At 42.4% G+C, this 288,358-nt stretch overlaps 1 pseudogene; it reads left to right on the top strand.

Moving 5' to 3' along the window:
- Positions 1 to 135,091: 135,091 nt before the first annotated feature.
- Positions 135,092 to 136,638, top strand: LOC115099642 (annotated as a pseudogene).
- Positions 136,639 to 288,358: the final 151,720 nt, after the last annotated feature.

Below are 288,358 nucleotides of genomic sequence, written 5' to 3'. Positions count from 1 at the left end.
TGCGCTGTCACCTGCTAGTAATAAGAGAGAAAAGTAGTTACTGAGAAAAGTCTGAACACTAGCAACCAAAAAAATGCGACAAACGAGATAAGCAGGCTATAATGTACTAGGTGTTTTTTTAGTGTTTGCTGCTGAAAACTAACAAGAAATTGCATATATTAATGAAAATGAATGTGCTCAGGTTCAACATTTGAATTTGTGATGTTCTTCATACAATAAGGGGTTGTCTTCAAACAAAGGCAAAAAGAAAAAAAATGTTGCAGTTCTCCTAATCAATTGTGAACGTGTTTATTTATTTATTTAAAAGCTCTTCTATACCATCGTTAAGTTAGATAACCATCACAACGGTTTACAGCAAGGCACGATAATGCATAAAGTAAGTGGTATAGATTACAATTAATCATGTGCCATCATAGTGCGGTAACAATTCACGTCAATAAACTATGTGTGTACATTGTCTGTAGGGAGCATATTAGATGGAAAGAATTTAACCTTAATGTGCATTTGTAGGTTACAAATAACAATTTCTAGTTTGGTGCATCCTAATCAATCAACTTGTTTTGCAATAAGTTTGCAATGTTGCCTTGTATGTGCCTGTCTGAATCTAGAATCGATAGGGTAGATTTAAAAAACATACGCGCATTCGTCCATGTGCGCGCACTACCCAGCGCGTGCACATGGATGCGAGATTTTATAACATGCGTGCGCCAGCTCGTGCATGTTATAAAATCTGGGGCGGCGTGTGCAAGGGGTGGGTTGAATAGTGCATTATTTGCGTGGCAAAGCATCGCGGCCTTCCCCAGTTCCCTCCCAGTCTGCTCCAAGGCCCAGCCACGCACGTAACCCCCATTTTTTACACGCGCCGGCCATTTAAAATCAGGCCGTATGCCTTTATTCATGTGGTCAGAGTAAGTATGCAGTTCGGTCACTTTCTGTGTGAAATTTCACTTGAACTGGCAGGGATTTACTTCTCTGAATAACAATTTCCACAACTCCAAATTTCATAGACTAAAGGGCAGACATCAACAAAAATTAGAAACATTAGACTATGTGGCATTGTGAGTGGTCATAGCATAGCTAGATGACAGATTTAGGCTGAACTCTGGCAACAAACTTTCATAAACTTTTTTTGTTAGTGACAAGAAACAAACAAAAGCAGCTCTAATGTGCTTCACAGTTCAACCAAACATAGTGGTCGGTCCAACTTACAGATCAGCAGTATTCTCTTTCTCTAGGCTTCTTTCTCTCCCCTGGGTCTTATATTCCCTCCCAGGCCTGGCTAGTTATACATCTTCCCAGGGACGTCTGCCCAAAACAGGAATTCCCTGCTGTTTTAGGGTTAAGATGGACTGGGCCAGATGTCTGGATCTGGTTCTTTAAGGTGTTTGGGAGTTTTCTCTTGTATACTCCTTCCCATGCCCTCCCTCTTAGTTCAAACTTATTAGCTTGATCTCTGCTTACTAGGAGTCTACTCATAAGAAAACCTCCATTCCTCTCTTCCTTCCCAGTCCTATGATGGGGCAGTTTAACTTGTCTAAGGTTTCTCTTCTCCATCCCATTTGGGAAACTGTTCAAGGATTCCACAGGTTGCCCACTGTTCCTAATTTGTCACAGAAAGTTCCTTTACTTTGTTTACTGGGTATCTGGAATACCCTAGTTCCCTTTGACAACAGTGCCATCAGAGTTTTGTCCTGACACCACAGGTTTTTAAACTGGGGACAATCACGCCTTAAAACCATCAGATATGGGAACTCAGGAGAATTCCCATGTCCATAATGGTTGCCCCACCAGAGTCGTTAGCAGAACCTGACTAGATGGGTACTGTTGCTGGTCACTATGGGGCAGATTTTAAAAGCCCTGAGCACGTAAATCCAGCAGATTTACGTGCGCATAACTTTAAAAATCTATCCCATGTATACAGGCAAGTGTCACTTTCCTCTTATAATTAATACATATTTTCTGGGCTAAAACTTTATGTATGAGGGTCTTTATGCATCCTGAATCCACCAGGGCCTAGTTAGCATCTCATTCAGCTCCTCTGAACTTACAAAGTGTTAAAGTTCTCCCAAGTGGCCCATCTCCCAAATTTCAGCTTTGTATTTTCGCAAAAGTATTTGCTCATTCTTGTTCCCACTCTTTATTCTCCCATTCTTCTTAACATGCTCCTTCAATCCACAATGGAAGCATGCCTGCGGGATTTGTTCTGCTTTGATTTCAACAGTACCTACAAAAAGGTTGACCTCCCTTCCTTTGGGTAGCTGCTTTCTCTCTTGCCCTGGTCTTCTAGCTTCTGCTCCCATTCTATGTCTTCCAACCATAGACAGTCCTCATCAGCATTGTTATCCACCTTACAGAAGGAGCATGACTGCAATGCTTGTTCCATTTTAAGTTGACCTCTTCCTACCATGGGCTCTTTGTTTACTTCATTGTTATATAGGCAACATTTTTCCTCATGTCCATTCCCGGCATGAAGTGAGCAAAAGGAAAAAGTGTTCAGTCCCTTGCAATTGTTGCGTCCGTCAGTCTCAGACGGCTTCGCCCGACATGCCTCACCTCTATTTCAGCTCCACCAGCCTCGGGAGAATGGCGTCTGTAGCATCTCCTTGCTGCACCCTCCAGCGTCCCTGTAGAGGCTTTGGCACGGCGTCCCACCATGTTGACCTGAGGCCTCCTAGGGCACGCGTGCACGCCTCACGTCTTGTAGCAGTGTTGGCGTGAACCTCAGGGGCGTCCCCCTCGAGTGACATCACTGCTTCCGACTACAAAAGGCTGCCCATTTGCTGACTCTCGCTGAGTTAGCAATGGATTGGATTCATTCTGGTCTGAAGCTGCTCTGCTGCTGCTGGAAGCTATCTACACTCTCCAGGGTTCTACTAACTTGAGTACCCACTCCTTAGGGGCCCTTTGCTTATTTCCAGGTGCCTATCCTGAATCCAGGTATCGCTCCTCGAGGGCCTGTGTGTCTATCCTGGTGCCTGCTACTAATTCTTCTACCTGCTGGAACACTACCTATCAGTTACAGAGAGTGAGTACAACTTCTCCCAATCTGTTCATCTACATCGGGCCCTACACCACCATTGTGGAATGGGTCTCCTCTGCCGAGTATCACAGACTGTTGCTACCTATCCTCTCTCTACTGCTCATTGGGAACTCTATCTACTCAGCTATAAGGGAGTGTGTTATAACATCTGCCAGTCTGTCTCTCCTACAGTGCCTCACTGGATATCTGCATCGGGGCCTCATAGCACCATTGTGGGACGGGTCTCCTCCGCCGACAGACTGCTGCTATCTAATCCACTCTCTACTGCCACCTTGGTGAACCATACAAGCTGCATAATAAAGATATATTCTCTGTGTTTGTGCATCTGAGTCTAGCCTGGTGATACAGTTCCCTACTGGGCTCATCCCCGTGGGAGACACTATCACTGTCGCCCCTAAGAATCCACCAAACACCTCGATATCATAACAACAATTAAGGAGGGTGGAAAAAGTTCTCCTGTGACTCATCTCTGTTTTGAAGGGGTTTTTTTTTGTCAATATATGTATTAGCCTCTGGTGTTGACTGAGTTACCAGGTTGACATCCATGGCCTCAGTTCCTTGGTATTGGCAGTCTCTGGCCAAATGTCTTTGTTTCCCACAGTTGAAACAATCAGAGTAGCATGATGGCTGTGCTTTAAGCATGGAGGCAGACTTGTTCTGCTCTGAGGATTGTTGTTGGTGTCTTGTGCTCTCACTGCCTTGATAAGGAGCCTGTGTATTTATTTATTATATACTGACATTTGATCTGAGATATCACATTGATTTACATTTAGGTACTGTAGGTATTTCTCTATCCCCAGATGGCTTACAATCTAAGTTTGTACCTGAGGCAATGGAGGGAAAGTGACTTGCCTAAGGTCACAAGGAGCAACAGCAGGACTCAAAGTCTCCTGATTCATAGCCCACTGCTCTAACCACTAGGCTATTCGTCCTCCAGTTTCCACACTACTTCCGGGAAGATAAGGCCATTGCAGAAAGACTAAATTAATTCTTTACTTCTGTGTTTACTAAAGAGGATGTTGGTGAGATACCAGTTCTACAAATGGTTTTCAAGAGTGATGAGTCAGATGAACTGAACCAAATCACTGTGAACCTGAAAGATGAATAGGCCAGATTGACAAACTAAAGAATAGCAAATCACCTGGACCAGATGGTATGCATCCTACGGTTCTGAAGGAACTAAAAAATGAAATTTCAGACCTATTAGTTAAAATTTATAACCTATCATTAAAATCATCCATTGTACCAATGTAACCCCAATATTTAAAAAGGGCTCCAGGGGGGATCCAGGAAACTATAGACCAGTGAGCCTGACTTCAGTGCTGGGAAAAATAGTGGAAACTATTCTAAAGATCAATATCACAGAGCATATAGAAAGACATGTACCTATACCTATACCTAATGTTATTCTCTCCCTTTTCTTCTCTCCTCCCAGTTCTATTACCTTGTTATTTGTAACTGCTTCCTTCTACACAAATAGGTTATTGAATTGTTCACTGTACACCCCTGTTATATGTAAACCGGCATGATGTGTTTGCAACATGAATGCCGGTATATAAAAATTTTAAATAAATAAAATAAATAAATGGAACACAGTCAACATGGATTTACCCAAGGGAAGTCTTGCCTCGCAAATCTGCTTCATTTTTATGAAGGGGTTAATAAACATGTGGATAAGGATTTGGATGTATTTGGATTTTCAGAAGGCATTTGACAAAGTCCTTCATGGGATAGGAGGCAATGTCCTTACGTGGATTACAAACTGGTGAAAAGACAGGATACGGAAAGTGTGATTAAATAGTCAATTTTCTCAGTGGAAAAGGATAAACAGTGGAGTGCCTCGGGGATCTGTACTTGGACTGGTGCTTTTCAATATATTTATAAATCATACAAAATTATTCAGAATAGTTGTGATACATTGCAGGAAGACCTTGCGAGACTGTAAGATTGGGCATCCAAATGGCAGATAAAATTGAATGTGTACAAGTGCAAGTTGTTGCATATAGGGAAAAATAACCCATGCTGTAGTTACACGATGTTAGGTTCCATATTAGGAGCTACCACCCAGGAAAAAGATCTAGGCATCATATGGATAATACATTGACATCATTAGCTCAGTGTGCTGTGGCAGTCAAAAAAGCAAACAGAATGTTAGGAATTATTAGGAAGGGAATGGTTAATAAAACAGAAAATGTCATAATGCCTCTGTATCGCTCCATGGTACAGATGTGCTTCGGGTAAAACTTTTGAGTCTGGCTTCATTTCGGGGCCCACCCACAGGAATTTTGTTTTTCCCGTGGTTCGGGGTTTTTTTTTTCAGGGGCCCCGATTTTCAGGTCAATGCGCAGAGTTTGCGTGCACTAACTCCTGTTAGCGCGCACTAACTCCCGATAGTACACACTAACCTGGCAGAGTTAGCTGGCGCTAACTCCCGTTAACGCGCGCTAACTCAAAAATGAATATTTTACAAAATTTCAATCGTTTTTTGGTTCTCCCGAACCATTCCGAATTAGGCAATTTTGTTGACATTTCCTAATTCGGGAAAAACGATTGCACATCTCTACTCCATGGTGAGACCACACCATTAATACTGTGTACAATTCTGGTTGCCACATTTTAAAAAAGATATAGTTGTGATGGAGAAGGTACAGAGAAGGGCGACCAAAATGACAAAAGGGGAACAGCTCCCCTATGAGGAAAGGCTGAAGAGGTTAGGGCTGTTCAACTTGGAGAAGAGATGGTTGAGGGGGATATGATAGAGGTCTTTAAGATCATGAGAGGTCTTATAGATATGAATTGGTTATTTACAGGTTTGGATAATAGGGGGCACTTCATGAAGTTAGCAAGTAGCACATTTAAGACTAAACGGAGAAAATTCTTTTTCACTTAATTAATGCACAATTAAGCTCTGGAATTTGTTGCCAGAGGATGTAGTTAGTGCAGTTAGTATAGTTGGGTTTAAAAAAAGTTTTGGATAAGGTCTTGGAGGAGAAATCCATTAACTGCTATTAATCAAGTTGACTTAGGGAATGGCCTCCTCTATCATTGGCATCAGTAGCATGGGATCTTCTTAGTGCTTGGGTACTTGCCAGGTTTTTGTGGCCTGGTTTGGCTTCTGTTGGAACAGGATGCTGGACTTGATGGACCCTTGGTCTGACTCGGCATGGCAATTTCTTTTGTTCTTATGTTCATCATCTGAGCCTGATGAAAGGTGTCTGCCATTTCCAAGGCTTTCTCCAGGGTGAGCCCTGAGTGTCAACACACTCAATTCCATTTGGGACAGTCCAGCCCTTCTAGGAATTGCTCCAAAAGGACCTGATTGGCTACCTCAAGTCCTGTCTTCACCTATGGCTGAAGCCACTTCCACTAGGCATCTTTTAGCCAATGGGAAAGGCTTTGTGGGATTCCACCAGCTGGACTCCTTGTGAACTGCTGCCAGTAGGTCTCTATCATAAAACCTGCTCTTTCCAGGATGGCAGTTTTGACTATGGAATAGTTGGCTCTCTCATCAGGATTGTTCTGTTGGAAGGCTGCTTAATTCTTGCCAGTAAGTTGGTTTGCTAGGTATGTGATCCAAGTGACTTCTGACCATCCCATCAGGTAGGCAGGTCTTTCAAAAGTCTTTAAGAACACATCCATATCTTCTCCCACCTTCATTTTAAACAGAATAGGAGATGGAGAGCATGCCTGTATCACTATGGTTTGTATTGCTTGTGCAAACTGAGTCAGTATCATTTGTTGGTTGCTTACCAATGCCAGCTACTGGGTCACTTATTCAGTAGGAGTATGCACTGCTTCCCCAGGTTTTCAGGTCTCCTTTAGTGAGGGCCTTTTTGCATATTAGCCTACTGACTCTGATATAACTGAAGGACTCTGCCCTGTTCTGGAACACTAAAACAGAACTTTCTCTTTGCAGGAAAAGAAAACCTGCCCCTTTGGCACTGAGTCACTATAGATATGTCCATCACTTCAAGTGAAGCTATCCTTTTTAGCTTGTTTGTAAATTAAACTTTCAGCTGCTGCTGCAGTGAGACCCACTAAAGGAGAAAGTAATGGATGGAAAAAAATATTCCTTCTTTTTTTTTTCTTCTTTTGGCATGGATTCTCTACATATGCAAAGCTTTAATGCAGAAATCCCCAAACTGTATATTGTGGTTCACTGTGTCAAAGGCGGCTGAAAGGTCAAGAAGAATGAGCAAGTATTTTTCACCTTTGTCAAAGCCTCATAATAATGTCATTTAGGGAGATGAGAGATTCTGTGTTTAGGTTTTTTCTAAAACCATATTGGGATGGAGGTAGGATGCTGTTTGTCTCCAGATAGTCATCTAGTTGAGTGTGTACGACTTTTTCAATGGTTTTGGCTATGAACGAAAGGTTTGATATGGGACGGTAGTTGGAAAGGATTTCCGGACCTAGGTTGTTCTTTTTAAGGATTGGTTTGATGACAGCAGATTTGAGGCATTTGGGGTAATTGCCTTCGGTCAGTTATAAATTGACAATTTTGGTGATGCTTTTTTGATATGGTAGGTTCAATTGATTTGAGGTTTGTTATTGGGATGTTGTCTAATGGATGGCTGGCGGGCTTCATTTTATTTATTATAGATTGAATTTCAATGGTGGAGGCAGTGTTAAGGTTTGACCATGATGAGGTTATCTTGTTAAGTTTGGTGTTCTGGTTGTTGTTGGTTATGTTGGATTGGATTAGATGAGATATTTTGTTGTTGAAGAAATCAGCAAAGTCATCGCTTCCATGTTTGGTGCATGAAGGCTCTTGGGTGGTTTTGGTAAGTTTCTGAACTATTGCGAATAACATTCTGGGGTTATGATGAAATTTGGAGATTTTGTTGGAGAAGAATTCCTTTTTCGCATTGTTGATGATATTTTTTATTGAGCTAAGTTGTTCCGATAATTATTTAGTGTGGTAGTATTTTGTTTTTTCTCCATTCTCTTTCTTTTTTTCGGAGTATGCGTTAGGCAGTTCTGATATTTTCATTGTACCATTGGTTATTGTGTTTGGGTTGTTGTTTAGTCTTTGCAATAATGGGATTGATGTTGTCTGCAACTTGTTTTGTGATGTTTAGCCATGATGAGGTAGCGTTCTCGGAGTTAGATAGATTGATGTTCTTTAATTCGGATTGAAGAGTTTTTTGTAAGAGTTCTATGTTGAATGGTGGACGGTAGGATATTTTGTTTGGGGTGATTTGAGGAGGTTTAAGGTTGAGGTTGGTATGTAAGTTAGCTTGGATTAGATGGTGGTCAGACCAGGGTATCTCTGTGGTGTGGGTAGAGAATGATTTCCAGATTTTAGTGTTGACAAAAATGAGGTCAGTTGTGTGGCCTGCTTTATGAGTTGAAGATTGGATTATTTGTTCTAGATATAGAGTTGATAGTGCATCAATGATAGTTTGGCAGGTTTTTGAGTGAGTTGGTAAATTAAAATGTATGTTGAAGTCACCAAGTATGATTATGGGTTTGTTGAGGGAGATGTTGTTCATAATATATTCAATTACAGGTGAGCAGTTTTTATCAAGTGCTCCTGGAGGACAGTAAATGAGGCATATTTGAAGTTTTGGTGAATCATATAAAGCAATTTCAAATGGTGGAGGAATGTTAGATGGGCAAGTGTTAGTTGCAGGCTTTTTTTTGGATATAAGCATTAAGCCACCTCCTTTTTTATTTTTTCTGGGGATTGAAGTGGTGTTGTAATCTTGGTTGGATAGTTGGTTTATTAGAATGGAATCCATGTTTTTGAGCCAGGTTTCTGTAATTGCAACAGAAACCTGGCTCAAAAACACAGATTCCGTTCTAATAAACCAACCAATCTGGTCTGTGGTCACTGAGTAGGTCATTGAATAGAGGGATTTTTTAAAATTATAGAATGAGTATTGATGAGTATGAATGAGAGAAGCATATAGTTTGAGAGTTGGATATGTGTGTTGTTTTTGTAGTTTATTGGTTGATTTAGTTTGTGTGGAGGTTTGTGTGGAGGTTTAGTTTTGTGGATTTAGTTTGTGTGGAGGTTTCGAGGATGAATGTTTCTTAGAGTATGTAGGTTGATTGTTTGGAGATGAGATCTTGTTGTTCATCTTCATATCTTTTTGAGATTTTGAACTGAAAGTTGATTGAGATAGCAATATAAGAGTATATCTTGCTTTTGGAAGGCAGTTGTTAGTGATGCAGTTAACAGAGAGGCAGCAGAGTGTTGTATTATTTATAGTGGATGAATTACATATGCTGGGAGGCTGAATAGAAAAGTGTTACAGTAGTCTAAGCCAGAGAACAGAAGAGAATGAGGCACCATGCAAAATTCTAGAAGAGGTTTCAAAGTTTAAAGAATGATTCAGTAAGAGCTTTAATGTGATCATACATAGTTAATCAACAACAACACCAAGGTTCTGGACAGAGTGCGAGATATATTCTCTTTTTCTAGTCTTCCTTCTTTCACCTGGGCCTCCTGTTCCTTCTTGGGCATGGCTGGTTATACACCTTCCCAGGGACCTCTGCCTACAGCAGGATTTCCTGCTTTCTAAGATTTAAGGTTGACTGGGTCATATCTTTGGATCTGGTCCTTTAAGATGTTTAAGTAACTGTAAATACAGTGGCATATTCTTTAAAAGTGCTAATATCAAAGCTAGCTCTGAAAAGTTTTCTACTTTTCTAAATTTAAGCTAAATGTCACATATTACATATTATGTCTTACAAGACACTGAATAATTTCTCTTCCATATAGTGGTATTCCACTAAGATGTCAAATAAATGTTAAATCTAAAATTATGAAAAATGAACTCTTGCACTGCAAACTATCATGGTTCACAGGAGCAGATATTGCTAATAAAATGGATGGTATTTAAGCATCTATGGTTACAATGAAATGTCAATGGCTGAGATTTAAGAATATGAATTAAATGTCAATGGTGAGAGAACAAAAAGACTGTTTATGCTCTTATATTATCAAAAAAAGGTAAAAAAAACTAACAACATGACTAAAAAAAATAAATCTAAAAATATCATTAAAATCCTACAGACTGACAAAGGCGCTCTTTGCTAAGCATGAATGGAAACGTACTGTATGTCTTATGTTCCATGGGGTTGATGCAAATTAATAGAGGCTGTGGAGGGAGAAAACACATAGAGAAATGTTTATAGACTGATTAGCTGTGTTGACTTTTTGACTATGAAAATGCCTCTAACTCTAGGACAGGAGGCTAAAATATGTAGGAATCTACCTCAAGTAATACAAATATTTCTCTTCCATTTCTTGAATATTGTTTATTATAGGAAACATTCCTGATTTTTGAGGCATGCGAAAATGAGATTTACTCTTGAAGTGCAGTGTGCCAGAATAATGCTCTAGGTCACAATATTATGCAGCCAGTCAAGTGATAAGGATTCTTTCCACCATTTTATACTTTATAATAACAGCACATACAATATTACTGTGCATATTGGTTGGCATTTACTAACTTGTTTTCCTTTCCTCTAGCCTTTCAGTACCACTTTTGCCTTCAGAGACTCCTTAGATACAATGCACAATGATTTCACTATTATATCCTTTAAATGCTGGAGTGCTCAAGCAAACTCTATGCATACCTGGAAGTTCATATAGTAAACTTAATGCGCTATTAGCAGGGATAAGAAGTGGATTTCTGCAACTCCACCTCAATAACGGTTTATGGACTTTTCCTCCAAGAATTTGTCCAAACCTTTTTTTTAAATGCAGCTACACTAATAGCTTTCATCACATCTTCTGACAAAGCATTCTAGAGCTTAGTAATCATAATTGTGAGCCCTTGTACTGTGGCATGGTTGATGCAGCCTAGCAGGAAAACCTACTAACTTTTTTTTTTTTTTTTTTTTGTAACTGCTTTTCTGCACTATTGTTCAAATTGTAAAGTTTATTATATTGTGCACCCCTGTTCCTTGTGAACCAGCATGATGGGACTTCTGTCTTGAATGTTGGTATATAAAAAAACTTAAATAAATAAAAAATAAATACTAGGCCCACTGTGACAGCTGGCAGACAAGCCTTTCAATGAGATTAAGCTGAACCTTCACCTATACCAGCTCTGTTTCCCACAGAGTTGAGCCATTGGGTTCCAGGGACTGGCAGGACTTAGGTGAGTGTCCATAGGGGCGTTCAGAGAGAGAATGTCCAGAGCCAGGCTGAGGTCAGGGCAGGCAGCAAAGAGACAGATACCAGGTGCAGGCCAAGGGTCTGGGCAGGAGGCAAGCAAGGATCCGTCAGGATCCATAGCAGAGGTCACTGCCAGGAGATCTGGCAAGCAAGGGCCTGGAAGGAGAAAGACTAGACAAGGCAAGACAAGTTGGACAAGCAGGATGAAGCAGGGCAGGCAGAATAAGACAAAGCAGGTTGGATGAGGAAAGGCAGGATGGATAGGCTGGATGAGGCAAGGCAAACTGGATGAGTCAAGGCAAGCTGGATAGGATGGATGAGGAAAGGCAGGCTGGATGAGGCAAGGAAGGGTGAATGATGCAAGACAGGATGGACGAGATAAGGCTGGAGGACGGCAAGATCTGGGGTAGCAACACACACTGCAAGGCTTCAGGGGACCTATTACCGAGGCAAGGCTAGGGAGCGCAGCTGAGGTTTATATACGCAGCTGTATGATGTCATCCATGCATGCCAGCCACTCCAATTCCCAATATGAGGAATCATGTTGTGATCATGATTACCAATTGGCTCCAACACAGTTACCTCTTGCACCAAATCCTGTGTTCCGGGAGCCAGTAGGGCTTGGCTTTGGTGGCAGAGCATCATGGTTAGACACAGCTGGAAGCTGGACAAGTACTGGGACTTGGCAGGAGTTGGATAAGATGGATGATTTTGGACAGGCTGGGAAGGCTGGACGACACTGATAGGATACTGAGCAGGGGCTGGAACTGAATACAGACACAGAATGGGCAGGATACTGAGCAGGGATTGGGATTGGATACAGACACAGACTGGGCAGGGTACTGAGCTGGGACTGAATACAGACCGGGCCAAGACAAAGAAATGGCAAACAGGGAATGGATACCAGGAGGAATTGGACTTGGCAGGGTACGACAAGACCAGAAAAGGAGCAGACAAGGACTAGGCAAAGACAACACAGAACAGAGAATACTGCCAAAAGGCAATAAAGCAGAAGGCCCATAGGCCACTAGGCATAAGGCCCAGAGGCCACTAGGCAAGAAGAGGCCTGGATAGGCCGCAAGGCAAAGCACAAGGTAAGAGAAGGCCTGGAGGCCACAAGCCATGGAGCAAGATAAAAGCAGCCAGGTCAGAGAGCCAAGGGTGACTCCATGAAGCAGCATCGATGGACTGGGCAGGGTGGCTTAAGTAGTTCATGATCTACTGAGTCAAGAGGCCAGTGAGGGGATGGCTCAAATAGCTATGAGTAGAGCTCACTGGAGGCCTCTGCTGGCGAAGAGGCATCATTGCCAATAGAAGCAGGGTATGGTGAGGCTTCACAGCAGGTAAAACCATGCTAGCTCGTTATGTATTTATTTATTTAGGCATTTTATATACTGTTGTTCCAAACATAGATCACAATGGTTTACAAGATCTGCATACATATTCATGGTCAATTATCGCATATTGTGTGTTAGCATACACCTTCTAGTTCGACATCACATTGTAAACATGTTCTCATTCAGAATCATAAGGAAATTACACTAGTTAATGCATGTTTTAATTCATATTTGTACATTTTCTATTCTAGTTCATATTTGTGCATTTTCATGATCAACTTAACAAGAATACAGTTTCTAATCCTACTAACAATGTACATCACATCATTCATTATTATTGCTTGCTCCAATAACATCAATGTGCATCACATCATTCATTAGTTAAGACTGTTTCTAAATTTTCAAGCCTTAAAGTCTGTGGTTTATGTTTTGGTAATAGCTGTAATTGACTATTGTAATTCTATTTACTGGGGCTTAGGAAGAGCCATTATTCTGTGTCTACAAGTAATTCAGAACATGGCAGTTATTCAAGACAGATATCTGCGGCCCTTCTTATGAAAACTGCATTGGCTACCAGTCAAATTGCACAAGATGGTGCCAACCATCCATTGCTCCTATCATGTGACAAGGGCCGACCAATGGAACCGGTAGCCCCTGTGACATAGTAAGGTCAAAGGCTATTGGCATTTTGAATACCGGCAGCCGAGGGCAGGAGTGCAGGAGATGGCTCCTGGACCCCCAGCTAGATCACCAGGGAGTTTTGGTAAGTCTTGGGGGGGGGGGTCAGGAGGGTGGGGGGTTGTATTTAATTCAATTTTAGTCAGGAAACGAATAAGAATTAATGCATGAATGTATCGGGGGCCCCCTTGCCGAATGCAATGTATCTGCTCCCCGACAAATACGAATCCCGAATGCAACGTATGGCGTCCCTCTGCACATCCCTACAGTGCATACAGAAAGAAACAAATATAATGACATAGCCATTTAATCCATGCAATCAGAATAAACCAACCAAACCCGTAGAGAAGGATATAGATCACTAAATCAACAAAATTGTGAAAAAGAGCTTCACACAGAAGGAAACAGAACACCATCAGCTCCCAGATCCAGTCTATCAATTACATTATGGAGAAGCAGCTCGCAAATCATCTGGAAGTTGCTTTATGAATGGTTAGTAGACATGATGAAATGTGGCTTAATCTTTGGATGGGTTTTATGGAAGCAATGTAAATTCCAAATGAACCATGCCCATCATTTTGGCTATCCAGTCAGACAAAGTAGGGGAGTTATTTTCAGCCAATTGTAAAGTATATACTTCATAGCCAGTAGAAATACTTTTGTCAGTAATAGTTTATGGAATCTCCCCACAAAGATATGGGGATCTAAATAGCTCAATAAACAAAACCCAGTTGAAAAGTGTATTCTTTTGCTGGTTGTTTGCCCCAAAAATCCAATAATACTTGACCAGAAGGTTTGAATGAATGAATGAATGAATGAGCACTCCCATAAACAGTGATATAAATTATTTTGTGCCTGACACTTTGGACAATAGTGCGACTCAACAGTCTTCATTTCTTTAGCTCGAGCAATTGAGATAATTAATCTATAGAGAATGCGGTACTGAAATTCACAAGGATCTACATTTAGAGAAACAGTTCTAATCAGTTGAGTACCATATGCTTAGCTTTGAATGGTATATTGCAATCCCTTGCCCACACATCAGCAAATACTGTGAAAACAGATGAAGTGAGTTTAACAGCTGATAAGAGATATCCGGACATCTCAGGCAATCATCTTTAAGTTTGAATCAAATGCTATTGAGAAATAGGGAATATCAGATCGTAGAAAGATGAAAACAATGTAATGTCTCAGCTGCAAATATATAAAAAAGTCACATCTGGAAAAACCCTTCTTCTGGAGACACTTTTTTTTTTTTTTTTGCGGGGTTTTGTGTTAGTTCACAATGTGCCTGGCAGTGGAAGGTGTTTGTGCTGCTGTTACTATGAGGTGACACCAGCATTTGAAAATATCTTTTAGTATGATGAGCTGTAAGGGAAACCTCCAAGCTCCATTGTTTGGGGGAATTTCAGTGGATGCACAGAGTTACAGAACTGGAGGTGCAGGATTTATATTGACATTCTGTCCCTTCCTATATATTCCAGACTTCACTCTCATAGCCATATAGAATTAGTTGAATGAAGCTATCAAATAATTTTATAGTGTGAAACTGGCCAGCTTTTTAAAATAACGCAGAAGACCCTGGACTTTTTTATTATCACTTTTTTTTTGTAACCAATCTTAAAGCAGGATCCATGCTATAGAGGTGGGTGTGATGAAGAAATGTAATTTTGGCTCCCCCCTCAAAAACAAATTCTTCTGTCTAGAGACGTCACTGATTTTCTGTGACCTTAAGCATTGGTACAAGAAGGATTAAGGGGGGGAGATGCTGGAGAGGCTCACAAATGCATTAGCCCCCGGGTGCCGGAGACCCTTGGTGCGCCACTGGGTGCGAACCATATGAGGCCACAAGCGGCGGCAAAGAGGAGTGAAGATTTGGCGGGCCGCACGCAGTGCCCAACCTGCTCGCGACCCAGAAAACCACACAGTTGGTGGGTGTGCTCGAGAACGATGTAGGAGTCGGGGCCGAGACAGGGGGGGACGCAAGGGAGAAGGCTCGCCTAGGGCGCCTAATCCCCTTGCACCGGCCCTGATTACTATTATTTGTGGAATCAGTAAACCCCAGAAGTGTAACCAGCACAAGACACGGCTGGGGTAAAGTCTGGGTTCCCAATAAAAGGAAAGACCCTAGTCTGGACCCATGTTAAATTTCTCCAAAATTCTCTCTCTCCAGTTGAGAGTACCAATATATAAGAGGCTACCAAGTTTGGCAAATGACTTATATCTATCTGCATGTGAAACATAGTTCATGCCTAAAGGATAAACAATCTGTTTTTCCAATGTTATGTTGATAAAATGCTGAGCTAAACAGTTTCCAAAATATCACATAGTTCTGCTCTGATAGTACCCGAGTATATTTCACTACTCATGAATATTTCTAGTTCAAGAAAGTGCTTGCTTTCTCTACCTATTTTATAAATATACACACGGATATTTTCAATAAAAAAAGAAAATATAATATGTACGTGCGATAAGCATGATTTATACGCAGAGGCAGGTATTTTATAAGAAACATATGATAGAAAGCAGGTAGGGGTAAGATGAACATGCTTCCTCAAGAGAGGCCTCTTTCACTTTTCACATTAAAACTGAAGGGTGATTGTTTTTGTTCTTTTATTCACAGCCTGCCCCCAAAGGTATTGTGGGATGACCAGGCACTGTAGCTTCTAGCAGCAGCCTGTCAAGATATTTTAAAAAACAGTATCATACTGAGAATCACCGAATGAAATATTTAGAATGCAACCTGACAGGACCCACCATTTTTGACAGCTGTTTTTGAGTGAATGCTGAGAGAAATATAACTGGCTAGGCTTCCAGCTATCTTCTTAAATCTAGCAGATCAAAATTTGGAGATCGAGAGGGCACATTGGGTTCCTTCGCGGCCTTTGCAGAACTCCTGACACCCGAGGCCCATCATCTTTAAATTGCTCCGTTATCCGCAGGCGCTAGAAATTCGCTCCGTGGCTCGCACTAAAGCTCCTATTACTTTCAAGGGGCACTCTTTGCTGTTTGTTCCAGACTTAGCAAAAACCACCACTGCAAAATGGAAGACATTTTGGCTTACAGGCCATGGCTCCAGGCCTTGGGAGTGAGATTATAGTTTGCTGTACCTGGACCGCATGAGGGGGACTTGCCATAAAAAGACACAGTTTTTCGATTCCTCTGATGAATTAAACACATTCCTTTCAGGTCTGGAGTCTGCAAAAGAGATGGTCACTTGAAGACATTCAATCTGCTTGTTTGGCACTAAGCTGTCTGTTGTTGTTTTTTTTTTTTGTTTTAATATTCAGTCAATTGGTTCCTAGACTGTTAACCACCTTTTTCAATTTTCTCTACTCCAATGGCTAAGTGTACACTTGCCAACTGTTTTGCTAATGATAGTAGCTCATTATTCACTGTTAACCTGTGTGATGTTTCATGTTGTACCTGGAACTGGATGATGGATGGTCAAGCTTTCTCCCATGAGGCTATATTCTCCGGGCTTGCATCATACCCATTGTTATGGGTTTTGCTACATATTTCCTCTTTAGCTGTATTTACTGTCAGTTCGTTATTTCTCTACTTGAAGGCTATTTGTTTGATCAGTTTCTCAGTGATTTTTCATCCATTTGTGTTTGCTGCAGCATGCATGTGGGGAATCCATGTCTCTTGAGGGCATCTGTGCTTGATTTTTTTAGTTACATCTCTAAATGTCAACAGTCTCTCTCTCATACCCCATTAAATGTAAAAAATTGCTGAATTATTGGAAATCACTAAAAACAGATGTAGCCATGATACAGGAGACTCACCTTTCCCTTTCAGAAATTCTCAAGTTAAAGCAGGATTGGGTGGGTGAAGTTCTTTTCTCCGTCGTGAACAAAAAGAAATGAGGGGTTGCCATTTTGTTTCACAAGTGTCTTGGTGCTCAGATTACCAACCACACTTCTGACACTGACGGTAGATAGGCCCTGCTGATGATTCTGATTTTTCCAGCAGCTTTCTCATCAGCTCATGGGCCTTGAATCTTCCAAACTGGTGATAGGGGGGATTTCAACCAACCCCTAGATGTCTTAGACAAACAGGATATATTCAAAGTCTTCATCCCATCTATGGGTCTCTCTAAAACCTAGTGTCTCCTACATCCCTATATACCTTTTTTTCTTGTCCTCATTCTTCCTGTTTTAGATTTGACTATTTTTTGGTTTCTGGAAATATATAAACAAAAAGAAATAGGGTATAAATGCCTTACTAGCTGTAAGGTGGTTTTTAAGGGGCATGAACTTATGTTGCCACATCATAAACCCTTCAGATTTCGTCAGCATCTTACATGAACTACAGAGGGGGGTGGTTCATGCTTTGTGATACCCTTGTGGCTTAATTTAAATCAGGAAGACAACACACATGTTCAGGACGAGAATTCAAGAACATCTCAGTTCCCCTAGTGACACATTGGATAAAGGGAACACACACCATTGAAAAGGTCTGGACAGTCAGCCTGGTACAGTTACATTCCACTAGAGGAGGGGATTTTGATCACAGACTCCTCCAACTGGAACAACTCTTTATCTATAACTGGAACATCATCATCACTCCACATGGCCGCAATAAAGAGATTGATTTATTATTATTTTTTATTTTTTATTAAACATTTTTTTACTAATCATTTGTTCACTATATTGTATGTTTACATTTAGTTCTCTAGATCGATGGGTAAAATTCATATATAGATTATTTTCCAAAAATCATTTTAAAGGATCAGTGGTCAGATGAGCAAGGCATATAATATAGTCAAACCTAATAAAATTTAGTGACATGCCCTGGATGTATCGCGGTGATTAGCCCATGTGCTCTTTAAAATCATTGGAAATGAATAGACGCCATCAGACGCTGGTAGAATGGCGGCAGGTTGAAGGACTAATATAATAAACAACTGCTATTATGATGTAATCACTTAACACTAGGTTATTAGAACATCATATAAATGATGGAAACTCCAACATTCATTTTCATAACAATTTTTTCCACATCAATTTTTTTGACACATCAATTTTTTTTTGTTTTGTTATTGTGAAAGGGAACCTCATATACAATACAAGAGAGTTTTTCTTGTATGGCTCTCTCTCTCAAAAGTGTGGGGGGTTTTTTTGTTTTTTTTTAAATACTCCACTACTAATTGAGCTGCACAGACTTTTACTGTGTTTGCTTTCTTATAATCATTGGTCTCATTTTCACAAATATTTTGAAATTTTTTTGAGATGGTATTTAAAGCTTTTTTTTGGACAAATCAAATGACACTTATCATTTCTCTTGTTGAGCAAACGCACGCTGAAGGAGTGATACTTCTACCCGGAGCAGTGCTCCTGTCCTGCCCGGAGCGGTACTTCTGCCCGACACGGCTTGTGTTTCTTTTTTGCTTCGTCAGGGGCAATGTTCTTTTGTACTTCATCAGAGACAATAATTATTTCTTTTGAACTCCAAGCAATGAAAAAAGCAAAGTATTAACATGCTGCCACGCCCCTGTAATGCCCTTGGGCTGGAACCACGCCCACGACCCCTCCCCCGGGACGCCCCCGACACGCCTCCCCTGGAAAGCCCTGGGACTTACGCGTGTCCCAATGCACGCAGGGGGTGGAAGGGGAAGCTTTTCGGGGGTTACGCGCGTAACCCTTTGAAAACCTGCCCCCAAATGTTTAGGTGTCATTCTTTAGGAACTTGTCTCAGTATCTCAGCGTTTCCAACTGTGATCCGCCATCTTACTTTTCCGGGGTTTATTTAAACCTCCCACAGGATTCTAAATCAGCCAATCAAAAATCTAAACCAGTTACCATGAAAGAACCAATCATAAAAAAGCTCAGGCTTCTGATGTCAGATTAAAGTTAACCAATCCACTGCTTCATTCATGCCAATCGGACTTTGAGAAGTCAAATTGAATATCCCCTTCTGCTCACAGTAATTTAACAGAGAATGAAGATCGCCACCTCATTCCGGACATACTATTTGATCTAACACTGTCTAATCTTGAAATGTATGTGTATGTTGAACACAATGTTTTACCATCGGGGCTTCCATGTTTACTGTATTAATTTGACTTCTGTGTTCCCTCAACTGGACTTTTACTTGTCTGCTCATTCGACCTATATAGATGGAAGGACAAGGGCACTGAATCAAATAAACAACATTGATTGATTCACAATTGGTTATAGATCTTTTTTTGTATAATTTCCTTGTATTAGGATGTTGCCAAACAGTTCCTATAATCGCTTGTGCACACGTCACATTTACCACAGTTGTCATGATGGCCAGACAAAACATCAGAATTTTTTATCCTAGTTAATGCGTATACTATTTGATCCTTTATGTTTTTACTTTTTTTTTTAATAGGAAAACAAAGGTAAATCTGAAAATATACCGGTATGCAATTGTAGAATGTACCAATGGCGTCTTATACTGTCTGCTATTAAATGTGATTTATCTGCGTGTTGTAACACACAAACATCTGTGGGAATATTTTTTTTAGACTGATATTCCAAAAGGGCCGACTTATGTGAATACTTAGACGTTTGTATGCTTTTTGAACTGCAGAATAAGGGTAACCTCTTTCAAAAAATCTAAATGCTAGACTTTGTGCTTGTTTCTTAAATTCCTTGTCTGTAGAACATATTCTACTTAGCCTAAAAAGTTGGCTCACTGGGAGACCCTTCTTGTAAGCCGTTGGATGAAAACTATGGTATCTCAACAAATTATTACGCTCAATAGGTTTACGGTAAATTGTAGTGTGTAAAATATTATCACTTTTTTTGATCAAAATGTCCAAAAAGGTAATTTGGTGACTACTATATTTGAAAGTAAATTTGAGATGAGAGTCTATTGTATTTACCCAGATCAAAAAATCTTTCAAGATGTTTTCATCCGCTATCCAAAAGAACAATAAATTGTCTATGTATCTTATCCAGAATGAGATGTGTTTAAACCATACTGATGTGTAAATACTTTGCCGTTCTAAATGATCCATCACCAGATTAGCTATAGAGGGGGCTACAGAGGAGCCCATTGCAATGCCATGGGTCTGCAGATAAAATTTCCCTTCAAAACTGAAGTAATTGTGCTTCAAGATTAATTCTGCAATTTGAAGTAAAAATGAAATCGGAATTCTGGTCATTTGTTGTGTGTTCAAAGTTTCAGCAATTACCTCAAGAGCTACTTCCTGTGTTACATTAGTGTATAACGATACCACGTCCATGGATACCATGATTGTAGATTCTGTCATATGGTCAACATTAGCTAACATTTAACACATGGGTGGTATTCTTCACGTAAGATTGCATTTGTTCTACTTGAGGTTGTAAACATTTATTGAGAAAAATAGCTAATGGTTCTAATAGCGAACCATTGCTGGAAACTATGGGACGCAGAGGAGAAATGATAAGTGTTTTGTGAACTTTGGAAGGGTCCTCAGACTGGGAATGAAGTTGTAAAACTGGTAATGGCGTCAGCACGTGTGTCTTTTAAAATCCTCCCACTTACGCAGTAGAAGCAGGATTTGTTTGTACAGGCATGCGCCCACTTAAAATTGTGTAAACATGCATGTATGATCAGATATTTTAATAACATGCTTGCATATACGTGCGGATGTTATACAATAGCAGTGTTCCTGGGCATGGGCACACTTGCACCCGTGTGCCTGTTTAAAATTTACTGTCCCTCTATAACTGTTATGATCCTGCTGCAGCTAGGCTGCGTGCAGTCTCCCACCTTTTTCCAGCCAGCCAGCTCCCCGATGCCGCCATTGTGCTCCCTCGTGGCCAGGAGGCCACCGATGTCCTCTCTCCTTAACAGCTGGAGCCGCCGATACCAGCACCACTCTCCGCGGTCAGGAGCCAACGTCTTCGTCCAACTCATGGCTAGGAGGCCGCCCACGCCTTCCTTTTTGCACGGCAGGCCATGCCACCATCCTCCGTGGCAGGTCAGCCACTGCCACTCTTCCTTCTTGCAGCCTGGAATCGCCACTGATGTCTTCTCTCCACCCCGTGGCCAGGAGGCCACAGACGCCATTCCTATGGGGCCTGGAGGCCACTCTGAAGCTTTCTTTCATTGTGGCAGGGAGCCGCAGATGCTGGGCCTACTTCCTCAGCTTCACAGTATGGCTGGTGTCCCTGGTCCTGCTTCCTTAGGCACAGGGCCACACCTCTCCTCAATATTTAAAGGGCTAGTCCTCCTGGCTCCTCCTAGTGATGTCATCCTGGGTGTTCCTCTTCAGCCCTACAAAAGGGCTCAGCCTTCAGTTCCTCTTCACCTTCGCAAGGAGTCAGTCATGGAGTCGGACTGCTCCTGGATCCTCCGTTCCAGCTCTTTGGTCCAGGAGTTCCTGATGTCCAGCTCCACTTTTTCAAGGCACTCTGTTCTTCGTGGGAATTCCTTTGTCTTCCTTTGTGGTTCCTAATACTTCGTCTACATCTTCGTTCCATGTTTGGTCTCTCACTGGATCCTGTCCTTGTCTTCAGATGTCTTCGTCGTCCGACCCTCCTGATGTCTTCACCTTCAGATTTTCCTGAAGTCCTCACCTTCCAATGTCCTGTCCTTCCTGAAGTCCATCATCCTATTGTTCTGCCTCTCGGAGCCTCCTCGCTGCTCTTGGTTGGGAGACCTGGGGTTCCAAGGTCCAGATGTCCAGATGTCTCAGATGTCTTGTTCTCCAGTTCACTCGATGCCTCCGCAATGTTCTTGACTGAGTGTCATGGGGGTTAAAGTCCAGATGTCCTGACGTTCTGGACATCTTCATGTCAAATTGTCTTCATCTTCAGATCCTTTTGGCGTCTTCGTCTTCAGTCCTTTCGCTGTCAAGTGTTCAGACCCTTTTGGCTCCTTCGTCAAGAAAGCCTTCAGACTCTTTGGCTCCCTTGTCAGGGTAGCCTTCTTCTCAAACATCCTGGGTCCGGATCTACCTCCTAGTGGACTGTTCTCTCTTCAACTTCAGTCTTGGCCTTTTTTATTCATCTTCCGCGCTGGGTATGAAGCCGTCACTTCTTCAGGTTGGCTTGCGTCTATCACACTGGGTCCCCGAAGCTCAGTCCAGGATGGTTGCTGCTATGAGTCTTGGCCGGATTCCTTCATACTGAGTTTTCTGTCATCGTTCCACTCAGCAAGTGTCTTCATCAGTGTCCCTGATGTTCTTCTCTTCAGCCTTGCCTCATCAAGTCCTCATCTGACCTTCTCTTCAAGTATTGTCTGATCATTGTCTTCAGTCTTCAAGTCTCGTCTTGTTCCAGTTCCATCATCTGCCCTCACCCTCTGTCCATCCTGGTGCATTTGCCGTTCCTGTACGGCAGGTCTGAAAGGGCTATCAAGTGGCCAGAGGGCTACCCCAGAGACCAGCATTGCGTTGTTGGGTCTCTACTGATGCATCAGGTTCAGCGGAGGTCTGAGTCCCTGGTCTTCCGCCTGTCTACCTGTGCTTGGACACGTTTTCAACTGCCTCAGTGCTTCCACGGAGCTCCTCTCTGCGGTCATGTCATGGTCCAAGGGCACACCACTCTCCCCGGAATCGGGATCGCTTCCTAGCTCTCCCGCACAATAACAAAGAATCATATCCATGTTTCTTGATTTTGACAATATACACTCAATGTGAAGAAAGTATGTATGTATTCACCAGGCAGCCACATACTGCCAACCAGTGGCTCAAAGCCTCCATTTTGTTTCTTTTCAAGTTGCTGAAAGGATTAAGCTCACACACACCCATACACACATGGGTACAGAGAGACAGACACAAAGATTAACAGATACCTCATACATAGACAGACACAGACAACACATACCCATACCAACAGAGAACAAAGCAGACACCCTGGCAAACATAGACATAGTTACCCCACATCTAGACAGAAAAAGAGAGAAAAAGATATCCCAAATCTAAATACAGACACTGACAGAGAGACAGAAAACCAACACCCAGACAGGGACAGAGACGGAAACATACCACATCTAGATAGAAAAACAGATATTCACCACCCCCAAACAGACACATAGACACAGAAAGAGAGGCTTAGACACAACATACCCAGACAGACAAACTCAGGTAGGCACACCCCATCCAGACAGAGAGACACAGGCAGATAGACTACATCACATACACAGACACAGACCACACACACATAGACAGATCAAGGCCTATTATACAAATAGAAAGACACACACTCCACCTAGACCACACACCACAAAAAACATTTGTGCCAGCCAACATTTTTTAAGTGCTGAGAAATAAACTCCATCCTACCCTGTCTAATTTTATTTTTGCTTTTTTTTCTGTTTTACTAAATATTCCTTGTTTGGTCATCTTTTTTATTTTCTCATGTTTTTATTTGCTTTTTGTCACTTTAAGGTGAATTTTAATAGCCGGGCACATGCCAAAATTGAGAGATGTGTGCATGTAACCATGTGCATGTTCACCTGATTTTAAAAGCCACCTACGTGCATGTGCATCTCCTGATACGCGAATAGCTCACTCGGAATGAAAAAGGGGTGTGATGTGGGCGGGGAATAAGCATTCTGGGGCAGGGACAAGAGAAGTACGCACAAGAACTTAAGGCCTGGGTGAGCACCTAGGTCCAGTGCCACTTAACTTTACTTCTGCTATGGAGGAGGCATTCCTGAGTGGTTTAAGGGGTATGGGATAACTGGGGGAGGGCAGGCTAAAGAATCAGAGGGATTTCCAGGACCTAGCTCTAGACTGGACAAACTTGTGGATGAACTGGCAAAAGTGATCATGGCATGGACGCGTACCTATTATAAAATTACCCAACGCGTGGCTCATACCCGGATGTGCGTGGTTGTGCACTTTCAGTTTCAAAATAGGGCACACATATACACAATTTTATAACATATGTGTGAACATAGAAACATATAGAAACATAGAAAAGACGGCAGAAGAAGACCAAACGGCCCATCCAGTCTGCCCAGCAAGCCTGCACTTTTCTTTTTTCCTCTAACTTGTTACGCTTGGCTCTTAGTACCTTTCAGTCCCATTTCCCTTCCACCCCACCATTAATGTAGAGAGCAGTTCTGGAACTGCATCCAATTGAATACGTAGCTTAGTTAGGGGTAGTAACCGCCTCAATAAGCAAGCTACACCCATGCTTCTGTTCACTCGACTATGTAATTTAGTCCTTGTTGGTTGTTGTCTATATATATATAGATACTCTTTTCTACATTGCCCCTGCCGTTGAAGCTGAGAGCTATGCTGGCTATGTGCTGAAAGTGAAGCAACAGACTTTCTCCCCTGCCGTTGAACATATGTGTGAACGAGCATATGTGTTATAAAATTGCTGCATCCCTGGGCGTGCCCACGCATGTGTCAATGTGCAACCATGCATCCCTTTGAAAGTTACCATCTTTTTGTCATTATCCTCCCTTCTCCACCTCCTTCCTTTCTCCCTTTCTCCCCTTCAATTCCTCGTTCTCTCTGGCCTCTTTGCCCATTCCCCTCTCCTATCTCACCCCCTTCTTTTCCCCTGGTTAAGGACCCAGCAACAGAAGGAACTCCTCCTGGGCTGGTCGAGAGTGGCAGAGCTTCCTGGGTTGTATAACACTACAATGGCTGCTCCTATGTCAAGTTCTGCCACAAAGTAAGTGACTCCCCACCACAGCGGAAGCAACTTCTCTCCCTGGTCCATTGAAAATGATGCATGGCTAAGCACTTACAACAATATCACAACATCCTGGTAGTTCCCTCCCTCCTTAGCTTGCAGCGCCTCCACAGCACCGAGACTCAACAGCATAGCTATTTTTTTCTTCCTTGATTGGGCATCCAGTGGGCCTGCCCCCCAGTTTGTTCACCCCTGCTCTAGACCAGAGGTGAGTAACCTATCTTGGGGGGGGGGGGGGGGCTAACCAATTATATGAATGGAAGGGGGATTCATGGCTCAAAGAGTTTGCTCTTCAGTGCCTTAGATCAGAAGCTGAGAACCAGGGACCCAGGTTCAGATCTCTCACTAACCCTTCTTATGATTTTGGACAAGACACTTCACCCTCCATTGTCTCATCTCCAAACTTAGGCCAGGATTCATCATTCCATGTGGAATGATGAACCCTGCACTACAGGGGGCGGGGGGCCGAAGCAGGGGCAGTCGGGCCTGCAGCCGGCCATACCACTGCGGTGTGGCTGGCTGCAGGCTATCGCGGGCATAGCATCACCATAAAAGGTGGTGCTATTCCCCGCGCTACTGCCAGCGATAATGCCGCTGCCGATAATGCCGCTGCCGATTTCCTTAATTCCCTCCCTAACTCTGCCCGACTCCTCCCCTCCCCCTAATTTAAATCTTATCGCTGCGATAAGGCCCTAACGCACACGATAAGGGCCTATTGTGGCTTGGAAAATAACCCGTTAGAGCCCAATGTAGTAAAACATGTGAGGTAATTGTTTGCTTACATTTTCTCTAATTATGTGGAAAAAAATAGAGTTAATTCCCAATGCAGCAAACTAATGATATGCTAATGCCTCAGGAAGTTAAAAAAGCATGCTAACCTAAAAATTCACACAGAAGACATGGTTAGTAATTATAAAATGTTATATGTGTATAACTGCACAGAAAAGCCTGGTACTTCACTTATCCAGCGCAGCTTACTGCTTCAATGGCAGGGGAATGAAGAAAAGAGGATTTGTATTCAAAAAACCAACAAGGACTGAGTCACACAGGCTGGGTAAACAAGCATGGGAGTAGAATGCTTATACACAGATTACTACCCCAAACCAATTAGCTAGATACTTCACTTTGATGCAGCTCCAGCACTGCTATCTATGATGGCGGGGGTGGAAGGGAAATAGAACCAAAAAAGTTATTTAAAGGGCAAGAGTAACAGAAAAGTATGAAAAAAAAAATGTGTGAAAGCTTGCTGGGCAGACTGGATGGACCGTTTGGTCTTCTTCTGCCGGCATTTCTATGTTTCTATAAGATTTATGCACACAAACCACAATTTGTATGCATAAAAAATTTGTGTACAAACCATATTATCTGTGCATAAAATATACATTATGCAGAGAAAATGATTTGTGTTCAAATTGTATTTCATGTGCATAAATTCTGAATACAGGATTCTTGCACCAATAACATTGGGTTCAGCCCCTTAGACTAATATTGGCCTGAGTAACTTTACTCCAGCTCTGACCAGGTGTTTCATTTTCAACATTAAAAAAACATGCGTTAAGCTTCAATCCCTTTCTGCATCAGAAAATAATAGGTAATGCCTTCATTAACTTTGGATTTAAATGGAGGAGTACTAATTTGTGCAATTTTTTTTACCCTGGTTTGTGCATGCATTTTTCACATGTATAACTCTTTGCTACATGGAGAGTAAAGTCTGGGTACAATAAATGTGTGCATATTTGCAGGTAAAACTGCACAAAGCCCAGCACACCTTATTACATTGGGGTCTTAGATTCATTGTAAGTCCTCAGAGGCAGGGCAAAACCTATCTGAATGTAACTTGCTTTGTGCTCAGAAATATACTAAAATCTTAAATCCAAAAAATGAGGATGGGGGTGAGCGAGTTGCCATATATTTACCTTCAGCCTATGATACATTTACTTTCTTAATTCTATAAGTGGTTTCTGAGTAATAGATTCTAAAATCGCATGCTTGTAATGGTGCGGGGGGCATCAGGATGATGAACTAACCCAGGAAAGCATTGTGAGATGAGTTGGCCAATGGAACATCAAAGGGATAAGGTCAAAATAGAACAGCACACCTTTATTGCTGAAAGCATGGAAGACACTAGACAGTGACATCTAATTCAAGCGATAAAGCATGCAACACAAATACAGAACAGAAAACTAGGCTACATGGAGATATGAGAAGAAAGGGAAATTGTAGAATTCTTAACCTACTGTACAGTGATGCAATCTTTAAATTGAAGCAGCTCTGATGCCGTGCTGTGTTTATAAAACAAATTTGAGTTGACTGCCCTATAAAACCTGATACTGTTGTTATTGTGTTGTAACACAGACTCCAGGTTTATATATATATATATCTTTGTGTCTACAATTTTTTGGATGTTGGGGGAGGGGGGTAATCTACTGTCATGGTGCTGAACAGACAAAATATATGCATTACTATAACATATCAAAATAAACACAAGGTACTAAAATGGATTATAAGTCAGTAATTTTCTGGAGGGTTTTCAGGGGCTCCTTTTTAATTATTTATAAAAATGGAGTGCTTCACTGATTAAAGAAGAGCTGGTGAGAGTCCCATGAAAATAAATTGGTAGTATATTGCTGTTATGTGTTATCTTAGTCTATTCAGGTAGTATTTGTTTCTTTTACACTATTAGTATTTTCCAGTATTATTTTGAATGATTAGTATAGTTACACATATAATTGGTTTGATGTGCATAAAATGCAAAAACTAGATTGTATTCATTATTTAACTTTCTTTGGAAATGATTTTTATTGATGAGAGCAAGTATGTTGAACAATATTGAATGATGCAAAGCTTGTATAAATTATTATTATTAATATTAATTGTAGTAGTATTTTAGAGCACATTTAATTAAAGTTTGACAGGAGAATAGGTTAACGTAGTCAATATACAATATTCTAGTTCTTTCACTAAATCTTAATTTAATTTCAGTTTTAATATAGCACCATATCTAGGGTGGTATTCAATGGAAATGCACAATATAATTTAAAGAGTACATAAAAGTAGGTGAAAAACTAAATGATATAAATTAACAGAGAACAAATACCAAGCAGCCCATTTTCAACCAAAGTGGAAACAAGGTCATAAGCAGAACCTCCAGTTTTCTGTGGCAACTCGATAATAAATTCTGTGGTAAGAATTTCAAAATTCTGCAACATTTCTGTGACAAATTTGCATAAATTACATATAATTTTCATTATTTAATGTCAATTTATTTCATAATATACAAATAAAGTTACTTTAGGGAGGAGTCAAGATGGCTGTGTGAGTAGTCACAATGCAACTCTTTACTAGCTTTCTTGTTTCTTTTTACTTTTTCTTCTCTTGGGACAGATCCTATTCCTCCAATTCCTTCTAGTCATCATCAGGTGATGGAAGGGTTTGTGATCCAAATTCCTGTTATTGGGGACTTCGAGATCCCTACTGTTGAAGTCCATGGAGGAGCACTGGCTCTGCAAGGGGGAGGAAGCATCGCTCAGTACCCTGGATTATAGGTTTTCACCGTGGGCGAGGAGTGTGCTGGGCCCAGCTGTCGTGATTGTGCTGGTCAATGATGTCACAGCTGTCAATACGAGGGAGGGAGCCAGGGTTGATCATTCCTTGAATGTGATAGCTGCTGGAGGAGTTGTGGAATATTCCTCTAAAATTAACTCTTTTTATTCTAAAATGGACTCTTTGGCCTAAGAGCAAGATTTAACAGTTTCAGAACCAGCTGGAAAGAATGAAAATATTAGGAAAAGATGTGAAAAAGATTAAATCTATTAAGGCTTCAGTAATTCAAGAGTGGGCTGTTTTATATAAAACATTAGAGTTCTTGGAAAACCGTATAGGATTTTTTAAACTCCTTATTTAATCAGATTTAAGTTTTATAAGTTATATCAATTCTCACATTGAGGCAACATTCCAGTAAAGAAATACAAAGAAACAAAGTAATTATCCACAAGAACATAAAATGGAAACAGAGCATGAAATTGGGGGGGGGCGGGGGGGATAAAAATATAAAAGAAACTGTTAGGATTTGTGGGTTTCGTGGACCCTTGGCCCGAGGTGAAGGTTGTCTCAGCCTGAGGGGAGGAGCCCCACAGATCCTCACCATCGGGAGGCGTGGTCAGCTGCAGCAAGGAACACAACTGTAGTACAGCGTAGTAACAGAGTCTCTGGTATGATGACATGGGAGCTGCCCCGAGGAACGGGGAAGCACAGAGTCCATCTTAGCAGTAGTGATGTAGGCTGCCCCAAAGAGTGGGGAAATGGAAGTAAGTCACTCAACTAGCGATGTACACACTGCCCCGGGGAGCGGGAAAATGTTGAACAAGTCGCTGGTGTAGAGATGTAGACACCGCCCCGAGGAGTAGGGAAGTGTGGAGTAAGTTGCAGGTGTATAGATGTAGGCACTGTCCCGAGGAGCGGGGAGTGCAGAATGAACGTCTCTGATGGCAAGGCAGGCCCTTACCCCAAGGAGTGTGAAGTGAAGAGCAGGAGTCTCTGTAAGGCAGTTCTTAAGGCAACCCCGAGGAGCGGGGAGACCAGCAGGCAGGACCTCTGGAGAGGCGCAGGGACTACCCCGAGGAGCAGGAAAGTCTGGAGACCAGTCTCCCAAAGAAGCGCACACAGGCCCCCGTGGAGCGGGTACCCGAGCCAGAGTCCAAAACCGCATAGAGTTCTGAGTCAGGTACCAACATCTGAGGAGACAGGAACGAGCACCGGTAGCGAAGGAACTCGTTGCCAAGTCAAATAGCGTAGGCCAAGGGAGGTGCTTATAAATCCCAGCCTGTGATGTCATCAATCGGGGATGCCTCTGAGGTTCCCATCATAGCATCTTTAAAGAGAGACTTGGTGGCGTGCACGAGTGCCTAGGAAGGCCCAGAGGAGCCGCCATGAGAAGTCTCGGGAGGCAGATGGCATACTGTGGCAGCGGCTAGCCACAGCCATGAGTTCATCCGGAGAGGAGAGTAGGGCAGCACATGATGTGAGTTGGGTTAGCCGTGGTCATCCGCAGCCAACGGTCTTAACAGAAACACAAAAAATAATTGGCTCAAGGCTTTTAATCTTACTATCAGGCTGGTTAATATATACTCATGGATATTAACTTACAGCAGATGGCAACCCTCTATTAGAACAGAAATCTTCTAATTGATTAGGTTCATAGAACCCATATTTGTTGTCATTCCACTTAATATGACATTTACAAAGAAAAGATAGAGCAAAATTGGCACCCAGAGATAAAACCCTCTGTCACATCAAAAGAAATAATTTCCACCTGTGCTGAGTGGACCTGGCAACTTCAGGAGAAACAGATATTTTGACTCCAAGAAAATTACAAATCTTATTTTGAAAATGCATCTTTAATATCCACATTTTATCAGGCTCCAAAACAAATACCACCACAAGAGATGCACGGGTCTTAATATCAAGCTGAGAGTTGTGCAGAAGGACAGTTAAATCCACATTATCTGCAGAGTTTTCTAATACAAGAGTTATTATTCCTATTGGCTCTTTCATGTTTAGTTGTATCAGGAAGATAGAATATTCTGGAAATTGATGGAAAAGATTTCATATGTATCTTTAGAATTTCCTGATAGAACTGCTTTAACATATCAAGAGAAGACATCAATTCTACCTTTGGAAAATGAAAGAATCTTAAATTAAATCATCTAGAATAATTGTCAAGTTTTTCAAATTTAGTAGAAACTGAAGGGTGAATAGTCAATCAAACAATAGTGGAATTCAAAATTCACCAGTATTTCATAGACCCATCATTATGAAACAAGCAAACATATATGGCCATCATATAAAATATTTCAAATTGACATCTAGACTAATCCTTGTCTTTAAGCAATTAAATTTGGCACTGCTGCATTTCCTTACTTTGAATAGACGAGACCCTGAAGTTTTTGATCATGAAGTCAAACTTGTTTTTGAAGATCTTCATATTTAGACAGTACAAAATCAATTTTCACAGAGCGTGAACTGCCCATTCTCATTATAGCTGATGATAAGGAATCCATGGGAATCACTGTAGGCTTGGTAAAATTAAAGTCAGAAGTTACAGACAGTATTTCTCTTAATGTAATTGGAGTTGAAGTAACAATATCACTAATGTCACTGTGATCAATCTGAATAGATCCCTGGATTCTCCCATCCCCAGGGATAAATTCATAAACCTCTTTCAATAATAGAATTCCATTCCCATTCTGGGGCCTGACATGCATCCCAGGAGGTGACCAAGCATCGGGACTTAGGAAGAGAGAATCATCACTAACAGTAACAATGGCACTAGTCATGCCTAGCTGACTTGCCCCCGATATTGACTATCCATGGGTAAAATGATGGTAGGCTGAGATGTAGAGTAAGGATTAATAGATCTGGATGGAAGAGGCCTTAAAGATCCTTTCTTCTTCTTCCCAATGTAGCCACCACAAAAGCAATTAAATGAGAGAGGCAGGAACTTACAGGCCGATACAGTAAGGACGTGTAAATAAGAGTGCGGCAGTGCCGGGCGCACCCTCGTTTGCCGCGCGCACAGTTTGGATCTCATACTGCTCGATACAGTATTCAAATGAGACGCAAATGCAAGCCGCGTCCAAAGCGCGTCCATGAAGTGGTAGGCATGCGCAATCCATTTTACTGTATAGAGCGGTATACAGCGCCTATACAGTATCCTGGGTGCGCTGGTTCCTGTCATTTCAAATGTGATTTCAAATGTCATTTCAAATGTCATTCCACCAGGAAAGTGGATGGTTCTCCTACAGACCCCGCTGCCTTGAGCGCCCGGCGCCAGCAAGCCTCAACGTCTGGCGATCGGCGGCAGGGAGCACAACAAAGTACCTGTGCGCGCAGCTCCAATTTTCCGCCTCCTTCGGACGGGCAAGAGAGAGACAAAATTTCACGGGCAAACTTTCCCCCAGCCCCCGCTCACCTGCCCTGGCCGCGGCCACGCAAGCCCCCAGCAGCAGCAGCAGAAGGGCGTCCATGGGTGCTGATCTCCCGTGTGGGCATGCTGACAGCTCCGGTGCAGCCCCAGTCCTCTCTCCCCTCCTCCCGAGGCGCTCCCCATGGCTCCCCTGCTTCCCGGGGGCAGCTGGTGGCGAGAGCGGCTTCAGCAGCCCGGGGCGGATCAGGCGCTCCCCATGCGAGGCGGCTTCCAGCAGCCCCCACCGGCGAAGGCTTCTGGCTTCTGACCCTGCTTCATTCCTGGACTCCGACTTCTGTTCCCTCCACCTCTTCAGGTATTTGGGGCTTGCTGGCGCCGGGCGCTCAAGGGCGCTGATGAGACACTCCGGAGAAGACTTCACCACTAGAAGTCCAAGGTCCCCCCAGGAAGAGCCCGTAGGGACCTGGACCTCTTGGACTTAGATGGAACCATCTGCGACCAAGGATCCAGGAAGCGGTCGAAGAGATGGTCGATGAGGACGGTAGGGCCCAGGAGGCTGGAAGAGTCTTCACCCTCGGAAGCCCGCGGCTCCCCCGGGAGGAGCCCGTGAGAGCCTGAGCCGCTGGGACTTAGGAGAATTCCCTGGGCCAGCAAGAGCCAGATACCTGAAGAGATGGAGGGAACAGAAGTCGGAGTCCAGGAATGAAGCAGGGTCAGAAGCCAGAAGTCAGAGGTCCGAAGTCAAAGCCAGGGGCGGAAGCTAGGAACAGAGTCATGGACGGAGCCGGGTCAGAAGCCAGAAGTCAGAAGTCCAAACCAAAACCAAGAGCGGGAGCGAAGACGAAGTCAATGGACGAAGCCAGGTTGAAAGCCAGAAGTAGAAAAGACGATCCAAGATCCAACACAGCAACCAGCAACTCAGGGGACTGAGTGAACCTCATTGCAAGGTGAGGTATGTCAGTGACTGTCGGGTTTAAATAACCCAGCAGCGTCTGACATCAGTGGGAGGCTGTCCCTGAATTTCCCGCACTGGCCCCTTTAAGACTGAAGCCCCGGCGCGCGCGTGCGCCTAGGGGGGCGGGGCGAGCTGCGGATCGTCGTCGTCGTCTCCCTCACAGGGAGAGTGCCACGGTAGGCCATGTTTTGGGCCTTTGGGGCCGAAGTGGAGGGATTCCCATGGTCGGCCTAGGCCGGGAGGTGAGTGGAGGTGCCGGGGCACGGCCCGAGACCGTAACATCCAGGTCCAGGCCCAACAATATGGCCTGGCTTGGGCTTTGATGAAGGGACCCAGCCTTGGTCTGTGCCTAAGCCTAGATCTTTACCTAGGCCTGAACCTTGGGCCATACTATGGCGACAGACCTGGATCTAACCGACAGAGCTGGCCTCGGGCTGGGACCTGACAATGGGTCTGAACCTAGGTCTAAGCCTAGGCCTGCACCTGAGTGATTAGATCTAACACAGGCTTAGGCCTTCATCTACAACTGGGCCTCAATGAAAGGACTCAGCCTTGGGCTCCTGTGTCAGGCCCTGGCATCAGGCCTAAGTCTCAGCCAGAGGGACCAGGCCACTGCTTGGTTCCATCAGAGACCCTTATTTTTAAAAAAAATTACATAAATACAAAAATACTTTTTTGGATATTTTTGTTAGAGGTTATTTTCAGTTCATTTAATTCATAACAAAGCAAAAATGTTCTAATTTGTTTCATTTTATCCAGTCATTTAAATTGAATGCACATCCTTATTTAGTGGGTGGGTACAGCACAATCCAAGAACACTGTTCACTTCTCCAATATGAAACAGCTGTTCACCTTCCTACAGCAAAGCAATATCCTATCCTTTCACAAAACCATTTTTTAAGAAACTATTAATTCACCCAACACTTCTTTTACAACATTTTAAACACACACTTTCCACCAGAAAAGCCAATATTTATACATAAATAAACAAATATATATCCAAATTTATGACAAAAGACAAGATTTTACCTATTTCAAGTCCTCACACAGCAGCAAATTTAGCTTCCGCTATTAGCCCTCCCTCTCTTCATCCTCATCCTCTTTCTCTCTTCTCTTTCCCTCTGTATCCCTTTTTTCTCTCATCCATTCCCCCCATCCCTTGCTTTCCCCAACCTGTCTTCCCTTTTCCTCTAATTCTGTCTTCCCTGGATGATCTTTCCACTTCTCCCCACAAAGCTGATCCTCTCCTCTCCTCCCCCCCCCCCTCCCCCAGGAAAATCCTCTGCTCTCCATTCTTCCTGACCAAAAGCAATCATCTCCCTCATCTGGCAGTAGGAGTATTGAGGTACTTCATGTCACATGTCCCTCATCCTATCACCCAGGCTGGACTCACAGTTTGACCATCCAGGACACCAGCATGCCACATGATTCAAAGTACCAATTGGGTCTAGGTGTGGAAGGAAGCTGATGTGAGCTGAAGCACCATTACTGCCACTGTCCTTCTCTTCCTCCTGCCAAATCTCCAAGTGGGGAGGAGGGCGAGGATCAGCCTAACCAGCTACTCCCTCTTCTGGTTTCCTGCAATTCTTCAGTGATTCCTCTGAGGCTGGATAATTCTGAAGCAAGAGCCAGATTTATTTTATGGCCCTTGCTACGGTCCCGGAATCACGAGAGACCAGTGTCCTGATGCTTCAGTGAGAGAAAAACAGAATTTAAAAAGTCTGAAGGCTGAGACACAAAGGACAGATATTATCTGCTCCTGCTCCTGTGCCAGGCAACAGTTACATTTCCTGTGGCCACATGCATCACTATTAGTGGGGAACAGCGGCATACCAGGAGATGGAGATTTTTGACTTTGACATCAGGGTCACCAAAACTAAAGAATTTTATAAATGTTTTACTTTTTGAAAGAATTGATTCCATAGTCCTTAGTAATGCTTAGTAAACTTTAATGGGCCTGGAGCTTCACGTCTTCCATTAGCACTGATAATTTATGGGGGCCTATTGGACGCTTAAGTAATTCAGTTCTTTCCCACTAGGTTAATGTAACTATATATCCATCAGTAATATGTTGAGCTATACAAGATCTAGTAGAGGCCTGATTTACTTTCCCCATTTCTTTAGATTTATTTTAGCTCAGTATAGCATGTCCAACCTTTCTTCAGCCGTAGTGATTCTTTCAATATAGGAAACTGAAACATAATATATCTGGTAACATTGTACTTTTAAAAAAATAACTATATTACTGTAGTTTAGTGACATAAATCATTGCCTTCTAGACTAATTCATTATTTATTTCTCCCATGCATGCGCGTGCCCACACACACGCGCACACACACACACACACACACACACACACACAAGCACTCACTACCTCCACCAAAATATCTATGGTATTTAGTCAGATAAATTGGTTTGTGTGAAAATTGCCCTTCTCTATGTGGCTAAAAGTATGCACTGGTCTTCCATAGCCTGTCCAGTTATTCTGTCCACACTGCTGAAGACTCATCCCAGTTACCAGTCACTTAGTGTGATTTGTTTTCTTCTTACGCAAGACAATCTTTTTTGTCTTTCTCATTTGCACTCAACCTTCCTGCATGGAAGAAGAGCTTACAAGATCTCAATTAGTTTCCGTCAGCACCTGCCTTTCCCATATCTAATCACAAGGCATTGTAATAAACTAAATATCCAGCAATACTAGCATGGCCATTGCCCAACATCCAGCTTTGTAGGCTCCCTGAGTAGCTTGCCAGACAGTCCCAGCTATGTGAGTGCCTATGTTTCCACAATTACTTCAAGATAGTTACAGAACTTGCAGCTTGCCAGACAGACACAGTTGCTATTTTGATATTATTATTATTATAGTATGATCTAAATAGCAACCATTACTTGTAAGGCTATGCAGCCCTTAAATGTTCAGTTTGGTTTGTTTTTCATTTTATTTATTTTATTTATTTAAGGATTTTTATATACCGCAGTACGTAAAGATATACATCACCGCGGTTTACATTTAACAATAACATTTAACAATAATTTTTTCATTTGAGGTGGGGAACAGTCTTGCATTTTTTTGTTTGGCTTATTTCTTGAACTGAAAATAAAAATTAAAAACAAACTCCCACAAAACAAAAAATCCTCCAAAATGAGACCCTCTAACCTCCATTCTGCCCCAAGACATCCATTGGGGTTTGGACCTACTCAGCTGAGACTCCCTGGGCCCCTATGATCCCCCCCACCCCTTCTGATTTATTTATTTAAAATCTTTTCTATACCGTCGTTAAGGTGGGTACCGTCACAACGGTTTACAGTAAGGCACATAAAGTAATGCAATTAAAATCTTTCAGTTTACATAGGTGCCATAAGGTTCGGTAACATAGTTTTTAATAAATGTTAATTGAGAAATGTGAAAAACATCATGTCCAGGTCAATTCTATAGCAGTTTTGAATACAAGACTCGTTTTATAATTGTAACTTATCCTTTAGTGAAGCGCTCTCTATTAAAACAAACAAAAAAACAAACAAACTACACACTCGGTGATTACTGTTTTGTGTATGGGTGTTCCTTGCGCTTCCCTGGTTTCTATTCTCCCTTCTCTTTTTGAAAAGCTTGTTTAAACAGCCAGGTTTTTAGATTTTTCCTAAATGTTTGGTTTTCTCTTTGTAACCTTAACTCCAGGGGCATGGAGTTCCAAAGTATGGGTCCCGCTAAGGATAATGCTCTCTCTCTTATCTGGGTTAGTCTTGCTGTTTTGACTGATGGAATAGTTAGGAGTGCTTTGTTGGCTGATCTTAAGTTTCTGTTGGGGGATGTGTATACGAAGGGCTGTGTTTAGCCAGTCTGCGTTTTTGTTGTATATTAATTTGTGTATGGTGCATAGCATTTTGTACTGTATTCTTCTGATGTAAAAATTAAGATCAGGGCCTAGACCTATCTGGCTAGGCTGAGCCGGGCCTAGTCATGGATCCCTCCAAACTCCTCGACCCACATCTTTCCAAGATTTCCCCATCTGAAGGCATCCCCCAAGTACAAAGGGCAGGAGCAAAACCCACTGTATCCTGCCCTGCCTTCTGCAGCTTGAGAAACAGTGCTGATGGTCTGGACATTGGCACTGAAGTGATATCACTTTAGCGTCTTTCTGAATTGCAGCTGGATCCATTATGTTTAAAGCCATGCATATGTAATATAATATATTCTATATTGGCAAAACATCTAGGGCCTGATGTACTAAAAGTATTTTTCCCATTGTGAATCTATGAAAAAAATGTTTATATATTAAACCAGATCATAAAGTAATTGGAAGCACTGAACAATGCACAACTGAGGTAGCTAATAGGGGTGCACAGGGATTTTTTGTTTTTGTTTTTATTTCATTGGTAGAGTTTTTCATTTTGTTTTGTTTTTTCTTTTTTTTTTTTGTTTCTTTTTGTTTTTTTTTTTTTTTTTTTTTATGCATGTTATTTTTTCGTATCACACACAAACATTTTAGTGTGTGCTAATGGCAGTATGCACTATATGCTGGAAGCCAGCCCTCATCCGCTGCCGATTAGACCCACACTGCAGACTTTTACTAAAAGTCCCCACCAGGCTTCCTTTCCATTGCTCCCATCCCCTGAGGATCACCTTAATCTTATCTGATCCCTGGGGTCCAATGGGGCAGCGGTGATCCCAAATCACTGCTACCCATTTGGACCATGGGGATTGAATAAGATTAAAGGGGAGGGGGCAGAAGGGAATGGAAGAGATGGAAGAGAGGATGGGTGGGCTTGTAAATGTTTGCAGAGTGGGTTTAATTGGAAGGGGAGGAGGGGGTGGGGCAGTCTCTAAACAAAAAGAAAAAAAATATGTTCTCCTTGACATTTCCTATGTTGTTTAAAATTAAAGCACTTCCCAAGCTGCCAGGAGTTATTTTTTAATCTCATAAATTTAGCAGTTTACACTGAGCCCATTATGGAAATATCCTTTTACTGCTTTAAAGGCAAAACAATTTGAGCTTTGCTGCCAAAAAAAACCCAGGATTTTTTTTTCTTTTTTATCCTATGGGCATCGCTGTGTTTACCACTTCCAGCTTTATCTATTGTAATCAGACACAGATGCTGTAGAAATATGCACATTTTATGCCACTTCAAGTGGTAAACCTGTCCCGAGATTGTTGAGAGATGGCAGAAGATATCAGGATGTTTAGAAAGCATCGTTTCTGTGATCTGTGCTTGCACTGGGCTTGAAGCGTGCGTTAAATTCTTCACCGATATGAATCTCAAAAACTGTTGCAACCTCATCTTAATATTCTTAATCTTACCCATCAAGCACGATTCTACAGTCGGGGGACATTGCGCAATCTGTTTCATCTGTTGATGCCTTTGCAGTACTCTCTCTCTCTCGCTGTCAAATGTAGTTTCCTTTTTATCTAGCTGGAGGTGCAGACATCTGATAAGTGGCATTGCTAGTTCTAAACTTGCACTATTGCTGCTGACTTCTCAATTCACCAATTGCAGTGAATGGAGGATAGTAATCAAACTGTCAGAACAGTTTCAACTTCAGAAGCTGAGGACATCACCTGCCTTTCCTATCTGGTACTTACGAGCTAAATCGTTTTCAGCTTTGTATTCTTCAAGAGACCTCTTAAGCGTATAATATTGCACAAAGAGTCGGAAGAAGTTGCGTCCTCCTTTATGCACTGTTAGGAAATTGATATCTTCTTTCATTTCAGATGGTGTTATCTTTCCCTTCTTTGAAAAGATGATCAAATGCCAACACAATTTATTCCCTAGAATGTATTTTATTATTCATCTCAGTGCTCTTATTTCTTAACACAAGTATAAAGTTGAGTGAAATGAATATTTCATCTCCTATGTAGCAGTAAACCTCCAACATGCAGCAGGATTGTTAATAGGGGTCCTTACTAGCTTCCAATAGAAGAGAAGTCTATTCCCTTCATGGTAACAGCTGGATTGATCACCTGTCCCCCCCCCCCCCTCACCCATTAATACATTCATACCTGTGGATGGGGCTAATAACTTTGTAAAACTTATTAGAGAAGGGATCAGCATCTTTTTTTGGCCAAATGCTGGGGAGATCCCATCCCTCACATACTGTCTCTTCTTGGGGAGCTGGGGGTGGAGGGTGGGTGGGGAGAGATGGATGGCTGTATAAATGCTCTGAATTGTCCACAAGCATTTACAGAGTTCATGGACCAACAGCTCCTGACCAAACTGATCTCATGCATTGTGAGATCAGCACTGCTGGGATCCTGCCAGCCCACAAATTTTGAAAATGCTTGTGGATGCAAACTTTTGACAGAAGCCAGGAACTGCCAGAGGGAAGCATCCATGGACAGTAAATTAGCTGCACCCACTGGGGCGGATTTTAAAAGGGTTATGCGCGTGCCGAGCTTATTTTGCATAGGCCCGGCGACGCGCGCAAGCCCCGAGACCCGCGTATGTCCCGGGGCTTTGTGAAAGGGGCGGGGCATGGGCGGGGGCGGGACCGAGGCCTCCGGCACAGCACCCGTGCCGGGGGATCGCCCACCGACAGCTGCAAGTTACGCCTGCCAAAGGCAGGCGTAAATAACAAAATAAAGGTAGGGGGGGATTTAGGTAGGGCTGGGGGGGGGGGCGGGTTTGATAGGGGAAGGGAGGGGAAGGAGGGGGGGGGGGCAAAAGGAAAGTTCCCTCCGAGGCCGCTCCGCTGCGCGCGCATGTTATAAAATTGGGCGTACATTTGTGCGCGCGCACCGGTTTTAAAATCTGCCCCACTATTTCTAAGGGTGCTTTTTTCATAAAAATGAATAAACCAAACCTTGATAATGCAATCTATGGGCATTATTTCTCTTACTCAAACTAAACAGACCTCTGGCAATGCATGAAGTTTTAGCCACATTGAAGAAGGACAATTTTCAGATAGTCGATTAACACTTGTAAAATTATTTTTATTCATGTAAATCATGGGGAAAAAAAGCATTATCCTTAGTATGTATGATAGCTTATTATTTTATTTATTTTTATCCAAGGATCTATGAACTATTATGGTTTTAAAAGTGTGCTGTACAAAATTGAAATAGTATTTGCTTGAGCAAGTAAATGGCTAATTGTTTTATGATACAGTCTAAATATTTAGCTTAAAATTAATGTTGTTATGTTTCTTGCTTAAGATGAGTTGTGATAAGTGGGTTATAAAAAATTAAAAATAAATAAATAAGAATCTCTGAATGGCCATCATATATTGCTTTGGAACTGGCTCCCCTGGACATCAGGTCCAAAGATGATCTCAGATCTTGTAATGTTGTAAGCAGCTGAAGACTTGGATTTTTGTTGCTGCTTTCGGATACATTTTATTGGATGGGCTCTGCCTGGGTTTAGCTCTTTTTTTGTTATGTGACTACTTTTTTAGGGCCTCATTTTCCATAGGGATCGCACGCGATACCAAAATGGGGGCGGAGTCGGCCCCGGAAGAGGAGGAGTCGGGGCGTCATGGGGGCAGACTCCGCGAAGACACCGAGGACGAGGAAAAGGTAAGGGCCATTTTCGCGTCCGAGTTCGCGCCCAATAGCTACACCTTCTATGGTGGCGCTATTGGGTGCGAAACCGGCAGCGATCGCAGCGCGATGGTGCGATCGCTAGCACAGGCCCGCCCCCCGTTTCGGCCCCCCGCCCCTCATTCCCTAAAGTATCGCAGGCCTGAAGATACTTTAGAAAATGAGGCCCTTAGATGGTTTCGTGTTTTTATATGTTTTATTGATTGTTAATTTTTGAGTTTTATGTTAATTTTAGGTTTGAACTTTTCTTATTTTCTTATGATTTTATGGATCTTTTGGATGTTCACTGTGGTTTTTGTTTTCTTTTATTGTACATCACATTGAGTTTTTGCACTATATAATTTATACATTTAACATAAATAAATATTGGTAAAAAATGTAAATATTAAGGGAGCAATTTTCAAAACTGGGCAGGTGCAATGTCTAGTACAGTATTTATACTTTGAGGAATAGTGCACAATCCGCAAGTAAAATACCTTTGGAAAATTACCCAAGGAAAAAAGTACCTGCATATTCAAAAGCCATTTAGATGGATAACTCACAAGTTATCTGTCTAAATAGGTTATATAGCATATTAAGTCTTTTATCCAGCTAAATTATAGCTGGATATGTTGTTAGCCGGCTTTAATTCACCTGGATATAAAAGAGGCATTTTGTGGGTATTCTGGGGAGCAGTCCCATTATCTGCTAACTTAGCCGAATTCGGATACATATGGCTAACAGCTAGATTCATCAAAATGCTATAAATATAGCAGAAATAGCACCCACAATAAAAAATGGGCATAGTTAGGATAATTTCCTATCTTCCACATTGCGTAGGTATTTCAGTGAAGCACAATTCCTCAGCACGTCGCATATCATTAGCCACGTCATATGTAGATTTATGCGTGATGTGCTATTTTTAGGTTTATAGATACCAGCTTCCTGCAGCTGCCTCTTTGAGGGTGTGTCGGGAGTTGTAAAGAGAGGAGGTAGGAGTTGTTGGTAGTGGATAATTGGAAGTTAGGAGATTCTTGCGATTACTGAGCGAGTTGTCCTGTCTGGTGTTCTCATCTCCCTTTTCCTTGGTCTCTTTTGTCTTTTTCTGTATGTGAACATTTTTGTTAGTCACATTTGTCTGTCTTTTTGTATGGAGGAGTGAGGATGAGTGGTGGTGAAGGAGTGAGGAGGAGGAGTGTGGCGAGGAGGAGTGAGGAGGATGGAGCTTGAGAAGCGTGGGGAGAGGAAAGGTGTGAGGAGAGGAGGGGAGGAGGGAGGAAAGGATGAGGGAGGAGAAGGGCAGGAATGCTAGAAGGAGGAGTAGGAATAGGGACAGGGACAGGAGTAGAGAGAGGCAGGAGGGAAAGGATAGGAGGAGGCGGGATGGGTAAGTGATAGGCAGGTGAGGATGGAGGGAGGAGGATAGCAGGCTAGGGATAGAGAAAGAGGTAGAGGGAAGGGAATTTGTTGGCCCAGGGCAAGGGGGGGGGGGGGGGGGGGGAGGAGGGGAGGGGAGATGGGTGTGGGAGTGAGAGTTAGGAAAGGGAAGACACCTCTCCGGAAGTGGAAGTGGCAGCCCTTTCTGGTAGCCAGGCAGTAGGACACGTTCATCTGAAAGCTTTCAAGTTTAGTATTGAGGACATTGAGATGCTCATCACTGGAGTTCTTGAGCATCACCAAGTAGGGATGTGAAACATTTTTTGACGATTTAAAAAATCGTCCGATAAATTTTAAATTGTCAAAAATCGTTAGAGGCGATATTTAATAGGAATTCCCCCGATTTATCGTCAAAAATCGTAAATCGGAGGAGAGGGAGGGGAAGGGGGAGGGCGGGAAAACCGGCACACTAAAACAACCCTAAAACCCACCCCGACCCTTTAAAATAAATCCCCCACCCTCCCGAACCCTCCCAAAATGTTTTAAATTACCTGGGGTCCAGTGGGGGGGGGTGTCCCGGTGTGATCTTCCACTCTCGGGCCACGGCTGCGTTAATAGAAATGGCGCCGGCGCTACCTTTGCCCTGTCATATGACAGGGCAAAGGTAGCGCCGGTGCCATTTTGGTTCCTGTCCCCCGTCGTCACGAGCGCAGGAGATCGCTCCCAGACCCCCGCTGGACCCCCAGGGACTTTTGGCCAGCTTGGGGGGGCCTCCTGACCCCCACAAGACTTGCCAAAAGTCCAGCAGGGGTCCGGGAGTGACCTCCTGCACTCAGGCCGTATTGCAAAATGGCACCGGCTGTATGGCCGTATTGCCGTATTGCAAAATGGCACCGGCCGTATGGCCGGCGCCATTTTACAATATGGCAATACAGTGCAGGAGGTCGCTCCCGGACCCCCACTGGACTTTTGGCAAGTCTTGTGGGGGTCAGGAGACCCCCCAAGCTGGCCAAAAGTCCCTGGGGGTCCAGCGGGGGTCCGGGAGCGATCTCCTGTGCTCGTGACGTCGGGGGACAGGAACCAAAATGGCGCCGGCGCCATTTCTATTAACGCAGCCGTGGCCCGAGAGTGGAAGATCACACCGGGTCCCCCCCACTGGACCCCAGGTAATTTAAAACATTTGGGGGGGGGGTTCGGGAGGGTGGGGGATTTATTTTAAAGGGTCGGGGTGGGTTTTAGGGTTGTTTTAGTGTGCCGGTTTTCCCGCCCTCCCCCGATTTACGATTTAAACGATTTTTAAAAAAACAAAACCGTGACGATCAGATTCCCTCCCCCCCCAGCCAAAATCGATCGTTAAGACGATCGATCACACGATTCACATCTCTATTACCAAGTCCTTTTTGGGAACCATGCAGCCAAGACATCAAAGACAGCCAAGGGCCAAATCTGGTGCACCGTTGCCCAGGTGATATCAAGGCGGAGTGTTGTGCAATGCAGTGCAGAGCAAGTGGTCCACAGGTACCAGGACATCAAGGCACAATTAAAGATGAAGGTCTGCAGCTGCAACAAATACTTCCAGCACACCAGCGGAGGAGCCCTTGGCCAACTTTGCTCATGCCCGTGGAAGAGCACCTCATCCAGCGGCTGGGACTGGATGTGTTTGAGGGCATGGCTGAGCAGCTAGACACCACGTGAGCCAGAGCAGGTAAGTTCACCTCATCTGTAAATGGCAAGGCTGCTATAGCTGTGCACATTATTTGGCATAGGATGCTCACATCGATAGAGATGCATATCATGCCAAATGTTCGAATTGTGTAACTCTTAGCTTTGGTACTTATGTCTTTTTGTTTCCACAGCTCTCACCCAGGACTCTGCTGGTCCTAGCTGTCAAGCTCCAGGGACCAGCAGTGAAGCTCCAGGAAGCAGCAGTGCAGCTGGACTTTCCATGCCCCCTTGCTTATGAATGCAGAGACCCAGTTCAGTGAGGAGGAGAAGGAGCAGCAGCAGCAGCACAACCTGCTCCTGGAAGCCGTGGGTTCAACAAGTCCACTGAATTTGAGCTTGAATATTTCAGCCTTAATGGACGAACCCAGCCTGCAATGGGACACTGTCCAGCCAGTGAAACCTTGCTCTAGCACACCTCATCACCAGCAGGAGGCAGCAGGCACTGCACTGCGATGGACCATCCCACCAGCCCCCTCATGCCCCTTCTGGAGCCTGAAACTTCATCTCACCACATGACTAACACAGCACCAGCACCAGTTCCAGCACTGGCACCGTCACTGACACAGGCCTCCATGCATGAGCAACTGGACCGACTGGAAAGGCGCCATTGTGTCAACCTTCCCACACAAGGAGCAGAGCTAGTGCATCTGAGGATGACAGTCAATGGGCACACCCAGGCCCTGTGTGCCCAGACTGCAGCACAGGCACAGGCTCTCACAAAAGTAGCAACGTCAAACAATAACCTCATCAGTGTGATGACACAGATTCTAAAAAGAATGCTGGAGCCTGCACTTGTGCCTTCCCCAGCATCACAGGACTCAATGCCATGCAGCAGTCCCCGGACCGAGAGATGACCCAGGGGTAGGGCCCACAAGGACATGCTGCCCTAAGTGGCAAACCATGGCATGGCAAAGACCCATGAACAGTTGGCCTCTAACAGCTAAGAACAAGTCATGTTGGACAAGCCTGGACAAGCCTCTGTACAGAGTTCCTGTGCTAGCTAGATAGAAGCCACCGGGGTCCATCCTGACTATAGAGATCCAGTGCCAGCTAAATGGAAGAAGCCTGCTGAGCTCGTCCTGACTACTGAGTTCCTGAGCTCACTTGATAATGGGGATGGTCCACTGTGTGCCACGTCCTGCAGTCTACTTCCAATGCCCTCCTCAATGCTCTGCCCAATTTTTGAAAAGGGATCAATAGGTCTGACATCTGTGCCAGGCAAAATGGTAGAAACTATCATAAAGAACAAAATTGCTGAACATATAGATAAGCATAGTTTAATGGGACAAAGCCAACATGGATTTAACCAAGGAAGGTCTTGCCTCACAAATTCACTATATTTTTTTGAGGATGTAAATAAACATGTGGTTAAAGGTGAGCCAGTTGATATAGTGTATCTGGATTTCCAGAAAGCATTTGACAAAGTGGGAGCACTGAGAGGAGAGGATCACCTTGCTGGTGGCTGAGAAGAATCAGTAAGTTTTGCTTGGGGATATTTTTAAAACTTAAAAGTATTGGGGAGAAGTAAAGTATTGGGGTATATTATTTAGTATGTTTTTGTGTCTGTATTGAATTGATAGTCAAAGGGCAGGCAAAAACCAGAAGTTTGTGTGTTTTGTATTAAATACACAGTCAGAAAGGGAGGCAAAAAACAGAAGTTTGTGTGTTTGTATTTCCCAACCCTCCCACTGCTCTCCCACCCATCCCTAACTCATCCTTTATTTTATGGGCAGGTGACACTTTCACACTAACTCCAGTCTGGCAGCCCTGATGTTGCCTTGGAGGAGGAAGGTCTCATGATCGGCGAGCATCAATCCAGTGCAGCAGGAAAGGATCCTGTAGCAAGGACCTGCTTTCCAGGAGGTGCATTGACCTCTTGGAGCAAGGATGTATGTCCCAGGACTCCTGCCCAGGAGGGAAGGGTTAAGTTGGCTATCATAGCTGGTGATTTAATTAGTAGGAATGTAGATAGCTGGGTGGCTGGTGGGCGTGAGGATCGCCTGGTAACATGCCTACCTGGTGCGAAGGTGGCGGACCTCACGCATCACCTAGATAGGATTTTAGACAGTGCTGGGGAGGAGCTGGCTGTCATGGTACATGTGGGCACCAACGACATAGGAAAATGTGGGAGGGAGGTTCTGAAAGCCAAATTTAGGCTCTTAGGTAGAAAGCTGAAATCCAGAACCTCTGGGGTAGCATTCTCTGAAATGCTGTTCCATGCGCAGGTCACCAGAGGCAGACAGAGCTCCGGAGTCTCAATGCATGGATGAGAGATGATGGTGCAAAGAAGAGGGTTTCAGTTTTGTAAGGAACTGGGGAACCTTTTGGGGAAGGCAGAGTCTTTTCCAAAGGAATGTACTCCACCTTAACAAGGGTAGAACCAGGCTGCTGGCACTAATCTTTAAAAATGAGATAAAACAGCTTTTAAACTAAATTAAAGGGGAAAGCCGACAGTCGCTCAACAGTGCATGGTTCGGAGGGAGGTATCTTCAAGGATGCTAATGAAGCATTAGAGTCAGGGCATCCCGACAGAAAGGTTCCAATAATAAGAAAAGTAGTCCAAGTAACTATAATTAAAAACACACCTAAGCTACACTACTTACCATTTTGGAGGCGCCTTATTTCTTCATTGGCAGAAGGGACTGCCGATAACATTTACCAGTTTGGCCACTGAACAGTAACACTTCCCTGTTTATCAAGTGGCTTGCCCTGGGGCAGTGATTCACAAACCTGCCCAGGGAACCCCCCAGTCAGTTGAGTTTTCAAGATATCTGCAATTAATATGCATACCATAAATTTGCATGTAATGTTCATTGTGAATATTCTGAAAACCCAACAGGCAAGTTTGGGCACCATTGGCCTAGAGAATATAATAATGTTCATGGTTCAGTTGAAATATTTGTTTAATGTTTCTTTCTTTTATTTTTTTTGTAATTATATCTTTATTGCATAATAAAACACAAGCCAAACTCATAACCGCAACAGTGTAATTTTTTTTATGTATTCAATAGCAATCACCCACCCCCCTCCTCACCCTGTCCTTTACCCCTCAAATATTCCATTTTCAAATATATGTTCCCTACATAGCCATCTGATATATATCTTCCTGCATAAACCATTCCCCAAAATAATGAAAAAGTCTCACCCAGATGCATTTTTCCCAAATCACGGCTGAAACGGATCACAAACCTTATGAAATTGTTTAATCTTTTAATTTCTTACGGCAGTCAAATTTTACATATATTGAATTATTTTAACCTTAGCCAAGGGTGGCTCTTTCGATCTTTTCCACCAGGCAGCCAATGTACACCTGGTCACCACCGCTACCAGTTTCAATAATGTTTGCTTATTGATGGATAATTCTTGTGCCGGTACATTTAACAAAACAAATTTCGGGTTCTCAGGTATCCTTTCTTCCAAGATCTCTTTCAAAAACTTGAAGATCGACTGCCAGAATTTTTGAATTTCAACACATGACCATCAAATATGACATAAAAGACCAAGCAGCCTCACATCCCCTCCAGCACTGCCCAAAATATTTTGGATACATTCTTTTCAAGCATAAGGATGTGAGATTCCATCTATGCAACAATTTATATCTGTTCTCAATTAGAGCAAACGGTATTGTGCCTCTTCTCAATGAAGTAAAAATAGGTCCCACATCCCTTCATCCCTCTCTTCTCCTAAAGCTGTTTCCTGAGCCACTATATATTTCATTTTATCCGGCAAAGCTTTATTTAACAATGAAGAAAGCTTAGAGATTGTCCCCTTTAACAAATTTGCTTGGTTGAAATAACTCTGAAACAGAGATTTCCCTTTCATAAGATTAGTCTTCACTGCTTTTGATTCAACAAAATACATCAGTTGCATATACACCATAAATTGCATATACACCATAAAACTCGAAAAAAGAAACTGAAAATCTACTTTGCAGTGCCTGAAAATCTCCCACTCTTTGCTGGTTCCACACATGCTCCAATTTATTCAGCCCTAGTCACTCCCATTGTTGAAAAACTGCGAGATCCTTACCTGCTGGAAAGGCTTCATTATATCTTATGGGTGTTCAAAACGGAAAAACTCTATGACCAAGCAGAACATGCTTCCATTTATCCCATATTTGTAAAGAGCATTTTAAACAAGGTGAAAACTGATCTTTATCTCTCCCCTATGTAACAGTAATACAAAAGATGTACTGCAATGGGATTGCTTCCGCACTATTCTGTTCAATTATCACCCATTTTTTCTGTGTCAGGCCTGGATTTATCAAAAGGCACTAAATATTGCATGTGAGAGGAAAAGGGGTGTGTTTTATGGTAATAAGCAGTTTATTACAATTTGTGCTATATGAAGTGCTATCTTAGTGTACTTTGTGATAAGTGCCAGAATTTTTGTAATTCCTACAGACAACCACTGGGGGGACCATGTTTAAGTGCCTGGAGAACCAGCCTAGCTATTGGGGTGCTCCTATAACCAATGGAAGGAGAGAGAGAGAGAGAGAGAGAGAGAGAGAGAGAGAGAGAGAGAGAGAGTGTGAGTGAGTGAGAGAGAGAGCCTAGCTGTTGTACCTTCTCACTACATAGGTATTTATATCTCTATGGAAGGCCCACCTAGTAATTCGAGGTAAGGTTTAGGTATTAGTGTAGGGGTTAGGGGCCACTTTGACATTCAAAGTGAGATGTATGAACAGAACAGTGATCTCTTGGGAAGATTTGATGACCTCTGGAGTGAGGAAACTCACCCAGAAATGAGATTTGTGCAATGTTCTCTCAACCTAGCTTGATGTTACCCAGCTAGAGAGTCCATCAAGCTAGATTGAGAGAACACTGCACAAATCTCATCTTTGGGTGAGTTTCCTCACTCCGAAGGTCATCAAATCTTCACAAGAGAGCACTGCTCTGTTCATACACCTCACTTTGAATGTCAAAGTGACCCCTAACCCCAAATTAATACCTAAACTTCACCACGAGTTACTTGGTGGGCCTCCCATAGAGATATAAATACCTATCTTGTGTGAGGGTATCATGGCTAGCCTCTCTCTCTCTCTCTCTTTTTCTCTTTCTCTCTTTCCATGGTGGTAAAAATGTGTTGTTAAAGGACCCCCTTTGATTTTAACAAGGTGAGCTTGCAACCTTTTAGCTTATGTGTCAACAATTTGCCTGCTTTATCATTATCTTCTTAGTAGACCTGTTTCACCAGATTTAACTGATATGTAATTTCCACAGCCTCATGCATAAGCAGTTTATGACGCATCACCCGCCCCCCATAATGATTACAAATGCATCCTATATGTCTGTCTTTGAAGTACACCCTTAGAGCTGGAATGTTTCCTTGAATTTTTATCTGTATGCATGCCTGCCTTTGTAACTCACCCTTTGTCTATGAGAAACCTGTACACTGTTGTGATCTACTGATTCTCACATGGAATGATGGTATATAAAACACTCAAATAAATAAATAAATAAAATATCTCCTCTATTTTCCTTAAAAGACAACCTGTTGACAGCTGCTTACATAAATATTCTAATTCTGTTAATGATTTTAAAAGCTGCTGTTTCTGCTTTTTTTTTTTTAATCTCTTTTCTTACCAGATGCAGCTGCTTATCAGCTTCCCTCTGATAACTGCTTTAAGACATTCACAAAAGACAATTGGAGATGTTACATCTGTATCATTATAATATATATACTGGTCAATTGCCCTGATTTGTTGAGATATTCCCTTCTGTTTCAGTAAACTATCATTTAGTCGCGCCAGCCTCCCACATTATAATTCCCAACTATATCCTACCAAACTGGGGCATGATCTGATCATGCAATCACTCCAGTATCAGCCCCTTTCATACTGCTAGCCATGGATTTTTCAACTAAAAAATAATCAATCCTTGTGTATAAATTATATGGAAGGGAATAGAAGGAAGAATTCCTGGAAAATGATATCATACCCTCCAAATATCCATCAATTACCATTTATCCATTAATTGGGTGAGTCTAGACCTATATGACGTGGCTAGTGAAGAGCCTCCAACTGAGCAGTCTTGAGATGGACTCCTGGCCAAGTTGAAATCCCCTCTATAATCACCTTCCCCTCTGAGTATTGCATCAGCAAATCATCATTACTCTGAAAGAAGTCTGCCTGATTAGAGTTTGTACAGTAAACATTGACTATATAAATGTCTCATTGTTCCGTACCAATTTTACCAGAATATATCTTCCCCCCACATCTGTATAGATCGATTCCACACCCACCATGAAATTCTTGGAGATGAATATCCCCACATTCCATATATATTACTAGATGTACTGGAAGCCAAAAGAATTGTGGGAAATTGCTTAGAATAATATCTTGGATAAATGCCAAAGAGGCATTTAGATATTTTAACTCCCAGAACAGCATTTGGTGCTTATAGGGAGAGATTAATCCTTTCACATTAAGAGATACATAATGCAGAGTAGCCATGCAAACAATACCAAGCTATATTCCGCCCCCCCCCCCCCCCCCCCCCCAATTTGGCTAAAGAAGATATGCCCATAGTCACAACCACTTTCTCCTCCAATAATCTTTCCTTTCCTTCCCCTCTCCCTCCCCCCCTCTCTCTCCCTCCCGTCTTCCTCCCCTCTGGTCTGTAAACTGAACACAGAAACAAACCACTCATGGGAATTAGCATCTCATACCCCCCAAATCCACAGTAATAAAAGCAAAACATATTTAGAAAGCACATTTCTTGTAAGATGAACAAACAACAGATACAAAAAAATACTACTGGGTGATATAAACCCACATTTCTTCTCTTTAAATACAGAGAAATATCCAAAAGCATATCAAACAACAGATACATCAGTTATTGGGTGTACTCAATGCTTATATATTAAGCAACCAGTATGAGGACAAAATGTTTAAAACTAAATTGTCAACTTTCTTGTCATGCCAGGGAGTTGTGGGCTGGTCTTCTCCAAATTGCTCTACAGCCTGTGTCTTCCTTTACCTACATGCTGCCATTTTGGTTTCTCAGCATGGTTGCACTCCCACAGGGACATTTAAGCCTACAGCTTTCAAAATCACCAATGTTCCCTCTTCGATTTTTATTTGTGATGTTATCCCATTGATGGTAAATGTTAGCCACATGGAAATAATCAGCAGTAACAGATGTTTTCTTTACTCAGCAAAGTGGTAATGGTTCATAGCTCCTTTCTTTTACGAATTGTGATGGAAAACAAATCATTAAAAATAGCAATGGAATGGCCTTCTCAAAATATATTTCACAATTTCTTGCTTTAATCATAAGTTTTTCCTTGAGGGCAAAATTTTGTAGGCAAACAATGATATCACGGGGTACACTTCACGGAGCCTCCCCCAATGCCCGGTGCACTCTATCAATTTCAAATTCAAGCTGTTCTTCCAAAGCCCCTTCTATGTCATTGGCCTTCCAAATCGCTAGACATATCTTTTGCACCACTTGACGAGTATCAGCAAACTTTTCCACCTAATATCTGTTTATTCAGATATTAAATCTGTGAGGTCTATTCTCCAGATCTTCAAGTTTATTAGACACATCAGCATTAGGTTTCTGAAATTCAGCTATCTCTCTCTGGAGTTGCCTCATTGTGGTGGAATGCTCCTCCATGTTGTTTTCAACATCCTCTACCCACTGGCCAAAAACCAGCAATTCATGCAGAACTCCTTTATGGTGTCACAAATTTCATCTTTGATTGAATTAGTTTCAGTTTGTATATCTGTGAACCACACCCAGAAGTCTTTCTTGGTTAAAGAACTCACCATCCTCGATGTGGCAATCACCTCCTCATCTCCTAGGCTTGCCACACTGGGAACGTTTTCCACCACTCAACGTCTCATCCCATGATCCGCCGGCATCATAGGAAAACTGTTTCAGATCTACAGATTTTTTTGTTCCCTGCCATGCCATGCTGCCAAAATCCACTGATCTTGAATATATGCTCTAATACTATTTTTGAAGCTCTGACCAGCTCAAAAATGCTACTTATAAAGATGGGGTGGGGAAGCCTTCGCTTTCAGTGTCCATCTTAAAGGGATGACATCATGCCCCCCATATTTAATGTTCCTTATTAAAAAAAAGAAAGCAGTACAACTCTGAGTTCTTTATTGGCAATAAAACTGAATGAAGATAACTGCTTTGAAGTTAAACAGCTAAAATAAAATTTGAAAGTAGCAAAAACTACCTCAGCATATAATAAGAGCTGTTCTATTTGATTAATGCAATTAAAAATAGGGAATGCTTGTTTGGCATGGAAGCTTTATTAGTATGCCAGAAGTGAAATATGCGACTGTATTTTACAATTAATTAAAAAGCAGCAAGCATCTTCCGCTTTCTACACAGAAGAAATTTTTTATTACATAGTTGTAGTTTGAATAGTTTCAATTAGATTTTTAGTACAGTGGCTGTGTTATTTATGATTTGTTTAGAATATTCACCCTTACTTTGGATTGAATTCACCCCCCAAAATAAAAACAAACTTAAAACAAATATTTCAGACCAGCTACAGACCAGCTACTATTTGTTGAATTTTGTAAATGAAAAATGATCACTGCCTATCTGAAATCATTTTTTAAAAAAGGGTTGGATCTTGGAAATGATATATAACAATAGTTACATTCAGATCCCTGGGTACTTGCCAGGTTCTTATGGCCTGGATTGGCCACTGTTGGAAACAGGATGCTGGGCTTGATGGACCCTTGGTCTGACCCAGTATGGCATGTTCTTATGTTCTTATATGTTGGATTTTAGGTTTGCCCCTGCACCATTTCGTTAGCCATTTTCATTAGTACTTATTTGTTAGACAAATAAGGGACAATTGTCTTTAAGATGGCAAAATTTTGGATAAATCTTCTACAGATCAGCAGTAAAACTCTGAGTAGTTGTATTGGAAAATTCTGTTGATCAGTGGCAGAGTTTGCTGTGAAGTGTGTAAACTGAACAAAAAAAGTGACAAATTAATACGAGAAACTATGACATTTCATTCTTTGTGAGCAACTTGGAAATCTGTGTTATTGTTTGCTTCTGTCATAAATTGATTTGGACATTTCTTATTATGGCTATTTGATAACAGAATATTCTTATTATTCCCACTTTTAACACAGACTGAGTTGTTATTGTGTTAGATGTTTGCCTGTGCTGGCAAATATTAGTTGATTCTTAGTTTTGTAAAACAGCTTAGTAATGCTCATTGATAGACTTCATCCTACATTTGGAGCCCAACTCTCAATTGTGCATATATTGTGGCCGCATGGAAATTAATTCAAGTCCATGCTATTTATATGCGCATATGCTATTGTTATATGAAAATGAACCTTCATGCTCACATATGCTATATTATAAACATCAAGAGTACAGGAGTATTTTTGGTTTCCCACATACATTTTACAAGGAAAAAAAGAGGAGGTCTAGGGGTATTTCAGGAGAGGGTTCAGTTATGCACAGTTGTTTCTATTTGATAAGAGATATATGCGTATACATTACCAAATTATTCATACACTGCACAAGTGAAATTAGACTTGTCTGTAGTCTGCAGTTATTGAGTGGGAGGTCTGAGTGAATTGATGGGGATTCAGGGTGAAGTGCTAGAGGGTCTAGGAAAACTGGAGAAGGACTGGGAAAACTGGGAAGATGAACTGGTGATAATTATGTGTGCAAGTATTTTCAAAATGACATACACACAGGCTGAATTTTCAAAAGGTTACGTGTGAAAAATTACATATACGCATGTATGTGAAGCATTCGCATGTAATCCATATTTTCAAATTGGGTCACATACCTGTGATTATCCGCCTTTACTAGAAAAATACAAGTGAAAAAAGTGGGTATGTTGGGGCATGGTTTTCACATATACGTGTAAATCGCTATTTTTAAAGCAACTTACCCACAAACATCATCAAAGCTGCACAAATACATTTACTATAGCTCTTTTATGTGCCAAGTTAAAAAATTCATGTTTTTTTCCCATTTGGCGTTCGATGGCCTGGCTTCTCCAGGTAAGTGGACAGAGCAGCAGGCTAGAGGGATGGGACTGAGTATGACTGGGACTGACTGGACCATATTGGGGAGAGATAGGAAGTGAGTGAACGGTGGAGATTCTAACTCAAACATGACTCTAATAAACTTATGGATACTCATGGCATAATAGTTGAGGAGAGAGAAAGGAGAAAGAAGATATATCCCTTACAGAGGCTATACAGGACTAAGGACAGTTTTTTAATCTGTCAGAGGAGAAAGTCATGTGCAGGTTCAGATTCAACAAGAAACCATATTGTACCTATGCTAATTAGAGCAAAACCTGCATCTTTCTGCTCGCAGGGGCCATGCCTTGTCAATGCACATCAAGGTTACTACCACCTTGGCATTTTTGGCGACCACACTTTCCAGACACCTTGATGGGTCACAGCTAGAATAATTTGATCTGCCACCTCCATATGTATTGAGCAGCTCCTGGCTGCATTTCTCAGGAAAACACATCACTATATATTATTCCTTCAGAGCAGAAAGCAACAACAGCAAATTATTTCTACCACATTTCACACTTCCTTTTTGTCTTGGGGGCTATCGATTGCACTCACATCACTAGAAGAGCTTCTGGGACAATAAAGTCACTTATTACAACCATAAGGGCTTCTACTCCCTCAATATATAGGTGGTCTGTGATGCCAAGGGACTCATCATGGACATCGTGGCCAGGTTTCTAGGTTCCAGTCACAATTCCTATGTCCTCTTGAAGTCAGGATTTCATGGCCGATTCCAGGAAGAGTACAACTCTGGAGGCTGGCTTCTAGGTAGAAATGGAGTTATCATTACCACCACATACCAACTAACCTCTTCTTTTTGTTTATCTCATATCTAGGCATAGGTCCAGGAGGACTGTTCTAACTTTGACCAGTGGACTACCCTGATACCCAACACTAAAGTATATCTAATTCTGTTCTTTATGTTCTCTCCAACAGGTGATAGAGGATATCCACTCAAAACCTGGCTCATAATCGTGCAAGCTAACCCACAGACTACTGCAGATATTTGCTAAAACAGGGCCCACCAGCAGGTGAAAATAGTCATCGAGAGAATCTTTAACCTACTCAAAACATGTTTTCATGTTTGGATGCCTTCTTTATAATCCCACTAATGTCTGTGAGATCTTTTTAGCATGCTTAGCATGTTGCATGCCACTTACTTTGCCAAAAACAGGGGCCTGCCTCCTCCAGAAGGTCTCAAAGATAATCTGAATGAAGAAGAGTGTGAAGAGGTATATAACCTGAGTCAGGAGGAATTGCAGGAGATGCATTGCCAGACTCAACAACAGGCTGTACAGGAAAGGAACACTCTGATACAAAGACATTTTAGAAGGTGAAGGTGTATTTATTTACATTATAGATATGTAGAAAAATATATATAGTCAACACTTCCTTGGCCACCCTTTTTTGGAAGGAAGTTCTGCTGCCTTTGCTTAGTCCCAACCATTTGCTTCTCTACAGCAGTGGCTGATCATTGCTGATCACCACTGACCGTGCCCTCAGTGGGCATGGAAACTGGGGGCAGTGGCAGATGTTGATAGATGCTGGAGGTGCCTGGAGGGCTGTTTTGTTCAATTTAGGGATGAAGCTTCAGAGGAGGGGTAGTCTTCTCTTTTTCATCCACTGCACTAGGTGAGGCCATTCCCATCATGGCAGAGGATGAGGATCCAACCTGCCCTTGGAGAGGGGGAAGTCTCTCTCTATGGAGGTGGTGGTGTTGCTGGAGATGACATTAGTGTGAGTAGTGTTGATATGTGAGAAGGCAGAACCATCATGGGTGGTGGTGGTGAAGCAAGAGGGGTTGCTGCCAAAAGTGAAGGTGAAACTCCAGCATGGGGAGGTACCATCCAGGGTGGTGCTGCAGCAAAGGCTGGTGGAGGCTTCATCCAGGGAAGCATTGGATATCACAGACCCTTCCATGTTTCTAGTGGCTGGCAGAGTCACATCTCCTGTAGTATCTACACTTCTGTCTGGGCCTGCATTTCATCACATAAGCCCCTCAACTCCTGTTGCACATATCATGTCTCCTCCTGAACTATATTCTTCAGGCCATGGATGTCATGCCTGAGGCCTTCCATCTCTACCACCACTCTAGCATTCAGTTACAACATGAACCTCACTGTTGGAATGGACTGCACTTCTCTTCTGGAGACAAGGTCTTCCTCTGCTAGGCTGCTCTTCCCCTTGCCAACTGAATGTTGCCAGATGTCTAGTGTGTATGATGGGGTATGGGTTGGCTAGCTCTCCATTTCCTCCTCTTCTTCCATGATAGGGTGGCAATGCTCAGATGATGGGTGCTCATCAGCTGGTCACTCCTTTTCATCAATGTTCTCTTCTGGGCTTGCAGGCAGCACTCATGAACACCCATCTGATTATTGGATGCCACTGAGTCCAGGAGCATTTCTTACTTATCCCTGAAATAAGAGAAAGTGTACATAATTTCATGCAATGTGGGTTATTCTCTTCACAGTCATTGGACCTTCCTATTAGCGAACAGAACTGCTCCATAGGCCCTATTTTAGCAACCCCTGCTACTCCACAAACAATTTCTTAAGCTTTCCCTTGGCTGAGAAATGTACCAGTAAGCACTTGTAAAGCACCAGCAGGCATGGACAGAGAGAGGACTCATAAATTGGCATGGCTCTTGAATACTGGCCCTATCAGCCTTGTGTACCATTTAATATTTAAAAAATGTACATATCTAAGGGGGTGGCCTTTTTCTGACTCATGGAAAATTTCACTTACACACACATGTAGATTTAGCTGGTCAGAGTGCCCTCAGAATAACAAAGTTCTCATTAGATCTAGTCTGTCTGATATCAGCATTATGTCATGTGCTTCCATATTGTCTTTACTAAGTGGTAGCAAAGGTCTAGTATCTCCTAAGATAAGGCTCAGAGGAGAATGGTTCTCTGGAAATGCAGAAGAGTGAAGACAGAAGGAGAGTCCAACAAACTGAAGACTAATGTACCGAGAAATAGGACATTCTTCTAGGGTATGGTCACCAGAATCTGAGTCTGATTCTGCTATAAGCAGCCATAGACTGTAAGAAGAGAGAAAAGTATCTAGGAAGAAAATATTTTGGTGAACATAGATCTATTGGGGGGGGGGGGGGGGGGGTCCAAGCTGTAAGTTGAACTGTCCCAATGACCTGACCTGTTTTGGGTCAGGAGGTGAAAAGAAACATTGTATATTTTAGGATAGAGATACTATAGGAACACCATACAGAAATCTTTTACATTTGGACATTCATTTCCAGGCCATTGTTCAGTAAAGCATTTTTGTTTCTACAACAGCAAAGGTGTGCAGTATCTTTTTGGAGAGATTGATAGGGGGAAGAGTTTCTGTGAGTAAAAAATCATTATGCCCATGAAAATGCTCTGCTTTGCCCCAATGCAGAAGCCCCTGGATCTCATAAAGCCTTGCATGCTCCATGGCTCTCCCTATTTGCCCACATGCCTAGGAAATTAACTGCACAGGGGCAACTTACTGTTTATTAATGTATGGTAGTTGATATTATTATAGTCATTACATGCAAACACTTTTTTATGCATTTCCCATATAAACTGCTCACCTTGATGAACTTCAGAATGCAAGGTGTCCAGTTCTCCCATTCCTCTCACAGCTGCCTCTGAAATGGTGCTGAGTACCATCCATTCTGCTGCAGAGAAGGTAAAATAGCTTGCAGATCTCCTGCCCTCTATCTGGCTTGCTTCTGCTTCACCAAACATCTAGGATCTCGCCACTTGTGGCACAGGTTTTTTACACTCTGGTTATTGTGGAAGACTTCATTAAGTCTGTGATGGAACTTCTCCTAGGTCCTCTTATTCCTATATGAGCCCATCCTCTTGGACTTCTTCCCATACAGGTTATTCTGGACCTTCATGACTTCTCAAACCAGAAGGTCCACCTTTCTAGGCTGGAAGTTAGGCTTTTTAAGCAGGGTTCCCCTCCTTCCAGACTGTATGCCTTCTGTATGTGGGATAGCAGCAGGCTCCTTGTCATTAAGGACAGGCAGAGCCAGCCCAGGTCCTACCCACATTGGTTCAATTAGGAAAACAAGCTGTGGGAGCAAGCTGTTTATACCTGCATATGCATGTAAATGGATTGTATTTGCACATTTAAAGGAACAGGATTTATGTGATTAATAATTACATGTGTACATTTTTTAAATTGAATGCAAATATATTTGCATATATTATATTTCATGTATAATGGTTTCATATACATGCATATAGCTACTGTAATGTAGTGGTGTACAGATACTTTTTCCACTTATGTATGTGAAGAGTTGGTCTATAAATGAGATAGCAGCAGGTTCCATCTCATCAGTGACTTTCAGAGCTGATCCAGTGTTTATTCCTAGAGTTTTCGATGTTGCTAGTACCTGGGCATCCCTTATTACATGGAGCCTGCTGCTATCCCACATCCAGAAGGCATATTTTATGTAAACCGATTTGATATGATCGTATCATGAAGGTTGGTATAAAAAAAGTATAAATAAATAAATAAAATAAATATTTTAGGTCATGGCTTTTCAAACCTATCCTGTGGTCTCTACCGCTAGTCAGGTTTTCAGGATATCCACAATGAATATGTATTAGATAGTTGTATATATCATGGAGACTCAGTATATGCAAATTTATCTCATGCATATTCATTGTGGATATTCTGAAAACCCAACTCACTGTGGGATCCCCAGAACCATTTGGGAAAACTTGTCTTAGGTATTAGAAAAGCAAGGCATGTGTGAATGATGATCTCAGCAGCAGCAGCATGGATAATTTATATTAGGCTTTGGCTACTAATTTTAATATGAAGATACCCGTTTTATTTATTTTATAATTGTGTGATTTTATCTTTCTGCCTTGTTTATTTGTTGTGATGATCCTATGATTATATATGTTTCTTGGTTCATCGCCTAGGCCTCTTGTGTTTGGTGATCCATAAATTTTAGTAAATGTAAATGAAGTCATAAGAACATAAGAAATTGCCATGCTGGGTCAGACTAAGGGTCCATCAAGCCCAGCATTCTGTTTCCAACAGAGGCCAAACCAGGCCACAAGAACCTGGCAATTACCCAAACACCAAGAAGATCCCATGCTACTGATGCAATTAATAGCAGTGGCTATTCCCTAAGTAAACTTGATTAATAGCAGTTAATGGACTTCTCTTCCAAGAACTTATCCAAACCTTTTTTGAACCCAGCTACACTAACTACACTAACCACATCCTCTGGCAACAAATTCCAGAGCTTTATTGTGCGTTGAGTGAAAAAGAATTTTCTCCAATTAGTCTTAAATGTGCTACTTGCTAACTTCATGGAATGCTCCCAAGTCCTTCTATTATTCGAAAGTGTAAATAACCGAGTCACATCTACTCGTTCAAGACCTCTCATGATCTTAAAGACCTCTATCATATCCCCCCTCAGCCGTCTCTTCTCCAAGCTGAAAAGCCCTAACCTCTTCAGCCTTTCCTCATAGGGGAGCTGTTTCATCCCCTTTATCATTTTGGTTGCCCTTCTCTGTACCTTCTCCATTGCAACTATATCTTTTTTGAGATAAGGCGACCAGAATTGTACACAGTATTCAAGGTGTGGTCTCACAATGGAGCGATATAGAGGCATTATGACATTTTCCGTTTTATTAACCATTCCCTTCCTAATAATTCCTAACATTCTATTTGCTTTTTTGACTGCTGCAGCACACTGAGCTGACAATTTCAATGTATTATCTACTATGACGCCTAGTTCTCTTTCTTGGGTGGTAGCTCCTAATATGGAACCTAACATCGTGTAACTACAGCAAGGGTTATTTTTTCCCTATATGCAACACCTTGCACTTGTCCACATTAAATTTCATCTGCTATTTGGATGCCCAATCTTCCAGCCTTGCAAGGTGTCATCCGCATTTATTCTTGAACATTCCAATGTGCCAGCTTTACTTTAAATGATGGCTTCTGCCAAGGGTTACAGATGAAAGCACCTATAGATGCAGATATATATGAACAATTTACCAAAACAAAAAATAGCATTAGTAAACCGGTACACATAGTATATGTGTCACATTTGATTATGTAAATGCACGGTTTGAAAAGCTAAAGTTGTACAACTGCAAGAATTGGAAGGTCAAGCTTAGAGATGGACAGATGGATACAAGATTCCGGCGAGTGCTTTATCTGCCACCTGGCATTACTTGAATTGTGGGAGATGATTGGAACGACACAGAACAGTTTGGGCTATTTTAAGCGAGAGTCTGACTAATTGAAGAGGTTCTTCTTTTACGGAGTTGGTCAGTAGCAGCACAGTTAAACGTATGCTCATTGCACGAGTAAATGTGCACTTACCACTCTTTCCTTAGGGAAAGGCATTAAAATGGAAGGGAGCGTAAGGGCTCTCAGCAGGTTCAGGCTGCGCACCGCTGCGAGGTTACTTGCAGCAGGGTTTCAAAGCAGCAGGGGGGAAATGAGAGATAACAGACATTTAAAAGCTGCTTGCTTTTTTTTTTTTTTTTAAAGCAAAGGATACTAGAGACAGATCTGACCCAACTAGAATTTTTTTTCCTGCAAAGACTATCAAAAGGTACATGGATATGCCAGGTGATATTTGATATCAAACTATACCTCGGTTTCTATTTCCAGCACGAGAGTCTCTAAATGGATTTGCTTTGCAATGTATGAAGAAGCAATGATTTAAACTACATCTCTCATTATTTAATCAAAATATTCATAGAGATGACTTGCCAATAGCTATACACGCTACTGTTTTATCTTTTCTTTATGCCCTATTGAATTCCATTAGAAGATAAGTGGATCTTTCTGTCATTAGGCACCTTGCTGACAACACCTGCCAGTCTGTCATGCCATTCAAAGATATATACTGCAGTGCTCAATTTAGCAGCATTATAAAGGAGATAGGAAGTGGAAATATATCAGAGACACCTGTTCTCACAAAACCAGCATATATAGCTATTCACATTTTGTAAAGAAGGGAAGAATATTCTAATATGAACCCAATGTGCTATTGTACTTGAAATGTGAACAAATTCACTGCTACAAACCTTCATCACAGTCAGTACTGTTGAGTACTAAGGATTGCTTGATTATTGAAATTAGAGGATAGCAAGCATTGCAGACTTCAATACTGCATATTGTTGACTACAGCTGCTTTTGTTCACTTGCTATATCTATTAAAGGCCATAATAGGAGTATAAGAAATGCCATACTGGGTCAGACACAGTCCATCAAGCCCGGTATCCTGTTTCCAAAGGTGGCCAATCCAGGTAACAAGTACCTGGCAGGATCCCAAACAGTAGATCAATCCATATTGCTTACACCAGGAGATAAACAGTGGCTTTCCTCAAGTCTACCTGACTAATAATGGTTTATGGACTTTTCCTCCAGGAACTTGCCCAAATCTTTTTTTTTTTAAATCAGCTACATTAACTGCCTTTATTACATCCTCTGACAATGAATTGCAGAGTTTAATTGCGCATTGAGTGAAAAAGTATTTTCTCCAATCTGTTTTAAATATGACACTTAGTAACTTCATGGAATCATTCTATTTTTTCAAATAGTAAACAACTGATTCACATTTATCCATTCCACTCCACTGGTGATTTTATAGACCTGTATCATATCTCTTCTCAGCTGTCTCTTCTCCAAGCTGATCAGCCCTAACCTCTTTAGCCTTTCCTCAAAGGGATCCATTCCATTCCCTTCTCCAAACCTTTGCCAGTTCCACTGTATCTTTTTTGAGAAGCAGTGACCAGAATTTATTTTACAGTAATTTAGGTGCAGTCACTCCCTGGAGTGATACAGAGGTATTATGATATTCTTCATTTCATTCTCCATTCCTTTCCTAATAATTCCTAACATTCAGTTTGCTTTTTTGACCACCATCACACACTGAGCTGAGGATTTCAACATACTATCCATTAGAGATGTGAATCGTGTCCTCGATCGTCTTAACGATCGATTTCGGCTGGGAGGGGGAGGGAATCGTATTGTTGCCGTTTGGGGGGGGTAAAATATCGTGAAAAATCGTGAAAAATCGAAAAAACGTAAAATCGCAAAACCGGCACATTAAAACCCCCTAAAACCCACCCCCGACCCTTTAAATTAAATCCCCCACCCTCCCGAACCCCCCCCCCCAAATGACTTAAATAACCTGCGGGTCCACATGGACGTGCCCGCATATTTTTTTTTAATCTAGCCTTTAGTGTATAAGGAGAAATAACAGCTAGAGGGAGAGCATGCTGCCGGGTGTGATAGCACAGGCTGATCCTTTGGAAACTTGAAAGCTTTTTATATATATGTAGGAATTGTTATTATTTACCATTACTTCTTCTGTACAATGTGACTTTATTTGTTCTGTCCTTCTATTGCTCAAATAAACTTACTTTCCTAAGTACCTGGAACCATGACAAACTGAATCAAAGTTTGTGTGTGGCTATTTGTGTAGGGGATAAGCTCCTGGGTCAAGCCCCCAGATATAATCCCAGTAATTGTGTGTGTTTATATTGGGTAAACCCCCCAGGTAGCCCTGTGTACGTGCAGGCGATAAGCCCCTCAGATAGCCCCCAGTGTAGACCTCAGTGAGATTAGCCTCCCGTGTCAGAGCCCCCGGGCAGAATGCCAGTGTGCGCATGGTCTGACCCCAGAACAAGCTCCTCGCCTTGCCTTGTCTCTGCTCCAGCCTTGCCTTGTCCTGCTCCCTGCCCTGCTCTTTGCTTTGTCTGTTTCAATCCTTGTCTTGCCTGTCCATGCCTTGCCTGTTCCAGTCCTTCTCTTCCCTGTCCCCGCTGTGTCTGTTCCTGCCCTTGCCTCTTCCAGCCCTTTCCCCTGTCTCTCGGACTGTCTTCCGGTTACCTGACCCCAGCCTGGATTCTGACTGCCTGATCTCCACCTGCTATGACCTCTGCCAAGACACTGATGTACCCGCTCTCTACCCACCCTGATCTTGGCCTGATTCTGAAGCTACCTGACCGTGCCCTGCAGGACCTTCACCTAAGTCCTGCCAGCCTCAGAACCCTAATAATTCCTAACATTCAGTTTGCTTTTTTGACCACCATCACACACTGAGCTGAGGATTTCAACATACTATCCATTAGAGATGTGAATCGTGTCCTCGATCGTCTTAACGATCGATTTCGGCTGGGAGGGGGAGGGAATCGTATTGTTGCCGTTTGGGGGGGGTAAAATATCGTGAAAAATCGTGAAAAATCGAAAAAAACGTAAAATCGCAAAACCGGCACATTAAAACCCCCTAAAACCCCCCCCCGACCCTTTAAATTAAATCCCCCACCCTCCCGAACCCCCCCCCCAAATGACTTAAATAACCTGCGGGTCCAGTGGCGGTCCGGAACGGCAGCGGTCCGGAACGGGCTCCTGCTACTGAATCTTGTTGTCTTCAGCCAGCGCCATTTTCCAAAATGGCGCCGAAAAATGGCGGCGGCCATAGACGAACACGATTGGACGGCAGGAGGTCCTTCCGGACCCCCGCTGGACTTTTGGCAAGTCTTGTGGGGGTCAGGAGGCCCCCCCCAAGCTGGCCAAAAGTTCCTGGAGGTCCAGCGGGGGTCAGGGAGCGATTTCCCGCCGCGAATCGTTTTCGTACGGAAAATGGCGCCGGCAGGAGATCGACTGCAGGAGGTCGTTCAGCGAGGGTTCCGGCGCCTCGCTGAACGACCTCCTGCAGTCGATCTCCTGCCGGCGCCATTTTCCGTACGAAAACGATTCGCGGCGGGAAATCGCTCCCTGACCCCCGCTGGACCTCCAGGAACTTTTGGCCAGCTTGGGGGGGGCCTCCTGACCCCCACAAGACTTGCCAAAAGTCCAGCGGGGGTCCGGAAGGACCTCCTGCCGTCCAATCGTGTTCGTCTATGGCCGCCGCCATTTTTCGGCGCCATTTTCCAAAATGGCGCCGGCTGAAGACAACAAGATTCAGTAGCAGGAGCCCGTTCCGGACCGCTGCCGTTCCGGACCGCCGCTGGACCCGCAGGTTATTTAAGTCATTTGGGGGGGGGTTCGGGAGGGTGGGGGATTTAATTTAAAGGGTCGGGGGTGGGTTTTAGGGGGTTTTAGTGTGCCGGCTCACGATTCTAATGATTTATAATGATAAATCGTTAGAATCTCTATTGTATTGTGTTCCATAACGGTTTAAGACGATATTAAAATTATCGGACGATAATTTTAATCGTCCTAAAACGATTCACATCCCTACTATCCATAATGAAGCCTAGATCCTTTTCCTAATGGTGACTCCTTGTATGGACCTAACATCATGCAACTACAGGCTGGATTACGTTTTTGCTATATGCATCACTTTGCACTTGTCTATATTAAATTTCATCTGCCATTTGGATACCCAGTCTCCCAGTCTCATCCTTTTAAGATCTAGTAAGCGATTGATGCTGCAACTCCTCCTAGTGAAGGCTTTCCATCATTTTAGAATGCAGAATTGGTTTCTTTCTTTAGTAGTCCTAAAATGGTGGAATGAGATGCTGATTGATGTCAGGGAAGAGAAAACTGCTGAAGTTTCGTAGGAAATTACAAACCTGTTTGATGATTTGTGGGGTGTAGGGGGAAAAGATCAATGGATGACCATGATGATAGCTGGATGGTCCAGTTGTGCTAATGTTTTATGTTGTAGAAATATGTTTTAGTTTTGTTTAGTTTTTATGTATTGTACTTGTATTTGTACATTGCTCTGAGTGATTTTTTGAAATCTGTAAAATGATTATAAATAAATACATTTCTTGCAATCCACTTATAATTTAACAACTCAGAATAATTTTGTCATCTTCAAATTTTATCACTTCAATTGTTGTTCCTTTTTCCAGATCATTTATAAACATATTAAAAAACATTGGTTTGAGTACAGATCCCTGGAGCACTCTACTATCTTCCTTCATTGAGAAAACTGACCACTTAGACCTACTCTCTGTTTCGTGTCTTTTAACAAGTTCACAATAGTAAATTGCCTCTTATCCTGTGATTTGTTTAGTTTTCTAAGGAGACTCTTAGATTTTCTAAGGCATGTCAAATGATTTTGAAAATCTACGCTATATCTTCTGGCTTACCATTATCTACATGTTTATTAACCCCTTCAAAAACGTGTAGCAGATTGGTGAGGCAAGACTTCCCAGGAGTAAATCCATGTTGGTTGTGTCTTATTAAACCATGTCTACTATATTTTAAAAAATAGTTTCTATGATTTTTCCTGTAACCAGTGTCAGGCCCACTAGTCTATAGTTTTCCATAACATTCCTGAGCCCTTTTTAAAGATTGGTGGTACATTGGTCACCTTTCAATCTTCAGGCGCGCGCAAAGTGCACAATTGTGCACCCCTTTGTGCGCGCTGACCTCGATTTTATAACTTGCGCACGCCTAAGCGCGCAAGTTATAAAATCAGGCATACATGTGTGTGTGCCGGGTAGCACGCGCACATGTATGCAGTGCGCACTCCTTTTAAAATCTACCCCACTGTGATCACTGTTGTTAATTCTATGCTGCCAAATTTCTTAGCTTTTCTAATTTCTCTTAGCATTTCATTGTCCATCTATTCATTCTGACTAGGTGGACAGTAGTGTACCCCCACTACTATAGTCCCTATTTTGTGTGGAATTTTCCCTTCATTCCACCAGAGTGGAATATTGGCAGTGGACTCAAATCAGTCAATATCTTTTTGTCCTCTGGAGAAGAAATAGTGGAAGAATCTTAAATAGCTGTTCTCATAAAAGCTAATGCTAGGATTACTTGCCAAAAAAAAAAACAACTCGAGAAAGAAAAGAATCATCATAGTCTGAAAAAAGGCATTTAGAGCATGCAGGAGGAAAGCCACCACAGACAGTCCAACAACGCTGCTCATGCCATCCACAGAACTGCCCACAAACATTTATTGCCCCAAAATATTCACAGTTATATTCACTTCTACAAGTGCTTGTATCTGAATATATTTATTCTTGCTTGAAGCTAGCAGAAATACGTTCAGGAATGCTGTAGCACCAGCTCAGATCCCTTCACTGACTATGCGGAAAGTTAGACACTTAAAAAAGGCATATAAAGGTGCTTTACATGACAGTTTTGAGATGTACTTGCGGAGCGGGAGAGCCATGATTTTTCACTTACAATGTGATTATTTTTAATAGAAACATAGAAACATAGAAATGACGGCAGAAGAAGGCCAAACGGCCCATCCACTCTGCCCAGCAAGCCTTCGCACTCTTTTTTTTTTTTCTCCTCTCTCATACTTATCTGTTACTCTTGGCCCTTAGTAACCTTTTGGTTCTGTATCCCTTCCACCCCAGCCATAATGCAGAGAGCAGTGTTGGAACCGCATCTAAGTGGATATCTAGCTTAATTAGTTAGGGATAGGAACCGCCGCAATAAGCAAGCTACACCCATGCTTGTTTATCATTGTTAATCATTAACTTGCAAATATTTTTCCTGAAATAAAAAACAACTTTTTGGTTAACTATGTCCACTATATTTCAATTGCTTAGAATTTGGCATAATGTGCAGTCTAAATAGCAGACTTTTTACAGAAGCATCTGAAGGTTTCATATTAGCAGTGATTAGTAAAAGTGAATGAGAGATTAGAATACATTGGTAAATTTAAAACTGGCAAATATAATAGAGAATCTTCAGTGAAAATGAGTCTGAATCAGAAGACCAGAAAATAAAAGAATAGATTAAAAAATGGGGAGGGGATATTTTGAGTGGAATCAGGAGATTAGGTAGACACATATAATAGCCAGAAAGAGGCTATCAGTGCAATAGATGGGAGGACGAGTAAGCACAAGAAACACTGTTTTACCCACAGATGATCATTTGAAAATTACCCTCCCTATAGAAAAGCTAGGAAGGCATGCAATCCCTTTTCACAAGCAAGTTTAAAGTACTCTGCATTCATGACATCTTTAATAATTTGGAAGGAAAAAGAGGATGCTCCTTTTATTTCTGTCCATGGAATCAACACTCAGAGTATTCAGGCTCAGCATCATTCAATATAATAGATTTGGACTTTTTTTTTGCAATTTCTTTCAATCAGTTGAGTCCCTGAAATTTTCTTTGGCTATGGAAATTAGCTTTCTGCAGGTTTTCATTACATCAGTACCCACTACCTGTGCACGCTGGTACTTCTATTGGGGAAAGAGTGATTGAATTTGATATTAAGGGCAAGATGAAGTCAGTGTTATTGTAGACCATGATTACATTGAACAATTCTTATCGCATTACACTGTGAATACCCAGTTAAGGGTTTGCTGAGAATGTATCTCACTTAAGTGCCTGCTAGAACTGTATGATCATTTCTTGTGACATGATTCAAACAGTGCTGGTGACACATAAGGGTTCCTTTTAAGATTTGTAATATTTTTCATGAGAACTGGAAATAACAGAATTGGGCTAAAAGCACAGTTTACGGCTTTGACATGGAGTGTGAGTCCTTTGGTCTGTAGTAAGATTGGTACTGCCTAGCTGGCGAACCAGCTAGGCCCTTGCCAACAGCTGGCAGCCACACTTACACATCTGTACCAGCCTCTTCCCCCGCAGGTTGAGCCCTTGGGTTCTGAGGCTGGCAGGACTTAGGTGAAGGTTCTGCAGGGCACGGTCAGGTAGCTTCAGAATCAGGCCAAGATCAGGGCGGGTAGAGAGCGGGTACATCAGTGTCTTGGCAGAGGTCATAGCAGGTGGAGATCAGGCAGTCAGAATCCAGGCTGGGGTCAGGTAACCGGAAGACAGTCCGAGAGACAGGGGAAAGGGCTGGAAGAGGCAAGGGCAGGAACAGACACAGCGGGGACAGGGAAGAGAAGGACTGGAACAGGCAAGGCATGGACAGGCAAGACAAGGATTGAAACAGACAAAGCAAAGAGCAGGGCAGGGAGCAGGACAAGGCAAGGCTGGAGCAGAGACAAGGCAAGGCGAGGAGCTTGTTCTGGGGTCAGACCATGCGCACACTGGCATTCTGCCCGGGGGCTCTGACACGGGAGGCTAATCTCACTGAGGTCTACACTGGGGGCTATCTGAGGGGCTTATCGCCTGCATGTACACAGGGCTACCTGGGGGGTTTACCCAATATAAACACACACAATTACTGGGATTATATCTGGGGGCTTGACCCAGGAGCTTATCCCCTACACAAATAGCCACACACAAACTTTGATTCAGTTTGTCATGGTTCCAGGTACTTAGGAAAGTAAGTTTATTTGAGCAATAGAAGGACAGAACAAATAAAGTCACATTGTACAGAAGAAGTAATGGTAAATAATAACAATTCCTACATATATATAAAAAGCTTTCAAGTTTCCAAAGGATCAGCCTGTGCTATCACACCCGGCAGCATGCTCTCCCTCTAGCTGTTATTTTCTCCTTATACACTAAAGGCTAGATTAAAAAAAAATATGCGGGCACGTCCATGTGAGCCTGCTACCCAGCGCGCACACATGGACACGTGATTTTATAACATGCATGCACTGGCGCGCGCATGTTATATAATCCCAGGCGGCGCGTACAAAGGGGGGGAGGTGAAGAACGAAAAATCGCACAGTGACGAGATCGGGGCCTTCCCCAGTTCCCTCCCAGTCTGCTCCAATTAAGGAGCGGACTGGGAGGGAACCTTCCTATGCTAACCTTCCTTCCCCTTCCCCTCTCCTCCTCACCCTCTAAAACCCCTTTTTTTCCCTTTTAGTTTGCAAGTTACTTCAGGCCCCGACCTGAAGCTCTGAGACAGCGAGGAATGGTGCTGTCCGAGGCCACCCAGCTCTGCCCCTGGCCCACTCCTCTCCGCCCCCCCCCCCCCCCCCCCGGACTGCCCACTTTTAAGGCCCTGTCACTTACTCGCATCCCAGGGTTTACGCGTGGGGCCGGTCCCGTTTGAAAATTGGCCCGGTGCACGTAAGGCCCAGCCACACGCGTAAACCTCGGAATTTACGCGTGCCGGGGTTTTACAATCCGGCCTTAAATGCTTGGGAAAAGCAGTGGTGTTCCCTCCCTCTGAGTTCTTATCAATTTCAGGCACAGTTTCTCAGACTTTAGCTTAAGTTAATTGCTTTCTTTCTCATTTTATTTATTTATTTATTTATTTGAGTTACCATCATTCCATGTGAGAATCACTAGATCACAACAGTGTACAGGTTTAACACTCACAAAGGTACTGAGTTGCAGAGACAGGGATGCATGTTTACAGGTAAACATTCAAGAAAACATTCCAGTTCTATGGGTATACTTCAAGGGCAGACATATAGGTGGCATTTGTAATCGTTATTGGTGGTGGGGGAGAGGGGATATGAAAGAATAGGAAAATGTTCAGGACATAGTTGGTTATCAGAGTGAGGGGGAATCCTCATCATGGACCTACTGGAATAACTAAAATAAACAGACTCTTGCCTGTTCATAAGTATTTCACAGTGCAAAACTGTAACTATGAGTTCACTCAGAGGTTGGCCTATAGCCTTCAAACTAGTCTTTCTGGATGAGAACTCTGAATCCATACAGCCTAACCTCTACATACATCATCAACCAAAGTAACAAAAATGAATGAGGCAAGGCTGGACCAGTATCATAGCAATACATACTGCAGGCAAGGCACATCAGCGGACCTGTTGATGAGGCACTGCCTGGTGGAACTGAGCTTCCTTATATACCAGAGCTGGCATGACATCATAAATCAGCGCTCACAGGAAATGCTGTGCTATATGGTCGTCTATATAACAGGGTTACAGGAAGTGCAAGTGATTTCAACCAGGCTCTAGTATGCAGCATGCTGCAGGAAGCTCTGCAGAGCACTTGAGATAAAGGGCATTACAGATTTATAGGATTAATAAGTTCTACTCATGATTTTCTTTAAATGTTGGCCCTATAGCAAAACTTAGAAATTGGATTGCATTAATATGGCAAGGCTTTGTTTAGTTACCGAAAACAGTAAAACAGGCCCATAATTAAGGTGGCACAACTAGTGCCTCTATACAAAGCACAGACACTTTGTGGAAGGTAGAGGTAGAAACTAGTGTATGTGTCTACCTCCATGATCCTCCATTCTTTCCTCCACCCATTATCCAGCAAGTCTGTCCTAAAAGATCACCACTGCAACAGGTAGCCCATCACCCAGCTGCTATCACTGTTACCAGCTGGGGCCTGGGCTGTGAGCCCAGGGTTGTATTTATTTATTTAGCATTTTTCTATACCGACCTTCAAAGTTAAATACCTTATCAGGTCGGTTTACATCGAACAGGGACATAAACAGTAAACATAAACAACTTATTATAATCAGGAGAAGCAAGTTACATTTAACAAGGACTGCAAAACTTGGAAGCTTAAAACAGCTGGAAAGAAGGCTTAAAAGGGTAGTAAGTTAAGAAACTAAGAACTAAAAGTCCATGCTAGTGCTAGTTGAGTTATTATGAAAGTACTGATGCTTGTGTAGTATTTAGAGAGGATCTGGGTTCCATTGCTCATGAGCCGGTTCATAAAGTTTTTGTTCACATTCCCAAACAAAAATGAGGGGATAAAAGCTGACTACTAGGGCATATAAAGTTATACTTGTGAGGTATACCCTACAAGGACATCTGGAGGATATGTATACTCTGCATCAATGGGCATGAGACATAAGAACATAAGAAATTGCCATACTGGGTCAGACCAAGGGTCCATCAAGCCCAGCAACCTGTTTTCAACAGAGGCCAAACCAGGTCACAAGAACCTGGCAATTACCCAAACACTAAGAAGTTCCCATGCTACTGATACAATTAATAGCAGAGGCTATTCCCTACGTAAACTTGATTAATAGCAGTTAATGGACTTCTCCTCCAAGAACTTATCCAAACCTTTTTTGAACCCAGCTACAATAACTGCACTAACCACATCCTCTGGCAACAAATTCCAGAGCTTAATTGTGCATTGAGTGAAAAAGAATTTTCTCCAATTAGTCTTAAATGTGCTACTTGCTAACTTCATGGAATGCCCCCTAACCCTTCTATTATTTGAAAGTGTAAATAACCGAGTCACATCTACTTATTCAAGACCTCTAATGATCTTAAAGACCTCTATCATATCCCCCCTCAGCCGTCTCTTCTCCAAGCTGAACAGCCCTAACCTCTTCAGCCTTTCCTCATAAGGAAGCTGTTCCATCTCCTTTATCATTTTGGTTGTCCTTCTCTCTACCTTCTCCATCTCCTTCTGTGGCGACCAGAATTGTACACAGTATTCAAGGTGCAGTCTCACCATGGAGCGAAACAGAGACATTATGACATTTTCCGATTTGTTAACCATTCCCTTCCTAATAATTCCTAACATTCTGTTTGTTTTTTTGACTGTTGCAGCACACTGAGCCAATGATTTTAAAGTATTATCCACTATGATGCCTAGATCTCTGATCTATGAACATATTTTCTGCCTCCATTCCCAAAGAGTGAATATCAGAAACCAAGAAAGGCAAGGAGAAGACCCCTTATGAACTGTGGCTTTTTAGAAAGCTGAGTCTGCATTACTTGAGAACCTATGGTTATGAAGTTCATATTCCCAACAAATAAAGACCCCTCAAAATTCAAAGAGACCTCTTTACAGAGAAGATATTACCTTACTCTAAGGAACCCTCCATGGACAGAGATAACATGTTCTAGAGAGCCTGGAACTCCTGAATATTCAGAAATTTCTAATGAACTGTAAGTACACTGCTCATAAAAGAGTGAAGCAGAAGAGAGACACAATTATTTGAATCAGTGGAAGAAGTGGTAGAATACTGGACAAATAGTGTGTGGAAACTTGAAGAATTGATGAAAAAGACAATCATTATTAAGTACAAGTGGGTAATATAAAAGATGGTGAAAGCAGCAGGTGAAGTTCTAGGACAGATGGAAAACCTGGTAGCCAAGAAATGTATACAATAAAAAGGTATCAATTATAATAAAGTTTTTGCACCATTTGAAACCATGAAACTGCTTTGTGTAATTGGAGTTGAAGGAGCCTGGATCCTTGATCAGTATGATGTGAGGTGTCCTTATCTGAACAGGCAACTGAAGCAGATGATATACATGGAATAAATAGATGGATTTGTGAGACTGGGAAAGGAATATCTCTACTGCAAGTTTTTGACGTGCCTCTCTGGGCTGAAGCAGAGTGGAAGATGCTGTAATGAACCTCTGGATGAGTGTTTAAGAAACATTACATTCAAAAGCAATCCAATGAACCACTGCATCTATGAATTGACACATATAAGTCAATGAAGATCAATAATAATTTCTCTATGTTACAGAACCAAGCTGTGTAAGAGAGAATCATAGAACTTCTTGGACAGTGTGTTTTTTTATGCTGGTCTTAAGCTATGAAATGATTTGTCTAAGGAGGTCAGGTTAATGACAGACTCATTAACATTTCATAAAGCTTTTGAGTCTAATAGTTTCACTCAGATAGACAGAGGTCTGGATTTTGGAGTCAGCAGGTAACAAAGTCTGGACAGAACTGGATCTCAAAGTTAGCTGCAGGCTAGGAATTAGACTCAGTAAGTAGATAAAACAAATAGAGAGATAGATGAACCACACAAATAAATATGAAAACAATAAAAAGATAGATAATAAAATATATGAATAAATAAATATTTAAAAATGTGTGATAACATATTATAAATTTAATATTAATAACAGCATATTTAAAATAAAATCTAAATTAACACAATAATAGATCCAATACACCCAACATGGCCTTGTTTTGACAAAATGTCAGCTTCAGGAGTTATTATATAATTGATCATCCTTATTCCCTAACAAAGAAACCATAACAATCTATCATCAAAATAGTACAATTTATAATAAAATAATAACAAAAAAAAACTCAAAACATAAGAAATAAATAATCCACTAGTTACTAAAATTAAATTGTTACAAATTTAAAAATATTAAAAATTAAAAATGACAATGTATAACAAATGAACCATAATAATATGTCAAGATGATAAATAATTTAAAACAAAAACAAATTATATAAGAATTAGAAAATACCTCCTAGCTAAGAGAAAAATAGGCTGACCACTGGAACATAAATGAGCTTAAAAGATACAAACCTAAAAAGTAAAAGGCAATAAAAAATAAATATATATAGAAAATATACAAAAATTAAAAATATAAAGATAAACTAAAAAAATATTGAAAAAGCTAAACATGATAACATGATAAATAATAAAAACATACCAGTATGAAGAGTCAAGATTTGGTGTGCAGCAACTCCGATATCAAGAGGGTAAACCAGTCTTCAAGTTGCTGTGAACAACTTCCTGTTCCTCTGTAACACCTTTTTGAATTAGCTACAGCCAATCCCTAAAAGATAGGGGTGTGGCCTTGAGGTTTAGCCAAGCAGTATTTTTCTCTGTTGCTTCTCTTTGCTTTAGATTTCCAGCTGATTTGAAGTTTAGAAATCCTGTCTTGACCCCAGGTCTTACCCTGGTTCAAGGGTCTGCCTGTGTTTTGACCTAATAGCAAAGGCCTGGATTCATCATTCATCACTGAATGATGAATCCAGAGGAAAAGGGGGGGGGGGGCAAAGGGGGGGCGAAGGGGGTCGGGCTTGCGAAAGCCCGCAGCCTTCACACCACTGCGGTGTGCCGGCTGCCATGAAAGGTGGTGCTATTCGGTGCACTACTGCCGATGATAATTTTGGTAACGTTATCACTGGCAGCGAAGACACCGCTGACCCGCCCCCTCCCCTCCCCCTCCCCTCCCCTACTCCTCCCCTCCCTCTAATTTGCATACTATCGCACGCGAAAAGGGCCTTTTCTCGTGCAATAGAGACTTATCACACGCGATACAGCCTTATTGCATGTAATAAGCCTTTGATAAATGACCTCTTAAGTTATGGGTGATATAGATCTGAGTATTTTTGTTTCTCAGTTTGTCTTATATGTAAGTTTTATTTTAACCTGTTTATTGTTTTGGCTGTAACCACCCAAGTGTCCTTTGCTGAATGAAACAGAATATACATTTAAATAAATAAATAAATAAATACTACAAGACTAAAAAGTGAATCTTCAAAGTACAACACGTGCCAAAACCTGGAGATACATGAATATGATGGGCCAGCGTGTGCTGAGAGGATTTTAAAAGCTGCCCTGGCACGTGCATATCTCCTGCTGTGCTCACAAATTAAAAGTTCAAAAAAAGGGGCAGTGCATGGGTGTGGTCTGGGTGGGGCATGGGCGTTCCTGGCTTTCATCTTTAAATTAGCGCTTAATTACATACACGGACAGGCGTGCCCTGGGGTCTCCTGCTGCGTAACTTTGCTTCTGCTATGGAGTACGTGTAAGTAATAAAATAAAGATAAATAGATCAGTGGGGTTTTAAGGGTCTGGGCTGACAGGGGAGAAGGGAGGCTTTTAAACTAGGGGGGTGAACTGGGAACAAACTGAGAAAACTTGGTAATGGCTTGGGATAGGCGCGTGTCTATTAAAATCTCCCCACTTACACAGTAGAAGTGGCATTTGCACACACAGGCATATGACTATTTAAAATTGCATGCACATGTGTGCATGTTCAGGCTACTTTATAACATGCGTGCATATACATGCTTGAGTGCGGGCTTTACGAACACATACACGTGAGCGCCTACGCATCTGTTTAAAAGTTACCATCTCAGTATATACAGCCAGCATCACCTAGGTGTGGTTAGACTGATTTGAAGATGGTAGAATGAACCTGATGAGTTGAACTTTAAGATATGAAGGGAGACATGATGCCAAAGAAAGAGTGGTTCAACGTAATGATGTGAAAGGTGAGAATGACTTCCAGAAACTTCCTTACTGTGAACTAGGGGTGTGCATTCGGATTGACCGCATTAGTAAAACGCAACTCATATTTTTTTTTTACTTAAAAAATTGATTCGACATAAACGATCGGATTTCCCACATATCGAACATAGATATGTTCGATATGTGGGAAATCGCGATTGTTGAGCCAAAATAAAAATATAAACCCCCTCACCCTCCTTAATCCCCCCCCCCGACTTACCACAACTCCCTGGTGATGGAGCGAGGAGTGAGGACGCCATTTCTGCAATCCTTGGCGAGAAGCATGTGACGTCGGCGGCACGTCGAGTGACGCCGGCGTCACGTGATTCCCGGCTCGTTCGCGCCGGACGGCGCGTTCGGCCCAAAAAGAACTTTTGGCCAGCTTGGGGGGGCCTCCTGACCCCCCCAAGCTGGCCAAAAGTTCTTTTTGGGCCGAACGCGCCGTCCGGCGCGAACGAGCCGGGAATCACGTGGCGCCGCGTCACTCAGACGCGACGTCATGTGATTCCCGGCAAGTTCGCGCCGGACGGCTCGTTCGGCCCAAAAAGAACTTTTGGCCAGCTTGAGGGGGTCAGGAGGCCCCCCCAAGCTGGCCAAAAGTTCTTTTTGGGCCGAACGAGCCGTCCGGCGCGAACTTGCCGGGAATCACGTGACGTCGCGTCTGAGTGACGCGGCGCCACGTGATTCCCGGCTCGTTCGCGCCGGACGGCTCGTTCGGCCCAAAAAGAACTTTTGGCCAGCTTGGGGGGGTCAAAAGTTCTTTTTGGGCCGAACGAGCCGTCCGGCGCGAACGAGCCGGGAATCACGTGACGCCGCGTCACTCGACGTGCCACCGACGTCACATGCTTCTCGCCAAGGATTGCAGAAATGACGTCCTCACTCCTCGCTCGATCACCAGGGAGTTGTGGTAAGTCTGGGGGGGGGATTAAGGAGGGTGAGGGGGTTTAATTTTTTTTTTTGCACATATGTACATATACCCAACTCATTGGATTTTTTTTATGTCCATATTGGCCGCAAGTGGGACCCCCTTTCGGACATAAAAAATATGAACATAAAATTTTGCTCTGCACATCCCTACTGTGAACCTATTGACTTCCTGCAGTATTTGTCACACAGGACAAGACAAGGTATCACTTTTTCAGAGACTACACAGCACTTCATTCCTCTAGACAGAATCGATTGTCCATTCCTTTATTTTGGGATTACTGGCTATGTGAGAAGCAAGCTAGAGAATTCTACTTCTTGGGGCCCACTATGTAGAATGCCTTGCCTAGTCAGCTGAGGATGGAGGTTGATTATTTAGACTCGAGGGAAACAAAGGTTGTTCTTTTTAGGCATGTAAATGGCTAGTTTTTATATCTTAACTATGAAGATTTTTAGATTTTGATATAAATTACTAAGATTCATTATTTTTGTAAGGTTTGTTTGTGTGTTTTAATGGTATTATGAATGCTATAAGCCACTCTGGACAATACTGTTGGAAGTTGCAGAATAGAAAAGTATTTATATAATTCATAAATAAATAAATAAATAAATAACAGTTGACTGACACAAAGCTGTACTAGCTTTACACGGAAGCAGTGGGGTGCTGCCAAGAGAGTGCTTCACTAGCTCAATGCCACTAGAGATACCAGCATCATGTACTGATGAACAGGGGAGTCAAGGGTAGAATATGTAGACATGAATTAGGTGACTCGTACAAGCACCACTGTTCACATGGTGATGCTTGCAATGGTGCCTCTTCTCTGGAGGACCACAAAACAGACAATGATTAAAATTCAGCATGATGGAAGCCAAGTACATGACTCTGTCAGCATTCCCCAAGAAAGGTAACCTGGATGAGAGCTCTTGTTCCAGCTGAACTTGGCACAATTTGTCACCGGACTGACATAAGGTATGTCAAATAGCCATGTCTAATACAAAAAACTATGAGGCCGATATTCAAAAAAGGCTGAGCTTCTAAATTTAGGGATCTAAGGGCCTTATTTACTAAGCTTTTTTCCATAAACTCAGAATGGGAGAACAGCCTTAGTAAATCAGGCCGAGTTAGGATCCTATTTTCATCCAAATGTAGGAGACTAAGGATGTCATTTACTAAGCTGTGTTATGGCTTTATCATGCAGTATACAGCATTTAATGCATCGTAAATGCCTTAACATAGAGATAATAGGCAATATTTCAATACTTACTGTACCTGCATATCACTCACTTTGAGACAATGAAAGACAAGAGCAAAATACAGAATAAAAAATAATAATGTGCGGAATCCCCCACAAAAACTTGGCAGAATGTAGTTATTTAAATGGGTTGATATGCGTGAAGATGATGCAAATCAAATTATTGCTGCACACTAACATATTGATCAAATAATATGGCTTGCCTCAAAATCTGCAAGCAGCGTTAATTGATCTAAATTTAGCTACATCTCTTAAGGTTGAGCTAGCTTACCCCGGGAGTATTGGGACATTCATGCATGTCTCAATGCTTCCAGGGACCTCCTTATAGGGCTCATAAGGCCTTCAGAGTGACCCCCCCCCCAGTCAATGTAAAACTCCTGAGGGTCTCAAGAAAACCCCTCTTCCACCCCCCCCCCCAACATTTGTTTTGGCAACCGACATGTAAACAAAAATGTTCCATTGTGTCAGCCTGTCCTTCCTCCCAAGCCCTGCCCCTTTTTGTCAACAAAATTTCCTAGCCTCCCCATGGGCCTTCATTCCCCAAAACCTCGACCTCTCCCAAGTCATTACCTTGGGATCCTTTATGGTATAGTGAAGTGTGGTGCCCCCTATTGCTCCAGGTTGAGGACCGCCATTTTAAAAATGGTGTTGGTCAGTCACATATATAATTTTTCCCTTTATAGGGGCCAATATATATATATATATCTGGCTGACCAGTAGCATTTTAAGGCTCATGCTTAAATGAGTTCCCCACCTCTTTGTAAGTGTTTCTCTGCACTGGGTGCTGAGAATTGCTTACCCTCCAGGGAGAGGAAAGATAAGTGTCCAAGGTGGCTGGAGGTATCCTATCTGAGTTTTTGGTACCAAAATTACTAGGATAATTGAGCAGTTTTCTGTTACTTTGTTAGGTGATCAACCAAAATGTTTGTTTATAAAGTTTTTGCCTTCCCTTTTATTGACCTTCATCTTCAAGTCTCCCAGCCCTGGACATCATGCCCAAGTGATTCTGGGAATCCTTATTCAGCTCATCCTTGCACACCAGCAAGGATTAACATAGCAACCTTTTTCCTTCTTCTCTTTGGACCTGAGTAGACTATCTCTGTGGCAATGCCATACCAAAACCTGCCCTCACAGATGGTAAATTGGAACCTGGATCCCTGTTCTGCAGCACACAGCATTGTAGACTGAGTTACGGAGCAGGCCCATAAATCTAATTTTTTTATACTGTAATTAGTAAGCAATGCATCTCTGAAGATTGACTGTGCATTTATCTTTTTCAGGTGCCATTTGTGGATATATCCTTTATGTCTGGTGAAAGGGCAGCATTGGCCTGTCCTGATTTATCAGGATGATCCCTTGACTGTAAAACACACCATCACCTCATTTCCACAGATTTTCAGACTGATGAACTAAACTGTGAAAACATGCAAAACTCCTTGAAATACACAGACTTTGGTGTATTTCTACCTGCGTAGGGCCTGTTTGCAAAACCATTTGCAGCGCAGCACCCTCATGTTTAGTAAACCTACATGCTGTCTGTGTGTATATAGGTTTACAAAAAGCAGATAAAAGCAGCTCATTACCTCAGAATTTTGTAAAAAAAAAAACCCAGTGTGCTAGGACATCTTCACATGCTGGTTTTCACAAAAAAAAAAAGATTACACCTCAGTGAGGTGTAGATATCTTTTTTGCAAAGTTGCTCATAGAAAATATACGCATTTTTGGGCTGGGATCATTTGCATGCAAGTCCTGGTCAAAGCCGTGGAAATTAATCATTTCTTGATATTGTTTTCTTCATTGCATTTTGTTTCATTGTTGATTACTTTACAAGATGTATTGTATAAAAAAACCCCAAATATATGCACATAAAATCCCGACTTCTGCTTGAATTTCAGTGCATGTTATTTCATCAGCTTCTGTATCTTTAATTGCATCTTTAAGGATAATTTCCCAGTAATTTACTATTTAATGGCTGCTGTCTGCTTTTCACCAGCCTGCTTTCACAGCCTGCTAAAACGCCCTTCTATCAAATTTAAACCAAACAGTATTCTTTCTTAACTAGTCTCCTCTCCCTCAAAGTTCTGCCTCCTGCAACCTGTGGAGACCTAATCCAGTCTGCCTTCAAACTCTCCAAGGCTGCTTGCATTGAACCACCTTAATCAGGAAGATGCGGCCCTTGTTTTCTTCTCCTACCTGCCCTTCTGCAGGACGATTGTGGTTCTGGTAATGTGATGGGAAGGTACAACCCTAACACATATTTCAAGAGAGAATTCCTAAGCAGGACAGGACTGGGTACATTTTCAATAGGGTGCCTAACTGAGAAGATACACATGGACATTTAAGCCTGTGTTAAACAAATTGATTTTCAAATACAAGGTACTAATGTACATAGAGTGTCAGATGTGCTAGGGTTAGCTATACTAAAGGGTTTTTCCTATGTTGTATACTTATGGAAAAAATGCTTAGCACAGTGTTTGAATATTGGGTTGTTAATGCCATTAGGTGTTTGTGCGTACCCGTCCATGTTTCAAAATAGTGGTGTAAGTTAGCAGCATGCCTACAAGTGTATATTTTTTTTTGGAAAATTCAATGTATATGTGTAGTTTCAACGCACACCCCTGGAACACTCCCAAGGACATCCTTTTCTGTGCAGCTTAAAGTATGCCCATTATGGACGGCTAAAAATCCACTTACCCGAAAACACGGCTGATGTGAGGATAATTCTGCTTTTACCTGCATAAGAAGCACCTAAGTTTTTGAAAATTTACCCCAATGTACACGACTCAGCTGAGTTGCTAAACGACTAAAGGCATCTGAAGAAAAGTGAAGCCCCCCTCCCCAAAAAAGCAAGCACAACTGGAATTATTTAAATTCAAGGAGAAGGAAAACCAGAAGTAAAATATGAACAATCAGTTCAGCTGCACTGTAAACAGATAAGCTACTGAGCACAATAATGCTGTGGAAATCACTGCCCAAATGCCAGCTTCAGAAAAGTAGCGGTCAATCATGAGTACGCCCAATCGGTGAGAACTGCAAGACCTCCTACTGCTTTTCTATGGATGCACCTGCAGTTACCAGCTACTTTCATTGACCTCCGTCATCGAGCCTCCAGCCCTTGAATGCTGGGCTCAGGTGAACTGTAGAAGAGAGAATAAATCCCAGGAGGACTCTGACAATTTTTCCCCCCTCTGTTACAGTTACATTCATTTATATGTGTAAATCAAATATTAAAATGTAACAAGCTTTCCATCAACTCTCTGAATCAGTTGAGAGCACGACGGTGAAAGGCTGAGAGCGTTTTCAGGCAAGGAGGCATGGATTTGATGTGCTGTACAAAAACACAAGATGGCACTTTAACTTCATAGATAAAAAGGCTGGCCAAGGGAAAGCTGAAACACTGAACTTTTCCTCTCATACAAGTACAGTAACAGAAAGTTAATAGGATATAAAGTTAAGGTGGATTTGCCTTAACAGATATACGGGGCAATTTTCAAACAGCATGCACTGTGACAAAGTAAGGGGATGTGTTTTTTACCTGTGGGCTTTGCATCAAAGCTGAAAGTAGCTACAAAATTTCCCTTTGAAACTTCTTGCTTGTACCTGCTTTTTGCATGGGTACTTACTTATAAAATGGAAAATTACAGTGTAGAGATTTAGGAGCTGCCGCCTAGCTCCAGATTGGCCCGACAAGGTTGATTCAGTCCAAGGTTTACCAACTTGCATGCGGGGACTTGTAGTCTCACTTTTCTTAGGGGCTGCGATAGGGAATCGGAACTACAAGTCCCCGCATGCAAGGGGATAAACCCTGGACTGGATCAACCTTGTCGAGCCACTCTGGAGCCAGTTGGCAATCCTCTAAAGAACTGAACCAACATATGCTTCATTTGGCTCTCAACCAAGAGATTGCCCCTGGAAACAGCTCCTTATAATGTGGCTAAAAGTACAAGCAGTGTAGAATGCCTCATGTATCGCTAGTCTCATAGATTTATGCAGGTAAACTGCATTTCACTCACAAAAATAGCTTTGAAAGTTGTCCTTATGAAGACACATATTTTTGATCATATATATTAATTGATAATCATTTCTATAAACCAACTCAAAGTGATGTACAACAAATTGTTACATAAGACAATCATCAACATATTATAAAATACAGAAACATTCATCATAATCCATTAAACCTAATATATATTATTACACAAATCTCCCACTCTTGAAACACCCTTCCCCTATATGCACCGAAAACCTACCAAAGCATGCAACAAGAAATCATCCTAACTGGAATGTCAAGCAAAATAACCACATTTTAATAATCTTTCAAAGGTGCAAATAGTCTTTCTGGCAATGATATTCTCTGGGGAAATGATTCCAAAGAATGGGAGTTCTCCCCAAGAAATTCTGCCCCCTGATCTTTTGAAAGGTGAGCCTCCTTCACTGAGGGGGCACCTAACAACTCCTCTTCTGAGGAGCAGAATTCTCAGGCAGGAGCATAAACAGATAAACAAGACTGCAGATATTCTGGACCAGAACCATTCAGAGCTTTAAATGTCTTCATAAGAATCTTAAATTGAACGATATAGAATTGGTGACCACTAAAATTGTAGCACGACAGGGGTGATATGTTTTCTAGAGTCATCACCCCTTCCCCATTCCAGAATCTGTGCTGTCATATTCTGGACCAATTGCAGCTTTTTTTTAGTGAGATAGATCTTTATACATGGCATGGTCCAATGAGATGAGTACATGAATGATGACAACTAAATTAGTGTCATACAAAAAAAATTTAAGAGGCCAATATACAATAAATTGGCAGAAGGACACTGATATTCACTGGGATAAATGTCTTACTGAATATACTTTACTAAAGTTATCTGACTGCAGGCATTGACACTGCAGCAGAGTGGCACACTTTTGAAGAAGAAAGTGTGTGCCTCTGTGCACTGCCTCTGTTATGTGTCACCTTTTTAGTCTCCACACTAGTGTATGAGAAAGAGTGTATAGGATTAGGAATATATATAGTAGGAGTATTTATAAAAAGACAAACACCTTTCCATTGGCATTCCGGTAGTGACTGTGTCAAATTTCTATCATTCCACTAGAAATGGGAGGAAGAGGAAGGCAGTGTGATGGCAGAGGGAGAGGAAAAGCTTTGCCTCCTTCTGGAAAGGCACATATTAAAGTAGATTCTAGTAGCACTAGTATTACCAGATTTCCTCGCCTAAGCTAAAGAGAGATTTTTTTTCTTAGGGGAAAACTACAGGCAAAAGCAGCATCATGCATGAAAAAGCTAAGGCTGGATGAACATGCATTGCCTGCTGCCACTGTTAGCACCGTTAGCTCTATTATTGTGGTGCTTTTGGCCAGCTTGGGGGGGCCCCCAAGCTGGCCCCCAAGCTGGCCAAAAGTTCCTTTTGGGTCCAACGAGGGTCCCGGAGCGAACCCGCGGGGAATCACGTGACGTCCGCGTCACTCCGACGTGACGCAGACGTCACGTGCTCCTCGCAAAGGAGTTCAGAAATGGCGTCCTGACTCCCCGCTAGACCACCAGGGAGTTTTGGTAAGTCTTGGGGGGGGATTAAGGAGGGTGAGGGGTTTAAATGTTTATTTAGGATCAACAATCGCGATTTCCAACGTATTCAACATAGCTATGTTGAATAAGTTGGAAATCCGATCGTTTTTGCCTCCACTTTCTTAAGTTAAAAAAAAAAAAAAGTTGCGTTTTACCTATAAGTTCAAAACGAATGCACACCCCTAGCATTCATTTCACTAACTACATTTGAACCAGACAGAACACTAGCTGCCTTTCTTTCCTGATGACACTAATGGCTGCTGTCCAAGGCAGTGGCAGCAAGGTACAGGTGGGCTGTGCTGCAGAAGAGCCACACCTCTGTGAATATCCTAGCAGTAATAAGGAAGATGAAGGAGGGTTGCCAACTAGAACAGAATTATTCTTGTTTTTTTTCATGACAGACAATGGTACAAATAAAGAAGGGGGCTATGATGGGATCCATTGCTGCAGCTGGCAGTAAAAGCACACCCTAAGGAGCAAGGAGAAACATGGAAGCTTAGTCTTGAAAGAAGAGATGCAGGAAACTAGTGGGGCATTTTCACTGGTGTGTGAAGGATGAGCAGTGGCTGCATGAGGAGCAGGAAGCTGCAGGAGTGCCAGCTGAATTAGAATGCAGGCACTAAGTGGAAACCCACCACTCTGATCCTGTAGATCTTGTTGGATAAACAGGAAGTCCTGCATGGTTTGGCTCTGGAAGGGCTAGATTAGTGTTGATCACTCCTGGAGGCAATATGATTGGCTACACATGACAGAGATGATACTAGTCCTGAAGCCTTTCTAGAATGCCACAGAGAATCTTAGTTGCTCAAGAATCATACTGGGTGAGGTGATCCTCATAGTCATTTAGTCAATATCCTGAAGAATAAGTGTTTCTAGCAGGAACAGGAACTTGAAGGAGAGGCGCTGCTATTTGTGGACTCCTTTGTAGCAGCAGGTGGAAGAAAGGCTGAAACCCGCTCACCCAGAAGGATAGTTATATGCTAGCCACACTGTGACTCACAGGTGAAAGGGAGGATTGCCCTTGGATCTGAGTCCATTTTTGTGGAAGGGGATATTGTTGGCTAGTGTAAAAGAACAAAATCACCAGAGACAGAGGGAGAGTGGGGATGTAGTAGTGAAAAGAGTGGCACACGAATTATGGTGTCAGCTACCACTTCCTATCCACTCCCTCTTCTTGAATCAGGCCACAGTTACATTAGTTGGCCCGATCCATCCATTACCCCTTTAAAAGCTTAAAACTGATGGGGGAGGGCAATGTATCTAATAAGCCCTTTCACCCAAATTCCTCCCAAATAACATGTGACATTTGTAGGTCTTTTGGCCCCAAAAGCAACCACAGAGCAACTTCTTCCTGTGATTCAAAATGAAATAGTATGGTTCCAGGGTCACGCTGGTAGTGCTGCTACTTTTTCCAGAAATAATGATGACTCAGTTTATGGAAAAACTGCATACTGCATGCACACACTGTTCACTGGTGTGAACCCTTATTTTACTTCAAAATGAGAGTCAGAGCAGAAAAAATTAAAGTCTGGCTCCTTTTCTATGCGGTAGATTTTTAAAAGTGCGTGCGCGTGACCATGTGCGTATGCTAGCCGGCGCATGCACATGGATGCGCCGATTTTATAACATGCACGTGCCGGATTTTATAACATATGTGCTGGATTTTATAATCTGCCTGTATATGTGCGGGTGGCACGCGCAAGAGGAGGTAAAATCTTGCAAATTTGCGCGGCGACGATATCGGGGCTCCCCCAGTTCCCTCCCAGTCCGCCCCAATTTAGGAGCGGACAGGGTGGTAACTTTCCTACCCCCTATCCTAACTTCCTTCCCCTTCCCCCCTCCTCCCCAGCCTCTAAATCCCCCTTCATTTTTTGTTTTACCTTTTTTTTCTTCAAGTTACTTCAGGGCCCAACCTGAAGAAACTTGTGCATGCCGGCAGCTGGCCGGTGCACGAGGCTCCGGGACAGCGATGAATGGCGCTGTCCTGGCCTGCCCTGCTCCTCCCCCTGGACTGCCCAACCCCGCCCCTGCCCCGCCCATTTGTCAGGGCCCGGCACTTATGCACGTATCGCCACTTATGAGCGTGGCCGGGCCATTTTAAAATGTGTGCAGTGCGCGCAGGGCCCGGCCACGCGCGTGCTAGTGACAATTTTTACGCGCACGGCAGACTTAAACTCCAGCTGCATGTTTTCTAGTCAGTGCACAGCATTTCTTCACTTTAAATCTCTCCGTGTCACCATCACTACACTGACTATGGCACTCAGTACACAGACCTCTGACTGACTTTTTTTTCTCCTTTTTCATTGCTGCACAGTTATTATTTTTTAAAATGTAAGCCCTTGCGGTGAAAGGGAAAAACCTACAGTATCTAATTATAATCCACTTTGAAGTGTCACAAAAGGTCGAATATAAAATAAAAATAAATAAATAATGCACACTCATTGCTTGTACCTCTGAAAAGCAGAAAAAAAAATTTGACACACAGTTATAGAACGACAGGAAAGGACATATCAGAGCCAAGCCCACCTCCCAACCCTCCTAGTCCCTTTGTCTCTTTTCTCAATTTGTCTTCAGGTATCAAATACTCATCTCTCCTGGTCTCTCATCCAGAGACAAATAAGCTCAAAACACAGCCTTAAACATTCTTCTTTCGCCTTTAACTTGAATAAAAAAGAGCAAGTCAAGATCTCTATGCAGATGTCAGCTCTGTTGGACTGGTTAAAAAAACACACTTGACCTTGTCTGGTGCTATTTCCCAGCTTGTTCCCTGCATCTTCCCACCCAGCACCGGTCAGTCTGGGATCAAGTGTGACATCACTGGTTGCTAGCTGCCTTCCGGAGGAAAAAAAACAAACCCCTGCAGTTTTGCTTGTCCAATAGACTTTAATGGAGAAACCAAATCAAATCCAAATGAAAATACTTGTTTATTTTTTTGGGAGGAACTGGCTATTTGTATTTATTTTCATAAATCAAACAAAACCGCCTGATTTATTTTGGATTCTTTATTCATTTTAAAGAAATGTACATCCCTATTAATTTGTTCCATCTCCTACACCAGAGTAACTATCATATTGCAGTGCCCTGGATGTAGGGTTTGTTAGGTATGGGACTCCAAGTATGCTTTATTCTCTTAACAGATTTATTTTAATCCAAATATCAATCAAACAGAAGAATATCATTAAACACCACAGGTGACTATAATATCTTATACTTTTACATTTAACTTTGAACAAACTGAATGAAAACCACTTTTTTCCCCATGGGTATGGGCTCTACCTCATAGGTGTTATTAATCATGCTCTAACTTTTCTTTTATATTTTGATTGGATTTGACTGTATGATGGAGTCCTGTAGAGGCAAGTAATTGAAATGTTTGCTTGGCAGATAATTTTTTTTTTTTTTTTATATTTATATATTAGTTAACAAATAAGTTACAAAAGCACATATTTGCCAGAAGGTAAGTAATCATGTAAATAAATTTTAGAAAAAGAAACCCTTAATTAGAAAAACAAATGGAATAATACATGCCAACCTTCTATCAAGTCCTAAAAAAAGGGAGGATCCAAAGAAAGAGTAAGATGCAACCCGCTCAGTAAAGGTGATATGTGGTATAGAAATTTGTAAAATAAATAAATAAGTAAACAACAACATAAATGGAAAAAGGGAAAAAGAAATAGATGATATCATATATATCATAAAAAGAAATAGGCTAAGGGACGCATTTCAAATGTATAGTGAGACTGCATATCATGTAAACATGGATACCATCTGTCATCTTTATCAATTATCACCACCAGTTTGAATAGTAACTTTAGTATCTAAAACATTTTTGTATCAAAATAGACATACATTAACTAATATAATACGTTTACAGAGATTTTGAAGAAAAAAATTGCTAATTAAGGCAACCGCCTCCTGATTTATCTGTGAAAACTCCTTCCTCCTATTCTGCATCAACTTACACAAGTCAGGAAACATCCAGACCTTCTGACCCAAAATAAACTGTCCCTAGCATTAAAGAAAAACTTCATAATTCAATTCTTACTGATTCAGACAGAAAAGAAACTAGAGTGGCACAGCTTACTCCTTCATCTGGAGAGTTCTCCAGAAATGCAGTTAACTCCAAACTGTCCATAGTCACTTGTCCTAGATCCCCAGTCTCTGCAGCTGAAGGACAGTCAGTATGCTTTTTAAATGGAAGAAAAAAAACCCAACTCAATTCAGAGGCAAAGAATCCCCAAGAATCTTCAAATTCTCTCTCAAGAATCTCCTGACCAGCTCACTTGGGCTAATCTTAAGAACCTGAGAAATACTGAGGACTCTTAAATTCAACCCCCTCATTCTATTTTATATCATTTCCAACTTGCAAGGATTTCCCAGCTTGTGTTCGCCAGCTATACCTCTGTTAATTTCTCCTCTAAAATTTACAGTTTCTAGTTATTGACGTACTGTAGTATTATTCAGTCTGGAAACTTGATTTTTATATCCTCTAAGAGAGGATTCCATGCGCTGAATTCTTGTACTAATGGTCCTTTCCAAATTTGTGATGGCATTCCAGAGATGCTCTCAAGCATGACGACATCAGGTTTCCTTGTATCATAGGTTCCAGTGCTGGGAAGAACTTGTGGGGGTTGCAGCAAGCTTGAGTAACTCTGTGCTGAGCCTCCCACTCTCTTTGACAACACTCTCCTTCCATGGCAGATACCCTCCTTTTGTCTAACCCACCCTTGAGCTCTGGAACAGCAGACACTGACACCACTGGTGCTCCTACAGAAGCTGCAGACCAGGAGATCTCATCACCATCACCAAGAACGAGTCGTGATGACTCTTTCCCTCAGCCAAACTGCTCCCTCCTGGTACTGGGGGATTCTTCTATTCTTCAGGGCTGAGTGAAACCTTAGCCTCAAGCAGCAGAGAGGCTCTCTTGCCTCCACCCACAGCAAGAGGCATAACTCTGGATTCAGATTCTGACCTGCAAGGGACTGCAAACCACTTTATGGATTGTTGTACGGCAGGACTGAATCGGAAGGTAGCACCCACATTCAGGCTTTCTTCCTCTTCCCCATCGAAACAGTTAATGAGAGAAAAATTGAAAGGTTTAAGAGAAACCAATTGCTCCACCAAGAGATACTTTACCTTTATTTCTTTAAAGCCTACAGGCTGTTTAGAAAAGTGGGGGATTCCTAGTGCCATAAAGCTAAAACAGTTTTCACTGCTTCATTGGCGAGTAGCACTACCAGCCTACTACAGTCTTAGAGAAACTGGCAGGCTTTGTCTTAAGGGACGATTTCAATTTGCTGATCCATACAGGTATTATTAAAATGGGGCAGGATATTTCTACATTTATCATGCCCAAAAGAAGAGGGGAAGAGGATAAATGGATTTGCTGGCCATCAAGAGAGGGAAAATCCCTCTATTCACACAGCAGAAGGGTAAGTGTGTGTTGAAGGGGATCTGTGGGTTTTCTTTCTTTTGTAATTTTGATTGTCTTTATGAATTGGGGTTCTGTTTTATTTTTTTGTGCATATGTTATGTGATCTGTCTTGAGCAAATGTGCAATCTTGGAAAGGCGGAATATAAGCTTTTAAATTAAATTAAGTATATAAATCCCCTTTGCCTTCATTGTGGTAAGGTAACTTTCAACAGGCCCCTCTATATAAAGAAGGAATTATAGTTTATCATTTATTATCATAATTAATTATGATCTCACTTTTCAAAGCATGTGACATGGAACTGCGTCACAGAGAATGAGAATTGAACTACATAGAAACATGGCTGATTTACAAAGAACTGGAATTAGAATGGGAACAATTAACAGAATGGAATTAACAACAGGCTATAATATATTGTTTCATAACAGACTTATGAGTACAGTCTATATAGTTCAAAATCTACTGGTAAAGCAGCGTGGCATATCTCCTATCAGCTTGCAGGAATCAAATGGACTCTGAAGGAGGGAGTGAGGTGACAGTGAGGTGACCGAGTGAGGAGGAGGTTGTAGGCCGTACACTTTTATAAATAGCCATGTCTTCAGGGATTTCCTGAATGTGAGCAGATCAGGGGCAAGTCGTGTGGAGATTTCTTAATCATTGGGACCCAAAAAGATGTTTTCACTTTAATTTTTTTAACAGACACCAAAAGGGGATGAATTTGCTCAAGCCTGAAACTTGTGATTTTGCTGAATTACTAAGACAAAAAAAAATACCCCCCTTCCTTTTCTTTCAGTGGTGGATGATTATATATGCTAAACATGTTTGCTTTGAAAATGAAATCAAAGCTAGTTTCATGCAATGGTATGGTTTCTATTCTACAAAACAAGGTATGGCGGTGGTTCATTAATAAATTGGGGTAGATTTTCAAAGGGATACGCGCGTAATATACGTGTGTATCCCTTTAAAACCCCCCCCCCCCCCGCGTGTGCCGAGCCTATTTTGCATAGGCTCGGCGGCACGCGCAAGCCCTGGGATGCATATATGTCCCGGGGGCTTTGAAAAAGGGGCGGGAAGGGGCGGGGTCATGGGCGGGACGCTGGTCCAGGGTGGTCCGGGGGCAGGAAGGCCCCCGGCACAGCAGCTGTGCCGGCAGCCGGCCGGTGCACACAAGTTGCACCTGCCAGAGGCAGGCGTAACTCCTTGAAATAAGGTCGGGGGGGATTTAGGTAGGGTTGGGGGGTGGGTTAGATAGGGGAAGGGAGGGGAAGGTGGGGGGAGCAGAAGAAAAGTTCCCTCTGAGGCCGCTCTGATTTCGGAGCGGCCTTGGAGGGAACGGGGAAAGCCATCGGGCCTCCCCTAGGGCTCGGCGCGCGCAAGGTGCATACCTAGTCAGTTAGGGTTTCAGGATTACCACCGGTTAGGTGTGGCTGTATGAAATGGTTGGGAAATGCTGATCCAAAGCCGTATTTCCCAACTGTCTCCTGGCGGCATGAATAATGTATAATTGCTCAGTATTTGTTGAAACTCCACTATGCTTTTTTGGTCATAGTTTGGTAGTATTTAGCCTTTTCTCATATGTGATTTGTCTGCTATGCAGATCAACATTCAACACATGTGGTATTTTATCGTCTATAAAAATTCTATCTTTATCAGATTAGATCCAAATAACTGTCTAATGAGAGAAATTCATCTGTCCAATATCTATTTCAACACTTTTGACCTGATATTGTCTATTGCCTATTTGCCAGAGACAGAAATGATAGGTCTTATCTTAGCTGAAAGCATCCCAGTTGTTGTCAATTTCATCTGTGAGGTGTAAGTTATATATATATATATATATATATATATATATATATATATATATATATATATATTAAATATAAAATGTGTGACAGGTGTAAAATTCTAAGACAGCTGTGTATGTGACTCGCTGTTGTTGATGTTCATATTATTATACAAGAAATCAAAACAGCTCTAAATTTAATGAAGTAATGCTACTGTATATTGTGATTGTTTTGTTTGTTAGGCTCCGTTTCTTCTGTCCCTTTTGAAGATTACTCAGTTGCATGATTCTTTGATGTTGTGACCCTTCCCCAAAGCAGTTCTTAACAAGTAAGAAACAAATTGCAGAGCAACTCCTATGAGAGCTGTTTTTTTTTTTTTTTTTTAAATATAAATGTAAACCATAAATTGATTCAAATTTGGTCCTGCCACCCCTGGGAAGGGCCATCCTGGTTGGGGGGGAGGGTGGCAATAGGAGCTTTGGGTGGGGGCTCCGTACTGTTATGGTAGCCCTGCCCCTGACATCCAACATCACTTCCTATTTTCACGAATTCTGGTGGGACAAGAACTCCAATGACCTCTGCATGGAGACCCTTGTGACAATATCTCTTCAAAATGGGGGGAGGAGGGGGACTGCTGGGGCTGAAACAGTCCTGGTCTGCAACTAAAGTGACATAAAATTACGTAAGAGCTTTCTTGAAAAAGATGTTCTTGCTCTCAATATACAGGAATTCCAGTTTTACAAACTAATGCAGGAGGAGGAAGGTCACCGATGTTGGGTGATTTGAGAAACTCTCTTGAATACAAAGGTTAATTCTCTGTTTTCTTTTAATTTTTCTCAATTTTGGGCTGGCAGATTCATAAGTTTGGGCTGGTAGATTCATAAGTTTTATGGGAAAATGTTATTTTGGTTCCTAACTTTAATAAAGATTTAGGCCTGGATTCTCTAAGGTCTGCGACCTTAGAGAATCTGGCGGTTACGGGGGCGGGGGGGGGGGGGGAGGGGGGGAGCCGGCAGCCATCGCACCACTGCAGTGCTCTGGCTGCTGACTTTTGCACCAAATAACTACACCATAAAAGGTGTAGTTATTTGGCACGAAACTTGTGACGATAAGGGTCCTTACCTTCCCCCGCCAGCGATGTCTCCGCTTAGTCGGCCCCGGTGCCGCCCCAACTCCTCCTCTTCCGGGGCCGACTCCGCACCGACTCCGCCCCCTTAGCTAGCTAACCTGAAAATTTAGCTAGTGTAGCATGAATGGTTCAGTAGATAATGTGTGCACTGATCAAAGCAAACACACACAAAAAAGAGTGCTAAGAACAGAGCTGTTCTCTGGATCAATGCATGTGAAAACCATATGATTAAAAGCATAGGACTGAACTGCGAGTCTATGAAAACACGATAAAACCAGACATTGACCAGAACTGCCTGACTTGTGATGGACATCTAGAAACCACAAACCAGCTTGATTTGTGATGAAAACCTGGCAATACAAAGTAATACCATATAATATTTTTACAGTATCAAAGTGAATTGTTTATTGGGCATTCACATTGATTTTTATGGTGTCACAACTAACTCTATATGTTGAGCTGTCACAGCAACATGGAAGGCTAGGCTGAGTAGAGATCAATATTCTACCTTGTTCATCCTTCACCTGTTTCTGACAGCTCCATAGTAGTGATCCAGGAGAAGGCAAAAAGTACATTTTTCTACAGCAGGTTTTGCATCCCAGTGTAAAAAGTTCCTTCTTGTCCCCAAATAGCATTTCCCATGTGTGCACCTCAATTTAAGCAGATCATAATCACTATGGGGGATATGATAGAGGTCTACAAAATCATCCAAGGACTTGAATGGGTAAATGTGAATCGATTATTTACTCTTTAATATAAAACAAGGACTAGGGAGCACTCCATGAAGTTAGAAAGTAGCACATTTAAAATAAATTGGAGAAAATGATTTTTTATTCAACACACAATTAAGTTCTGGAATTCACTGGATGTGATTAAGGCAGTTAGTGTAGCTTGGTTTAAAAAAGGTTTGGATAATCTTATGTTCTTATGTACGGATCTTTTTAGTTCCCTAGAGATTCATCCCATACCCTCTTAAACATGCCCATAGAGGTAACCTTGATGACTTCCTTGAGAAACATATTTCCCCAATATTGCTGCTTTCAGTATGAAAATCTTCTGCAGAAGATGAAATCTACTTTCTCAGAGGGCGTGCCTTCATTCTGCTAGTTGCATAGTATATTAAAAACAAAAGTCTGACATTCAGAAGCTAACATTCTTGGTGGGGTACAATAAAAGCATCCAAAATAAAAATAAATTCAAAGAAGCAAGTAGAGATATGAGGAAACAGATAAAGAAACCTCCTTGCACATTACTTCTAATTAAACAGCAGACAGAGAAGTTCATCCAGACTTTTACTACAGTGCAGCATAAAAGTACTGCCAGAGAAAGCTAAGCATAATAGTTTGAATTATATTCTACCTTTCATGACACTTCAAAGAAGATTACTTTCAGGTAGTGTAGAGATTTTCCTTTCCCCAGAGGGTTTACAATCTAAGAGGGTCATTTACTAAGCCACAGTATTTTCCAGAGAAGGAAACATACTGTGGGGGGTTTACTAAATTGTAGAATTCTATAGATAATGGTGGTCCCTTCGTGATAGGAGCAGACGTTGAGAAGTGGCTGGCTGACATGATTTTTCTTCAGATGGTGCTAAGCCCAGAGTCTAGGGCAAGTTCTGGGCTCCAATACCCGATAGGATTGCTAGGCATGACTTGGGAGTATATGAGAGGGTCCGCAAGGGTGGGGGTGGTCATGAGTCCTGGGAAAGTCAAATGTTTCAATGGGATAGAGATAGGAAGAGGGGGAGGGGGAGGGGCTGTCTCTATGCAACTTTTATTTTATTTTTAACTTTTGGTTTCTTGGGGGTCCATCTCTAGAGGCAGCAGTAGGGACTGGGGGGGGGGGGGGGGGGGAGTAAGTCTCACAAGACTCCCAGGGAGTGTTTTACTCTTTGGGGGGACCTCCATAGCAGAATTGCATTTGTGCTCAAATATACCTGGGTGTGCGCACAGGCGTACAGGTGCTTGCATGCTTCTCTCTTGGTCCCGCTCCGGAATACCCAAGCCTCAACCACATTAAATCCCTTTTTTTCCCGATGCGAGATATTCCCATGGTACTTGTGCACGCCTGTGGATTGCTTATAAAATTGGGTGGACACGTGCATGTCCTGGATGCGTGCCCATCTCTCAATTTTAGCACGTGCCCGGCTTTTAAAATTCACCTTAAAATGGGGGGAAAGCCATAGCAAATCAGGCTCTAAGTTTGACATGCCTAAGGTCACAAAGAACATCATCAGGATTTAAAGCAGGTCTTCTCTGGTTCATAGGCTGTTGTACTAACCTCCAGGCTAGGCTACTCCTCTGCTCTAGCACTATTGATCCTTTAATCTGTGATCTTCATCAAAAGCCTATTGAACTAGTATAGTGATAGATGCACGCCCTTTAGATGTGTTTTGTGTTAGGTAATCATACCCCCTAACAATTTCTTAATTTATTTATTTGCGAATTAAGAGGTGTGTGGTTTTGTAATGCCTTCCCTTACAATGATTGCTTTAATCTAAATTTAAATTAACTATGTTCAATGTAAACCGCTAAATGTTCAATGTAAACCGCTAAATGAAGCGATAGTTACGGTTCCTTAGCGATAGTTTTGGTTCCTTGTAAACCGGGGTGATATGTATACTATACAGGAACCCCGGTATATAAATTCTTTAAATAAATAAATAAAATAAATAATCTTTGTACTTAATTTAGTTACCCTCCAATTAAATCTCCTATTCCATGGATTTAACCAGTAGGTTCCAGCTCTAAAATTTATTGAAACTGATGTTGAAATTTTGACCTTCTATCCCACAAATAGCACCACAGTACATACAAATATTAGGTCAAAGTATCAGAAACAAATATATTATGTTTCTAGGGTGGAAAGTCATTGAGGCCAATATTTAAAGCTATTCGATTTTGTATAGGTTAGCTGGATAAGACTTATCCTGCTAACTTACATGGAATATTCAGCAGCATGGCAATGCCACTGAATATACCCAAATAAGTATTAAAGTTAACCAGATAAGCTTATCTGCTATGGGCTACGTCTAACTTATCTGGTTAACTTAACTGGATAAGGTTCAATATCACTACTTATCTGGCAAAAGGGGTCTTTTTCTATCCGTATCGCATGCGTATCCCTTTTCGCGTGCGATACCTTGATAGGGGCGGAGTCAGGACCAGAAGAGGAGTAGTCAGGTAGTTTCCCTGTAAATATATAGTGAAATTCCAGAATGCCTCTTATGTCTTCTATCAATCTCATTAATTGTCTACTTTTCTGATGAGTAAAATAGTTTCTACTCCATTGCTTGCTAATCGTCAAGGGCAGAATGAAAGACTGTCCATAGTATAATGTCCTTTATTAAGTCAGTATTACCTTAAATTAGTAATAATTTACTGTTTCTGTAAGTTGTGATATTGATATCCCCTTTATAGTGGACTTGGGAGTGGTGATTATTTTTGTATTATATATTATTCTTTGTGTAATATTTTTTCCTTTTGTGCCACAGAATTTCAAATCAAGTTTATTGTCTTGAGATGCAAATTGAAAATGCATAAAAAAAAAAAAAAGCTTATAAAATAAAGGTTAGGGGGGGGTTTACGTAGGGCTGGGGATTGGGTTAGGTAGGGGAAGGGAGGGGAAGGTGGGGGATGGAAGGAAAGTTCCCTCCGAGGCCGCTCCGATTTCAGAGCGGCCTTGTACGCGCCAACCCTGGATTTTATAACATGCTCGTGGCTGGGCAAGCATGTTATGAAATCGGGCATACATTTGTGCGCGCCAGGTTGCGCGCACAAATGTATGCCCGCGCATAGGTATTAAAATCCGGCCCTCTGTGTCAACTCTTCTCGAATGACTAACTGCTTGTGGGGTTCCTACCAACTGTGTGCCTGTCACTCATAAAGAAGCAAATGGTACCACTTTGTAACAGTCATCAAACCATGGAGCTGTACCTCACAGCTGCCACACATGTCCTAGTGGAAAAGCTTCACCCCCCTGGGATGATAGTGCAAGTCTCCATCTCCTCGCTGTATGTCCTCCCCAGGTACACATTGTTTTGACCTGTCACAGTGAATATGCTAGTCCAAATGATGCGCATGCCACAGCATTTGCTTTGTGTCATGGAGAAGACAAACTGCGGTTGAGATCCTCGCCGCCTGTTGACTAACTGGCCACACAGGATCTGGAGTACAAGCGGTGTGGATATTAAAAGAATGTGAGTAAGTAAACATTTCTACTGCTGGAAATGTGAGGATTGGAAAGGAGAAACAGTTTAAGTAAAGCTTTTGAAACTGTTCACTCACAAAACTTGGTGGCAGGTACATTGTGTGGCCACACAACATTAGCAGACCTCTCCAGCATGTGGAAAGATATGCCCTGGCACTCTGGCATCTACGCCTAACAGTATAAGCCAGTTGGCAGGTAATCAAGGCTGTTACTTCTCCCACAGCCCCCCCCCCCCCTTGTCCCAGCGGGTTGATGGAAACACAGAGCCGGAAAGTAATTAGCAAAAGAAGCATGTGTACAAGCCAACCATCACTGTAGAGGCCATCCTCAAAATCTTCAAAGAGGCCCAATTACCTAAGTATAAAGGAATCACGCGCAGATCCCTGGTACCTGGTCACGACATTGAAGATGCGCAGTCGTGCGTCACAGACCACTTGCATATTGATGGAGTGGAAGAGCTTTCTGTTACACTAGATCTCTTCCCTGTTATGTGGTGGGATGATGGCTATGTGAGTGCAGTCGATAGCTCCCACAACATTTGGAAATTGTTCTATGGCATAAAAGGCTCTCTTGATATCCATCAAGTGTTGCCTGTCCCAAGGGAATACCTTGTAGTGATCAAGGTGGTCGGATACAACTGTTATGACCTGGCCCAGACAGTGGGAAAAAGTGGTTTAGGACATTCCCCCCAACTACCGGTACTTCTATTGTTGTTTGGAAGGAGCCAGACGCAGGGTGGCCAATATTTTGGTGAGGCCAGGTATAGTGTGAGACCGATCCTTGATCGGATCCAGATCCCCTCTGATTTCATCATATAATTTCATGATAGCCTGAGAGGTGAGGCAATATCTGCTTTCCACATAATCTTCTGGCATGCCCAGCAAAAAGGTTCATGGAGAGAAGATGTGCTCCCTGTATTTCTTTCTTGTGCCACGGCTGCCTGTGTGGGAAATGCTGTCGTGGGTCCCGATGCTCTCCCTGCAGGGCCAGTGGCTCATGCTCGGGTGCTGGGACTTCCAAGGAGGGGCTGGATATTCCCTTTTGTTGTTGCTCTTCTTCTTCCTCTTCTTGTTGTTGCCTGTGGCGATCCCCCTCAAGCATCCAGTATCCCCTCACAAGTACACTTGCCACTAGGAAGGCAGGCCAGGTGGGAACAGCTGTTTTTATTGACCCAGGAAGGCTTGGTAGGTGTGTTTGCAATAAAGCCCCAAATTATTGTGCACGGTAATAGCCGTGAACTGTGGTAACGGCCAATCATGCGCAATAAAACTTTTTTCCCCCTGTACTACCCCCCCCCCAAAAAAAAGGTGTAGTTATTTCTGATGTTAAATCCTGCATTATTGTGCATTAATTGGCCACAGGAAGTGGTAGAAGACCACTTTTGCATTTACTTGTTCCAATCTCCCCCACTTGCATATTCACGTGTATATTTGCATACGCAGTTGCATTGCAGTATTTATCGCATGCGTTAGGGCGTTATCACGCGCGTTAGGCTGTTATCAGGCGCGTTAAGGCCCTATCGCAAAATGATAAATGACCTGATAAGGTTGCTGGCTGGTATTTGGCCAACCAGTAGCCAGCAGACCAGAAAAAAGGCCAATTAAGTACCAGTTTTTTACTGACCGCAGGCCTTCAGACCGGCTGGGATGCTCCCGCTCCTTCTTCCCTGCCCATCAGACGTTTAGTTTTCAATCAGAAGCTGCTGGTGAAGATGCAGGGACAGAATGGAGTCAGCATGAACTTCTCTTCCAGGCCCCGCCCCCTTCTATTTTACAAAATAAACACCATTCTAAATATCTTTGTTGTAGGCTTTGTCCAAAGTTTTTAAACTTGTTACTTTTACTTTGCAGTCCCAAGCAAAACATTTGCGCATTAGTGATTTTTATATCTATGTACAAGATCATATTTATTCAAATGGGGAAATGATTTATTTGTGTATGCTGTTCAGTGTGATTGCTTAAACCCAATGTTGGCTTATTCAGATAAACATATTTTTCCAGATATTTATTGTTCCTTGAAAGGATGGATGTTGTCTTTCTGAACCAGAATGGAACATTTTCCATTAAACTCTCTTTTTCCTTTTTTCAGATGTCAAATCTTATTTGAAATGAAACCTCAACTCATTTCTACAGGCGAGAAAGAACAGCTGAACAAAACTGAAGAGACTAATTCTTTTTTCTTATCAAACTCTTCAGTAAATATACACCAGCGTATTTGATATTTTTTGGTTGCTGCTTCCTGCTTGATTGTTTAGAGTACTTTTGCTTCCTTGGAGCCTGCTGTAATAAAACACATAAAAATTTCATGCTCGACTTCAGCGCATATTTTCTGTACTCATGTGTTAAAAAATAAGTTAACTTCCAGTGCAATGGGAGTTAAAAAAAAAAAAGCACACTAACCTGAAAATGCACACACATAATACTGTATGCTTAGCACACATAAACCAATTTTTGTGCACATAAAACATGCTGTGCACACAAGTAATAATTATGCACAAATCATGTTCTCTGTGCTGAAATACAGAGTATAGGGTCCCCACACCACGAACTCTAGCCTCATAGGCTTTATCCCACCTCTGACCAGGAGTTCAATTTCCATGAGTTAAATCTAGTAATAGCTAAAGACTTGATTAGCTAATTAGTGTACACACTTTGGGCTCTAAACTCCTTGTTAAATCATGCACACAACTGCACATTAAAATGTGCACATAGCTGAGCACAATTTATTACATTGGACTATCGGTTAGTACTGCTCACATTGCCATGCCTGTTTGAATGAGATTAGAGCCCTCTGTTCAGTTAGTTGCTTTTAAGAGACATATGCTTTTGCACATCTTGTTACAGTAGTTTTCACACATGTGGTAGATGTTGCACAAACTCTAATGCTAATAACGGAGAATTGATTTATTTTGCGATGCCAACAATGAAGAGGTAAGACTTGCGTGACAGACGAAGCAAAGCAGTTAGTAAGGCATAGCCTGTCTAACAGATTTAATAAAGTGCCCATCAATGCAGTATGTTGCAGTGCTTTTCCTGTGGTTGGCTTTTAACTGCATTTATTTATTTTGATTTGGAAACTACCTTTCCAACAACTCGAGATGGTATAAAAATTTCTGTATCTAAACATAACAGAAAGCTAAAGTATAACTCTTTTGTCAAACATTCCCAACAGGGACTTCCTGTCCATCAACCTAGGTAGCACAGAAATATTCCTATTTCTACAGCAACAACAAAAGAACTGTGAATCTGTCTTTAAATATATCAGTCTTCAACCAACATTGTTAATCTAACACCATTGTAACCTACTTTAAATTTATTGTGATCTGCTTTGAAGTCATTCATGGTAAAAAAAACAAACCAGAATATCAGATGAGGATAAATAAAATAAATGTATAAGTACACAATAAAAAAGTAAAATATATCTAAATAATGCTCTAAAAATTACAATTGTAAATAAGCATTATTTATGTATTTATGTATTTATGTATTTATGTAGAGGCAAAAACTCACAGTAAAAACTTTTTAAAATATATCCAAAGCAGAAAGCCTGTGAGGGAGTCAGTTGGACCGTTAGATGATCGAGGGGTTAAAGGGGCACTTAGAGAAGATAAGGCCATCGCGGAAAGATTAAATGATTTCTTTGCTTCGGTGTTTACTGAAGAGGATGTTGGGGAGGTACCCGTAATGGAGAAGGTTTTCATGGGTAATGATTCAGATGGACTGAATCAAATCACGGTGAACCTAGAAGATGTGGTAGGCCTGATTGACAAACTGAAGAGTAGTAAATCACCTGGACCGGATGGTATACACCCCAGAGTTCTGAAGGAACTAAAAAATGAAATTTCAGACCTATTAGTAAAAATTTGTAACTTATCATTAAAATCATCCATTGTACCTGAAGACTGGAGGATAGCAAATGTAACCCCAATATTTAAAAAGGGCTCCAGGGGCGATCCGGGAAACTACAGACCGGTTAGCCTGACTTCAGTGCCAGGAAAAATAGTGGAAAGTGTTCTAAACATCAAAATCACAGAACATATAGAAAGACATGGTTTAATAGAACAAAGTCAGCATGGCTTTACCCAGGGCAAGTCTTGCCTCACAAATCTGCTTCACTTTTTTGAAGGAGTTAATAAACATGTGGATAAAGGTGAACCGGTAGATATAGTATACTTGGATTTTCAGAAGGCGTTTGACAAAGTTCCTCATGAGAGGCTTCTAGGAAAAGTAAAAAGTCATGGGATAGGTGGCGATGTCCTTTCGTGGATTGCAAACTGGCTAAAAGACAGGAAACAGAGAGTAGGATTAAATGGGCAATTTTCTCAGTGGAAGGGAGTGGACAGTGGAGTGCCTCAGGGATCTGTATTGGGACCCTTACTGTTCAATATATTTATAAATGATCTGGAAAGAAATACGACGAGTGAGATAATCAAATTTGCAGATGACACAAAATTGTTCAGAGTAGTTAAATTACAAGAAGATTGTGATAAATTGCAGGAAGACCTTGTGAGACTGGAAAATTGGGCATCCAAATGGCAGATGAAATTTAATGTGGATAAGTGCAAGGTGATGCATATAGGGAAAAATAACCCATGCTATAATTACACGATGTTGGGTTCCATATTAGGTGCTACAACCCAAGAAACAGATCTAGGTGTCATAGTGGATAACACATTGAAATCGTCGGTTCAGTGTGCTGCTGCAGTCAAAAAAGCAAACAGAATGTTGGGAATTATTAGAAAAGGAATGATGAATAAAACGGAAAATGTCATAATGCCTCTGTATCGCTCCATGGTGAGACCGCACCTTGAATACTGTGTACAATTCTGGTCGCCGCATCTCAAAAAAGATATAATTGCGATGGAGAAGGTACAGAGAAGGGCTACCAAAATGATAAGGGGAATGGAACAACTCCCCTATGAGGAAAGACTAAAGAGGTTAGGACTTTTCAGCTTGGAGAAGAGACGACTGAGGGGGGATATGATAGAGGTGTTTAAAATCATGAGAGGTCTAGAACGGGTAGATGTGAATCGGTTATTTACTCTTTCGGATAGTAGAAAGACTAGGGGACACTCCATGAAGTTAGCATGGGGCACATTTAAAACTAATCGGAGAAAGTTCTTTTTTACTCAACGCACAATTAAACTCTGGAATTTGTTGCCAGAGAATGTGGTTCGTGCAGTTAGTATAGCTGTGTTTAAAAAAGGATTGGATAAGTTCTTGGAGGAGAAGTCCATTACCTGCTATTAAGTTCACTTAGAGAATAGCCATTGCCATTAGCAATGGTTACATGGAATAGACTTAGTTTTTGGGTACTTGCCAGGTTCTTATGGCCTGGATTGGCCTCTGTTGGAAACAGGATGCTGGGCTTGATGGACCCTTGGTCTGACCCAGTATGGCATTTTCTTATGTTCTTAAGCATTAAAACAGCAATACTACAAATAAAAGCAGAAAACCGTAAGATATTACTATAAAGTAATCCTAAAAAGTTGGAGGACCTTCTATGGGCAATAGTCTGCTCCTAACAGAAGGCAACAGCTGTCTTACAATTCCAGTGTGCAAGGTATGTTCAAGGTAACTTATCTAGCTAACTCAACTGCTCCCTGTTATGCCCATTCTCCTCCCATAATTTAGCCACTGGCCATGGCCAAATTTTTAAAATGCACCACTTAGCCAGATAAGTCAAAACTTACCCCACTAAGTGGCGCTGAATATTGGCCTCCTACCTGCTTAAGTTTAATAAGATTGTAAACAGTTAATTTTCAGATTTCTCTTGCAGGATGAAGTTATTTCACATCTCCCACAAAAATATTGTGCTTCCCATAAAGACAATGGACTTCAAAAATTTAGGGCATCTGAAGATTATTCATGGATATCTAATGCACAGCTTGGGAAAGCAAAGACTGAGGGGGGGACATGATCGAGATCTACAAAAGTACAAGAGGAAAAGAACATGCTACCACATTAGGACCAAGAGCATCCTATGAAACTGAATCTATCAGCTTCAAGATGAACAGAAGAGAATATTTCTTTAGTCAGTGAGCATTTAAATTATGGAATCTGCTGCCGTTGGATGTAGTCCTAGCAAGATGCATAGCAAGGTTCAAGAAGGTTCTGGATGCAGTCCTAGAAAACAAGGACATAAAAAGATTTTAGAGATTGGATGGGAGCCATACGGTATATCGATAAGGAAAATGTATATGAGTTCTAGGTTGGGTGTTACTAATAACTCTGGGACCACTGTCAGGGATAGGATGCTGGTTTGATCCAGCGTGCCTGTTCTTATGAGCGACTGAAAAAAAAAATAGCATGTCCTTCTGTGTTTGCACATCGTTTTGCATTTCCATTGCCTCTTGCAGTTTGCCGACCTGAAGCAGTACCTGATTTAGGACTAAAGAGTTATTTCAGATGTTTTTTCTCCATGTTAAGGAAACTGGCTATGCATTTAATTGATTCTGACTTATACTGTAAAATGCCTGAATCTTTCAAGATTGTAATCCATTTCTATTTTGGGTCTGAGTACATTCTCCCTGAGACAACTCAAAACTATCTACCAGAAATGAATTGCCAGTGCCAGTAATCAAACGAGGGGCCTCATTTTCTAAAGTAGCACAGGCCTGTGGTACTTTAGGAAAAATGTGGTAATGAGGGGCGGGGGGCCGAAACAGGGGGGGGGGGGGGCGATCCTGCGCTAGCCGGCAGCAATCGCACCTCCGCGGTGCGATCGCTGCCGGCATCGCGCCCAATAACTACACCACAGAAGGTGTAGTTATTGGGTGCGAAATAGGCAGTGAAAAGGTTCCTTACCGTTTCGCTGTCTGCGCCGTCCTCGCAGAGTCAGGCCCCGGTGACGCCCCGACTCCTCCTCTTCCGGGGCTGACTCCGCCCCAATGTAGGTAGCGCAGGCGTGCGCTACCTTCGCTAGCTAGCGCAGGCTTGTGCTGTTAGCACAAGCCTGCGGTAGCCTTAGAAAATAGGGCCCGTGGTTTGCTACGCTGACGCTCCTCAGCAGAAAAGATCATTAGGCACTACTGTTTGGGACTACAGTTGAGACCAATACCTTCTAAACTTCTTTGTGTTCTGCAATTAGTTCAAAATGCAGCTGCTCGAGTTTTAAGTGGAGTAGGATATCGTGATCCTATCCCACCAGCGTTGAAAGATCTTCACTGGCTTCCAATAAGGAAGAGAGCAGTTTTTAAGCTGATGGCTATTATGCATAAATTGATTTACAGGGAGCATCCTTGTGTGACTGCTCATGTCCAGAAGTGGGATACTTCACCGTGAGCCTTACGAGCTGCAGGTTTGTGTCAGCCAGCTGTCCATGTTAGCCAAGATTGCAGACTACCGAAGACCAGCGCGAGATCTTTTTCCTTTTGCAGTGCTTAATCATTGGGAATGGCCTTCTAACTGAGATCAGACAGGAGAAGGACATAAAAAAAAGTTTAGGAAATTAGTAAAAAGTTAGTTTTTTTCAGGATTCTTTTATGTAAATGTTTGTTATGCTTTACACATGGAAATTTTAATTTGTATATGTAGATTTGTGTATGTTTCTATTTGTAACCCGCAATGGACAACAGAGTTGGATTTAGTGGGCTGTATGACATTTTTTAATAAATAATAAATAAATAAATAAATAGATGGAACTGGTATCATAGCACTTCTTGCATTGCTGCCTTCTCCTAGGTGGTGGTTCTTCTTCTACTGACCATGGTTGGGAAGGACCAGAGCAACAACAGCTCCTTTTGGTCTCTCCTCTCCATCTCTCTTCAAACGTATGCTGCTTCAGCAGCCTCAGAGGCTCAGTACTGATACCACCCTGAGCCCTGGTCAGACTGCCATGGGTCCTGATGGTGAGGAAAAGGTCCCAATTACTGTCAAGAGTTTTAAAAATAAGGAACTGACAGTAGAAAAATCCCCATCCCCTCTATTCTGTTTGGAAGTACCTCTGCTAAATTTGAAAGAAGAAAAACATACTAACTTTAGGAGCACAGAGAAGAGAAGGTTTTATGTGATGTAATGTCATATCAAAGCTACAAATCAGATTACCAGCTGACCAGATGCAATGGTAATACACCTTTAAATTGGCCAATCAGGGAATTCTGGTTTATGCAGCATGAAATAGGATATATCTAGGGACCTTCATTTTCAATTTTTATTTTATTTTTCCTGGGAATTTCAATATTATAACAAAAAAAATGTTAAGTGTAAACATTACTTTGTTACAACAAACAGGAGAAAAATCAGTGGTAAAATTATTTTTCACAGATATATTTTGTTATAACATTGAAATACCCAGGAAAAAATTAAATAAAAACTGAAAACAAAGGTCCCTAGGTATATCACACCACAGAAAATAAATGCAGTGGTAGAATGTTTATTGCAGGTGTTATCAACCAAAATAGTCTCAATTTTATACAACCCAGAAGTTTAATATAATATATGAATTCATTCACATTAATTTGCAGAGAAAGGCTACACTACCATCTACAACCTATCCAATAGAACATTTTGCTGCATGAAAATCATGCATAAAGTTCAATAAAACATTTAATCGATATGCAAAAAAAAAAAAAAAAAAAAATTCTACTCTTTTGTTCATTTTGCAAGTTGTGTTTTTGCACAAGGAAGATTTTGCCATTATGTTGCTACAGCGAACTCTGAAAACATACCTAATTTATACAATCATCCCATTTTTGTAGCAAACTATAGCAAAATGCATTTTATGTTGACAATATAAAATTGTTTGAAACAGAAATATGATGAACTGTCAAACTGTGGTGTTCTCATCTTTTTAGAGCAAAATATTTACTTCTTTATCAGAACTAATTAATCCATGCAATCACTTATGGAGGAAAACCTAGCTGCATGAGCCTTTCTCCAGTAAGTGATTAAAATCAACAAAGCCATGACGGTGGGTAGAGGTAATCTACTTACAACATGCAGACTCTGTATGTATCCCTCTGTTGCTTTGAGATACTGTTTCCTCCATGCTTTTGCCCTCTCTTTAAATAGGATTAGCTGACTTTTCTTACAGCTCATGGATCAGCTATGAGTTACATCCTGATTGTAAGATAGTTAGAATTTTCCTCTTTTATTCTACAAAAAAAAATAAAAAAAAAATCATCAATTCTAATTAATGTACTTTAGAAGCCTTTTAAGATATAAGGAACTGATAATAAACAGTAGGTAGATTTTAATCCCAGTCAAAATATTACAGGTAATTATCAAAAAGATACAAATACACAAATAAAAACAATTCTTTTCACTCTTCAAAATATTTTCAATGAGTTGGATTTTGCGCATCCAATTGGATGAATTATTGTATCGCTTCTTGATTTGTCATGGGTTATATCATATATAAATGATATATGTGTATGTCTAGCAGGTTACCTGAAGTATACAGATTTGAAGAAATTTTGGTTGAACTCAAACCAGGCAAATTTCAGCTTAGTTTGAAGGAATTTTAGGCTTTTACCTAGGTATGCAGGAGTAAATGTGTCAAATCTCCCATCTTATCTGGGGAAACACTGATCAGATTCAATGCAGATTTACCTTTGATTTCCTGATCCAAGTTGAATTTACCTGATGTGGACCCTTTGAATAGATCAAAGCAAATCAAAATAACAAAAAAGACATAATAATTTAAAAGATTTGCATAAGATCCCCTCCTCACGCCCTCCCCTTGAATGTTTGTAGAGGCACCCTATTGGAATTGGGGTGGGCAGGAGTCCTGCTATCTGCCAGACAGTCCTCCTTTCTGTGACCTTGTCCAGGAATCAGTGTCCCCCATCCAGTAAAATAAATCTCTCATCCACATGGAAGACTTGCACCAGTGTGTGGGAAGGGCCAGGAGTCAGCAGGGCTGTAGGGGACACCACAGCCAAAGGGAAAGCACTGGGTACGGTGAAGGTGAGAGCAAACAAGGGAGTGAATCAGTGGAAACGTCTGTGCCAGAGGCTGCAAGAGAGGGTAAGGGGGTGTCGCTGAATCTGCAAGGGCCAGCAGCAGTGTCCATGTGCGTACAGCCAGCGGCCTGAGCTTGGAAAAGGATAGTGAGCACACTGTGGACAAAGCCATGTCAATGTATGGGAGAGCAGGCTTCTGGGGGAGCTGGGATGGAAAGAGGGAAGGTTGGCGACCGCCGCAAGCTGGGGAAGAGCTTTATGTGATGCCGTTGCTGCAGTGCCTGCTCGGAGGAGTGGGGGTGTAGAGGTGCGGAGGAACTCGCTGACTGAGCAACTGAGCACAATGTGGAGGAACTCGCTGACTGAGCGACTGAGCACAGTCAGCGAGCACGGTGTGGAGGAACTCGCTGACTGAGCGACTGAGCACAGTCAGCGAGCACGGTGTGGAGGAACTCGCTGACTGAGCGCATAAGCAACAATGGAAGAATGTCGTGAATCAGAGAGAGAATGTGTGCGTGTGTGTGTGCACATCAGAGGGAAAGTGAGTGTGTCACAGAGAGATGGTATGTCAGAGTGCATGTGTGCATGTGTGTGTGTCAAACTGACTGCATGTCAGAGAAAGTCTGAGTGTGTGTTAGCATCTGGATAGGAGACCAAGCAGATGTCCAAGTTATTTGGTCAGAGTCTTTTACAGTATGGTTATTTTTATTTTTATTTAAATTATAGTAATAATTAGAGATGTGAATCGGAACTGGAATCTGTTCCGATTCACATCATGATTTTTTTGTCGTCCGGCCCGATCGGGTTTTTTTTTATCGACTGCGCCCGAGCCGATAAACAAAAAACCCACCTGACCTTTTAAAACTAATCCCTTAGCTTCCCCCACCCCCCAAAACCTTTTACAGGTACCTGGTGGTCTAGTGGGGGTCCCGGGAGCAATCTCCCGCTCTCGGGCCGTCGGCTGCCACTAATAAAAATGGCGCCGATGGCCCTTTGCCCTTACCATGTGACAGGGTATCCGTGCCATTGGCCGGCCCCTGTCACATGGAGGGAGCACTGGATGGCCGGCGCCATGTGACAGGGGCCGGCCAATGGCACGGATACCCTGTGACATGGTAAGGGCAAAGGGCCATCGGCGCCATTTTGATTAGTGGCAGCCGACGGCCCGAGAGCGGGAGATCACTCCCGGGAACCCCACTGGACCACCAGGTACCTGTAAAATGTTTTTGAGGGGTCGGGAGGGTAGGGGAAGCTAAGGGATTAGTTTTAAAGGGTTGGGGTGGGTTTAGGGGTTATTTTTGTGTGCTGGTTTTCCCGCCCTCCCCCAAACCGATAAGAGAACCCCACGAACAATTTAGTGGGTTTTTCCTATCGGTTTTGGGGAGCCCCCGATTTCTGACAATTTTGAAATATCGTACGATATTTTCAATCGTCAGAAATATGATTCACATCCCTAGTAATAATGTGTAAAGTTGCATCTATTTATTTTACTTATCTAACAGCATTTATTCATTTATTTATTCATTTATTTTCAAACTTTTTATTAAACGAAAACAAAATAGCACAAAAGGGCCTTTAAATACAGCATATCTTATGCACTTCAAAGGCATTATTTCCAATACAAAGTCAACATATTTCCAAGCAATATTCCCTTTCTTGCACCCACCATTCCCTCCCCTACCCCTTCCCCACTATCTACAGCATAACCAATCCTAGTTTATACCTTCAGGTTACTATACATATAGGGCCAGATTTTATAACATGCGCGCGGGCGTAGATTTGTTCGCGCAACCCAGTGCAAACAAATCTACGCCCGATTTTATAACATGCGTGCGCTGCCGCACGCATGTTATAAAATCCAGGGTCGGCGCGCGCAGGGGGGGTGCACAATTGTGCAACCTGCGCTCTCCGAGCCGAGCAGCCTGTCTCCGTTCCCTCCAAGGCCGCTCCGAAATCTTTTACAGTATGGTTATTTTTATTTTTATTTAAATTATAGTAATAATGTATAAAGTTGCATCTATTTATTTTACTTATCTAACAGCATTTATTCGTTTATTTATTCGTTTATTTTCAAACTTTTTATTAAACCAAAACAAAATAGCTCAAAAGGCCCTTTAAATACAACATTTCTTATGCACTTCAAAGGCACTTTTTCCAATACAAAGTCAACATATTTCCAAGCAATATTCCCTTTCTTGCACCCACCACTCACTCCCTCCCCTACCCCTTCCCCACTATCTACGGCATAACCAATCCTAGTTTATACCTTCAGGTTACTATACATATAGGGCCAGATTTTATAACATGCGTGGGGGCGTAGAAATCGGAGCGGCCTCGGAGGGAACTTTCCTTCCGCCCCCCCACACCTTCCCCTCCCTTCCCCTAACCCGCCCCCAGTCCTAACTAACCTCCCCCCCAACCTTTATTGAAGAAGTTATGCCTGCCTCCGGGCAGGCGTAACTTGCATGCACCGGCTCTCCATCCCCCGGCCTGGTGGCTGTTCCGGAGGCCTCGGTCCCGCCCCCGGAATGCCCCCGGGCTGGCACCCCGCCCCCGGAATGCCCATTGTTTCAAGCCCCGGGACTTATGCGCGTCCTGGGGCTTGTGCACGCCGCCGAGCCTATGCAAGATAGGCTCGGCGCGTGCAGGGGGAGGCAGGGGGTGGTTTTTGGGGGTTGCGCGCGTATCTGACGCGTGCAACCCTTTGAAAATCTACCCCATAATGCCACACATCATATAAAATTACAAAACAAGATCATAAGCATAGTTTCAACAGCTGCTAACAATGACTGAGCAACCTCCCTCCTCAGCTATGGGACATCATCCATGTTTTCAGACCTTTTTGGAATTTAAGTAGCTCAGCTTCCTTTCATAACACGAGAGGAAGCTCATGCCGAAAAAGCCCGGTTCTGTACGTGCACATGCTTAAAAGCCTTCGCTGCTGGGCGCTGAAGTTGGTATCTATGATATGTTTATGACTTATCTATGTAAATGAATTTGCATATTCAAGTTCATTTCTGTGTGTTATATATGCAAATTTTACCCACATATTTGTCCTGCATTTTGTCCCCTTTCTGGGTACTCTGAGCTGGACACCTTACTTGGAATCACAAAATGCATTATCAGTTTCATTACAATATGCCTGACTGTGAGGGAGCCAGGTGACTGACACTTTCAGAAAACGGAGCTAGCAATGTTAAAAGCAATGCAGTTTTATTACAAACACAGTCAGAGCCAGGGTCCTGGTTTCAACAGAACAGAACAAAAGAAAACATTTTCTGGCCCATGCCTTTTTGGCCCTGTGGCCCTTTATGCAGTAGCATTAACAGAGTTTGAATAAAAAATAAGGTTCTGGCTTCCTAAAACAGCTCTGGCAAGAGTCTGCCTGCTTATTTATCAGGCAGAATAATACAGGAGATGGACCAGGAACAGACCTACCTTCCATTTTAGGGCTGAGAAATTACCAGATACAGGACCGACCCTCCCTTTTGATGCATCTGTCTTTAAGCAGTACGTATAGGGGTTCAGCATAGCTTTATTCTTTAGCCAGGGAAAGAGTCACAGCCAGGCACTATCGTTGTACTCCCAGCGGTCTAGTAGGGGCAGGAACGATGACCATTGGCTCCTGACCTGCTGGCACCATCTTGCATGGAAAGACCAAGGAGTATCATGGGGTCAGCTGGTGCTATTTCAAAAAATGATGCCAGTGGGGCAAGAACGAATGAGAATTGCTTCTGCTTCTACTAATTCCTAAGGAGCACAAGTAAGCTTTTTTTTTTGGGGGGGGGGGGAGGGGGTTTGTGGGAGTTGGTTGGGGGCGGTCTTTGGTGGGAGGCATGTAATAAAATTGGCTCGCCCAAGTGTGCTCGCCGGGAACCGTGCACACATGGACGCCCGCACACACCTTATAAAATATACCCTATCCCTATATTATGTTTCTAAAATATTCAGATCAGTGTTTACGAATGACTAGGGTGTGTGGTAAAATGTGTATTGCTCAGGTTATTTATGTTGCAGTGACTAATGTAATAAGAAAACTGGCCGGCAATATCCACAAGCAGGTCTGTATTTAGGGAAAACTGCAATATGCAAATTGTATGTATGTTAGCATATCTCATGAACATTCATGATGATCATCCTGAAAAACAGACATGGTTAAGGGTTGGGAGGACTGCATTTAGGAAATCCTGGACAAGTAATAGGCAAGAATTGCAATCTTAATATTTCTTTTCATAATAGAAGTTGCTGGCTATTTTAATTACTATTCTATTAATTGCATCATAATTATATACATTTGATTTGCATGCATCTTTAGTTTCCTATTGTTGCTTAAGCTTCTTCAAGTTTAATATACTTTACATCTAAAATGTAATAAAACCCATGATATATATATATATATATGTATTTTATGTGTGTATATATACATACTGAATATAAAGCCAGATATACACAAATACAATATCTGTATGATAGAGAGCTCAAAGAACTATAGATCATAAGCAAAACAGAGTGCCATCAGCACTTCAGATTATTATATATCAATTAATTCTCTAAAGGGTATTAATGTGCAGCACTTCTGGAAGTAGTTTAATCTTGAGCAAAACCACATCATATTAATATTGCCTGAGGAAATAAAGAAGGATAGAAACAATAATTTATTTTTTAAAAATTTTAAATATGTTAAAATCTTGTCACTTAGTTAAACAAATCGTAATAGAAACAGAAATGTTAACGATTATAACCATTTTTCTATCAGTGATAATTTCTTAGCGATGGACAATCAGTATTACAACAAGCCTCTTCAGTCATCATCCATCACCTAGACTAGATTATATAAGCTGCATCTTCATCATTGGTCTGTGCATAGGGTGAGGCCTACCTTGGAGAGGACAGATGTATACTGAGGTTTATTAATTATGTTAGAGCAATACCCAGCTCTGAGCTCCTTCTGCCAGCCCATGCTACTGGGTTATCTTTAGGCCTGTGTGGCTTGATTATCACAAAGAACTTTTTGCATCTGCCTAAAGACCGCTCTGTTGTATCTTTATGAATAATTTTAAATAGGAACATTACAGAAAGTTACAATTATTTGGCAACATAACAAAGTGTATACTTCCTACATTTTTATCATCAGTATTTCATGTTTCTTTGATTAGATATGAGTAATCAACTTTTTAAATATAGAATCAAAATAAGTAATGTAATCATGAGATTTGCAGTCAGATGTTTGGAAGAATAACAGATTTGCATGTTAATATGTAACATAAATCATGATAAATGCATTAATATAGTATATACCAACATGCAGCATCTATGGTTTTTGAAAGCTCAGACTTCTGCCAGAGCAAATATATTAAACAGTGAGAAGTAAGGGAGTTTTCATCTTACCCTGAGGTCATACTTTCTGTTTAATAATAGCAACTAGCACTGTCACAGAACATAAAAGCTGTGAACATGCTCCACCATAGCCATCAATCAAACATGGACTTTGTCCTCTATCTCAGAGTCACAACTACAGTATCAGAGCTTTTTCTAAATGCAATTACACTAATATATCATGTCCTTGGGGAGACAGTCCACTGTGTTAGCTAGTCAGTCTAAGCTGTGCCTCGCATACTGATCGCTGGCTCCAGTAACCTACGGGATCCCGTCAGGTTTCCAAGCTAGGATGCCCTCAATCAGCATGATTACCCTCAATGCATGCCACTCTGGGTCCTCCTGAGGTTAAAGATGAGATGCTCTTAAGTGGTCATGGCTACATTCAGTGCACTCACCCCCATGCTACCAATACAGGGTGCCCTCTATTTGTCTGGCTGCACGCAGAACATGTACCCCTGGGTTCTCACCAAATTATCAAACTAAGATGCCCTCTACTTTAGTGGTGGGGTCCTAATGCATGCTCTACAACCGTCTGCCTGCCAGTTTCCATATTACCACCTCCTACATAGATTATTGCCTTCAAGACTGCCTGCTGAGAGTGGGTTCCTCCCATTGTGATAGGGATTACACCCTCAACAATAAGATGCTGATCTTCACTATACCTATTTTAGACCTCCAATTTGGCTGTGGCACCCCCTTTGCCTTGGCTTTGACAAATACAAAGTTCGATATTCAGGCGCCAGATAGCCAGACTTAAATAGGACTTCTCCAGCTATCTAGCAGCCACTGAATATCTGGTTATATTTAGCAGTCACTAGACATCCAGATAAGTCACTGGTTAGCTGGATAAGTTCTGGGTGGGCAATGGGCAGATCGGAGCTGCGCTACTTAGCTAAGTAGTATTCAGCCTTGAATAATTTATCCAGCTAAGTTAGACTTGCTGCTCAGTTGTAAACTTAGATGGATAAGATTTATCTGTCTAACTAGCACTTACTACAGGAATATTCAGCAGCATAACCGTGATGCTGAATATCCCAAGTTAGCCGGATATGTCTATCCGGCTAATTTAGATAACCAACTAGGTTCTGAATATCAACCTCACAGTGTTTAATATATAAAAATGAACAGGACAAAGTTCAGCACTGTTGTGTAATTCATAATTGTGTAAACCCCCTTTCCACAAGGGGCCATCTTTGGAGACTACAGAGAGGGTGAGTGACACTGATGCAGCTCCAGAATGGGGTTAGTACACTTTTTATGCCCTTTCATCAAACCCATCCCCTGTTGGGGAATGACACTACTATCACTCAACACTAACTGTATTCTTCTGTGAACCATTCCAAACCCCTCCTACACAGGAAAGATCTTGCAGCTTGCAGAGCACTGTGGAAACAGAACTCTCTCTCCTCTTGTTGAACACTTTCGAGAGCTAAACTCTCCAGAACTCCTTTCTAGTGACCCTAGCTAGGGTTACAATTAAATGTAATTGACGGGGTCATAGCTGGATTAAATTAAATTGCATAAATCCCAACTACACGAAATTCTACAGAGTCTGGGATTTGTAACAGTAAATTATTCAGCAAAGTTGTATTAATTATTTCTTTTATTGAATTTTAAACATTACTATAATGTAAAAGAAAAGGGTATTATATATACATAGTATAAGAACAAATGCCTTACACAAAGAAATTCCAACTCAATAAATACAAAGTATGAACTTCACACATCTCCATAATGAAAAGTGGGGGGAAAGGAAATAATTAATAAGAAATACAATTCACACATTCATAGAATATCCAGTGCTACCAAGTACTTATTAAAACCCAAACTACCTAACGTTATTCAGACTTATTACTACCCTTATCAACCAAAGTTGTATTAAAGGAATGGGTGGTCATACTGCCCACATCTGACCTGCTTCTTTTGTAACATACCTAGCATGACTCATGAGAGTCAGCAGGAAGTACAGACTGCAGAAGGATGGGGATTGATTATTTGCCACAGCACAGGTGCTATTGTTATGTTGGCTCTCTTGGATGGGACTTGGGGGCAATCTTCTTTGGCCTTCATCACCTTTATATTATGTAAGCATTCCCATTATGTTCTATTATTTATTTTTAGTTACCTTTTTTCTATTAGAAGAAGAATCTAAATGTTAAGCAGTTACTTCGGTTTACTGGGAACTATTTTAGAAGGGTTAAACATGATTTTAAAAATATTTTCCATTGGTATTGCATATATTATTGCTGACTAAAACTGTATATTTGTGCGTATGCTACTTATTTGCTTTTGTGGATGGTATATTGTTTGACGGGAACAATAATCATGTCTACCAGAAGAAAAGCTTTTTGACCTTCTATCCTAGGTCCTTGCAAATGATTTCCTGTAAACCTGCTTGTCATGTGCCAGCACCATTAATTTATGTGAAATATACAAAGAGGAAGGTTTCAATGTCATGAAATATTTGTTGCTAGCGATGACAGCTTCAGACGTCTGGACATCTGAGATCAGCATTCTTGGAGATTAGGATAGCGTCGTTTTCACTTCTCTCTCTGATCTGTCCTGAACTTATCCTCCTTTTAGATGCTAGAAAAATGTTAAATAAATAAATAAATAAATCTACTGAAGCCACCTGATATGAATTGCTGCTCAGAAATACCATGAATATTAATAATAACAATACTGCTGCTACTAATAATAATAATAAAAGAAAAAGTGGCCTATTGGTTAAAGCAATGGGTTGAAGCAGGGGTTCAAATCCTGTTCCTCCCACTGACAATCCTTGTGACCATGGGGAAGTCAATTTAATTACCATTGCCTCATGTATTGGAAGCTGTATGGGACAGGGCCTTATTGTACCTGAATACCTTGCACCATTGTACAGTGCTGTGTATGTCCAGTAGCACTATAAAAATGATTATTGAAATAACTTTTAATGACTACTGAATGGCAATGAGTTCAAAACTCCAAAGGATTTGTCCAGCCAACCTCAGGAGTTAATCGAATAATCCCAGAATTTTCAGGCCAATACAGTAAGGATGCGCTAAAAAAGCCACATCCGTTTTCGGCGCCTCCTCTTTAAATGTGCGCTCAGCCCCCTCTCCTAGGCACGCGATACAGAATGCAAACAAGGGGGTCACGCTAAAAGGAGTTGCTAGAGACAATTGCCTGCCCCTGGTACCTCCTTGGTCCAGGAGAGACGGCTGTCAGCGGGTTTGGAAAATGGACGCTCAATTTTACCAGCATCCATTTTCCTAACCGGTGCACAGCCATGGGTTAGGAAAATGGACGCTAGTAGAATTGAGCGTCCATTTTTCTAACCTGACCTGCCAGCACATTTTTTTTTTTAAATCTTTTTTTTTTACCTTTTGTTCCTCCGTCTTAATATCGCTGTAATATTAAGTCAGAGGATGTACAGAAAAGCAGTATTTTCTGCTTTTCTGTACATTTTTTCAGGCTGCTCAGACATTAACGCCTGGCTCAAGGGGACAGGCGTTAATGTCTGAGTGTAAAATGTGCAGATTGGCTGCACCTTTTTTTTCCTGTATCCCATTTGCTTATGATGAGCACTATTAGTTTCGGGGGGGGGGGGGGGGGGGGGGGGAGGTTTGGCTGTGCGTTGTGGACACACTAAACCCTTTATTGTATAAGGCGTTGTGCACACGCATCCAAAACGCACACTTTACAGTAATCGGCCTGTTTGAATTTCACACCTCGCCAAGTGGATACATTTTACCCTGGTAAGTTATTACTTGGCTAAAAGCTGGATCAAAAAAGAGGCCAGGGTGGGCTGTATTGTGTGGGTGTCGCTAAAAGTTATCCAGCTAGTACTAGGGATAAACTTATCTGGCTGAATTTGGTTAGAAAAATCACACCTAAAGTTGGCAGAGTATCTTAAAAAATTTGCAGGCAAGGAACACTGCTTCCTCCTCCTGCTCCTCCCAAGATGTTTAAAATTTTAGCAGACCAGTATTTATGTATTCACTTCACTCCCTCAATGTTTGCCTTGTAACTGGCAGCTGTCAGTGAAGGGCCCAGTCACCATAAGAGAGAAGTGAATGAGCTAATACTTAAGTTCTGGCAGCTGTCAGAGCTATTGGCACAAAGTAGTTAGCCCAGCAGGAGGAGGTAATAGCCTTTCTTCCTCCTGATGGGCTTTCAGGCAGATTTGGGGGTCTTGGGGTGGGTTAGAGGGGTAGGGATGCCCAATCATGTTTTTCTAAGTTAGGGGGTAGCGGGATTAGCTGCTCAACCTGTAGGAGCAGGTAAGGGCAGGATCAGCTGCTGCTCAGTGACTTCTGTTTTTGTCAATATTCAATAAGCCGGTGAACAGCAGTTACCCAGATCATTTTATGCAGGTTACTTTAGACAACTATATTCACTGGGACACTTATCTGGAGAAGTGTGATGGGGTCTCTATGCCAGTCCGGGTAGGTAGAATAAAGCCAGGAACAAAAACTCCCTGGAACCAAAGTCCTAGAAGGAGGGGGGGAAGAAAACCCAGGAGACACATAGTCAAGGATATAGGTGGCTTCCCCTGTAACCATAGAGACAAACTCACAGGTGTGGGAGGTTAAGGGTGGGACTTCCCCGGAGCCAATCAGCTGGCAGAGGAGGAGGAGTTACAGAGCATAAAAGAGACTCCCTAACCCAACAGAGTCAGTCTCCTGCTGGGGACTGAAGGAGAAGGACCATGCTACCCACTGCTCTGCAAGACTGGAACTTTGGTGCTCCTGCTTTGATGGAAGATGGACGGCTGGCGTGACTTCCAGGAAGGTGAGCCGGGAGCTAAAGACTGTTTTACTATCCGGATGTACCTACTTAAAAGGATATTGTTTTGAGAGACTGCCAGCGGGTGGTTGTATCTGAAGGGACAAGGAAAATATCCCGAGAGATACAGTAGGAGGTGGCAGTTAGGCCCATGGGGCCAGACTTTTGAACTTTATGACATTACAGTGAACTTCTAATTGAGTTTGCAAGTGGTTCAGGAAGGCTCTTTCAGGGATGGGATGGGTGGAAACGTGACAAGAAGTTCTGCTGAATATTTGGTGAAAATGATCTGGGTAACTTTATCTAGAAAACCGCTCTGATCTCTGGATTACTGAATATTGGCCTAAATGATGATATTGTGTCTTGGCCATTCTAAAAGAATATACATATATTTCAGTGGCTAGATCAACTTCAGTTGCCAGTGTATCAAAAGATAGTGGTTTCATAAAGAAGTGCTTAGCGTCAAGATACTGCAGCACCCCCATACATGGAATTGACAATATTAGACTGCTATGTACAAGTCCAATCATATAGCACTTTGAAATAGTAGTAAGATCATTTTTAAATTTTTTACATTGCAAATAAAAAGCAAAGTCCAAAAGGAGCTCCACTTAAAAGTGTTAAACTTATTGAAAGTTAATGATGTTTACTTAGCTTGTAAAGGAATTTGAAGTCACGTAAATGGAGATGAAAAATGTTCACAAATCAGATGATACCCAAGACTGGCAGTATTTTGGCAGCTATACTGCTTTCATCAGGGGAGAGATATTGATGCATACTATAAAACACAACAATAAAAATCATACATGACATTTCTTCAAACTCACATGAAACAAGTCAACTGTCAGCAATATACTTAACAATGTTGCATCAAGCAGCAGCCTACAAACACTCAATATGGCTCACAGGGATCACTATTTTATAGAAAAGCTTGTACTCATAAGGTCCAATCACACATAAAAATTCCACCCTTACAGTATAGAGTGATTCTGATTGGAGCTTACAGATCAAATAAAAAGCATCAATTGTAAAAATGTTATAAGAAAAAAAAATGTTGGATTATTATAAACAATAAAATAAAACAAATACTGCAATGGGTGAATTCTAACACACAAATTCATTTGAATGCTGAACCCTGGCTGAGGATTGAGCTCTTGGACTGCTATTAAGTTGGTACAACTTATTTTGAGCATACACAAAACAGGTCTTAACAGGTGGCAACACTGGCAACTGAATCACCGTGGCTAAGGTCTTCCGTCTAGCCAACCACTTCCCCCATCGGATGAGTGTTATTATTTGTGATAATTGTGGGTGGATCCTTGGGCCGGTGGCAGATGACCACGCCCCTGGGGGAAGATCCCGAGAGGGGCCTCCGGTCAGGCTCAGAGTAGGGAAACAGACACACACTAGATCTTTTATTAGACTGTATAGTGAACCGCCAGAGGTGGCAGTAGTGAGCTGGAAGAGCCCGGCTGGGCTGTAGTCCCTCAGGCACTGGAACAGCGATCCCAGGGTGGCTGAGCTGTAGAGAAACTAGATATAGTGAGTAGGCAGGGTATGCAGAGTTCAGGAATAGAACCTGGATGGTAACATTCACACAATAGTCTCTTGGAACAGCCCAGAGGCTGGAATGAAGTAGGCCCTTGAGGAGCGAGTACCTGGTTCCAGGGAAAGCTCTGAGAGAGATGGTAACTCACTGGTGTTGTAGGCAGCGGTGACTTCCTGGCAGAAGTAGTATGCGGTAGCAGGTCGGGGAACGTGGGCCCTCGAGGAGCGCGTACCGGTTCCAGACTGCGACCTGAAAAGCAAGAGAGAGCGAGGCCCCCGAGGAGCGGGTACCCCTGGTAAAGTCCGAGGAGGCAGAGTAGCAAGGTATGCAGAGAGCGAATCCCATCTGCAGCGATACCTGGAGAAATCTCCCTTGCTAACTCGAATAGCTAGCAAAAACGAAGACCTTAAATATCTGGGCTGACCAATGGCACCGGTAGCCTCTGCGACATTGTATGGGCAAAGGCTATCGGCGCCATTTTGAGTAGTGGCATCGGATGGCCGGAGTGCAGGAGGTCGCTCCGAGACCCCCAGGGACTTTTGGCCAGCTTGGGGGGGGCCTCCTGACCCCCACAAGACTTGCCAAAAGTCCAGCGGGGGTCCGGGAGCGACCTCCTGCACGCCGGCCGTCCGATGCCAGTACTCAAAATGGCGCCGATCGCCTTTGCCTTCCCTATGTCACAGGTACTGATGGTTCCCGGACCCCCTGCTGGACCACCAGGGAGTTTTGGTAAGTCTTGGGAGGGTCAGGAGGGTGGGGGGTTGTAGTTAATTTGAATTTTAGCTGGCACACGAATAGAAATCGCCGTATTAACGCACCGGGGTGCCATACGGGCGAATGCAACGTATCTGCTCCCCGACGAATCCGAATCACGAATGCAACGTATGGCGTCCCTCTGCACATCCCTAATAAATACAATACAAATAAATATAAAAATCCCCATAATTATTGGGGTGAGAAGTCACTAATTCGATTAGGTTTTTCCTTGTCTTTCTTGCCAGTTTTTATTGGCATACTAGAGGGCGATTGCTGCATATAAGAGGCGATCGACATATACTCCAAAAAGCAGCAAAAATGACTCGGAGTGGCAGAGAGAGGGTAATTTTGAATGTGTGGCACCAGGAGCTCTTTGGGACGCGTCTTTCCCTGCTCTCTGCATTACGTGACCTCTCTAGTCTTTTTTATTATAATGTTTTTCTATTTAATTGACTCTTTCCATTTTATTCATTTCATGAAAATTTTATCAATCATGGCTACAAGTGGAGGAGTAGCCCAGCAGGCTCTGAACCAGACCAATCCCACTGTTGCTCCTTGTGACCATGGACAAGTCACTTTACCCTCCATTGCCTCAGGTACAAACTTAGGGCTAGATTCATCAAACTATCGCATGTGATAAGAAGAGGGTCGTGTTTTATGGTAATAGCCTATTTATTGTAAAGTGCTATCCTAGCTCTCTCTCTCTCTCAGCTTAAAATACCCAAAACGCTATTTGCAAAAAGATTGCAAAGTGCGATCTAGCCAAATCACACAGCTTAACGCCAATGAAAACGGTGTAGTTATTTCCGGTGTTAAAACTGTGCGATATGACTTTGCAAACTGTGAAGCCAGCCCACTTTGACAGACATCCTGCCCTTAACTCCTCCCCCTTTTCCAAATTAGCAACACACCATCTGTTATGGTGCTTTTCGCATGCGAAAAGACCATAACGCAAGTTGGAAAATAACCCCCTTAGATTGTAAGCCCTCTGGGGATAGGGAAATACCTACAATACCTGAATGTAATCTGCTTTGAAGTGCTGAAAAAAAAAGTGCAAAAAGCAGAATATAAAAATCTAAATAAATACATGATAACATTTTTTTGTCACCACGTCCCTTCACAGCAATCTTTTAAATAAACAACATCAACATGCAATGTTTGTTACAATGATGGGGCATTCAGTAAATGAAGATAGTATAGGATTAGTATAGCATCAGGCTGGTAAAATCAATGGGGCAGATTTTAAAAGGTACGCTCGCGGCCTACATTTGTGAGCGCTACCCGGCGTGCATAAATGTTCGCCCAAATTTTATAACATGTACGCGCAGCCATGCACATCTTATAAAATCTGGGGTCGGCGCGCGCAAGGGGGTGCAACTTGCGTGCGCCAAGCCCTCAGGGAGACCAGCTGGCTTTCCCCATTCCCTCCGAGGCCATTCTGAAATAATAAGAAAGTCACTAATTGTCATGCACAATAAAACAAAAGTGCTCACTGGAAGAATTAACGTTTTTTTACCTTTACCATTCATGATGGACATTCACTTAATGCAGCAAGGCAATCTGAAAATTTGAAGGTATATAATGAAAAATAATCCTTTTTCAAACCATTTATTCAATCTAAATACTTTATATAATACATAAATGTCGCTGGAAATCAATTACATAATGTAAAAAAAACAATTAAAACCCTCATACATGCCACTCAATCAAACACATTCATACAGTGCACTCATCTAAAACATATCCCAAACATATCTCAAATATAACATAGAAGGTTTTAATATTAAATGACTTGTCAGATATAACATAGAAATCAGAGTGGCCTCGGAGGGAACTTTCTTTTCCCCTCCCTTCCCCTACCTGTGTCCCCCCCCCCCCCCCCCCCCATCTGAAACCCAACCCCCTGTACCTTTGTTGTGGAAGTTACGCCTGCGAGAAGCAGGCGAGAAGCAGGCGTAACTTGCGCATGCTGGCCGAGTGCCAGCACACAATCCCCCGGGCCCAGCGGCCATACGGAGGCCTCTAACATTGCAACATTTCTTTCATTTTAGCCCTCTAGACTAAATGACCGACCCAGCCACTGTATATTCATACGTTCTCATTCTCCAGTTGTTTCTGTCCTTTATTTCCTGGCTACTCTAGCCCCCAAGTTCATTCTCCCTGTTATTTGTATCTGCGCCTCGGCCTTCCTGTTATATGGTTATGTTCAGTTAACCCCTAAGTTTGATGTAACCGGCCTGATATGAAGCTTGTCATGAAGTTCAGTATAGAAAAATGTTAGATAAATAAATAAATAAATATCAGACCAAGTTTAATTAAAGTCACTCTAGATACATAACATCACCAGGGCAAGAATATCAACTAGTAAAAAGCTGACTTTTGTTTAGAATCTGAGGAGAGCATTATTGGATTTTGGCCAGAGCAGGAGTGCTGTGCCCAGGCTCTGTTCTGAGGCTAGAAAAACAGCCAAAAACACACTTTAAGTTGAAGAGACATTACAGGAAAACACTAGTGTGAATATGAGATGAATGATTGTGAGTTTAAATCCAAAGTTTCCTGAAGAAGTAAGAAAGAGAGTAGACCAGGGTAAAGTTAAATACAACTGTACCATGGGATTTAAATAAATACAGCCTTTATAGGGGAAGTGAATAGAAAAAGACTGAAATGGAAAAAAAATCTACTGTGTTTTAGAAAGAAACTGATTTCTCTAAAGTGCTTTCTAAAGCTTTTCCACTTTAAGAGCTTTCTCCTGGAAGTATAAAATATAGAACAGATTATTCCCTACCACTCAGAGGTGAATAATTTTCTTGAGTAAATATAAACATCTGGATGTTTTATTTAAGCAGTAACTAAATGCCTGTCTAGGGTCTAGTGCACAAAGTTGTATTGACTCAGGGAAGCCTTAAGAAGGTTACTTTGCTCCCAAAACAGAAGCATTAATTCTGTTAAAACCTGAGTCGGTGCAGTTTGATAAAAAATATAAAAATTCTAAATCACATCCCTCAAAACAGAGTTGAGGATGAAAGTTTAAAGGAATTGACAAATATTAGCTGCTTGCTAGGCTTGTCTTAAAAGCTGAGAAGGAAAGAGTTTTCCGAGAGTCTATTTTCTCTTAGTGAAATTCCATATTAGAACAAATAGATGCAGAAGACACTCAGAAACTGGGGGGAAAAATAAAACAAAGTTGACACTTCCACTCCTGAAAGGGTATGAGAGTGTCTGGTCCCACATATTAACCATTATTGTTCTTCTTGATTTATTCTTTTATTTCAACTAGTGAGCTATTTCAGTAGAACAAGCTGTTGAAGACATACATGTCAGGGAATATAGTAGACGCGGGAAAATTTTCAGTGAAAGGGAGTTAGTTTTCCTTTTTTGAGTTTTTTAAAGATTAGAAAAGAAGAATTCAGGAAGGATTTACATTGTCAAGAGCTTGATTCATTGATTCCAAACTATGATCTTGAGCTATCCACTCCATGAATCCCAACTAACTAGATTGGGACAAAGTGCTATCACTCACAAGCAACACAGCTTTAAAAAAAAAACATTTGGCTATGTGTGTGTGCACACCAATTCATACATACTGAAAGGTCTAACTAGGAAAGAAAAGAAAGAAATAGAGAGAAAAGAGAGCATATACAAAACATATAAGAACAGACACAGGACTAGAGAGAGACACTAAGTAAATATAAAATACTTATTTGCAAAAGACAATCCTGAGAATGCATTCCTGGGGAAAGGAAAGAACAAAAAGAATCAATTCTAAAGTTTGCAATACAGTTAGCAAAGCAAAGTCAGTAAGAGAGCTACATTTAAGAAGTTATACTTCTCTAATACTTGTCTGGTTGAATCACCCAGTCAACCGTTTCTAAAATTCTAGAGTCTTAGAAAAAACAAGAAAAGTAAAGTAAACTGTATGATGTATTAATGCAAATGTCTTTTACAAAATGTGTGTTTTAAAAGCAACTAATTGCCAGCAACATTCTTGTCTTTAAAAATATTGTTATAATCAGTTATAGTCAAAAGGAGAGTATATACTCCTTTATTATATTTTATCCCTCCTTCCACTCCAAAGTTGTGTAACATATGCTCAGTTTCAGACCCTTAACTTTGCAAAAGACTCAGAGAGAGGGCATCAACTGCACACCTTGTGAAAAGCCTTCCGAGACCCTTATGCAATGAAGCCACATCTGACATTCCATCATCCTCAGCTACGACAGTGGGAGAGGTCCTCACCACAGGGATGCACAGTTCAGATTAGATAGAATATCCATTCTGTGATTTTTTTTCAAGCTCTTTCTCTTATTTATATATATATATAATTTAAATATATACATACATCCTTCAGCTTTACAGTCACATTGGAATAAAAGTATATATGGTTTTTAAACTATTTTAACTTTGGTCTAGTAAAAATTATCATAGTTTAGAAAGAATGATGTTTTCATTACAGCCATTCCTTGTTGTATGATCACGCATCAAATGCTTTAGTTTGTGATTAATATGATCAAAGAATCATAAAGGGGAAGTAATAGAGAATCACTTTTGATCTATTTAGAACATGGATTTTTACCTTAGGCACAGTACACTTGATGAGGCACATAATATAAATAGTATTAAAGATTTGTTATATACTAATCAATATTTGATTGGTTCCATTGGTTTATGGGGACAGGTTTCATCCAATTAGAGAGCTCCATTTAAACATCTTTTATTTACCCTAAATGGGATAATTTGAGTATGGATTTATGTATTTTTTCAGACAAAAGTGGTAGCACAGTTTATGGTCCACAAGTCGAACACTGAACAGCTCAGAAGAAAAGACGTTTGATGCGCCCTGAGGTGTGATTCCCCAGAGACAGGCACGTTTTGGGTGTCGAAACACTGGCCATGTTGGGGTTAGAACTTTAATCCGATAAGACTGGCTTGAAAAACAAAGCTTTCGTGACAATGTCAGATAAGACATTCTATTCCTTGGGACACTAGGGTTATTAAGTGTTAGCAAACTGTGATTAAAAAAATATACTAGCATTAATGAAAAACCTTAAAGAAGGAGAGACTAGATTGGTGCTATGATTAGAAGAACCTATTGCCCACTGGTCAAACTGAGTTCACAGTAACAGGTCAATTTTAAAAGCGTTGCTCACATAAATATCCACTTATTTTAAAAGGCAGACTCTACGTGCATATATATGCATACTTGCATAACAGTTTGCGTGTAGAAAAAGGGGCATGTTAGGGGCATGGCTAAACATATATGCGTAATGTCGTATTTTACATCTCACCTATGTGCTGACTTGCACGCAGTTATGCACGCAAAATTGCTACAAATGCTACATGCATGACTGCCAGAGATACTTTCGCTTAGCATCTTTATTTTATTTATTTATTTCAGATTTTTATATACCGGCATTCGAGACAGAAGTCACATCGTGCTGGTTCACATAAAACAGGGGTGCATAGTAAACATAACTATAACAATGGTGTTGAAAAGGCAGTTACATATAACAGGGTAATAAGAACTTGGCTGAGAAGGAAGAGAAAGGAAAGGTTATTAAATTCACACAGGTAAACGATAGAAGATAAGGATGACCATGGTGTATTTGGAGATTAGTTAACCGAGTTGGAGATTAGTTAACCATGTTGGAGATTAGTTAACCATGGTATAGTTGGAGATAAGGGGTGGCTTGGAGGTGTTCTATCAATTGGCGTCCGGGAAAGCTTGTGTGAATATCCAGGTCTTTAGTCTTTTTTTGAAAGTTGAGATGCATGGTTCTGTTCTGAGATTTGAGGGGATGGAGTTCCATAAAGGTGGAATGGCTGTAGAGAAAGCCCGGTCTCTTAGTGTGCAGTGTCTGATGGATTTGGACGGAGGTACCTGTAGCGATCCCCTGTATGCATCTCTTGTCTGTCTTGACGAATTGTGTAGTCGGAGCGGGATCTGTAGGTCAATGGGAGCCAGTTGGTTGATGTTTTTGTATGTGGTAAGAATGGCCTTGTATATTATTCTAAAGTGTATAGGTAGCCAATGGAGGCTCTTTAGAATGGGGGTTATGTGGTCCCTTCTCCTGGTATTTGTCAGAATTCGTGCAGCTGCATTTTGCACCATCTGAAGCGGTTTGGTGTATGAAGCGGGAAGGCCAAGTAGGATGGTGTTACAATAGTCTAATTTTGAAAAAATGATTGCTTGTAGAATGGTTCTGAAATCTTGGGCATGGAAAAGTGGTCTAATTCTTTTCAGCACTTGTAGTTGGTAGAAACAGTCTTTGGTGGTTTTGTTAATAGTGGCTTTGAAATTCAGGCGATTATCAATTAAGACTCCTAGGTCTCTCACTTGTGTGATTGTTGGCGTGGCTTGTTGTGCAGAGGTGATGGTGCTGTTTTCTGAGGCGATGAGCAGGAGTTCAGTTTTGCCAGAATTTAATACCAGGTTTAGGCTGGTGAGGAGGAGTTTAATTTTTTGAAGGCATGTATCCCAGTAAGCCAGAGTTTTTGCGAAGGAATCCTTAATGGGTATCAGGACCTGAATATCGTCCGCGTAAAGGAAGTGTTTGAGGTTGAGGTTGGTGAGAAGTTGGCATAACGGTATAAGGTAAATGTTAAATAAAGTAGGAGACAGGGAAGACCCCTGTGGGACTCCTACTGACGACGGGTGTTGAGAGGATTCTTTGTTCTGTATCTTTACCTTGTATCCTCTATTGCTGAGAAATGATATGAACCAAGATAGAGCTGTGCCTGAGATACCTATGGAGGCTAACTGGGTAATGAGTAATGAATGATTAACGGTGTCAAAGGCTGAAGAAAGGTCCAGTAGGATCAGTAAGAAGGCTTGACCTTTATCGAGGCCCAGGATGAGGTGATCTGTTAAGGAAATGAGTAGGGACTCCGTGCTTAGTGTTTTGCGGAAACCGTATTGTGATGGGAAAAGGTTGTTTTCTTCAATGTAGTTTGAGAGTCGGTTGTTCACCAATTTCTCCATAATCTTGGCTATGAAGGGGAGGTTGGCGATCTGACGGTAGTTGTTTGGGTCATTAGGATCTAGATTAGGTTTCTTGAGTAGTGGTTTGAGAGAGGCCAATTTTAGGTCATCTGGGTAAGATCCTTGCGTTATTGAGCAATTTATGATGTCTGACAGGGATTTGGAGATGGAGTCAGGAATTGATAGAAGCAATTTCGAAGGGATGTGGTCCGAAGGGTGAGAAGATGGTTTCATTTTCCGTAGTATACCTTGGATCTCAATGGAAGAGGTGAGTTCCAGTTCTTCTAAGCGTGAATTTTTGAAGGTGGTCTGAGGTGGTGTTGAAGTAGAAGCGGTGTTAGGGGGCAGTTGAGTTAGAAGTTTGCTGATTTTGTTGAAAAATAGCGCTAGTTCTTCCGCTTTAGATTTGGCTTGGTTGAGAGCGATTTCTGATGGGTTTATGTGAGTGAGGTTAGAGACGTAGCTAAAGAGGGCTTTAGCGTCGAAGATTAGGTGGTGGATCTTGGATGCGTAGTAGTTCCTCTTGGATCTTAATGTATTGGTGAAGAGTTAATTTATAGGTAGATAGAGTGATGGTGCATGGGTTTTTGCGCCATTTAGCCTCATTTTGTCTTAGCAGTAGTTTAAGCTTTCTTAGTTCTAGGGTAAACCATGGTTGCCTTTTGGCGGAGTTGGGGTGAGGTTTTTTTGTTAGAGGGCATAGCTTGTTGGCTATCGATTCCGTGATGATGTTCCAAGATCGAAGCGCTGAATTCGGATTGGTGAAGTCTACTTGGGTGAGATGTGGTGATAAGTGATTGCTCAGATCTTCTGTGGTGCATGTTTTTCTGTAAGTGAAGCAATGTGAGGGTATGTGAGATGGACTGGTATCTTTTATTGAGAATGAGGAAGTTATGAGGGAGTGATCTGACCATGGTACCTTCGTGCAGGTGGGGTGCTGGACCAGTTTGATTGCTGAATTGACGAAGATAAGGTCTAACGTGTGTCCGGCTTTGTGTGTGGGTTCGTTAACTAGTTGAGTGAAACCTAAAGCGGAGTATGCTGTAAGTAAGGCTTCGCAGTTAGGTGATAATATGGAGTTGTCGACGTGCAGGTTGAAATCACCTAAGATTATAGCTGGGGCATCTAGATTGATAAGGGAAGTAGTTAATTCGACCAGAGGAGAGGTGTCTGTTTCCAGTAATCCTGGAGGAGCGTAGAGAAGTAAAATTTGGAGTTTGTCTGACGAGAAGAAGCCAAATTCGAGTTTCGAGTCGGTGTAGGAGGAGTGTTGAGTGAATCTGAGGTCCTTTTTTGTAGCTAGGAGGATTCCTCCTTTTTTTTTTTTTCCATGACATGGGATGGGGAAGAAGTTGTATGTCTCAGTGGGTAGTTGGTTGATTATTGCAGTATCTGAAGATTTGAGCCATGTCTCAGTAATTGCGCATATGTCCGGTTTCACATCGATGAGATAGTCGTTTAGTATTACTGATTTCTTAGTTAGGGATTGTGCATTGAATAGTGTTAACGTAAATAGTGAAAAGCCTAGCAGTTGGGTAATGGGAGTGATCACGATTGGAGAGAGGGATTTAAGGTTGTGGTGATTGGCGTGTCGAGATGAATGTCCTTTGGAAGGTGGACAGTGTGGGAGGATTGGGATTGGAAAGGATGGAGACATTCTTCTCAGATTGTTGGAGAGTAAGCTGGAGCGGCTGGATGCTGGAGTGGCTGGACTGGATGCTGGATGCTGGAAGCGGCTGGACTGGATACTGGAGTGGCTGGACTGGATGCTGCGGTGGCTATAACAGGTTTTGGCTGTAATGCAGGCAGTAAACTCCGTAGGGCTTCAGCACGTTTACTGTCTGTTACTATAGTGTTATGGCTGACGTTACTTACGTGGGTATGGGTCGGGGCCTCCTCGGAGCTATACGAAGGGGCGAGACAAAGGGGCCTGCCCCTTTGTCGCGCTCCTTCGACGCGCGGCGCCGGAGGTGTGAGTAAATTTAAAACCCCACAGGCTGGCTCCCGATTGGAGGCGCGGTTTGGGTGGGCGGGGCTCGGCGATTTCGGCGCGATTCTGCTGTTTTTCAAAATGTAAGTTGTTCTTGCCTGGCTGAGTGACGCGTTATCGGCACCGAGGCCGGCTGGTTGGGGAGAGAGTAGCACTGACCTTCCCCCGGCAGGGCTCGGCGCCAATCGCGCAGGCCTTCCCCAATCGCGGCTGCAAGGCAGAGGAAATGGCGCCGGACGTCTCAGTAAGTTTAAAACCCCACAGGCTGGCTCCCGATTGGAGGCGCGGTTTGGGTGGGCGGGGCTCGGCGATTTCTTGCCATTTGCTAGGCCACCTTCTGTTACCCATTGGAGGGAGGAACTGCCATTGGGGGTCCCATTCATGTGGGTGTGTTTGTGGGGGAGTAGCTGTCACATAGAGGGCTTCAAGAACCAGGACACACTTTCCTCATGAAATGACTATAATCATTGTATGGATAATCATGGCTTTAAGGTGCAGAAGAAAGAGACAGGAGAAGAGGAGGAGACAGTATCCAGCACACAGAGTTTACAGGACAAGGACTCAGTTTTTAGATCTGTCAGAGGAGGAAGTCATGCATAGCTTTCAGTTTAATAAGGAAATCATACAGTATCTATGCCAGCAGTTAGAGGCAGACCTTCAACCCACCAGCCAGAGGGGCCATGCCTTGCCCACCCATCTTAAGAACACCACTGTCCTAGGATTTTTTGCTACAGGCACCTTCCAAACTCATTTTGGGGGTCACGGCTGGCATAAGCCAGTCCATCACCTCATGTGCATTGATCAGATTCTAGGCGTCTTGCCAAGGAGAACATACCAGTATGTTTCCTTCCCTCAGAACTGACGGCAGTGAGAACAAATCATGCAGGATGTTTTTTAGATTGCATGCTTTCCCTCTGTCCTGCGGGCGATCAATTGCACTCACATCTCTATATGGGCACTAGAGGGAGATGGGGCCACCTACTGCAACTGCAAGTGCTTCCACTCCCTCAATATGCAGGTGGTCTGCGATGCAAAGGGCCTCATCCTGGAATTTGTTCCCAAGTTTCCCGGATCCACTCATGATGCGTACATCCTCTCGCAGTCAGGAATTCAAGACCACTTCCAGGAAGCACACATCCAGGGGGACTGGCTCCTAGGTAGGAAACAATCTATTTATCACAATCAGCCTCACAGGGGGTGTCCTACATCTCTTGGTGGACAGCCTACCCCAGCATAGTGCTCCAACCCAGCCTATTCCCATAATATCCAGTCCTACCTCAAAGCCTATATAACTGTTCTGCTGTGGTTGCTCTCTTACTGGTGACAAAGGTTATCCCCTCAAAACCTGGCTCATGATCCCTGTGGTGACCCCAGAGTGCAGCAGAGGTGCAATACAACAGGGCCCAATGGATGAACAGATCAGTCGTCGAGAGAACCTTTGGCCTACTAAAAACACACTTCTATTGTCTGGACAGATCTGGGGGATGCCTCCTCTATAACCCACCTAAAGTCTGTCAGATCTTCTTAGCTTGCTGTATGCTACATAACTTGGCTAAAACCAGACACATGCCTCTTCGGGGAGACAGCCAAAGAATAAAGAGGAAGAGGAGGAGGAACAAGAGCTCAATCAGGAGGAATTGCAAATTATACATTGCTACAGTCAAAGTCAGGCTATAGAGGAAAGGACCACTCTGATACAAAGATATTTTTGTTGGGGTTGACAGTGCTTTTATTTACAGTGGGTCAACTTTAGTGCATAAAAAAATAAATTTAATGCCTCTTTTGGCTGCTGCTGGCTTAGCAGGGGCTTGGAACTGGGCTTCTCTTGACACCCTCCTTCTCAGTGCATGTCTCTCAGAGGTCGCTGGACCAGGCTCCTGAAGCTGTCTGCTAGGTCCAGATGGTGCAGCTGGTGGTGGCTGTGGCTGGCAGGGGTCCAATCTTGGCAAGACCTCCCTCCAGACAGCTGTCATCTGATGAAGCTTCTCCCAGTTACCATGCATTTCCTGCCATAGACCTTCTGCTTCCTCCCACATAGCCACCAGGAAGCTGTGCAGCTCTGGCCACAGGGCCGCAACTCCTCCATGAGATGGGCATTCAGGGCGATGAGGAGATGCTTGGCAGGCCTGGTCTACACCTCTGCCTGGTCCCCACCTTCCTCCTCTGTAGAGGCTTCCATCTGCACTTCCTGTTTTGCCTCCTCCTCCTCCAGTGCACCCTCCAACACCTCCTCCTCCAGCTTCTCATGTGGCTCATCCATGTGTTCCCTCATGGTAGTGGCATCTTGAGTCACCTTCTCCTCAGAAGAATCATGGACCAAGCATATGCGGTGCCAAAGACATTGCAGCCCATTTGTCCCTGACTGTTCCTCCTGGTGGCCCACTACAACAGGGAAAATGGTACCAGTTTTAGTTGCACATCATAGGTGTGAATGTATCTCTGGAGTTTCCATGTGCACAAGCAGTAGAGTCTCAAGGGCTCTTTCAGCACCTCAGATATTAGAAGGAAAATATATTATATGTTTCTCTTCAAAACATAGTTTCCCTCCCAACACATGCATTTACGGATCCTGTCTAGCTGCTGAGGGTAACTGTTACGATTCAATGAATCGGTGAACCCTTGGGCCGCAATGACAAGGTAAAAAGGCTTAGGGGGTAATTTTCAAAAGGAGTTACACATGTAAATGTAACTACTATTGTAGCAATTTCCAAAAGCCATTTACTGGAGTAAAGTGCACTTACACAAGTAAATCCTATGGACAATTCAATGGCATATATTATAGCAATTTTCAAAAGCCCACTTACTCAAGTAAAGTGCATTTACTCGAGTAAAACCACTTGGGACTCATTTGGCCTTTAATTGAGTTTTAGAAATCTGAATAAGATGTTTCTTCTTGGGTCTTTTCTTGAGCTATGTCATTCTTTAAATTGTTGTTCTTCATCCCTAGTTTCTAGTTGGGATCATGAGATATATTTTTTAGATATTGTTGTAAGATTTTTATGTTATATTTATAAATTGTTTTGCATTATTTGTCATATTTTTATTTTTACAATCTAAAGTAGGGTTCTCAGTCCAGTCTGGGATACACCTAGCTAGTCAGGTTTTCAGGATATCCAAAATTAATATGTATATAGATCTGCATACAGTGGAGGCAATTCACAAATATCTACATCTTGCATATTCACTCTGGATATTTATATATTTAATTTAACAATTATATACCTGAGGGTCTAGGTTTGTCCCATGGACTGGGCTGAGATCCATTGTTCTAGGGAGTCTTTGAGACAATTGAACATATTCTAATTTTGACTAATAAAACGATGATAAATGATTAGAGAAACACAAAGCCTAACATATAAAAAGGAATGATTGCACTGTTCTCAAAGAACAGGGAAAAACACAAATCAGAAGGCCCCAAAATGTAAGTGATGATTCAGATTATCTTTTACCATACCGTCAAATATGTAAAGATATTTATTATTAGTTCTTTGTAATTGTTCACATTTGAAGCTCTGTTAATGTTCTATGTAATTGCTTTCATTTACCAAAGCACTGTTTTCTGTTCAATGTAAACCGAACTGATTTGTAAACCCTTACAAGAATTTCGGTATATAAAACTGTTAAATAAATAAATAAATGTAAAATAAAAACATAATTTAAAAAAGTGGATAAGTCCTTTTATACTGATAAAGATCTGAATGGTACTTAAACTTGTCAGAGGAAAGTACTATATCTTCTGAGAATTCTCTTCAAGAAGAGGGATGACATCACTTCAGATTTTACTCTTCAGAGTACAAAAACTAGTAATTTATCATCCTTATCACTGTGCCAGGTAAACAAAGGTGCATGTTTGCTGTTTGCTTTTATAAAGGCGATGAAATTACCTATTGAAGATGAAGAATACAACATTATTCAATTAACTTCTTGGCAAACTCTTAGAATCCACACTCGCAGTGTAATTTTAGTACATCATTTTTTTTTGTCTACAGTAGGCGCCATTTCAACCGAAGTCGTATCTAACATGATGAAAGTGTCAGGTTTACACAGGCTGATCAATTGCATACCAGGGCAGCCTGCAATTGATAAAAGTGGTTTGTCAGGGCAAGACCGATGAGAATGTCCTATATTTCATTTCAAACAGTATTCCAGTCTAGTGATAAGAAATGAGAAAGTAAGCAAAACAAAAAAACCCTCCATGAACATAGCTTGAGCATTCCTTAGTCTGATTGTCTTAATTCTTTTTTTTTATTTAAAATCTAGCATTTCCTGCTTTTTATAAACGTAATATCTGTGTGTTAATTCAGTTAGCTTAAAAGTTTAAAATAGTTTCTTGTAGAAAAATGATGATAAAACTGTCTTAAGTAAAATTTGAATGACACATGATGAATAATCTTATTTATATGCACAACTATAAAAAAAAGAATTGCACTGTTCTCTCCGGGGCAGATTTTAAAACCTGCGCAACCCGGCACGAACAAATCTATGCCCGATTTTCTGACATGCGTGCGCAGCCGCGCGCATGTTATAAAATCCAGGGTCGGCACGTGCAGCCTGCCTCCGTTCCCTGCACCTTCCCCTCCCTAACCCGCCCCCCAGCCCTACCTAGAACCCCCCCTTACCTTTGTTGAAGAAGTTACGCGCACTGGCCGACAGTCGGCCCGCGATACCAGGCACAGCGGCAAATAACTGCTGTGCCTGGAGGCTCAGGCCACGCCCCGCCCCTTTTTGCAAGGCCCGGAACATACGCGCGTCCCGGGGCTTGCGCGCGCCACTGAGCCTATGCAAAATAGGATCGGCGCGCGCAGGGGGGCGGGGTTTTAAGTGTTACGCGCGTAACTTACATGCGTAACCCTTTTAAAATCCGCCCCTCTATGTTTATATCTTTAGCACAATTTTTTTTTTTTTTTTTTTTTTTTTTTTGCAAGCTTTTTCTACAGCTCTTGTCTTTGCTATTTCAGCCTAAGCCTTTAAGTTGTTTTTTCAGTTTGGAGCCTAATCACGTTTCCTTCAAAAACACATTATAACACATAAAGAACAAGTTTATTAATGGTCAACATTTACCCTATTGTAGAATGTATTTAACTTTTGCTTAATTGTAAAACAGGTAACTAGAACAAAACATTCTTTTATTCTGTTAAAATGTTTCTTTTATGAATTATAGTTGACTGTAGCCTACTGATCAGAAACACTTCGGAGACTGAGTTGTATAGAAGAAATAAAATACTTTTTTAAAATATAATTAATATATTCAAGATATGTGTGTCACAATCAGTAGAAAACAGTAAAAAAAAATGCAATAATATGATGTTTGCCTTTTAGCAGGCTTTGCTCTGATCTTTACTGTGGAGGAGGCTTGCCATTGCAAAACACTATTTGTCAGAATTATTATAGGTAATTGAGATAAGTGTCTACAACTAAATATCAAGGCATGGGCAAAACACATTCCTGGTATCCCAAATGGCATTGCTGACTCATTCTAAGTGGCTTCTTATCAGGAAGCCAGCACCTGTAGCTGACATGCAGGGAGTAGAGGCACTAGGAGAAATTTAGCGCCTTAAAGCAAAGCCCCGTGGGAGCTTTTATAATGGTCTCTCTCACCAGCAATATGAACAGCATATAGGTATGAATACAGAAAAGTGAAGCCCTTTCCCTGCGCATGGAATAGGTACTGTTCGGCCACACAATATATACATTAGTAGAATCCATTGCCAAGGGGGCAGGCCTGCCCAGAGATCAGTGGCTTCAAACCCAGCAAGGTTTTCATTCTTTTCCAGGGGTCACAGTTAGACAGATCCTTGGTCAGACATTGAGAGGGGTAATTTTCAAAACTTTTTATGTGTATATATAAACTAGTTTCAAAATTGTCCACTCTTACCCATGTGGCTGAAAGTACACAATCTATGAACAAGGAAAAAGGAGCAGGATTCGGCCAGGTGGAGGGAAAGCATGTAGAGGATGTACTTTTGCACCTGCTTTAATCACATCCCTCCATTGGCCTGGATTCAAAGAAAAACTTCACAAGGAGACTGGTGTCATGGCTACCTATTAAAGTAGGTAACTACAAAGACACGGAGATTTCACAGGCTTAAAAAGACATTCATTCTTCTTAATTATAGGTGAAGCACTTATAGCACCATTGTTTTGTTTTGTATTCACATGACTTCTTTTGCTGCTCCACAATCTTTTCTGTTTCAGTACACTCAGAAGCAGGATATCACTCTAATAGCTAGTCTTCAACACTAAAAATACACTCATAACTTGCATTATATTTTATAAATCAGTGTTGATGGATTCTTCTTCCTCAGTTGTGAAAGCCCATCCAAAAAGCTGTCCCCATGCACCTCGATGAAATTCAGTAACCTTGGCCTTGAAACTGACGCCTGAAGGCGTACTCTTCAGTTTCATATGTCGAGCTGCATTTTCAAAAGTGAGCACAACAACATGTTTGAGCGATTGGCTGAGTTGCTTGCTTAGCTCTGTCACGCTTAGACTTGTTCTTAAAAAGCTTTGCAGATTCCAAATCCAATCAGGGAAGAACCCTAATAATACGACACAGAAAGACACATGTTTTTTTGTGTCTTCCCTATTTAAATTGCGCACGTCATGTAATCCACCTTGAGCATTCTTTAAGGAGAAGATGGAATATAAAATGTTTAGAAAGAAAGAAGAAAAAATTGTTCAAATGACCAAGTTGAAGGCAAATGTTCATCCAATCACTCCATTTTTTTTCTCCATATTTTGAAAATTGGGTCCAGCACCAGTAGAATGTCAATCCCTAGCTGCCTCTGTTTGACTAAGTCAGAGAGAACCCTAATTTTAAACTTTATTTTATCTTCCTAAAATAGTTTTAGTCTACTTTCTTAGAGAAAAGAAGACTTATGAGTTCACGATGTTGTCTGTCTGTCCTTGTGTCCCTAATACCTTTTTCATTTGGTGTTCTATCGACACAAAGTTTTCAGGACTGGTCAAGGTGGACATGAGAATTCTGTCAGGGATGTTTCTTTTTTTTTTTAGATCCATGCAAATGTTCAGACCACAGACACAATATTGCATGCACGTCCCAGAAAGTAAATATTTTAGCTTTAGGTAAAACTTCGTCTCCAACCAGATAGCTCAGTAGACAAATTGAGGCCAATATACAAGGCCTTTGTGTGGGTAACTTTTCAAGTTATGTGTACAAAAAGCAAGCGTTCCCTATTTCTTCCCGCTGACCATGTTCATTTTAGTGTGCACAAAAAGGGGTGGCAATGGGAGTGTTTCCAGGCCTGAGGCTAAACTTCAGCTGATTAGCGGACATGTTCAGTGCTCGCTGGCAAACGTTAGGCATATAAGTCTGGTAAAAATATCTCAGTCTTAAATTTAACCAGGTAAACTTGCATGCGTTATTTTATTCATTGACATTCAGTGGGATACTTATACGTGTAAGTCCCATTGAATATCCAGAAAATGTTACATGTGTAACTTCACGAATAAATTTTCCACTCACTGCTTTACTGTATATTGAGTTCATTGTATGAGTGAACTGCTCAAAATACCTGTTCACCAAGGGACTGATGTACTAAAGTGTATCTAAATGCAGTGTTTCTCATGCAGCTGATGTTAATGAGATGTAAATGAGGAATGAATTACCACAGATGCTAAAGTATGCATGCAGATGGTATAAAAACTTAATTATACCTCTAGGAGGTGTTTTTTGCATTCACGCATTTGCACTTTTTGTGCATTTAGGTAATGAGCTATTTTGCATAGCTTTGCATCTCAATACCTTATGATTTCTGTCATACATATTTCTTTTATTTGATATGCTATTATTGTAAATACAGTGTTTTAGGTCTGAAAATATGAATGTGATAGTTTGATGTACTCACAGGAAGCAACAATTAGGATCTATAAATGTTGGAATAAATGAATAAGAAAATACAATGTTGGGGCAAAAAAGTGGTCTTGAACCAAGATCTGTGCAGTTTGGAGCTTAGTATGCTATGTGTAGAGCCACAGAAGCTCTGAGAAAGGCAGGCCCAGGTAATGATAGCCTGGAGTATGGTCCTGTCCCTCAGATTGGCCCTCAGGGGACATTGTAAGTCAGGGAATATTTATGTAATCACCATGTTTAGTAATAAACCAGCACTGAGATATAGAAACATGGAAATGTGATGGCAGAAAAAACCCCCCATACCGCATATTCAGTTTTACAGCATCACAATCCCTACCATTTCCTCAGAGATCCACTGTGTGTATCCCATACTTTTCTGAATTCAGATACTGTCCTTTTTCTCCAACATCTCCACAAGGAAGATATTTCAAAAAATCAACTGCCCTCTCTGTAAAGAATTATTTCCTTAAATTACTCCTGAGTTTACTTCCTTTTACCCCATCCCATGAACCCTTGATCTAGAGCCTCCTTTCCTTTGAAAGAGGCCCATATCCTGTGCCTAGAAACATAAGTGTTGCGCTCTGTCTGCGGCCTCACCATGGACAACCCTGCTCACCTCGCTCGTGCTCCAATAGGTGTTCAGCTTCTCCCGCAGCCGCAGCCAGTCGCTGCCATCCCCTGCGCTCCTCATCGGCTTCTCCTGCGCCGTCCGGGCCCTTGACCTCCCAGGCTGCCCTGCAGGCATCTCGCAGGTCTTCAGCATCCTCCCTCATCAGGATCACGCCTCTAGGCGCACGTGCGCAGGTCCCGCAGCCTTTAAAGGGTCCGCGGTGGGAACTCACTCTGTGGTGCATGGGGATGACGTCATCTGAATCGACTAAGGCGAGGCCCTTTCCCCCAGTTCCTCGCCTTGGCAAACAGGTCATCACCATTGTGTCAGCTAGTTGCTGTCCTCGTTCCTGCATTCCTGTGCTTGTTCCAGTGTTCCTGCATTTGCTCCTGTGTTCCTGTGGTCCTTCCTATGTTCCAGCACCTGTTCCTGTATTCCTTCGTTCCCGAGTCTTGTTCCACATTCCGCAACCCTGGTTCTACCTTCTTGGAATGATACCCAGAACTGACCTTTGCTTGCCCTTTGACCACGCTTGGACTGATACCTGGAATTGACCTCTGCTTGCCCCTGACCACGATTGGACTGATACCTGGAATTGACCTTTGCTTGCCCTTTGACCATGCTTGAACTGATACCTGGAACTGACCTCTGCTTGCCCCTGACCACGATTGGACTGATACCTGGAACTGACCCTTGCTTTGGCTGACCATCCTCAGACGGATACCCTGGCTTTGACCCTTGCGCTCCATTCAGACACTCTCTTCGCTTCTCCTGTGACCACCAGGTCCGCCTACCTTGATGCTGCCTGCGGCCTTCTTCGAGCTAGACCACTAGGCGCTGCCTACTCTGCCCGGAGGACCTTCAGTTCGTGCCTTGTACCCATGGTCTCTGGTACTCTCTGTTCTGGTCTAGCTCATCTGTTCACCGTCAGCCGCACACCTCTACTCTTCATGGGCACACCTCTCCATCACCTATCCAGGAGACCCCCAGAGGCCTACCTAAGCCCAGGCAGCCCAGGAATCCAAGGTCTCAACCCGCGGAGCCCCCGGGCCATTATTGGTGAAGTTCCAGCTAGCCTCTGTCTCCCTGTGTACTCCGTCTTCTGGCGGCAGGCGCCCTCTGGGTCCCCTCAGAGGGCCGTACCAATCCTGTGCCAGGCAAAGGGCCCATCTCCAGTGTAACAATAAGAATATAAGAACACAAGATATGCCATACTGGGTCAGACCAAGGGTCCATCAAGCTCAGTAATCTGTTTCCAACAGTGACCAATCCAAGTCATAAGTACCTGGCAAGTACCTAAACATTAAATACATAAGAACATACCATACTGGGTCACACCAAGGGTCCATCAAGCCCAGCATCCTGTTTCCAACAGTAGCCAATCCAGGCCATAGGAAGCTGGCAAGTAGCTAAAAATTAAGTCAAGCTACTAATGCTTATTAATTAATAGCAGTTTATGAATTTTTCCTCTAGGAACTTATCCAAACCCAGTTATAATAACTGCCGTAATCACATCGTCTGGCAATGAATTCCAGAGCTTAACTATGCTCTGAGTGAAAAATAATTTTCTTCGATATATTTTAAAGGAGCTACTTGCTAATTTCATGGAGTGCCCCCCTAGTCCTTCTATTATCTGAGAATAAATAACCAATTTACATTAACTTGTTCAAGTCCTTTCATGATTTTATAGACCTCTATAATATCCACTCTCAGTCATCTCTTCTCCAAACTGAACAGCCCTAACTTCCTTAGCCTTTCCTCATAGGGTAGCCCTAACTTCCTTAGCCTTTCCTCAATCGGTAGCTAAACTCCAGGATGAGAGAACAGTACGGAAGATCTGTGCCCTTGATGAAAACGTCTGCATGGCTTTTGCAGGCCTCACAGCTGATGCCAGGATAGTTATAAACAGAGCCCGTGTAGAATGCCAGAGTCACAGGCTGACCGTGGAAGATCCTGTCACAGTGGAATATATCACACGTTACATTGCCAGCCTTAAGCAGCGCTATACCCAGAGTAATGGGCGCAGACCCTTTGGGATATCTGCCTTGATTGTAGGGTTTGACTTTGATGGGACTCCCAGGCTCTACCAGACGGATCCCTCTGGCACGTACCACGCGTGGAAGGCTAATGCCATTGGCAGAGGAGCCAAATCCGTGTGAATTCCTGGAGAAAAATTACACTGACGAAGCTATCGAAACGGATGATCTCTGTATTAAACTCGTTATCAAGGGTCTTCTTGAAGTTGTACAGTCAGGGGGCAAGAACATAGAACTAGCGGTCATGAGAAGAGATCAGCCACTTAAGATCTTAAACGTGGAAGAAATTGAGAAGTATGTTGCAGAAATTGAGAAAGAAAAGGAAGAAAATGAAAAGAAGAAACAGAAGAAGACAGCATAGCTGCATTGTATTTTGGTGATTTTAGTTCCCTGGAAGAATCCTTCAGTTACACTCAACCTATCTAAGTTCAACACAAGGACATCAAATGTTCACTTTGATTACCATTTAATTCAATTTTGTATAATTAGTTGACTCTCTTGACAATGTTATTTAATGTTGCATAATTGTTCATTGTTTTATGTAATGCCTTTTTAGCAAGTTTCTTCTTGTTCTATGTAAACCGGTTTGATTTGCATCTAATGTAGGAAGATCGGTATATAAAAACAAAAAATAAATAAATAAATAAATAGGGCAGCCATTCCATTTTGGTCACTCTTCTCAACCTTTTTTTATCATTTCTCCCCATCACATCTTTTCTCAGTGGCATACATATTTAGAACTTTAAGTTTGTCCCCTATGCTTTAGAATTAAGACCAATGGACATTTTAGAAGTCACCCTCTGCACTGATGCAATCCTATTTATATCCTTTTGAAGATTCAGTCTTCAGAATTGTACACAGCATTCCTAGTAAAGTCTCACCAGGGACTTATACAGGAGCAATATCATCTCCTTTTTTATGCTGACCATTCCTCTCTCTGTGCAGACACCATTCTCAGTATGGTATGTACTGCAGGAACTTCCAACTTGACATCACATTAGCACTGTTAGGAAGCGATAGGAGAGTGGTTCCACTTTCCAGGGGTTTGTGTGTTCTTGGACCACGGCTCGACCCCAGAGGAACTCCGAAGAGGTGTCGAGGCATGACTGAGCATGGGCTGGACAGGAGCAAGGCTGGAAGGAAGACAGATGATGGAATTCAGAGCAGGAACAAGGTACTGACCCTCTACCGGACCTGCATGCTTCGGGAAGACCAACAATGCAATGGTGGTCTTTGAACAGTCCTCTGACCATTCCAAGCCCTTTCAGACATGACAGTGGTTAACGGCAAGAAGCAGCAGGCCAGATGGAGGTCAGGGCAAATGAAGACCGGAACATGAAGATTCAGACGAAGACTCAGGCGAAGATGTAGGTACTTGGATGAAGACTCAGGCAGGGACACTTGGACGAAAACTGAAGACAAGGTATGGGAGACAAGGAGTCAGGCGCGAGGTTCTGTAGACAAGGAATCAGGATCAAGAGCTGGGTTGAGACTGCGACACAGCGTGCCCTACACAGCCTACCCGCGGGGCTGGTCACAGACCACGCTGGTACCGACGTAGACTGTAGATGAGATAGTGGAATAACTGAGAAGAGCATGTTGCAGAAACTGTAGAGGCCTGCACCAAGGTGCTCCCTACACAACCACCAGTGGCTGGTCATGGAGCACGTTGGTATGGTACAGGTTCTGGCAGAGTCTTTAGCATTGACGGAGCAGGCACAAGGAATCCAAGGGTCAGCAAAGTTCAAGACACAGGACCAAGACAGGACTTGGCTTCAAGCAAGGATTACCCTCTGGAGGCTTGAGCTGTGGTAGTGAGGAAGGCATTGTACCACAAAGCGCCCTACTCAGCCCACCCTTGGAGCTGGTTGCGGACCACGACATGGCATACCAGGAAAGGTGGCGACAAGGAACCAGGGATACAGGACATCTGGACTGGATCACGGACATCAGGAACTGGAAAACAGACATTAAAACTGACCATGGATATCAGGAGCAGAAGACGGACATCTCGACTGGATCAAGGACATCAGGACAAGACAAGGAGCTCCCACGAAGAAGGAACACAGGACGTTGAAGAAGCGATGGAACAGTGAGACTCCTGGAGCGAAGGACAGGAAGATCCCAGAAGCGTCTAACTCCTTGCGAATGCAAAGCTTGAATAAACTCTGGACCCTTTTGTAAGGCTGAAGCGGACTACACCCAGGGTGGAGCTTGCAGGGGACCACACCTGGCTGTCCCTTTAAATACAGAGGAGAGGCGCACGCCCGCACCTTAGGAAGGCAAGAAGAAAAGACATGTTGGTGGCGTCCCCAGCCACGTGGAGGGCCCAGGACAAGCAAGGTAGGCAGCAGAAGTGGCTCCAGCTGCGAAACATGAAGAGGAAATGCAGGCATTGGCAGCGATGGCTTCCCTGCTGGCTGAAGACCCCGGCAGTGGCGAGGATGGCTCTCTGCCATCAGAGGACCCCAGGAACGGCTCCAGCTGCGTCAGAGCAGCAGGAGCGGCAGTGGTGGTCCCGGCCACGTGGGAAGGCTCCCGGCTGCTCAGCCCTGCCGTGCAAGGCAGGAGGAGGCCGGGGAGGAGCCCGGTGACGGCAGCACGACTGCCGCAGAGAGCAGCTGGGAATGGCATCAGCGGCCTGACTGGCCGCGAAGGTAGGGGGCCTGCCCAAGCTCGTCATGGGCAGGTTCACAAGCAGATTTCAGGTTAACATTATTGCAAGTTAGTTTTTGTATGTTAACACTGCTATTAGTATATATATATATATAACAACTAAAATCAAAGAAGGATATCATAAGCTCCTAGTTCTCAGACGTTTAAAACCTTTCCTAAATTCAATGGATTTCAGAATCGTCTTGCAACTCATAATTTTCTCAACAATAGACTATTGTAATTCTCTTCTGATTGGCCTTCCATCAACAAGCATCAAACCTCTGCAGATTCTTCAGAATTCAGCAGCTAGAATTTTAACAGGAACAAAAAAATATGTTCACATCACCCCAATACTAATGTCACTTCATTGGCTTCCTATTAAATCTCGAATAGATTATAAGATCCTGATCATAAGAACATAAGAAAATGCCATACTGGGTCAGACCAAGGGTCCATCAAGCCCATCATCCTGTTTCCAACAGTGGCCAATCCAGGCCATAAGAACCTGGCAAGTACCCAAAAACTAAGTCTATTCCATGTAACCATTGCTAATGGCAGTGGCTATTCTCTAAGTGAACTTAATAGCAGGTAATGGACTTCTCCTCCAAGAACTTATCCAATCCTTTTTTAAACACAACTATACTAACTGCACGAACCACATTCTCTGGCAACAAATTCCAGAGTTTAATTATGCGTTGAGTAAAAAATAACTTTCTCCGATTAGTTTTAAATGTGCCCCTAGTCTTTCTACTATCTGAAAGAGTAAATAACCAATTCACATCTACCCGTTCTAGACCTCTCATGATTTTAAACACCTCTATCATATCCCCCCTCAGTTGTCTCTTCTCAGGCTGAAAAGTCCTAACCTCTTTAGTCTTTCCTCATAGGGGAGTTGTTCCATTCCCCTTATCATTTTGGTAGCCCTTCTCTGTACCTTCTCCATCGCAATTATATCTTTTTTGAGATGCGGTGACCAGAATTGTACACAGTATTCAAGGTGCGGTCTCACCATGGAGCGATACAAAGGCATTACGACATTTTCTGTTTTATTCATCATTCCTTTTCTAATTCCCAACATTCTGTTTGCTTTTTTGACTGCCGCAGCACACTGCACCGACGATTTCAATCTGTTATCCACTATGACACCTAGATCTCTTTCTTGGGTTGTAGCACCTAATATGGAACCCAACATTGTGTAATTATAGCATGGGTTATTTTTCCCTATATGCATCACCTTGCACTTATCCACATTAAATTTCATCTGCCATTTGAATGCCCAATTTTCCAGTCTCACAAGGTCTTCCTGCAATTTATCACAATCTGCTTGTGATTTAACTACTCTGAACAATTTTGTGTCATCTGCAAATTTGATTATCTCACTCGTCGTATTTCTTTCCAGATCATTTATAAATATATTGAACAGTAAGGGTCCCAATACAGATCCCTGAGGCACTCCACTGTCCACTCCCTTCCACTGAGAGAATTGCCCATTTAATCCTACTCTCTGTTTCCTGTCTTTTAGCCAGTTTGCAATCCACGAAAGGACATCGCCACCTATCCCATGACTTTTTACTTTTCCTAGAAGCCTCTCATGAGGAACTTTGTCAAACGCCTTCTGAAAATCCAAGTATACTATATCTACCGGTTCACCTTTATCCACATGTTTATTAACTCCTTCAAAAAAGTGAAGCAGATTTGTGAGGCAAGACTGGGTAAAGCCATGCTGACTTTGTTCCATTAAACCATGTCTTTCTATATGTTCTGTGATTTTGATGTTTAGAACCCTTTCCACTATTTTTCCTGGCACTGAAGTCAGGCTAACCGGTCTGTAGTTTCCCGGATTGCCCCTGGAGCCCTTTTTAAATATTGGGGTTAGATTTGCTATCCTCCAGTCTTCAGGTACAATGGATGATTTTAATGATGTTACAGATTTTTACTAATAGGTCTGAAATTTCATTTTTTAGTTCCTTCAGAACTCTGGGGTGTATACCATCCGGTCCAGGTGATTTACTACTCTTCAGTTTGTCAATCAGGCCTACCACATCTTCTAGGTTCACCGTGATTTGATTCAGTCCATCTGAATCATTACCCATGAAAACCTTCTCTATTACGGGTACCTCCTCAACATCCTCTTCAGTAAACACCGAAGCAAAGAAATCATTTAATCTTTCCGCGATGACTTTATCTTCTCTAAGTGCCCCTTTAACCCCTCGATCATCTAACGGTCCAACTGACTCCCTCACAGGCTTTCTGCTTCGGATATATTTTAAAAAGTTTTTGCCTCTACAGCCAACTTCTTTTCAAATTCTCTCTTAGCCTGTCTTATCAATGTCTTACATTTAACTTGCCAATGTTTATGCTTTATCCTATTTTCTTCTGTTGGATCCTTCTTCCAATTTTTGAATGAAGATCTTTTGGCTAAAATAGCTTCTTTCACCTCCCCTTTTAACCATTCACAAATTAATACATGCTGATCATCATAAACATACTGGTATAAAAATCACTCCACAAATTAGCAGAACAAATCTTCGATCTAATAACACTTCTTGTCTAAATATTCCTCCCATTAAAGATGCTTGACTATCAACTACTAGAAATAGAGCATTCTCCATTGCTTTCCCAAAAAAATGGAACTCTCTACCGCCTTATTTAAGAACTCAATCTAACATCACTATACCACTTTGAACTTTTCTCCTTTCACTGATGTAACTGAAAAATGTTTTGTCACCTCTCTGTACCTCTTTTGCAATCCTTTCTTCCGCTTGACTTTTTGCCATCTTGATTACTTTCTTTGTCTCCTTCAATTCCACCAGATCTTCTTTGTGTTCCTCCCTTTGGGATCCTTTATATTTCTTGAACACTGTTCTTTTAGCCTTTATTTTGTAAGCCACCTCCTTTGAGAACCAGATAGGTTTTCATTCTTCTTTTGCTTTTCTTTACTTTTCTAACATATAGATTAGTTGCCATGGTAAGTGTTCCTTTAGGTTTGGTCCACTGTTGCTCCACTTCTCTCTCGTTCTCCAAGCCTACTAGTTCTTTCTCCAGGTATTTCCCCATTTCATCAAAGTCTGTGTTTTTGAACTGTAAAACTTGGGTCCATGTACTTCTTCTCCGTATCCTTTTTGTGATATTAAACCATACCATTTGATGACCACTGGTGCTGAGGTGGGCGCCCACCTGGACATCAGAGCTTGGGAGCAGAATTCAGCTCTGGAAATTTCGGCTAAGGTCTTGTACCTACTGTTGCGCGCTCTGACTGCTTTGGCACCGCGGCTGAACCTGCTCACCTCGCACGGCCCTCCACAAGCTCTGGCCTTGCCGCCGCCGCTAGCTCCCAGTGTCTGTGGCATCCTGTGGCTTCAGCCGGGCCTTCAAGGCCCTCAACCTCCTCCAGCTCCTCACGCCGAGGCTCAGTGTCCATGCTGGCATCAAGTCTGCCCCTAAACTCACGAGCGCGGAACTCCTGGCCATTTAAAGGGCCAAATGCAGGAAACCCCTCTGCGGCATACCCTGATGACATCACCTGAGCCCTGTATTTAAGACGGGGCTCAGTCCCTTCATCCTTGCCTTGGCAATCGGGTCGACACCGTTGGTGCTCTAGTTTGCCTCATTATTCCAGCATCTCCTGGTCCAGCATCTCTCCATTCCCTGTGTCTCCATCTGTTCCTGTATCCTTCTCAGGTAGTACCTCTTTGGACTGACCTCTGGTACTGACCTCTGCCTGCTTGACCATTCTTCTGCCTGCTGCCTGGAACTGACCACTCTCTTCTGGCCTACTGCAACTACCAGACCAATCTGCTTGGAAACCGATGGCAGCCTCTACTTGGCTAGACCCACAGACGTTGCCTGTCATGCCCAGAGGACCTCCCTGAACTGCCACCTCCCTGAGGTCTCTGGAGCTTCCAGTTTGGGTCTGGTCCAGCCATTCAGCATCAGCCACGCACCCTTGCTCATGGTGGGCATACTCTTCCGCTTTCTCTCCAGGAGACTACCAGAGGCCCACCTAAGTCCAGGCTCAACCTGTGGAAACCCCGGACTGTTATTGGTGAAGCTCCAGTTAGCCTCTGTCTCCTTGTGTTCTCCGCCTCCTGGTGGCAGGCGCTCTCTGGGTCTGACAAGAGGGCCATACCAATCCTGCACCAGGCCAAGGGTCCACCTCCAGCGCAACACCTGCAAACTTTAGCCATAGGTGGGCTGCTGAAAATTACCCTCATAGAGGACAATTTTCAAAAGATTTTACTAAGGTAAAATCAGGAGCTCAAAATTGCCCTCCTCATCTAAGGGTAAAACTGATGTGAAATACTTATTCCCATGGATACTTTTACCTGTGCTGCAAAGTAGCAGGGAAAAAGAGGAGCTGGATGATAACAACATACAGGGATTTAATTCTGAAATCACCCTGCATGAATTACAGTAAGCATGGACTTTGCACTTGCCACAAAGCTGGTGGGTGGGTGGATGGATTGGTGACTACAAATATAAGTGTGGGCCAGTCTTCCCATCAGCCTCTTTTTAGCAGTTTTTCCTACCTATCCCACTCATTGATGGACTGCCTGCGAGCTGTCCGTGAATGGCATTTTGGGGTGAAAAGACACCAAATGCAGTCAAGGCATAGTGAGTGTGGGGGAGACAACAGCAAGTAATGTGTTAAAGTTGGCAGGGCAGGGAAGACCAGGCAACTGGTTTTCCTTCTTCCCTAGGTTTCATGGGATGAATGAGGTGAGACAAATCAAATGTGAAGACTTCAGCCTGTTCACCACCCAAATTATGTTGCACATTTAAGTGACGCCTGCTCTTTTGTGGATCAGAATGTTGTAACATGGTAGAGAACATCTAACCCAGCAATTGAGAATCCGATTGAAGGATAACTTTAGGGACAAGGCTTTGATGACCTTGCATCCCAGACAGGAAAACATTGAAAAGGAGAGTTAGCGTGTACAGCCAACCCTATGGAAAATGAAATGCTTATTGATAGTTTGCAGGAACCGGGTGTGCAGGCAAGGGTATGGTCACCCCATGGGGAACTGGTGTATTTATTTATATTCAGCAATTGAATTATTGGATACATTTGACCTATTCTGAGCTATAAACATCCAATACAGTTCTCCTTTCTTTCTCGTGTGATACAGAGTTCTTTCACAGCTCAAGAGAGAAGGGGGGCCGGAGTTGGGGAGGAAGGGAGTGACAAAGGGCTGGGAGGAGGAAGTGAGTTGTACCTCTGAAGTTGTTCTTGTACTGAGGTACCTGCAGTACCAATGTTGCCCTACATTTTAAAAGCACAAAGCTGCAGGGAATTTCTCCTTGAAAATGTGCTTGCACTCCCACAGGTATAAAGTACCCACGTGCTTTGATAGCAGCGCAGGGACATTAAAAATTGCTCACATAAAGGTGAATTTTAAAAGCCTGATGCACGCCAAAACCAGGAAAGATGCAACTATGTCAGGCCTGCGCGTGCCGAGCATGTTTTAAAAGCCGCCCGAGGATGCGCGTATTTCCCGCTGTGCGCACAAATGAAAAGTTCCAAAAAAAGGGGCAGTGGCATGGTCTGGGTGGGGCATGGGCATTCCTGGTTTTCATCTTCAAATCAGTGCGAAATACTTATGCACAGAGGCGCGTTCCAGGGTCCCCTGCTGCGTAACTTTACTTCTACTATGGGGGACGTGTAAGTAATAAAATTAAGATAAACTGATAGATTGGTGGGGTTTTAAAGGTTGGGGCTAACAGGAGAGAAGGGAGGCAATTAAACTAGGGGGGTTTGGAAGTCCTATTCCCTTACCTGGGCAAACTGGTAATGGCGTTGGCGAGAGTGTGTATTAAAATCTCCCCACTTACGTGGCAGAAGTGGCATTTGCGGTCACAGGCGCGCGCGCCCACTACAGATTGCATGCACATGTGGGCGCAGTCAGCCTGTTTTATAACATGCATGCATATTTATTTATTTATAATTTTTTATATACCGCCGCTCATCAAAGATATCACGTCGGTGTACAGTGAACAGGAACTTACGCCGTAGCCTTATATATTTAACAGGGTTATATAAGCGTTATACATTTAACAGGATTATATAAGCGTTATACATTTAACAAAGGTAAGTATATAAATATTTGAGCATAAAACAAGTAGAATCTTTTAAAAACAGAACTATCATATATATAACATATATATTCCTATGTTATAAAATGGCCGCGTCCCTGGGTGTAGGCCGACGAGTGCGCGCACATGTGAGCCCGAGCGCCTGTTTAAAAGTTACCGTCATAAGATTCAGGACCAGATTTAAATTTGAGGTTCTTGTAGTCCCTAAAGTTCTTAAATTCTAAATTTGGCAAAAGTTTCACATGCTTTTGGTATATTTGCTTTCAGGATGTTTTATATGGAATGTTTTTTCCAGTGGAAGCTGCAAGAAAATACATCTTATGGTATCCTTTGCCCAATTTTTAAATTATAACTAACTCTCAGGTTTTTGCACTTTTTGTGCTCTTACTTAGTCTGAAATATAAAGTTGGCCCTTCAATCTACAGAAGACATGAAAAATGCCCAGAAAGAAAAGTACTTAATGCGGTTCATGTGAAATGACTGCTTTATAGATGTGCTGCAGGGTGTATATTTCATGATGTAGTAGTCATTATAACCCATTGAATGTGCTGCATTGTTATTCTGAACGCACCATCAATAGACTTGGCTCCATTTTTGAAAGACAGTGCTCTGGGCATGCTGATGGTATAGTTCTTCAGGGCTGAAGGTTTTGTACCGACCTTTGACAAAATGTTAAAATCAAATACTCTAAAAGCAGACATGTTTTTCAGGCAGTTTAGTAGAAAATGTCATGTGCAGAGGTGATGACTGTAAAGTTTTGGTTAACACTGTTAACATTGTGCTTATATCCATTAATTTATCTTTATTCTTCTTTTTATTTAACTTGGTTAAAAATCCAAAAGTCAGGCATTCTTGGGTTAAATCTGCCAAATTTGTTGATTAAAAAACACTTTTTTGCCTATAGTGAATAAGCAATGTTACAAAGACCAAGAAGTAACTATTTGCTGATGTGCATTCCCCAAAGTCATCCTAACAATTTGCATCTTACACTCTCCCCATCATTAAATTAAATTTCATTATGATGAACCACTGATACAGTAGCATTAACAACTTTTTGCTCCATTGTGTAAGGAAAAACAATAGCTTACTTGTTATATAAGGATAATGAACATTTCCTAAAATTATTAACTATTAATTTTAGCAAAATTAAAAAGGATGCTATTTTCTCTGGCATATTTAAATGCTTCTGAAGTTTGTATGGCAAAAATTAACAATGATGCCATCCTTGGTTTGCTTCTACCATTTGCAATAACTGCATTGGTGGATCAGGCATGAATGGAAATTCCTCCTGTCGCATGAAGAAATGTTCAAGAAATAGAAAGGTGAGAGAGTCCAAGAGAGGGATGGCAAAGGGTCTGGGAATTTTCTTTTAGGGTTTTTTTTGGTGGCCATAATGGCCTTATTCGTTTTTAAATGAAACCAAAGACAGCAAACAAAATTTTGTTCATTTTTCCTGCACTTTGTTTTAAAAGAAATTGAAACAAAATGGGAAATGTCATTAACATTTCCCATTTTATATCAAACAAATTCTCATCTCTGTTGATAAGTCAGTTGTAACAAACAGTGAAAGGTTACACACAAACAATCCTATAGTTAATTCACATATTCATATGATACTACACAAGCCTTGCAAATACCGAATTTCTTAAAATAAATCATGTGTGATTATTGAAGTAGTATTAAACATAATAGGACAATGCTAGATGTTGAAAGTTTTCCTGACAATAGTACTTTGACATAGTATAATGTTTTACAGAATCTGTGTGTTTCCATAAGGTTAAATGGTAAAATAAATAAAGGTTCATATTCAGATGCTATTCTGCTAAGGCCTGGATTTACCAAAATGCACTTAGTAAATATTGCGATAGGAAAAGGGGTGTGTTTTATGGTAATAGGCAGTGTATTGCAATAATACCTATGTGAAGCACAAATTGTGATAACTTTTTCACACTTTGCAATAAGTGCCAGAATTTATGTATTTCCTACATACAATCAGGAGCAGATCTATTACCCTGAGTACACAAAGAGCCTGATGAAAGCTAATACTGTGGAACTTACTCCCAGAACATATCCGCCTGACAGCCAACCATACAGAATTGTTAAAAACTCATCTTTTCACCCATGCATACAATTTATATTAAGTTTGTCACACTACATTATGGCCTCATTTTCCAATATCACAGTGGTAATGCATGAGGGGGTGTGTCCTATGCAAATAAGGCATTTTTCATGCAGTGGGGAAACATCGCCGCACGTGATGTTTTGCCATTCGTGGAACTGGAGTTGCAAATCGTGAAAACATTGTGCACTGCGATAAACCAATGAATCATTGCAGTACATGAAAGTGTCCAGCCAGGAGTATCGCAGTCTGAGAGAGAGAGAGACTGACTGACTGACTGACTTCCTATAGTGCCTATGCCCTAGACAGGTATTTGTATCCCTATGGGAGGGCCATCTAGTAACTCGAGGTGGGGATTAGGTATGAGCGTAGGGGGATGGGGGCCACTTTCACATTCAACATGAGACCTACGGAAAGAACAGTGGTCTCTAGTGAAGATTTGCTGGCCGTCGGAGTGAGGACACTCACTCCAAGAAGAGATTTGGGCAACGTTCTCTCAACCTAGCTTGATGGACACTCTACCTGGGCAACAACAAGCTAGGTTGAGAGAACGTTGCCCAAATCTCTTCTTGGAGTGAGTGTCCTCACTCCGGCCAGCAAATCTTCACTAGAGACCACTGTTCTTTCCGTAGGTCTCATGTTGAATGTGAAAGTGGCCCCCATCCCCCTACGCTCATACCTAATCCCCACCTCGAGTTATTAGGTGGCCCTCCCATAGGGATACAAATACCTGTCTAGGGCATAGGCACTATAGGAAGGTTCTCTCTCTCTCTCTCTCTCTCTCTCTCTCTCTCTCTCTCTCTCTCTACTCTATCTCTCTCTCTCTCTCTCTCTCTCTCTCTCTCTCTCTCGCTCTCTCTCTCTCTCTCTCTCTCTCTCTCCCTCCTCTCTCTGAAACAGGCTGTCTGGGAATATCACAAATGAAAGGGTTGTAGCTATGAGCCATGCTACCACTGCAGCCATTTCACCACACACAATAACTTTACATAAACTCCACCCCCTGAATACTAAATTAAGAATTTGTAACTCCTTAGAAAATGACCCCCTATGATTGTTTATTTTAACATGCTTGTATATGAATTTATGATCTGTTTGTTAATATGTATTACTACTTGTGTATGTGCAAATATGTAAACCGCCTAGACAGATAGTCCTCTACCCATTGTGTGGTATACAAGAACTTTAAATAAATAAATAAATAGTCCTGACATAGGGTAGCAAGAAAAACCAAAAAGCTTAACCCATCAATTGGTTTGGGTTGTCCAACTTTACTGGATTGGATGGAGGTTTGCCAATCAATGAGATCTGAATTGGTGCCACTCCTTGTGACCTTGGAAAAGTCACTTTACCCTCTATTGCCTGAGGTACAAACTTAAATCCCAATTTACTAAGCATTTCACCCATAACACAGAATGGAAGAAACCCTTTAGTATATAGATTAGTGAAGCACTGGTAAGGAACTAATATTTTCCATGCATCCAGGCTCTTTCATGTTTGTTGCTAGCTATGAAGTGATGTATACAGGAAGTTTGGGTAGTCGGTATGATGTTTATTTATTTAGTTTTGATTTTACTTGTTTTAATTGTGTATGTGACCATGTCATTGTAAAGCAATGACACCTTTTTTCTGCGAGCATGCAGTATAAAAGCAATTTTAAATAAATAAAATAAATAAATAGGCCCCTTAGATCATGAGCTGCTGGAGACAGGGAAATACCTTACGGGACCTGAATGTAATCCGCTTTGGAGTGCCTGAAAGAATGAATCACCCAATCTAAAGCACTACTTTCATGTGCAATATGAACTAATACGTTTGTGAATGAATGTGCCTTCATTTGAAAGAAAACAGGAAATTTCAACAAACTTTCCCATTTCTTTTTTTCATTTCTGTTTGGAAATGAAAAAAACAAACACTACAAAAATTCTGTTTTGTTTTCATCTCATTTTCTTTTCAGATGGCCATCGCCACCTCCACCCTACCAAACTCCCCCTGACTCTCCAACTATTTATTTCACCTGTGGGCCTAAGTGTCTGTTGCTCCTATCCTGCTGGTTCTCCATTTCAAAATGGCACTGGCAGATTCTAAGGCCACAGAAGAATTCTATTCAGCAAAATGGTACTGTCCTGCCCTCAAGGCCTGCCTGTGTCATTTTGAAAGAGAGACCTGGCAGGACTAGATCAACTGGGGATCGAGCTATTCCCTTAGACCCACAGGTGAGGTAAAAGGTTGGGAGAGGAAGTCTCAGGGAATTATGAGAGGATTGAAAGCAGCCATGGGAAACAGGAAGGGTAGACCCAGTATTTTTTTCTTTTTGCTCTGTTTTTTTCCTTTTATTCTTTATTTTGTTTTAAATTGATATAACAAAACAATAACAAACAACAAACAAAATGAAAAAAACTAAAATAATGAAATGAAAAACAAAATTAAATGAAAAAATGTTCAATGTACATGCCTATAAACTAGTCTTTTCAAGCCCAGGACCTTTTTTTTTTTTTCTCTTATGCATTACCTGAAGTCTCAAAATGTTTCTCCCTCTAGTCATCTGTATTCTTAAGTTAACTTAAGTTTGTTGAAATTTTCTGTTTTGTTTCAAATGAAAGCACATCTCTAATAGCTTGGAGTAACCTAGTGGTTAGAGCAGTGGGCTAAAAACCAGGGAAGCCAGTGTTCAGAATCCCAGTGCTGCTCCTTGTAACCTTGGGCAAGTCACTTTAACTTCCATTGCCTCAGGTACAGCTTAATAGGGTCTGAATTTTAAAAGCATGTATATGTGTAAAACTGGATTTTACTCTAGTAAATGCACTTTACTTGAGTAAGTGGGCTTTTGAAAATTGCTACAATAGTAGTTACATTGATATGTGTAAATCCTTTTGAAATGTTACCTGTCTGTAAGCCCTATAAGGCTAGGGAAATACCTACAGCACCTGAATGTATTTGCTTTGAAGTACAAAAAAAGCAAAATATAAATATTACAGGAATCAGTGAGTTCTGCTGGAAACAAGTTAAAACAGCAAGACTAACCCAAGTGAGGGAGAGGGCCTTATCATTAGCAGGACCCACAATTTGGAACACAATGCCTCCAGAGATCATATTATTTATTTATTTATTTATTAACTTTTATTTACCGACATTCGTGAAGCACATCATGCCGGTTTACAAAGAACTCAGGCGGGAAATACAATGAAACAATGTAACAATATAACAATATAACATTAATAACAGAACCAAAAATCAGAATACAAAAAGAACCAAAAGGGGCAAGGATGGTGGGGGGAGGAAGGGGGAGGGAGTGGTGGGGGAGGGGGTATGGGAAAGAGGGGATGGGGAGCGGGTGGAAAGGCGTATCTAGATGAAGTATACGACAATAGAAACAAAAATGAAATAAAAAATAGAAGAGGGAGACTATATTACAAAGTGATCTCAAGGCATTTAAGAAAAGTTTAAAAACATGGCTTTTTAAACAGGCATTTTACAAGGAGACGGGAGAATAGAAATTATTCAGGAATAAGCAGATAAGCACCGACACACAGTAATTAGGACAATACAGTAGAGTAGTCTATGAACCCCACATCACAACTAGCATATTGATAACACTATGTATGATAAATTTACCCGTAAAAGTAATTTCAGTACACTCGGTCATGACCCACTTCTCTAAAAATTATTTTGTCTAATGATATATTGTAACCGAACCTTTGACGGCACCTGTTAGAATGTACTATAGTACACTTTTACCTACATTAAATATGTGCCTACATGTAAACCGTTGCGATGGTATATTTATTTATTTAAAAATATTTCTATACCGTCTTTTCAAACAAATTTGACCAAAACGGTTTACAAGATTACAAATTATAAAACAACAAAATAACTAAAAAATTACTGTTAACTAAAGACCATAAAAATAAAAATAAAATAAAATAAAACCAAAATAACAAGTAAAATAAGATAATAGAAGGAAAAAAAATGCAATGTATCTTTATAAACCCTGCTCCTTTAAGCATAACTATACTATTTTTTACAAAAACAAGTAAAAAGCCGGAAAAAAATAAAAATAGAATACCTTGGAGCCTGTGTCTCATAGAGGCCAGAACTTAGCGACGGTATAGAAAAGATTTTAAATAAATAAATAAATAAACATTATTTTACCATAGAACAGTAATCTATACTAGGGACATTCACACCGATTATTTTTATTTTGATTCATTTTGCTTTGAGAAGATTTAATGTTCTGTGTTTGTGTACAATTTGCAAAGTGTGCATGTAAAATGCAAGCAGCATACACAAAATTCATTTTGCATATTTGCCTTTTTATGTGCACGATTTGCAAACTGTGTGCACAAAACAGAAAAAAAAAAAGGAAAATACAAATCAATTGCGTGGCATTTTTTCATTTCATTTTGAAATGATATAAGGCAGCCTGTTTTGTTGCTTTCTTCATGTTTCAAAATCAATGCCCATCCCTAATTAATACTTTACTGTGCATATTATTGTATATCAACATCTGTTTGAGGCAAAGAAGGTATACTTTGTTGGCCTGCCAAGAATAAAATTAACTTAAAAGGCTGGCAAATAAATAACTGTGCACTACGACATCTTTTTCCCCATTGAATAATACTGTATTGCTTTTGAGATACAATATATTTTATAACCTAGATGTGTTCTAATACATTCTGTAAGTGACAGTAAATATTATCTTTATTAGGTATTCTTTATGATAAATACTTCAAGTACTAAAATGCCTTATATGCGAGACCAGGACTGTTCGCATCATTTTTCATCTGCGCATGCACAAAAATGTAAGCAGATAATCTAAATATGTTTCCATGTGTCAGAGATGAAAAATGGGTGTCACTGTGCCACTTACATGGATGCCATCAGTAATTACCAATTAGGGCATCTGTGCCATACTGCCTGTGCTGAAAAGGGTGAGTAATGGGAATCTTTGGGCTGCCTGGGAAGTGGGAACCCATGGCCAATTGCCCTCCTAACTGTGGGTTGTGCAGCTGGCTGGCTTCCTGGTTTGGGGTGGCTGAGATCGGAAGCCTCTGGGATTGTCCGGTGGTCCTTGCAACAAGGGGAGAGAGGGAACCCGCTCAAGGGGGAAGGGAAGTTCCTGATGGTGGGCGAAAAGTCTAGCATTTGTTTGTTTACGCACGCTCTTATCTTGTCCTCTAGTTTTGTCTTTCAGGAGTGTTGCATTCTGGGAGGGGTACCCAAGCTTAGGGGAGGGGTTTTCCTAGGGTTTAGCATTGCTAATTGCCATAATGGTTCCAGCAGCACAGTTGGGATGGGCTGCTGGTGGGTCATTAGGTTCAGGTGTGGTGACAGGCCAGTGAATCCTGGTGCAGCTGTGTCATGGCCCAGGAGAGCTGGCAGTCCTTGAATGGGCTGGCTGTTCACGAAGGCTTAGGCCAAACTAAGGTTTCCAGCTAGCACAGCCGGGGGGGGGTTCCTCTGCTGCTGAGTCATAGGGTCCAGTGGCTAGAGACACCTGGTACTGCCTTGTCATGGCTCTGGAGGAATTTGTGGGGGTAGCTGGGGTTGGCGGGTGTTAGGGGAGAGAACTGCACCAGGACTGGATGAGGTATGGAATAGGAGAGAAGAAATTCATCATCATCATCTACTACTGTCTCCCATCATTCCATCCCCCCGCCCCTCACATGCCCTGAAAACAAATTATTGGAGGCATCTGGAGGAAGTACATGGTAGATGCATTTTGCCTGTGGTGTGTAAGTGCTGGAGGTAAAAAAAACACCTTTGGAAATTTTGTTTACTCCTTGGAGTGTACCTTTCCAATCTTGTTAGTGCATATGCATCCTTGGTATAAAACCTGATGGGCATTTGTTTTCAATTTTCTTAACTTATCAAATTTTGCTGAATGAATTAATTTGTCTGCATTGCAGATCATTTTCAGTCTGCTTGTTCAAATGATGAGATGTGATGGTTTTAGTTATTCCCTTATCCCTCATCACAATACAGTATGTAATTTTTTATGCCATCTTACTGGTAGCTCAAGATACTACGATTTTCCTGAGCTACAATTTTTCAACTGTTAGTTGTCATAATTAGCTGCTATTGCAAATTATGGAGGTCACCATTAACCTTTTTCTCTGCAATTCTGTGCAATAGCTTATAAATCTTTGTCATCCTTTGTATGCCAGCTCATAGATTTTTCAGAATTTCTGCCATCTGTAATGATCACAGTTAAATAAAAAAGGTTTGAAATCATCAGAAAAAAATGTCATGTCATTCCATTTCATACATTTGACGTGACCTTTTCTTCCTTAACTCCCTTGTTCCTGCCCAGATTTGTGCAATGTGTTCTTTTATGACTTACCACAAATCTCATGTCTTTCCTTCATCCACTCTGTCCAGAATGAGGTTGCTTGCCTCTGCACTTACACTAACAAGCATGACCACAAAATGCCTAGCCTTGGAGAGAACTTCACTGGTGGTTGCCCAGCTCTTTGAAATTTCAAATCAGAACCTGTTTCAATTACCCATGGGCAGAACGCTGTTTAGTCCTTCTCAATCCTTTAGCCCTTCCAGCTTCTGGTTCTCATTCCTGCTTTATAAGCTAAGCTATAGACAGTGCTGTATTTAGATGAGTTGACACTATTTACTGTGGACTACCATTCTCTCATTATTAAAGACATCTTAAATTAAAAGTGTGTTCAGTGATGCAGTTCTAAAAGAGTTTTTAAATTAAAATGGCTGCTTGCCATGCTAAACCTTTCCTTATAGGTTCAATGCCTTCCTCTTTGAGAATAGGGTGTCACTTGAAGCAGAATATTGAACAGAAGCCCAACCAAAAGGATTTGTAGGGATGTGGGCCCTGGGCCGAGGTGAGAGATGGTACCATCCACAGGGAGAGGAGGCCTGTGAGCCTCACCGTTGGGAGGCAAGGTCTCAGTGGTCATCAGACACAACTGTGGAATAGAGTCTCAATAAGAGAGAGAGAGAGTCACTGCCCAAGAAGTGGGGAGTGCAGGAGAAAATCAGAGTCTGTGCGGTGGGGTATACCCAGGGGGAATACCTCAGTAGTGAAGATCCGGCAATGGTCCGCAGAGCGGGGTACACCGATGAGGCTCCTCTGTAGAGATGATTCGGTAGTGGCCTGCAGCATGGAATACATCGAAGGGGTTCCTCACTTAGAGTTGGTACAGAAGAGGTCCTCAGCACGAGGTACACCGATGAGGTTTCCTACTACAGATGATACGGTAGTGGCCCGCAGCATGGGGTACACCAGAGAGGATTCCACACTAGAGATGGTACAGTAGTGGTCCATAGAGCAAAGGAACTCAGAGTGATGAATGTTCCAGTAGAAACCCCGGGGAATGGGGAAAGCAGTCCAAGGCAAGAAGGCCCTCCGAGGAGCTGGTAGCCAGAGACGAGGAAAGGGCACCTGAGGAGCTGGTACCCAGAGCATCTCATGCTGAAGGTGCAGGAACAGGAACGGAAAATCCATAGTGAGTGAAGCGGATTCAGCGATGAGGGAACTCGTTGCCAGGTCTTCAGTAAGCAGAGCCAGCTGGCTTAAGTATCATGGAGTGAAGACATCATCCAGAAGTAACGCCCCCAAGGTTCCTGCCAAAACATGCTTAAGACTGACCCGTGCGCACGTGCCTAAGTGATTCAGAAGGCAAGATGGCGGTCAGCAGCACCCATGCTGTCCTGGGAACGCCAGGCAGGATGGCGGTAGCTGGCGGAGGCCGCCACTCTCCCCAACGAGGTCAATGCAGTAAAAGAGGTGAGTATCAGCAGTCTCAGCCGTCTGTGACCGACGGGCGTAACAGTACCCCTCTTCTTAGGGCCCCTCCCTGGGAGTTTTGGCTTTCTTGGGTGAGAAGTATGGAACTGTTTGATCTCTTCGGGGCCAAATCCTTCCCATGAGATGAGATATTCCCAATGCCTTCCGCGCTTCCTCACGTCCAAGATGTCATCAACCTGATATGTTATATCCTGCTCAGCGGTTAGAGGTTGGGGTTCAGGCAGTTTCTTCGAGAATTCAGACAGGATAAGCGGCTTTAAGAGCGAGATGTGGAAGGTGTTGTGGATCTTAAGTGAAGTGGGTAACCGAAGGCTGTAAGTAACCAGACCCAGTCGGTGAAGTACTGCAAAAGTCCCGATGTATCTGGAAGGCACTGAGGGCAGTTTCAAGCAGATGAAGCGGGTACTGAGCCACACTTTGTCTCTGGTGTTCAACTGAGGAGCTGCCTGATGATGGACATCGTAGTTCTTCTTTGCTTTTTGACCAGCTTGCTGTAGAAGTTGTTTGGTGTGTTCCAAGAGTTGGTGTAACTCTTGCACAGAAGCCTGTGCTGCCAGAGATGACAGACAGGGGTACTGGAAGAGGAGGCAGAGGCTGGCGTCCATATACAATTTGGAAGGGCGATGATCCAGTAGAAGCAAACTGGTGGGAGTTTAAGGCAAACTCGGCCCAGGGCAGTAAATCGGACCAGTCATTCTACCTAGAGTTTACAAATGTCCAGAGAAACTACTTTAAGATACGGTTCGTTCTCTCTGTCTGTCCATTGGCCTGCAGATGGTAGGCTGATGTGAGGTCCAAGGATATGTTGAATTTCTTGCATAATGACCTACAGAATTTTTCCGTAAATTGAACCCCTCGATCAGAGAGTGTGTCTTGGGAGTTTTGTGGAGGCAAAAGACATGGCGAATGAACAATTTCGCTAACTCCGCAGCCGAAGGTAGATCAGGTAATGCCACAAAGTGAGCCACCTTCGAAAAACGGTCCTCGGTGACTTACTCCCACTCCCTTCTACTCTGCCCTCTATGTCTATCCTTAGCTTGCTGTTCTCTTCCCTCCATACTCACCTGCCTATCCCCTTCCCCGTTCCCCCTCCCACCTCTTCCTATCCCTTCCCTCCTGTCTATCTCTACTTCTGTCCCTGTCCCTATTCCTACTCCTCCACCTAGCACCTTGCACTCCTGCCCTCATCCTCCCTTCCCCTCTTTTCCCTTCTCCCCCTCCTCTCCTGAAGTCTGTTCTCTCCCCAGCCCTCTCATCCTCCTTCCTCTCCACTCCTGAACACCACCATGCCTCACCACTCTTCCTCTGCTTCACCACGACGCCTCACCAAAACACAAATACAGACAGATAAACAGGACAAACTATCAAAAACTTTTATACACAGATTAAGACAATAGACAAAGGGAAAGGAACACAGATGAGAAACAAGCCAGCCACAGAGCCTTCTAAATACCTCCAATCAACTGCCAACTACTACCAACTCACCTACTTTCCTCTCCTCTTTTCAAACTCCCAACACACCCTCAAAGATGTGGCTATGGAAGCCAGTACATATAAACCTGAAAAATAACACACCACATATAAATCAACGTGTGCCTCATAAAATGACGCACAACGCGCTGACGCAACACGCGATGTGATAATGTAACATGCTTCGCACAAATTGCCCATACGATGCTGTAAACATGAAATTAGCCTAATCATGCCCTTTTTTTTTTTTTAGCATGGGTGCTATTTCTATTTATTGCAATTTGATGAATCTAGAGCTTAGATTTGATAATCAGTGTAACGTATTTTAGCAAGGCATATGTTACTGGGTTATTTTAAAATTATCCTGTAAACTGATTCATTTTCTTTTATGTTGCATATGTGTACTTTATTATAATTTTTATCCTTTTCATTTTGACCAAATAGCTAGGTACTGTACTTTTTCCACCATGTCTATTATAAGATTCTGTTTCTGTATTGGCTCAACTTTCATTATTTAGATTTTGCCCATCTGTTGCTTTTCTTAAAATTATTTACTGACATCCCTGCCTGTGCAGGCTTTGTTCACAAAACTAAGATTCTTTTTTTTCTCCTGGCAGAAGTTTGAGATAGCAAAGTTGTAGGTACAGCTACCTGGCATAAATATACTGAATCTCATTTTCAAAGGTTATGTACTATACTTGGTTAACCTCAAAGCCGGGGGATAACTTCAATTTCTGGGTCAATAACACTGGATTTGGAAGCTTCAGTAAAAAATGCTACATATACTTTGAAAGATATGCAGTAAATAGTCCATAATTATACTGTTTTCAAAACTGAAGATTGAACATAATATTTTTAAAATTTGTAATGCATAATTAGGTATAAAAACATTAATTTTTTACTTTGGTTTGTCTTATTTTTCCATTTAAGAATAAAGTGGATACATTTTTTTTTTTATTGCTTAGCAAGATTGTCAGGAAACATATCCTCTGGCAACAAAGTAGGGTAAAAATCCCTAATTCATATTTTCTACAGACAAAAAGTCTTACCATGACATCATTGCTCTGCTTCCTTGATGCCCAGTAATAGCACACTAGAAATGATCTTCATAATCTCCCAAGACAAACATCTTTGTGATGACTGACATACTTGAATGATATGAAATCTGTGGTTGCCACAGCAACTGAGATTTTAACGTGCATGATCTTTTCCCCACAAATTCAATATAAGGCTTTGTGAAAATATACCATCCAGCTATGAATGCACATCTCTCTCCTGAAATAAACACATTTTTATCCTCCACCAGCAACGTGATGACTGAGCTTACATATATATCTGTCAGCAAGACTTTCAAATATATCAGCAGGCTGCCGAGTGTGTGTGTGTGTGTGTGCTGATGAGTGCACTCATCAGTATCCTGATTATCCTTAAAAATTGTGTTTATTTCCATTGCATTCTAAACATAGCGCAAACTTTAAATGACAGAAATTTACCATGCTTGAAATAATGTCAATTAAATCTACTTGCAACCTTCAGACTAGGTTTAGACATATTGAGTATCCTTGGTGGCTACATTATATGCTTTACTATAAAAACACCAGGTAATGGGATAGCAGATTTTTATAAAATTTGCTTGCTACAGAGAAAAGACTGCCAAATATAAATTCTATAAAAAATGCTGATTTTGTCGTATTTCCAAATATGTGCTAAACTGTACTTGTGTTTTGTTTTTTAATATAATTTTATGTTTTTTTTTTAAATATTGCTTATTTTTAACTCTGAAGTAAAATCTATATTAATATATTTTAGGTCAGAATTACATACAGGATGTGTATTGTATGACATGGTATTTTTGTGGCAGACATCTCAAACATTCACTGGTCTGCCCTTAAAAATGGTTTAAGTCTGATTTGTAGGGATTGCCTCCAGTATCTCTTGCATGGAAGAGATTTACATACTGAACCAGGGTTGCAAAAGATAGAGGAAAGGGAAATGTATTGTCAAAGGCAGTGACACTAGAGTAATTTGCTATTCGCTTTAACATGCAAAATAATTTCAACCTGGGTACCAGTAAATTATAAGCCTCTTCCTAGCAGGACAGCATATATGAGTCAGAAAGTTCTTGTTGGTGATTCTTGAGGAAGTCTGAGATGAAATAAATGCAGATTTCGGCTTCATGATCTACCTGCTGCAGCAGTTCTCTTTAAATATATATTATTCAAAATGATTGCAACTAGGCTGAAAACAGACCAATGTGTTTTTGTACAAATAGGGGCAGATTTTCAAAAGGCGTGACGCGCCGGGCCTATTTAAAAAGGCCCGGGGATGTGCGTAAAACCCCAGGACGCGTGTAAGTCCCGGGGCTCGCAAAAAAAAGGGACGAGGAGGGGGCAGGGTGGGGCGGGCTGGGGGATTGGGTGCTGGCCGACTGCCGGCAGGTGCAAGAGGGTAGGAGAATTTTTTTTTTTGGCGGGGGTTAGCTTAGGGCTGGGGGGCGGAGGAGGTTAGGGGAAGGGAAGATGGAGGGGGGGGGGGGGGTCTAGGGAACAGGGGAAGGCATCGCAGCAAAGTGCAGGCTCGGCGCGCCCAAGGTGGTGCACAGTGCACCACCTAGGGCGCGCCAACCCCCGATTTTATAATATGCGCGCCCCATGCATGCATGTTATAAAATCGAATGTCCATGTGACGTGCCAGGCAGCGCGTGCATACGGACGCGCGCGCACGGGTCTTAAAATCTACCCTATAGTGAGGCAAATATTTAAAACAAAAAATAGTTGTTCCTATATTTAGGGTCCCAAGTGTCTATTTTCAGTCAAACTTAGGAGCATACATTTTTTTTTTTTTTTTTTACTTTTGTTCAAAAGCTTTTATTGAGCAGTTATGGAAAATCAGCAAAACATACAGAAAAATAACATCACAGCATCCACTCATGAATGCAGAACTGGGCTGAATATCAGTCATCACATGGAAAGAAAAATCAATAGGATGGGGTCCCACATTGTCTTTCTGAGGAGCCCTGCTCTTCTTCTTTGCTGCAATTTTACACCTGGAATGAAAACATAAAACATTCCACCACATAATCTATGGACAAAAAGGAATTATTATTCCAGTGGGTCAACATAAGTGTAATAACAACAGATAACATAAAGTTAATTAGTCACTGCTCAGATTTGGATAAAGAAACGTCCATAGCCAAGGATATATACAACAGTAGTGTAAGAAAGTGGAGCTTTTATCTTCAAAATAGCAGATATACATTCCCAAACCCCACTCCAATATTACTGTAAATTAGAACAATAAAAACAATAAATGAGTCAAAGAGCCCTTTTCATTAGTACAGGACCAGCAATCTTCATTACTGTTGGGTGTAAACGTGGCCATTTGTACAGGTGTGAGCAACACCTTATGCGCAAGAAAAAACATGGATTTAGTTAAGGAAATGGAAAGAGAAACACAAATAGTTTTATTCCAAAAGAACGACGAAGAAACCCAGTCCAATTCCATGTTCAAATCTGATTCCCATACCTTTTCAGTACCAATACACCTTGAGTAAACTATGAATTTCATGCACTTATAAAACCCAGAAGCTTGCTATCTAGAGGAAAATAGAGCCAAACATTTGCCCCAAAAGGGAGAGCATTCTTCCAAGACACTGAAATCCAATTTATGGACCTGACCACAATGTCATAAATGCAACCATGAAAAATACTGCTTATTCGGAAGACCATCCTTCTGCTGTAGCATTGAAAAAGATTTGAAAACATTGTTAGATATCAAGTGACCCAAGGACCAGAGTCCATAGTTGGACCAGATATGCCAGTACACCAGGGCTTTATTTATCTTAAATTTAGCATGAAACCACATTGAGATGGATTTTGAAAATAAAAAAAACTGGACTTTGTAACATAGACAAATATTTAAAGGCATGATGAGTAGCAGATAAAACAGGATGACTATCATCACCTAATAGAAAAGACATTTAAGAACAGAAATAAATGGGAATAGGGGACACAAGTCTTTCTTCCAATTGTAGCCATATAGGTTTAAGATGAAACTCATTATCCTCGAGCTACACTGATTCCTGCTTCAAGAGAAAGGCCTTGTGATATAAAGCAAAGTCAGGGAAATTTACCCCACCCATGTCTCTAGGAAATTTTACTTTCTGTAAGGCATTATGTGGAGTCTTAGAGTGTCATAAAAAGCTAACCAGACCTCGTTCCAGCTTCTTAAAAAAACAATCTGGAAAAGACACAGGGAGCATAGACAGAACATAATTTATCTTAGGGGCGATTACCATCATTATAGATTTCATATGGCCCCACCAATTGAGATATAATAGGGACAATTTTGATATAAGATCCTCCATTATATTCAAGACCTGGTTCATATTAAGTTGCAGAGTATCCTCAATAGAATTTGTAAATTCTACTCTTAATTAAGGCCATAGGGAACTATTGAAACTCATAAGACGACAAGACATCTTTATCCACTTCTTTAGATAGGGGCATAACTATTGATTTGGTTCAATTAATTTTATATCCCGAAAATAAGGAGACATCGTTCATAGTGTTCAAAATTTCGGGTATAGAATCTGGGTCAGTAAAGGCTAGCATATTATCAGCATAGATAGAGAGCTTAGACTCAAAATTCCCATATCGAAATCCCTTTTCACCACTATTTTGCCTAAATGTAATGGCAAAAGGTTCCATAGCTATTTTGAATAAAAGTAGTGAGAGTGGGCAACCCTGCCTGGTTCTCCTACCAAGATAAACATGGCTTGATAACAAATCATTAACCCACAATCTAGCTATCGGGTAGGAGTAAAAACATTTAACCATATGGATGAAATGAGGTCCAAACCCAAACCATTGCAGGACATAGAATAAATACGACCACTCCAACCTATCAAACACCTTTTCCAAGTCTAGAGATAGAACAACTAAGGGGATAGGGAGAGAGAGAGAAGGCCCTATCGAGATAATAGCACATCAAAGTCTAGCATTATCAGTTGTCATTCTATTAGTTATAAGGCCACGATGATCTCTATTAATAATACTATCCATCACAAGGGAAAGCATATATTTTACAATCCACATTAATCAAAGAAATGGGATGAAAATGTGGACATAATGAGGGCCTTTACTTGATTTCTCCAACACGATAATATTAGCATCAAGAAAAGAGCCTTCAATTTTATCAGCTTGGAGCAACCCCAATAATATACCTCCAGTCTAGGAGCCTGTTCCTTCAGGAATATCTGATAAAATTCCACAGGGATTCCATCTTGTCCCGGGGATTTCCCTGAAGACAGGGATTTAACAGGTTTAACAATCTCTTCTTCTATTATAAAAGCCTCCAAAAAAAAGGGTCAGAAAACTCAGAAGAATATAATTGCTGGTAATATTTACAAATTGTTGAAAGTTGTCCTTGTCAGAAAACACAGGAGTGCCCAAAAAGGAAATTATGGAGCTAATTCTTTATGTGTTTGGGTGCTCTACTCTTAAGGCATTGAGCCAGAGTTTCACTAGATTTATTAATTTCCATATACTTTATTGGAGAAAATCAGGGCTCCCGCTCTTTGACTCAGAAGATAATTACACTGAAATTTAAGCTTCTGTAGTTTTTGCAACAGAACATAATTTTATTTTGAATATAGGCAGCCTCTTTTTGAGTTAATTTCAGCATCTAAAGAGATTAACGGTTTAGATCTATCTTTATTATTGTCCAGTACATAATTGATAAGAATTCCAAGAGTGAAACCTTAAAAGCATCCCATCAAACATATACAGGATAATACAGTGATTAAAAGAAAAATAATCCTGAAAAAATGTCCTTAATTCTAAGCATAAATCCTCACTCCCCGATAATTGTGTTGAGTCACCACAAAGATAACTTAGGTGTGAGTGTATTCCACTCAACAGTCAAACAGGTCAATCCAGTACCGAGCGGTAGGAAGAGCTGCGTTAGTGCCCGGCGCACCCGCGGTTGCCGCACGCACAGTGCAGCTTACCTACCGCTCGATCCTGTATGTAAATAGCTTGCTAATGCAAGCTGCGTCTTAGAAGCGTCCGTGAAGCGTTAGGCCCGCGCAACTATTGCGCGGGCCCAACGCTTCACGGACGCGCTGGTATCTGTCATTTCAAATGTCATTTCAAATGACATTTGAAATGACAGTTACCAGGAAGTGGACAGTTCTCCGACGCTCAGGATTGTCAGCCCTCTCTCCCCTCCTCCCGAAGCAACAAAAGCGAAAAAATCGAAAAAAAAAAAAGTTGCAAGAGAGAGAGGGGAGAGAGGACGGGCAATCCTAAGCTCGGGATGGCCAGTCCCTCTCCCCTCCTCCCGAAGCAAGGTGCGAAAAGCAGCCTTGCTCTGGGAGGAGGGGAGAGAGGATTGGCAGTGTGAAGCGACCAAGCTACTTACTTTTTTTTGTAGCCCTCCGGAGGAGACGGCCATCAGCAGAAACGGATTGCGGCTCCCCTGCCTCCCGGCGAAGATGGATGCCTGCACGGGGAAAGCGGCCCCTGTGCGTGCAATTGGCCGCTCAAGACGTGATGTCACAACGTTTGGCGTCACGGCATGTGACGTCACGTCTGGAGCGGCCAATTGCACGCACAGGGGCTGCTTTCCCCCGTGCAGGCATCCATCCTTGCCGGGAGGCAGGAGAGGGGAGCCGCGGTCGCGTTCGCTGATGTCCGGATGGGGGGCTGCAAAAGTAAGTCGCTTTATACTGCCAGTCCCCTCCTCCCGGAGCAAGGCTGCTTTTCGCGCCCTGCTTCGGGAGGAGGGGAGGGGGGACTGGCAATCCCGTCCTCGTCAATGTCTGGAGTGGGGGCTGCAAAAAGTAAGTCGCTTCGTACTGCCAGTCCCCTCCCCCCTCCTCCCGGAGCAAGGCTGCTTTTCGCGCCTGCCTCGGGAGGAGGAGAGGGAGGACTGGCAATCCCAAAGGTAGGGTTGCCCGTCTTCTCCCCTCTCTCTCTTGCAACTTTTTTTTTTTTTCTTTTTTGGCTTCGGGAGGAGGGGAGAGGACTGGGGCTGCCCCGGGGACCGGCACCCATGGACGCGGCCAGGGCAGGAGAGCGGGGGCTGGGGGAAAGTTTGCTGCCTACCCTTACCCCTGCCTCTAACGCAGGGGTAGGGGGTAAGTTAGCAGGTTAAACGCGGGGCAAAACGGCAGGGTACAATAGCGATAGTCGGGGCACGCGTTACTGGATGGTAGGGAATAGCTAATTTGCTCGTTTGCATGCAATATACATGCCGCGTGCGGAAGGGGTTGCCCGGGGATTTTAGGACACGGTAGGAGTAGGTTAAAGGGGGTTGTGGATCGCAGGAAGGGCTAACGCGGCCGGGAAGTGAGTAGAACGCGGGTTAGGAGCGGGGTAAACACGGCCACACTTTACTGGATAGACCTGAAAGTTATTGCAGCATGATCGGGTACCATAATTGGATTATTGCATTTGTGGGTTCCCGAAATGTATGGTGAACCCCACGAATGCAACGTATCATTAACGAATAAAATCCCCACCCTCCTGCCCCCCCCAAGACTTGCCAAAAGTCCTGGGTGGTCCAGCGGGGGTCCTGGAGCGATCTCCTGCACTCGAGCCGTCTGCTGCTGGTATTCAATGGACAGCTGGTATTCAATGGACAGCCGGCACCATCTTGTGCTCCTACCATTTGACAGGGGTCGACCAATGGCACAGGTAGCCCCTGTGACATAGTAAGGGCAAAGGCTATCGGCGCCATTTTGAATACTGGCAGCCGACGGCCCGAGTGCAGGAGTTCGCTCCAGGACCCCCGCTAGACCACCAGGGACTTTTGGCAAGTCTTGGGGGGGTCAGGAGGGTGGGGGGTTGTAGTTAATTAAATTTAAAGGGTTGGAATGGGGTTTTTTTCAACTTTAATGGGAAACGAATACCATATATAACTAATGGACGAATCAGGTTCCCCCGAAAATGGATGCAACAGATTTGGGTCCCGACGAATACGAGTACCGAATCGGATGAATCCGTCCCTTCTGCACATCCCTACTGCTTTAATCTCCAGAGGTCTGACATATCCAAGTTATTCAACATATTGTTGCATGCCCTGGCCGCGCTTGTACCGCGACCGGGCCTGCTCACCTCGGGCTGCCCTCCACGGGCTCTGTCCCGTCCTCCCTAGCCACAGCAGCCTGCTCTCGGCATCCCCAATGCCTGTCCCAAATGCCTCCGGCTTCACAGGCCTCACAAGAGAGCTCCCACAGGGGCTCCGTGTCCTCGGCGTCCTCGGTCCCTACCCTAGGTGCGAGCGTGGCCGACGCTCCCTCATTTAAAGGGCCCATGGCGGGAACCTCAGCCCGGATGCCTCCCGATGATGTCACGTAGGCACAGTATATAAGGCGAGGGTCTTCCCTCAGTTCCTCGCCTTGGCAATCGGGTCATCACCTCTGTGTGAGCAAGTTTGCCGTCCTCGTTCCCATGCTTGTTCCTGTATTCCTGCATTCCTTGTTCCTGTGCTTGTTCCAGTGTTCCTATCTTGTTCCTGTGTTCCCGTGGTCCTTCCTATATTCCAGCGTCTGTTCCTGAGTTCCTTTGTTACTGAGTCCTGTCCCTCATCTCGCTACCCAGGTAGTACCTTCTTGGACTGATACCTGGTACTGACCTCAGCTTGTCTTGACCACGCTCAGACTGATCCTTGGAACTGACCTCGGCTTGCCTGTGACCACGCCTGGACTAATCCTTCAAACTGACCTCTGCCTGCCTTTGACCATGCTCGGAATGATACCTGGAACTGACCTCTGCTTGCCTTTGACTATGCTCGGACTGATACCTGGAACTGACCCTTGCTTTGGCTGACCATTCTCGGACAGATACCCTGGCTTTGACCCTTGTGCTCCATTCAGACACTCTCTTTGCTCCTCCCGTGATCACCAGGTCAGCCTGTCTTGACACCAACTGCAGCCTTCTTCGAGCTGGAACACTAGGCGCTGCCTATCCTATCTGGAGGACCTTCAGTTCCTGTCTCATTCCAGTGGTCTCTGGTACTCTCGGTTCTGGTCTAGCTCGCCTGTTCGCGAGCTAGACCAGAACCGACGGAGAGATGTGCCCACCAAAAGGAGAGGTGTGCCCACCTCTCCTTTTGGTGGGCACACCTCTCCGTCATCTCTCCGGGAGACCCCCAGAGGCCCACCTAAGTCCAGGCAGTCCGGGAATCCAAGGGCTCAACCCGCGGAGCCCCCGGATTGCTACTGGTGAAGTTCCTGTCAGCCTCTATCTCCTTGTGTGTTCCGCCTCCTGGCAGCAGGTGCCCTCTGGGATCCCTCAGAGGGCCATACCAATCCTGTGCCAGGCCAAGGTCCACCTCCAGCGCAACACATATGGTGTAGAACTGTCCAGGCTCTAGTTTGCTAATCCTGAATTTGGGCATCCTCTCAAGTATTAAAATCCAATGGAAGATTAAATTCCCATCCATGCACTACAGGAAAATCTCTCTCAGCTGATATACTTGTTTCCAGATTCTTAAAAGTAGGGGAATCTAGATTCAAGGCATATATATTAAATAGAATCAAATCCATAGAGGTATTTAAAATCATGAGAGGTCTAGAACAGGTAAACGTGAATCTGTTATTTACTCTTTCGAATAATAGAAGGACTAGGGGGCTCTCCATGAAGTTAGCATGTGGCACATTTAAAACTAATCAGAGAAAGTTCTTTTTCACTCAACACACAATTAAACTCTGGAATTTGTAGCCAGGGGGTGTGGTTAGTACATTTAGTGTAGCTGGGTTTAAAAAAGATTTGGGTAAGTTCCTGGAGGAGTCCAGTACCTGCCTTTAATCAAGTTGACTTAGAAAATAGCCACTGCTATTACTAACATCAGTAGCATGGAATAGACTTAGTTTTTGGGTACTTGCCAGATACTTAAAGCCTGGATTGGCCACTGTTGGAAACAGGATGCTGGGCTTGATGGACCCTTGGTCTAACCCTTAATTTGAGCAGTCTGGGAGGGAACTGGGGAAGGCCCGATTGTGTCGCTGTGTGTAATTTATTAAATTCCCCATGGCCCACGAATTTTATAACATGCGTGTGCGGGCGTGCTCATGTTATAAAAATCTGCACACTTTTAAAAATCTACCCCTATGGGTGCTCAGTTTGGCTGAAATTGGTCACCTAACTTGAGGAATCTAACTTAAGTGCTTAAATTTAGGAGCTCAGCTTTGTTATAGACTATCAGCCTTTATGATTTCCATATCCGAAACATTAAGGTGGGCAAAAATGTCTTTTACCCTTTAAAAATATACCTCTTTAGCTGTGCAGTTTGGCATAAAACTGGTGGTAAGGGGGGGGGGGGGGGCGCTACATATATAGCTGAATAGCGCCATATCAAATGCTAGGGATGTGCACAGAAAACATTTTGTGTTTGTTTCATTGTTTCATTTCAGTTGGTGTTTTTCATTAGTTTCATTCATCTTTGTTCCCAGGTTCATTCATTTATTTCAATCTCATTTCATTCAAGTCTATTAAACATTAAAGTCAAAGGGTGAAGCAATTCATCCCATTTTGGACTCTAACATGAAACTTGCAGGCAGGCCTCAGCAGCAGAGGACACAGCACTCTGGGACACATAGAGTGCAGAAAAGAGTGGCATGAACAGCCCAAGGCACCAGAAGAGGGGCAAAGCAGAACAAACATTGTGATGAACAGCCCAAGGCACTGAGATAAGAGCAAAGTATCAGAGACTCCCTCCACCAGCAGAACCCCCACCCTACCTCCCAACCAACTAGTACTCTCCACAAACACTAGGGATGTGAATCGTTTTAGGACGATTAAAATTATCGTCCGATAATTTTAATATCGTCTTAAACCGTTATGGAACACAATACAATAGAGATTCTAACGATTTATCGTTATAAATCGTTAGAATCGTGAGCCGGCACACTAAAACCCCCTAAAACCCACCCCCGACCCTCTAAATTAAATCCCCCACCCTCCCGAACCCCTCCCCCCAATGACTTAAATAACCTGCGGGTCCAGCGGCGGTCCGGAACGGCAGCGGTCCGGAACGGGCTCCTGCTACTGAATCTTGTTGTCTTCAGCCGGCGCCATTTTCCAAAATGGCGCCGAAAAATGGCGGCGGCCATAGACGAACACGATTGGACGGCAGGAGGTCCTTCCGGACCCCCGCTGGACTTTTGGCAAGTCTTGTGGGGGTCAGGAGGCCCCCCCAAGCTGGCCAAAAGTTCCTGGAGGTCCAGCGGGGGTCAGGGAGCGATTTCCCGCCGCGAATCGTTTTCGTACGGAAAATGGCGCCGGCAGGAGATCGACTGCAGGAGGTCGTTCAGCGAGGCGCCGGAACCCTCGCTGAACGACCTCCTGCAGTCGATCTCCTGCCGGCGCCATTTTCCGTATGAAAACGATTCGCGGCGGGAAATCGCTCCCTGACCCCCGCTGGACCTCCAGGAACTTTTGGCCAGCTTGGGGGGGGCCTCCTGACCCCCACAAGACTTGCCAAAAGTCCAGCGGGGGTCCGGAAGGACCTCCTGCCGTCCAATCGTGTTCGTCTATGGCCGCCGCCATTTTCCAAAATGGCGCCGGCTGAAGACAACAACATTCAGTAGCAGGAGCCCATTCCGGACCGCTGCCGTTCCGGACCGCCGCTGGACCCGCAGGTTATTTAAGTCATTTGGGGGGGGGGGTTCGGGAGGGGGGGGGATTTAATTTAAAGGGTCGGGGGTGGGTTTTAGGGGGTTTTAATGTGCCGGTTTTGCGATTTTACGTTTTTTCGATTTTTCACGATTTTTCACGATATTTTACCCCCCCAAACGGCAACAATACGATTCCCTCCCCCTCCCAGCCGAAATCGATCGTTAAGACGATCGAGGACACGATTCACATCCCTAACAAACACCCAGTGGTCTAGTGGGGGCCCAGGAGTGTTTTCTCACTCCCAGGCTGGTGGCTGCCCTCATTCAAAATGGCGCCAGACGCCCGTTGCCCTTAACTTGTGACAGGGGCTACTGGTGCTATTGGGCAGCCCCTGCCACATGGTAGGGTTAATGAAGGGGCTACACCATTTTTCAAAATGGGAAAAATTTGGTTTTGGGTTTAGTGTGCACTCCTGTTAGTGTGCACTAAAACGAAATTTGGGTCTCCCCGAATTTTAAAGGCCCGAACCGCAGGAAATACGAAATTTCCCGTGTCAGGTCAAAAACAACCCTAATAAACATTACCATGAAAAGCCCAAGGCATCAAAGGAGCTGCAAAGAGCATCATTTATAGTGACATGAAAACTAACAGCCCAGCATGAGAGAGGCAAAGTAGCAGAACCAGCAGCATGAAGACCCCATGGCACATAAAAAAGGGGAAGCAGTACAAACAGTGGCATGAACACCTCAATGGCAGCAAGCATAGTGTCAGGGCAGGAAAAAAAGGGATGATTTGTCAGGATCACCAGGACAAAGAGGAGGAGTGTGTTACGGTTGGGCGATAGCGAGGTGTGGTGAACACCACCTGCAGGGGTGATTCAGGACAGGAGAGTAGGAGCCACAGCAGAATCTCTGGTAGGGTTGGTTAGAGTCTCTGGTGCCGGGTACTGCCTGGAAGGAGTCTCTGGTACCGGGTGCTGTCTGGAAGGAGTCTCTGATGCTGGGTGCTGGCTGAGAAGGAGTCTTTGGAACAAGGTGCATGGGGGTAATGGTGAACTTTGGGGAAACACTGGAATAGCATGGAGGTATGTGTGGATGTGAGTGCAGGTAAGTGTGGTCTGTACACAGGAACTAAGTGCAGGTATGGGTGGAATCAGGATAGCGTACAGGTAAGCATGAGACTGAATATAGGTGTGAGCTGGACGAGAGAACCAGGGAGAGCAGGACTAGGGTTGTGCAATCATTTTTCCCAAATTAGGCAATGTCAACGAAATTGCCTAATTTGGAATGGTTCGGTAGAACCAAAAAAAATTGAATTTTTTCTGAAATTTCGGAAAAAATTCATTTATAGTTAGCGCGTGCTAACTCCCATTACCACGCGCTAACTCTGCCAGGCTAGTGCACACTATCAGGAGTTAGTGCACACTAGCCTGGCATTGTGAAGATCTTGCAAATTATTCCCAAGATCAGGTTTAAAATGTTAAATCTCAAGTAGGTAGATAAATGTAGAATGCTAACTTCTGTGGAGATGGATGACATAACATCCTTGGAAAACTTGGCCAAAATAAAATCAATCTATTCCTCTAAATCCATGCTCCATGGGAGGTTTCTGTCTTCTCTGAGCTTGTCTTAGGATGCCTGCATTGTGGTTTGATAAGTGTATCACCCCAGTCCATTTACCACTGTCCCCCAACTGTGTCACACCTGGAATGCACTGGGTGCTTTTAGTCAAAAGCAAGAGCCCCTTAGGATTTGACCCTTCTGCCTCATCAGTTAAGTGTAAAAAAATGAGTAGTTGTATTTTATTTCATCTACAACCTGAATGGCTCCTACTTATCTTGACCTCTCATGTTTCTCCACAGTGCCAGACTCAACAGGGTCTTCTTTCCCCTCTGATTCCATCAAGCCCATTCCCTTGGCTGAGGTTTTACTAGATAGTAGGTGGGGACAATGAGAATATTGTTCATTCAGGGGTAGATTTTATAAACTTACGTGCGCGTGAACAAACGTACGCCAGATTTTATAAGATACGCATGTAGCCGTGCGTATCTTATAAAATCCGGGGTCGGCGCGCGCAAGGGGGTACACATTTGTGCACCTTGCACGCGCCGAGCCCTACGCGCGCTGCCCGTTCCCTCTGAGGCTGCTCTGAAATTGGAGCAGCCTCGGAGGGAACTTTCTTTCCACCACCCCCGCACCTTCCCTTCCTTTCCCCTACCTAACCCAGCCCTATCTAACCCCACTACCGTTGTCGGCAGAGTTACGCCTGCCTGAAGCAGGCGTAACTCTGCGCGCGCCAGTGGGCTGCTAGTGCGCCATCACCCGACCCAGGGGCTGGTCTGAAGGCCTCGGCCATGCCCCTGGGCTGGCGCCACACCCCCAGACCCGCCCCAAACCGCCCCATGACCCCGGACACGCCCCAGACACGCCCCTCCTGCCCCTTTTACGAAGCCCCGGGACTTACGCGCATCCCGGGGCTATGCGCCCACCGGCGGCCTATGGAAAATGGGCAGGCCGGCGCACGAGTGCCCTGTACGCGTAAATCCGGCCGGATTTACGCGCGCAGGGCTTTTAAAATCCGGCCCTCATTCATTTGCATCACTAATTAGATGTTGAGGAATTTAGCTACCTTAAAGGAGTCATAGTTACTCCTGCCACTAGATAGTAGGTAGGTACTGTGGGAATATTGTTCATCCATTCATTTGTGTCACTAATTAGATTATGAGATGTTTGCCCACTTTATGAGAGTCCTATTTACTCATACAGTTAAATGTCGCCATTAAATTCCTTCACTTTGACATTCAGAGCACTGGACAGAAGTCACATTGGGTCAACACTCGCCATGCATCTTTCAATGCATTGTTTTAATTAATGTAATCCAGTTGGGCTGAGCAACTTCCTCTTCCACTGTCACAGTGTGGTCAATGGCTTAAGGCTGAAGTTTCCAGATTTTTAACTGTGAAAGGGGTTTACTAGTTGTCAAGCCATTAGTGAATTTACAGGGAAAATAATGAAATAAATGTTTGTTTGTTTATTTATTTATTTATTTATCGAATTTTATATACCGTCATTCGGTTTCGCCATCACAACGGTTTACAAAGATTTGATGTAACAAATTTTCTAACGGATCTTTAGGTTGTTAGTCTTAAAAAGCACAACGTAGATAAATTTAAGTAATAACATTTGGTTTTTTAACACATTGTAGTTAGTTTAGATAATATCAAATGATATTTATCAAAATTTCAAAAAAAGGTTCCTCTGGTTGTTTATCTGGAACCTTCTTTAAGGTTATTAGGAATGATATTTCAATTCCAACCATAGGAGATAGAAAATTTTAGCAGGTAAATGATTAACAAAGGTAAGTAAACAAAATATTTAAAATAATGTTAATTTTATTTATTTACTTTAATATAAAAATCAAGTTGGCAGTAGGGTGGTTTTCATATATATATATATATATATATAAAACACATAACAATTTTCTTCCAAAATCAGAAAGTACTATAAATTTCAAGTGTATGATATACTTTACTTGTTTTGTTTACCAATTTATTAGTTATCACAAACAATTCAAATTATAAAATGACCTTGTACTCTCTCTCATATAGCAATAACTCTTATTATGGAATTTTACTTCTTTGGAGAAGCTACACTACCAGAGCTATATCAGAAACTAACTTTCAGATAATAGTTACTTCTATTAGTTCTTATACTTGAGCACTCAAATATTATGTATATTGGTGTTAAGAAATGTGATTCTTTGTGTGTATTTCCTTCTATCAAGATTTGTGGGGAAAGGGCATGATTCTCCAAGGGTCCAGTAACCCCCCATCTGCTTGCACACCAAACAAGTGAATAAAAACAAAATAAAAGAGAGGATGTGCTCTGCTTCCATCCTGAAAAAGCTTCAAGTAAAGGGAAGAGCATGCTTCCCTTCACAGTTGCTAGTGGGGTGTGCCAAGTAGGGATGTGCATTATTTTAAAATGAAAGTTCAAAACATGACAAGTAAGGCTAATTCCTTTCATTGGGGGAGGACCCTGATCTGAATCGGGGGGCCCCTCCGAATGACCCACCTTATTCATTTGTTTCATTTTAAACTAATGCTGGGGCCTTGCCTAGGGCATTAGGCTGAGGCCTAAAACAGGAGCTACGGCCTATTCCTGAGTGCAATGCCAGCACCTCGGCCTAGGCCTGAAGCCAGAGCCTTGCCTAAGGCCTAGGCCGAGGCCCAAGGCAGGGGCAGAGGCGCGGGCCTATGCCAGGGCCTTGGCTGAGACCCATGAAAGCTAAAAATAAAGCTTACTAGATGTGTCGGGTAGCTGACAAAGGCTGGGTCCTGATGCCAGGGCCTCAGCCAGAACCCAGGCCCAATGCTGTGACCAAACCCGAAGGCCAGGCTGAGATGCCAGGGTCTCAGCCCAGACCCAGGCCCAATGCTGTGACCAAACCCGAAGGCCAGGCTGAGATGCCAGGGTCTCAGCCCAGACCCAGGCCCAATGCTGTAACCGGACCCAAAATGCCTGGGCCTTGGCCTAGGCTGGAGTCCAAGCCCAGGCCCAAAGCTGTGACCTGTCCTGGAAGCTGGGTGTTCAGCACCAGGGCCTCTCCTGGACCCAGGCGGATGCCGCATCCTGACCCAGAGGTTGGGTCTCGACACCAGGGCCTAGTCCCGGACCCAGGCCCAATACCGGGCCTTAGCCAGGAAGTTTTGACACCTGAGCCTCGGCCCAGGGTCAGGCCTAGGAGCTCAGGCTTTGAAGCTCCTCTTTGGCTCCTTTTCTTTCTTCAATGTCAAATGATGGCATCTGCTGGGGTGAATGCACCAGAGTTAATTAACTCTGGTGCATTCACCCCAATGGATGGTGCCATTTTGATATGGTATTGCTGAGGCTTCAGCCTAGACCTTGCTGGTGGATCTCCACTGAACTGGGTAAGTGGGAGCTGGGGGTAACCTGGCCCTGACATTTTTATGGGCGGGTAGGAGGGAGGTTTCAATATTGTTTCTTGGCTTTTTTTCTTTTTTATTGCTTGATTTTGTTTTTTTCACACAAATGAAACAAATCAAGCAATCCATGAACCTAAATTCATGGGAAAAAAAACCCTTCCCCAAAACGAACTGAATAATTAAAAATAATTTTTTTTCCTCTGCACATTCCTAATGCCAATATGGGGGATGGTCTCTGGAGGGAAGTGCCAAAGATTTTCATGGGCTTGGAGCAAACCAGGAAAATTTTTCAGTTAATATTAGCATCTAAAATCCCAACTCAGTGCAATTGAATGCATAAATGGGGTATCAGGGTGGATGCTTAAATGCTGATGAAAAAACCTGTGGCATATTTACATATCTATCTAATGCAATGAAAATTAGGTTACCTTCGGCCATAAGGCTAACGTCTAAATTGTTTCCCTTATAGATATCCACTTTTTACTGACTAACTATAGTTTGACTCTTAACTTGTGCTTCTCAAAATTTAATAGGCATCTATCTGGTTTCTCTCTGCAACTATAGTGCCATTTTATATGTCTATTAGATATATTTTGAAAAATGTAGGTCATAATATCAGCAACTGGTCAGCACCACTGGTTTAGAAGCAGTAGGTTGTTTAAAGCATGTGCAATAATATTCTTTCATTTGAACAACATGTCACAAAATAAATAAAAGGTAATAGAACTTTGAATGAAATACTATGAAGTAAGTAGGGCTGCTTCTTTCACTCTAGAAGCTATGATGCATTAAAAGTGAGCTTTATACTTATTTTTGGTGTGATCCATATAAATTATTTTAAATGAGCACATAAAAACATTGTTGGATTGTTTGAATTTGTGTTGCTGTGGCACTAGTTAATTGGGCATGCTGTCTATTTATTTTCCTGTTAGAGTAGTTGTATTCATATGATAATACCATCTCTAATATCACTGTTGTGATATTCTGAAAATGAATTGCGAGTCTTTTTTTTTGGCTGTTCATAAGTCACCAAAAGTCAGCATAAAAGTTCAAAGTCTTGACAAAACTAGTTGTAAGAGTAGGAACATTTCTGACATATATGTTTTCCATTTTATTTTTCTTCTTTTTCTAAATGGAGAGAGGAGTTGGTTTGATCATGATCTACTACTAAAGGTCTGATTCTGCTTCCATGTTTTTGATCTTGTTTTGCAGTGAGTTATGAGGGAGTCTCCCAGACCACAAAACCTTTCATACTAGCAGTGGAAGTGCAGTGATAATAAATTATACAAACATGCATAACGGTTCTTACCTGTTAGAGTAGTCACTAATCCAGGACACATTAGAAACATTGTCCCATATATTCTTAAAATGCCCATAAAATATATTTGATTACAGTTACCATTGTAATGAAAAAAACATTTTTTAATGCAGATAATTTTAGACCTATTTTATCGTAATAATTTAAGTTTTTGAGTTTTAACTGCTTCAATAAAGAAAATATAGGGTATATATGTGTTAGTCCATCACTGCTAGATTTCAGCATCTTTTATAAATGGAATATAGCATACGTTGACGTTGTTTGATATTTAGAGTACAAACGTGTTTTATTTCTTTTGGATTCTAAATGAAGAGTTCCCAAAATAGACATTCTCTCGTGTTTCTACAAGATTATTGAGGCCAATATTCAGCTGCTGAGCAGCTCGGCTAGTTAGCCAGATAAACATATCCGACTAACTAGCAGATTATATTCAGCAGCAAGGTCGCGCCACTGAATATATCCGGCTATCTTAAAGTTAGCCGCATATGTTTATGTGGCTAACTTTAGGAAAATCCAATGGTGCGATCAGACTTGCCATATAAATCAAGTGGCTAACTCTGCTCTTCCCTGAAACGCCTCCTACTCGCCCCTGGAACGCCCCCAACTTACACAGCTAAATTTTAGCTGCCTTATTCATTATGTAGCCACATACAAATTTTTACATCTACCGTTAGTCATTTAGGGCCTCAAGTATCGCAGGCCTGCGATACTTAAGAAGATGAGGGGCAAGGGGCCGAAACGAGGGGAGGGCCTGCGCTATCCGGCAGTGATCGCACCTTCGCGGTGCGATCGCTGCTGGTTTCATACCCAATAGCGCCACCATAGGAGGTGTAGCTATTGGGAGCGAAAGCTGACGCAAAAAGGCCCTCACCTTTTCGCTGTCCACGGCGTCGGTGCAGAGTCGGCCTTGGTGATGCCCAGACTCCTCCTCTTCCGGGGCCGACTCCGCCCCCATCCTGGTATCGCACGCGAAAAGTCCCTTATCGCGTGCGTGCGGCATAGAAAATGAGGCCCTTAGATGGATAACTTTTCAGTTATCCATCTAAATGGATTTTGAATATCAGCCTCATTGCTTGTTGGCTGTCATTACAAGTTGAAATATACAAGCTTAAAAAAAGAATCAAACTTGTTTGATAAAGCCAGAAGAAGTTTGCAGGTTAATGAAATTAGTTTAACTTAAAAATAAAAATCAATGCCTTCACATAATGAATCTGCATTAGAGTTTGAGCAGATTCACCAGATTCAAGGGGTCCACAGCTGATGCAGGTTCTCATTAACTGGTAAATATACAGTCAGTGTGTATCAAATTTGGTTATATTTTCTCAGTGAATCTTGGGAAAATACAAAAATTTCAACCAGGCTGAAATTTGACTAGTCTGTGTGGTCTAGAATATTTGCATCTCTCTCTATATAAGATCTCATATTTTATTTATTTATTTATTTACGGATTTTTTATAAAGTAACATCACCTCGGTTTACATTCAAACATTAATTCAGCATAGTGCTTTACAATATAACATTATAACTGAAAGAGTACAAAAGAGTATATTTTCATGCTCACTTGCAAAACCATTAGGAACTACTTTTTTCTTTTGTCTCTGTATTGATCCATACTGCAACCATACCTTGAGTATTATTTGCATTTTTGGTCACCTCATCTCAAAAAATACAGCAGAACAAGAAAAGGTCCAGAGAAGGCCAACAACAATGATAATGAAGATGGAACGGCTCCCCTATGAAGCGAAGCTACACAGGTTAAGCCTCTTCAGCTTGGAAAAGAGACAGTTGAGATGGGACATGGTAGAAGTTTATAAAATTATGAGTGGGGATGGAATGGGTAAATAAAGTATGGTTATTTACCCTCTCAAATAATGTTAAAACAAGGGAGAACTCATTGAAACTAAGAACTAGCAGATTTAAAGCAAATTATAGAAAGTATTTTTTTCACTCAGTGCATAATCTAGCTGTGGAATCTTTGCTAGAGTATGTTGTCAAGATGGCTAGCATACTTGGGTTTAAAAGAGGTTTTGACAAGTTCCTGGCAAAAAAAAATAAATCTATAAAACATTATTAGCCATGCAGACTAGGGAAAGCCATTGCTGTCCCTGGGAGTAATCAAGAAACAGATCTACTTTTTGGGATCTGCTGGGTACAACAGTACAACATGGCAATGGCCTGAACCAAAGGGATACTGGGATGCATAAGGAGAGGTATAACTAGTAGTAATAAGGAAACAATTATACAGTTGAACAGGCCATTGAGACCCTACCTCGAGTACTGTGTCCAGTTCTGGAGGCTATATTTCTGGAAGGATATAGACAGAGTGGAAGAGATCCAGAGAAAGGTTACCAAAATGATGTGGGGTCTGCACCACAAGCCCTAGGAGAAGAAATTTAGAGATCTAAAAAAAATGCTTATTCTAGAGAAGGAGATATGATAGAGCCATTCTAATTCTTGAATGCTATTAATGGAGCAGAAACAGCAAACCTTTTTCAACTGAAAGAAAGTTCTAGAACAAGGGAGTCATACTATGAAGCTCCAAGGGGGCAGACTCAGAAGCAACATCAGGAAATATTATTTCATAGAAAGGGTAGTGGATATGTAGAATGCCTTACCGAGGCAGGGGGTGGAGTCTAAAATCGTAACAGACTTCAAGAAAGCATGAGATAAGCTCAGAGGATCCTTAGTTGCAAAAAAAGCGAAATGAGGGAAGAATTATTCAACAGCTGTGTCAGGCTGGCAGGCTGCAGGTTCAGTAATAACAGCCTTGTGGAAATGCAGGCACTCGTGTATTTGAGTCTGCATCGGAGGCTAAACACTCCATCCTGATGTTGACTGAGTTGATGCATCAGATTAGTGATTGTGGAGCACCACCAGAGAGCTCATGTGTTCAGAAAACTGTGCTGGTCTTGGTGGCTGTTTGGATTATTACAGTACCTTGTGATTGGATATGGAAAGAGAAGGGTTCTAGTTTTAAACTAATAGGGATCTTGCATGTTCATATACCCAGGAGGGTGAAGTACAATAAAGGAATATGACAAAAACTATTTTGGATAAGAAATGATATCCTACAAAAGAGCATACTTGTCAGGTACATGTAGCCTGCGTTGGCCACTGTTGGAAACAGGATGCTGGGTTTGACGGACCCTTGGTCTGACCCAGTATGGCAATTTGTTATGTTCTTTTGTTCTTTTGACTGTTGGGATATATCCTTAGAAGTGTGGACAGGAATAACTGGGCAGACTGGATGAATCAGTTGGTCTTATTTTTTTTTATTCTTTTGCCATTGTCTAGATGTTTACTATGTTACTAATTAATGAACTAGGCAAGATACTGTATTAATGACAGTGCACAGTAATCCCATGTTATTTTGCTGTCAAAACTATAGAACAAATTTCCTGATGTGTGAGCTTTTCAAATGCTTGCACTTCTGCAATAAATCGAGTGCCATTCAGAATGTGTACAAGATAAAATTATCTATTACAGCGTTCGACAGAACTGCCAACTCTGGAAGCATTTTATTCTGACTTCAGTGAATCTCATTTTTTTTTAAGTTCAGATATGGCCACATCATAAATAGATTGCTTTCTGGTTTGGTTCAATTTATTAGGCAGGTTGAACAATGCACAAACTTCAGTAAGGGTTCTCTTATTTACATTGTGTGGAGGCTCTTTGGCTGATAACATATGATCCTTTACATCTCTCTCACACTCCAGTTTCTTACTCTAGCATGCAGTATTCTATTTGTATTTGATTTTTGATGCAGCAGAGACTCTCATAGCAACTGTAGCCACAGGTAATGCATTCACAGGTTTTCTGTCATGATTCCAGGAAGAAAAAAAAAAGCCCCAGTTGCTGCATCTTTAAACGGTGAAGAAAAAGTCAAAGGGACAGCTAAATCGATATTATAGCCGAGTAACAATCCTGCTGTTCTCTGCGTGTCCAGTTTCTAGCTGTCGAGACCAAATATTGTTTCAGTTTTCTTTATTTCATATAAAGGCATTTATTTTTATTAAAATACAATTCACACAAATGAGAATGAATAATGTAGAAGACTTTGTAATGACATAGTATTATAACATGGCAGTAGTAAAGAACTAATATAAAATGGAAGATTACAGTATCATAAATTGCATTTTGTACAGAATAACATGATGGATTTTGTACTCCGAAATAAATTACTTAAATAGGAAAACTAATGAAAGGACAAGAAAAGACTACTTTAGGCATTTTTTTTTATGTCTAAACCCTGATGTGGTTCGCTCATTTTATTAAACATAATGAATGGCTTTCATACATATCGCCTCATTACAGATTTCTGGGCACTAATTGCATAGGGTTTTCCAATTTTGTTTTTTAAAGACTGTTTTCACTAGTGAAATTGTGCTTTTATGAGCATGCATCTGGCAGTAGATGTTGGAAAATAATCATCTAAAGAAAACCAGTGGGTGCTCAACATAAGTGCCACGAATGTGGATGGAAACCAAACAGCAAAGTATGCCATAATCTTCTTTTCTCTAAAGAGGGTTTTCAGACAAGTGGTCAATCCTAAGCTGGGAGACAGCCACGAATTGTAATCAGAAACCCAGGCCAACAATTCTTAGCTTTAGTATTCAAGCAAAAATAAAAGCTGACAGTTCATGCACCCACAAAACAATGGAAATGTGGATCCTTCTTTACTCAACCCATTGATCTCTCTTAACTGAATTCCCTTAAGTATATATTTGTGAATTTTTTTGAGTTTACATGAGTTGTTGTTTTTTTTATTTGCACATTAAAAATGAAAAATTATTGGACAGCATAAATGATTATATTCTGTGGCTATGTTCCAGTTTGTGATTGGCTACTTATCTGATATCCCTCTTTAGAGAAAACACTGCAGCGTAACTTTCTGTTAGGTTTGCATCTACTTTCATGATGCTCACATTGAGGGTTCACTGTTTTTCTGTGTCTTAATTTTACTGTGGGGGTTTGCTTCTTCTTTTCATTGTTCTTTCTTGAAAATAATTAGCTTTTGAAACAATAGCTATTAATGTCTAGAAAAAAGTTTTGTCCATGAAAGGCAAACATTAAAACTACTTTATATCCATTGCTTAATTAGCCAGTCAAAATTATTAAATAAATTAAAAAAAAAAATATATATTATCTCTAGAATCCCTATATGTTGGGCCTACCATAGGGATACAAATACCTACCTATGGGCCATGATATTATGGCCAGTCTCTCTCTCTCTCTCTCTCTCGTCCCATCAATTCACCTGAAATAGGATGTACGGGAGACATCGCAAAGGGCGGTGAAACTTTACCGCATGGTCACGGCAGCTATCGCACAGCCTAACGCAATCCAAAGAGGTGTAGTTGAAATTGGCATTATGGCTGTGCGATAGCTCTTCGCAGACAGGCTAACCCAGCCCACTCTCCGCCCCTAACTCCTCCTATTTTCTGAATTTGCATCGCACCATACGATATGGTGCTATCGCATGCGTTAAAAATGTTTTCGCATGCGGTAAGGGCCTATTGCATGCGTTAACGGGGCTTTTCGCATGCGATAAGCCCTTAACGCATGCGAAAATGCCTTATCACATTTTGATAAATGACCCCCTTAATTTTTTTGCTAGTCTTTTTTCTTTAATATTTCCAAAATATATTGCTTTTTTTTCTGCTGTTTGATTCTGTCTCAGTCTGTTGATGGACTATTGAAATCCTTCATTTATTTTCATCTTTTTGCTATGTGCAAGTAGCTTTGCTAGTCTTTATTCTAAATTCCCTTTGTTTTTAAAGGGATACATAAATGGGCTTTTACCAGCAAGAGTTATTTATTCCTCTCTCACTCACCTCTAGAGTTTTTCTTCTTAAATAGTTCTTCCATGGACTTGGGTTAACATTCCAACAACTTGCTCATAATCAAGATAACACTATATAAGTCACCTCACTGACACTCATTAGCACATTAACTTTTATTCAGTGTAATAATTGTGGTGTTTATATCCCAAGGCATAACATTTAGAAACTTAAGGGATGTCCAATTTGCATCCAGCTGTCTGCAGTGAAACAGGAACTGACTCTTCTGAGAGAGGAAATGTTTAAGCTTCAAAAAACCTACTCGCCATAGCTACATCAAGAATATTACCTCAAACTCCCACAGAGGATTCAGAAACCCAGAAAAATTGGATTATATTGGGCTCTGGTAGAATAAGACCTGTGACCTTTAGACACCCAGTCTCCTCAACTGAGCAATATCCAGCATATCCACCCCATTCCCAAAGAGGAGTCAAAAATCCAGGAGTAAATATATTACAATAGGTTCAGGTAGAATAAGTCCTGTGACAGACACTCTTCCCAATGATACTCCTACATAATGTCTTTTCTATATTAGAAAATGAAGCTGTTTCTGCAACAGAAAATGAAGTGGTATCTGAAAAGGAAGAAGACACCCCTTGCACCTGAAAACCCTTTGACATTATCAAATTTCATAAAAGAAATCTTTCTGCTGAGTGACTCAGTCATTAGAAGAACTAATCTTTGGAGCCACAATAGTTAAATGCCTTTCTGGATCAAAAGCTGGTAGAAATGCAAACCTGGTAGTCAATGCAATTATAGAAGAAAGTAAGGACTCTAATATCAATGTTTTTATCCATCTTGGGACCAACAACCTTGCTAGAAACAGTATTCAAGTGGTACAGAATGATTTCTGGAAACTGGGGAAAGAGATTAGACATATGGCAAAGAATATTGCCTTTTCTGAAAGGATAAATTGGATAGAAATTTTCAATACATGGCTCAAAACTTGCTGTAAAGAAAGTGGATTTAGATACATTGGAGACATGTATGGAATAGAAAAAGACTATACCATAAGGATGCCTTGATAGAAATATAATTTAGAAGGTGATGGTATACATCAAAGACACAAAACCAGGGACCAAAAACCTCATATAGATTTAAGTGGATGCATCTTGGAAAATACCGAGATTGTCACGGTAAATACTAATTGAACACGCTGACAACGCTAATAACGCCCTTGTGAAAGTTCAAAACATGGTCCCATGTTGGGCTGTTTTGGCATCGGATTATTATCAAAGAAAATAAGCTGTTTGAAAATCAATGACGTTACATCTCAAGCTAAGTTTTAAATATTTAATGCACATAGGGGTAGATTTCATAAACTTGCACAAATGCGTACTTTTGTTCGCGCACCAGGAGCGAACAAGAGTACGTGGGATTTCAATAAATACGCGCATAGCCACATGTATCCATTAAAATCCGGGGTCGGTGCGTGCAAGGCTGCCCAAAATCGGCAGCCTGCACGCGCCAAGCCGCGCAGCCTGCCTCCGTTCCCTCCGAGGCTGCCCCTACCTCTGTCATGAAAGTTGTGCTTGCTTGAGCAGGCGTAACTTTGCGCGCGCCGGGCCGAAACCACGCCGAAACCATGCCCGCAGCACAGCCCCCAGATGACACGCCTTCCACATCATGTCCCCGACATGCCCCCCCCCCCGATGATGTGAGGATCACGACACGCCCCCAGTCACGCCCCCCCCAGGAAATCCCCGGGACTTACGCGCGTCCTGGGCTTTGTGCGCGCCGGAAGCTTATGCAACATAGGCTCGGCGCGCGCAGGGGATGTTTGGGCCAGGTTTTTGTGGGATACGCGCGTATCTTACGCACATACCCCTTTGAAAATCTGGCCCATAGGGAATTGACATTTGGTTTCTAAAGCATTCAAAAAGCATTCAAAAAATATTTAAAAGGTTACCATCTTCGCTACTGACCAATGATTAAAAATAAGGCTGAGTAATAAGGTTACAAATACCACACGAGGATGCCTATTATGATGGTCATATCCAATTATTATTAGCATCCACTTCAATCTATATTACATTTGTCAGAGGCAGGAAAGAAGTTCCTAAGTGAGTAATTCAGATCATATAGCATCAGACATTTAAATTAGAGGATGGAGGTGGCAGAAGATGGCCAATGATATTGGAATGTCATGTCAAAACAATACAGGAAGTGAAAGAAGAAAATAATACAAATAAATCAAGTCAATATTACATGCTTAAGCAAAGGAGAAGAAAAGGTGACTTAGAAGCAACTGAAATGCAAGTGACATGTGGTAGGGAAGAAGCATTATAGACCATCTTAAAAAAAAAATGATCCTTCTATTTACACTGGTGTGTCTACAGGCCTCTGACTCATACAGAAGAACTGGACAGAGATCTGATCAAAGACATCCAGAAGATGGGAAAGAGAAGTAATGGTCCTAGAGATTTTAATCCTCTGGAAAGGATTGGAGTATGCCTACTGCTGAAACTGCAAGAAGTATAGTGATAGGTGCTCTGTTCAAACAAATGGTAATGGATCATTGAGGGAGAGTGTGATACTAGATACAGTACTCACAAATGGGGACAATGTCTCTAATGTCTGGGTAGGTGCTCACCTGAGCCCCAGTGATCCTCAGATGGTAACAGATAAAATAGAAAGAAGTCACACAAAATCCAATTTTTGAATTTCAAAAATGCAGACTCTCACAATATGTGGATTGCAAACTGGCTAAAAGACAGGAAACAGAGAGTAGGATTAAATGGACAATTTTCTCAGTGGAAGGGAGTGGACAGTGGAGTGCCTCAGGAATCTGTATTGGGACCCTTACTTTTCAATATATTTATAAATGATCTGGAAAGAAATACAATGAGTGAGATAATCAAATTTGCAGATGACACAAAATTGTTCAGAGTAGTTAAATCACAAGCAGATTGTGATAAATTGCAGGAAGACCTTGTGAGGCTGGAAAATTGGGCATCCAAATGTCAGATGAAATTTAATGTGGATAAGTGCAAGGTGATGCATATAGGGAAAAATAACCCATGCTATAATTACACAATGTTGGGTTCCATATTAGGTGCTACAACCCAAGAAAGAGATCTAGGCATCACGCCATTTTTAAAGATGGCGCCAGCCATCCAGTGCTCCCTCCATGTGACAGGGGCCGGCCAATGGCACGGATACCCTGTCACATGGTAAGGGCAAAGGCCATCGGCGCCATTTTGATTAGTGGGAGCTGACGGCCCGGGAGCAGAAGATCGCTCCTGGGACCCCCACTGGACCACCAGGTACCTGTAAAATGTTTTTTGGGGGGTCGGGAGGGTGGGGGAAGCTAAGGGATTAGTTTTTAAGGGTCGGGTGGGTTTTTTGTTTATCAGCTCAGGCTCAGCCGATAAACAAAACCGCGATCGGGCCAGACGAAAAAAAAAACCACGATGTGAATCGGAACCAGAATCTGAACCGATTCCGGTTCCAATTCACATCTCTACAGATAAGGGCTACCAAAATGATAAGGGGAATGGAACAGCTCCCCTATGAGGAAAGACTAAAGAGGTTAGGACTTTTCAGCTTGGAGAAGAGAAGGCTGAGAGGGGATATGATAGAGATGTTTAAAATCATGAGAGGTCTAGAACGGGTAGATGTGAATTGGTTATTTACTCTTTCAGATAGTAGAAAGACTAGGGGGCACTCCATGAAGTTAGCATGGGGCACATTTAAAACTAATCGGAGAAAGTTCTTTTTTACTCAATGCACAATTAAACTCTGGAATTTGTTGCCAGAGGATGTGGTTAGTGCAGTTAGTATAGATGTGTTTATAAAAGGATTGGATAAGTTCTTGGAGGAGAAGTCCATTACCTGCTATTAAGTTCACTTAGAGAATAGCCACTGCCATTAGCAATGGTTACATGGAATAGACTTAGTTTTTGGGTACTTGCCAGGTTCTTATGGCCTGGATTGGCCACTGTTGGAAACAGGATGCTGGGCTTGATGGACCCTTGGTCTGACCCAGTATGGCATTTTCTTATGTTCTTATCTGGAGGAAGAACTAGAAGACTAGGAGAACATGGGTGAGGTCAATGAAATCTATATGTTAGAAAAGAAACAAATGTAGGAAGATAAAGAAACCAATCTGGTTCTTAAAGGAGGTTGCTGACAAAATAAAAGCAACAAGAATATCATTCAAAAAGTACAAAGGATCCCAAACAGAGGAGCAAAAAGAAGGATATTTGATGAAGCTGAGGGAGATAAAGAAAGAAACCAGGAAAGGAAAAGGTCAAGTGGAACAAAAGATTGGCAAAGAGGTAAAGTAAGGTGACAAAATATTGTTCAGATATATCAGAGAAAGAAGGAAGGCCAGAAGTGGAACAGTAAAACTGAAAAGTGACAAGGAGCAATGTGTGGAAAAAGATGAGGAAATAGTAGAAATATTAAACAAAAACTTCAGATAGGTGTTCACTAAAGAAGACCCTGGAGAAGGACCAGTGCTGGTTGACAAGACCATGGTTGTGAGTTGGGTAGATGCAACCCCATTTACAGAAGAAAATATATGGGAAAACTGAAAGTGGAGAAGACTGTGGGGCCAGATGTTATACATTCTAGGATATTAAGGGAGCTCAGAGATTTGCTGGTGGGTCCATTGAAAGACATGTTCAATAGATCCCTGGAAATGGGAGTTGTGCTGTAGGACTGGAGAAGAGCAGTTGTGATCCCATTTCATCAGAATGGGTGCAGAGAGGAGGCTGGACACTACAGGCTGGTTAGCCTCACCTCAGAGGAGGGAAAATTAATGGAAATTCTGCTGAAGGAAAGGACAGTGAACTATTTACAATCTGGTTGGTTTCTGGTCCTGAGGCAGCATGTATTCAGCAAATCTTGTTATTTTTTATTTAGTGACTAGAGAACTGGATCAAGGAAGAGTGCTAAATTTGGTTTACTTGGATTTCTTACAAGTTTTTGATACAGTCCTGCATAGGAAGCTTATGAATAAAATGAGAAGCTTAGGAATGGGTGTCAAGGTGGTGGAGTGAATTACAAACTGGTGACTGACAAGAGACAGTATGTAATGGTAAATGGAACCTACTCTGAAGAGAATACAGTGTTAAGGGGAGTGCTTCAAGGATCAGTTTTGGGACTGATTCTGTTCAATATCTTTGTGAGAGACATTGCAGAGGGTATAAAAAGTAAAATTTGTCTTTTCACTGATGAATGCCACAAAGTAGACATCCCTGAAGGAGTAGATAGAAAGAAAACTGATTTAAGAAATCTTGAAGAGTGGTCAAAGGTTTGGCAGCTGAGATTCAATGTCAAGAAGTGCAGAGTCATGCATCTGAGGTGCAATAATCCAAAAGAGCTGAATGTGATAGGAGGTAAAAGACTAATGAGCATGGACAGGAGAGGGACATTAGTGTCTGGTAATCTGAAGGCAGTGAATAAATTTGAAAACGCAATAGCTATTAGGGATGTGCAATTGTTTAGGATGAATTAGGCAATTTCAACGAAATTGCCTAATTCGTCCTAGTTCGGGGAACCCGAAAACCGAACCAAATTTTCCTGTTAAAATGTTAGCATGCATTAACGGAAGTTAGTGCACACTAGTGGGGAGTTACCATGCACTAACTCCCATTAGTGCGCACTAACACGAAATTCAGGTCCCCCGAATTACAAAGGCCCAAACCACGGGAAATACGAAATTTCCTGTTATGAGCTTAAAATGAAGCCCGAAGCAAAAGGTTCATGATTTGCACATCTCTAATAGTTATAACCAGAAGGATGCTGGGCTGCATAAACAGGGATAACCAGTAAGAAAAAAGTTTCTTGGTGAGACCACATCTGAAGTGCTGTGTTCATTTCTGGAGACCGTATCTCAAAAAGGATAGAGACACGTTGGAAGCAGTCCAGAGGAAGGTAATCAAAATGGTGTGGAATCTATTTTGGAAGACATATAAGGAGGCTAAAGGATCTAAATGTGTATACCCTGGAAGAGATAAGGTGCAGGGGAGATATGATACAAACTTTCAGATACCTGAAAGGTATTAATGATGCATGAACTTCAAACTTTTTTTGCTGGAAAGGAAACTGTATAATTAGAGGTCAGGAAATGGAAATCCAGAGGGGACAACTCAGAACCAACATCAGGAAATATTTCTTCATGGAGAGGATGGTGGATGCTTGGAATGCCCTCCTGGAAGAGGTGATGAGGACAAATAAATAGTAAATTAATTTAAAAAGGCATGGGATGAACACTGTAGATCAATAGATGCTGGATTTTGGAAATGAAGAAAGGGGTGTATGGGGGTAACCTGCACAGATTGGCAGGCACTACCTTTAACAGAAGGCATGGAGGTAACCTGCATGGAACGGCAGTTACTACCCTTATTGGAATGCATGGGGTAACCTACATGTAACGACAGTTACTACCCTTAACAGAATACATGAGGGTAACATGCAAGACGCAGCAGTTACTACCCTTAAAGGAAGGCAAGGGGGAAATTTTCATGCAGGGCAGTTACTACCCATAACACTAGGTATGAGGGGGTAACCTGAATGAAGGACAGTTACTATTCTTATTGGAAGGCATGGGGTAACTTGCATGGAGAGGTATTTACTACTGGGCAGACTAGATGAATCATTTGGTCTTTATCTGCCATCATTACGATGTTGCTATGTATGTTACTATGTCATGGCTAAAAATTCCAAAGATAAAAGGGAAGAGAATAGTAATGGGGATATTTTTCTGCCCACCTGGCCATGAAGAAGAATCAGACTGCAAAATGCTAACAGAGATTAGACTGGCTAGTAAAATTGACAACACAATAATAATGGGAGACTTTAATTTCCCATTGGGTAAATGTCACAATAGTACATGCACGGGAGGCCATCAGTGAGTACTTCATTCAACAGTTGGTCATGGAATCAAACAGTGGAATGCAGGATCTGATGCAAAAGATAAAGATGGTGGATCTATTTGACAACAGTGATTATAATGTAATAAAAGTTGACATAATTATTGGAGGGCAAATACTAAGGAAAATGATTGCAGTAATATTTAGCTATAATAAGTGAGATTATGATAAAATAAGGACATTTAAAAAAACCCAGAAAGATGCAGTACACAATGTTAAAAATTTGCATGAGGCATGGAAGTTGTTTAAAATTACCATTTTTTAGTCCAGACAAAATGCATTCCGTGCATCCTCTATCATATCCTCCCTCAGCCGTCTCTACTCCAAGCTGAACAGCCCTAACCTCTTTAGTCTTTCCTCATAGGGGAGCTGTTCCATTCCCCTTATCATTTTGGTAGCCCTTCTCTGTACCTTCTCCATCGCAACTATATCTTTTTTGAGATGCGGCAATCAGAATTGTACACAGTATTCAAGGTGCAATACAGAGGCATTATGACATTTTCCATTTTATTAACCAATCCCTTCCTAATAATTCCTAACTTTCTGTTTGCTTTTTTGACTGCTGCAGCACACTGAGCCCCTTCAGCAAGGGTTATTTTTCCCTATATGCAACATCTTGCATGTCCACATTAAATTTCATCTGCCATTTGGATGCCCAAGCTTCCAGTATTGCAAGGTCCTCCTGTAATGTATCACAAGCAGCTTGTGATTTAACTACTCTGAATAATTTTGTATCATCCACAAATTTGATAACCTCGCTCATCGTATTCCTTTCCAGATCATTTATATATATATATATTGAAAAGCACCGGTTCAAGTACAAATCCCTGAGGCACTCCACTGTTCACCCTTTTCCCTCTGAGAAAATTGACCATTTAATCCTACTTTCTGTTTCCTGTCTTTTAGCCAGTTTGTATTCCACGAAAGGACATCTCCTCCATGATTTTTTAGTTTTCTTAGACTTTGTCAAACACCTTCTGTAAATCCAAATACACTATATCTACTGGTTCACCTTTATCCACATGTTTATTAACCCCTTCAAAAAAATGAAGCAGATTTGTTAGGTAAGACTTCACATGAGTAAAACCATGTTGACTGTGTTCCATTAAACTATGTCTTTCTATATGCTCAATTTTTCCAGCACTGAAGTCAGGCTCACTGGTCTATAGTTTCCCAGATTGCCCCTGGAGCCCTTTTTAAATATTGGGGTTACATTGGCCACTCTCCAGTCTTTAGGTACAATGGATTATTTTAATGATAGGTTACAAATTTTAATTAATAGATCAGAAATTTCATATTTGAGTTTTTTCAGTACCCTAGGATGCATACCATCCGGTCCAGGTGATTTGCTACTCTTTAGTTTGTCAATCTGACCTACTACATCTTCCAGGTTCACAGTGATTTGTTTCAGTTCATCTGACTCACACCCTTGAAAACCATCTCTGGAACTGGTATCTCCCCAACATCCTCATTAGTAAACACGGAAGCAAAGAATTAATTTAGTCTTTCTGCAATGGCCTTATCTTCCTTCACTAGATATATTCCTTTACTGGAAATATTTTTTTTTTAATTTTTTTATTTATGCATTTTCAAAATACAAAACATAATTTAATAAAGAATACAGATAATTGTAATATTGCTGACAGAAATAATTACTTGAAACTTAATATCTATCTGATATTACAGAATGTAATAATAATCCAGGAAGGAGTATGAAACCCAGCGGTTTTCTAACAGAAGTATACAAAAGAGGACAACAATTGAAAGGATAGATTTTACAACTGGTTTAAATTCTTCTTTACCTCTATATACAGATTTACAGTCTCTCGGGATTGGTAGTCTAGAAAATTCCCCAACTGTGATAATTCAAAAAATAAATATTTCTGATTTTGACACAATACTTCGTATTTACATGGACATCTTAATGTCATTTCCACCCCTTCATTTCTACTTCTGATCTTAATGCAAGAAAGTTCCTTCTCTTATCCTGCATTGTCCTGGAAAAATCTGGATAAATCCATACTTTATCCCGATGATGCATCATACAAAAAGGAAGATGAAAGTTAGGGAGATGGTTACATCTTCTCCCTTAACTGGATCTTCTCAACCTCAGATTCCTGCTTTTTTTCTCTCCCACACCTGGTACTAAACTGAAGGATCTGGTATAGAGGGTCCCAGTCCTTCAGGCTGAAATATCTTTAAGCCCTGGAGCCCCGAGTATTCCTCCTCCACCCCAAATAATGCCATTAGATTTTCTTAAATTACAAACCGATTCAGAGGGGACGAGAGAAGGAATCCAGTTTACAGCAGGAGAATTGGAATCTGGGTCACTACGCAGCTCTGATATATTTGCAGATAAACCAACTGAAATTACAATGGACTCTCTTTGGCAAGCTGTAAAAGCTCTAGAGGTGGCAATAGTGGACTTAACGAAAGTAACTATGGACTCTAACAAACGTTTTATCAACATTGAGGCTGCCCTTTCCAAGTCTGATGAAAAATTGGAAAAGTTGGATAAGAGAATGATTAATATGGAAAATTAGCAACAAAGGTTTACAAGAGCCGAGATACTATTTGATAAAAAGCTAGAAGCCATAGAGAACTCTAAAGTATCTGAATTTGAGAATACTCAATTTCCCTAAACATCAATGAATAACTCCACATGATATGTTCAGGGAATATTTAATACAAATTCTAAAAATGCCACAACAGGCATTGCCAGCCATCTCAAAAATGTATTATGTACCTGCAAAGAGCAATATTATAGTAGATAGCAAACCAGAGGAGAATTCATTGAATCTGATGGGAATAATTGAAGCCACTTCAGATACTATTATATCAACTAGATCTATATTACATATATCCTTCACCTTTGCCTTGGATCATGATGCTGTTTTTCGTCTATTTATGCGGAATCGACTGGCTCTATTTCACTGGAAATATTTTTTGATGGTGATGACTCTGAATGACTAGATGGCATTACTGTGAAACTGCATGATCAAATACTCAGATTGACAGACTGAAGAATAACACAACATCAGATTCTGAAGGAATGCACAATTAAGCTCTTGAATTTGTTGCCAGAGGATGTGGTTAGTGCAGTTACTGTAGCTGTGTTTAAAAAAGGATTGGTTAAGTTCTTGGAGGAGAAGTCCATTACCTGCCATTAATTAAGTTGACTTAGAAAATAGTCACTGCTATTAATAGCAACAGTAACATGGAATAGACTTTTTGGGTACTTGCCAGGTTCTTATGACCTGGATTGGCCACTGTTGGAAACAGGATGCTGGGCTTGATGGACCCTTAGTCTGACCCAGTATGGCATGTTCTTATGTTCTTATGTTCTTAACTCTAGAATGAAATTGCAGATGATTTCCTGGTGATTTGTAGCCTATAAGTTAAAACAGCCATGGAGCCATAAGGCTGGAGGAAACCTAATGTGATGACACTTTTTCAAACGTGCTCCAGGGGTGATCCAGAAATAAGCAGTGGATTTCTCCAAGTCCACCTTAATAATGGTTTATGGACTTTTCCTCATTGAATATGTCCAAACCTTTTTTAAATGCAGCTACACTAAGCGGCAACACATTGCAGAGTTTAATTATGCATTGAGTAAAACATTATTTTTTCCTATTTATCTTAAATGTATTACTAGCAACTTCATTACATGTCCCCTTCTCTTTGTATTTTCTGAAAGAGTAAACAACTGATTCATTCTTACTCATTCCACTTCACTCATTAATTTATAGACCTCTATCAAATCTCCCCTTAGCTGTCTCCTCTTGATGCTGAAGAGTCTTAATCTCTTTAGCTTTTCCTCAAAGGGGAATTGTTCCATCCTCTTTATCATTTTGGTCACCTTTTCTCTGTACCTTTTCTAATTACACTAAATCTTTTTTTAAGATGTGGTGACCAGAATTGCACACAGTACTCACCGTGCAGTCATAACATAAAGTGATACAGGGACATTATGATATTCTCTGTTTATTCTCCATTCCTTTCCTTTCTTAGTATTATATTTGTTTTCTTGGCTGCTGTCACAACAGAGCAGAAGATTTAAACATATTATCCATGATTATGCCTAGATCCTTTTCTGGGTGGTGACTTCCAATGTGAAAATTTGTTTTGTGTAGCTATAATTTGAATTGCTTTTCCCTACATGCATCACTTTGCACTTGTCCACATTAAATGTCATTTACATTTGGATGCCCAATCTCTCTTAATTTCATTGCCAGGGACATGGCCAAGCTGGCCTTTCTGGTAGTGGCCAATGAGGAGATGCTATTCCCCATCCGGGGAGTGCGGAGGAAGAATCACACTATAAGGGAGGCCTGGCAGGGCCTCCGCACACTGTTCAACCATGGAGCCTCCTACCTAGGGTGCAAGTATCTCAAGAGAGCCAGAGGATCCAAATCAACAAAACAAAACATGGGTAACCAGGGTAGATGGCAAAACCACATGACCTAGCTATAGCCTTTTGCAATCTGCATGCAGTTTTGTACAGAAGCCTGGGAAAAGGTTGTACATGCAAAAGTATATCCTCACATATGGGCATACTGGGGCTCTATGCAGCCCCATCACCACAGCTGTTGGGACAGCACTACCCTGCAAGGATCTTCAAGGATAGCATCAATGCCCTAATGGCACAAGGATAAGTCCAAAGGTGGTGGCTCAGGGCAAAGAAGAGCCAAGGCTACACCTCTTACAATTAGTCATTAGCTGTAACAACATTTTTTGGGGGGAATGGTTAGGGTGGTTGTGCCCAAAAGTAGAACTACATATATTGAGGTCAGAAGGAATAGTGAAAATCCTATGTAACAGTGGATTAAAGTTAGCTGACATGAATGGAACATGCTATTGAGGAAGTCACTGGACCTGCATCATACAACTAAGATATTTAATTCAAACTTTTCAGCTATTTAGAATGAGGGCCTCAGAAGGCCTGGGAGCTGTGCCACTTGAAGAGGGACTGTATGCCAGGCAGGAAGAGGATATGATAAGTTCCCTAAATGCCCATCGGGGAGATGTCAACATAGTCTGTCTATTTGCTGCTTCCTTCACTAGCCCCACTATTGCGATGCCACTCAACAATACTCTCTATCAGCCAATAGTTGGAAGTATCCTGCATGCACATAAAGCTTCTTCCTTCTAGAGTCCATAGGTGTCCGTCCAGTACTATGGTGAACACAGTATAACCCATGGGTCATGGCCTGCCATGTCATGAAGTACTATTTTAATTGCACTCCCAGGTCAGCTGTAGAATTAAGTAGAACCTACTCAAAATATCTTTACCTTATCTCTGTGCATCCCTTTCAACAAAGACCTTTTGTTTTATGGCCACATCATGGCTGATGATGAATTGGAATCCAAGGTATACTCCAACACATTCACCCAGCCATTTGGGCTACTTCAGAATTAATATTACTAACTAGGCAAAGTGTTGTAATGGGCTGCTGTACTGATGCCCTGCAATGGCCCTGCAATCCCACAGCTAGGATAATATCCCATTGCCTCCACCCTCCCATAAATGGAATGGACATCTATTGTTTGCCTGATGCTGCACATAACAAGGAAAGGGAGGAAGAGGAAGCTCTGGACTTGGCCCATCCTGCTGGAGCAGCTGCTGTGCTAGCTGTAGATGGCAAGCAGTCAGCACCACCAAACCTTGCAGCAGCACAGCAGCCAGAAACTCATCCTCCAAGATAGTAGACCCAGGCCCCTGCCTCAGCAGCCTCCCTTTCCTATCCTCACTCCTGTAGGGCCTTTACCTATTTTTCCTCAGAGACCTCAGGACACAAGTCCTGATGGTAGCTAGCCATTGCTGGTAAACGGAAGTGAGCCTCTCTCTGGCCAGCATCTCCTTGAATCTGACCACACCGCATGGCTGCAGAGGCAGGCTCTATGCCTGGTGCTGTGGTTTCAAGCCCAGAGGCCCAGACTCTTATGACTGTGATGGTAGTTGTCCAGATGATAAGGAAGATGTCTGTGAAATATGCATAGACCTGAGGATGTGGTGAAGCATATCATGCAGGCTAAAGAGGGCTTAACAGCTGCTACCACTACAGCCCCCAGACCCCTAGGCCTATCGAGACCAGTACTTCTGAGGTTCCTTTGGCCTTTTATGTATGTAAATAGTTAGATTTTACAAACAAACAAAAAAGAGCCACAACAGATCCTGCATGTGAAAAAAACAAAAATGTACAAATGTACTTCTCTTCTCGGACATAATGTCTCTAATAGTCTTCCTTCAGGGACAGAGGGAGGAAGACTATTAGAGACATTACATCCGAGAACTACACATTGTTGCAACTTTGCTTGGGCACAATGTTTTCTCGTCCCTTCAATGGCTCCTGGTGAAGCAACTTTTGTTGTGAAACACCGGCTGCTGTTGAGCCGCCTATGGGAACAAACACACTTGCCTTAAAACATTGGTTAAAATTTATATATTGAAAGCACTGAGGGGATCTCTTGAACCGCAGATGATTGATTAGACCGAACGGCTTTGGTTTCAACAAAGCATGTTGTCAGGCTTGCTGATGCGGTTTGAAAACTTAAACTAATAAAAAATAAAAAATCAAAGAAACATATAACAAACATTTATTACCGAGTGGTGGAGGTTGAACTATTGGTTTTGATCCCTTTTGTATATTTTAAATAGTTAGGTTTTACCACCACTATAAAATATTTTTCTTTATAAAACATTTTTGAAAAATGTTATTATTCCTATCTTCTCTGTGTGTCTTCTTCTTTTGCATACTACCGTATGTATCATTTCATCCCAGAATCTAGATCCATTCAGGATGGCCTACTGCATTCATCCACACACTGGCCTGCATGTAGTTATGCATGCAGTCCATTCTTCTAAGCTCTATGCTTCCCTCATCTTACAGCTGCTTCTGTTTAGCTCCAGCTTAGTTAAGGCAGTATCCTAGACTTAGCTCCTGGGAATGTCATTACTTTAACGGGCACAACACTACAAAGCTGTAAATCATCACTTAGGTATGATCTCCTCATAGTGTCAGAACTGTGAATGTAGGGGGAAAGGAGAGAGGAAAGACCATGAAGGCAAGCTGGATTTCTTTGTCATTTCCTACTAAGTCGTGTGAGCCATGGTTACTGCTTACTTGGATTAAGGGCTTGATCCCGGCCCCAAAGGAGGAGCATCGCACTGGTGACATCATCGAGGAGGGACCTGAAGGCTTCAAATCGGCCCCTCCTGCGGTACGCATTTGGGGAGAGGAGAGAGGAAAACTGTTAAGGCAAACCGGATTTCTTTGTCATTTCCTACTAATGAGCTGCAGTTACTGCTTACTGGGGGTAAGGGATTAATCCTGGCCCCAATGGAGGAGTGTCACGCTGGTGACATCATCGAGGAGGGACCAGAAGGCTTTAAATAGGCCCCTCCTGCGGTGCATAGCTGCTGCTGGTGCGCTGCCTACGCTGCACGCGCCAAAGGGACGCGCAACTTTATTGGACTTTGCTGGATTTCTTTAACCTGGAATAATCTTATTTGGAGGAACTTTAAAATTAAAGTGAGTAAAAGATTACTTTTTTTGAATCTCTCCTCAATCCCCCAATCCAGAAGAAACAAGTTAGTATCTCTTTTCAGAGATATATAAAAAAGGTGACTTCTGAGTGGAATTTCCTATAAGTATTTTCTATTATAAAATATGCCACATACCAAAAGGAAGGCACGCATAAGGGAGGCAATGACTTTGTCTCCCCTTCCGTTTTCATCTTAGCCCCAGATATCATCTTTCTTTACGACATCAACCAGTATGACGACAGAGGAAATGGCCACAGTGGAAGTTGCTACAGAGAGAGAAGCAAAACCACAGGCCGAAGCCATCTCTTTAAGCCCCGGTGCTCCTAGCACTCCCTCCCCACCAACTACAATTTTAACAAATTTACTGGGCCCTCTCTCTCGTAAAGAGGGTTCTGGGGAATTATTTCATCTAAGGATGGTTTAAGGAGTGGGAACCAAGCTGTGGGGGGTAAGGGGGAACCTCAGGCCTGAGTTGGAGGTAATTTTGCCATCAAAAGCATCAGAGATTACACTGGAAACTTTGTGATCTGTGATTAAGTCCTTGGAATTGGCAATCTTAAATTTGACTCAAACTACATCTAATTTCCAACAAAGAGTATTGGACTTGGAAAATTCTACTTCTCTGTGTAATAACAAAATGAGAAATGTGAAGAGCGGTTAGATAAGGTGGAATCTCTTTAAAAAAAATGTTGTTAAAACTGAATCATTTAACGTAAAGAAATTAAAGTTTATTGAAAATTCCCTGAAGTTTCCTAACTTGAGGTTTTTGAATTTTCCTTTGCAGAAAATTAATACCAGCAAAGGAAATGATTAAAGAGTATTTACAACATGTACTGAAAATGCCTAATCAAGTTATACCTGCCTTTGCTAAAATTTACTACTTACTCTCAAGAGTAGGAGCAGGGAATCAAGTGGTTAATCAGCTACCAGAGGTCACAATGAATTTGTCTGAAGTATTAGAAACCTCAACTGATACTGAGATATCGGTAAGAGCTACATTATTTGTTTCATTTTTATTTCAGACCGAGGGAGACGCCGTATTAAGATTAGACACCATTTAGAGAAATTCCATGGACAACAGATCTGGATATATCCAGATCTGTCGAGAGTGACCCAATTGAGAAGGAAGGAATTTCTGAGTTTAAAACCAGAAGTTCTTGCTAGGGGAGCTAGATTCATGTCCAGGTACCCATGCAGATGTGAAATATACTATATGGAACATAAGTATGCATTCTTTGACGTACCCCCTCTTACAGGCCTTTTTGGAATCTCACCCCCTTAACAAAGAAATTGGCTAAGAGCCAATGAAGGCTCTGGCTGTTATCTCTGATCTCTAGAGAGGGGATTTGTGTTAATCCCCTAGTTTCCTTTTTTCCAATCGCTTATTTACAACTGAATTCTCCTGGATTACCTGAAGGTTAACCAGATAATGATGTTAATTATTTGACTATAAGAACATTTTGCCAGATATAATTTGTAGCTTTTTATCTGTATGCATTATAATGTTTGTTGTTATCATTTTGAAATCCATAAATTAAAAAAAAAAAAAGAACTGTGAATACAGTCAAGCCACATACATGTCACTAGAAGAAAAGTCTTGTGTTACCGGGCCATTCCTGTGGAGTTGCCCATGGGTTAATACATTTGCCTCCTATTCTTTTTCACAACTAATGAATTATTTTAACTCTTGAACATATCTGGTAACTTTTTCATACTTTATATTCTGTTGCATAAGCACAATTGCCAACCGGCAAATCCTTTTTTGTCTGTTAACCAATTTTTTGTATTCAAGAATTCAGGCATGCAGAGGATAGAAACAAAAAGAGGCCTTAGTGACAGAGGGAAAGAGAAATCTATCTATGAAGTAAGACCTGTGACAGCACAGTAGGCAGGTAAAAATGGGCAAAGTAAGAGGACCAACTGGTTCTCTATAGCCAGCATCTACTGTATGTTCTATTTCTTATCAGGCTGTAGCAGTATAGCATTGTAATTTAAAAAGTATTAAGTTAATTTAATTTTTTTTTACCATATTACAAATTATGACCAAAATGTGATAATTTGGCCAAGTGAAAACTTATTCAGTTGAAGTCAGTTAAAATTAATAAAAGCATAGCAACTAATTAATTCAAGAGAAAAGTATTTAAATGACTTTTAGTTGCTTTCCATTTTGGTATATAGTAATTAAACTTCTTTTATGTTCCTAGCAATTGATGAGACAGCTAATAAAATTCTTTAGTGATAATGCAGCCATTAGGACAAATTGGATTTTGGTGTGGAAGGAATGAAAGGATTAAACGGAAAGCTCCATTCTATCATCTTGCACTAAAAACATTTCATTTGCATCTTAGAAATGGTTGCAAAATATTGCAGAATTAAAAAAAAAAAAGTAATGTTAATTTCACTTAGTGTAAATAACATCTTAGAGTACATGAAGGAAAGTTCTAATAATGTTCCAGTGTTTCATGAATAATAATTGACTGATTTCGTTAGTATAATTATGTTTTTCATTGCTTCTGAAGAGGTACTTCATTATCTTCTGCAAGAAGAGACACAAATGTTCCCAAACCTTCCATCCCAAATCATGAATGCCTCTGTTTAGTAAAATTCAGAGGTAAGCATGTCACTGGAACCCCTAGCCCTGCCCTTGACAAAACAAAATATTTTTTTTCAACAGTTAAGAAATAAAGGCCATGAGCTGAATATCAGCATTTATTTGGCCATTTAAAGCTCAAGCGTCTTTCAGAACTCAGGACTGAAAAGTTTTTTCATATTGTGGAGTCTTATTCACTAAAGGTCATTAATATATTTGTTTACTTCTAAAAGTGAGGTTAGACGTGAAAAACATTTTCTCCATTCCCACAACCTAGAGAAATTGGAAAAATAGTGCAAAGTGTCACCTTAAAGTTAAAATTCTAGACTTTACACACTATGGGGCTAAGCACTATAGTTCATGCAAAAAAATTATTTAACATATACTTTTTAAGAAATGTAGCTTTTACATTAAAATGACACTTAACGAAGCATCCTAGGGACTGGCTGCTCGAGGAAACAGCACCCAAGTTATTCTTAAATATCCTCAGAATTCTCACCATTTTACACTGAAATTATTGCTCCATTGAACTTGATCTACTTGTGGCTAAGGTTGTGAGTAAATGCTTCAAAGGAGATTCTTCTTCTTCCCTCTAGTACGAAATTAAATGGTCAGTGCATCACTTTCCATCTCCGCTTAAGATGGTGGCTGGGAAATAAGCAGATGTTTTGTTACAAGCTCTAATGAATGAGTTGAAGCAGGTTAAAGATATGGTTAAAGAGAACTTAATTACCATGACTGAAATTTAGATGGATTTAGCTGAAGTTAAAACGTTCTACTATGGATAAAAGGCTTGAGAATTGGGACAGAAAACTGCTATGAGCACAGAGCAGATCCCAGGCTTGAAGCAGCAACTTAAAAAAGACAGCAACTAGAATGTAGCCCGATGGACTTAAAAAGGAACTGTCATAACAATATACAAGTTCTGATTCTGTGGGCTCCTTTCAATCCTTCTTGACAAAGCTCATGGATTTAAAATTTGAGCAGTCATTCAAAACTGAGAGGGCACACATATTGCCATCATTTCAACCAGCTGCAACAAAATTTCCTCACTCATTTGTGCTACGTATTTTGAGATAACTGCAAGCTCTTGAGATCCTTCCAAAAACTCAACTGAAGCCAGTGCTGCATTTTGAGGAAAAGTCCATTGTAATTCTACAGAATTTAATTTTGTCCAGCATCAGAAAGAATTTCTGGCCATGTGGAATCAATTGAAATTGCGAAACACCTGCTGTCCTGCTGTGGATTCTATTTTCCTGCTAAGATGAGAGTGATTATTAATAACTCTGCTAGAAATTTTGAAGATCCTGTAACACTACAAACAAACATTTATTCATGAGCTATCTCGGGCAGAAATGCCCATATCCCTCCACCACTTATCCAGCTAGCTAGTTAGCTGGAAAAGTAGTTATTCATCTTGGGGGTGGCCCTGTATGGGACTGGAAATTCAGCTACTGCCTACTTAGATAAGTCCCTACTTATCCATCTAATATCAACCTCATAGTAGATAATTATAGTGACCCTTTATAATTAAGGGTGGTCTCTTGGAGAAAGATTAGCTCTGCTCTTGTTTTCTTAAGGTAAAAAAATAGTTTCTTAAGGGAATAGTCACCTTAAGGGAAGAAAGAATGTAACCTAATGGGACTGACTATATAGTGGAAAACCCATACCTATGAGAAATAACCATTGGCAAGTACCCCATTGTGGCAATTCAATACAACACTTGGGAACAGATTTTCAAAGGGGTACGCGCGTAAGTTATGTGCGTACCCCCTGAAAACCTGCCTCAAGTTCCCCCTGCGTGTGCCGAGCCTATTTTGAATAGGCTCGGTGGCGCATGCAAGCCCCGGGAACATAAGAACATAAGAAAATGCCATACTGGGTCAGACCAAGGGTCCATAAAGCCCAGCATCCTGTTTCCAACAGTGGCCAATCCAGGCCATAAGAACCTGGCAAGTACCCAAAAACTAAGTCTATTCCATGTAACCATTGCTAATGGCAGTGGCTATTCTCTAAGTGAACTTAATAGCAGGTAATGGACTTCTCCTCCAAGAACTTATCCAATCCTTTTTTAAACACAGCTATACTAACTGCACTGACCACATCCCCTGGTAACAAATTCCAGAGTTTAATTGTGCATTGAGTGAAAAAGAACTTTCTCCGATTAGTTTTAAATGTGCCTTATGCTAACTTCATGGAGTGCCTTCTAGTCTTTCTACTATCCGAAAGGGACGCGCGTAAGTCCCAGGGCTTTCCTGGGGGGGCATGGAGGGGGCGCATCATCAGGGGGTGGGGCCGCGGGCATGGTTCTGGCCTGGGGCATTTCAGGGGCTTAGCCGAGGCCTCCAAAACTGCTCCCGGGCCAGGGAATCGCACAGCCGGCGCACACGAGTTACGCCTGCCTCGGGCAGGTGTAACTTTTCAAACAAAGGTAGGGGGGGTTAGATAGGGCTGGGGGGGGTGGGTTAGGTAGGGGAAGGGAGGGGAAGGTGCGGGGGGGGGGGGGGGTGGAAGGAAAGTTCCCTCTGAGGCCGCTCCGATTTCAGAGCGGCCTCGGAGGGAACGGAGGCAGGCTGCGCGGCTCGGCGCGCACAGGCTGCCGATTTTGCACAGCCTTGCGCGCGCTGACCCCGGATTTTAAAGGATATGCATGGCTACGTGTGTATCTATTAAAATCTGGCATACTCTTGTTTGCGCCTGGTGCGCGAACAAAAGTACACGTGGGCATACTTTTTTAAAATTTACCTCACAATGTCAACCATACCCAAGTAACTAGTTTAGCTGGAAAAGTAATTATTCATCTTGGGGTTGGCCCTGTATGGGACCGGATATTCAGCTTAGTCAGATAAACACATAAATCAGCGCATAAACACATAAACCAGCGCATCCATGTGTGCGCACTGCTAAACATGCACACATTTGGGCACACGTGTCAGTTTGAAAGTTACCATCCCTGTGCAGAAGTATCCTAGTGCAATATTTGAAAAACAGGAAAGCCAGGCAAAGAGTACAACCTATTAAGACAAAATGAGAATGGTCAAGTATATAAGGATCAAGAAATTCTCCAGCAATTTTGTAGCTTTTGCTGACATATTCCTCCATCTTTGACATCTTGTGAATGCATGTGTCAATTTTTAGATCACTTACAACATTCCACTATCTCTAAGGAGACTGTTTACTGTTGGAAGCCGATATTACAGAAAATGAAATTGTTAATGCTATTTCTGCCTTGCCACTTAAGAAATCTCCAGGGCAAGATGGGCTCACTGTAGAATTTTATTGAGCATTTTCAAAATTGTTAGTTCCCAAATTACAGGAACTCTATAGCAGTTTCTTACTATCTGGCAGAGTGGTGGCTTCATTCACAGAGGCTAGAAATGTTGATTTAGAGAGAAAAAAAGATAAGGACCCAACACTTTTACAAAATGTTCAGTCTATTTCTCTCATTAATGTTGATTGCAAGGTCTATCCCAAGGCTTGTAAAAGTTATTGATAATATTATATATTATAATCAGAATGGTTTTATGCCATATAATGTCTGCTTGTTCTGTAATATTCTCTATGAGGCCAATATTCAAAATGGCATTTAGATCGCCAAGTCTGATCAGGCCAAAGATCTGTCCTAAAGTTAGTGGATATACATAACTGGCTAACTTTAAATAAGCTGGGTATATTCAGTGGTATGATTGCGCTTCTGAATATGCAGCATTAGTTAGTTGGTTAAGTGTAACTGGCTAACTAGCAGAACTGCATGGTGGTTGAATATGGACCTCTTTATATTTAACAGGCAAGTTTTGATGATAGCTTTATCTTTGAATGACAACCAAGCTTTTGATTGGGATTTTTTTTTCTATTTACTTGAATGGTTTGGTTTTGGCCCTATAGTTTTTTCATATGGTTAGGCTATCCTAAGGCAAGAATATTTGTTAATAATTTGGATTCTGATATTCTGCTGGGGAACTAGACAAGGGTGTCCTCTCTCACCCATTCTGTTTAATATGACTTTAAAACCCCCTTGCCATTGCTATCAGACAGGCTAGATGGATTAAGGGCTTGTAGTGTAAGGAGGTGGAATGTAAGTTATCGATATATGCTGATGATTTATTGACCTATGTTTCTATAGACTTTACTCCTGTATTGATGCAGACTGATTCCTTGAATTGGGTAAAGTCAACTGTGGTAGGAGAAGACTTGTAAACATATCTCTTTGTGTGGAATTTGATTGCTGTGAAATATCTTGGTGTCTGGTTTGGACATAATTTGGAAGCTACAATGTAAGGAATAGTGAGTGCTAATTGGAGATGGCTAGGGATCTGACAACTAAATTTTCCTTTCTCTATTTATCTTGGAGGGGCAGATAGAAGTAATAACCAATTTTATAGCCTCCGAAATTAAATTATATTATTGACATGATTCCATTACCTTTCAAGAATGGTTAAGTACAAATCATTAGTAGACCATATTCTTCCTACATTTCTTTGGGAGGAAAAGGCTTCTAGGATAGTATTTAAAAAATTGAAGTAAACTAAAGAATTTGGTGGTGTCCTTTTTCCTACTTTTGCTTTATGTCACCAGGCCTTCTTCTTGTTATGTCAAGGTCATTTCTGGTTACAAAATGATGCAAATGAGGATAAGCTCATCCAGATGAAACTTGAAGCTCTGGCCATCCCAGTTCTGGTCCATTTGCTGTCAGGAATGAGTTTACCTTCTTTATTTGAGAATCAATTAGTATTCTAAGGAACTCTGAATGTTTTTCAAAGTTTTAATAGAGATGGCAATGCTGGGCAAATTCTTTCAAGCCACATACCTATTTGGAATAACACAAAGTTAAAAGTAATGAACAGTTCATATGTTGAAAGTTGAAGCAGGAGAAAAGTATTTGGTCTATTAATCATTTTTTTAAGTGGGGAGAAGTTTAAATCTTTCAATGATCTGTGACTAGAATTTGACCTGTCGTGATCACAATATTTTGGTTGGATTTAATTAGCTAGTAAGATTAATTTAGGGATTCTAATTGAGGACTCGCTGATTGAACTCACTAGTGCCAAAATAATATACTCTTCTAAACAGGGTTCTGGTTGTTATGGACTATTTAAGGCTAAACAGGATATTTGATGTGCGGCTACTGAAAGATTTTGGGAGAAGGACTTTGCAATAGAGCTGGTATCCTTTTATTGGTCGATATTTTGGGATAAATTCTTAAGGATATCGTTGTCTGCTTCAAACACACAATCCTTATTTTTGTGGGGGACAGTGCTATGTGGACTTCTGTTAAAACAGCAAAAATTGAGAAATCTGGGGAAAGGTGGGTTCCTTTTCACACATGCTTTATTTTTGTTCAAATGTAAGGGAATTCTAGGAGAAGATATAGAAGCATCTTTGTGAAATCTTGCATCTCCATGAAATGCTGTCCTATAAAGCAGTAATATGGAGATTCTTAGTTCTAGATCAGCAATTATCAGCCAGGGAAAGAAATTATTGGATTTTATGCTATCAGTAGTAATAAAGTTAAGTTTGAATCACTGAAAGAATAATTCCATACTAGATATGAACATGTGGTGGAATTTATTATGCAATTAAATTAAATATGAAATGGTTCTTGCTGAAAAAAATAGTTGATTTTTTGAATGTAAAAAATTGTGGGGACCTGTACAATGTTTTATTTCTTGATAATGTTGTGATGTTGTGTGAGTGGTCTTAGGCTTTAGAAGGGGGCTGGAGGACAGAACACTCTGGACTACAGCCTTTTTCCACAGAAAATGCTTTATACAAAGTGAAACAGAACAATAACAGAAACAATCAGTTACCTCAGCAGCATAAAGCAAGACTTCCAACATTCACAGCCTTGGCAGGATATCTGCCTTTCTCCATCCCAGACCTTTCTGTTCCCTCCTGGGCCTGCTTTCTTAATACTCTGCTCAGGGCAATGCCAGTATTCCTATTTTGGTTGTGCCTTAAGTTGGATTATGCTAAATGTTTGATCTGGTCTTTTAAGGGCATCTTAATGTTTATTCCTTTACATATCGTCCCTCTCAGTTTGACCTTCCCAGAGTGAGCATCTGCTCCTACCAGGCTTACTTCCCTGGAAAGGGAATTGTCTTCAGGATTTCCCTTGGCTGCTTGATGCTTTACCATTTTCTTCATTGTGAATAAAGGGGAATTTGGATTATAGCCCTCATTCCAAGGGATTGGCTTACCTTCCCCTTGAGTACTCCTAAAACTATCTGGGTTACTCTGCCTGTCCCCTTCTGGTATTGCTATGGGATCCTCTTTTACCCCAGATGGAAATCTATCCCTAGCAGTCTCTAAATACTAGAACCAATTGAGTTATTTCCTCTGGCATTGCTGTTGTGGTCTGAACACCTTAAGTTGCCTGCTGCACAAGTTCAACTCTTTTAACATGAAGGGCTGTGGGAGTGATACCTCACTATAGTCTAAACTAATCGAGATAGTCATAAGCAGGACCTAGAGAACCTCAAACTCTGGACAACCACATCCCAGATCAATGGGGTATGGGAGCCTGTGAAGTACTCCCACTTCTATATTGGCTTGTCTAGCTGCGGTCATTAGCAGGACCTGGCTGATTGGATATTGTCACTGGTCACCATGTATACAGGTGAAAGTCATGTCCTTCTCATGGTGATCTGTACTCTTTTTACTAGCTCCCTATAGATGAGAGTTTTTACACTTCTCAAGTCTACCAGTGCTTCAGTGGGAGAGCTAACCAGCTCCAAGGAAATCACAAAGGTGGAAAAACCTGACCAGGAACTGTTCACAAAGTTGCAAATATGTGAGGCCCTTCCATTGACATCTATACGGTTACTGTTTGCTCAAGGGCTCTTTCTTTCCACAGCTGAAGTAGAGTGGAAGACCTGGATCCCATGACAGGTATTTGCTTTCCGACTGTGGCATCCGAGGACCCCCTGGTGGTAGACTCTCAGGTGGCTTGGGGCACTCTAGCACCAAGTGTGCCTGATGGAAAGCTTCAGCTGCTTCTAAGACTGCCTCTAAAGTAATCTTCAGGTGCTGGTAAACCCAGTGTCACATTGGCAAGTCCAAGGCATTCACAAACTGCTCAAGTAATATTAGTTCTGCAACATCAGCACCTGTCTTCCCCTCAGGTGGTAGCCATTTCCAGCCTACATCTTTTAATCCTTAGAAAAGGCTTCATGGACTCTCTCCGGGTTGAAGGACACCCTGCCAAAACAGTTGTCAGTACACTTTCAGGATGTGCCCAGCTCTCTCAAGTATGACCCTTCTATCAGAGTTTGCAGCTTGAGAGGCAGCCTTGCTGCTGCATGTCAGTAGATTTCTGGGGTAAATGGTCCATGTGGACTCTTGCCATTCTGACAGCGGGGTGGTTTGCTCAAAATTGACTAAAAAGCAGTCTGGATCCTCACCTGGAGTCATTTTAAATATGGGAGACACAGGGGTAGGCCATGCTATAGTAGCTTGTAGCACCTGTGCTATCTGGGTCAGTAACAGTTGTTGCTGATTAAATTGTTCATATAGTGCCTGCTACTAGATAGACTAGTTCTGTACCATTGTCTGTAGCTGCTGTTGTCCCTCCAAGAGGACCTCCAGTCATCATTCCATTTTGAAAATGTGCTCTAGTGCAACAGAGGCTTCTCTCTCTGTTTCAGGGAAGGCAAAGTAAAAAAAACACCTTAGCCTGTCTAACTCTAACTCACTACCCTTACCTATCTGTATAGGCAGGGCTAGCCCCCTTAGCCTGATATACTTAACACCCAGCTGTCTCTGCAGTGATGTTCTAGGAAATAAAAAAATAATGTGTTCCTTTTATTTTCATTTGTTGTGGGTCTCTGTTCTGTGTTAGCACTTACAGAACAGCATATAAGATGTGAACAGAATAGGCTTCAGAAGGTAAATGGAAGACAGAACAGTCTGGTCTCCAACCTTTCTCCACAGAAAATGCTTTATTCATTAGGGGTGTGAATCGTGTGATCGATCGTCTTAACAATCCATTTTGGCTAGGGGGAAGGGAAATCTGATCGTCGCGGTTTTGTTTTGTTTTTTAAATCGTTAAATATCGTAAATCGGGGGAGGGCTGGAAAACCGGCACACCAAAACAACCCTAAAACCCACCCCGAACCTTTAAAACAAATCCCCCACCCTCCCGAACTCCCCCAAAATGTTTTAAATTACCTGGGGTCCAGTGGGGGGGTCCCAGCGCGATCTCCAGCTCTCTGGCCATGGCTGCGTTAAGAGAAATGGCGCCGGTGGCCCTTTGCCCTTATCATGTGACAGGGCAAAGGTAGCGCCATTTTGGTTCCTGGCTCCCGACGTCACGCGTGCAGGAAATTGCTCCCGGACCCCCGCTGGACCCCCAGGGACTTTTGGCCAGCTTGGGGGGGCCCGTATGACATAGTGAGAGCAAAGGTAGCGCCGGTGCCATTTTGAATATTGGCAATATGGCCCGGCCCGGTCAGGGAGCGATTTCCCGCCGCGAATCGTTTTCGTACGGAAAATGGCGCCGGCAGGAGATCGACTGCAGGAGATCGTTCAGCGAGGGTTCCGGCGCCTCGCTGAACAACCTCCTGCAGTCGATCTCCTGCCGGCGCCATTTTCCGTACGAAAACGATTCGCGGCGGGAAATCGCTCCCTGACCCCCGCTGGACCTCCAGGAACTTTTGGCCAGCTTGTGGGGGGCCTCCTGACCCCCACGAGACTTGCCAAAAGTTCAGCGGGGGTCCGGAAGGACCTCCTGCCGTCCAATCATGTTCGTCTATGGCCGCCGCCATTTTTCGGCGCCATTTTGGAAAATGGCGCCGGCTGAAGACAACAAGATTCAGGAGCAGGAGCCCGTTCCGGACCGCTGCCGTTCCGGACCGCCGCTGGACCCGCAGGTTATTTAACTCATTTGGGGGGGGGGTTCGGGAGGGGGGGGGATTTAATTTAAAGGGTCGGGGGTGGGTTTTAGGGGGTTTTAGTGTGCCGGCTCACGATTCTAACGATTTATAACGATAAATCGTTAGAATCTCTATTGTATTGTGTTCCATAACGGTTTAAGACGATATTAAAATTATCGGACGATAATTTTAATCGTCCTAAAACGATTCACATCCCTACCATAGTATGCAGCTGGGGGCGGGGGGGGCTGCACGTGGCAGGGGACATCCTCTATAGCATCTTTCTCCACACTGCAATCTGGGCCTCCATTGCATCATGAATATCCCCTAGCTCCTTCCAAAAATCCTACATCTCCTACTGCATGCCCTGCATCTCAGTCCTGAGTCCTGCCATCTCCTCCACCATTCTGGCATTGTTTAAATAAGTGCCTCTCCGCTGGCATACCATGCACCTACTCCTCTTAAGGAGAGACAAGGTCCTCCTCTTTCTGGCCACATATAAATCGCTAGATTTCTGGCATTGGTGAAAGAATAGCTGTCACCTTGGTCTCCTCTGACCACCTCCTCCATCACAGACAGCTGTTGCTCTGGAGTTAAGTGGTCATCTGTGGATCACTTTCCTTCCACATTATACTTCTCTGGGCTAGTGGTGGCTTTCGTGTGTGCTGCCTTGTCCTTCAGAGGTCACTTGGTCTCGGGTCACCAGAGTCTTTATGTGGCTGCGCCCCTGAAAAATAGAATATTGTATATGCTTTAAATATACATGCTATGTGGGTATTTCTCATAATAGTCACTTGATCTTCCTTTCTACCTAATAAAACAGCTGCAAGATCCCTAATATAGCATCTCCTGCTATTCCATGAACTCTGTAGAAAACATTCTCATGGAAACTCTGTTTAAGCACCAGCAGGCAAGGCCAAAGAGAAGACTCAATAAATGGTGTGGCTCTTGAAAAGGGCTGCTTACTGGCTTCAGGTGCTGAGGACAGGAAGATCCAGCCCTGGAATTTAGCCATAGCATTCCAGGAGTGAGAGTTCTGACTTCCATTATGCTTTCCCTGAGAAAATCTCGACTACAAGTCCATGCATGTCTTGGTGTAAAGACTGAACTGGATTAACTTGTTCAGAAAATCTGGAACCAGTTTGCAACTCTACTCTTGAATGCTCAACTATTTGCTCTAAATGATGTGCTCCAAATGATTTCCAAAAACTATTTGCTTTCTCAGTAACAGAGGCTACAAAGTAAAGATCAATAACAAGGAGTCTCCTCTCATCAACTCCTCAAAAGGAGTACCGTAGGGCTCCTCTCTGTCCCCCACAGTCTTCAACATATACCTTCTTCCCCTCTGCCAGTTGCTTACGAATCTAAAACTTAAACACTATCACTACTAGGGATGTGAATCGTTTTTTGACGATTTAAATTATCGTCCGATATATTTTAAATCGTCAAAAATCATTAGAAGCGAGATACAATAGGAATTCCCCCGGTTTATCGTCAAAAATCGCAAATCAGGGGAAGGGGGAGGGCGGAAAAACCGGCACACTAAAACAACCCTAAAACCCACCCCAACCCTTTAAAATAAATCCCCCACCCTCCCGAACCCCCCCAAAATGCCTTAAATTACCTGGGGTCCAGAGCGGGGGTCCCGGTGTGATCTTTTACTCTCGGGCCTGCGGTGCGTTGTAGAAATGGCATTTTGCTGTACGGCAAAACGATTCGAGTTTAGGAGGTCGTTCCCGGACCCCCGCTGGACTTTTGGCAAGTCTTGTGGGGGTCAGGAGGCCCCCCCAAGCTGGCCAAAAGTCCCTGGGGGTCCAGCGGGGGTCCGGGAGTGATCTCCTATGCTCCTGACGTCGGGGGACAAAAAACAAAATGGCGCCGGCGCTACTTTTGCCCTGTCTTATGACAGGGCAAAGGTAGCGCCGGCGTCATTTCTATAACGCACCGCAGGCCCGAGAGTAAAAGATCACACCGGGACCCTCCCTCTGGACCCCAGGTAATTTAAGGCATTTTGGGGGGTTCGGGAGGGTGGGGGATTTATTTTAAAGGGTCGGGGTGGGTTTTAGGGATGTTTTAGTGTGCCGGTTTTCCCGCCCTCCCCCGATTTACGATTTACACGATATTTTAAAAAACAAAACCGCGACGATAAGATTCCCTCCCCCCCCAGCCGAAATCGATCGTTAAGACGATCGATCACACGATTCACATCTCTAATCTCTACGCCGATGATGTACAAATCCTGATCCCAATAACTGAATCCCTCTCAAAAACACTTAAGTTCTGGGACAACTGTCTCCAAGTTCTGGGACAACTGTCTCCAAGATATCAACTACCTCCTCACTAACCTAACCTAAATCTGGTTCTGAACACGTCTAAGACAGAAATGCTCCTTATATCTCCCAAATAGCAGATGAAATTTAATGTGGATAAGTGCAAGGTGATGCATATAGGGAAAAATAACCCATGCTATAATTACAAATGTTGGGTTCCATATTAGGTGCTACAACCCAAGAAAGAGATCTAGGTGTCATAGTGGATAACACACTGAAATCGTCGGTGCAGTGTGCTGCGGCAGTCAAAAAAGCAAACAGAATGTTGGGAATTATTAGAAAAGGAATGGTGAATAAAACGGAAAATGTCATAATGCCTCTGTATCGCTCCATGGTGAGACCGCACCTTGAATACTGTGTACAATTCTGGTCGCCGCATTTCAAAAAAGATATAATTGCGATGGAGAAGGTACAGAGAAGGGCTACCAAAATGATAAGGGGAATGGAACAACTCCCCTATGAGGAAAGACTAAAGAGGTTAGGACTTTTCAGCTTGGAGAAGAGACGACTGAGGGGGGATATGATAGAGGTGTTTAAAATCATGAGAGGTCTAGAACGGGTAGATGTGAATCGGTTATTTACTCTTTCGGATATTAGAAAGACTAGGGGGCACTCCATGAAGTTAGCATGGGGCACATTTAAAACTAATCGGAGAAAGTTCTTTTTTACTCAACGCACAATTAAACTCTGGAATTTGTTGCCAGAGGATGTGGTTAGTGCAGTTAGTATAGCTTTGTTTAAAAAAGGATTGGATAAGTTCTTGGAGGAGAAGTCCATTACCTGCTATTAAGTTCACTTAGAGAATAGCCACTGCCATTAGCAATGGTTACATGGAATGGACTTAGTTTTTGGGTACTTGCCAGGTTCTTATGGCCTGGATTGGCCACTGTTGGAAACAGGATGCTGGGCTTGATGGACCCTTGGTCTGACCCAGTATGGCATTTTCTTATGTTCTTATGTTCTTAACCACAATGATAACCTTCAATGGACCCACACCAACACCCTGGTCAGTCAAGCAAGAGATCTCGGAGTTATAATCGATAACCAGTTAAATCTAAAGCAGTTCATCAACAACACAACCAAAGACTGCTTCTTCAAACTTCAGGTGCTAAAAAGACTCAAACCGCTTCTGTACTTTCAGGACCTCAGATCTGTACTCCAGGCCATTATATTTTCCAAATTAGACTACTGCAATTCCATTCTACTAGGCCTTCCTACCTCCTCCACCAAACTGCTTCAGATGCTTCAAAACGCGGCTGCTAGAATCCTAACAAATTCCAACAGAAGAGACCACATCACACCCATCCTAAAAAATCTGCACTGGCTCTCTGTAAGCTTTAGAATCTTACACAAGTGTCTCACCATCATTCACAAATCCATTTACAACTGGACCCCTATCGATATCCACTACCCACTCACTCTGCACACCTCTTCTAGACCCATCAGAGAAGCTTACAAGGACTCGCTACACCCTCCCCCAGCCAAATCCACACTCCACTCATCCACCAAAGTACGAGCCTTCTCGACAGCGGCGCCAACCATCTGGAATGCAAGAACCCTGCCTACTGATGTTCAGAAAAAAACTCAAGACTTGGCTATTTCAACAAGCCTTCCCTTGGTCTGGGACCTCCCCAGCTACAGTGACACTCCAAGGCCCTCTAGTCGATGCACCCCAATTCCGATACTGTAAATGACTTGATATTGATTAGTTCCGAGTTACCTCTGCCTCTAGCACCTCTTCTTCCCAGTTCAAGTACCCCTGTTTTATTGTAACTGTTCACTATCTTTGTTTATGTTAACGTTATTTCCCTCTTGTTCCTTGTAAACCGATATGATATGATCTGTATCATGAATGTCGGTATAAAAAAAAGCACTAAATAAATAAATAAACAAATAAATAAATGCTATTTCAAACACAAAACACTTTCATATGTAAAGGATTGGCTATCTGTCTTCCCTTAAAAGATTTCTCATACCCTTAATTACATCCTATATGTACCTTTAGCTGGTCTGAGTACCCTAAGTAGGACAGCTGGGTTTAAAACAAGTTTAGATAACTTCTTGAAGGAGATGTCCATTAACTGCTATTAATCAAGTTGACTTAGAGAATATCCACTGCGATTACTGGCATCAGTAGCATGGGATCTACTTAGTGTATGGGTACTTGCAAGGTATCTGTAGCCTGGATTGGCCACTGTTGGAAACAGGATGCTGGGCTTGATGGACCCTTGGTCTAACCCAATATGGACAATTCTTATGTTCTTATGACAGAAGTTTCATCAGGTCTAGCCTGTCAGCTGTCAGCATAGTGGTCATCTACATTGGAGGTGCTGCACTCACCCATTAAGGGGGAAGTGTTCCCTGAGTGCTAGCATACACACGGTATTTTATCAGAGGAGGCTCAGAGGATAGTAGAGAAGAAGCTTTCCAGGTAAGAAATTATGGGAAGCCTAGATGCTTGATGAAAGAAAGGATCCAATAAGCAGAGGAGTAGTGTAAATGGAGGTGCTACAAATAGGGCATACTGCCAGGGAATGGTCACCAGAACAGAGTCTGCTTCCACTACAAGCTACCTTAGACTATAAGGTGAGTAAACATTATATTAGAGATTAAGACTGCAGCTAATTTTCATCTACTGGGGGCGGGGGCAGGGTAGGAGTGGTACCTTTCTCAACAACCTGTCCAGTGTAGTGGGTCTGAAGGTAACAGAAAAGTGGGGACTAGTAGTTTCTGTATGCATTCAGATACTGAGGCAACATTATATAGAAAATGTTCCTGGTTAGACATTCATTTCCAAGCCATCTATCAGTAAAGCTTCTACCATGTCATAGGTGTGCAGAGTGTATTAATGGAAGATTCAATAAAGAAGCTGGAAATGTCTCAGTGCTTAGAAATTCATTATGACTATTGACTAATACAATACTCAGCTTACCCTGCCCTGAAACCTTGGGAGGTCAGGAGGCCTCTCATGTTCAATGGTCCTCCCTGTGTGCCTAAGACCCTTCATTGAAAGAGTACCACGCATATGGTACAATACATATAAAACATTATTCCATACACCATTTGATCTGACTTTCCTCCATAAAATGCTCACCTTGCTGACTTTCAGGTTACAAGGTGTCTAATTGGCCAACACCTCTCATTGCTGCATCCAAATTAGTGTTCAACACTATCTTTTCTGCTGTGGTGAAGGTGACCTGGCTGGCTGGCCCCTCAGATCTCATCCTGGCTTGCTCATTTTGATAGACATCGAAGACCCCACCACTTGTGGCTCAGGTGTTTCATATTGCGGTTGTTATGAAAGACCACATTTTTATAGTGAATCTTCTCCCAAATCCTCTTCTTTCCATAAGAATCTACTCTCCTAGACTTGGAACCATACAGGAAATGCTGGCCCTTAATGTCATCATGGACTAGAACGTCCACCTTTCTAAATAGGCTTCCTCACTAGTGCTCCATCCTTTCCAGACATGGTGCAAGTAGAAAGATGTACTAAGAGCCAGCCCTTTATACCAGTGAAAACATGTAAATTACACATATTTGCATGTGCATAGGGACAGGATATATGCAAGTAACTAAAATAATTCAAATTCAAACATGTATATTATACAACTGGAAATACATGCACATATGCTATTACAGGTATATATGTTTATCTTTTGTGACCATCTTCTTTAATGCTGTGGCATACGTATATTTTTTCTACTTGTGAGTGCTGAGTTGGTCTATACCAGTGTTTCCCAAGCCTCTCCTGGGAGCACACTTACCCAGTTAGCTTTTCAGGAAATCCTTAATGATTATGCATGAGAGATTTTTATACATTGGGTCTCAATTTATGCAAATCTATCACATGCATATTCATGGGGTAGATCGTGAAAACCTGACTGGGTAGGTGTGCCTCCGGGAGATGATTAGGAAACTCTGATCTATACATGGGATAACTGCTAGATTCATCTCCTCTGGGACTTTAGGATGCAGGCAAGTATTTCTCTCTATAGTTTGCAATGCTCATTGTAATCCACACAGAATAGCAAAAGCTGAATGTTGTGGAATATAAATTTTAAAAAAATAAATAAATAATGAAAATGTGGGTGAAACCTTGCCTGGATCTGCAAGTCCCAGATGCTATGCAGCCTGCTGCTATTCCACCTACAATAGGTTTATTTTGGATGGTAGCATAGCGTGGAGTATATGGATGACAGAGCCCTAGATGATTTATATTCTAGGCTTAGCCTTATTCTCTGTGAACCAGTAATTTTCTCCATCTGGAAATGGGCCATATTTTTGGCTGTATGTATCTCATAGTCATTTATATGTTTCTTATAACATATCAGACCCTGATTTTCTATTGAGACTATTTCTTCTACCCTACCAAACCTTTGCTCTGTTAAATCAGGCATGAATGGACTTGCACCACCATCTTTCAATGTAGCACTTAAACTATATCAATCCATGAGATGTTTAAGATCAGAATCACAGGCTTTGCTATGTATCCCTTCTTTTTAAGCAGATAAGACTGGATGAATCCTGCGTGTACTAGAGATGTGAATCGTGTGATCGATCGTCTTAACGATCGATTTCGGCTGGGGGGGGGAGGGAATCGGATCGTCGTGGTTTTCTTTTTTTAATTATCAGGTCAGGAGGCCCCCCCAAGCTGGCCAAAAGTCCCTGGGGGTCCAGCGGGGGTCCAGGAGTGATCTCCTATGCTCCTGACGTTGTTTTGTTGTACAAAATGGCGCCGGCCATACGCAGTATGGCCGGCGCCATTTTGTACGGCAAAATGATTCGAGTGCAGGAGGTCGCTCCTGGCTCCTGGCTTCCTGACTGGAAGAGGAACAGTGTGCAAATCCAAGGCTCTTATGCTAAACTTTCAAAAGGGAAACTTTGATAAAATGATAACAATTGTTAGAAAAAAACTGAAAGGAGCAGCTACAAAAGTAAAAAATTTCCAAGAGGCGTGGACATTGTTAAAAAATACCATTCTAGAAGCACAGTCCAGATGTATTCCACACATTAAGAAAGATGGAAAGAAGGCAAAACGATTACCGACATGGTTAAAAGGGGAGGTGAAAGAAGCTATTTTAGCCAAAAGATCTTCATTCAAAAATTGGAAGAAGGATCCAACAGAAGAAAATAGGATAAAGCATAAACGTTGGCAAGTTAAATGTAAAACATTGATAAGACAGGCTAAGAGAGAATTTGAAAAGAAGATGGCTGTAGAGGCAAAAATTCACAGTAAAAACTTTTTAAAATATATCTGAAGCAGAAAGCCTGTGAGGGAGTCAGTTGGACCGTTAGATGATCGAGGGGTTAAAGGGGCACTTAGAGAAGATAAGGCCATCGCGGAAAGATTAAATGATTTCTTTGTTTCGGTGTTTACTGACGAGGATGTTGGGGAGGTACCCGTAATGGAGAAGGTTTTCATGGCTAATGATTCAGATGGACTGAATCAAATCACGGTGAACCTGGAAGATGTGGTAGGCCTGATTGACAAACTGAAGAGTAGTAAATCACCTGAACCGGATGGTATACACCCCAGAGTTCTGAAGGAACTAAAAAATGAAATTTCAGACCTATTAGTAAAAATTTGTAATCTATCATTAAAATCATCCATTGTACCTGAAGACTGGAGGATAGCAAATGTAACCCCAATATTTAAAAAGGGTTCCAGGGGCGATCCGGGAAACTACAGACTGGTTAGCCTGACTTCAGTGCCAGGAAAAATAGTGGAAAGTGTTCTAAACATCAAGATCACAGAACATATAGAAAGACATGGTTTAATGGAACAAAGTAAGCATGGCTTAACCCAGGGCAAGTCTTGCCTCACAAATCTGCCTCACTTTTTCGAAGGAGTTAATAAACATGTGGATAAAGGTGAACCGGTAGATGTAGTATACTTGGATTTTCAGAAGGCGTTTGACAAAGTTCCTCATGAGAGGCTTCTAGGAAAAGTAAAAAGTCACGGGATAGGTGGCGATGTCCTTTCGTGGATTGCAAACTGGCTAAAAGACAGGAAACACAGACTAGGATTAAATGGACAATTTTCTCAGTGGAAGGGAGTGGACAGTGGAGTGACTCAGGGATCTGTATTGGGACCCTTACTTTTCAATATATTTATAAATGATCTGGAAAGAAATACGACGAGTGAGATAATCAAATTTGCAGATGACACAAAATTGTTCAGAGTAGTTAAATCACAAGCAGATTGTGATAAATTGCAGGAAGACCTTGTGAGACTGGAAAATTGGGCATCCAAATGGCAGATGAAATTTAATGTGGATAAGTGCAAGGTGATGCATATAGGGAAAAATAACCCATGCTATAATTACACAATGTTGGGTTCCATATTTGGTGCTACAACCCAAGAAAGAGATCTAGGTGTCATAGTGGATAACACATTGAAATAGTCAGTTCAGTGTACTGCAGCAGTCAGGAAAGCAAACAGAATGTTGGGAATTATTAGAAAGGGAATGGTGAATAGAACGGAAAATGTCATAATGCCTCTGTATCGCTCCATGGTGAGACCATGCCTTGAATACTGTGTACAATTCTGGTCGCCGCATCGCAAAAAAGATATAATTGCGATGGAGAAGGTACAGAGGGCTACCAAAATAATAAGGGGAATGGAACAGCTCCCCTATGAGGAAAAACTAAAGAGGTTAGGACTTTTCAGCTTGGAGAAGAGACGGCTAAGGGGGGATATGATAGAGATGTTTAAAATCATGAGAGGTCTAAAACGGGTAGATGTGAATCGGTTATTTACTCTTTCGGATAATAGAAAGACTAGGGGGCACTCCATGAAGTTAGCATGGGGCACATTTAAAACTAATCGGAGAAAGTTCTTCTTCACTCAATGCACAATTAAACTCTGGAATTTGTTGCCAGAGGATGTGGTTAGTGCAGTTAGTATAGCTTTGTTTAAAAAAGGATTGGATAAGTTCTTGGAGGAGAAGTCCATTACCTGCTATTAAGTTCACAGAGAATAGCCACTGCCATTAGAAATGGTAACATGGAATAGACTTAGTTTTTGGGTACTTGCCAGGTTCTTATGGCCTGAATTGGCCACTGTTGGAAACAGGATGCTGGGCTTGATGGACCCTTGGTCTGACCCAGTATGGCATTTTCTTATGTTCTTTTGAGAAGTGGAGGAAGTTACCATGTGATCAGCAGTTCTGGTTCAACATGTGTCAGCGAGTACTAAAAGATAGGTGAAAACCGGGGAGAGTTCCCTTTCCTTTGCTCAGGAAAGGGTTCCCTGGAATGGGTTTGCCCCAGAGTGGGACCCGAGCCTTCAAAGTGTGGCGAAGTGGGGAAGATTTCCATTGAATAGCGGTTCAACATGTGTCAACGGGTGTTAGGAGATAGGCGACACCTGGGGAGAGTTCCCTTTCCTTTGTGTAGGTATGTTGTGGATTGATCTGTCACTTCTTCCTGAACTGGTTTATTACCGGAAGAAAATGGCATCTTTTTCATTTGTGCAACATAATTCAACAGAGGATGCTCTTAGAGCAATAGAGACTGCCATTTGTGAAGCAAGAACTGAGCTGGAGATTATTTGTGAATACCCAGAAGCTATTAACTGCACTTCAGCTGATGACAAAGGAACTTGAAGAGCTCTCAGAAATAAGAAAACTGCTACTCAAGTCTAAATCTACAATATCAACCTATGTTGAATTTGTACCCTAAACAGTGCTTCTGTAAACTATGGGAACACAAAGGATGAACTAGAGTACAACTATCACCAGTTTTCTGTAGTACTAGAAACATTAATGTTGGCACCGAAGAAAGATTAAGGGAAAATGGCCCATATTATGAAGATCATGAAATCTATTGAGCATATGAAATATGCAAGCTCCAAACATCTTAAGTCAGCTTTTTATGTTCTTACATTCCAAATGTTGCAAAACAGGAAAAATAATTTTCTGGAAAGAAGTGATGCACAAATACATGAAACTGGAATTAGAGATACTAGAATTAAACTCAGACAGGCACAGCATTTTGAGTCAGGGCCTTATAGTGATGTAAGGGCTGGACAGACAGGCACAGCGTTTGGGGTCAGGCCCTTGGTAATGATGTAAGGGCTGGTTAGACAGGCATAGTGTTTGGGGTCAGGCCCTTGTAGTGACATAAGGGCTGGATGGGCAGGCACATTAGTTGAGGTCAGGCCCTTGTATTGATGTAAGGGCTGGACAGAACAGGCACAGCATTTGGGATCAGGCCCTTCTAGTGATGTAAGGGTTGGACAGACAGGTACAGCATTTGGGGTAAAGCCCTTGTAGTGACTTAAGGGCTGTACAGGCAGGAACAGCAGTTGAGGTCAGGCCCTTATAGTGATGTAAGGGCTAGACAGACAGGCACAGCGTTTGGGGTCAGGCCCTTGTAGTGACGTAAGGGCTGGACAGACGGCACAGCGTTTGGGGTCAGACCATGTAGTGACATAAGGACTAGATGGACAGACACAGAGGTTGATGTCAGGTACATGTGCTGGTACTATCTGGAGCATAGGAGACAGTTGGAGCTGCTGGAAGGCTTTAAATTGCTTTTATTCATCTTGCCATTCACAGGGAAAATTTGGAAACCCAAGCAAAGGCATGTTTATTTTCAAAAACACTAGCATTTCCATCAACTCTGGTGCCAGCTTTGAGCAATGAGGGCTCATGATATCCCCTGTCATTGAAAATACACGTTCACTGGGCACACTAGTTGGTGGACATGACATATATTGCTGAGCCACTTTGGCTAGGTATGGCCAGATAGTGGACTTGTGTGCCCAATATGCCAGCGGATCTATCTGCATGTCCTCTATGGGCTCTGTGATATACCATTTGTGCTGGTGTCTCCTTTGCTTGGGTGGGCTGAGAGTCCTTCTTGCCAGCTGCTTTCACTCTAGCCCATTCCAGAACAGATGATTTTTTAGGGGCAACATGGCTTTGGCGTACTGATGTGGAGGAGGAAGTACTAGCTGTCGCTGACAGAGTGCTGCTCCTGCTTCGGCTTGCAATACTCTCTGAGGTGCCCGCTGTTTCCTCCTCTGCTTCATGCCTAATCTGTCTCTGCCTATGGCGCTCCTGTTCACGGACATTTACTAACAGCAGGTCCTTCACAAATGTGAGACAATCGGACTGTAGGGCGAGCTTCCCTTTCACATGGGGATCACAGACTGTGGTGAGCATGTATCTGTGGTCTTTTGTTAAAGGTCTTAATCTCTCTTGCACCTGCTTCTGCAAAAGGTCCAGACAATGCAGCACCTCTGCTGTCATTCCCTCTTCCTGTTTAAACCACTCCAAATTTTCCTCCAGTAAATTAACTATAGGGATGATGTCAGCCAAGGTAGCACTTCTGGAACTCAGGTCCTCCATGGCATCCTTGAAGGGCTGCAGGATTTTTACCAGCTGACTCATGACTAACCAATCATGATGCCCTAGGGGACTCTGCACACCTATGTCTATTTTAACAGAAAGGTCATGAAGGGGTTCTGCTGTGCCACTGCAGCATCATATAGGTGGAATTCCACTGGATGCCAATGTCTTGAATGAGATGCTTGTGAGGCATCCTGAAATCAGTCTGCTTTTCAGTCTGCTCAAATCAGTCTGCCACAGCAGCGCACTTCTGTAGAAATGTGCTACTATGTTCCTGCACTTGTGTATTAACGTAAGCAGGTATTCATTCTCTTGGTGATTGGACTCCAACCCCAGAGCTGACTTCACTACCAGGTGCAGACTGTGTGCAAAACATCGGATGTTCTGAAAGCGCCCGTCAGATATTGCCTTTACCATGTTTGCACCATTGTCTGTGACAAAGAACCCTGCCTGTAGATTCCTGTCTCACTGGTCTAACTGCCAGCCTGCCAGCATCTGTCTGATGCATGCTAGAATATTGGCTGAGGTATGGGCCTCGTCCATCAGGTGGGTGTGCAGTAAAGCCCACCTCCACCCTGATACTTGTTTACTAATTGAGCTGCTGCCTGCCCCTGCCTCAGCCTTGTCCCACCAGTGTGCTGTCAGGGAGAGGTAAGAGTGTGCAGAATTCATGGTGGTCCATATATCGCAGGTGAAATGCACATTTCCCTCTGCCTTAGCTAGCAGCACTTGGATGTGACTGCAACACTAGTTGTACAGGCTGGGGATGACCTTTCTGCTAAATGTGGTTCTGGAGGGGACTTTGTAATTTGGAACTAAGACCTTCAGCTTATGCTTGAGAAACCCACATTCTCCACTACCTGCAAGGGCTGGTCATCAAGGGCAATCATTTCCCCAATGCTCCTGGTTACAACTTTTGAGGCTGCCTGCCTCCTTCCCCAGATAGCATTACCGAACACCACCCCATTTCCTCCATGGTGGGTTGACACTTCTGACACATGGAAGGGGGCTGCTGGCCTGCCACTTGACTGCTAGAAGGGGCTGAGGGCATGGGATGACTCTGCTCCTTTTCAACCACTTTACGCTGCCTAGAAAAAGGGGTCCCCTGACTGGTACTGCCACCATCCCCAGATGGCAGTACTGTTGGGTGTTGCTTCTGCATATGAGGCATCATGTCAAAATTAGATGTCTCATTTGCTTGACTCTGCTAATCGCCCTGGCACAGTAATTACACTGAGTAAAACGTGGGTCCTCCATCACTTTAAAGTGGCTCCAGATCACAGATTTCTTTCGTGATCCCTTCTCTATAGCCTTCAGGGTGGATGCTGACACTGGAGTTGAAGTAGTGGGAGCACCCTGACAAGCAATGCCAGGGGCATCAGTCACACTCTGTGCTTGCGCTGACTGCTCTTCCTCCTGCTCATCATCAGTTTCATCTCTCCTCTGCAGCACTGAAGTGGAGGCTAAGACAGAACTAATTCCCCTAAATCTTCTTCAGCTATTACTTCTTCCATTTCTGATTAGAATCCCACACAAGATGATTCTTCATCAGAATTGGAAGCAGTGTCTGTGCTATATTGTCAGCTCTAACTAGAGTCTGCTGTCACACTGCTGCTTTTGGGTCTCGCTCTTTTGTCTTCCATGTCTCAGCCTCCCCTTCCCTCACCTCCAAAACAACAGGGTCAGAAACAGGTGGTGGCAGTGCATCATCATTAAATTTCAGTTTTTTCCAGATGGAACTGCCTGCCCCTCCAGAGATTATAGATTGGAACAGCTCCCTTTTTAACTTTAATAGGGGACTGGCACTGCCTTTTGAAGTGCCTCCTCTGCCAGTCCCAATCACTCGTCTACCTTTTCCTGACATCATGGATTTAATGTCACTGCCTACTAGGAATTTCAATTAAAAGAATTATTTCTTTATTGGTGAATGAACACCTCTGTACCAATATATGTGAGTGTGGAAGACTATACACATACACACACACACACAGACACAGACACACACACAGGGCAGTGCCTTGCTGTAAGCTAGAACTGAGACTGCTGTATGTGCACAAAGAAAATTTAAACTCCAGAGGCCTACTGGGGATTTGGATTAAAAGAACACCGTTGTACCAATATATGTGAATCTGGAAAATTATACACAGACACACAGTGCAGCGTCTTGCTGTACCCTACAACTGGGACTGCTGTAAGTGCCGCTGTGCTGGAGGCCTCAGGGTCGCCCCCTTCCCGCCCCCTCCCCGCCCCTTTCACAAAGCCTCGGGACATACACACATCCCAGGGCTTGCGTATGTCGCTGGGCCTATGCAAAATAGGCTCGGCATATGTAACCCCCTATGCACATAAATCCAGCTGGATTTATGCATGTAGGACTTTTAAAATCTGCCCCTGTGTGTCTGTGTGTAGTTTTCCAGACTCAGTTATATTGGTACAGCAGTGTTCTTTTAATCCAAATCCCCAGTAGGCATTTGTAGTGTACAGCAACTTATGGAACAAAGGTTGGGGGGGTTAGGTAGGGCTGGGGGGTGGGTTAGATAGGGGAAGGGAGGGGAAGGTGGAGGGGAGGGGGGGGGGGGGTGGAAGGAAAGTTCCCTCCGAGGCCACTCTGATTTCAGAGCAGCCTTGGAGAGAACAGGAAAATCATCGGGGCTCCCCTAGGGCTCAGCACATGCAAGGTGCATAAGTGTGCACCCCCTTGTGTGCACCAACCCTGGATTTTATAACAAGCGCACAGCTGTGCACGCAGGTTATAAAATCAGGCATAGATTTGTGTGTGCCGGGTTGCGCACACAAATCTACGCCCATGCGTAGGTAATAAAATCCGGCCCACAGTGCAGTACCTTGCTGTACACTACAACTGAGACTGCTGTATGTGCACAAAAAAATGAAACTCCAGAGAAAAGACAGGAAGCCTGAGCAAGCACAATTCCTAGTGGTGCTGCTTCTTGTTTGAAAATACCAACTCCCAGACAGCCACTGCAACTCTCACACTACCTCCCACCCACACCACCCATACCCTGCCTACAATCTCTCCCAGGGGGGTAAGATCAGCAGCAAAATGCTATTGCTGGCAGCTTGTCTCAATGAGAGAGACAGAGAGACAGTCTGAGTTCAATAAAAAAAAGTGTAGTAAAAAAAGCCTGGCTGGCACAGCAGCAAAAATGAACAAATATCTTTTTCAATGGAAAATTCTATCAAAGTAGCAAGCAATAGCAATTGAATACAGATTTGAGACACTCAGACTAGCTCTGAGTAAAGCCACCTCCCCGGACAACAGCCAAGAAGAAAGTGTGTGGTGCACCGTGTGCTTAAGGTATAAATAGTTCAGCAGGAACAGCATCACAGAGCACTGAGCGCAATGATTGGCTGCATTAGAAAAATGCTTGGCTCTGATATGTTGGCATTCTGGTCTCCTTGCCAGCCTGTCTGACCCACTCTATGACAGGGCTGTGAGGTCACTTATGACTCACAGGAAAGGGCTGGTTGTTGCTATGGATACTCCCACATGGCCTTTTCCTATTTCAAACGGCCACTAAGAAATCACTGCGAACCAAAAGAATGAAACTAATATGACATGTTTCATTTGTGGGGGATTGCCATGCATTTTGCGAACCCACAAATTAAACAAACAGGGACTTATGCATTGCAGATTGCAAATTCATTGATAACGAATGCACATTCCTACTGTCTACTGTCTATTTGTCTACTGTCTTCTGTCTATTTGTCTACTGTCAGACTACATTACCTGCTATTAAGTTCACTTAGAGAATAGCCACTGCCATTAGCAATGGTTACATGGAATAGACTTAGTTTTTGGGTACTTGCCAGGTTCTTATGGCCTGGATTGGCCACTGTTGGAAACAGGATGCTGGGCTTGATGGACCCTTGGTCTGACCCAGTATGGCATTTTCTTATGTTCTTATGTTCTTATGTACAATTTGATAGACTATATATATAAAACTCCTAAGTGAATCCTGGCACAGTATAATAATCTGACTGAAAAACAGCTATGATTATATATGTTAAAATGGTATGAAAAAATGCTTTTTATATTTTTATAGATTAAATCTTATATATTTTTAAAAAAGTATGGTTAAATAAGTCATAGTTAAAAAAGTATGATTGTAAGTCCAAGTTTAGAAAAATATTGAGAAATCTATATTTTACATAAATGAAAGTATATCTTTCTCGCTATATTATGTTGGCGAGGGGGAGCTTGAAACCCCTTTGCACATCTTTTGGGGGCTGACATTAAGATTCTGATATTCTTACATGATCATAGGTGGGGGTGGATGAAGAAGGAAAGGGTCAGACAGCAGATGGCCTTTAATCATTGGAAAGGAAGGAAAGCTGTAGTTATCAAATCTATTAATATGGCTACATTACCAGCAGCAGGAGCTCAGCTGTGTTACATGCTATGGGACATGATAAACATTTTTTATTGTAGTATTCACTACATTAATATATGTTAATATATATCCCATTAATCAATTAAATAGCCTGAAATAGTGGGCATTAACACATTTTTTTTTACATATTTTATTAAAGAAGACCCTCTGTCATCTAGAAGGACATCTTGACAGTATAATCTATTTTTTAGCCCATATGTTTTTATGATATCATGGATATATTTGTTGCTTATACTTTATATGATGTTATGGATATATTTGTTGCAGATATGAAAAGTAATTCTATGGTTAAGATAAAGATGCAAACAGAATCTGCAAACCTATATTTATTCTTACAGAGATAATGACATTACATTTTCATTCTGTTCATTGGTTAAAGCCTAAATCCTTGATTTGAACTGTACTTTTTTTTAAACAAGTTTTAGGAAAATAAAGTTTTGTGAAAGGGATGATGAGATGTCTTAAATATAAAGTCGAGCACTGAATACCACTGTTCTTAATTAAAAACAAAATTAGGTTTAAAATGTAATTGCTATTTCTATCAGATCTGTTCACCTATTAATCCTAAGAAATTAAACTGGAAAATTGGAAACTAAAACATATTTTCCTGTTTCCATACTGAATAATTTTTTAGTAGTATTAATAATTAAGATTCATTATTTGAAATTAAGATTCAACCCTCTGATCATTTAACAAAGAGCTCTTCTGAACTTGAATGAAAAACTTGCAGTCTTCTTCACAGAATACATTTCCTAAATTCATAATGCATTTAAAAAGATAGCAATGTTGAACTATTGGATGGGTATATTACCCCAGCTGGAGTACTCTAAGGGGCAGATTTTTAATATTATGCACATGGGGTACATTTGTGCATGCTGCCCAGCGCGCACAAATGTACACCCGATTTTATAACATGTGTGCACTGCCGCGCGCTTGTTATAAAATCCAGGGTCAGCGCGCGCAAGGGGGTGCACACTTGTGCACCTTTCGCATGCCGAGCCCTAGGGGAGGCCCAATGGCTTTCCCTGTCCCCTCCAAGGTGCTCCAAAATCAGAGCGGCCTTGGAGGAAACTTTTTTTTTGGTCCCCCCAACCTTTCCCTCCCTTCTCCTATCTAACCCACCCTCCAGCCCTACCTAAATCCCCCCCCTACCTTATTTCGTTGAGTTACGCCTGCCTCTGGTAGGCGTAACTTGCACGCGCTGGCTCGCCACCCCCTGGCACAGGCCACTGTGCAGGAGGATTCTGGCCCGCCCCCGAACCGCCGCCATTCCCCTGGCCCCACCCCAGACTGTCCCCGGACTGCCCCCGAACCACCGCCACGCCCCCTGCCACACCCCATGACCACCCATTTTTTAAAGCCCCAGGACACATGCTTATCCCGGGGCTTGCAGTCGCCGCTGATCCTATGCAAAATAGGCTCGGCACACAGGGTTAGGTTTTCAGGGGTTACGCGCGTATCTTACGCTCATAACCTTTTGAAAATCTACCCCTAATTGTGTAGTTTTCAGTTGGTAAATCAGGATGTGAAGAATATATTAGCTAAGATTAGACCTGCAACTTGTCCATGCCCATCCTGGTTAGTGAAATGCTCTTGGGATGGGTTTCTCAATCAAATTACATGGATTGTTAATACCTCTGTTTTTGAAGGTACTATGCTTGTTTGTCTAAAAATTCTGTCATTTGCCCAGTTTTGAATAAATCATCACTTAAACTCAAATTGATCTAATAGCGACTCATAAGAACACCAAGACTCTTTCCTTCTTCAGCCAACACAAGGAGTATAGCATCCAGGGAAAAGATGCTTTAATTCAACTTGGTCAAAGAAAGAATTATTATATGTGTTCCTCCCTGGCCTCTGATAGGGAGGGCATTGTGAAAGATAGAGGACCAGTACTACCTTGGTATGTGGTTCTCCAATATGGTCCCCAGGACTTGTGATTTTTAGACAGAATACAACTCTCTTTTATCTTATAGCTTGGTCCTTGAGATTCTCGGTTATGGTTGTCAGAATAGCGATATTCTTCCTCTGTGGTTTCTGGGATGCTGAAGATCCGTAATAGGGTATGTTACCTATGTCAGAGTCTGGTGGATGTTTGAAAGATGCTACAGGGAATGGTCTGTTTCTACATGGTGGTCAGACATCTCTAAAATTTTGATGTTCCTGCAGAAGGTTTTGGATAAATTCCCATAATTTTGAACTGGTGGTTATCTCCTGAAATACAAAAAGCATATATAGTAAGGATATGCACAGCAAAAAGGCATGCTTAAGCAGCATGAATGGAGAGCCTACTAAAGTTCTGAGTATTTTTAGTTATTTCATTTATGCTCCACTTTTCAGGCACTGTCACTAAAGATGGCCATTTGTTCAACTAGAATGCCTCAGAAGGCATTCAACAAAGTCCCACATGAGAGGCTTCTAAGAAAACTAAAAAGTCATGGGATAGGAGGTAATGTCCTATTGTGGATTGTAAGCTGGCTAAAAGACAGGAAACAGAGTGTTAGGATTAAATGGTCAGTTTTCACAGTGGAAAAGGTCAATAGTAGTGTGCCTTACAGATCTGTACTTGGACCAGTGCTTTTTAATATATTTATAAATGATCTGGAAAGGGGTATGATGATTAGTGAGGTGATCAAATTTGCGGATGACACAAAATAATGCAGATTTTAAAGTCCGGCACGTGGCCATCCGATTTTCTAACATGTGCGCCGATGCACATGTTATAAAATCGGCACGTCCATGTTGTTAGAAACGCCGGCCGCGGCACCCCACGGCCGGGTGTCATGGCCACCGGCCGTGGCGGGCCGTGACCAGGGTCGGGCCGGTGGCCACGGTGATAGTATACTCACCGGGAGCATCCGAGGCTCCTGCGGCAGCAGGCAGTCCTCTGTTTTAACTTCTTTGCGGCTACGGGCACTGCCTAACCGGCCACATGCGTCTCGGCAGTCTGGATCCTCCCCCTCAGCCTCCTAGGAGCCGCACACGCGGCTGAAGAGAGAATTTAAAGGAGCCATGACATGAAATTGTCATGGCTCCCCCGGGGACTCCTCCTTCCAGTTCCTTGGTATTGAGGCTCTGTGCTTGGTTCCTGTGTCTGTGTTCCGGATCTGCTCTTCGCCCTGCTTCTGCTCTTCACCTCGTTGGACTGATTCTTTGGCTCCTGACCCTCGGTCCGGTGATGGTGATCTTCTGGTATTGACTTGGACTGGCTCTGGACCCTTCTCCTTCTTTGCTCCTGGATTGGCTTCGGACCATTATCCCGTCTGCTCCTGGACCGGCTCTCGACCTCTCTCTGGACTTCGACCCTTGGACTGGATTGGGACTAGCTTTCGACGTGTACTCCTGGACTGATCATGACCTGCTGGAGGCGCCAGCCATGTGGAACCCACGACCTGCAGGAGGTGCCTGCATCCAGACCATCTTCACTCTTCAGGGAGTCTCCTAAGTCCCAGCGGCTGTGTCCCTATGGGCTCCTCCTGGGGGGATCACGAGCTTCCAGGGTGAAACCTTCATCTCAACATCTTCAACAGGCCTTGCCATCCGACGGTAGAGACCTAAGAGGGTTGACTTCCTTCTCGGCAGTGCTGACTCTACCTCGGAACAGGGATCCACTTTCCGATTCATAACACATGTGCGCGCACCAGGAATTGCGCACACATGGACAGCCGCATGCTGCTTTGAAAATCTACCCCATAATGTTCAATTTGCATATGCATTTGTGTTGTGTTATTTATCACATACGTTGGGGCATCAACGTGCATGATAACGCCTTAACACATGCATTAAGGCTGTATCACAAGATGATAAATGACCCTATAAATATGCTATCCTTTTGAAACCACAGAGGTCACAGGATACTAATAAGGTTTTTAAATACCTTTTGAAAACTTGATGTCATCATACACTAGTAACAAAAAAGTTGCAATATATTCTTGGACAATAGATATTACCATGTGCTAGCAACTGCAGAAATTCAATATACATCTTGCACATTTGAGGGGAAATTATGCTAGCCATAGAAAAAGTGCAATATACTTTTTGAATACTAATGCCTTTTTTTTTTTTTTTTAATCAGGACTGATGTAAATTAAAAAGAAAACAACTTTATCACTTATATAGAGAAAGAAGAAATAGAAAAAATTATTTTACGCAAAGTTTCAGTACAACACATAGTTGTTGCGAGATTTCCCTTAGCAGTTATCAGTCAGCTTAAAACAAGTTTGATTCATCTTGGACCCAGCTGGTCGGGGCTTTGTTTCCCTGGAAACTATCCTGGATCTCAGAACACAGTTCACAGTTCTCAGGAGATGCAGGAATCCTCAGATGCTTAAGAAAATTAATAAAGGTTTCCAGCCTGTCATGTTATGCATAGAGCCGGGAACTTTGAAACAGCCGTGAGGGCGTATATGTATGCGCATATGCCGGCTCCCGCCAAAGGATGCAACCATATTATAACATACGTGTGTATATGCGCGTATGGTATAAAACAGGCTGTACGCTCATACATATGCATACAATTTTATGTGGACATGCACATCTGCGCGCAAATGCTGCTTCCATCGCATAAGTGGGAAGATTTTAATAGACACGCGTGCCAACGCAATTACCAGTTTCCCCAATGCATTCCCAGTTCACCCAATTCATTCCCAGTTCACCCAGACTTCCCATCCTTTATCTGGGTTCACCTAGCATTAGCCTCCCTTTTACCCTGTTAGCAGCCACCCTAAAAACCTTGCTGACTATCCTAGTTTTTTTTTTTTTTTTTTAGGACTTACACCCTGGCATGCGCTTGTGCGCTTAAATATTTATGCGCTGGTTTCATTCATAAATCCTGGAATGTCCATGCCCCGCCGAGACCACGCACATTTGCTGCCTCTTTTTCGTAAAAAAGATTTTTGTGTATATGCTAGGAGATATCCACGGGTGCCTTTTAAAATCCATGCAGCGCATGCCGGCTCAACCTCTGCGCATATCTCCCGGCAGTGGTGCACGCTGGGCTTTTATAATTCACCCTTGACTGTTATCATATGCTTTAAAAGTGGCAAATTAATATGCATGGACCTCCAGTTAGGGACAGTAGCTTTCAAAACGACACGTGGGCACACATGTGCGTACTTTCATCGGCTCACACCCAGGAATGCAGCTATTTTGTAACTTACGCATGTATATATGTACATGTTATAAAATAGCCTGGCTGCTTGAACATATGCCCCACATTTTAAGTGGGCCTGCACGTGTGCACAAATGCCACTTCTACCATATAAATTGGGGATTTTAAAAGGTGCATGCACCAATGCTATTCCCAGTTTTACCAGTTTGTCTCTAGTTCACCCACTTAAGAGCTAGGACCTCCAAACTCCCCTGTATTAAAAGCCTTCACTACCCCCAGTTAGCCCTGAATCTTAAAACCCTGCAGAACTTCCTATTTTTCTTTATTTTTTAACTTAACACGGCATCCATAGCATAAGTAAAGCCACGCTGCAAGGGGCTTCAGTGCTCACCAGATCACGTAAGCACACCTCTCAGGTTCACGTCCCGAAATGCCCGTGCCCCACTCCTTTTTTGAAAACTTTTGAGATATGGGTGCTTCAGGAGATACGTGCATATCTAGCCAGCTTTTGAAATCCGCTCGGCATGCGCAAGCTCGACATATTTGCGCATCCCCTAATTAATGCACGCTTCAGGCTTTTAAAATTCACAATGTAGTGCTTATTAATACATAGACCCCTTACTTCATTCATTGTTACTTCTCTGGGAATGCCCAGTGGATGCTGCAATTGCACGCTTGAAAACCCAGTAACAATAATAAAAATGTCTTTACAAGGTATGACCTAAGGCACAGCATTAGGTTAAAGTAATTTCTTGAGAAATATAGCATTGGATTTTTAATGAGGAAACATCTACTGAGTTATAAGCACAATAATGGTATAAACTATTTGTGCAATTAATAAGTACATTTCTAGCATCAAATCTAACTGCCTTCAGGAAATAATTTTATTTCCTAGTTAATTTCAGATGTTTGGGTTGCCATAGGATCATTATATATATTTATGTGTATATATATTATTTACAGCTCTAAAAGTTTGTTTTTGTGCTTTGCTTGATATTAGTCTAATAAATTAAGTACATTGCAAGTGCACAGATTGTCATTAGAAAATGTTGGTTTCTATGGTACAATCCTTGTTGTTCTATGTTTGGCATTCGATTTTTCCAAAAGCAAAATTGTTTTTTTACTTTTGTACAAAGCAATGAATATTTGCAACAGTTCAAAGCAAAGTTCTCTTTACTTGCAATAACTTTAGAAAGCATAATATGTAGCTTCAAGACATAATTGTCTACTTCATCTTTTGAAAAATCTTTGACACGTATCAGTTAGAAGGATAAGAACTGGAAACTGTTAAACAAGAGAGTTCTAGGAACAGTTATTTCAGAGAACAATAAGGTCAATGTAAAAGCAACCGGGAAAGTTAACAATATGCTCAGTTGCACAAGTGAAGGTTTCATCAATATGAAAAAGGGTGATATTGTGTTTGTGTAGGTCACTACTGAGATCCCCATCTTCTTTCTTTTGTATGACTTTAAAAGCATAGCAACCATCATCATAGTTTTAATTTCACATTCCCCAACCAGCCCAATGCAATACTGGAAAGTGAAGACAGCTCCAGAATGTTGCCCTTAAACGTATGTGTGGGACAAGATGTTATTATGTGCACCATAGTTTGCTAAGCATTTCAACAGTTGCTGCTAAAATAATTTTTTAGGCATCACTTTCACTTATACATAGGAAATCTAATTTTCATAGGGACGTCAGCTGTTAAAACAGTATTTCGTGTGCAGTAATGTTTGTTTTTTTTAAACAAAATTACCCACCCGACATGTTCATATCTAAGTTTACCTAGGTTGTGCAGCGATATTCCTAGGTATGGGTTTGAGGCGGAGTTTGCACTTATAGAAGAACCATTGTATCGGGACAGACCAAGAGTCCATCAAGCCCATTATCCTGTTTCCAAGAATGACCAATCCAATTCACAAGTACATTGCAGGATCCCAGATAGTAATTAGATTCCATGTCCAGTGGTAAGCAATGGTTTTCTCCATATTTACCTGGTTAATAACAGTTTATGGACTATCCTCCTGGAATTTGTCCAAACCTTTTTTAAATCCTGCTACTGATGTTACTTGCCTAACTCATCCTCTCAACCTACCACTATCTATCCACAACATATGGGGGTAACCCATATAACATCAACCAAACAACCCGCACAAATGTAATCTTATTATCTTTAAGAAATCTTTTTAAATATTTTTGAAAAATTGTTTTTAAAAAAACACACCTGAGTGTCACATGAACTTAAAAAGTTCTTAAATGTTTAGTAAGTGTTAGGTGATGCTTCATATAATTACCAGAACACCAAGCCTTGGTGTCTAGCTCAATTTTTATAATATAATCATGAGCACCACCCTCCACCACTTCAATCTTTGTAAATGATTTATTAGAAAAAAAATTTTTGTTTTATTTTTATTTTAAAATTAATTTCACCTAACCTATTTTCATGATATCTTATTGTTAACCCAATTAATCTTAATAATTTATTGAAAGAAGGTTGGCAAAAACAAGTGTTGAAACACTAGATGTGCAACAAGGAATTCAGGTCGCCACTCATTTGAAAAACAGAACGTTACTTAGCTTATAATAGTATTGCACTCAAAGTCCTTGGAATCGATCTTTACAGCGGCACTTGCCCCAACAAGGCCCCGTTTCGACGAATCTTCTTCAGGAGAAGCCACTCGAATTACGTCCAAAGTAGTATAATATTATAACCTTATTGAATCCATGACGAGCTCGTCTAGACGCTGCTCACTCCGTCTCCATTTTCCAAAAGATGGTGGACCCGCTCTTCCTTGTCAGCGTCCCCAGTTTAAAGGGAAAAACCATCACGTGTCTGTACACATGGCTAGATGTCAAAAGGACTCCTCCTTCCTGAAACCAGCTCATAGGAGGGATGACCAATCGATCAAATCATTCAGTCCTGTAGGTGTCTCAGTTTTTAATTTAAAAATCCAATACTGTTCCCTTCAATTCAGAATTGTGTTTAAATCGTCCCATGTAGATTTCAAAGTAACCTGTTCGATTATAGTCCATTTTAAATCGTCAAAACTGTACCCATGCTCAGCACAATGATTGACCAAGGGCGCAGTCAAGACTCCATGGTTAATGCGTGATCTATGCTCCATCAACCGGGTTTTGATAACCCTCCTTGTACGTCCCACATATACCTTAGAGCATTTACAAACAATGGCATAGATGACATTTTTTGACATGCAATTAGTGCTTGCTTTGCGTTTAACAACATATCCCGTGTTTGTGTCAATCCAAGTGTTACCTTCAATGGTGTTAGCACAAATTGAGCATGTCCGCATTGCTTGTGTTCTCCCCTATTGTCAAATAGGGGCCGTGTCCTGGTTACCACATCCTCTGGCAATGAATTCAAGAGCTTCAGTATGTGTTGAGTGAAAAAATATTTTAAATTTGCTAATTAGTTAACTTCATGGAGTATCCCGAGTACTCCACACATGATTTTATAGACCTCTATCATGTGTCCACCCAGCTATTTCTTCTCCAATTAGCCGTTGCATACCCTTAATCTTTTGGCTATTTTTGTACCTTTTTTAGTTCACTATGGAGCGGATTTTAAAAGGCCCGTGCGCGCCGGCACACCTATTTTGCATAGGCCGCCGGCATGCATAAAGCCCCGGGACGCGCGTAAGTCCCGGGGCTTTCGAAAAGGGGAGGGAGGGGGCGTGTCTGGGGTGTTCCCGAAATGATGTGGCGTTTCGGGGGCGGGCCGCGGCGTTTTGGGGGCAGGCCCGGGGGTGTGGCGCTGGCTCGGGGGCGTGGTTGAGGCCTCCGGACCAGCCCCCAGGACCGGAGAACGGAACAGGGCTGCCGGCCGACACGCGCAAAGTTACGCCTGCTTTCAGCAGGCGTAACTTTGCCGACAAAGGTAGGGGGGGTTTAGATAGGGGTGGGTTAGGTAGGGGAAGGGAGGGGAAGGTGAAGGAAGGGCGAACAAAAGTTCCCTCCAAGGCCGCTCCGAAATTGGAGCGGCCTTGGAGGGAACAGGCAGGCCGCACTGGGCTCGGCGCGCGCAAGTTGCACAAATGTGCACCCCCTTGCGCGTGCCGACCCCGGATTTTATAAGATACACGCGGCTACGCGAGTATCTTATAAAATCCAGCGTACTTTTGTTCGCGCCTGGTGTGCGAACAAAAGTACGCGATCGCGCAAGTATTTAAAATCTGCCCCTCTATCTTTTTTGAGATGTGGCGACCATAATTGCACACAGTAGTTTAGGTGCAGATGCACCATGGAGTGATACAGAGCTATTATTATAATCTTTGTTTTATTCTCCATGTCTTTCTTAATAATTCATAATATTTTGTTTGCTTTTTTTGACTGCCACTACCCACTGAGCCAAAGAATTCAACATATTGTCCCTAATGATGTCTGGCTCTCTTTCCTGGGTGGTGATTCCTAATAAAGAATCTAATGTTATATAACTCCAGTTTGGTTTATATTTTCTTATGTTCATTGTTTTGGTTCAGACTGAGAGATTAGGATCGCCTGTGATTCTGGCAGTGCTTACCCATAAACTTCTCTCTCTCACATACACACACAGAGTTAAAACACTTCAGAACTAGATGTAAATAGCAGCAGGATTATTATGAGCTTATAAGAATAAACGATGAGAGTTGCTATGAATAACACCAAATGGTTGATTGCAATAATCAGATAAAGAGAACAATCATAATAATTAATACAGTCATACATGAAGGAAAGCTTACATTTCTTACAACGTTTGATTAAGGTCTAAGGAACTGGTCAGCTCTGCCGTGCTTGAAGAGATCTGATCTCTGACATTTCTGACCATTTTTGTAGCGTACCCAAAATAGCTGCAGCTAGGGTGCAGGAGAAGCATCCCTCTCCTTCAGTCTAATCACAACTTTCAGGTTTCAGAAGGGTCAGTGTTGGAATCTGTGGGAGGGAGCGCTAGGGAGCGCTCCCGATTCCAGGGGGATGTGTGCCTATGGACCACAATGTGACTGCAGAGAAGAGCTCCGTGGAAGCACCGCGGCAGGCAAGACATGTCCCACCATGGGAGGAGCAGGCTGACCACGCCCTAACCTCTGCGGAACTGTCCTGCATGCACCGGTAGAGACCCAACAACACAATGCTGGACTCCGGGGTAGCCCTCCATCCACTCGATAGCCCTTTCAGACTTGCCAATGGGTAGCGGCAGATGCGGGAGGATGGACAGAGGTTGAGGACAGGCGATGGTACTGGAGCTTGGAACAAGACGAGACCTCGGCCTAGACTAGGCTGATGGCTTGAAGAAGGTGAGGAAGCTTGGAGGCTCAGATGAAATGAAGACACGTGGAGCTTGGGACTCAGACGAGACGAGGATGCTTGAAGACAGACGAGACGAGGACGCTTGGTACTTAGAGATTCAGATGAGATGAAGATGTGGGGTGACTTAGAACTGAGACGTGACAAGGACGTAAGGTGGCTTGGAATTTAGATGAGACATTCAGATGTAGGTGAAGATCAAAAGTGGATTCTGGAGAGTCAGGCAAGGATTCCGGATACTCCGATGAGGATTTGGAACTTGGAAAGACTCAGGCAAGGATAAGGACGTGGGATACTCAGACAAATATAGAGGTTCAGGAACTAGTTGGAATCCGGGCAGTGCTCGAAGACAGATCCTGCCAGAAGGGGGCTCCAGCCACCAAATACAGACACTGGATAGAAATGGATTTACTCCCAGGAAGGTCAGCTGAAGACGAGGTCCAGGACGAGCGAGCTGAACCCGGAGCTTGAAGACTGACGGTATTTCAGGATTGGAACTTGACTAAGGACATCAAAAGCGAGACTTGGAATATCAGGGTTAGAATATAGGACATCAGATATAAATGGACACCGGTACCTCGGGACATCAGGGGACTTCTAAAGAGGAGGGCCACAGGGACGACTGGAACAAGACGGATGACGACATCAGATGGCTGAGACATCTAGACATCTGAAGACAAGAGGATGTCAGGACATCCAGAGATAGGGAGACGTCTTGACATGGAGTCACGGAGACATCAGGACATCTGAAGATGGGAAGACATCTGGAGACATGGCGACATCAGGACATCTGAAGACACGGCAACATCAGGACATCTGAAGACACGGAGACATCAGAACATTTGAAGACAAAAGGATGGGATCTGACGAAATACTAGAACATGGAATGAAGATGATGACAGAGGTTAAAGAAACAAGGATGAAGACAAGGAGGACCAACGAGGAACAGAGTGCTTTGAAGAAGTGAAGAGGGATAACGGAGGACTCCTGGAATGAAGAGCTGGAACTGAAGATCCAGGAGAGGTCCGACTCCATGACCAACTCCTTGCAAAGGCGGACTGAAGGCTGGGCCCTTTTGTAGGGCTGAAGAGGAAACACCTCGATGACATCACAAGGAGAAGCCAGAAGGACTGGCCCTTTAAATAGGCTGAAGAGGCACGGCCCCCACGCCTAAGGAAGAAGACAGGACCTTGTACAGTGGCCATGCTGTGAAGAGGAGCTGAAGCAGGCCCGAGGCGTCGGAGGGGCTCCTGCCACGAAGAAAGAAGACTGATGATGATGGCAGCTTCCTGCCCACATGAAGAGGAGCTCTGGAGCGGCCTCCAGGCCAGGCTTTCAACACCCTCTGTTAACTGTAAACCAGCATGATGTGATTGTATCATGAATGCCGGTATAGAAAAGCTCTAAATAAATAAATAAATAAATAAATAAAATAAAAATAGACTATGTACTTTTTGTGAACCTAACATTAACCTATCTGTTTGGATAGTTCTACCATATTATAGAACATAATTTATCTAACGATGCAATGAAAAAAGTTGCAATTATAGTACCTGAGGTTCAAAGGGGATATCACATATTAAACAGTATATAACGCACCTTAAGGGCTGTTTATTATGTGATATCGCCATAATGAAGCAATATTGTGCTATAGAGCAGAATATTTCCTCCCCCTATGGAAAAAAGCTGCTCTGTATGCATTTGCATGCATACAATTTCCAAATGCATGCAAAGCAGCTTATCATTTTGGTAATAAAATAACATAGCTGACTTTGAAAAAAGCCAGTCCCGTTATTTTAACACATCTGAGGGAGATGTAGTTATTTTCCCAAGGGAGCATTGGGCCGCTAACATGGGTCCCCGATATTACTACAGGAAAATTAAAGGGCCAAGGTGCCCAGCTCCCCCAAACCAGCATAAAATCACCCCAGCGGTCATTACAGACCCTACTCGCCTTGCTCCCCACTGCCTTCCAAGGTGGCTTTGGCCACCCAAAATAAATAAAAAATAACGAGCCCAATTGTCCTGCTCCTTTTTGACAACTTCTGAGATATGCTTGCAGTGGCATTTACACTCGTATGCGGGCAGCTTTTAAAATCTGCTTAGTATGCAAGCCCAACATATTCATGCATCCCCTAATTAATGCGTTCAACAAATGCGGCATCATTAGCATGGTCATGCTGTTTTTAATATGGCCATAGTAACATTCTTCTTCTAATTTGTTTAATGAAAAGTTAATTCATATTCCCAGTTTTAATGTGGACTTTTTTCTGACTGTGAAATCAATGAATGATTATAATTTATTGGATTTTTTTTGTAAACAGCTTTGATGACACTGTTTTGAGGCACTTGCCAGGTTCTTGTGGCCTGGATTGGCCACTGTTGGAAACAGGATGCTGGGCTTGATGGACCTTTGGTCTGATCCAGTATGGCATGTTCTTATGTTCTTATGTTCTTAAAGGTGGTCATTCAAATTGAAGAAATGATAATAATAATAATTGTAATACATATTGGTCTCTATATATGTTATATATGTGTGTGTGTGTGTGTGTCTGTGTGTATCTTAGTGGTAAAATAGAGAAAAGGATATAAAAATAGCAAAGAATGGCAAAAAAATGGAACGTGAAAATATTATAGATATACCACTGATACAAGATGAAACCCTTATTTACTAGGTTATAGGGCTATGCATTTGTTTTAATCAAGTTTAAAAAATGCAATGAATAAGAACAATTTGTTTCATTCATAGGGCCCCAAAAGAAATGGGAGGGGGGGGGGATTCTCCGAATGAAACAAACATATTTGTTGTATTAATTTGAAATTAATGCATTGGGCCTAGGGCTTGAGCGTGATGCCAGGGTCTTGGCCCAGGTCCTGGTTGATACCAGAGTCTTGGCCGAGACCTGATCCCCCCCTAATAGATTCTTGCCCGATCCATCGGGTATCTGATGGCACAGCCAGGCATCTGCCTAGGGTTAGAGCCTGTGTCCAGGTCCAATGCCGTGGCCCAACCTGGAGGCTATGTCTTGACACTGGGGCCTCATCACAGATCCAGGCCTGATGCCAGGGCCCAGCCTGGAGGCTGGGTCTCAATGACTGGGCCTCGGCCTAGGCCAGAGCCTGGACCCAAGCCTGACACAATGAACTGGCCCGGAGACCAGGTCCCAACACTAGGGTTTTGGCCTGGACTCAGGACTTATGCTGGGGCCTGGCCTCGAGGCTGGGTCCTGATGTCTGGGCTTTGGTTTAGGATCAGGCCCAAGCACGGAGCCCAGGCATTGCAACTCCATGGTCATCGCCTTCTTTGTCTTCTTTCTTCTTTCTTTTGATGCCATGCACTGAGGTTGCACCAGAATTAAATAATTCCAATGCATTCATGGCAATGGAAAGCGCCATTTTGAGGTTTAGCAATTGTAAGGGAATGCTGTATATCATATTGGCGCCGTCTGCTGGGGAGAATGTGCCGAACTTAATTAATTCTGGCATGACTCCAGAGCATAGCAGCAGAAGAAAGAAGGAAGAAGATGAAGAAGATGACCATGGAGCTGAAAGGCCTGGGCTACAAGCCTGGGCCCGACTCTAGGCTGAGTCCAGTCATCAGGATATGACTTCCAGGCCTGGTGCCAGCATCAGGCCTGGGTCTGGTCTGAGGCCTTGGTCTTAGAGCCTGGGATCCGGGCCAGACCACAGTGTTGGGCCTTGGTCTGGACTTCAGCCTAGGCTGAGCCCCAGGCATCAGCTTTGAGTAGAATGAGGATGTGGTTGCTGTGACTACTATGGTTGGCCTATGCAAGGCTAATGCTTTGGCCTGGCTTCACTGGCGGATCCCCATTGGACTGGATATTTTGGGGCAAAGGTGATCCTTGCCCCTGGATTTTTCTATTGGGTGGGAGGCCTTAGGAGGCCCCATTTTCATTTTTTGGGCCCTTTTTTTGGGGCTGGGGGTTGGTTAATGTTTGATTTATTTTTTCACATGAATAATACAAATCAAACATTTCACGAACCAAAATTCATGGAGAAAAAACATTGTGAAAATGAACTAAAAAACAAAAACAAACTATATTTATTACGCTTGCCGTCCACGACAATCCCGCGGTGTGGCCATTGTACCTTTCTGCACAGCCTCCAGGACCCAGCTCACCCTCGCTGGTGGGCCGCCGGCCCCGACCTCGGGTGTCCACCAGTGCCTCTGGCCTTGCATCACGTCCCGGGATCTCCAGCCGGGACACCTCCGTTCCGCGAGTCTCTCCATGTGGGCCGCAGAGAGACGCCTCCAGTAGTGCCTCGTCTTCTCCTAGGTGCGCGCACGCACCACCTTGACACTTTTAAAGGGCCCGCAGCAGGAACAGGGCCACAGGCCCTGGATGATGACATCACACCCTGCAGAGTATATATACTCCGGTGTTCCACAGAAGCTTTGCCTTTGTAACAGGTCTCCTTGGTTTGCTGTTCCTGGTTTCCAAGTGCTCATTGCCTCCTTGTGTTCCTGATCCTGTTCCTGTGTCTTCGGTTCCTGGTTCCAGTGTTCGTCTTGTCTGTCTGTGCTGATAGACTTCCTGGCTTGACCTCTGCTTTACCTGACTACGCCTGCCTTATCCAAGCCTGATTTATTTATATTTATTTATTTAAGTTTTTTATATACCAACATTCAAGACAATAGTCCCATCATGCTGGTTCACATGAAACAGGAGTGCAAAATAAACTTAAACTTGAACAATAGTGCGGAAATAGCAGTTACATGTAACAAGGAAAATTGAACTTGGAATGAGAAGGAAAAAGGAAAAAGGAAAACCAGCTAATTACATATAATTACATTGTAAGAGGTAGCTAATAGTGATGTTGATGGTGATGTGATGATTGTTAGGAGTTAAATGATATTGGAGTTAGGAAAAGCCTGCCTGAACAGCCAGGTCTTGAGTCTTTTCTTGAAGGTTGATCTCTGCTGCATCCAACTTCGCCTGCCTTCTCCAAGCCTGACCTCTGCCACTTCTGACCTCGCTTGCCTTCTCCAAGCCTGACCTCTGCCATGTCCGACCTCACCTGCCTTCTCCAAGCCTGACCTCAGCAGAGGGCTTAATTAAATGGGTAATGGTTCAATACTATCTGATGCAGCAGATGAAGACACTTGCAATCTATCTACCTGTAAGATGAAATACCTTAAAAAATGTAGGCACCTCCTGGGTGGAAATATTTAACAATTCTATATAAAATCTTTTTAATATATTTACAGGAGAAACAGCTGAACAATAGAGGAAATTGAGAAATCTCAGATTAAACATTCTAGAAAAATTCTCACTGAATTCAAATTTATGATGCAACAGTTCATTATCATATATTAAATAAAGCTAGAGAGCAGTCCTGTAATGTTACACTTGACGGCCGCAAACACTCATAAAATTGTGTCCGTTTTCCTAACCTGTGCACAGCCATAGGTTAGGAAAATGAACGCTCGTTAATTGAGCATTCCTTTTCCTAACCTGACCACCGGCACAATTTAAAAAAAATAAATAATTTTTTTTACATTATGTCCTGTTTGTTCCTCCAACTTCATATCGCCATGATATTAAATCATGGGAAGTATAGAAAAGCAGTATTTTCTAGAGATGTAATTCAGCTGGGCCATCCATTGCTCCTACCATGTGACAGGGGCCGACCAATGGCATCGACAACCCCTGTCACATGGAAAGAGCAAAAGGCCATTGGTGCCGAGAGGGGGGGATTGCTCCCGGGACCCCCGCTGGACCACCAGGGAATTTCGGCAAGTCTTGGGGGAAAGGGGAGGGCAAGTCTTGGGGGGTCAGGAGGGTGGGGGGGGGGGGGTGTTACAATTAATTACATTTGAAGGGTTGAGGTGGGTTTGAGGGTTTTTTTTAAATGCGCCCTTTCTCCGTCCCCCAAAAAATAAGAATTTTGTGGGTTTTCTTATCATTTCATCACCCCCCCCCCCGAAACACGTCGAAATAGGAAATATTGTCTCTATTTCGTCTCTATTTCCTATTTTGTCACAAATGAATGTGTTTTCTACTTTTCTGTACACTTTTTTGGGCTGTTCAGAAATTAACGCCTGCTCTGTGCAGGCGTTAGTTTCTGAGGGTAAAAAATGTGCGGGTCGGGTTCACATTTTTTTTTTTTGGATCAGAGGATAATAGCTAATAGCCTCATCAACATGTATTTGCATGTGATGAGTGCTATTAGTTTCGTGCGGGGGGTTGGATGCGTATTTTGAATGCGCTAATCCCCTTATAGAATAAGGGGTTGTGGATGTGCATCCAAATCCCCATCCAACCATAGGTTAAATAGTGCGCTCGGCTGAGTGCACTGTATTGGATCGGTTTGATTGATTTTTACTAATTGGATTGCTGCACTGATTGCATTAACTGCTTTGTCTGAACTTGCCTAGTAATGTTACATTATTATATGTAGGGGTACATTTCACCAGACTGCACTATATTGGGTCATTATCATTTGCAATACATGCATGTCACGTGTTTGGGTGAAGAATTCTTATACATCTATGAATTTGGCCATGAACTTGATTGCAGCACAATATGATTGTCTGGCTTACAAATATGAGCTGGAGCTCACGGCAGCTGCAGTATATAATCGAAATAGGTTTAGATAGCCTTTAGTAGTTTTACCAATTAGTAGGAACAGGTGGACTATTTGAACATAGAGGGTGATAAAAAAAAAATCCGCTTAGTTCCAGGGGCCAGTAAGTAATGAAATGCAGGATGATCATAAGATCATTTACAGCAGCTGGTAATTAAAGATGATATCTACAGGACATGAGCAGAATATGATGTTTGTGTTGTGTTTTTGCCTGGAGAAAAAAAGTTTTTACTTCTAACCTGTTCAGGATAACTTGTCAGCCTAGAAGATATCATTTACCAAGTAAATGACTTAGAGGAAAGGAAAAAGAGTTCACCTGAACCATATTTTGGGGACAATGTAATAAGCAGCAGCGCTGAAGCTTCCACGGGTTTTTGCGCGCACTTGCGTGGGGTTTTGTACACGTTTTTCCCATGCTAGCCTTTTGAGGGTCTGTGATAAAGTGTTCAGTGTGAGAAAAATGCGCACATAAACCAGCTTTAAAAGAGGCGGCCGGTTTAGCACGAGTGCGTCCAAATGAGGAAATTAACTATCCGCAGGCCATGTATGGAGCTGTACACGGGGTTTTTTAGTGCCTGGGTCAGGGCAGCGTGTGTCTGGAGACCGCTTTTACTCTGGGGTAATCATGAATTACTTTCCCTTTTTCTGGATGTTTGGAACATTTTTGTGGGTTGGTTGCAGAAATCTCTGCTGCATTCCAGCGCCTACTGGCATCCGCCGGTTTAGCTGCTATGCGCTCTGAGTAGGAACAGGAAGGGGTTAAACATTGTTCTATCCATATTCAGTTACACTCCTGGACCACTAACGTCTTCACTGTTTTATAAAAAGGGAAGGCTTTCACCCCAAGAATTACTCATGGGTCAATGTGTTACATTAATGCGGGTTTCAGTGTGGTTTTCTTCACAATTATTACATACATAGGGCTGTGAGTGCACATTTTTGCATGGGTTTCCCTTTCGCATGGGTTTTCTGCATGCATCTCATTTTTACATATAGGCCTTTATTACATTCTGTGTTGTGCATGCAAAAAAAAAAAAATACGGCTGACAACTAGCACCAATTTCACCATGGGTCTTATTACATTGGCCCCATTATATGTAATATACAGGAAGAATAGCAAAATATTTTTTATCTGATGCAAAAATGATTATTTGTTCCTTATGATTAAATTATGCTTACCTGATAATTTCTTTCCTTGAGTCCTGCTGGTCTAGTTTTAATTATGGTATTTCCCTCCTTCTCAGCTGAAGACAGAGGACACTCCTCTTTTATGACTTCACTCTGGGATATAAGGAAGGTATGGTCTGAGGCCATTGCCAGTAGGCTACTACTAAAGCATTGTTACCAAACAAAATCCCTCTAATAAAATAACAGCAGTTGAGATTAAGGTATCCAGCAGGACTCACAAAACCACTCTGAGTAAGAGAAGAAGTAAGATGCAGAATGGGAAATAAGAATAGTAAGGATAATAATGATGCACTTTGAAAACTTGCCTTTCGTATCCCTGTGTTTCTATGTAGGCTTTGGACTGGTCTAGCAGGACTCAAGGAAAGAAAATTATCAGTTAAACATAATTTAACTTTCCTTTTCCTCCTGCTACTGTTGCACTTCCCAACCGCGTGGGTGCCATGACCGGGCCTGCTCACCTCGCGCTACCCTCAACTAGCTCCGGTCTCGCCGCTGCTGCCAGCTCCCGCCATCCCCGTCGCTCACTACGGGCCTCTCCAGCTTCCTCCAAGCCACAGGCCTCGCAGCGGAGCTCCCGTCGGGGCTCCACATCTTCGGCCGCCTCGGCCCCACTTCTAGGCACACGCGCGTGGCAGACGTGCTCCTATTTAAAGGGCCAAGCGCGGGAGCACCAATGGGGGCGCAGATTGATGACATCATTTGAAAGTCCTATATATAGAGAGGCCCTGTCCCCAGGACCTCGCCATGGCATTCAGGTCAACACCGTGGTGTAGTAAGCTTGCCTATCCTGTGTTCCAAGTGTCTCCTTGCTCCAGCGTCTTCTTGTTCCAGCCTCTCCTTGTTCCTGAGTCTCCGTGTGTTCCCGTATCCTTACTCAGGTAGTACCTCCTCGGACTGTTCTCTGGTACTGACTTTGGCCTGTCTGACTACTCTCTTTGTCTGCTGCCTGGAACTGACCACTGCCTGCCTGACCATTCTGTTCGTCTGCTGCCTGGAACTGACCACTGCCTGTCTGACCATTCTCTTTGTCTCCTGACTGGAACCGACCCTTGCTTGCCTTGACTACACTCAGACTGACCTTGGTATTTGACACCTGCTTTGGCTGACCACTTCTGGACTGATATTCTGGCTCTGACCCTTGCATTTCACTCGGACACTCTCTTCTGGCCTACTGTGGCTACCAGACCAACTTGCTTGGAATCCACCCAGGGCCTTCACCTGACTAGACCCGCAGGCCCTGCCTGCCTCACCTGGAGAACCTTCCTGAACTGTTACCTCCCTGAGGTCTCCGAAGCTTCCAGTTTGGGTCTGGTCTATCCTCTCTGCATCAGCCGTGCACCCTTGCTCGTGGTGGGCACACCCCTCTGCTACCTCTCCGGGAGACCATCTGAGGCCCACCTAAGTCCAGGCAGTCCGGGTACCCAAGGGCTCAACCTGCGGAAACCCCGGACTATTATTGGGGAAGCTCCAGCTAGCCTCTGTCTCCTCATGTGCTCTGTCTCCTGGTGGCAGGCACTATCTGGCCGTACCAATCCTGCACCAGGCCAAGTGTCCACCTCCAGTGCAACAGGTTGCCAAGGCCATGAACACGGCGGAGTCTCCTGCCTTGCAGGACATCCCTGGTCTGGTCACTCGTGTCCGAGAACAACAATGGTTCAGGTAAGCTTTGGCCTCCTCCATGGAACATATGCGTTCTCAATTGGAGGAATCTGCCATGACCAACCTTGGGGCTCTTGCCCATACCTTGCCCTCACTGGAACTGCTAGCCCTTCCAGCTCCACCCCGTTTCAATGAGGATCTTTGCCTCTGTCGAGGCTTCATAAACCAATGTTATATGTAGTTCTCACTGCAATTCTCGCTTTTTCCCGATGAAGTAACTAAGATTATGTTCATCCTTTTGCATCTTGAGGGGAAGGCCCTGGCTTTGGCTTCCCCTCTTTGGAAGTGCTCCGACGCAATTCTTCACCAGCTCCCTCATTTCATCTCTGTCTTCTGATGCACCTTTGAGGACCCAGGCCTCCCAACGGCAGAACCTATCCTCTTTCACTCCCAGAAACCCAAGCAATGTCAACATACATCAAGGAAAATTTGGCCAAAGAGTTCATAAGACCATCTACTTCCCTGGCAGGTGCCGGGTTCTTCTTTGTAAAGAAAAAGGATGACAGTCTAAGACCATACATAGACTACAGATGTTTGAATGCAGTAACCCATAAGGACTGATACCCACTGCCACTTACCAGTGAACCGTTTGGCTGCCTACGGGGTGCACAAATATTTACTAAACTAGATCTACGAGGGACATATAATCTAGTAAGGATTCAACAAGAAGACATCTGGAAAACCACCTTCAACACAAGAGACGGCTAATGAACGAGATTTTCCGGGACCTTTTGTACTCAATCGTCGTAGTGTATCTGGACGATATATTAATCTTCTCCAAAGACCTGAAGCCTCATCGTTCCCACGTTCAAACAGTCCTCCAATGCCTTAGAGACCATCATCTCTATGCTAAATTGGAAAAGTTACTTTTTGAACAATCCAGTCTCCCATTCCTAAGCTACATCATTTCCAGCCGTGGGTTCACCATGGATCCTGACAAACTCCAAGGTATTCGAGATTGGCCTCAACCAGTAGGTCTCCGAGCCCTAAAAAGATTCCATGGATTCTCAAATTACTATCAAAACTTCATCACCAATTACTCCACGTTGGCTGCTCTACTCACCACTATGCCAAGGAAGGGATGTGACCTTCGAGTCTTGAGTCCCAAGGCCCAATCAGTCTTCCACGCCTTGAAAGAGGCTTTCTCTACCAGCCCGTGTCTACATCACCCGATCCTAACCACCCCTTCATAACCACCTAACCACCCCTTCACCCGATCCTAACCACCCCAGACACATTACCATAAGAGATCGCGCCACCTCCACAGCTGGCCCTCTTCTGTGGAATTCCATTCCTACAGACCTCAGACAGGAGCCCTGCCTCCTAACTTTTAGGAAAAAACTTAAGACTTTGTTATTCAAGCAAGCTTTTCCGGACACAACCCAATGACACAATCCAATGACTCCTAAAACACCATGCCTCTTGTATATAACATTTATTTTGTATACTATATTTAAATTGTATATTGTTTAACCATTTCTATTCTCTCCTATCTTCATCCTTCTCCAAGTTTGGCTACCCTTGTTAAATGTAACTGTACCTTCGGTCACCACAGTTCTAGTTTTTATGTATATAATGCACTCCTGTTTTATGTAAACCAGCAAGATATGTTTTCATGATTGCCGGTATATAAAAACTCTAAATAAATAAAAAAATAAAAAAATAGTCGAAGTCGATGCATCCACCATTGGAGCAGGAGCGGTCTTGAGTCAATACTTCACCAATGGAACCCTTGTTACATGTTATTTCTCCTCCACAGAACAAAATTATATCATAGGGGACTGGGAACTCCTAGCAGTGAAACTTGCCCTCCAGGAATGGTGTCCCTGGCTTGAAGGGGCGCAGCACAAATTCACAATATTTACTGACCATAAAAATCTGAAACACCTAAGGGAGGCCCAGTTACTTAACCCAAGACAAGCCCGCTGGGCTCTGTTCTTTGAGTGTTTCAACTTCAAGCTCCGCTATCGCCCAGCGGCGAAAAACCTCTGTGCAGATGTGCTTTCTCGCTCCGTCGAACCAGAAGACACACCCGAGACTCCCAGGCACATTATTGACCCAGCTTGTATATCAATTATAGTCACCACCATGGTACCAGCTGGGAAGACAGTGGTCCCCCATTGTCTCCATGAACTCATGCTCCGTTGGGCTCACGATTCCAAGCTGGCCGGTCACCCCAGCCAAGCACGGACTCTCGAGATGTTCCAAAGGCACTATTGGTGGCTTGGTATGACAAATGACTCCCGAGAATATGTAGACTCCTGTCCAGTTTGTGCACAGCAAAAACCCCCGACTGGCCGCCCATGGGGGCTTCTTCAACCACTTCCTGCACCCACCAAACCCTGGTCTAGTCTCTCTATAGATTTCATTGTAGATCTGCCTCCTTCAAAAGGAAATACTGTAATTTGGGTCATCATTGACCGCTTCTCAAAAGTGGCCCACTTCGTCCCCTTACCTGGACTCCCATCAACTCCAGAGTTAGCTTGACTCTTCTTAACCTACATATTTCATTTTCATGGGCTACCACAAGAAATTGTCTCCGATCGTGGCCCTCAATTCACCGCTAAATATTGGAGATCTCTCTGTAAAAAGTTCAATATTACGTTAAACTTAACATCAGCCTATCATCCGCAAGCAAATGGCCAGGCCGAGAGGACTAATCACTCTTTGAAAACCTTCCTGCGATCTTATGTCAACGACCAGAAAGATAACTGGGCTGACCTCCTGGCATGGGCAGAACTATCCCATAACACCCATATGGCCTCTGCCACGGACGTTTCACCCTTTGCGGTAGTCTTTGGCCATCAACCATGCCTTCCTCTATCGGTTCCACTCAGTGTACTCTCACCTGCAGCCCAATCGATAGCACAAACCATACGCCGGCTTTGGAACCAAGTAATGGAGCGACTCTGCCAAGCAGCTGACTGGGCCAAATGCTTCACAGACACCCATCATCGGACTGCGCCTCTGTTTCTGCCTGGACAAAAAGTCTGGCTAAGTACTAAGTACACCTGGTTACGAATATCTTCCCAATGGCTAGCTCCCCAAATTTATTGGTCCATTTCCCATCCTTTGACACAAAGGAGCAGTCGCCTACCAGCTAAAGTTTACACCTTCCATGGGAATTCACAACATGTTCCATGTGTCGCTACACAAGCCATTGGTCCTATCTTGGCCTTCCCGGAGGCCTCCTTCATCTACGCAACATTCAGTGGAACCTGAAAACACTTTACAAATCAAAGAATTCCTGGATGTCCAATGCCATTGAGGCCACTGGGAATACCTCCTGTCGTGTGGGAGCTTTGGCCCAGAAGAAAACTCCTGGGAGCCCTTTCACCATATTTTTGACAAAAACCTGCTCTTGGACTTCCACTGAGATCATCCAGAAAAACCCAGATCGGTAAGGGTTTTTCTGGATGATCTCAGTGGAAGTCCAAGAGCAGGAGGGGTAAGAGGTGTGTGTCCTGGTGCCATGACCGGGCTTGCTCACCTCGCGCTGCTCTCATCTAGCTCCAGTCTCGCCGCTGCTGCCAGCTCCCACCGTCCCCGTAGCTCACCACAGCCCTCTCCGGCTTCCTCTATGCTGCAGGCCTCGCAGCAGAGCTCCAGTTGGGGCTTCGCATCCTCGGCTGCCTTGGCCCCGCCCCTTGGCACGCGCGTGGCCGATGTGCTCCGATTTAAAGGGCCAAGCATGGGAACACCAATGGGGGCACAGATTGATGACATCACTTGAAAGCCCTATATATAGCGAGGCCCTGTTCCCAGGACCTCGCCTTGGCATTCGGGTCAACACCATGGTATAGTAAGCTTGCCTGTCCTGTGTTCCAAGTGTCTCCTTGTGTCTCTGTGTGTTCCCGTATCCCTACTCAGGTAGTAGCTCCTCGGACTGTTCTCTGGTACTGACTTTGGCCTGTCTGCTGCCTGGAACTGACCACTGTCTGCCTGACCATTCTCTTTGTCTGCTGCCTGGAACTGACCACTGCCTGTCTGACAATTCTTTTCATCTGCTGCCTGGAACCGACCCTTGCTTGCCTTGACTATGCTCGGACTAATCTTGGTATTTGACCCCTGCTTTGGCTGACCATTTCTGGACTGATACTCTGGCTTTGGTCCTTGGACTTCACTCGGACACACTCTTTTGGCCTACTGTGGCTACCAGACAAACCTGCTTGGAATCCACCCACGGCCTTCACCTGACTAGACCCGCAGGCCCTGCCTGCCTCGCCTGGAGAACCTTCCTGAACTGTTACCTCCCTGAGGTCTCCGGAGCTTCCAGTTTGGGTCTGGTCTATCCTCTCTGCATCAGCCGTGCACCCTTGCTTGTGGTGGGCACACCCCTCCGCTACCTCTCCGGGAGACCATCTGAGGCCCACCTATGTCCAGGCAGTCCGGGTACCCAAGGACTCAACCTGCAGAAACCCCAGACTGTTATTGTCGAAGCTCCAGCTAGCCTCTGTCTCCTCGTGTGCTCCACCTCCTGGTGGCAGGTGCTCTCCGGGTCTGACCAGAGGGCCGTACCAATTCTGCACCAGACCAAGGGTCCACCTCCAGCGCAACAGCTACACCAGTTCTCATGTCATATGACAGGGCAAAGGTAGCGCCGGCGCCATTTCTACAACACACCGCAGGCCCGAGAGTAAAAGATCACACCGGGACCCCCGCTCTGGACCCCAGGTAATTTAAGGCATTTTGGGGGGGTTCGGGAGGGTGGGGGATTTATTTTAAAGGGTCGGGGTGGGTTTTAGGGTTGTTTTAGTGTGCCAGTTTTTCCGCCCTCCCCCTTCCCCCGATTTACGATTTTTGACGATAAATCGAGGAAATTCCTATTGTATCGCGCTTCTAACGATTTTTGACGATTTAAAATATATCGGACGATATTTTAAATCATCAAAAAATGATTCACATCCCTACCAATTTCAGTTTTGTCTGTATTATTAATTTCATAATTTGATAGTCTCTCCACTTTACACTTGATCAAGTGTTGTGGATTTAAAAATATATTGAATTGTAATAGTGTTTATATTAGATTCCAGAAGACCCCTTGGCTGACTCTTCCCTAGATGAGGATGCTTCCCTGAAGTCGTGTATGGAATGAGGAGCTGCCAATCCCTCTCTTGGTCACTTAGGTGCTGCCCTAATGGGGTGATAGCTACAGCTTGGGGCTTTGGGCATGGTGGATTCTGCAGGTCTTTTGCATAGCTTTATATGTTTTAGGCATTGCTAAAATAAAGCCCTTTGGCCCTCGTGTGGGACGGGCCACTACTGGAAAGGTGAGGGGATTCAGCTCTCCTGTCTTCACTAGGCTTTTCTCTGCTAATGATTGCTATCCGGGATCAATCAATTGCTCTTCCCTGGGAGACTGAGACAAACTGCCTACCTCTACCCAAGGTTCCCCACTTGATTATTCCATACACTTGGTATAGAACAGTGCAGCTACATTTGGGACCTGCTTGGTCCCACACACTGAACACCTCCTGCCCCATGCATGGCTACAATGCTCAATGAAATGCTGCCATATTAAGAACAACAGCTCATCCCCCTTATGGTGACTCAGCGGTGCCTCAGAGTTGTGTACCACTGCTGCTCCAAGCTTGTGCAAGTCATGGTGCTAATTCCTATTGGTGCAGTAAAAATACTTCTCCTCTGCTTACCCACAATGAAGACCTGCCTACTTGCTGCTTTCCTTCCCCAAAATGGCCTAGTCGATACTCAACACCTCTAGGGGGTCTGTGCTGCCAACTGCTCATGCAAATTTGACTTCCTCTTCCGTTCTTCCTCTTCTTTTTTTAGGTTACTCTGCCCCTTCAAGCAAGAGTCATCATCAAGGGGAGGGGAGGTGTGAGGCAGAAAGAGAGTGAGAGTGATCTTGCTACCCTTTGCTTTTTTTTTTTCCAGGACCTCACTCTCTAGGTCCCTTTGACTAGGGCAACCATTTCTTTGGGGAATCCTTAGTGACAGTCTCTTTGGAGTACAGAGTAATCCCCAGGGACTTCAAGCAGGGTAAACCCTAGGAGAAATGGTCCCACTTGGAAAAGCAATCCCTAAGGACTGTTTCACGAGGATCAAAACCGGGGCCAAATCTATGCTCTGGGAGCTGTCAGCTTCTCGTGTCTGCAGTTGCAGGAGACAGAGACTACAGGCAACAGCCTCAGACTACATCTCCCTTTAACCTGGAGTGAGGTCATAAAACAAGTGTGTCCTCTGTCTCTGTCAGCTGTGAAGGAGGGAAATCCCATTTGTGAGGACTAGTTTATCAGGAAGAAAAGACAATATAAATATTATACTGTGACAAACAAGAAATCATAAGATATGGATAATACACTACCAGGTCAATCTTGTTCAGATATATAGGGATAATGAATCACAGATGAAAGAGATAAAATTTCAAAAAATCTACACACATATCTTTAACTCAGCTCAAGTTTAGATCATATTGCAATCCATTATAAATCAAAACACTTTAATTTAATAACCTACTTTACCACTTGAGCGATGTCTAGATACCCATGATAATGTCATGCATACATATTTCATAATTACTGCTAGGAATAAAACCCTAGGGCTTAAAATTACTAATAATATCATGGCAATAAGATCATCATTGATATTTATTAAGTAATGGTACCCTTATCTGAGCAGCTTACTGCAGCATAAAATTGTCCATGAGTTATGCATCCTGAACTAAAGGCTACTAAAATATGAATATTTTGAAGAGTTTTAATGATTAGTATATATAATCTTAATGGTTCTTAGGATACTAAGGAAATGTATATCTATATCACATTTTAGTGATATACTTTAAAAATATACTTTTATTTTTACAAATCTAAGAATTCAGTTAAGGACATTTTTTTTTCATGAAGATTTTAATTAAACAATAAACTCCCAGGTGGGTTAAACTAATAATGAGGATTTTGGATGCTTAATATTATAGATTTTTTTTTATAGTTGGTAAATGAATTATTGCTTTTTAAATCTATGATTTTATATATCAAGTTAATCACAGGGCTAATTAGTCATATTATGCCTTGTAGAGGGCTTCATACTCAAAAAAGGTTACATCCAGCACCTTTAAACCATGGGGTCCATAAACCTTAAAGTTGTAGCTTACTGCCTTGAATACTGCAAAGCACAAGGAAAAATGGCATTTTTCAGACAGGCCTGAGAAAATGTTTTTGGGAGCATGAATATTTTTGTTTCTTTTTTTCTGTCCTGATTGGGTTTGAATAGTTCAATTAATATATCTAGTAATTCATATTTTAAGAAAGCTAGTGAGATTGTTCATGTTTTAAAGTATATTAAGTCTGAAATGCAAGAAGGAAGACTACCTGGGCGCGTTGACTCCAACTTCCCTTTCCTCTGACTCACCCGGCCGAAGTTGTGCTTCTGACCTCCCCGAGTCCCGAGCACCGGTGAATCTAGAGACCCCTTGAGAGAGAGAGAGAGACCCGGGAAGAGAGGCTTGCCGACTTGAGAGAGAGAGACCCGGGAAGTGAGGGACGCCGACCCCAACGCTGCTCCTACATAAGAGAAACAAAAGCACTGCAACACGAGACTGAGAAGAGAAGGAAAATACTACCAAAAGAATTCCCCGAAAAGTAAGCCAGACGTCGCCAGTGCAGCCTTTGCTCCGCCCTTCACCCTCCCTGAGCTCCACTGCCTCCAATCCGGTAGCAAGAGCTGCATCCACGTGGGCGCCTAGGAGGAAGGCCAAACAGCCTTTTAAACCTGGACGCGCTTCTGCGGCGCCGCGTGCCGGGCATTGCGCTCACGAAGGAGCGCGAACTATGGGGCCTGCCCCTTAGTGCGCCCCTTCGTGCGTCCTATTCGGGCCCACTCCATACAATCAGCATTGCTATACCTATTAATCTTTCCCAGTTACTTCTCCTCTTTCCTCCTCCCCCCACACGCTGTGTCCAATTCTTCTTCCACCTCACACCGCACTCGTTTCTGGTATCTAAAGCTTCTATTACTTACCCCACTTCCCTTGCCCCCTTGCATTTCATCCGCACCCACTACTTGAAGTTTTCCTACATCCATCATGCGCACCTTCCTTAACCCTACCATTAAATACCATTCTAAGGCCCCCCTTATGCCCACCTTTAAAGCCCCACTGGAAAGATACAGAAACTTGCTTCCCATCATGACCAATCCAGTTACACAACTACTTGGGTTCACTACATTCACAATCCTAATCAATGCGCAATCCATTTCCAAAAAAACTCCACTAATCCATGACATCCTTACTGATGACAAACCGGACATACTTGCCATCACAGAAACATGGCTAAAAGAAACCGACACTGCCATCATCAACCAACTACTTGCTCAAACATACGACATCTTCTCTATTCCCAGAACCCAAAAAAAAGGTGGTGGTCTCCTACTTGCTGCCAAAAAGGCCTTTAAATTCACGAACAAACCCATTTCACCTCCACACAAACTAGAAATCAGTCTGTTCACTACTCCCAATCTGCAAATCTGCCTAGCCTATGCTCCACCAGGTCTTCTAGAAAAAAACCCATCTATTCTAATTGAATATGTCTCTAAACACATAAACATTCACCTCCCAGCAATTATCCTTGATGACTTCAACATCCATGTTGATGCGACACCCCTCGTACCCTCCTGCGAGGACATTCTATCTGCCTTAAATGCTCTAGGCTTTAACAACTAATTTCTAACCCCACTCACAGAGCAGGACACACCCTGGACCTTATTTTCACCAATTCCCGAATTCAATCTAACTCACCCACCTGCACCACCATCCCATGGTTGGATCACTTCCGTATTGACATGTCCTGCTCCATAAATAGTTCTTCTACGCCTATGCACACTAAAAAAAACAATCCAATTCAGACGCAACTGCAAGCAGGAAGACCTAGTAACAGCCCTCACACAAGAACTTAATAAACTCGACCTAACAGACGCAAATACTGCCCTTGAATCATGGAACCTTATCACTAATGAGATTGCTGATGACCTTTGCCCCCTGCAATCGCGTCTTCTCGACCCAGCCAGTAAGAAGAAACAACCCTGGTACTCCACCTGCAATTTAATCCCAGGGCCCTGTTCGAATTAGTAAACTCATTAACTAAGTCCAGTTCTAGCGGCGCACATTTTACTGACGAACAGGCCAAATGCGATGACCTTGCTACATTCTTCAACGCGAAAATATGCAATATAATGTCGCGTTTCCCCCCCGTACATGTCACATCTGGCTGCTATCTTAGTAACAATACTGCAAGGCTTACTGCACTTGATACCATCTCTACTTTGAAAATCGAATCTATCCTAAAAAAAAATAAGACCATGCACACACCCTTCAGACACCATTCCGACCAAAACACTCCTCTCAATCCCTAGCACCATCACCACACCCATCTCAAATATTATCAACAGCTCAATCATGCTTGGCACCGTCCCCCAGAAGCTTAAACATGCTATTATCAAACCCATTTAAAAAAAAACCCACACTGGACCCTTCTGACCTTTCCAACTTTCACCCTATTTCAAACTTCCCTTTTATTGCTAAAATCCTTGAAAAAGCAGTCAACCGACAACTAACAGACTACCTAGACCAACACAACATTCTTTCTCATTCGCAATACGGCTTTCAAAGACACCATAGCACAGAAACCCTTCTAACTGTAATGTCTGACTACATTCTCAAAAGCCTCGACAAAGACATTTCCCATATCCTAATACTCCTGGATATTTCAGCGGCCTGTAAATCATAAAATCTTGGCCCAACGCCTCTCTGACATTGGCATTACTGGCACCGCCCTGCAATGGTTCCAATCCTACCTGCAAGACAGACAATACAATGTTCAGATAGGCAACTGCACCTCCAAAACCATCCACCTGTCTCAAGGTGTTCCCCAAGGCTCCTCCCTGTCCTCCACTTTGTTCAATATTTATCTCCTCCCTCTCTGCAACCTCCTATCTAATCTTGGCCTTCCGCACTTCATTTACGCTGATGATGTGCAAATCCTTATACCTGTAAAAGACTCGTTCCAAAAAGCTACCGAAACATGGAATTCCACATTATCGGCCATTAACACACTCCTAACAAGTAATTTTTTAGCTCTCAACACTGCCAAAACAGAGCTTTTGTACATCTCTCCCCATGGCCTCGCCCCTCCCCTGCTAACAAGCAGCAACCCCCTTTCTATCACTGCCTTCAACCAACAGGTACGCAGTCTTGGCTTTACCATTGACAACCAGCTTTCTTTCAAAAAACAAATCAACAACACACTTAGAGCCTGTTATTTCAAACTCCACTCTCTCCACCCTTACTGCACCTCAGTGACTTTCGTACCATCTTACAAGCATTTATTCTTTCGAAAATAGATTACTGCAACGCCTTGCTACTAGGTCTACCTAAAAGCTCGCTACTGCCTCTGCAACTACTCCAAAATCCGGCTGCACGCATCCTTACTAACACACACAAAAAACGACCACATCACTCCTGTACTAAAAAATCTGCATTGGTTACCCATCATTGAAAGGATAACTTATAAAACTCTTACTCTAATCCACAAAGCTATCCACAACCAAAACATGCACTGGTTCACGGAACACCTCACCTTTCACAAGTCAAACAGACCAATAAGGCAACAACACAAAGCTACCCTCACCTAAACAATCTAAACTTGGATCTACAAAAGCTCGCGCTATCTCATTTGCTGGACCTGTCCTATGGAACAAACTCCCCCCCCTCCCCCTCCTACGGCAAGAACATTGCCCTAAAAAATTTAAGCAGAACTTTAAAACCTTCCTATTTAGGCAAGCTTTCTCAGAACAGCCCTCCCTCCCCCTCTAGTCCTCCTTACCATAAGAACTTAAGAACATAAGAACATGCCATACTGGGTCAGACCAAGGGTCCATCAAGCCCAGCATCCTGTTTCCAACAGTGACCAATCCAGGCCATAAGAACCTGGCAAGTACCCAAAAATTAAGTCTTTTCCATGTTACCATTGCTAATGGCAGTGGCTATTCTCTAAGTGAACTTAATAGCAGGTAATGGACTTCTCCTCCAAGAACTTATCCAATCCTTTTTTAAACACAGCTATACTAACTGCACTAACCACATCTACCACTTCTTTGTCTGCCTCTACGTATTTATTTAATTAGCCTTGGAATTATACATCCTACCTGTAAATAGTTACTCTTGCAAGTACATGTATCTACCCTAATTTTTCTGCCTTTACTTAATTATCCAACTAGCTATGTAATTTGACCTTCTAACTATGTAATTCAGCCTCTTTCCTGTACAATACAATTCTCTGAGTGCATGTACCAATAACTATGCATGTACCAATAACTATGCATTTCGGCCTCCTTCCTGTACAATATAATTCTCTGAGTGCATGTACCAATATTCTGTGCTTACTCCATTATGAACCTTATACATCCTCCTTTGTATGCTATTTTACATTGCTCGCTGTTCAACAATGTTATGTGTTTTGATCCTTGTTCTCTGTAAAGCTCGTTTAGCTACCATTACGTTTCATGTGAACTGGTGAGATGTTCCCAATGTTCATCGGTATATAAAAGCTTATAAATAAATAAATACATAAATAAATAAATACAAACTTCCTGGAGAAGATGGATGCAGCTCCTGTGTAAATGGAAGTGGAGACTTCAGTATTGTCTGAAGATGAGGGCATGGATGTTACACCCGTCGGTTGCAAACAGCTGTGACCACTAATGCTCACCTCTTTTTATGCAGCCCTGACATCATTGGGGGAAGTGGCAGCCTCCGTCAGCTACCGCTGACCTCCCTGGGGTTCCCGGGACAGCGTGAGCCCTGCTGACCACCATCTTGCTTATGGGATCACTTGGGCGCGCAGTAATAATGGGAGACTTCAATTACTGTATAGAAGCACGTGGTATTTAAAAATTTAAACAATCACAACGCTATGAAACTTTATCATATGTGTTTAAGGACCATATACCACCCACAGTGCTCACAAGTAAAACCTGCGTCTTATGCACTTTCACGGGGTCACATTTAATCAATTGGTCCAGATGGAAGGCTTCAAAATTCAATTTTGTGTACTTTTTTTGAAATTTTTTAACTATATATATTAAAAAGGCGACTTCCCTTGTTTCTGGGTTATCGGGGTTGCTTATCCCGTAGCTGTCGGGGTAACTTGTCCAACACGTGCGTTTCGCCACACAAGCTGCTTCAGAGACATCCGTATTCAAACTCTCCTGATCCAGCACATCCCCATATCTTTAGCGGGGATATAAGCAAACAAATTTCATACAAGGTGCCGAAGGTCCATCAATTTTTCGAACGCCGACACCAATTCTAGCACTGCTAGAATTAACCAGGCAGGGAGATGGTGTCGGCGTTCGAAAAATTGATGGACCTTCGGCACCTTGTATGAAATTTGTTTGCTTATATCCCCGCTAAAGATATGGGGATGTGCTGGATCAGGAGAGTTTGAATACGGATGTCTCTGAAGCAGCTTGTGTGGCGAAACGCGCGCGTCGGACAAGTTACCCGACAGCTACGGGATAAGCAACCCCGATAACCCAGAAACAAGGGAAGTCGCCTTTTTAATATATATAGTTAAAAAATTTCAAAAAAAGTACACAAAATTGAATTTTGATGCCTTCCATCTGGACCAATTGATTAAATGTGACCCCGTGAAAGTGCATAAGATGCAGGTTTTACTTGTGAGCATTGTGGGTGGTATGATGGTCCTTAAACACATATGATAAAGTTTCATAGCGTTGTGATTGTTTAAATTTTTAAATACCACGTGCTTCTATACAGTTCATTCCAATCGTGGGATTTCTTATTAAGAGAATTTGTGTGTTTGGTTTAGACTTCAATTACCCCAATATAGACTGGGAAAATGTATCATCGGGTCACGCTAGAGAGATAACGTTCCTGGATGGAATAAATGATAGCTTTATGGAGCAATTGGTTCAGGAACCGACGAGAGAGGGAGCAATTTTAGATCTAATTCTCAGTGGAGCACAGGACTTTGTGAGAGAGGTAACGGTGGTGGGGCCGCTTGGCAATAGTGATCATAATATGATCAAATTTGATTTAATGACTGGAAAAGGAACAGTGTGCAAATCCAAGGCTCTCGTGCTAAACTTTCAAAAGGGAAACTTTGATAAAATGAGAAAAATTGTTAGAAAAAAACTGAAAGGAGCAGCTACAAAAGTAAAAAATGTCCAAGAGGCATAGTCATTGTTAAAAAATACCATTCTAGAAGCACAGTCCAGATGTATTCCACACATTAAGAAAGGTGGAAAGAAGGCAAAATGATTACCGGCATGGTTAAAAGGGGAGGTGAAAGAAGCTATTTTAGCCAAAAGATCTTCATTCAAAAATTGGAAGAAGGATCCAACAGAAGAAAATAGGATAAAGCATAAACATTGGCAAGTTAAATGTAAGACATTGATAAGACAGGCTAAGAGAGAATTTGAAAAGAAGTTGGCTGTAGAGGCAAAAACTCACAGTAAAAACTTTTTAAAATATATCCGAAGCAGAAAGCCTGTGAGGGAGTCAGTTGGACCGTTAGATGATCGAGGGGTTAAAGGGGGCACTTAGAGAAGATAAGGCCATCGCGGAAAGATTAAATGATTTCTTTGCTTCGGTGTTTACTGAAGAGGATGTTGGGGAGGTACCCGTAATGGAGAAGGTTTTCATGGGTAATGATTCAGATGGACTGAAGCAAATCACGGTGAACCTAGAAGATGTGGTAGGCCTGATTGACAAACTGAAGAGTAGTAAATCACCTGGACCGGATGGTATACACCCCAGAGTACTGAAGGAACTAAAAAATGAAATTTCAGACCTATTAGTAAAAATTTGTAACTTATCATTAAAATCATCCATTGTACCTGAAGACTGGAGGATAGCAAATGTAACCCCAATATTTAAAAAGGGCTCCAGGGGCGATCCGGGAAACTACAGACCGGTTAGCCTGACTTCAGTGCCAGGAAAAATAGTGGAAAGTGTTCTAAACAACAAAATCACAGAACATATAGAAAGACATGGTTTAATGGAACAAAGTCAGCATGGCTTTACCCAGGGCAAGTCTTGCCTCACAAATCACTTTTTTGAAGGAGTTAATAAACAGGTGGATAAAGGTGAACCGGTAGATATAGTATACTTGGATTTTCAGAAGGCGTTTGACAAAGTTCCTCATGAGAGGCTTCTAGGAATAGTAAAAAGTAATGGGATAGGTGGCGATGTCCTTTCGTGGATTGCAAATTGGCTAAAAGACAGGAAACAGAGAGTAGGATTAAATGGGCAATTTTCTCAGTGGAAGGGAGTGGACAGTGGAGTGCCTCAGGGATCTGTATTGGGACCCTTACTGTTCAATATATTTATAAATGATCTGGAAAGAAATACGACGAGTGAGATAATCAAATTTGCAGATGACACAAAATTGTTCAGAGTAGTTAAATCACAAGCAGATTGTGATAAATTGCAGGAAGACCTTGTGAGACTGGAAAATTGGGCATCCAAATGGCAGATGAAATTTAATGTGGATAAGTGCAAGGTGATGCATATAGGGAAAAATAACCCATGCTATAATTACACAATGTTGGGTTCCATATTAGGTGCTACAACCCAAGAAAGAGATCTAGGTGTCATAGTGGATAACACATTGAAATTGTCGGTGCAGTGTGCTGCGGCAGTCAAAAAAGCAAACAGAATGTTGGGAATTATTAGAAAAGGAATGATGAATAAAACGGAAAATGTCATAATACCTCTGTATCGCTCCATGGTGAGACCGCACCTTGAATACTGTGTACAATTCTGGTCGCCGCATCTCAAAAAAGATATAATTGCGATGGAGAAGGTACAGAGAAGGGCTACCAAAATGATAAGGGGAATGGAACAACTCCCCTATGAGGAAAGACTAAAGAGGTTAGGACTTTTCAGCTTGGAGAAGAGACGACTGAGGGGGGATATGATAGAGGTGTTTAAAATCATGAGAGGTCTAGAAAGGGTAGATGTGAATCGGTTATTTACTCTTTCGGATAATAGAAAGACTAGGGGGCACTCCATGAAGTTAGCATGGGGCACATTTAAAACTAATCGGAGAAAGTTCTTTTTTACTCAGCGCACAATTAAACTCTGGAATTTGTTGCCAGAGAATGTGGTTCGTGCAGTTAGTATAGCTGTGTTTAAAAAAGGATTGGATAAGTTCTTGGAGGAGAAGTCCATTACCTGCTATTAAGTTCACTTAGAGAATAGCCACTGCCATTAGCAATGGTTACATGGAATAGACTTAGTTTTTGGGTACTTGCCAGGTTCTTATGGCCTGGATTGGCCACTGTTGGAAACAGGATGCTGGGCTTGATGGACCCTTGGTCTGACCCAGTATGGCATTTTCTTATGTTCTTATGTAAACCAGATGAATACAAAGGGCAGAACATCTGGGACTTGATTAGGAACTGGATCAGGCACCGACATCAAGGCAACAGGGAAGAAGCAGGTTGCTGCACACCGGCAGCCAAAGCAGGATTGCTGCACACCGGCAGCCAAGGTAGGATTGCTGCACACCGGCAGCCAAGGCAGGTAACAGGGTTAGGAACAAGGACTTCTCAGAGACTTAGAAACGAGGTACATGGCTTGCATCACAGAGGGCCCTAATCAGCCTGCCCCGAGGGCTGGTCACGGACCACGACGTGGCTTGCCGCGAGGTACCAGGACATTGGAAGACACAGGATCAAGGTGCTAGCTTTCAAGAGCAAGGTACTTAGCTTTCAGGCGAGTTTCAGGATCAAGGTACAAGGCTTGTATTATCTGAGCTGGACCATGGATACCGGATTAGAAATCAGACCTCAAGGCAGGAACAGGAACAAGCAAACATCAGGGCTGGAACAACTGAAAACATCAGGACTGGAACAACTGGAAACATCAGGACTGGAACAACTGGACAAGGAGCTTCGACAGAGAACATGGAACACTGGACCTTGCAGAAGGCTGGAACACAGGCAGCTCCTGGAACGAGGATCTCAGGAGTGACCAACTCCTTGCGAAGGCAAAGACAGACTGAACGCTGAGCCCTTTAGTAGCGCTGAAGTGGACAACGCCCAGGGAGGGGTCAGCAGGGGGCCACACCTGGCTGACCCTTGAAGAGGAGCAGAGAGGCACGCGCTCGCGCCCTAGGAGACTGGAGAGCTGGTGCTGGAAGCTGGTGGCGTCCTCAGCCACGTGGAGGAGCCATGGAAGCCAGGCAAGCATGGGGGCAGCCCTGCCCTGAAGCTGGAGAAGTGGCAGGCTGCTGGAGCGGCTTCCAGCCGCGAAGTCAGAAGCAAGAGAGAAGGTAAGGCTGGCTGCAGGGGCTGAGAAGGCTGCAGGCACCGGCAGGGACGGCCTCCCTGCCGGGTGAGGACCCAGACTGCAGCACGGAGGACCCCGGGAAGGCAGAGGCACATCGGGGAGAGCCCGGAAGGACAGCGGGGTTCCCAGCCGCGAGGGAGAGCTCGTGGTGGGTCGGCCCCGCTGCACGGAGGAGAAGGCAGCCGGGGAGGAGCCCGGACACCGCGGAGAGACCGCGGCAGCGGCAGCAGCGTCAGCGGCTCGACTAGCCGCGTGAAGGTGAGGGCCTGCCTGCGCTCCTCGCGGGCAGGATCGTAACAGGACAAGCATGGTATGTGCTGGGAGTGGTTGTTACCTCTTCTATGGCAGCTGAGGGACTCATTGGCCGACCCTAATGCCCTCATAATACATCTGGGGAGCAACAACCTGGGCGACTTATCGAGCAAACAGTTGATTAGGAGGATTAAGGCTGATTTGGCCGAAGTAGCATCCTGGTCCCCACACACTCATATTTTATGGTCAGATATTATTCCACGTTCAGAATTGAGTGATTCAAAGCTGTGGAGAAGGGGGCACAAGAATGTCAACAACCAGATAGGTGTGTGGGCTTGCAAGCTTGGTGGACACCAAATCAGGCATGGGTAGGCAGACATGTAATGTAATGGCATATACAGGCCTCACAAAGTTCATTTGTCATATGTCTTCACTCAACGCACAATTAAACTCTGGAATTTGTTGTCAGAGGATGTGGTTAGTGCAGTTAGTATAGCTGTGTTTAAAAAAGGATTGGATAAGTTCTTGGAGGAGAAGTCCATTACCTGCTATTAAGTTCACTTAGAGAATAGCCACTGCCATTAGCAATGGTTACATGGAATAGACTTAGTTTTTGGGTACTTGCCAGGTTCTTATGGCCTGCATTGGCCACTGTTGGAAACAGGATGCTGGACTTGATGGACCCTTAGTCTGACCCAGTATGGCATGTTCTTATGTTCTTATGAATTGTCATCCAGTTAAGGCTTGAACGACATAACCCCGCTGTGGATGATGCAATCAATCATATTTTTCCTCTAACTATATGTTATTTGAGTGAATACTTGTGATTCGGTATCATTTCAAAAATGTGTCTTTAATAAGCATGTCTGCAATTTGATACCTTAAATTTTAATGTATACAGCCCTGAGGCAACCACTCATAAGACTCGGCCAGAGTGGGGCAATTTTCATATATCTCCATCAAAATAAAGCATTTCTAAGGACATCTGGCATCTATTTAATTTTGTTTAATTCTGGTTTCCTTGACAACAGATTCCATTTATTCTATGACCTCACACTTGAGTCATAGGCAAGGGCTGGTTACTATGGAGACTCCCACATGACTAGCCTCAGAGCTCCCATTAGAATACATTGGCTTAATTCTTTACAATGTAGCCATGCAAGTCTATGAGACCAAAAACAAATGAAATGAATGACGCATAGGCCAATACAATATCGGCATGCGTTAAACGGGCACTCATATTAAGTCAGAGGAATCACAGTAAAGCAGTATTTTTTACTTTTCTGTAAACTTTTTGGGTTCCTCAAGAATTAACACCTGTTCTGGGGCAGGTGTTAATTTTTGAGGGTAAAAATGTGCATGTCAGGCACACATATATATATATTTTTTTTGCATTGGGGTGAAATAGCTGAAAGCCTCATCAACATGAATTTACATGTGATGAGTGCTATTAGCTACGCACTCGGTTGGACATGTGTTTTGGACTTGTTAACCCCTGTTTTGTATCAGGGTTTATGGACGTGCATCCAAAATGTGCCTCCAATTGTGTGTTGAGCTTGCGCCTTGGCCAGTGCACGGTATTGCATTGGTGTGATATTTCATTCATGGGAAACACCCCTATTCATTTTCGGGGCGCACAATTTTTTTTTTTTAAACTCTTGTCTATACCGTCGTTAAGCTAGAAGCCGTCACAATGGTTAACAATAAGGCACTTAAAAATGTAGCTTTATTTTAACATCTAGACAGGTGCCTGTAAGGTACGGTACAAAGTTTCATAATAGCTGCTATAAGATGCTAGGTGAGGTGAGGTTGTGTGTTTAGGTTTATCAGGTCAGTTCAAAATTATTAATAATCTACATGTTATCTGTTACTGCTTAAAAGTAAAAAAGTAAAAAACACTCATAATGAGTAGGTGTGTTGTGAAAGCACAGACTCAAAGCTTTCTACAATTCTTTGGATTCTATTCTCCCTTCTCTTTGTGGTATGCTTGTTTAAATAGCCATGTTTTTAGGCTCTTTTCGAATAGTTTGAAATAGAAGAGGCATATTTGTTTGGAATGAACATTCATTTTCAATGAATGCACATCCCCGCCATCCCCTTTTAAGGATGGATCTCAGGGGTATAAATTGCCCTTGCAGCATGTGCAGAAGGTCTTTTCTTCGGTCCAGAGGATTGATCAGTAGGTCTTTTCTGCTTCTCTGGTGGACTGACCAAGTGAGGAGTATTTTGACTCTACAATGGATCGACTAAGAGGTGCTGAATGTTTAAAAGAAGAAGAGAAGTATTGGAAATATTTTTGACTAGTGTTCTGTTAGGAGAGCTAGTTAACTCCTCTCTGGCAGTATTGTATTTCTGCTCTGGGATTTTTTTTTCTTGCGACCAGAATACAGCAAGACAGAGCCTTTGGAGGTTGACTGTTTTATTCCACAACCAGAAATAGTGGGTTGATGCTGCTGGTTTTATAAGGAGTTTTGGAAGCTTTTGGAGTGAAGAGCTTTGCTATTGAGACTGTGATCCAGACCCTGGCAGATGGGGAAACTTCTGTTCCTGAAGGGCTGAGTTTCTGATTTTCACCTTTTCACTCAGTGAACAGCAAGGGCTGAAGATTTTAAGGGGATAAGATTTGATTTTTCTACATTAGAAACAAACAGGATTTATCTTTTCTACCCTTTTTATGGATGAAGAGAACTAGCCTACTCTCCATGGGAAGGGGTTTTGGAAGAAGGCACTGGTTCAGTTCCAGGAAGGAGAGAGAATAGATGTTGCGCCAAGGATAAAGAAATCACTGCTTTTGTTGTCATGATTTTTATATTGCAATGTATGATTTTTGCTATATTATTCTGGATAGTTCAAGCTTATTCAGTTGAATATCACTATTGGACTCCACGCTTTCTTCCAGTGCGCCTTTCCTTCTCCTGTCAGTATTCACTGACCAGAAATAGAGTGTGGAGTGAGAGTTTAATGCTAAGAGACTGTATTGCCCCGGCGTTCGAAGGAGCTACTGTGAGATGTGAGAGAGAATTCCTGGACATTGTAGATAGTCCTGGGAAGTATGTGACCCCCCCTTCTTTCAGTGCACCCCACCAATGGGGAGGGGGTGTTATATTAGCATAAATGTATTTGTTAACAAGAATGCAAGCTAGTTTATGTGTGTTAATAGCACTGTTAATTGAATTAACCTCTTATGTTAGATAACTCAGGCATTTAACACGCAATAATGCATTAGATAATGCAGGCATTTAGTGCACATTAATGCTTGCATTATCATTAAAGCAGTTTAGTACATTAGCCCCTTGGTAATCTTCAGGAAATAGATTAGTTCAGCTTTCAGGTTCTTAAATTGTATTTTGTAAGACATTCTTTGCATTTGAGAATACTGGGCCTGATTTAAACCTAGAGCTCCCAGAGAATAACCTCCTTCAAAGGAAGGCACCGTAGAGCATAAAAGGTTCATCTGGTTAGTGAGATTGGTAGATTACTCAATTTCTGGCATGTAACTATCATCTGTGATAGAGATATGCAATGGATTCAGGTATGAATTTGTCTCAAGTATATGTTTAACTATACAGATTTCACGTTTTGCCTCATAGAGCATTTTGCATTTTATGTTTCCGAGTTAACAACACTAATTTGCAAGGAAGTTCATGTTGAACAATGCACTGCAACAAAAATAAAGAGGTTTGCAAACATGACTTAAAATACTGCACTCCCAAGTCATATGCAGCACGCAATTATAAGTAATATGTACCAAGGCAGAGAAACAAAGATTGGGAGGGTGAGTTGAATAGGTGAACCACTGAACAATTATTGTAGCCAAAGCTGAAAGCAGTCAAACTAAACTTGAATGTCATAACAGCTTCCAAGGCCTGTGTAGATAATACATTTTTTTTCAGTTCATTGACTGCAATACCAGTGAAAATAAGCCAGCACTAAAGGTGCCAACCAAAGCTTTCTCCTTCGTCCTGAACAATTTGTACAGACAACCTATTGTTATAACTCACTCGCAGTTTGCTATATAAGAAATGAACTGAAATGGAACCAGAACTTTTCAAACTTTGTGTCTTTTAGGATTTAAGTTTCAATACTATACCGTAGAACCTGGAAAGAGGTTCAGGGATCATAGGTGTTATCTTGATTTATCTGTGTTAGCTCAAAATGTAAACACCTTAAGGCCTATTTACGAAAGCAGGTTAAAAATACTTTTTAGTTTAGTGAGTTTAACAAGGTACTTGCTAAAGGACATTAAGCCCTTAGTAAATATTGCATTAAATATATTGCATTAAACCAGTTTTAGCCATGTAGCTTGACCTCCTCCTACTCACTCTCCATATTCATTCTCCATACAGGGCCATTCTTGTTTTGAAGTAACCCCCATCCCCTTTTCCAGACTGAAGCACATATCCCTTTGTGTTGAGGGTTTCTGAGCTCTGAGGTCCAACCTCCAAATCCCTCTTCAGAACTTTAAGGACTGTTTCTGAGCTCGCAGATCCTCCTCGCCAGTCATTCTTAGAACCCACCCCATCTACTCCATTTAAAGTGGTGAAAGGGGCAGGTGGAAGGCAGGAACAACCCTCACTCATGCAAAAGCATGTTGGGTCAGCCGGCATCATTGGTTGCCTCAGTGGAAGTGGGGCAAGATGGTGTTAATATTGTCCTGTCCACCATTTCACATGGGTAGGTGGGTGAGATTTAGGATGACCCAATCTAGAAACTTAGTCCTGCTTGAAGTTCTCAGGAAGAGCGGGGGCATGTAGCAGGGAGAGTTTGCTTCTGTTGAGAAGGTGGGGTACTCATGAAAGGAAAGATGCTTCTCTGGGGCACTATGCTTGTCAAGGAGTGGTTACTTCACATTTTGGATGGCCCTTTATGGAGAGTGAGAGAGAGAGAGACCTGTGCTTTTTAATATATTTATAAATTATCTGGAAAGGGGTACGACGAGTGAGGTGATCAAATTTGCGGATGACACAAAATTATGCAGAGTACATAAATCTCAAGCGGATTGTGATAAATTGCAGGAGGACCTTGCAAGACTGGAAGATTGGCCTTCCAAATGGCAGATGAAATTTAACATAGACAATAGGGAAAAATAACCCTTGCTGTAGTTACACCATGTTAGGTTCTATCTTAGGAGTTACCACCCAGGAAAGAGATCTAGGCATCATAGTGGATAATACATTGAAATCATTGGCCCAGTGTGATGTGGCAATCAAAAAAGCAAAAAGAGTGTTAGGAATTGTTTGGAAGAGAGTGGAAAATAAAATGGAGGATGCCATAATGCCTCTGAATCGCTCCATTGTGAGACCGCACCTTGAATACTGTGTGCAATTCTGGTTACCACATCTCAAAAAGGATATAGCTGTACTGGAGAAAGTGCAGAGAAGGGCAACCAAAATGATAAGGGGATGGAATGGCTGCCCTATGAGAAAAGGCTAAAGAGGTTAGGGCTGTTCAGCTTGGAGAAGAGATGACTGAGGGGGGATATGATAGAAGTCTACAAAACCATGAAAGAAGTTAATGTAAATCAGTTATTTACTCTCTCAGATAATAGAAGGGCCAGGGGGCACTCTATGAAGTTAACAAGTAGCTCATTTAAAACAAATCATGGAAAATTCTTTTTCACTCAGCACATAGTTGTTGCGCGTCCCGTCTGCGCTCGGCCCATGCCCGGGCCTGCTAACCTCACTAATTCCTCCATGGGACCCGGGTCGTCCTCCCCTGCAGCAGCAGCGAGCACAGCCAGGCCTCGGCGTCCTGCGGCAGCGGTGGCTGGGCCTTCCACCTCCAGCCAGGCCTCACGGTAGGGTTCAGCGTCCTCCGTGGCTTTGGCCCCACCCCTAGGCGCACGGACTGCCTGGTCCCTTAAAGGGCCGGGGCAGATCCCAGCTCTGCGGCACACCCTGATTGAATGCTGCTTAAGAGGAAGCGCCTGCCTTCCCTTCCTCGCCTTGGCAATCGGGTCGATCATGCTGTGATTTCTAGTTTGCCTTTGTGTTTCCAGTCTTTGTTCCAGTCTCGTTCCAGCGTCCTTCTGTTCCTGCATCCTCCTGTTCCTGCGTCTCCCCAGGTAGTACCTCTCGGACTGTCTTCTCAGTACTGACCTCTGCCTGTTCTTGACTATGTTGATCGCCGCCTGGATTTGACCTTTGCCTGTTTCCTTGACCACGTTGGTACACTGCCTGGAACCGACCTCTGCCCAAACACTGACCACGTCTGCACACTGCCTGGAACCGACCTCTGCCTGACCACTGACCAAGTCTGACTGCTGCCTGGAATCTGACCTCTTCTTTGGCTGACTACCCACGGATAGACCACTGGTATTGACCCTTGCTTTGGCTGACTACGCTATCTTGACTCTGGCCCTGATCCTTGCCATACATAGAGATTCTCTTCTGGCCTCCTCTGGCACCCCGGACTCCTAGCCTGAACATCGACCGCGCACCCTTGATCGTGGTGGGCACACCCCTGAACTTTCTCTCAAGGAGATCCTGCAAGGCCCACCTAAGACTAGGTGGCCCTGGTAACCAAGGGCTCAACCTAAGGTAACCCTGGTTTGCTAGTGTTGAAGCTCCAGCTAGCCTCTGTCTCCTCTTGTGCTATGCCTCCTGGTGGCAGGTGCTCTCTGGGTCCAACCAGGGAGCCTACCAATCCTGCACTAGGCCAAGGGACCACCTCCCAGCGCTGCAGGTTGCCAAGGCCACGGACTCAGTGGAGTCTCCCGTCTCACAGACCTTTCGGGGTTTGTCCGCAACTATACAAGAGCAACAATGAGCCATAGAGACTCTAGCATCTTCAGTAGAAGAACTCCGCTCTCAAATGCAGGATGCAGTAAAGGCGAATCCTGTGGGCCTGAGTTCTACCCTGCTACCAAGAGCATCGCTGGCCCTCCCAGCTCCTCCTCGTTTCAATGGGGATCCATGCCTCTGCCGAGGCTTCCTCAACCAGTGCTTCATGCAATTTGCCCTTCATCTGTCTTTGTTCCTGAAGGAATCAACAAAGATCACTGTCATCCTCTCTTGTCTAGAGGGGAAGGCCCTGGCATGGGCTTCTCCACATTGGGAGCATTCCGACCCCATCCTCACTCAACTATCCCAGTTCATCACCGCTTTCAAGTGGACCTTTAAAGATCCTGGTCATCAGGCGGTTGTGGGTCATCATCTTCTCCACCTCCGTCAAGGCTCAAGATCCCTCTCTGAGTTTACGGTGGAGTTCCGGACCCAGCCACAGAACTGGGGTGGCAAAAGGACAGCCTCTGGGCACTATCTAGAAGGTCTATCTCCTGCTCTCAAGGATGAACTCGCTGTCTGTGAGATTACTATATCTCTAGAGGACTTGATTTCCCTCGCTGGGAAAATTGACCATCGCCTCCGGCAATGGCACCATGAAGTGAAAGCATCTCAGTCTCCTGCTCAATGCCCAGCCCGTGCCCCAAGCCCTCAGTTGAAGGCTCTACCAGCACTACCTCCACCTACCGAAGAACCCATGCAAGTCAACCATGGGCGGTTATCTTCTGAAGAACGTCTTTGGTGCAAAAAGCAGGGCCTTTGCCTTCACTGCGGTGCTTCTGGACACCTGAGGCAATCTTGTCTGGTCCTTCTGGAAAACTTCAAGGCCTAAGCCTGGCGGGGTTCCCAAGCTTGGGCACCACTGTCACTGGCCCCAAACTGTTACTTCCAGTTTCCCTCTCCATGGAATCCCTTTCCTTTGCTACCACTGCTCTGATTGACATGGGAGCCATTGGCAGCTTTATCATGGACGACATCGTCAACCTCTTGAAAATTCCTGTGCAACTTCTAGAGGTGCCTCTCCACATCGCATCTATCCAAGGGGATCATCTCCCCGGACGCATCACGCATCACACGGTGGCTTTCCGCCTCACAGTGGGAACCCTCCACGAGGAAGAAATATCCTTCTACATCTTAAAACACTCCACTCACCCAGTCATACTGGGCCTCCCTTGGCTCCAAATGCATGGACCCCAATTTGACTGGCAATCCCTCCAGCTGGTTCAATGGGGCCTGCAATGCCAGAAACATTGCTTAAAGCAAGTCTCCCCAGCAGTGACCGTCTTGAAGACCACTACCCTTGCCGGCCTACCGGCTCAGTACTCCGACTTCGAGGATTTTTCAAAACAAAAAGCAGACACACTGCCTCCACTCCAAAAGTATAATTGTCCTATCAAACTTCTACCTGGCATTACATCTCCCAAAGGTAGGACCTATCCAATCTCACTTCAGGAAACCCAGGCGATGTCTGAAAACATCAAAGAAAATTTTGAGAAAAGGTTCATCAGACTAGAGATGAGCTTAGTTTTTCTGTGTCAGATTGGATTTCAATTTGGGGGCGTCGCTGAAAAATTTCATTTTTCTGCAGATCGTTTTTCGGCAGTGCAGATCGGAGGAAACGAGTCTGAAAATGAATTAAAAAAAATGAATCGGGAAAAAAAAACAAATCAGGGAGGGATCGGGATGGTGGGGGGTTTGTAATAAAGTAAAACTGAAGGGTTGGGGTAGTTTGATTTTTTTTAAAAATAAATGTGCCCCTCCCCCCCGTACTAACCCGAAAAACAAATTTTCCCTGAAGTTCGGGGAAAATCCGTTTTGGGGTTCGGGTCCCCCGAACCACGACGAATTTGCAATTTCATTGAAATTTCCTAATTCGTGATAAAAGAATGCACATCTCTACATCAGACCCTCTGACTCTCCGGCAGGAGCAGGCATCTTCTTTGTCAAGAAGAAGGATGGAGGACTACGCCCCTGTATCAATTACCGGGGGCTGAACACCATCACCCGCAAGGATCGCTACCCGTTACCCCTCATCAGCGAATTGTTTGACCGCCTGAAAGGGGCCAAGATCTTCACGAAACTCAATCTACGAGGAGGTTTCCATATATGCCTATTGCCTCTTGCCCTACCAGAAGGCCACATTGTCCCAGCCCTTGCACATATCCCATAACCTAACCATACCCCATCACAAAAGCCTCCTCATTGCCCCCAATACCCCACCCCTAACACTCCCCACATCCAACCCCTACCCCCTACCACTATATACCTTCTTAGTTCCCATAATGTGCTTACCTCCCAAGGGTAGGAAGCATCTCTATTATATTCACCTGGAGGCCCCTTCAGGCCCGCCTCATGCACTGGCAGTTCCAGCAATGGGGCACAGCAGTTCCTTATTTCTAACCATGAGGAATGCCAGTCATGCCACATCCCTGGTGATGAAGTTTGGCTGTCTTGCTGGAGGCGGAGGAGGGAGCAACTTGAAATGAGACTGCCCCGGAGGAACTGTGCATGTGACAAAAAACATGCACTCATGTTATGTGCGGACAAGTTTGTATGTAGGTAGCCACTTGGGCACAAATATTCTTATGAAAATGTGCACGTGTAGGGCACATTCATATGTATGTTTTTTTGAAAGGATACACATTTTATAATCTGCAAATATGTGCATGCAGAGATTATGAAATACTAGTGTGCATGCATGCATATATGGGCTTGTGCACATTTCTTTTCAAGCTATCCTCATAGTAGGGGTGTGCATTCATTTTCGCCGTATTGGCGATTCGCAACGTATATTGCACTATTCGTAGTATTCGTGGGGAAGCGAAACGTATCGCGATTCCCCACGAATACACGAATCTTCGCCAAATTATACGGCCACCTAAATAAAAATTTAAACAAACCTTCCACCCTCCTGAACCCCCCCAAGACTTACCAAAACTCCCTGGTGGTCCAGCAGGGGGTCCAGGAGCCATCCCCTGCACTCATACCCTCGGTGCCGGTTTCATCATGGCGCCAATAGCCTTTGTCACAGGGGCTACCGGTGCCATTGGTCAGCCCCTGTCACATGGCCATCGGCGCCATCTTGTGCTCCTACCATATGACAGGGGCTGACCAATGGCACCGGTAGCCCCTGTGACATTGTATGGGCAAAGGCTATCGGCGCCATTTTGAGTACTGGCATCGGAAGGCCAGAGTGCAGGAGGTCACTCCGGGACCCCCGTTTGACCCTCAGGGACTTTTGGCCAGCATGGGGGGGGGGCCTCCTGACCCCCACAAGACTTGTCAAAAGTCCAGCGGGGGTCCGGGAGCGACCTCCTGCATGCCAGCCGTTCGATGCCAGTACTCAAAATGGCGCCGATCGCCTTTGCCCTCAATATGTCACAGGTACCGACGGTCGGCCCCTGTGACAAAGGCTATCGACGCCATGATGAAACTGGCACCGAGGGTGGGAGAGTGCAGGGGATGGTTCTCGGACTCCCCGCTGGACCACCAGGGAGTTTTGGTAAGTATTGGGGGGGTCAGGAGGGTGGGGGGTTGTAGTTAATTTTAATTTTAGCTAGGACACGAATAGAAATCGCCGTATTAACGCATCGGGGCGCCATAAGGCCAAATGCAACATATCTGCTGCCCGACGAATCCGAATCACGAATGCAACATATGGCGTCCGTCTGCACATCCCTACCTCATAGTTACAGGGAAGAAAAAGACATGGTTCTGAACATAAGAACATAACATGCCATGCTGGGTCAGACCAAGGGTCCATCAAGCCCAGCATCCTGTATCCAACATTGGCCAATCCAGGCCATAAGAACCTGGCAAGTACCCAAAAGCTAAGTCTATTCCATGTTACTGTTGCTAGTAATAGCAGTGGCTATTCTCTAAGTGAACTTAATTAATAGCAGGTAATGGACTTCTCCTCCAAGAACTTATCCAATCCTTTTTTTAAACACAGCTATACTAACTGCACTAACCACATCCTCTGGCAACAATTTCCAGAGTTTAATGTGCGTTGAGTGAAAAAGAACTTTCTCCGATTAGTTTTAAATGTGCCCCATGCTAACTTCATGGCATGCCCCCTAGTCTTTCTACTATCTGAAAGAGTAAATAACCGATTCACATCTACCCGTTCTAGACCTCTCATGATTTAAACACCTCTATCATATCCCCCCTCAGCCATCTCTTCTCCAAGCTGAAAAGTCCCTAACCTCTTTAGTCTTTCCTCATAGGGAACTGTTCCATTCCCCTTATCATTTTGGTCACCCTTCTCTGTACTTTTTCCATCCTTCTCACGTGCACTGTAGAGAGACAGAAACACTAAAAATCCCCCCTCCCTCCTCACTACTGATTCACTGGAAATTACTGCTTCTCTCCACTGTTCTGCAGAGTAAATTTCAGTCTTCTGTCTCTGAAACCGTAAACACTGCAATAGTGAAGATAGGAATAAAGCCGTTCCTTTGCAAAACTTCCCTCTCATTTTCCCTTTTTAAATCTTTCTTTTACTCACAAAGAGTCCCAAATAATATAACCATAGAGTTTGCACATGCTCAAGCCTTTCAGTGGGGGGACATCAGCTTCACTTGATACTAGTGCCACCTACAGGCTGGTTAAAAAATAATGCTTGATCTTGCTGCTTTCCACCTTGGTTCTTGCCAGATTATGACTTCACTGGCATTGCTTGATTGTTAAGTTACCTAGAAGAGAAGCTGGGCAATCTAGCTGCCGCTGTTTGAATGAGAAGTATTAAAGAATGAAAATTAACATTTTCGTTATTTTTGTGGGTGCCCTTCATTTGTTTCCGTGGACCGCGAATGAAATAAAAATGGCTTCATTTGTTGCATTTTGCATATTCATTTCAAATGAATGCACATCTCTATTGATGCATAAAATAGCCTCTTTTGCAAAACAGCATCTTTAGCTAGCATTTGCTCCACAGTAGCAAGGGCTAAAGGATTCAAAAAGCCCATCACCTTTAAGTTTCAATGTGACTGGCTTCAAGAAAGGACCAGTTTTTCATTGGCTAGACTGCAAAAGTCCAACAATAGCTTCATTTTGTACTCCAATGCAACTAAAGAACAATCTTTTAATATATCCTGTAAAAGATAACAAGCCCTTAGATAGCATTGGATGAACAGATAGCAAAAAAAGCATAGCTATACCACAGTAAATATTCACAACATCTGCTGCATCTCAATCCCAATTTCATTGGTTACAGGAAAAAGGCCAATTATTATATAAGAAATGTCATTCTGGGTTAATTGATCACATTGTAAAACTCAAGGAGTAGAGTGATTCGAAACATTACACTATATTGTAAATGGAGACAGCTCTGTTGATAAATTCTGAAAGAAAATAAACGTTTACAAAAAAAAACCAAAAAAAAACCAACCCCAGTCTAATCAAAGGGAAGGTATGCACTAAGGGTGGGAAGGGGAGAAACCGTGTTTCATTTTTTGCTTTGTTTTTGTGGAGCTTTTTCCACCTGAATTTCATTTCGTGTAATATTTATTTTGTTTCTTTAATTAAAAAAAAAAAAAATGGAAAAAAACCAAACCAATGGGGCCTCCAGTGCTCCCCATCTATCACTGCCACCTGGAAAAATGCAGGGGCTAGGATCCTCCCCAGCCCCCACTTACCTGGTCTGGGGGCTGGGGTGGGGGGAGGGCGGGATCTGTAGACAGGGTTTTGGACCCGGCCCAAGCCGCGGCCTTGTGTGCGGGCCTAGGTTGAGGTCACGACGACCTACCGTGGCCTAGACTTATGAAAGGCCAAGGCTTTCTGATCAAAATCCAAACGTTTTATCAGGCCAGGCTGAAATTTGCTTGGTTCAACCTGGATTTCAAATTATTTGCACATATCTACTGACCACAATAATTTTAAACCTTTAGCAAGTAGTACTACTAGAGTCTGCCAGTAGGGTCATTGAATAGGGCTGAAAACTGTGTTAAATGTGCTGCTGCTAGTCGAGTCAATATTTAGTATGAAAACCAACAGTTAAATAGAGCTAGAAAATGTACAGCCAAAACTTTGGTATAGTTTTACAATATTCTTGTCCTTGCAAACTGTTAAAATTCCATGCTCAGATATATCACACAATATTACACTGAAGCAAGTTTCTTTGAAAAGATGACTATAAATTGTCTCTAAAGATCATCAACCCACATGGAAAAAAATCCCTCTTATGCATTGTTTGACATTCACCTTCTATTTGTACACAGCAACTTGAGCAATGTAATACTAATGGTAAAGATAAGATGAATAGTAAAACGAGAAGGAATCATTTTAAATTGAGCATGAAGGAAGGAATGATCATTTCTTTCACATCAAAAGATTTTAGATAAAGAAAGTGTCAGATAATGGTTCAGAAGTAAATCAATATTGCATACAGATTTGCCTGTACCATTCTTAGATGCTCATGTTACATTTCATTTTTAAAGAAAATTGTTATGTTTATTATTCTTAATTCTCTAGGTGCCACTGTGTGGGTGGTATTGTTCTGTTGCAATGCAGTATAATGTCTTGTTGAAGAGTTTAGTGTTGTGAGGCCATAAATGCTGAATCTCAGATATATGTAAGTCACTTTTAATGCATTTATACCTACTACCAGTTTCACCTCTAATGAATAAATCATGTGCTGTATGTATTCATTCCTTATAACTATGAACTGCAAACTTCTTCTGGGAAAATAGGTTGAGACATGTACAACATGGGAATATGCACAGGTATATATTAGGAAACAGTGGTTTCTAAGTATCTTCCACTTGGGACCTCTTCAGAAGAAAAGATCACAAAATAAACAAATCTCAAAATCCAAATCAACGTATGAAATTGTATGTATAGGCATTGACAAATTGATTGCTGTATAATTATAATAGTGCATAAGCTGCTGAAGGTCTTTTTGATTTTCTCATTTGAGCATTTCTGATGGTGCTTCATTTCTGGACTCATTTCTAAGAATGTAGAATGAGCAGCATACATAAGGTTAGAAGTGGTGAGCAGACCTGAGAAGCCATATTTAAATCGCTCCTATTGCTCTTTAAATTCGATCCAGGTCAATGCCCTTTAACTGATTCACGAAGATATCTCACTCTCAGTCGCTAAAATAGTAAGTCTATCAGCGGAGGAAGGCAAGATGTTAGACTCCTTAAAAATGATTATAGTAAAACCTATTCTTAAACAGATCCCTCAAACTACAAACCCATTTCCAACCTATCATGCTTCACTAAAATAATTGAAAAATCTGTGCATAAATAGATATGCCGCTATTTATAAGATAACTCCCCTTTGTGCACCCCTTCGTGCAACCCTTTGTGTTATTTGTTTAATATGCTCCTTGTTATACCTTTTGCTTAATTGTTAAGAACTTTGATTTTGATGATTTTATTTTTGTAATCTCTTAGCCTCAGGTACAAAAATTTTAGATTGTAAGCCCTTTTAGGGGATAGTGAATTACCTATTGTACCTTATTGTAAACCAATGTGATATCTCTTTTTGCAATGAACATCGGTATATAAAAATCATAAATAAATAAATAAATAAATAAATTATATTGGCTACCAATGCAATATAGGATATTATATAAAGTACCCACCTTCCTCCACTGCACAATTTACAACAGTGAAGAGTCATGGCTAGGTACTAGATACACTTGTAACCACCATCTAGAAACCTTCAGTTAGAAAATAAAGGTCCTCTATCTGTCTCAACTATCCATCAGGTGTACCTGGGCGAAGTTAGGGAAAGGGTAATGTTAGTAGCAGGGCCCATATTATGGAATAAAATGCTAGAAAGATTGAGGCTTGCAGCAGACAAAAATTTGTTTAAAAAAGGGCTCAAAACCTGGTTATTTGAGCAGGCATTTAGCAAATTGCCAACAGGAATTTAATTGAGTGTTGTAGTCTGAGGGCTCCGTATAATTTTCATTTTGTGTTATGCTGTTTCATGCATATTGCATGGTCCTATTGTAATAGGTTCCCCTATATAAATACCCTGTAAGTGTAAGTGACAGGCACTTAAGTATAGAAAATATGGAATACAATGGACGATAAGATCTGTAAGACCCATGCACTTCTTTGCTCATCCCATGCTTTCGTGAAGTCTGATCCCCTATTTTCAGTCACTGGAAGGTTGATCCATGCATCCTCCACCCTTTCTGTGAAGAAAAACTATTTTTTTTTGTCTGTTTCCTCCTGCTCTTTTGGACTTTAAACTCAATTGAAACCATTGGGCTAGAACAACATAAGCTATCCTTAACAATTACCTTGGTTTTTTTCCCCATATTATTTAATTTCCTTCCTAACTCCGTTCAGCTATCACAGCATCAGTCCTCGGTCAGAGGCCACCCATTGCAGCTTCCTCTGTACCTGCGTAAAATGGACCTCAAGTCTATCCATTAGGTGTCACTATTGAGGAATAGTTGAGACTTCCTTCCACAATTCCTTTCTTCTCCAGTCCTGTCCAGTCCAGAAAGTAGAAGACCTAACCTGGAAATCTCACTCAGGTCCTCAGTATGGCAGCAAACACAAACAGCACTTGACATGGCTAAACAATTATATTTCCCAGTGCTACTCCTAAATCTACCCCTTGGAATCTCATATCAGGAGCTCTTGTTCTAGAATCTCCTTTCCAGTGAAAAAGGTGTGTCTTTGTGTGTATTATTTATACCTTTGAGAGATCTTTATCTAGGGTACACAGTAGTAGGGATGTGAATCGTTTTTCAACGATTAAAATTATCGTCCGATAATTTTAATATAGTCTTAAATCGTTATAGAACACAATACAATAGAAATTCTAACGATTTATCGTTAAAAATCGTTAAATCGTGTTAGTGCGCACTAACGGGAGTTAGTGCCCACTAACAGAAAATGATACAAATTGACACTTTCCAGGTCAGTAAAGGTCAGTTAGGAATGAATATGTATTCCTATTGGCTGGCTGCCCTCTTATCTATTGAAGTTACCAAGGTTCCCACTGAGGTGATGGTTGGGGGGATGGGAAATGGAAATTCAGGAACACTAACAGAAAATGATACAAATTATTGACACTTTCCAGGTCAGTTAGGAATGAATATGTATTCCTATTGGCTGGCTGCCCTCTTATCTATTGATGTTACCAAGGTTCCAACTGAGGTGATGGTTGGGGGGATGGGAAATGGAAACTGTTGGTAGTTGACAAAAAAAGTAATGTGATCAGTCAATATGACTAGAACTTGTGCCCTATTCCTGATACCAGGGGTGTTGTGATCTTCCTGCACTCAGTGCCCTATCCCTGATACCAGGGGTGTTGTGATCTTCCTGCACATAGTGCCCTATCCCTGCACAGAAAAGCAGTTTTTACTGCTTTTCTGTGCACTTTCCCAGTGCTGGCAGAAACTAGCGCCTACCTTTGGGTAGGCACTAATTTCTTAGAGTAAAATGTGCGGCTTGGCTGCACATTTTACTTACTGTATCCTGCACGCATACCTAATAGGGCCCTCAACATGCATTTGCATGTTGAGGGCCCTATTAGGTGCCGCGGGTTGGACGCGCTTTTTCCGTCCCTTACTGAATAAGGGGTAAGGGAAAATGCGCGTCCAAGATCAGGCTAACAGTACGCTCCATCGGAGTGCACTGTACTGTATCAGCCTGTAAGACTGGTCATGCAAAAGAGCTGTCTTTAAGATAGTCAGCTATATTCATAGTGTGGCTGCACTATTGAATATACCTCCAAAGTTAGACGGATAAATGTATCTGACTAACTTTTCTATCCAGACACTGACTGAATATGGACCTCCTGATGATCAAAGGAGTGGTATTAAAGGTATCAGGAATACTTAATTTCAGCTTTTCTAAGTATAGAAACATGATGACAGAAAAAGTCCATATGGCCTATCTGGTCTGCCTATCCACCCAACTAATTCAGCTAACACTTACTGTGATTCCCTCAGATGCTGTTTTTTCTTCACCACCACTACTGAGAGGCTGTTCCATGCATCTACTACCTTCTCTGTAAAGAAATATTTCCTTATATTACTCCTGAGTCTCCTTTCATCCTCATCCCATGATCCCTTATTCTAGAGCCTCCTTTCCAATGAAACTCACCTTCTGTGCACGTAAATCTTGGACGTATTTAAATGCCTCTATTATGTCTCCATTATCCCACCTTTCCTCTAGGGTATACATGTTTAGATCTTTAAATCTGTCTGCATTTGTTTTGGAATGAAGACCTCTGAATATTTTAATTTATTTATTTATTTATTTATTTATTTATTTATTTAAAGAATTTATATACCGGGGTTCCTGTATAGTATACATATCACCCCGGTTTACAAGGAACCATAACTATCGCTAAGGAAACGATCATTTAGCGGTTTACATTGAACATTTAGCGGTTTACATTGAACATAGTTAATTTGAGAAAACATAGTGAAACATAAATAAACATAAATGAACATAAATAGTTAATTTGAGAGAAGTATATAAAATGGTTAACCAGTTAATAACTAAAAAGCAGGTTAATAAGTAAATAAGTAAGTAAATAACATTGAACTTGGTAGAATCTGGTAACAGGATAAAATATAGTGTTGCATATGTTTAAGTACATACTGACTCCAAACAATTTAAATCCTTGCTCGCTATCAAATGCATTAGTAATGTGCAAATGCATTTTATGTCATTCTTTCATTATCATTTATTAATTGTGTCTTTTTCACTAAAGCTAAAGCAGTGAGGATGCTATTTTTGCATATACCATCATGATTTTCCATCTGATTTTTATGAGACTTACAAGTATTGAAGATTCCCTCCAAAGCTAGTGAGGGGCAGAGAAAACACCAGAGGCAGTATGGAGGAGGCTGATATAGACTACCACTGGGTCAAAGTTATAAAGCAGCAGAGGCAGCAATGCTCCAAGACACCATGAGATAGGAAGAACAAGCAGCAGAAGCATCAATACCACAATGTGCTTCAGACAAAAACTATTAGCATGTTAGTGTTTAGTAGGAGTCAACCCATAAAGGTTTGGGAATTGGTGTTCAGTGAGAGGGAAACCCTAAAAAATGAGACATGGTGTTGCATGCTCAGTCCTTCAGTCACTCACCTAGGAATTCTGGGAAATCCAGGAGAGGGAGCTTTATCTGGAGCAGCCATAAATGGTGTAGATTCACAATGTCCCCCACCATCAAGAGATCTGTTCACTAGGCATATTGGTTGGTGGATATGGAAGGAAATGCTAGGCAACCTTAGCAAGATCTGGTCAAACTTCAGTCTTGTGTGCCCAAGGGGGTCTTTGTTCGTGACCTTGATGGATTCTGTAAATATTCTGCAGCAGTGTCCTCTAGAGAGTGTTGCTGGAAGGCCTCTGCTATCAACTGCTGAACCTAACCTATGGCCTATGTCAGCAGAGCCCATCCTGCGGTGGTGAGAGAGAATGACAGTGGATCAAGGAGGGGAGGCAGTGGTAGCTGATGGGGAACTGCTGATGTTGACAGTGCTGCAAGGATAGCCTATTCTTTCCCCCACACTACCCTTCAGACAGATTCCTATACATTAGCCAATGATTCTCCATTCAGAAACACAGAACATAGAACTGGAGAGCAATACTTTTTTGTCCATAGGTCAGACATAGTGACCAATATGTAGGGACATTCAATTTCAGTTTAGATTTTATTTTGCCTGGGAATTTCAATGTAATAACTTAAAAAAAGTCAGTGGAAAAATGATTTTATATAACATACTAGAGAAAAATTAGTAGAAAAGTCATTCATGCACTAATTTCATTTTTATTCTAAAATAAAATAAAAACTGAAAATGAAGGTCCCTACCAATACATAACAATCCAACTGGATGAGGAGTCTGAGCTGATTTTGAAGTACAGATAGAGGTACCCCCACTACCACATCCAAACTATGCTTGCTCCTTCCCATGCCTCCCCCCATGCCCAGATATAATAGTGAAAAAAACTCACAGCTCCAACAATAGAGAGTGAAGCAGAATCAGTACAAGGAATAATAACATATCTTTAGTTTTTAAGTCATGTTTTGGGATGGCAAATGATACAAAACATAGCAAATGTCAACGTTTTAAGTCATTTTAAAACATCACATCTTTTATGTTTTCTGTTAAGTAACCTTTTTTTCAAGTTCCTACCTTATGCCTTTGTTAACAATTTTATTATAAATGTTCTCTGTATTTCACTATGGAAATATTTTTTCCTGCTTTTTCTGTTTTATGTAAACCGGTATGATTTGCATTTTAATGTAAGAATGTCGGTATATAAAAATTATAAATAAATAAATAAATAAAAATCCCTAAAATGAACATTACCCTAGCATGCTATCTGAAGTAGGGGATATACAAAGAGGGAAAATCAAGAGGCTGAAAATACAATGTAATAGCCTAGTGGTTAGAACAGTGGACTATGAACCAGGAGACCAGCATTTGAGTCACGCTGTTGCTCCTTGTGACCTTGGGCAAGTCACTTTACCTTCCATTGTGTCAGGTATAAAACTTAGATAGTAAGCCCTCTGGGGATAGGGAAATACCTACAGTACCTAAATGTAAACTGGTGTGATATCTCAATTGAGATCAAATGTTGGTATATATATAAAAAAAAAAAAATCATAAGTTGAGCAGAAGTGAAATGTATTTATTTAAATAGATTTATAATTCACTATCTCCACGAAATCCTATCCAAAGCAGAATACAATGAAGCATTAATAAAATAATTGAAATAAACAACAAACACGAAACAAGACAAACACAATTACATGAATAAATAACTAAAATAGTACAAATCTCAATTAAAACTCAACCAAAGACTTGAATAAACAAATGAGCCTTCAGTTACTTCCTAAATTTTAAATCATCCTCTTCCCCATGCAAATCATTAGGTAATGAGTTCCTCAATTGTGGACCTGTAAATGCAAATAAGGTATCTCTGGTTTTCAGCAATTAAAAAGTTTAAAACCCAAATTGTTTGGAGAAACAAGACAAGTCATCTGGTTTTACTTCATGGAACACTGTGGAAAATTTAAATGAAATAACTCTTATAAATCACTTTGAACTCCATCTTTATTTTGATTCAAGTCAAATCCAAATAATCCTTTACATCTCTTAACTTATTTATTCTAGTTGAATTTGATGGTTAGTTCAAAAAATATATCCAATTTATACTTTTCCAAATTAAGATTAAAAAAAAGGGTGGATATTTATAATTAAATAAATGTTAAGATCCCCTCATAAAATTTTAAATGGGTTTACAAATAATAGCATCTTGTGCTATTGTACTTCTCAAATTAAACATTCCTATTTCTATTTAATCATATTACTTAACACATAAGAACATAAGAAATTGCCATACTGGGTCAGACTGAGGGTCAGTCATGCCCAGCATCCTGTTTCCAACAGTGGCCAATCCAGTATACAAGTACCTGGCAAGCACCCAAACATTAAACACATCCCAACCTACTAATGCCGGTAATAAGCAGTGCCTGTTTCCTAAGACAATTTAATAGTTTATGGACTTCTCCTCCAGGAACCTGTACAAACCCAAATAAGCTAACTGTCTTAACCATATCCTCTGGCATCAAACTCCAGAGCTTAATTATGTATTGAGTGAAATTTTTTTTTTTTCAATTTGTTTTAAATGTGCTACTTTCTAACTTCATGGTGTGCTCCCTAGTCCTTGTATTATCTGAAAGAGTAAACAACCAAGTTTCATAGTCCATTCTAGTCCTCTCATGATTTTATAGACCTCCATCATATCCCCCTCAGCCGTCTCTTCCCCAAGCTGAACAGCCCTTACCTTTTTAGCCTTTCCTCATAAGGAAGCCATTCCATCCCCGTTATCATTTTTGCTGCCCTTTTATTAATATTCTGTGCAAATACTAAATGATAAAATCAAGTAAAAACATTGAAACATGATCCTGTCAGTTTTTAAGTAAACTTTCCTAAACAAATAAGACTTTTGCAAAAGCCGTTTCCATAAAAACATTCTATCACTTTGGGCCTGAATCACTAAGGCTGTTCTCTCATCCTGTGTCTATAAGAAAAGAAAGCTTAGTGAATCAGGCCCAATGTGTTTTTGGTTTTTTTTGTGTATTTGAGTGAATACCTGTTTATGTGCAAAAAGATCATCTACAAGATTTCCAATAAAGAATATGCTCTACTATGCTTGACTAAATGCAAAAGATCAGTTTGACTGGAGTCAACAATTCTCCAGTTTCTCTGGGGCCCTCCTTTTGCATTTCACAGCAGGCATTAGTATAATATTCATTTCTTCACTAAGATGGGCACGTGTTTTCCTCCCATAGTCATACTAATGTTTTTCTATTCTCTAGTCATTATTATGCATCCACAGTCATCTCTCCTACTCCTCCAATCCTGGGCACATTATCTCCTAAATATATAGTACTTGAGTTTCACTGGTATAGAGAATAACAACTTTACATTTGAATCTAAATTCTTTTGTTAATATGCTGGACACCTACCAAGGGTGGGTGGCACTCGAGTCTGTTGAAAGTCAGCAACAATGCACCTCTGTTTTGGACTGATTTTTTTTAAACTGGATTTTGCAAAAAAGCCTGTCATTTACCACATATGAAATATGATACAATGTGGAATCATTTTTATTCAATATTTGCACTTTCATTATCGCTGGAATACAAAGAAGCAGATTTACCTAAAGAGCAAGACAGATATAGTCAATCCTTACTTTGATTGTCATGCTGACTGGGTTTTTTTCTTTTTTTCAGACATTGTGCATTTACACATGAATGAACCATTGATTCTAAATGGCATGAAGATCACAGTGGGTTATATTCAATTTAGTGATATGGTGTCAAACTCAATCTAGTATAAAATTCCATATCATTCTAAACAAGGAAACAATTTAGTTTATATCCAATGCATCTGAGCTAATGTTGTCTTTTTTATTAAAGCATATATGTTTTTATAAGGCTATTGGTTCTCTTTCAAAACACAAATTAAAATTGAATAAAACCAATTATACAGAATAAGGCACAAGCCAAGATATACTTACTAGCAAGAGAGAAAGATTTTAATAGACTGAAAACCTTAAAATGTATTTTAAATTATTTTGTTCACTTTATAAATAGCTTTTTCTTTTTTTATAATATTTAGTATTGTATGTCATACATCTCAATTCAGTACTTTGTCTTTATCTGGAAAAGTTACTTTCCAGAAGTGCTAGCTAGAGATGTTTAATTGTTTCAGATTATATTTCAGATCTTCTGGATTGTGGAGTAACTGACTGTAAGGGTATTGCCCTTGTAAAAGGTACAAATGTATCAGAGAGAGTGGGAAGCTAGTGTAATCTGCATAATACAAGTCAAAGGTGATTCTAATCTGAGTCAACCCATATTGAATCCTCATTTGTTGACCCCCATTTGCAAAAGTGTAGCCTATTATGACTCAAGTCAACACAATTTTTGACAAGGATCTCATAAACAGAACAAAAGTATCTCTGATTTGGGTACTTATTTGCCATCCAACTAATGTAATATTCTTTCCCAATTTAGTAGAGCATGATTCATACCTTAGAGGAAAAAAAAGATATGAGAAAATAGGATAGAAACATTACAATTCCTTAAAGGTATAAATGGTGTACTAAATACACATAGCAAACATTTTTCAAAGGACCATGAGGCTATGGGGGAGGGCAGGAAAAGCAAGGTAGACTCTGGAACAACATCCAAACATATTTCTTCACAGAAAGGGTGATGGTTGCATGGAATGGACTCCCAGTGAAAGTGTTGGAGATTCATATTGTAACAGGGATAAATGGCAGGGATAAAAAAGGGTAGAGATACTGCAGGTTATGGGATATCCGGGTTCGTATCAGCAGGCTACAACTCCAGAAACTGATTCAATACAGACAGGTGACTAGTTGCTGACTACTGTCCATATTGACCCGGGGAAGGGGGTAGGATGTAGCAAGGGGTGGGAATTTAGCATTGGATTAAGTATGCTCATCTACCCAAGATGGCAAAAAAAAAAAGAAAAAAATATTGTAGTAATCTGCAATGAGCAGCAGTTACAACCCCAAAACAGCAGTGGTATGACTGCATCAACTTTTCAAGAAAGCATTGGGGTAAACCGCATGAAGCAGAAGTTACAGCCTCCAAATTTGCTGAGATCATAGTGATCATAATATGATCAAATTTGAATTAATGACTGGACGGGGGACAGTGTGTAAATCTACGGCTCTAGCGTTAAACTTTCAAAAGGGAAACTTTTTTTTTTTTTTCTTAAACACTTTGGGCTGGATTTTCAAAAAGTTACGTGCGCCGGACCTATTTTTAAAAAGCCCGGCGACGCGCGTAAAGCCCCGGGACGCGTGTAAGTCCCAGGGCTTTACAAAAAGATTGGGGAGGGGATGGGGTGGGGTGGGGTGGTCCGGAGCGGGTGGGGGCATGGTCAGAAGCCTCCGCACGGCCGCTGGGTCCGGGGATCGCGGGCCGGCAGTCGGCCGGTGCGCGCAACTTACTTCAGCCCTGGGGCTGAAGTAAGTTCTGAAACAAAAAAAAAGAAAACCGAAAAGGTAGGGGGGAAGGGCGGGGGAGGTAGGGGAAGGGAAGGTGGGGTGGGGGGTAGGGAACAGGCGAAGGCAGCATGGCTCGGAGTTGGCTTGGTGCACGCAAGAAGCACAATTGTGCACCCCCTTGTGCGCGCTGACCCCTAATTTTATAACTTGCGCGTGCCTGCAAGCGCACGTTATAAAATCGGGTGTACATGTATGCGCGCTGGGTAGCAAGCGCACGTGTACGCCGCATGTGCATGTTATAAAATCTACCCCAATAGACACAAGGACATGAAGGTGTAGGATGAGGGGCCTAACACTACGGCAGAGTGGCATGGGAGATATCAGTTATTCCATTGGAGAATACCAAAAGCCATAGATGGGGATGCTTCTTCCTGTCAAAGTGTGGCTGCATCTAGATGATCCACCAGTCCAGTAGGATATGTTTGTGCCCTGGTGTAAGCCATGTGCATCATAGGTAGATAGTTACCCAAGAACGCAGTGGAGTGGGCCATGATATCAGTAATGGTACATGGTGTGGTGCTGCAAGTGTGCAAAAGAATGGATGGCCATGGGAAGAGCAAGAGATGGCAAGAAGGTGAGTGCTACAGATGAAGAATGGCATTAAAATCCTGAGGAGTGTTTCAGTAAGTTTTAGGGATGTGAATCGTGTGATCGATCGTCTTAACGATCGATTTTGGCTGAGGGGGGGGAGGGAAATCTGATCGTCATGGTTTGTTTTGTTGAAAAATCGTAAATCGGGGGAGGGCGGGAAAACCGGCACATCAAAACAACCCTAAAACCCACCCCGACCCTTTAAAACAAACCCCCACCCTCCCGAACCCCCCCAAATGTTTTAAATTACCTGGGGTCCAGTGGGGGGGGGGGGGGGGGGGGGTCCCGGCGCGATCTCTCGCTCTCGGGCCACGGCTGCGTTAATAGAAATGGTGCCGGTGGCCCTTTGCCCTTACCATATGACAGGGCAAAGGTAGCGCCGGCGCCATTTTGGTTCCTGTCCCCCGACGTCACGAGTGCAGGAGATCGCTCCCGGACCCCTGCTGGACCCCCAGGGACTTTTGGCCAGCTTGGGGGGGGCCTCCTGACCCCCACAAGACTTGCCAAAAGTCCAGCGGGGGTCCGGGAGCGACCTCCTGCACTCAGGCCATATTGCCAATATTCAAAATGGTGCCAGCACTACTTTTGCCCTCATATGCATGGAACGGCTGCCCTATGAGGAAAGGCTAAAGAATTTAGGGCTGTTCAGTTTGGAGAAGAGACGACTGAGGGAGGATATGATAGAAGTCTACAAAATCATGAAACGACTTGAACAAGTTAATGTAAATTGGTTATTTACTCTCTCAGATAATAGAAGGACCAGGGGGCACTCCATGAAGTTAGCAAGTAGCTCATTTAAAAGAAATTGAAGAAAATTCTCTTTTACTCAGTGCATAGTTAGACTCTGGAATTCATTGCCAGAGGATGTGGTATCAGCAGTCAGTGTTACTGGGTTTAAAAAAGGTTTGGATAAGTTCCTAGATGTTAAATCCATAAACTGCTATTATGGTAATTAATAAGCAATAGTAGCTTGTGATCTATCTAATGTTTGGGTACTTGCCAGGTACTTGTGACATGGTTTGGCCACTGTTGGAAACAGGATACTGGGCTTGATGGACTCCTGGTCTGACCCAGTATGGCAATTTCTTATGTTCTTATGTTATCCAGAAACAAAGTGGATACCTGCATGCTTTCTTGATGCTTTTTGCAGACCCAGATAAAGAAGAAATGCGTTTTACTGGCACTGTGGCATAGCTGGTCCACTGTAACTGGTCTCCAATCTCTCCCACTCTGCCTTCCTTAACTCTCTTCAAAGGGAAAGGAAAAGCTTTGCCAAACTGCCAGGGCTAGCAGCCTGTCCCAAGCTTTCATTTCTCAGGGGTTAAGGGTGACAGTAAGTCAAAGACCTGCACAAAGGAACAGCAGCCAGAAGGATTTTAAGTGTTTCTGGCGTTTAATAGGGATGTGAATCATTTTTATAACAAATTGAAATATCATACGATATTTCTCAATTCATTATATATTGGTTAAAAGCGAAACAAAGATTCCGACCCCTCCCCCCCCCCCCCCCCCCCTAAATTTTCATGAAAATCGTTTTTCGGGTTAGTTCGCGGCCACATGAACCCCCAAAGCGCAAACAATCGGGCGCCTGATTCACATCCCTAGTGTTTAAACAGCAAGGCGCAGTTGAAAACATTGAGAGAAGCGTGCATGACCTTCTCAGGTGAAATCTAAGAAGAAATACCAAGCCCTTTCACATGTGCTCAGAGCCCCGGTGTAACATTTCATGGCTTGTGGAGGGCCCCTTGAGCCGTATCACTCACCAAAGGCCAGCAACCTGCCAGCTTCTCCTTAGCAGCAGGATAGCGCTGAACGCTCACGCCGCAGCTCAGGATGCTGCCATTGCCACCGACCCCTGGATCTCCTCTAGGCGCATGCGCACTGGCCTGTGTATGACAGGAAAAGGCCCGTGATATCCACCGGTGATGTCATTTACCTCGGCAATGGGTCACCGACATTTTGTGTGCATTGTGAGCTGCTGTTTCTTCTCCTGCATTCCTGGTCCTGAGCCTGCCTCATCCCTCCAGCCCAGCCTAGGTGTTGGATTATGGATTATCCTCTCCTACCAGCGGAGGTGGTGAAGGCCAGCACTTTTAGTAGAGTTTGGGCACATGGAACAGATATAGAGGGGTAGTATTAAGAGAAAGGCTGAGAAGTCAGGTGAAAGATGTAGGGAGGGGTGGGAGTTGGGGGAAAGAGGAAGCGGTGTTGCATTGCCTATGGAAATTTATATGCTCAATTACTCAAAGTGGAAGAATAGCAACCGGATGGGTCAATTCTGTCTTTATTTGCCATCATTTACTTTGAAAGCTATTGAGATTATGAAAAAACTTCCTTCTCCTCTTTTGCTTGCTAGACTGGGTACTACTTAAACAATATGAATACAAAATGCTAGCCTACTTAAATACATGCTTAAAAATGTGATAAAATCTGAACTTTCAGCTAGATAGGGATTACATGACAGTAAGCGTCCTGTCCTTCAAGGATTATTGCTTTTGCAAGTTAAAATATGTATGTGTGTGTGAGCCTGTATGTGTGAGGGGTGGAGGGGTAGGGTGGGTGGGAGATATTTTAAATACTTTTCCCATAATATTTCTTATTAAAGAATCAACCAGTATGGACATCCAAAACAGACTGGTGAAACAAAATATTTCTAAAATATTAACACACTGTATTTTTGCCATTCATGTCATGTATTTTACAATTAATGTTAATAGATTATTCATTATGAATGATATAATCAAATTACTTTAATGGGGGTCATGTTGTTTTCTTTGAATTACTTAGAAACAACTTATCTTTGTATATGAATTATTCTACAGTTTAAATAACATTATTTTAAATAATTTACAGAGCCATCCATGGTTTGTCCATATAATTTTTGGAGGACAGTATCAATTGCTTATACCTTCTACCTTTCTAGTATATTATATCTTTAACATGGAACTCGGATATGTAAGAAGTGGATTTTAGCATCAAATTGTGCTGCACAAAACATATTTTTGCTCTGTAATTTAGTACCACTAGAAAAGATTTACAGTAATGTCCTCGTTTAACTTTCCCTTAAGTTAATTTGAAATTCACTCCATTTAAGTCTCACAGTGATTTGACGAAATGTGTTTGAAAGTCAAATGCACTAATTTAAGGAAAAGCTTCAATGAGGCTATGTGACATGGACTTCTAATCAGATATTTAAACACACAAATAGAAGGTGCATGGGAGCTCCATCTCACATAGTACTATACTACCTTGGCTTCTTTCCAACCTTTTCCCTGGTGATTCTCTTCCACTCTCAGCCTTTGTGTCATTTGAGCTCTCTACATGGAAAATTCCCACCTGGGGCATGGGATGCTCAGTGGGAGCATAGGAAAATGATCGGGTTTTCTGGTGATGGTCGCATAACAGTGGTGTTGAGAAAAAAAAAAAAAAGGTGCCTGGGTAGGCAGACACCATCTAATAGGGCTTAGAAGCTCACTCAGGAGTGCGGGGGACATATTTTTGACCCAAGCTCCCAAGTTCCCAAATTCTTCTCCCAACAGGGGAAAAATAAAGTGTTCCAAGACCTTTAGGTTGTCTGGAGGTCTTTTGCAAAGGCTCAGTCAAATCAAAGACACAACATTCTAAATTGAGGTTTCTCAAAATAATAAAATCCTTTTACCGTTTGCTTGATTGCAGATGAAAATTCATAGCTGCTACACTCTGGAATAGTGCACTTCAATATAGAAAGGAACATTCAAGAAACTGACAGATACAATCATTGGTAAATCTACTCTCCCATTCATACCAAGTAGTCTGTCTTCAGGATGCAGAGAATGGTTGAATTTCATGGTGGTAACACTGCCTGCCCTGCAGGAAAATTCAACCACCTTCCATTCCTGTGAAAATGAACAGAAACGTTCATATGCTGGTAGGGTACTGCAGTCAGTTTCCTAATTCTCCTATTTGCATTTTGCTGACTTCTCCAAATGCCAACAGACAATCTATCCTAGTGTTTCCCAACCCTCTCCTGGACCAACACCTCACATGGTCTGGTTTTCAGGATATGCATAAGGAATATGCATGAGATAGATTTGCATACACTGGATCTCCATCGTATGCAAATCTATCGCAGGCATATTCATTGAGGCAATCCTGAACCTCTAGCAGAGGGTTGGGAAACACCTTCATTTTTTTGAGCAGATAAACACTCACATGTGAGGTCTTACTAAAAGGAAAATATAATCTGAACAATACAAAAAATGTCTGTAGGTACACCACTAATAGTCAGTATCATATTCAACTAAAAAAAGTACTTCATAAAATGCCTTAGAAACATAGGCCTGGATTTATCAAAATGCACTAAATATCACCTGCAATAGGAAAAGGGGCATGTTTTATGGTAATAGCAGTTTATTGCAAAGTGCAGTATCTTAGCACTTTGCATAGTTATCAGCACAAACTGTGATAAGTTTTTTGCACTTTGTGATAAGTGCCAGAATTGTATTTCCTACATACAACCACTGGGGGGACCATTTTAAGCTGCTGGAGTTCCAGCCTAGCTATCAGGGGCCTCCTACAATCACTGGGGGGGGGGGGGGGAGGGAGAGAGAGAGCTTGATGGACTCTGTACCTGAGTAACATCAAGCTAGGTTGAGAGAACATTGCACAAATCTCATTTTTGTGTGAATTTCCTCACTCCGAAGGTCATCAAAGCTTCACAAGAGAGCACTGTTCTGTTTGTACGTCTCACTTTGAATGTGAAAGTGGCCCCTAACCCCCTACACTAATACCTAAACCTAAACCTCACCTCGAGTGACTAGGTAGGCCTCATATAGAGGTATAAATTCCTACCTAGTATGAGCACATTATGGCTAGGCTGGTTCTCTCTCTCTCTCTCTCACCCCACCCAGTGGTTATAGGAGGCCCCTGATAGCTAGGCTGGATCTTTAGCAACTTAAAACATCAAAAGCACATGCAATATGGCTTTGCAAATAATGAAGCCCACCCCAAACTCCTCCCTGGTTTTCTAATTTGCATCACACCATGCGTTATGGCATTAAAGGCATTTTCACATAGCAGTTTGATAAATGACCCCCATAGATAGAAAAGGACCAAACGGACCATCCAGTCTGCCCAGCAAGCTTATGGTAGCATCTGCTGTGCCATACAGGTCACCCCCTTACTTAGTTTCCCAAACTGTCAAAGTCTGGGCTTTTGTTGGTTGCTGTTTGAGTCCAATTCCCCATTACATCTTGCTGTTGAAGCAGAGAGCAATGTTGGAGTTGCATCACAAGTATAAGGCTTATTGGTTAAGGCTAGTAACAGCCACATCAGCAACTTACCCCCATGCTTGTTTGCTTTCCCAGACCATAAAATTCAATGTTCTTGTTGGTTGCTGTCTGAATCTAATCCCCCTTTTTCATTTTTTCCCCTGCTGTTAAAGCAGAGAGAAATAATGGAGTTGCATCAACAGTATGAAGGCCTATTGGTTAAGGGTAGTAACTGCCACACCAGCAAGTCAGTTTTCCCATATCAAAAGTAATTTATGTTTGACTCTGCAGTAGTGCTACATTTAACACCTTTATGGATCTGTACGAGTCCTAAAATGTATGGCCTCATGCCTACACCTGCCTCATTTGTATTTATGCAATTCTTATATACCGTTCTTCAGAACACAAGGTTCTATCTTTACGGTTTACATAATACAAACTAATAAATAACAGTAGGAAAACAGAATAAGTACAATAAAACATCAATAAAATAATAAAAATAGTTAAAATCTATTCGTAACATAGAACTAAAAATAAGATTAGTATAGTTAAGAATATAAAAGGTAAACTCATCTAATGGATTGCAGACTTATGTATCATCCTGAGCATTAGTTCCATATGCTTGTTGAAAGCACCATGTTTTCAAGTCTTTCTTGAATCGCTTCAGGTCATCCTGCAC

This window comes from Rhinatrema bivittatum, chromosome 9, assembly GCF_901001135.1.
Source record: "Rhinatrema bivittatum chromosome 9, aRhiBiv1.1, whole genome shotgun sequence".
Taxonomy (NCBI): domain Eukaryota; kingdom Metazoa; phylum Chordata; class Amphibia; order Gymnophiona; family Rhinatrematidae; genus Rhinatrema; species Rhinatrema bivittatum.
This window is presented reverse-complemented; position numbering and strand designations above follow the sequence as displayed.